At 44.3% G+C, this 288,358-nt stretch overlaps 1 protein-coding gene across 6 annotated transcripts; it reads right to left on the reverse strand.

The window, feature by feature from the left end:
- Positions 1-16,040: 16,040 nt before the first annotated feature.
- NR5A2 (nuclear receptor subfamily 5 group A member 2) lies at positions 16,041-134,125 on the reverse strand. 6 transcript variants are annotated; one of them, XM_036909452.2, is made up of 8 exons: positions 133,758-134,125; positions 123,322-123,459; positions 119,909-120,027; positions 118,196-118,337; positions 115,311-115,957; positions 71,811-71,930; positions 64,249-64,396; positions 16,041-19,257 (listed from the first exon to the last, which is right to left on the reverse strand). In XM_036909452.2, the coding sequence occupies exons 1-8, from the start codon at positions 133,819-133,821 to the stop codon at positions 19,010-19,012; spliced, it is 1,626 nt and encodes a 541-aa protein (XP_036765347.2). In that variant the 5' UTR covers positions 133,822-134,125; the 3' UTR covers positions 16,041-19,009. The 6 variants fall into 6 exon arrangements, with proteins under 6 accessions (XP_036765347.2, XP_036765351.2, XP_036765348.2 ...); XM_036909456.2 differs by lacking the exon at positions 133,758-134,125 and adding an exon at positions 124,207-124,601; XM_036909453.2 differs by lacking the exon at positions 123,322-123,459 and having other exon boundaries at positions 133,758-134,124.
- Between the last annotated feature and the right edge of the window lie 154,233 nt (positions 134,126-288,358).

Raw genomic sequence — 288,358 nt, forward strand, 5'->3', positions numbered from 1 at the left:
CTGAGCCCTTCTCACTTTCCTGAGCTGCTTTTTCTTTTTAAAGACAGAGGCACAGTGGGAGATTATTATTATTTCACCAGCAGTGTAGACAAACATTGGTTCTAAAATGACTTCTTGAGCGACAACCGTCCATCTGAAAAACATGCCACTGTAAAATAAGCCCGTGCCCTGCAGTGTCCCACGCGGTGATGGGGACATCGGGTGGCTTGATTCTGACCAAGGGTGGGGCCGTGATGGCTGGCCGGCTGGCAGGGGACCAGTGGGGACAGTCAGGGTGGATCGGAAGGGACAGTCAAAAGTGATTTGCATTGTTTTTCTGATTTCAAAGCTTATGCTCTTAACCACATGTTAAGGCGTGTGTATGCGTGTGTGAGACACAGAGTGTGTGTGTATGCACGCGTGCTTACAGAGCTACCCAGGAAGGTAAAGCAAGGGGAGCTTATACACACCTTTAATCATCAAGAAAGGTTTAGTAGAGAGGTTCTAGGTGAGGGGGGCCTTGAAGGATGGTCAGGCTCTTTTTAAAAATTTTAAATTGTGATTATTGTTTTCAAATGATATGTTTTCTTATAAAAATAATGTCCTCTGTAGAAAAATGAGAGAATTTGATAATGAGAAGGAAAAACAAACAGAATCGTGCCACCAAGAGAAATCTCCTTTGGACAAGTCGGTGTATGTCTTTTAAAAGCAGATTTCCTTTTTGCAGCAGGTTGATGAGTGATCAACGGACAAAGAAGAATGAGCATAATCATACCCGTGTACTAGTGGATTCTTTTGTTTGTTTAGTCAACATCACGTTATGGAAATAGGTCACAGGTTTTGATGGGCGGAGGGATTTCAGGCAAAGGAAGAGTTTAACAGGGTCACAGATCCGGAAAGAATTCTAGGGTCTGATTCAAGTGCGGTTGTGAGTCTGGGCTAGCATTGAGGGTGCCAGATTTGTAGGACCTCAGGCTTCAGACTAAAGAGCCTGGAATTTATTTGGTAGAAAAGGTGAAGCCATTCCATTATGTATAAACATTTTAAAGCTCTTTAACCTTCGGGGGGTTAGTTTGGGGATCATGAATGGATGGACAGGAATATGAGATTGGAAGGTGACCAGCTTGTGAGAGGACTCTACTCCAGAGGCAGGGACAAAAGCCAGGTGGTGACAGTAGGAAGACAAACAACAAGCCACAAAAGAGGAAGAATTAACAGGGTGACTGGGTGACCAGCTCGTGTTTGGTGGGGAAGGAAACGTCAGACAGGTGTGGGTTACCAGCGTGGCCATCAGCAGTGCTGGGCAGGCGGAGGGAGAGTCGGCCCCCGGCGTGTGGGGAATTGATGTCAACTTTGAAAAGATTATTCAAAGAAATGAAGAGAACTGAGTGTAGAGGGTGGGGCACATCCGTTGGCTGTGGACAGACTGAATGTGACATGCTCAAGAGGGAGCATTAGAAGAGAGAGTGGAGTAGGCATTTGGCATCAGGAGGAGGACAGGAGAGAACAGCGTGTGCCCACGGAGGTCCTGAGGCAGTGGGGTTGGGGGGACCTGGCTCTTGCCCAGGGAGGCTGGGGAGTGGCCGAGAAGGGCGTGGCGGCAGAGCGGGAGGGCGCGTCCCAGGCTATCGCAGGTTTTTGTCCTTGATTCTTAGGGTTTGACAAACGCGTACATGACGTCAGGTCTGAAAGTGACAAAGAGGAGCAGCAGCGTCCTCTGGCCACAGACACGCACAGGGTGGGAGACACAAGCACGAGTGTGCACTCACCCCCACACACTCACACCCAGTCACACGCTCACATTCACACCCCCAGCTGCACACTCTCCACCTCACTCACACACACACACGCACATGCTCACAGCAAGAGGTTTATTTTAATGAATGTCTCGTGACTGTGGAGCGAGTCTGACAGGGTGGCAGGCTGGGACCTCGGGGGCAGAGCTTCAGCTCTCTGCGGGAAGCTCAGCGTTGGCTTTAAGCCCTTCAGCTGGTCGGATGGGGCCCACACGTTACTGAGGGTATTTTCACTTGAAGCCACCGCGCTGTAGATGTTAACCACGTGCACAGAATTCCCTCGCAGCGGCACCCAGCTCACTGTTTGCTGAAGTGACCGTGTCCCGGAGCTGAGCCCAGTGGACATGCAAAACGGACTGTCACAAGGACTGGAGACATGGGAGGGCGGGGTGCTGGGCCCTCAAGGCCTCAGAGAAGACCGGCGGGAGGAAGACCGTCCTGCGGAGCGTGAAGCCCCGGGTGCAGATGGTGGGGACTGGCTGAACAGAAGGCCTTTGGAAGGAGTCATGGCCTCGGTGAAATCTGGGGGCTGAGAACAGGGCTGCAAGAGAGTTTCCTGTGGCTGTGGAGGGGCAAGTGCGACTCAGCTTCCCTTCCTGGGTCTCAGACCTGCAGGGGCGCCCATGTCCACCTTGGCTTCTCCGAGGTCTGGCCTGTTCCGGGGGACCCTCCTCTGGCTGCGGGGAGGTAGGCTCCGCTGCAGATGGGGGTCACTAATGCGCCACTCTGGGCCGCCTCCCGGCTCCCACTGTCCCAGACATCCCATCCGGCGACGCTCTTAGGATGCTGCCAGACCGATCTCCTAGCACAGAGGGCTGTTTTCGTAACGGATTTCTAAATTGTTTATTAACTAGAGCCAACCACGCTATGATTCAGAGGAAACGGCTTTCAGGAGTGTGGAGGCCGGTCAGTCTAAGCAGGAACTGCCACCTGTGGGAAAACAAGTAAAATTTGCCAATGTTTCTGGCAATATGAATATGTTTACACTTTGAGCGCACAGACTTGCTTAGAAGGAGTGGGTATATCTGCCCTGTGGTTTTTCAAGAGCTAAGTGCTACACAGAGCCGTGAACCGGGAATAAAAACGTGCCACCGCCGTGTGACTCAGTACACCTTTCTTATCTTTGGACCTCAGCTGTCTTCTCTGTAAAATGGGTGGAGAGTAGCTCCTGGCCTGGATGGCTCCAGACTGTCAAGGGGATAAGACCGATTGTCAGGAGAGGGCAAGGTACCAGGCGAACGCTGTTGTTCTTGTTATATCGTTGCAACTTTTATGATCATTCTTCTTGTTCACATATAATCTAAATGCAATTTGGAATTTTAATGCAGCCTCCCCGTGAGGGAAAGCAGCACACGTGGGGCAGGCTTGGGTCTTGCCATGTAAAACCCTGCTTATTGTTGACTTGCTGATGTCTGATTTCTTAATCGGCACTGTGTGCATTTAGACTTTCTCTCCGCAGTCCGATCGTCGTCCTGTTGGGTGAGAGCCCAGGGTGGCTGGGCCTTTGACACGAGGGCCGCTGGGCCTCCCTGTTCGCCAGGCTGCTCCTGCCTGCTGCACACAAACCACGCCACCTCAGGGTGCTGACCTGCGGTTCATTTTGTTCTCTCCACTTACCAGGATGGATTGCACTCACTTTCACTTCCAATTTGGGAAGCAGGTTTCAGTCTTGGAAATCAGAATCGGTTGTCCTCCCACAGACGCATCACACGCCCCTGGACTGCTCGCACCTTGAGCCGCTGGGGCTGGTGCCCCACAGCCCACGTGGCTATCCTGCTGGCAGTGCTCACGCCCTGTGGCCGCCCAGTGGCCAAAGGCAGGCCGAAGGTTATCTTTGTACATCACCCTGGATTTCATTTACCCATTGGGAAGTCGTGATTTTTAGGGCAGAGAATATTCTGAATTTGACCCTCATGGTTTTACAGGGCAAATCAATTGTGTAAAGTTAAATTTTTTTTCCTTCTTATAGAATAAAACTTTTTTCAAGCACTAGATAGATGACTGTTTTTTTTCTGTAGATAATTATTTTTTATTGAAGGGTAGTTGACACACAGTATTACATTAGTTTCAGGTGTACAACACAGTGATTCAACATTTATATACATGATAATTCTAGGTACCAGCTATCACCATACCAAGTTGTTACAATATTTTGACTATATTCCTTATGCTATACATTACATCCCGGTTACTTATTTATTTTACAATTGGAAGTATGTACTTTTTTTTTTCTTTTCTTTTTTTTTTTTTTTTTTGTGAGGGCATCTCTCATATTTATTGATCAAATGGTTGTTAACAACAATAAAATTCTGTATAGGGGAGTCAATGCTCAATGCACAATCATTAATCCACCCCAAGCCTAATTTTCATCAGTCTCCGATCTTCTGAAGCATCATGAACAAGTTCTTACATGGAGAACAAATTCTTACATAGTGAATAAGTTACATGGTGAACAGTACAAGGGCAGTCATCACAGAAGCTTTTGGTTTTGCTCATGCATTATGAACTATACACAGTCACTTCAAATATGGATATTCATTTGATTTTTATACTTGATTTATATGTGGATACCACATTTCTCTATTATTATTATTTTTAATAAAATGCTGAAGTGGTAGGTAGATACGAGATAAAGGTAGAAAACATAGTTTAGTGTTGTAAGAGAGCAAATGTAGATGATCAGGTGTGTGCCTGTAGATTATGTGTTAATCCGAGCTAGACCAGGGCAATAAAACATCCACGTATGCAGAAGATTTCTCTCAGAACAGGGGGGGTGAGGTTCTAAGCCTCACCTCTGTTGATCCCCAATTTCTCACCTGATGGCCCCCCTGCGACTGTGCCTGTCTTAGGTTGTTCCTCCCTTGAGGAATCTTACCCGTCTCTGGCTAACCAGTCATCTTCCGGGGCCATACAGGGAAATGTAAAGTTGGTAAGTGAGAGAGAAGCCATATTGTTTGAAAAGGTTAGCTTTTTACTTCTTTGCATATTTATGCCCTGTGGCTTCTATGCCCAGCATTTATCTTGAGGTATCTTTACCACTTGGAAGAATTATGATACTCGGTAAATTCGATATGAGGCACGAATGATAGATGACTGTTTTGCAAATCATCAATATGCTCCTTTACTGTGCATACGAGTAAAGCTATCAAGCTCAAATAAACCGTTCATTTAAAAATGTGCCTTTCAAGTTCCAAATTAGAAAGCAGACTCCTGAATTCCAATGTTTCTTAGAGCAAATGCCCCATCCGTCCGCCCCCATCCCGTGGCTTGCGGCTGGAGTGTGATCTCCGCACACACACCTGATTCTCCTGGAAAACCCTTCTTCAGGGCCAGGCTGCTCCGGGGCCTCCCTGGTGCCCAGCCTCGGCCTTGTCTTCCATCCCCACCCCTCCCACACTACGCCGCCCCCCCCACCCCCCGGCGTGGCTGTCCCAACCGCTGACGTGAGTCCCAAGTAGGGGCTCCCTCCTCAGCCTGGGAGATGCCTCACCCCCGGGGTGGCTTCCACCTCTGAGCCCCAAATCTAATACACTTCATGATCCTTAACAGGCACTCAATAAACATTTCTTGAATAAATAGTTCCAATTTTTTTTTTTTTTACTAAACTCATTCTTAAAAGGACATCTAGCTAATTTACTCCTAGTCTAGTTTGTTAGCTTACAGGCGTCCGTCTGGTCCCTGAAGAGTGAGTGTGCCGAGGATCAGCGGCCTGAGGCTCTCCGGGAGCTCTGCTCAGGATGCCGGCCCAGCCGGACCTGCCAATGGAATCTGGTTTTATTTTATTTGGTTTTTATTGAAGTATCATTGATATACAATCTTGTCTTGGTTTCAAGTATACAGCACAGCCGTTCAGCGGTCACTCATATTATTAAATCCTCACCGCCTCAGTACAGTTGCTCTCTGCCAGCACAGGAAGATGTCACAGAACCCCTGGCTATGTTCTCCGTGCTGCGCTGCTGTCCCCGCGGCCAGTTTATACCGTGGCTGAGCCCTGGCGCCTCTTTACCCCCACCCCCCCTGTTTTAGTGGCCCCCACCCACCTGACCGCCTCACCCCCCAGACTGCATCTCAGTGAGACCTCCAGGCGACTTGGCCTTCAGGCCTGGAAGCTCTGCTAGGTATGCCCGGAAGTAACATAGTTTCGTTTCTTTGAAAATAATTCTGTAATTCAGGTTTTTAAACCCTTTTTCTGAAATACTATTCGGAGCTATTTGTAAACAAGGTTTTTACTAAAATTCGAGTATGCTCCTTTAGGGGGTAATTTTTAATGACACATTTAATTGTCATTTACATTTAACACTATTGCAGATGGAGGACATCTCTGTGAAAAGACACGGGGCCACAAAGAGGGCTGAAGCATGACGAATGAATGAGTTCCCTCGTAGGAGGGCTTGAGGGAGGCCATCGGGTTGGAAGAGGGGCCAGACGATCTGTTTTAAAATTGCATCTGTGAAACAACACACTCTGTTGCTTAGATGATATGCTACTGAATTAATACATGCTTTTTCTAAAGAAGCATTTATCCACATTTTGTACAGGACTGAGGAAATGTCTGTTGTCCATAGCCTCCTTTTCTGTAAAGCCCCACCTCCCACCTGTGAAGGTGTCACCTCCAGAGAGACCGCAGGACCAGCCGGACTCAACGCCCCAGGGCGGCTCCAGCCCACGTGCCTGCCTCATGCCTGAGGTCCTGCAGGAGCCGCGGCGCTTTCCCCCTTTTCACATCTTGTCACCCAGCCATCTATTCCCCACTCAGCTGCCAGGTCACACCCTCCGGGGCCCCAAGCGTTCTGGTGGTTTCTGCTCCCCCTCTGAAGGACGTGGACGTCCCTGTCACGCCCACCAGGCTGTCCACTCTCTTGGGTGGCATCCCCTCCTCTTTGCTCCATCTCACCCCTGCGCCTCTTCACACAGGCCGCCTGGCTGGCTCTCCCGCCCGGCCAGCAATGCTCCTACCTGGGCCTTAGCATATCCCTTCTGCTGCGGGAAAAACCCCCAGAGGGCTCTTCCCTCTTTCTTCAGGTTTCTTTCAAGCCTCAGAGTCCCTCCCGGACCACCGTCCCCACCCACTGTCACCTTCTACATTCTTATCCTGCTTTTTGTTTCATCCTGGCCCTTAACCACTGTTACCTGATACAGAACATACTTACTGTTTTATCTATTTGGGTCTCTTCCCACTGAAATTCGAGCTCCATAATGTAGAGGTTTGCTTTGCTCACTCTGTTCCTAGTGCCCAGAACAGCCTAGGGTCTAGTAGCTGCTTAGTAAACGCCGGCTGAGGAAGGGACGAAGGCAGTGCCAAGGGTAGGCATGGCGGGATGTCGCTGATGAAAACCGGCAAGTGGCTGGAGTCTGTTGTCGGGATGCGGGTGAACACATGTCAGCCCTTCCTCTGCAGAAGGCAGACTGTGAACAAACTGTGACACGGTCAGGTTAGTATATCTTTCTTTCCTCATGAGTGTTGCTGTGATGCTCAGAAAACTACACGCTAGACGTAAGGAGAAAGAGCAGAAAGTTCCTAAGTAATCATGTTCCTTCTCTGTAACAATTATACCCTCTTTGTTTATAGCGTTATGCCCCCAGTTTTCCTTTTTAGACTTTGAAGTCTGTGCCACTTTGAACCAATAGGATATTTGTTACAAACTGAAGGTTTTTTAAATGATTGAGGTATAATCCCAAACCATTAGCCTAAACCAAGGATCAGCAAGCTTTTCCTGTAAAAGGCCAAATATAAATATTTCCGGCTTTTCAGGCAATGTGCGGCCTTTGTTGTAACTACTCTGCCGTGAGAGTGTGAAAGCAGAGATCGGCGATGCTTAAATTTGCGTGTGTTGCAAGTTTACAAAGGCAGGTCTGCACTTAGCACAGAGGCCACTGTCGGCAGGCCCCGGACTGAGCGCAGTCCCGCTCCCAGCCTGCAAGTCGCGGAGGGAACGGACGGTGGGAAGCATCTCTCTTAGGAACAAAGGAATATCTGTTGAATAATGAAATAAATATTCAAGCCCTAAGACAAATCCACCCATAATTTTATACTGGATGCTGCCAGTCACAGGGGAGTATGTGTGGCCTGAGGGTCTGGGGTCCTGGGACCTGGCCACGAAGTGCCCGTAGTCAGGGCACTGACCCCGCACATCACGACTCCTAAGACATAATGCTTCACAGTTAAACGTCTTCCAAGCCAGGGTATGTCTTCCAACGATCAGAAGCATGCTTCTATTTCAGTGGTGCACACAGTAACAGCAGGTCTCACAGCTGATGGGAGATAAGCTGACGTTAGAGTGGAAGAAATAAGGTATTCCTCACGTGGATTCCCAGACGAGAGAGTGAGCAGACAAAATGCAAGCAGTAACTATGTGGCCTATAATGCAGTCGCTGCAAGGAAGGGCGGACGAAGCTCCCAGCACCTGTCTCGTAAGGGCAAAGCCTCCTCTTGCTTCAGTTTTCAAACCGTATGGAACATTCCTATTGAACTGATAACAATGGAAAGTCAAGGAAGGTTTCATGGTTTGGACCAAAATGGCTTTAACAAATGTTTCCTAAGGCTCCTTTCTTTAGCCTAGATGATCAAGCCTCTATCGACACAGTAATTATCAGTGAAAGCGTTGTGATTATGAGGTTCTCTTGCAAAACAGTTATGAGAGGGGGAAGAGGAAGAATTTCATGCAATCAGGATGTGTGTTCCGTTTTCAGGGTGAAAGGCCATTAATACTGCTTTTCAAGTTATTTGTGTTTTCAAATATATATCATGAGAAGAGCAATTAAATATTCTATTCGATCCAAGAAACACCGGATGATGAGTGAGCATCACACTACACTCAGCTAGGATGAGTGGGTGTCCAGGTGAAAGAAGCTAACGCTGTGAGCGGCTTCGGTCCAGGGTTGGGGCGCTTGGCCACCCCAGCCTTCCTGGTGGCAGAATCACAGGGCGGCCAGTCGACTTTGAATTCCTTTTTAATTCTTTAGACCCAGGTGATGGCACATCATACTGGGATGTGTGTTTTGTTTATGTAGAGGCTTGTGGTTGATATTTTGTAAGCTTTGTTCTCCCCCTGAGAGCCCAGCGGTTCATCAGGAAGGAAGTGGGGCAGGAGGAGGGAAAGGTCCCTGCCTTTGGGCATCAGGGCCAGGACCAGGGCCACCTCTGCCTTAGCTCCCGACCACAGATGGACAGATAGCCTATTTACCTTCCTCTTAGCAAGACATGTCTGACATTGTCCAGACAAAGACCGAGAGCCAGAGTCAGCAACCTGGGGCAAACTGCAGCTGGCCTGGGAGCCCAGGACCCGACGAAAGGTACTTGTGCTAAAGGTATAGTGGGAGGAGAGGACAGGCAGGGAGAGGCGACAGCCTCAGCTGCTGCCTTCCCTTCCCCTCCCCTCCCCTCCCTGCCCCTTCCCCTCCGTCTCCGGGAGCCTGCTGGCTTCTCTGGGATGCCTCCAGACATGCAAGTGGCAGATGTGCCCCCACCCATGTTTACAAAGCCACTGTCATTCCTGCCCCCACATCCACCCTCCTAAGCCAGGGCTGAAGGAAGCCTTGATTGCCTGACCACTGTGTCAGACCCCCGTGCAGCCCCCGACGGGTGACACATGCCTGTCAGACTGAATTGGGGAAAGTTTCCCACAGTGCTTGAGAAACAGGAAATTGGCATCTTGGTGGATCATGAATCAGGCTAGATGGAAACCCCCTTGAGCCTCAGTGCCCCCGAGCTCATGCTCTGCCTCCTGGAAAAGGACGTGTGAGGTTGTGAGGACGCTTCAGCAGAGCTAAAAACAAACTACATAAACATAAACTCACTTGCTGCCAACTCCCAACACATCGACGCCTTATTTGGCCACAATGCGGAAATTCAGTGACCGTTGTAGTATTAGACAATCACGCTTCTGACGTTACCTGCTCGCCCCTAGATGACGTGCTTTTTCTTTTTTTCCGTGTAAGCCTCATCACAGCCCCTTTGTTCTTCTGAGGCCCTCCGGGTTTGAGCTCTGGCTTCCGTCCTCCCCGGCCCTTGTCCTGCATTCTGTCACCCCACTGGGCGCATCTCTGGCTGGCGCCCCCTCTCATTTGTCGCCCGGCCTTGCGTCCCTTGTTGAGTGGCATCCTCAGGTAAATGCTGCAGCTTCCCCCAAATTCTCCTTGGCCAGGAACAGGTCAGGCATCGATATGGCTGGCTAGGGGCCTGCCTTTCTCTGTTGAAAATGAGCCAGGTACTTGTTTGAGTTCTCTTTATGTGAAAGCGAGACAAAGCAAAAGCAAACGAGGAGAAAACCCGCGCGGACTGCGGGAACCACTGCACCTCGCCATCCCTCCTCTGTGCTGAGTCATGCCGAGGCGGTTCATTCGGGAGAGGAGAGGCAGTCGCCGCCTCACGGTTTCCTCGCCTCTTCTTCATGCGCATAGAGCTGCAGTCACGCTGGGGAAGGGCGATGCCGCCAGGAGGCAGGCGGTGTGGTGGTGCAGGAAGAAGCGGGTGTACATCTCCTCTGTGCTGTGCGTCTTCGATCCTGTTTTGACCAAAATGAAATAGGTGGGTCAGTGGGCAGATGCCCAGGCTGGGTGGGCAGGTGGAGCCGGGCCTTGGCCTCGCCATGCACCAGCTGAGGACCTTGGGAGCTGTGCAGCACGTAAGCTGCAGTGTCCTCGCCCGTAAATGAAACTCTAATGCCCACTTCTTGGTCATTCAGAGAAGGTGCAGCGAGGGCTCCGCACGCTTCAGGGCACCTCGTCCTCATTTTCACAAACGGCCTGGGTGAGGGTGGTGGGCACAGAGTCCATGCCCTGCGTGGCTGGCAGCCCACGTCCAGGGATGTGAGGTCTCCTCTCTCTGCCTGGGTGGCCGCACTAGGTTCAGGCTCCTTTAAGAGACCCGGGAGGGTGGTGAATGAGCCCCCAGCGGGCACTGCCCGGGGGCTTGGCCACAATCCAGGCCACACAAAGGTTGTAGGAACATTTGACACGCAAATAACGCAAGGCCCCAGGGCCGGAGCAGAGGGGAAATAAAACCTGTTGCTGCAGCAGTCAGGGGCAATGTAACGCGTGTTTCCACGCTTATTTATAGAAGCTCATTACCCTTCCAGAGCAGAGAGCTTTCAACAGTCCTAATTTATTTCTGGGGAAAATCCTTGGGACAAGATTTTTCTAGTGAGTCCTCTCGCAAGGGGGCCCAGGGCCGCGGACGGTGAGCAGAGGGAGGGACGAACTGCTGCCTCTTCATCAACATCGCTTCCACGACTAATGCACATAGGCTGTTTCCTGAATGATCTCGTGATAAAATAAATAGGGAAACTTCTAGTCAAACTCAGGTAGGAAAGAAGGAGGGTCGCTCTTCAAGTCACAGCAGGGTCAGGACTACTGGAGCAAGCGGTGGGGCTTATGGCGAGGTTCCCTCCGAGATGGGGTCTGCCTCCCGGGTGCTCAGTCACGGAAGACCGAGGGTGTCTGTGCTGTGCGTGTGCCCGGCGTTGGGCGGTCAACACTGTGCTCGGTGTTCAGGCTCTTGATGGGCAAAGACAATTTTGGTGTTTTTGGTGTCATTATTAAAGAAAAAACGTATCTGTCACCATAGCTTCTTTTGAATGGTGCCCAGTTAAGGAAATGAATGCGGGCCCTGCAGGACGCCTGGCTTTGTGCTGTCGGGAAGGCTCCAGAGGTCAGGGGTTAAAGGCCTGGGATTCGGAATCAAACAGAATGTTCGAACCTTGCCCTGTCACGTACTAGCTGTACGACTTGGGGTGAGTCATCTAACGTCTGTGAACCCCAGTGTCCTTGCATAGAAGATGGGCTCTCTTAAGGATTAAGTGCAATCATTTTGTCTGTTAGTGTAAATGTTAAGCTTTTAAAATAGATTCCCCCAATGCAGTAGCTTCAGTCTCAGCGGTTTATTCCTCCGTCCTGAGTCAGCTCGGTGGACACCACTCACCCGGCCGCCGAGGGGCTCAAGTGCTTCCACCCAGTCGCCCTGGTCACCTGGACAGCCGTCCACGCCTGGGATGCAGCCAGCAGAGAGGTGAGACCGAAGTCCAGGGACGCGGATCGTCTCTGACGCTGGGGAACACGGCGACACCGCTCCTACCGTTTCTGCCTAACATTCCGTGGCACCGACCCTCCGAGTCACGTGGCCGCACCCTGCTGCAAGAGGGCTGGGAGGTGCGTCTGTAATAGAGAAGCATGTGCCCAGGGAAAAAGAGAGAATGGTTTTTTGGAAGATAGCTAACAACTCTGTCATCGTATGCAGCACACAATGCCTAGCATATAATATTGAGCTTAAAAATAGATGCTCTTATTTTCATGAATTATTTCTGGTGTGTGTCTCGGATGTGTTTCCTCAAGTAGATCGCTGCCGGGAGCACAGTAGAGGGTTGCTTCATATTTCTCAGGTGAGACCTCTTGGGTTAATCAACAAAGTGCTTTTCCTTCAGTGAAGACATCTTTATGGATGCCGTGGCTTCTCCAGTGCAAACACTTTAATTTGCTCTGTCGGCCGTGGGGAGGCCCCTGGAAGGGCCGGCGGGGCGGGGACCAGAGGCTCCCACCTGTCCCCAGGGCCGCTGGCCTCACAGGGTGGTGTGCTTGGGGGACGCTGCTCCTCACCACTGTGTACTACCTCCCCTGCGCAGCTGGTGCTGGAGGGGCAGTTCTGAATGAACCAATGAATGGAGTTTTTAAAAAAGTAGACACTTTTCAGAATGTCACGGTTGCCTATTGGTGAGGATGAGCTGGGCTAATAGGCCTGGCAGGCTGTGGTCTCTCTCCCGTGTCAGACATAAATATTGAGATGAGGTCTGTAAATCCATCTCCTAAACGTGAAGGTCTCCAGTTGGCTGGTCTTGCCCGTCAGTATCTTAACACTGGCAGACCCCAAGGGCATGGGACACTTTCCCAGGGGACAAAGGAAGGGGAGCGTCCTTCCTGAAGTTCAGGCAGCCTGTTGGGGTGGCTGGGTTGGAATCCCGGAGGCCCATTAGAGGTGAGCCCGTGGCCCGTGTGGGGACGACACCCCTCACTGTTGTCAGCCCCAGAGTTAGGTGGAGCCGTTCGGGGAACAGCCTCTGGTAGGGTTGGGTTCGTTTTGGGGAAGCTTTGATAATGAGACATTTTCTCCATATGGTGCCGAAATCTTTCTCAGGGTGATTACCCCACCCCTGCTGGTGTCTGCTCCCCGGAGCTGTGGAGCACAGCTCTCCTCGCCCTCGCAGGCTCCCTTCAGGAGGAAGGAGGCTGAGCGCCTTGGATCAGCAGGGTGGCCATTGCACCGCTTGGTTCTTCTCCGTGTCACCCGCACACTCAAGATGGGAGCTCACACGCAGTCACCAGTGTGCCTGTCCCCGAAGGAAACATGGAATCCATCTGTGACCCTGGGTTTGTGGGGAGGAGCAGTTGGTTATCCCAAGCCTGGCCTTGGTAAGATGTCCAGCATCAAAGTCAAGGAGGCCGGCAGGGAGCAATGCCCTTCCCTGTGTGCTGTGGCCGCTCCGCGCCTGGCAGGGCAGGCAGCTCCCGGCTCCCAGGGCACTGTCCTGGGACCTGACCCGCACCTCACCCCTCTGCTCTGCAGGGCCCACCGGTCGTCTCGTGCCATCCAGCCCCCACTGGCCCTTGGCTGGTCCCACAGTTTAGAGGGTAACCCTGGCAAACAGACGAGACTAGAGGTGAGTTGCAGCAGAGGTCTGAGGCACTGGCCTCTGACGGGGTGCACTGGCCGGGCTGGGCGCAGCCAGGAAGCTCTCCCCTGAGCTGGGCATGCCAGGCCACGGGACAGGCAGGGATGGGCCAAGGTTTGAGAAGCAGGCTGCTCAGGGCGGCGAGTAGCTCCGTGTGGATGGGATGCCGGCAGAGGCTGTGCTGGAAGGTCTGGGGTGCCCTGTTGCAGGTGGGGGCGGGCTTCCTGGGCGTTGGAGGACTAGGGAGGGGAACCACCTGCTCAGCTCTGGGGCAGGAAGGCGGTGTAGCCAGCAGTCCTGAGGGACCTTTGGGGACTTGAGACTGACACCAGGGGAGCCTGGGGTTGGGGCCGTATTTTAGGAAGAAATGCCAAGGGCTGTGCCAAGCTGCAGGGCGGGAGGGGGAGGACCGATTTGACCGTTAGGAAAAGCAGCTCGGGGGATGTGGACACGATGGGGACGTGGGAGGATGGAGGGGGCTCGAAGGAGCCGTGAGGCGCGGTGGCCGGGGGCCTGGGAGTCGGGGCGCTGGGTCCTAAGATGCTGGGAGGCACCGGCCCGGTCAGGGCTCACTGGGCTAGGTTTCATCCTAGAGGTGGGGCGCAAGGAGGCTGCCAAGGACGGGCTGCTGTGGCATCAAGTGAGGGGGTGTCATGCTCCGCGAAGGTCCAGAGTTAGATGCAAACCAGGTGTCAATACACCGTCACCTGGGAAGGCCAAGACCCCCACCCCCCCATCTCGCCTTGGCTGTTCTGACCCACACGGTCCTGAGGAGCTTCAGTCAAGTGTCCCAAGGGGTCTGGCCTGGGACCCCAGCACCTCCTGGGGTCGCCTAGGGTCTGATCCACGCCCACCTTGGCTCAGGAGTGGGGGCTGGAGGTCCACCCCTGGCAAGTCCACTGGGTTCTCCACCGCTTAGTGTCTAACTCACTTCCAGGGTCAATCACACCCCTTTGCCTCTTGCCTAGCCAACGATTCAGCACAGGGTTTCTCAGACTGGTTCTCAGCTTTGCTACAAACAAAACCACAGACCCAGCCTGCTGTTGGTCACAGAATTATTAATTCTAACTTAACATAAAACAAATGCCTATGTGAAACAGTTACAGTATGGCACGAATATTTATTTTGAGTGACTAAACTATACACTTCCTGTTCAGTGTTAAAGAAAATTGGTCTTTATTATTCCAGGGAAATGTCAAGATCACTCAGTATTGTAGCATTTTGACCTGTGTCATGTGGAACTAACTCCCCACATGTTTCTCATAAAAATATACATCAGAGGTGGCTTCAAACTGAACGTCAGACTTAGTTAAAGGTACAAACCTCTTCAAAGTTATTGTGAATATCAAATACAACAATCAAACGCACATCAGCACGAGCTGTTTTTTCTCAGGCGCTGCCTCATGCCGACAGACTTGGCGACTCTAAGTTATTCTACTTGCTGGAAGGGAGGCCTCTGCTCCTACGGGAATGACCTCCACTGGCTGCAGGCAGGCCTGGGCTTTGGAGAAACTCCCTCTCCATGTTCTTTAAAAATGTTTATGACCACTTAAAAAGCGTATCTTAAAAATTTGTTCTCTTTTGCTGATCTGTGTGACTCCCTGGTGTATACATATGAGTAAGTGTATCAAGCTGTGCACTTTTTTGTAAGTTACTGTTCAATTAAATGAGTATTTTCAAATCCCATGGAATACCAGAAAGAGTAACTTGTTAAAACTTCTTCCTAGTAAGCGGTCAACAAGGAAGTGTTTTGTAGGTACTTGTAAAATCTCAGTTCTGTAACCTACTCGATCTTAAGGTGAAATTGTCTGCTCAGCAAAGGGATAATGACTCGTCTGTATCTCAGCGTTGGTAGGGACGGAAGGGTGAGGGTGAGAAGAGGTTGGATCTCCGAGGTTCACAGGCATGTGAAGTGCTCTGTGGTCCTGGCGCTATTTTGTGATGGCAGTCACTAAATTCCAAAATGGTTTTTGTACCTATTTTCTTGCTCTAAACATCTTAGAAGACTCAGTGCTACCGAAGGAGCCCAATTTCCAGAACATACACATTACTTTTTAGGGTTAAATTCCAGAAAGTGTAAAGGCTTGTGTGTTTCTAAATTATCAATATTTGCATGCTTAGTGGTGAGGTGGTTTCTGATTTTCCCTCATCTTTTCCTTTTGAAGCAAATCCCCTCGGATTACCCTGGTTTAGAGACAGTGTGGCATACTGGTTAGGTGGGTGGATCCTGGCACCAAGCTACCTAGGTTCAAATTCTTGCTCCTCCACTGGTTAAGATGAGAGTAATACCTGTTCTGAGGTCAATTAAATTAATAAAGCATGTGGGAAAGTTATTAGACCACAGCAAGCTCAGTAAAAAGGCTGGACACTATAAGACTTCCTGCCGATCAGTTCTAACAATGATATAAAATGCTTTATTTTGTGTCCAACACTATGATGCCCAGATGAGTCTGATGCTTCAAGCACCCAGCTGAGCACAGCGGACCCCTCTAGAGAATATCTAGAATTCTTTTGACTCCTTTCCCAGTCAAATAGCTTCATTACTTAGGAACTTCGGTATCTGATAGAATGAGGACAGCATAAAACCTTTTAAGAATGATCAGGCTGGGCATATCAACATTTATTGAAATACTGAAAGAAAATTCCATTTCTGTTGAGAAATTCCTGGCAAGAACTGACATGACAACATGGGTTTCACTGATACAGTAAGACGTCAGCGACTTCACGCTCTAAGCACTGCATGGACTCAAACCCAAGGTAGCCGCAGATTTGCAACACAAATATTCAGACATCACAGATGGTCTGTTTACAAACGCAGACCAATGTAATTGACCAGGCTGAGCCAAAGCCACTGTATTGGCATCTGCTTTGACTCATAAATCCTGTGACCGGTAAGGCAGTTCTGATGCCTGCTTACACATTTCATTGGCCAACTCTGAATGGGCCACAGACGCTGGCCACGGCACAGTTGTTCACCAGCTTCTGTCCCCGTCACCAGCAGTGTGCATGGAACTCTGTGGCCCACCTTTCTGACTGTCTTAGGGTGTAATTTACTAGGTCAACAACATGCCACTAGTTGACATTTTTTAGGCTTAACATTCAGTGGGGAGTACTGTACTGCAGATTTAAAATAAGAAAACGTGGACTTTCAGAATCAATATATTAGGGGTTTTTTGCAATGTTAAAAGACCCTCCAAAGAGCTGTCCTCAATCTTGTAACCGCCTCCTGTTCCAACACGCCTGCCGGAGCTGGTGCATCAGCCACTGACACCAGCCTTGCTCCGCACGTGTCTTCCAGCCCACTTGGCTTCTAACTGGGGACAGCGACACTGCTGTTTGGTTTAATGCTCGGGCTATGGGCTCTGACCAGCTGTTTGCTAGGCTCGGGGCCCTGAAGATAAGCCAGGTGGCGGAGACCCTGCATGAGGGCCTGCGGATGCTCAGCTCGGCTCACGCAGGCCCTTCATGTGGACGAGCATTGAGGTGAATGATAAAAGTAATAAAATGATCCTCTTTGTGCACACAGGGTAAGAACTAGTATCTTTGGTATATAACTTACAAGGTCTGGAAAGGAAAACCAGGTCAGACTCCACCCTTGTTAAATTTACTTGAAAACCGAGGAAGCTACTTACTTGTCACATAATTTACATCAGATTTTAAATAAACTATGGTAATCATGAAGATTTACAGACATTTAATCAAGTGAATGATTTTAATTCATTAAGACCCTTCTCTGTCCCTGAACTATGTTCCACTAAGTTGAAGACATGCTACAGTAAACACATATATTTGGTTTCTTCAGTCTTGGCTGTTATCTTACACAAAAGGTGAGACCGAGGAACAATAAATTAGCATCGTAATTGTCTACAGTTGAAACTATGATATACAATATAAATAAACTATTCAAAAGCCAGAAACATTTATGAAAAAATTAAGGGACTAGGAGATACTTCTATTTTTTTTACAGTTTTCTACAAGTGATTGTGCCGCTGATAATCTAAAAAAAATTAAAGTCTAAATGAGATTCCCATTTTGATTTTAGTGTCTCACGACATACAATAATTAAACCTGTAAAAAATAATTACCAATCAGAAAAATAATATTAAGGAAATTACCACTTTAGCTATTTTGTAATGTCACTGTGCTCCCCGCCGCTGCCCCAGGACCTAAAGAATGTAAACACTGTATTTTATTTGACTTTAAAGTGTTAATACTTTACTTCAAACAACTGTTGATCCACGTCTGCACAGCTACCTCGTAATTGTGAAATAAGGCAAGACTTCCATACCTGTTATGTTATGCTTGCATGTTAATAATACTGACATCACTGTTCGGAGTTCTTTGTCCTCCAACATTATTTGTTCTATGGCAGACTTTGGTCTATGACTTAGCTCAGCAGCACGCTCTTTCTTTCCCCTTTTGGGGAGGACTTGAGTGACTTTAGTATCTTTCCAACCCATAGGTAAAAATCACCCTTTTCACTCCCTGTTTAAAAGATGTTCAGTTGCAGTGAGAACGACCCTTGCATCACTCAATAATCAGCTCACCCTGCTTTTTGCATAGCTTAACATGCTTGTTGTTCTCAACCACTCAGAACTGCGACTATTTGACGTCTCAGAAAATATGTTTCATGTTTTAGTTTTAAATGAACTATACATTTTGATGACCAAAAAGACTGATGTATCCTAACAAGCCTTTTGGCAAGAAGTTTCTATGAAATTCAGTAATGCCAAAGCCACAGTTCAGTAACAGCAGAAGTAAGGTCTAGCTTGCTTTATTTACTACGGAGCATTTGCTTTAAAGGTTTGTCGTTGTCATTTCCCTTTATGTTAATGAATGCTTATATTAAGACCACAGGAGGGATACTGACTTTTTTTTCTCTTTTTTTAACATTGTGAGCACGTGACAAAACAACTCAGAGCCTACTTAGAATGGCAAGCTGACCTTATTAACAGACTCATTAGCTGTTTGCAGGTCTGAGACACAGACATCCAAAGTTAGGCTTTTCAAAATTGGAGCTACTCGAGTGTGTGGCTGAGCTCAAGTCCTTAGTCCGTGATCACAGCACAGGAGGGGCTGGGTCCTCGGGGGGAGTGGGGGGGCCCTATGATACGTGTGGCTGATGAACCCTTGAGAACTGTCAGTTCAGCTTTACCATGGAGGAATTCTGTGAGCTCAAGCCCCCCACTGTGTAAGCCTAATCAGTAACACAGACCAGTTCCTAGACTTCTTCACAGCGGAGATCAGTTTAAATATACAAGAACTGTTCTGTCCGATTTTATTCTGACATGGTGTGGGCATCCATCTGTGGGTCTGATCCACTCCATTACAGTATCTTTTCTATGGAATCCTTTGGGGACGCGGAGCCTTTGATTCACAGTTTGCAATACAAATACCCTGATACATCATTTATTTGCTATTAAGTACTTGATTATTATGCCTTTTTAAAATTCACTATCTTTTAAACCAAGTTCTTAGTGTTGCTTGGAGCGGTCCAGAGTATTTTCTTTCTTCCTTTCCTGTTTTCCCCCCTCCCCCCAATGTGTTGAAAGCAGAGCTCCTACGGGCTGTGACTTAAGCCCTTTTGGCGTGCAGCATCTCGATGAGAAGGTTGTTGTAGGGCACGTCCCCGTTCAGGTGCTTGTAGTACAGGTACTCCTCGGCCTGCATGCTGATGGCCCGGATTTCCGGGAGCCGCAGGAGGAGCTGCCCGAACTTCTCCGCCTGCTGCGGGTAGTTGCACATGGTGTAGTCCAGCAGGGCCGCATTGACTTGTTCCTGGACACCTTCCACCAGCTGGAAGTTCTCAAGGTTCTTGACATCTGGATTAAACACACAAACAAGAGAAGGGCACACTATTTCAATGGCATTTTCATTCCTGTGGGCTACAGCAGTGTGTTCGATTAATGGATGTGTTTTCCGCCTGACATAAAGCATACTTTATATGCTGCTGAATATTCATAAGCCCCACGCACCGAGGTTCCTGGGAAAACGATCACAAAAGAGCTTTCGCAGAATGTCTCGTGGAGGTTCTGCATATACCGCACATCAATTAGAAACCGATGGATTTTGAGCAAGGTCAACTCTTTTCATATCCTACAAAAGGAAAGGTTTGAGGATTCCTAAAGTACAGGGATCGTAATATATTGCCAGCAAATGAGTCCCTAGAGAAAGACCTATCTTAACCCAGTATATTACACAATTCATATAATTCTGTATTAATTTTTCTGACCCAAGGTGAAATCTGTGTCCAGGGTATGATGTAGTTAATTCTAATAAAAAGTGACAGGGTTCTTGTTTCTGTTTGACATTTTCTAAGTGATTCTGAAAGCCTCTGACTTGTCTAGCCTATGCTAATGAGCCATCTGGTACACTCCAGCGGCTGCCAACAGAATATTCACTGCTGGGAACTCTAAAATATATATCTTGGTGACTAATGATCTTTATCAAATGAAAGCCTTGTCCTTTAGGCAGAATACAAGCCAGGATGGCCGGTGCTCTTTAACCTGAAAGCAATTTCTAAAGTCTGATACTTTTCTTTTTTCTTCTGCCGCTGGGTCACCCGTGTAGAGAGGCTGACCATCCTGCTGTTTTAAGGCAATGGCCCTAGAGGTCCTTATAAATACTGAAGAAGAGGGAAAGACAGACTGACATACAAATACACACACAGACAATGAGCAAGGGAAAATGGTTATGCTGGAATTTCTTTTCTGGAGTTTATGTTAACTGTACAACTTTTATACAATGTATATTTAGAAGCCTCTGCAAAAAATATACAAATGTGTATCTGTTTACACACATCCAGGATAACAAGTAAACAGATGCAGCCACGCTCCACCCCTATTTTATTTCCTAATTGAACAAAAATAAATGATTCTGAAGAAACCCACATAGAAGACTAAAAGGTTAATGTACTAAACTCAGTTAACAGTTACCATAGGAACACATACCCATTATTTTTGGCATCATATTCTGATAAACAGCCTTTACATATGTGTGTGTCCATTCTGGTATCTTTAAATGCTTTTACAATAACACACTGCCTTATGTTTGCTGTGGAAATGTGTCCGGATGATTTCACTGTTTACATTTAGAACCATCACTTTGCATTAAACCTGCTTCCCCCTTTCCATTCCCAAGTCTTGTCCCCAAATTAAAAACAGTGAGGAATTAGTATTGGAATAGATAAATCATGTCAATGTTGGCTACCACATCGATTTCAAAGTGAGATGGGAGAATCAAAAGTATCTATTAATTAATGAGAGGTCCAACAGACAAACGCTACACCATCGGGAGCTCTGAATCTTCTTGTGGCCTTTCACTGTCCTTCAAGTTGTTGTCCACCAACACTTTACACATGTGGCACTTTATAGTTAATAAAGCATTTTGCTGAAGTATTAAATTTCTTTTCAATTATTTAAAAACGCTCCTACCTATCAGTTACATCTGGTTCAAAACTACAAGATGTAAACAACTGGAAATACCTTCAATGTGCTGTTCCTGTGTATGTGACAGAAAAACCCACCTTCCTGTTCGCTTGGTCTCTGCCATGCATGTGACACTGCACAGGCGAGCATTCAGGTTAGGGATCCAGGCCCTTCGTAAAGAGCCATGGCGGAGAGCTGGTGCCGCTTAGAAATAGTGCATCTGAATTCTGGCAAATTTCTGTGCTGCTTCTCTTTCCCCTCCACCCCCACCTAGAGAAACAGAATTTAGCTTTCTCTTTACACACCGCTAGGAAGCTGAGAAACAAAACACGCCACGTGCAATGTTACAGTGGTTTAAACACAATGATAGAAAAAAAACTGAAAAGAAGCATTATTTTATGCTACAATGAAAGAAATTCTCACAAGCCAACGGTCACTGAGCTTCATAGGGAGGATGTAGGAATTTGCATGGTATAAAATGTAAGATAAACGAGTAACAGTCTTTTTAGAAGTTGTTTTTTCAAACTTGTTTTGATGAATGTTTTGAGAACAAGCTTCAACCTTCTGTGATGAATTATGCCACTCTACTAAGAAGAACTCAAAAACAGACATATAGCTTGGATTAACACATAGTCTACAGGCACACACCTGATCATCTACATTTGCTCTCTTACAACACTAAACTATGTTTTCTACCTTTATCTTGTATCTACCTACCACTTCAGCATTTTATTAAAAATAATAATAATAAAGGGAGAAATGTGGTATCCACATATAAATCAAGTATAAAAATCAAATGAGTATTCATATTTGAACTGACTGTTTAGAGTTCATAATGCATGAGCAAAACCGAAAGTTTCTGTGATGGCTGCCCTTGTACTGTTCACCATGTAACTTTTTCACTATGTAAGAATTTGTTCACCATGTAAGAACTTGTTCGTTATGCTTCAGAAGATTGGAGACTGACGAAAATTAGGCTTGGGGTGGATTAATGATTGTGCATTGAGCATTGACTCCCCTATACAGAATTTTATTGTTGTTAACAACCATTTGATCAATAGATATGAGTGATGCCCTCACAAAAAAAAAAAAGGACAGACTTCCAATGGTAAAATAAATAAGTAACCGGGATGTAATGTATAGCATAAGGAATATAGTCAAGATATTGTAACAGCTTGGTAGAGTGATAGCTGGAACCTAGAATTATGTATATAAATGTTTTATCACTGTGTTGTACATTTGAAACTAATGTAATGTAATACTGTGCGACAACTACCCTTCAATAAAAAATAATTATCTAAAAAAACAAAAAACAAAAAACTAACAGACATAAAACAATGGATAGATCAGAAGTTCTGGTTTATACCCTTACTATTATTATAGAATGATTGTTTGAAGTCTTCACATCAACATTCAATGGATAATTTCTACAAATTCTGGCCCAAACCAGCACCTTTTCCTAAAAGTTTAAAAACATGCAATTTTCCTTCTGAAGGCAAATATACAAGTTTGGCATACTTTGGCCATATGCACAACTTTTCTCTAAAGTTCATCGGCGTTGAATTCACATGACTGAACAAATTATCCCATTAAGCTGTTTCTATGAATTTATCATTAAATATAACAAAAATTATCCTTCTAATTGCCCTAAAGTCACCTACTGTATGTCTATTTTGTTTCTATATATACAAGCAATCTGTCATTTGGTGGCAATGGTCCTGATATGTAAGATAATAAGGTCAAAAAAGGGAAGAACAGAAAAGTAAAATGATTTTGATTGAGTTACTGATTTACTGACCACGGAGTTCCCGGACCACGGCTCTGCTGGCTGGCTCTCTCCTCAGCTATGGGTCTCTTGCTGCATTTGTGCTGCCTCCTTAACTGGTCACTTCCCTGTGTGATCTAAAAGCATCTTGGGGAGGAGACTGTATGTGCTATAGTCCAGGCATCCCCAGAGAACAACCACGAATGCTCGCTTCAGATTATGGGTGTATTTGTCCGAGACTGTTAGAACTGTGAAATTACCTATTATACTAACTGTTAAGTATCTTATAAGCCAATTCCCTTTCTTTCTCTAATTCAAAACCTGAAATAAAATATTAAAAAATTTTACAATAGTGTTTTCTACTCAGAGAATCTCGTGGTGAACCCTGTTGTGATCTGAATAGTTAAATCTTAATTTACATGTCTTGCCAATGAGGATTTTCACTGCTCAGGTCTGCTTTGCGGGAAACATGCCCACATTCCCATTCGGATGTGGAATCAGGTCCCCCGATTCCCGAGTCTCTTGCAGCTCCAGCCTGACAGATGGGCCTCGTTTCCTCCACCTCGGTTGAGACAGTTCTCAAGGGCTTAAAAGCGACGGAGAAGATAAGCACCAAATTACAGATTACCCGGCTTTGCGAGAAACTTGGAATTCTCCGTTTGATGGGGTTCACTTGTATTTACTTTCTAGGAAGATGCCTCTCTGAGTGTGCTCCCACAAAACTCATGATGGAGTTGATTTTTCTGCTAATTTCTGTCCTTTTTTTTTTTTTAAGGACAAAGAAAATGTTTTAGTATTTTAGATTAATATATTTGTCTTTGTACCAACATAGTTGTAAAATATAAATATTAAAATATTTTAGGGGGAAAGAGGTCCCCAAAGACACTATCTCAGTCCCAACAAAGTCATGATGGCACTGATTGTAATCTTGACTTTTCTGCTTATTAATACGAACACATTATATAAGTTATCTGTCCCCATGCCTCTTTAATCTTTTCTAAATAACAAAGTATCATAAACATGTTTCTATGTAAGTGAAGATCTACTTCTACTTAACTGATATGTTTTTTTTACTGAAGTATAGTTGATACACAATATTACATTGGTTTCAAGTATATGACACAGTGATTCAGCAGTTACCCACATTATCAAATCCTTCTTAAATCTTTACCCCAACTAGTGTAGTTACTACCTAGCAACACAGAAAGATGTTACAGAACTACCGACTGTATTCTCTGTGCTGCACTTTCATCCCCGTGACTAATTTATATTATGACTGAGATTTTGTGCCTCTTTATCCCCGTCACCTATTTCATCCACCCACCCCAACCCTTCCCCTAATCCATGATGCCCTTTCATGAAAATTTAAGAATAAAACATTTTGAAATCTTCACCATTTTCTCTGGGAGGTTCCTTCTACAAATGAAGTCCTGTTCCACATTAAGTAATAAATAGGAGCCAGTGTATACAGGAGTCTTATTTCACCTATAGCAGGAATCCCTACACCAAAAATTCACACATGAATGGACATCAAGTTATGTGAGAAAACAGAATCTGGACAAATTATGATATGTTCTAAGAGCCCCCAGAAATAAGTATTTATGAGATGTGTTCAGTTCCTGTATTAAAATAGCAGCTGCATTATACCTGGACTTTTAGAGAATGACCTAGCTGGAGGAGCAGAGGTTGATATGAACCCCAAATTCCCATCAGTTCTGTGGCACTGGATCTCAAACTCTCCTACATTTGGCAGGCTACATGTGCCTTTCAAATTTATGTAAGCTTCATTTTAATACAATTTAAAAACACAAGTTAATGAACCATATCATTGCCAATTCTGGGTTGGAAATTGTACGTAAAGAAACAGGTATCCCAACCCTTTCTCTATAGCCTTTACATTTTGGTGACTAGCAAAAGCATTTTGTGCTTCTCCTCTAAGTACCAATCTCTTATGATCTATTCTACTTTATTCACTCAGGGACTAATTACCAACTTTTTACATGGAGCAGCATTACTATGAGCTCACAGCGGCATGCTCAGGTTTTTTCCATCCTTGTTGGAAGTAAACCCTTAGGTCTTCTTGAATATATTTCAGCTCTGGCTGCTCTGGACACACACAGCGTTCAGGCTCACTTGAAGATGAAGATACTGATTACTGCCTTCTCAGTACCCGCCGTGTGGCACAGCCTGTAAATCTCCCCGTTCAGCACACGCTTTTCAGCAATGGGCCCCCTGCTGAGGAAGGACCGGGCTGGGGGTGGGGCACAGTGAGCCGTCTTCCCCGCCAAGATTCACCTTTCCTAATTTTCCACCCTTTGTAAGATATACAAGTGGGAAGGAGAGGTGCCAGTCTGCATTAGAGAATGCTTTTCCCTGAGCTTCTGGAGGGATGGCCATCTGTAAATTGGCACACAATTTGTCCTGAGAAGACCCTTTCCTTGGGTAAGTCAGAAAAGGAGAAAAAAAAAAAAAGGAATTTTCTATAAGGAATTAATTTTTTAAAGGGCCATATTTAAACCATGTGTATAAATAATTTCGTAGGAACTTTTAGAAAGCAACATGTTGTTAGTCCTTTTCATATGAAAACAGTTCACTTAATAAAGAATGAGGGCCCTTTGCAGGTTGGAGATGGGAGAACGGGGTACTTTCAGGGCCAGTGGCTAAGATTAGATTATCCTGTTTCCAGCAAAACCTGCAATTCAAGATCTTAAATCCGTCCCTGCGAAGGCCTCTGTATGTGTGTGTTTATTAACTCGAGTTATTTTTAGCCACTACAACATACAAGTCAGTGTCTTAGTATGTAAATTACTAACAAGAAAATGCAACTCTTTGGCAGGAGCTGTGTGTACCAACGTGGATACAGATTATGCATTATTTATGTACATAGAAATAAGGAGCCCTTCCAACAGATTGGCCGGTGCCTTGTAAATTACTCAAATGTGCATCACTTATTATTTCATGCCTTCATGCACATACGATATATGAATTCACTCATTCACTCATTCATTCATTCAATCTGACAGCCCTGTGCCAGGTATTAGAGATACAGGAATGAAGGACGTGGTCCCTGTGTCAGGAGCTTATTAATGAGATGAAGACCAGCAGCGGGTCCCTTGCGCACACACAAGAGAGGCATCTGACCCAGGCCTGGAGACACGCAGGGCCGGGGGTGTCACCTGAGGGGTTTAGAGAGATGAGTCAAAGTGAGCCGAGCGACACATGCGCGAGGAGGTGACCCGGCAGACGGCGTTCTCCATACAAAGCCTCAGAGTCAGAGCATGGCGAGGCCCTGGGAACAACGCTGCAAAGTGGCCTGACTCTGGCGGAGGGGGACAGCGGGCACCAGGCGGGGGCGGACTGGGAGCTCAGCCTGTGAAGGGCATTCCATGTTGGGTAGTGTCAGCTTTGTTCTGAGAGCAACACAGGGGCATCCGAAGCTTTTAAGAAGGAAGGAAAGGGTCAGTTATCTTGATTTAGGAAGAGGGCTCCGCGGGGAGGGCGGAGAGGGAGCCGAGGCGAGGCCGCTGCAGGAATGCGGGCGAGAAACACGGCGGGCTGGGGGGCGGTGGGGAGCGGGGGTGGGGAATGCACTTGCGTGGCACCAAATGATTTGCTGGCCCTGGTCAGTGTGTACAGCAGGGGCGAGTGAAGGTCAAAGGTGGTGGCTATTGCTTCGAAAGAGGCAGAATAACAGATCTGAGGGGCGGCACTCAGGGAATCTAGGTGCAGCCATGCTGAGTTTAAACGGCACGTGGGACATCCAGTGATGTAGAGGAAATGGCTGGAGATAAAGGTCTAGACCTTGGTCAAGAGGTGGGACTGGTGGTCTAGACTTGGGACTCACCAGGGGGCTGGTGATGGATGAGACCCCAGGAGTTGGTGAGAACGGGTAGAGAGGAGGGAAGGGGCGCCACGGTGGGCTCTGGAGAAGGCCCACTCACCAAGGATTCTACCTTGAGGAGGCACTGAGCACACTATGAAACTAAGACTAGAGAGATGAAATACCCTTTCCAAGATCTCGAGGACAGGCCAACCCAGAGAACAAGGGAGCAGCTAACATTTACGAAGCACTAGTCAGTGTGCAAAGGATCTTATGCAAGTATTTAATACTGTGAAGAATCTTATGGGGAAGGTACTGTTATTCTCATTTTCCAGATAAAGACACAGACTTACAGGGGGTTCAGTAACTCTACTTGGTCGGCTGGTAAACCGCAGACCCTCCAAGCCCCCCAGGTCACAGCCCGCAAGCTGCTGCTGGGTTTGGAGGATGGGATGTGCTGTTAGTTTCTCAGGAGTCTCATGCTATGTGAATGAACAGTTCTCAGAGAACCTGAATGAAATGATACACTGCTGACATGTAACACACCTTAATAATCTTTGATGATTTTGAAGGCGCTTTAACATCTTAAATGGTACAGACCATCTCTGTAGGTAGTAGTCACAACTGAGGCAGGACAGCCTAGTGTCATAGGTCACCCTCATCGGTGTCCCCATCCCAGCCCTTCCCACTGGGACTGTGAGGTGCCGCAGCTAAGAAATGAGAGAGCTTCCTCGCTTCCATCTGCTTTACATACGGAATTTAGAGAAGACGTCACAGTTTGACAACCACTTGATTTTTGTGGTGCAATACCAACGTTCAACGGGAGGGCTCGTCAACCTATCTCATTTACCAGCCCTGTCAATCAAGTCATTCAACAACTCTAGCTTGGTTTTCTACCTGCAAAATATGGGAAATAACTCATATTTCTCAGAATCACTTAGAGTAAAATGTTACACTAAATATGAATAAACTTTTAAAACTGCATAAGCATTGTATCCTCACAAGGCATTACTTTTCTTACAACTTACGGATAAAATTTACTGATGATATTATAACTTACTGATTGATGTGATTCCAGTAAACATCGGAAGATGATCTTCCTGAAAAGCAACCCGATCACTTTCCCTGCCACCAAGTGTCATGGACCAAACAGAATCTCTGACTGTTGCGTCTTCCAAAATTAATGGAAGGCAGAGTGATTATCTGTATGTTTATCCCATTCTCAATACAAAGAATATTCCAAGAAATCAGGACCAATTCTTAAGTTTCAGTTGAAGACTCCCCAGTCTGTTTTATTAATTTTGAAGCCAAATTTTCCCAAACATACATGGCCCTCTGCACAAAATGCTACAGACCCATTGCCTAGTACAGTGGTGAGAAAAGTCCAGGCTCAGGAAATAACGTTGCACAGAAATGTCCCCTGCAGGGGCTGCTGCCCTTTGTAAATTTTTTGTTCACAGTATGTCATCTCCAAGAATCAGCAGAGTTTTTTTTCCCAGTGGGAAAGAATATTCCTCACTATTGAAATGTCTTGATTTCTAGTTTTAATTTCATCTCTTAACAATAAGATCATGAGCATGTTGCTGTCCTGGGACTGAGGCCTCCTCATCCATGAACTCCACAGCCTGGACCTGTTCTCACCCACAGCCCTGATCGTCTGCAACTTATCAGGAAAGGGAGGCACTGGATTCATACTGTCCACAAACAGGTCGGCCCACCACCTGCTATTTTACTCAACCGTCTGAATATTACTGCAATTTTCCAACATGGTTTTTGGCCTGAATTAAGAATTAAATACGTTGTTTAATCTATTGCTTTGACTTGACACAATGTGCCACAGGAAAATGGCAACTGAATTCATTTTCATGAGAGTAGCCCCGTCCTTCACAAGGAACGACGTGGCTCTCACTCGTGCAAATATGAAACTCACAGATATTTCAAAGCCAGTTCCTGTATGTGCTCACACGTCAGGCATCTTTTCTGTGAGTACCTAGAATATAGACTTGGATACAAACGGCATCACTTGGATACCTGAACAGAGCGTTCCCTGCGTTTACGTACATTTCCTTCTCTGAGTAAATCTGAAATCCCTGGTCACTGTCTGACCCCGGGGCCTCCTCCCCGCCCTGTGGGCGCACTGGTCTTCCCTACGCCAAGCTTGTTTCTGCCTTAGGGCCTCCTCATCTGCTGTTCCCTCATTCTGGGTGGTTCCTCCCCTGTTGGGTGGGACTCACTTCTTTGCTTTACTCCTGTCTCTGCTTAAGTCATCACCTACTTGAAGAAGCCTTTGCTGACTGCCCTGTTTAAACGAGCTCTACCTCACCGTGAAATCACCCTCTGTCCTCATTTTCCTTTAAAAATATACATAACATAGTGAAGAGATATTTGTACATCCGCATTTGTTCACAGCAACATTGCTTGCAATAGCCAAAAGGTGCAAGCAGCCTAAGTGGCCACCGAGGGACGAATGGACAAACAGAACGTGCTCCACACAATGGGATGTGCAGCAGCCTTGAGGCGGTGGCACATGCTGGGGCAGGCTGCGAGGTGGCGGACCTCGAGGACACCACCCAAAGCGAAAGATGCCAGGCGCAGAAAGACGCACGCTGTATGACTCCCCTGGGAGGCCCCCAGAGCCATCAAGTTCAGAGAGACAGAACGCAGACCGATGGCTGCCAGGGCCTGGGAGGGGGAAGGGGGCTGCTCGTTAACAGCCAAGAGTTTCGGTTTAGAAAGATGAAGAGCTCTGGGGACTGGCTGTGACCAAGAATGAGAGCTGTGGACACGGGACCTGGTCTGGGTCTCCAGCAAATGTGTGAGGGATGAAGGACTAAGTTTCTCGATTAAATTTTCTTGATTAAATATTGCTTTGGCCTAAACCAAAATCTTTTCTTTTTTTTTTTTCCACCCTGACATGTTGCTATTCTTCCACATCAAATTCATGGCAGACTATTTTTGTTTCGTGTAGAATTATTTCATACCAGTAAGCAAAAAGCACCCCCCACCCGGCATGTGCTGTGCTTTCTGGGGGAAACGGATTCAAAAAGGCGTATTGGCTGCTGCTCCGACTCTGGTGCCGAGCCTGCCCGCGGTTTTTTGTTGGAATCCTCTGACTTTCCCACCCCTTCTGCTTCGCCACGCTCTTCCCCTTCCCCAGCCCCCCCCGTGACCCACGCTGAGGGCTGCGGAGAAGGACCTTTCTGGGCTCTGTAGATGCCACTGCTCGTCAGAACCTCCGACTGGATCTCAAACTCACCGTGCCCCACACTGAGCTCGACTCCCCAGCTTCCTGAGCTGCTCCTCCTGCTTCTCGGTGGTCAGACCGACATCCCCCCAGCTCACCACAAGCACCACTGCTTCCACAGAGCCCCGTGGAGCCTGCTTCTGTTCATTCTGCAGCACCTTCCACTTGCCCACCACGCGGGTCACCCCACGGTCACCTGACTGCCAGTCGTGAGAACAGGGGTGTATCTATGTCGTTAATGGCCACTCTCTCCCCTAGGCCTAGCTTGGTGCCTGGACTACGTGGGAACCCATTTCACACTTGCTGAATGAAAGAATGCATTTTCACATTAATTAACACACCAATCTTTCCCTTGCTTGCGTCTGGAAGAGCTGCCGAATACTTCCAACAGTAGCTTCCTTCCCCAGCCTTTCTTGCCCCCCCAGCCCCCAGTCTGTGCCCCGCCTCCCCCACGAGGCTGTGTTCTCTGGAGGCAGAGTCTGGGGAACGTTTACTCCCCACACAGCACCACACACATGGGTGTGCACACGGGCTGTCACACTTGCGGTGTGAATTACAGTCCCATGAACATAAGGCGGATGCAAATCGATGACCTAAGGTCACATGAGCACCTTCCGCGTGCCCATTGTCCCACCTCTTGACTCTCGTGCAGTTTTAGAGATCCTCACCTTGTTAAATTTATAACCAATTTCAAATAGAACAAGAGAATACATTTCTTAGAATTTATTCCTAGAAAAAGTATGACTTGATTCACAAAGGAAGAAACTGATTTCAATGAATAGAAGGAAAAACATTCGGTGTGTCTGGCGACAGGAAGCGGTAATGTGAACACTGGGGGCCTGACTGGGGGCTGCGCTGGGCTGGGGCTTCACCCAGAACGTGCGCATTCTCCTTCTTTGTGTAAATTTGCATGTCGTTTTCCAAAATTCTTAGGAATAAAAAAGGCGGCGGCAGGTTACCCTAAAGGGGTCTGAAGGTCATGAAGTGAAACAGAACACACGTTCTATCAGCCTCTCCACACCAGACGACAGTGACAACCACATAAAAATGCATGGAGGGGACAGAGGGAAGGAGAAGAAACTTTCTGGCTGGGAATCGATTGAATATTTGGAGCCAGGAAACAGAATTTAAAGGAGCATCAGGTGAGGCCATTTCCTGGTTTCCCTCCATTTCGAATAAAGCTGCGTGTCCGTGTCCAAAAAAACTTAATACCAAAGGCAAATACAATGCTTGGCCACACAGGGAGCATTCCAAGCACACGCGTGTCCAGAATGGCGGCTGCCTCACCAGCCAGCCTTGAGCGCCTCAGCCCTTATCTTGTTATAAAGACCATCTGTCCCCTTAGAATATGAAAGGTCCACATTCATAAAAAGCAGCCCTTCCTTAGAGAAAAGCTCTTCCCTCCATTCTTGGAGTCACTTCCTAAAACAGTTTTTGAATCCTAAGTTCGCATCTGATTTCCATTCAGGAACTTCGTGGGTTTTGCAAAGTTCCCTTATTCCCTCAGAATCAGGTCTGAGGGGCAGTGTGTCCAGGTGGCAAGCCAGGACTATGAATAAACCAACGTTATCCTGTGAAAGAGAATTAAACAGGCAGATCCAAGTGGGGATATATTAAGCCAAATTTAAGCTCCGGTTGTTGAACTGGGCCTGTACTAGATGTCTGGTTTGCCTCGGGATAAATCCAGCTTTCCTGCTAATCGAATGAGGAAAACTGCCTCAGGTGTGGTAAAATTTACAAGAGAGCTGCCGAACAGCTCTTGTTAAAAATATTAGCTTAAAGGCATTCTTATCATCTTCAGGATAAAGATTGTATTTGCATTTAATTATTGATTTCAAACTTTTATGAACCTGGATCAAATATTGGCTCAGCCAATTAAAATGTTATTTTGTGGGAGTGTGGCGGACAGCCCAGTCCAGCTCGGCGCGCTCAGCTTTGGGGACGCTCTCTCAGCAACCGTCTGACTCCCAGAGAGACTATTTCTAACAGAAAAGAAAGTAACACTTGAGAATATGCATTGCATTTAGTAGACATGGTACTATATTCAAAACAAATAGTTCATTTGAAACATTTCTCCACATTACGGTGTTGGTCTAGAAGACAGAAGATGGGACCTTCTAGAGATGTCTACCCATACAATCAATATTCCTTCATAATTTGGCATTTAGAAAGAAATCCTTTTTCTGCTAACGACCGTTAGTCCACTGGCCACGGGGCACTCGGGTGGCCAGGAGCAGCCTCCCGTTTGCTTGTTCCCCACAGAATGCTCGTTAGGGCTGCTGTCTTCTACCCTCTAGGTCTTGGGCTGCAGCAAGGGACCCCAACTCATGCAGAAACGGGACAGGGATGAGAAGGGAGGTAGGTGCCATGGGGAAAAGAGGTTTACTTGTCACCAGAGAGCAACACCACACCCCAAAAATCTTTTCAAAATAGAATGGTTGGTATCAAAGAGGCATCAACATCTGTACAAGAAGATAATCAGTGTCTGCTGTGACTTGTATCACTCATCCTTGGGGCCTGCAGTGCATGGGCAGGACACCCCCTAAAGTCTGCTGAATTCAGCCCTGTGGCTCCGAGGCCCCGGGTGGCAGGACTACCTGGTGCCAGACGATGCAGGTGGGTCCCCATCATCCTGCTGTGCCAACCCCAATGCCCACGGGGTCCCGGATGACATCTCTGCAGTGTGCGGGCTTCGGCGCCTCCTGAGAATGGATATGAGGCGATGTGAAGCCCAACAACTGGAGGGCCACAGGTGCCCTGGTCTCAGGGACCATCTCACCTCAAGATGCTTGACGCCATAGGACTCTAACATGCCTGCCATGTGGAAGATTAAGTATCGATCGTTTAAAAGAAACACCTAACAGTCAAGTCAATACAAGGATGTGTAACAGGGTAGGAAACTTTGCCTCCCAAGCTGCAAGAAGTACAGGAAAACGCTACCATCGTGTTCTTCCATGTAGTCGCTGGCTCACTAAGACTCAGTACCTTGAACCGTGTGCTGATTCAGACCCCACAGCTGGGCTTTAATTCTGATGGGAAATTTCAAGAATGCCCTCCCTTCTGTTTCATACACTGCATATTTAACTCATGAGAAATAAGTTCTACCTAACACCAGCAGCAGGAGTTAATGGAATTAAGAGTGTTTTTGATGTGTCATTTATTATAACCCAATTTTTGATCATTAAAGACCTTTTATAGGTATTCCATGAAATGTATATTAAAATTCCCAAGAATAAAATATCTGCTTAGTTCTTTGAACTTTTCTCAGAACCCCTTCATGTATTTTCTCTAACTGCTGCCAATACTCCGGCAGGCCTGGTAGTTTCCCTTCTGAGAGACACACACAGTAAATTAGGAGAAAACGACCTATTTTCCCATTGCCTCCGCTGCGCCAGCCCCGTTCCATCACACCACACTGTGCTAACTATACTGCTTTCGTGCAAGCAGCGTGCTGAGGCCCTTCACACTGCATTCCTGCAAGAACACCTACGTACAGCTTTTTGTCGCCAAGTTGAGTTGTTGTGCTGAATTAGTAAAGTTTATTGTACTTTGTATGTTGCTTGTGCTTGCACTAAAAATAAAAAGTAAGCTCACAATCAGTAAAATGCTTGCAAGTTTATGCCCATGAGGACTGTTACTTATACACGTCTGCTCTAAATCACGTAGGGATTCTTTAGTTTGTAGTGTTAAAATAAAACTACTCTTTAGGAGCAAGATATACTTGTTACTTGTTATTCCTTAATTTCCCTTAGTTTATTAAAATTCTGCTCAGTGAGACCAGAAGTTGAAATGAAGGGGGGGAAAAAAAACCCACCATTCAGCTGACTGACACTCGCTTGCAACCATCTGGACTGTCAGGAGGAACCAGGAGTCTTTGGGGTGAAGAACTCGGGGCAGGGGAAAGGGAAGCTGATTACCTAACAAGATCATTAGGGCCAAATACTTCTCAGTTTTTTGGACATGCTTTAATTAATAATTTATCCAATTGCTCAGGGATATGCATTTGTGTGTGAAAGGCAGAAAATCCATATTACCCGTTTGTTTTGTGTTTGTTTAACCATGTAGCAGAGAAAATAACAGGAAAGATTAGTCTAAGGACTTGTAAGAGCTTGAAACATTTTGCAAAGGAAGCTATGTTTTCTTTTTGTAGTGCAATCATGGACTTTGCTAGCACAGTGAGTAGAGATACTCAAATTATCTTCCATCTGATCAAATTTGTTCTATAAATTGCTATGCTCAACTCTAAGCCCCAAGTAAATGGAACTAAGAGCATGGTCACATCTTTTAAATGTACTTTAACAGTAATTACCACGAGGCAGGACAGGGCTTGGCTGGTAAGTACTATCGGCTCCTTCACCCTCCTGCAGCGATACCGTGGCTGAACATGAAATATCTCTGCCTCCAAGCCCACCCGGTGCGGCTCCCAAGCTCAGGGATGGTTCTTCCAGAGCTTACACAGAGTGCAGCTCTCCTACGGCATCTCAGCAGAGTCAGGGCTCCTGGGCTGGTCTGCCCGACCCCGTGCTTTCCCTGAAGGACTGCTCAGGCCTGTGCACACGGCCCACAGCTCAGGGGGCCTCTTCTGAGCCTCCCTAGGAGGCTGCTGGGGAATTTGCCCTCTAGAACCATAGGCCTCCTGAGGCTTTTCAAACGGGCGCATCCAGGACTTATGACAAAACATAGACCACTCTCCAAACAGGAGCCTCGCGGTGGCTCAGCGAATACAACCCACATCAGGCTCAAGGGCAGCTCTGTCACTCACCAGTCTGCAAGCTGCAGTCGGCATTTGGTAAAAGCTCTCATCTTCCAAGGTAGAGGATTTAAATAATTTTGCATTTTGATTTTTGGATTATCTAAAGATCAGGGCTGTCTTTAAGCCTCCATTAACAGAGAAAACTAGGGAGACTGAGATTCTAAGTTCCGACAGCGTGAGATGAGGCCACAAACCGCCTGGTTCACCTGGTTCACAGTCAGCCACGGCTCTGAGATGCTCCCCAGGTATGAGATTCTTCCACGAGCAAAACTGTGGTGCAACTACTCCCTGGTTGTGGAGGGAGAAAGGTCTTCCATTTCCCGTATTTTAAAATAAACACTTCAAAGCATTAAGCATTTACAAAAAAAACAAAAAACAAATGTTGAGATGTTTGTCCCCCTGTCTATTATATAATTAATAATATGTGAAAACAATCCTTTGAGCTCTACTTTCACCTTCTATGGATGTCATTTGGATTTAAAAATATTTTTAACAAAATGCCCAAATCTTAGGTTGTGTGAGGTGAACAGAGCAACTGCTTGTATTTTCTGACACTATTTCAGTGCGAACAAATCCCTCATCCACATATATCTGATCAAAACCAGTTATATTTCTCTCCTTGAAACAGTCATAGAGGAAAGGAAGTCAGTGTGATGTACAGAAATATATGCCATCTTGCAAGAGCTGTGGAAGCATTTTTCAGCTTTTAACTATGGAGCTTTTGTATTAATTATAAACTTCTGAAAGAGTCACTCAGGCTGATGCCAAGGAATGGAGATGTGGGTGAGGTGAGTCAACGTAAGCCTGGCCCCGTCGTAGGGAAGCGGCCGCTTCGGGCTACACGTGCATCCTCTGCTCTGGCCAGACCCTTCCCCCAAGTCTCGATGGAATTCCTGTAATGCCTGTAACGATCCGCTTATACCCTTCAGGGGGTGGCGGCTGTGGGACCACTAGAGGTCAGGGATCTCTCTCTCTCAGGCTCTCGAGGGCCACCCACCGCTCCGCGCTCATTCACGGGGTCAGTGGTGCTGCTGCTCCTCGAACCCACCCAAAGCCAGCCGCTCCCTCTTGCAAGGCAGGGCTTCGCTTGCTGCCCAGCTGCGAGCAGTCAGAGAAGACATACTGCCTCTGCTTCAGGGGGCAGACTTGTCCCTTTCCTCAGTGTCTCCAGTGAGACAGCAGCTGCCAGCAAGTGGGAAGCCGAGCACAGGAAACCCACTGCCTGTGGGGCTGACCTGCACAGCCCCCCCAAGCTCAGTCATGCTTGCACGCCCCAGCGCTTGGACTGCGGAGGGATCTGGTTTGATGGGGACACAGGCAGGGAGCTGGAGGAAGCAGAGCAGGTGGGGCACCCTGTGGATGGAAAGGTACTTCTGGGGACAATGCAAAGGTAAATGTATACTTCAGAAACATAAAAAAAAAAAAAATCAAATACTTTTCTTAAAGAATTTGCATAAATAATGCACCAATTTAAGAATTCAATTGGATCACAGAGTAATACTGATGCCAGTGCAATTCCAGAACTTTTTTCTGACGTACAAATGTCTTTTATATTTTGGTAACTAAGAAGAGCATTCCAATTTATGTGATCGGGGATGAAGTAACTATGATCACTGTTCCTGGTGTATCTGTAACCCATCTTTCTTCCTTTCCTGTTTCCTGGTGCACACATCACTGTCTCATTCTTCCTGTACTCTCAATTCCTGTTTAAAATGTATTCTTTTGCTATACATATTTCAAAAACATTAAACACATATTACATGTGTAGCTGTCTGAGCAACAACCTCTCTGGTGGGGACTCATATGAATTGATGGGAAATATGCTGTTGCTCTGAACTTCCTCGTTATCCTGACCCTAGGGGCTTGGAACAGCTGGGCTGGAAAGCCCCTACTGTGTGTGCATAATATCCTGTGCACATTTTCCTGCCTGAGTTCGCACCCTCTGTCTACGGAGCTCCAGGGCAACCTGGGGCCACCGCGACATCCCAGAGGGAGTGTGCTCCTAGGACCTCAGGGGAGGCACAGCTTGGCGTCAGGGTTCAGTTCCGTGTGCCGTAGAAGGAATTCTTTTTAACTATGGGAGACAAAGTATGTGGAAGGAATGCACGTTTGCTGCCAGGTGACAGGATCGTTTTTTAAAAAGCACAAGTGTGGCATAGGGGGCAATGCCAGCTTAGTTTAGAGACTCTGTAATCATGTCCAGCTGAAAACCATCCAAATGATTTTCCACTATACTTAGACCTCCAATCATAGTCAGGACAACCACCTCTAAAGTAAGTTAAAAAAAATACTGTGCGTACATAAAAATATAAAACATCAACCAGGAAAGTAGCAGAAGAGATGAAATGAAAGTGAGAATATAATCAGAGGCTGAAATTAAATGAATTATTTTTACAGTTTCAATCGTTAGGGACAGGCAAGGAAAAAGGCTGACCTTTCCCTTGTCACGGCTCCTGATAAACTAAGGGAAGAAGGACCATTTCCAAGGCAGTGGGGTGGAGTCTGTCGCTAGTTTCTTGTGTTCTCCGACGCTACCAACTTGGGCTAACTGTAACTAGGCTCTCCACGGTCCTTGGGGAGCACACCTTCCGGGCCAACAGATGCTTACTGGAGGGCCCACAGCCGAATGACATTCTGGTGTCAGAATGTCAAAGGGAAATTTAAAATACTCACATCATTTCTGGTTAAAAAACACAAACCCAGAATTTGGGAAAAATATGAAAGAAGATGGAATCCTCGGAAAGTTAATCACTGAAATATTCCTCCCTTTCCCCCCGGAAAAAAAACATCCCAAAGCAATCAAACCACTTGCTCAGATTCATCAGTATTTTTAACGGGTGGCTTGGGGAGGCTGACCTGCTCAAGACTGTTTGTTGTTTAAGTATTGCTGTGATCATTTCCAAAAATACTTTTGTTGCTCCTTCAAACTTATGCAAACGAATGCAAAAATTATCAACATACAACTGACTACCTTCAGGTTGAATATATTATCACTGAAGATAATTTTTGTAACTGGGTTTGGGGTTGGATTATAATAGTGAAGTATGAAAAACCTTTATCTAGATTATTACAATCAGAAAGTAATGAATATATATGTATATTCATGTATCTGTATGTGTACAACACACACCTGAATACATTTCATTGCACATGTTTTTGAGATTGGGAATTCAACGGGATTTATGATTTCATCTCATTCAGATTCAGGCCTTGGCGGGATCTGCTTGGGAGATCTCCTCTTTACGTTGCCCGCATTGATGCTAAAATGCCAGAGAAGCTCTGAGGACTTGACGGCCCCCCGCGACCGTCAGCGCACAGTTCTGCTCTTCAGCATTCCTGTCTTACACGCACTAATTGGTGGCTGATGTGATCCCAAAGGAAAATATAGGTATTTGTTGCTTTAAAATCCTTATTCTTTTTTCAACATGTGCTTTGAAAGAGAATGAAACTTGGTACATGTGTTTATCTAGGACTCCTGAATCTAAGACTTTTGATGCTATGACTACACATGCACGTGGCATTTAGCATTCCCACTGCTAGGCCGGTGCTGAGCGTGTGACTGCGCCTGTTACTTAGGTGGCGGCAAGTCCTTTCAGAGTCAGTCTGGCCCATTTACCCGGCACGTCCTGCCTCTGTCCAGATGACTGGAGGGAGACAACTGCACGGCGAGCACGTGGGAACTGCATCTTTATGTCCATCCTGGCAGTGCTGCTTGTGTTCTGGAAGATGATCGTGCTCCTTGTCCACAACCTTTGAGTGACTCTCTGGGCTCTCTATTCTTCCATTTGAACACAGCAGTATTTAAAAAATTCCCTTTAGCTGATTTATCAAATTCCACAACTTTTCATTTAACCTGGAGGAAAACCAGCCATGTGTTGCGCACCTTCTGCTGGAAAGTATATAGCAAGGGTGCTCCTGTAGTGAGGGGCTCTTTACTTGATGGACACAGTAATGAAAGCTCCCTATTGATTTTTCTGTAGCTGCTTGTAACTATTATAGTTGATACATCAATAGAAAAGGAAAGCACAATGTTTCATGGGAGGCAGAAAATCAGAGAATACGTGATGCTCTGACAGTAAATCATGGTATAATCTCAGGAATTGATACATGGTTCCTGCTAACTTGAAACCCATGGCTTTCCTTAAAAAGACTGTTCCATAATCGCCCGATACGTCCTAACAGACTGCGCGGAACGGGGCTAATGGACACAAGATGCTTCACAGTGTAAAGAAGGGCCTTTTCTCCTCCAGGAGAATAAATGGGGGACATTTCAGCTGGGCGGTACGCCGTCAGGGGACCATTTCCATTTTGCGCTCTTCTTTTCAGAGCTGAAATGTGATGGACTCTAAGCAGGCTCAGAGCACAGGTCACTGCTGAGAACAGCAAACAATGGGAGGGAAACGAGCTACCATTAATTCTTTACTCCAAAGAGCCTGGAATGAAAAACAGAACTCTTGTGGAACTTGGGCACTGGAGGAAGAATATTTTAGTTATTGGATCAGAAAAGGGAACTAGGCTGAAAGGACTTGCCCTCCAGCAGTTTCTGCCTTTAAAAAGGCACCCAGAGTCCTGTGACTCATGGGTGATGCCCTTATGTGATTAGAGACATAGTAAAAAAAATGCTTGGGGCATCCGAATGCCTGCCTTCTGCTTTCAAAAAAATCTCAAATCAACAAAAAGACCTCTAAATTGGTGTGGTATCTTGTGATTTCTCTGTGTCCCTCACTCTCGACCATCTTCATTTGAACATCTGTGCACATCTGTATATATGGGGTTAACTCTAAAACAATTATACCTATGCCGTAATTTTAGTGTTTAAGCCATTTTACAAGCATATTGTAATTAGCCCATTAATTACTGGAGCTTTGAGCACTGCTGAAAGCTTACCCCATCAATGTATTAATTATTTAACAAGGAGCCATATTTTTAAGTGGTGCTGGTATCATACAGAGTTTTACTGCTATAAACACACAGGCATGAAATATAAATGATACTTACTAGTGTCCAGGACTATTTTTGTCTTTACACCAGACTGACACTATAAAAACAAGCTAGTCATGGATAAACTGGTTTACCTATTAACCTCTTGTATGAATAGCACAACTTCGTATTTTCTCCACGTGGTAGATAAATATCTACCAAGTATGACAAAATATGGATTGGAGTCTTATTCTTCCATTTGATTTTGGTGTCGTTCTGCAGACTGAACAAACTGGGATAGCAAAAAAGAAATAATCTGCCCCTTTATGATGATAGAAAATGCAAACCTCACTTCTCCTTGCATCCCATGCTCATGGATAGGAAGAATTAATATTGTCAATATGGCATCCTGCCAAAAGCAATTTACAGAATCAATGCAATCTCAAAACACCAAGAACATTCATCAATGAACTAGAGCAAATAATCCTAAAATTCATATGGACCCTGAAAAGCCAAAGCAATCCTAACAAAGAAGAACAAAACTGGGGGATTATGCTCCCTAACTTCAAGCTCTCCTACAAAGCCACAGTAATCAAGACAATTTGGTGCTGGCACAAGAACAGACCCATCGACCAATGGAACAGACTAGAGAGCTCAGATAAAAACCCACACATATATGGCCAATTAATATACGATAAAGGAGCCATGGACATACAATGGGGAAAAGACACTCTCTTCAACAACTGGTGTTGGCAAAACTGGACAGCTACATGCAAGAGAATGAAACTGGGTTGTTGTCTAACCCCATACACAAAGTAACTCGAAATGGATTAAAGACCTGAATGTATGACATGAAATCATAAAATTCCTAGAAGAAAACAGCAAAATCTCTTGAACATAAGTATGAGCAATTTATTTGTGGACACATATCCTTGGGCAAGAGAAATAAAATTAAAATATGAACAAATGGAGAGTCCCTTCCTGGCGTGAGCTGGGAGTTCTGTCCTTTCACTTTATCTCTAAATAATTAAAGCCGGTACCTTGCTCTCTACCTTGACTGTTCGTGAAGCTCATTCTTCAGCTCCGCAAACAAGAACCCCGGCATCACCTTTGGGGGCTCGTCCGGGATAACTTCGGAGGTGAGTATAGGCATCCGAGCCTGCCTTTTCTCTCACTGTCCTTACAGAAGGAAGCCGTCTGCGGCACACAGCACACAGCATCGGGCGCTCGTCAGCCACTTACACGGGACTAGCCCGGCTGCCGATCTCAAAGTCTCAAGCGCCAGGTTCCCCTGCGTCTCCCTCAGTGGATCCCCTGTCTCCCTTGGGAGCCGGGAAAGTCACCTGAGTGGAGGCCAGGATTCCCCTTCAGAGGCACCTCCCCGGATGCGAGGGACTGAGGAAGGCTGTGGGCACCTGCGAGGGTCTAGGCTGAGGCTGCGCTTCAGCGGCTCCTCAAAGGCCCGCGTGTCTGGAATCGGACCCCGACAGCCCGGCTGGGTGTCCGTGAGGAGTGTCTCTGTCTCTGCCTCTGCCTCCCAGCCTGCTTCTCCAGGCCGCCCTGGCCTCAGTGAGGCAGGGGCGTCCCTAACTCCCCTCTAACTTCATCAATTTCACGGAAGCCGATGCTCACCACCGCAAGGTAGGAGATCCACGCTCCCCTTATTCCTGGCTAAATGCTGTACTTTTTATCTCATAAAAATGTGTCTGGGCGCCTGTTAGCCACTTAAAAGACGGTTAGCGTCGGCTACCAGTCTTAAGTCTCGGGTGAAAGGTTTCCCGGCGTCTGCCGCTCCTTGATCCCCCGCGTCCGGACGGTCGGGAATGTCGGGGAGTGGCTGAGCCGATTTCCTACTTTCCCGTCCTAACCCGCGGACTCCGAGGGCGGACCGGACTAGTCGCCAGTGGTCCTTGGATCTCAGCTCCGGCCGACTGATCCGACGGCGCTGAGTGAACCTCCCGCTAGGCTGCTGCCTATGCGAGAGTCGCAAATGGCACCTGACCTCTTGTCTCATAGATCAGATTTCTTACAGTGGGTGACTAGCGGAATAATTTCCAGGCAGTGGCAGAGTATAGAACCCCCGCCCTCCCCATATATGTCCATGGCAGCCCCTGAATTTTATTTCTGGCCTTAGCAAAAAGTTCCCTTGCTCTCCATTCACAGCAGTCCTCTTAGGCCTGCGCCACTTTCTCCTGTGTAATGTAGATGAAGTCTGTAAAGTAACCAAGCTGAAACCTGAGACCAACATGTAAATGGCTCTATTCCGTTGATCTCCTTTCCTTAGAGGCAGTAGTCCTGGGGCTGGGCAAATTTCCCTTTCTGCAGCCCCAGGAAAGCAAAACAGGCTTGTGACTTAAAGCAGGGCTCTGGCAGCAAGAAGTCCCACAGTCCCTGCACTTATCAAACAGGCAGGGAGCGCTCAAGGGAAGCTCGTGCAGCGAGAACTAGGAAAACTCCCAAAAGGCGTAAGTAGAAGCCCACTGGTCAGGTCCCACTAAATGCAGAGCTCCGAGGCGACTCTTGCTTAGTGGGAAGGCAAGACGGGATTCAAGGCAAGGTGCAGGCCACGCTGGTAAGCAGTGGTTAAATCCAATAGGCCTGGCAGAGGGGTGACTGACCACTGTCACCTAGGCTCCAAGGCGAGGGGACGCCCTCACAGACAGAGAGGCTGACCAGGTAGGTGCTGGACACCCATCTTTCTCTCTCTCTCTCTCTCTTCCAGGTGGGAGCTTCCTCTTCAAGGTTAAAGCCAGACATGCCTCTGGCATGCATTCTGAGGAACTGGGAGCAATTTTAATCCCCAGACCCTGAAAAAAAAAGTGCTTTATCTTCTGCACACAAGCCTAGCCTCAATGCAAACTCTGATGGGAGAGGCCTGGCCCCTGAGAGAAGCATACAATATAATAAGGTTATGCAGCTAAATTTATTTTAATGCAAGGAAGGAAAATAGTCAAAAGTCCTGTGAACTACTACATATATGGAACTAGTTTTGTAAATTATTTTGGTGGAAATCTATTCTACTTATTGGGTTCATTATCTTCAAAAATTGAGAGGTTTTTAAACTAGACTTCCTGAAACAGAAGAAATTTATCTTCTGCAATACAGCCTGGCTTTAAACAACTGGAGCTAGAACTGTGCTTGCATTTCATTTCCAGCCCCCTGGACACACAGTCCCTATGAGTTCAGAGCCTTCATCGGCCCTGTTAGCCTGGGGCCATCTAAACCTTAACCCAGTTATATAAACTGCTTGCCCGTAGAGTGTATTCTTGAAAACTGAGATACTTTTAGTCTAAGCTAAAAGGAAAGGCAATTGGATATAAGTAACTCAAGTCTCTGTGTCAGTTTATCTGTCTGTATATGTTCTTTTATGAAAAGTGTTGCTAACTGTAGTCATGTCTTAATCTGTATGTTTGTGTGTCTAAGAATGTAAATGAAAGATTTTTCTACCTCCGGATGGTATTAATGGAATTGATTTAAAGACAAGCACTTGTGAAAATTGGGCATTCTGAAACTTCCAGAGAATTCTAATAGAAAATATTAAGCATTAATGCTAATTTAAGTTGAACTGAAACAGACATGTCCTTATGGTTATCAGCTGCCTAAGTTTACCTAATATCATTTAAGTTGATGTTACCTGCTAAACCTTTCAAGAATAAAATGCTTAGAGCCTTGACTTTGTCTAATACTCAGTAAAGGTTTTGTAAGTAGTCTAGCATAGTTGTTAAGAATGAGTAAACTAAATGTAGCAAGTAAACTTCTTAATAATTGTGTGTTACAGTGTGTATACCTACTTACAGCCTGAGAATCTTTGTGGTAACCTAAAACCTTAAAATTTTGCTAAGTTAAGAAGATATACTTTTGTGTTTAGTGAGAGATTGTGCTGTAAGGCTCATAGTTACAGTAATTATAAAATGTTCATAAATTTGTCAATCTAAAGAATGCTAGCGTAACAGTTCACAATAGCCTGCTTCTCAGTGTTTACTAAACATTAAGGTACCTAATAGATTTAAGTTCTAATAGTTCACTCTGATATTTTCCAGAGGGCCCCTGGAACATGTCAGAGGAATTTTTTCTCATTGGAGAAAGTATTTGGCTAATTTGGCTTATTTATCTGATATATAATTACCTACTTAATTACCTAGAAAGCACTGTCAAAGGGAATGATGCTAAACTTTGTTACTGAATGTTTTGTGTTACAGAAATATCCAAATTTCCTTATGTCAACTGTCTTACAGTAAGCTCTCATCAGATCTTCAAACATTGTCATTTGTAAGTCTTTGTCATTTATAGTCACTGTTTTAGTACTCCTAAGCTAGTAAAGAACTAGATTTCAGCAGAACAGGTATTGGTTACATAAGATTAAGTAAACTAAGGAAGATGATTTTGTGGCTTTTTGTTTCAAATGTTGTTGATAAAAGTGTTTTAATCTTTTTCTCTTAAGCTGACAACAGTTCATTAAATGACTAATCTTTATAAGCAGAATTGAAAGTTATCTTTCTACCTGACCCCTCAAGAATTTAAAAGCTTTCTGTATTTTTATATTTCATGGCAGTATTTACATAAGTTCAATAAGAACCTGCTTTCCTTGTAAGAGGACCAATTAAAAACATTGGTTATATTACCAAGGCTTTGACTGGAATGTCATACCTGAGAGACACGTGTGTAAGCTCAGATATGAACAGCTTTAAGGAACTAAGGTTGACTTTATAGAGCCAACAAAGCCCCTTGGAAGAACTGGCCTGGTACCTTGCTTACAGGGTTCCCAGCAGCCTTACAGGTGAGTAAGGAAGGTCACTTCCTGGCAGGTGAAGGAACCTCGGGATGTCTTGGGGACCTCGAAAAGAGAGGAATTCACCCAAATCTACAGGTACTGCAGGCACAACCTGATGGCAAGTCTGGCTTGGCTTTCTGGCCTCAAGAGGCCTTTAAAAGTTCAATCTGAAATTCCTTACAAAAAGTTCCAGCAAAGCACATTTAAAAGGACCTATGTAATCAATTGCTCTTCTTGCTGCACTTATGCAAATAATAAAGCCAAGTGTTAATTATTTTCTTAATCTGGTTACTTCTAACAAAAATGAGGGTGATTTTGGAGAAAAGTATTGTTTCAATAATGCACCCTTGTCCATACTAAATCCTAGTACTAGTGATTGAGACATAAACTAGATCCAGAATTTCTAGCTTCTTCAAAATATCTAGCTATGATTCTCTAGATGCTTTAGTTTTCTTCTATCATTGCAATTAAAGTTTTACTATTTCTAGTTCTCATATTCAACCATGCATTCTTAATCTCATCAAATTTGTCCTTCCAGAATGGAAAATTCAACTCCAGATATTGCCACTTAACCTAACAACACAATTTATTCTATCTTGCCTAGAAGCCACAAAACTGCAAATGGAGATAGAACCTGGAAAGGAAGTGCCCATCTTCCGAGGCCCTCTCGAATGACCACTGATGGAGACCTAGCTGCACCCCTTACTGCGCCCCCTCCTCTCAGCATGAAGCAGCCAGAGCGGTCATCGCCCCCTTTCCCTAGCAGCAGCTAGGGTCTCTATATGTAGAGGGGGGAATGAGACAGGGACCATGGATGTAGTCAGAGTAGGGTGAGGGCCCCTGGAGGGGGCAGGGTGGGATATTTGCAGTCAGAGCAATGTAACTACATGCAAGGAACCCCCCCCCTGCTAAAACTCTATGTTTAACATTGAGCTCTAAAATCATTCTTCAGTGAAATCAGTTATGTTCCCCAGATAAAGAAGAGTAGCACATGTTTTATTATGCTAAACTTTTATAACCATGTGGAAGATTCACTTTAGCATACTAAAAGGCCCAGGCCTATGTGCTGTCTTTCCTCCTTCAGATCTGACAAGGCGATTCTGCAAACTGAGCAACTAACTTAGCATGCAGACCCAGCTGTAGACGGCATAGTAAAAGGGCAGGAAGAATTCCATCTTGAAGATAAGATTGTATTTTAACACCCAGGAAGCTCAAGAGGCAAGATTCTTTAGCAAGTAGACACAATACCTCAGCCCACCTTGGGGGCTGGGCAGGCAGCCTTTTGATATGCCCCCAGACCAAGATGCTGGTATCCCAAGGGGAAATCAGAGGAAGTTGCTTGTGTTAATTCTAAATATTCAGAGACCACTTAACAAGTCCACACCCCTAAGCTTTTTTCACGTTCCCAAATATCCTCAACTGCCTATAAAACCCTAGACAACGCCACCACCACGGGCTCTCTTGTCCCCTCCTGGCGTGAGCTGGGAGCTCTGTCCTTTCACTTTATCTCTAAATAAAAGCCTGTACCTTGCTCTCCTGAAAAAAAAAAAAAAAAGAACAAATGGGCCTACATCAAACTAAAAAGCTTCTGTACAGCAAAGGACACCATCAGCAGAACAAAAAAGCAACCTAGAAATATGGGAGAATATATTTACAAATGATTTATCTGATTAGGGGTTAACATCTAAATTATATAAAGAACTCGTATGACTCAACACCAAAATAACAAATAACCTGATTAAAAAATGGGCAGAGGATCTGTACAGACATTTTTCCAAAAAAATACAAATTGCCAGCAGGCACAGGAAAGGATGTTTCACATCGCTAATCACTGGGAAATGCAAATCAAAACCACAATGAGTTATCACCACACCCGTTAGAATGGATACGATCCAAACGACAAGAAATGCACCGAAATGCACCGAATGTCGGCGAGCATGCGGAGGAAAGGGAGCCCCCCTACACTGTCTGTGGGAGTGTAAATTGGTGCAGCCACTCTGGAGAGCAGCATGGAGGTTCCTCAGAAACCTATAAACATCGTATGACCTAGTAACCCTACTTTTAGGAATTTACCTGAAGAAAATTTAAAAGGATGTCTGCACTCTGCTTATTGCTGAATTACTGACAATAGTCAAGATAAGAAGTGTCCATCCATAGATGGATACAGAAGATGTGGCACATACACACAATGGAATATTATTCAACCATTAAAAAAAAGAAATTCTGCCATTTGCAACAACATGGATGGATCTAGAGGGTATTATGCCCAGTGAAATAAGCCAGGTGGAGAAAGACAAGTATCATATGATTTCCTTACTAGTGGAGCAAAACAGCAGTAGACAGACTCACAGACACTGAGATGTGACTGGTGGTGACAATGGGTGGGTTGGGATGAGTGGGTGGGAAGGGTGAGGGGTCACAAGGGCACAAAAATTCTCTGTTATAATATAAGTTGGTCACAGGGATGGTAGTACAGCATGGAGAACATAGCCTGTGATTCTGAAACGTCTTCCTATGTTGACAGGTAGTAACTGCACTGGGAGCGGGTGGGAGGAGGTATTTAGTAATTTGCGTGACTTTGAACCAATGTGGTATACACTTGAAACCCACAGAAGACTGTATATACTATACTTCCATAAAAAAAAACTAAAGCTCATCTTTCTTGTTTTTCATTCAGACCTTTTCCCCAATGTATCAGCACTTCTCCATTTTTTAAGTCTGTAATACTGCTTTCTTTCCCCATTTTTTCAAAGTTTTTACTAACATGTGATCATTAATAATCAACCAAGCTTCTATTTTGTATCAACAAAAACCATATATAGTGCCAGATCCTACTCAGCATCAGACAGCTACCAGTGTACTGACCTGCTACCATTCAGTAAAAACTAAAGAAATTTTGTGTTCTTTTGCATTTACAACCTTACTGCAGACAAATGAGCAGTTTTTAAATGAATTCTGGAAACCACTGAAAATATTTTGGGCAGTCTGGTGGTTACTTTTGAGTTCCAGCCCCAATTTGGGAACCATGCGTTCCACAGGATGAACTTACGTTGTGCCCACCTTAGCAATTTGCATGTGGTCACTATTTAGTAAACATTCCTGATTTAATCTTATTTAGTATTTAAAAGCTATCAAGTTCTTTTTTTATTAGTAGAAGATAAGATCTTAAATGTATCATAAATTGCCTTAGAAAAGATCTAGTACTAGGACAGGGATGAAGAATATGAAGAATGGCAGGTGGTTTCAGTGGTATTTACTGAGGGCTATTTATTCAGACTGGTAAAAATTACAGCTGTGTCATATTAAATCAAACAAGCAAAGGAACCTACAGAAGGGCCTTATGCCTCCAAAGAAAACTTCCTACACTAGTCTCAGCTCAGCCATCCAGAGGCGCGGGATCCACTGAAGAGGGATACAGAAAGTGAAACTATTCTTTTTACTTATTTCTATTTGGAGTGCTGTCGACAACTCTATTGACTTTGGAGAATCCTCTGTATTACCAGGGCAAACCTCATGGATGTATTTCTCCAAGTAAATTAGGACCTTAAGAAACTTACTGTTAATATTTAGCAACCTCACTAATATTCAGTAGTCTTCTATCTTGGATTTAGTGAACTTAAAATTTCATTACATTTATATCTTAATTTTGCTTTTTATTAAAGTGAGAGGTTATATATGCATATGGACCATTATTTATCATATATCAAATTTGGAAGAATGAAATTGTATTTGCTAATAATCTTTGGTAAAGTTTATAATCATTTATCCCATGAATTTCTTTTCGAAGTTCAAATCTCTGAAAGCAGGTACATACACATCTATGGCTGTGTGACGAAGTGCATTCTTCCAGTCATGATAATGGCCCTTCTTGTAGTCATGTTAATTTTGGGGGTATTCAGACACCCAGAAATCTACAATGTGAGGACCTAGTATGGCCAGACCTTCCACTTTTTTAGAAGGAACCTGAAATTCCCATTTCATATTGGTACTCTTCATTTTAAGAGTTGAACCACCACCTTTAAAAATTATCCAAATTTTATTAATGGGACTTCAGTTTAAGGCATTTACCTAGTCAGTATTGTTCAGACAAGGATTAGTGGACCACCTGCTTCAGACTCACCTGAGATGTTGTTTTAAAAACGTTGACATTACTCTGGAAATTCTGAGTCAGTAGTTCTGGGCATTATTAACAGCCGCCCCTCCCCAACCTCCAAATGATTTTAATTAGCAACAAGGTCTAGGAATTACCATTAAGCCTCAAGTGCTTGAGAATCACTTTAAGAGGTGATTAAAACAGTCCCCCGGGCCCTGCCCTTACTAGCTGGTAGGTCTGAGAGGTCCCAGGGCTCTGCGCTGTCCGTGAGGACCCCGGATGATGCTGACGTAGGTGGCCCGCGGACAGTGACCTAAGGGTCTCACGTTCTAGTAGCACAAACAGCTATCACACAATCACGTGAGACCAAGTAAAACGGGGGCCGCAACCCGGGCTCTGCAGCCGGCCAGCCTGGCCGGGCCTTCCTCCACCACATACCAGCTGGCCCCGTGGAACTTACTCGAGTCCGTTCAATCTCCTCACTTGTAAAATGCATAGATTTTACTTTATATCATAATTGGTGAAAGAATTACATGAAATAGCAATAACCTCAAGTGTCTTGCACATCTGGCATGTAGTAGTTTCTTAATAAATATTACTTTTATTAATATCTTCTATATAAGACTACTTTTTACCTTTGAGACTGGGTAACCGTTTTATAACAGTATTTTAGATTACAACACACGCTGTAATAGACACTAAGAAACACACTGGGTTACAGGAGAGAGAAATTATCTCCCGGACAGGAGGGCTGGGAAAGTCTCTCCGAGAGAGAAGGGTGGGTTTTTAAGAGCTTGCAAGGTCGGGGGAGCCCTGACTGGCGTTTCAAGAGAAGTGGGAGAGTCAGAGAGTGAGATGAAACGCAGGTGGCAGGAATGAGAAACGGTCCAGTTTGTGGGGGACACAGCGGCTTGGAGGGAATAGAGGCCCGAGGGGCAGCAGCTGGGAAAGGGGCAGAGTCCAAGGGTGCAGGGCTGTGATACCATGTCTGGGCCCTGGGTGTTACTCTGTGTGTGCGAGAGAGACGGCAGGGGGACATGGAGGGGTGTCAGGATCTGGGGAAGAAAAGCCACCCGCTGGACTTCAGTTACGACGCCTCAAGGACTCCACATCTTGGTGCTCCCTGTCTGTTTTAAACATATCAACAACAGGAAAATATAAAGTGAGAGAAACTGATAATAGTAGACTCAAAAACAGAAACAGAACAGAAACTTAGGGGGGGAGCCGGGGTGACACGGTGACAGGGGCTGGGGTCGGCCTCCGGGGGACAGAACGGGGGCTGTGCCTCAGAGTCAGGGAAGGCCCAGGCTGGGGCAGGGGGTCCTCCTCTGCTCCTTGTGTAAGAGGAGAGAGAGAGAGGCAGGAGGAACGCACAGAGAAGCCACCCCTACGTCACTGCCTGAGCTACCTGTCTCGGCAGGCCGCCCTCGGTCTCTGTGACCAGGTCCGACCCACCCCCAGCATCACAGGGCAGCCTTAAGGGCTCTGAACTGGGGATCTCGTGGTGCCACTGTAAACAGAAAAATGCTGAATAAAAAAGGAGGTCAAACTGGTCAGAAAGAGAAAAAGTAAGACAGGAATAACAGAAACAATAACCACCACCAAAAATTTCACCCAAAACAAGTCTGCCAATCACACTGTGAAAAGCCACGAGGATAAGAATCACCAAGGAAGCAGCCGCAGAAGGAACATCCGTTCACCCCAGAAGGAATCGTTTCCATGGGGGATTCAGGTGAAAACTCAAAATTAACTCACTATAGAGTGTTCAAGAGACAAATAAAGCAGTATTATGTATTAAAAAAGAAAAATAAATTATGAAAAGTAGCAAAAATTAACTGCTAACAGCTACATATGAAAATAACCTATTAGACATCTGTAGAGCAAAAAAATATTCAAATAAAAATTTTAATCGATGGGATACACGCTAGGATATGGTTGAATAGAGAATTAGAAGATGTTTATTAACACAAAGAACAGCACCGTGAGACAAGGGGAAAAGGGTATGAAAGACAGTGACATAGAAAATAGATGGAGAGACTCCATGTTACTAGGAGTTTTAGCAGAAGGGTTTACAGGGAAGTAATGTATGGAAGGAGAGTAAAAGAATTTTCAGTACCTTTTAATGGGATGTGCACTTCCGGAATAAATCTATACTTAGATTAAGTTATAGTGAAAGTATAAGATATCAGCAATAAAGAGAAAATCTTCAAAGTTGTCAGGGAAAAATGGCAGTAGATTTCCAATAGACTTCTCAAGTGTTTATATGGAAAAGCAAAAACAGAAGAATAATTAAGACTATTTAAAAATGGAAAGTGGAGGGACTGCTCAACAGATATCAAGATTTACAGTAAGAATACTTAAAACATGTGGGCTCAGCACTATGCTAATCAGATAGACCAATGGGACACTAGTCTGGAAGGAGACTCACATGTATACAGATCTTGAATATGTTAGAAAAGAGGCATTAAAAAGTGGGAAAGACAAAGTTATTCACTGAACAGTGTTGGGACAACTGACTGTGAGGAAAATAAAACAGAGTAAAATAAAAACTCAATCTCCACCACATATCATACACAAAAATTAATTCTGGGCACATTAAAGATTAAATATGAAAATCCAGGTTTCAGTGTGTTTGGAAAAAGGCTCAAGGAGAATGTGTTTTATGACTTCAAAGGTCAAGAAGGATTTCTTAAAGAAACATCAAATATAAAAAAATTCCTTGGGATGTAATATACAACAGGGTGGCTACAGTAATAATACTGTACTGTATATTTGAAAGTTGCTAAGAGAGTAGATCTTAAAAGTTCTCAAAAAAGAAAAAAAAATTTCTGACTATGTGTGGCTGTGAGGTAGATTTATTGTGGTGAGGATTCCAGTGCATACATATATGCAATCATTATGCTTTGCACCCGAAACTAGTAGAATGTGGCCAGTTACATGCGGATTTTCAAAAAGCTACAAAAAAACAAAAAACACTTAAGAAAATATTGATGAATGTGTCTACTTCTGTGAAATGAAAGATATATTAAATATAGTGTGATAAAAAGCCAGGCTATCCACCCTATCATCTATCCATCTATCTACCAATCAATCAAACAGAACCCTTCAAATCAATAGGAAAAGCACACATCCCAATGGACAAAAGACATGAAGAGGTACTTCAGAGAAACATAAAAAAGTCTTAATCTCACTAGTAGTCAGAATGCCAATGAAAACAGAGTAATAATAGGAATTCCATTCTAGTGTTGATGATGACCCTGGGAGCCCTCAGTCACTTGGCTAGGAGTGTAATTTGGTCCAGTCACTTGGGAAAATAATTTTGCAACCTCTAGAATCGGGAAGAATTACCCAGCAATATATGCAGGAATATGTGTAGAAAAATGTTCCCTTCTCTCTGTTTATAATAAATATCCATCAACTGGGGAATGAATAAAAAAAAATTATGGAGAACATTATATAATGAAATTTGACAACTCACTAAAAATGACGATACAGGATCTGGATTTCTTAAGGTTTCCAGAGCTATATAAAACAAAATAGAAATCTGGGAAACCTAACATGGAGCAAAAAGGGTAAATTAAGGTATTTTTAATCCTAGAAGCCTTATTCTTTTGTAAGATAAGAAGAAGTTTCTGCAGCTCCCTCTGTGGAAGAGGAAGTCTCTTGAAGTTATAATTAGAAATGATACTGTTACAGTACCCGTGGCCCTCGGTCCCTTCTGATATGGGCTGTCCTGAACAAACGCCAGCACATGTGGTTATCCAGTTTCTCTGGCAATTTCTCATGGCAAGCAATAACAACAGTAACTTTTTTTTTATTTTAAAAGAAACTGCTAATTACTAAAACTCTATCCTGACTATGAATGTCAGGAACATACTAAAGATTAAATGATAACATTTTTATTTTGGTATTCTTAAAATACTTAAGAACATACATGAATCTATCTTTTCATCTCTGTTTCCTATTCTCCCACCCCACTAAGTCCAGTCCTCTGAGTTTGAAGCCAGCAGTCTTAGGAAAGGGAGAATCTATTAATAATCCAGGCTACAAATCTCTGATGAATTGTCAAATACTATTGACAATAAAGATGTGTAAGAAAAAGAAGAATTTGGACACCAGATGCTTCTTCACATTAAAAAGAAAATCTGCACCGAGTCAGTAGGTCAGTGTGTAAGACAAGCACCCTGTCATTTCAACAGTATGCCTCTGACTTTGGCATCAGAAAAGCTCGCCATCTCACTCCTAAAACTGGCAAATAGAAAGCAGCCTGGGTGGGACCACACTTGGCAGTCTTGACTGGGATGTTGAAGGGCATTGCTAACCGTTTAAAAGTCACTTTAGAGAAAGATCTAGAAGGATCAGATTTCCTCCAGATTCCTGATGGGTCTACTGAGAATGGGTCACCATCACCACAAATGACAAGCATTGCATTTGGTCCCACACTTCACCACGCCAACAAACAGCAGCAGTGCATGCAGGAAAATCTGGTCTCTGAAGCCTGAAGTGCACAAACCCTTGTTCTGCTACTTTCTAGCTGGGTGATTTTGTGCAGTTGACCTCTGTTCTCAGGGAAGGATAGTAAAACAAGAATGGCTAACGATACTTGTCTTCTAAGGTTCTCTGCAGATTAGAAACCACAGCACAGATGAGGTGCTCTGCCCACGGAAGACAGTAAGAAGTCGTTACTGTAAATGAACATGAATTAAGCCAAGTGCTGCTTTTAAAAGGAACTGGATTCTGAGCATGGTGCACTAAGCGCTAGGAATTCAGGATGGAAACAGAGCCGGCCTTCTCACAGCCGACTTACAAAACAACTACAAATAGCATCTGCGGAGATCTGTGAGAAGTGGCAGGAACTCAGCAGGAGTGCAAGTCGCTGGGAAGACCTCTGAGGCACTGATCGTGAACCGAGATGCCAAGGGCGAGCCTCACGCAAACGCCCTGCAAGGCAGATGCTGGCGCCCTCTCCTTCCAGGTCTGCATGTCGTTACTAAAGCAGGGTTCATTAAAGAACCCGGGACTTTGGGTTCCAAATTCCCACATCTCTGAACCATGAAAATATTTTAAAACATGCACAAATTCACGTTTTGAATCTCCTCTCCTTAATCTCCTATGCCACTTAGTCCCTCAAGTTGAAAGCTAGCAATATGAGGAAGGGGAGAATCTGCTATTATTATTACATAATTACAATTAATAATTCTTATTAATAAGGTATGTTATCTTGTTCAAGATCTGTTAAATAAAGAACAAAGTTAATTTCGCTTAAAAGTTTTCAGTTCTCAAATTCCATCATATTCTCTTGGAAGGAATGAGTTACCCAGGGTTTTAATTCCAAAAGAAATAGGCTTTTATAAGTGAAATCTTCTATTTTGTATGGATGAAGCCTTCATATCTATTTGACTATTAGATTAAGAGACTAAGTATTGATAGGGGTGAAGGAAGGATATACAACCTTTTTAGGTAGGTAAAGCTAACCGCAGAGGATTTACAATGCTAGAAAACTGGAGGAAAAACTTGAACATTCCTGGCATAGCATTCTCCAGGAGCAGATGTCTGCCCAGCCACTGCACCCAGTCAGATCGCCATCTGGGACCTCACCTGCCTCCAAGAGGACTAACCATTTATTATTTGACTTTGGTTTGACTTGGGACCGGCAACAGGTGAAATAAAGCCAAGTGGCTCAAGTTTGCTTCTTCTGACATAAAATATCAAAGAAAATAACGACTCCTTTGGTTAGTAGATCGAAGGTTTTAAACTATGGCTTGGTACTGAATTAATACAACAGTTACTGTTGACGTAAGGAAGACCTTTTTCATAGAATCTGTACACCAAACAGTATATAAAGAAGTATTTCCCAATAAGGGGCCTATACTTAACGTGACTTTTGCTGATGTAAATACAGATGCTTCTAATGATAGGTCACTGGTACTATGTGCCAGGCATTGTGCTAAGTTCTTCACACTAATTATGCCATTTAACCCTCCTAATGATGCTTTAGTATTTTGACTTTACAGTGGGGAAACCGAGGCGACCTGAGCTGCCTACGGATGCAAGTAGAACAGCGATCTGAACTCACGCTTGCAGGCTTGCCACTGGGCCGCTGACCCCCTCGGCAGTACTCGCCTAGTTAGGAGTGCCTCCCTCCTCCGCCCTTCCTGCTTCATCTACTGTTTTTCCAGAACCAAACCGTAAGACTTAACTCTCCTGTGTGGCATAGAGTGAAGACAACAAGGTCCGGAATCAGAAAACCTGGCCCTGGGGCCTGGGCCACCTGAGACTCCGCATGTGGCCCCGGGCACATCAGCCACGCTCTGAAGCTAGTCACATTCTGTAAAATTACTGTAACCCTCATGATGTGTTATATGTAAAGAGTACTTCCCAAATAAAGAAAAGTTCTACACATAAATTAGAATGATGGCTGCAGGGACTGGGGGAGGAGGCAACCAGGAATCACTCTTTAATGGGCGCAGAGTGGTGATGGCCAAAATGCTCAATTTCATGTTATGTACATTATACCACAATTTAAAAAATATCGAAAAAAATCTGTAACTTAAAAGAAATCCTACATAGATGACAGTCCTGCTCATATAATGATTACTTTCTCGTATGACAAGCGGCAGGAAGGATCATCTGAGGTACGACCAATGCTTACTCGTTGCCAAGACAGGACAAAATCACGCACAACCAGCCTGTGGTTAGTCCTCACTCGGGTCAGCGGGATGCCTGACTCCGGGCCAGCATGTCACTCGGGTCACCCCCACCTCTGTGGAGGGCAGACACCCACGCACCCCCCAGTGAAGCTGGGGGCATCGGTGTGCGTGGCTGTGGAGACGGCCGCCTCCGAAGTCCGGGGCACCCGGGACCACGTGTGCGGCAGAGCCCGGCCTCGCCGGGAAGGTCGTGGGACCCTCTGCACATCCCAGTGAGGACGTTCTTAGATTTCGTTGGAAAGGACGGCAGAGACAAACTAGGTCTAATTCTGAAAATAACACCAAAGCGTGTTTCAGGAACGGCGGATGCACGTCTGTGCTCTTTCCTGTGCGAACGCCTCAGTTCCAGGCCTGACGGCGCGACTTACACAGGTCGCTGAGCCCCGATTTCCTTACCCACAGCGGAGAGGGGCTCGGCCTCAGCGACGGCGCAGCTTCTCTGCTCTGGTAAAACCCTAGGATTCAACACCTTTCCAGGGCCAAAGCCAGAGTTGCCGTCGGAGGTCTGGGTGGCTCAGGGTGCGGGGTTCGCGCGCAGGCCCCGCACACAGACCCCGGCTCTCCGTGCCGCTGATCACTGTCCGGTCTATGTAATGTGCGGGCTGAGAAGGGCCTTCTCCCGACAAAACAGGGCCGACAGGACCAGCCCGTGTGGAACACGCTGGTCGGAGGGAAGGAGGAGCCGAAAGAAGCGGGGAGACGCCCGGTTTGCGCAGGACTCGGCCACCACCCCGTGGGACCGGGATCCCAGGACCTGGGGCGCAGCTGCACCTCACACTGAGGGGCTCCTTCCCTTGGTAAAGGCTCTGCCGCCCATCCACACGCTGCCTGGTGCAATGCGGTTTGTGGAGCTTAAAGTTTCCAGGTGATGGAAGGCCTTTAACTTCCATTTCTGCTTTCGGTCCCTGGTTTGACTGGCCTATTGGGAATTTAGCCGTCTTAACCGAACCCAGCCAGAGCTCAAGCTTGGCTCGGCGGATTCTATCAGTGAACTAGAAAGGTTGATTAACCAATTATTAAGATGCGAGTCCGAGGGGCTGTATTTTGAAATATACCCTAAGGCCTCAAAAGGTTGCTGTGCGGCCGGACCTGAGCTATGTTAGCCCACTAACCTCTTCTGGGTCAGAACTAATACAGCCACTTTATTCTGAGAGTTTAACAAATGACTGGCCCTGCCGTGCAGGGAGAGTGCCCACCAGAGCATCCGATGTCCTCATGCCGACTATCAGTTTCCCAGGCTAACACACCTCTGAAAAATCATCCCACTCGACAGCAGTAGTTAGCAAAATGACAGTATTAGTTCTAACAACTAAAAATGATGAATATTTTAGGCATAAGCTATTTGGAAATATGCCTTAATAAACGCTATTTAGGCAATTATATTCTTGTGCCAGCAGATAACAAATGATAATTACTTCTTCCACGGCTATAAATATGTATTGATTAAGTTCAAACTTGGAACTCCAAAATGAATTACATCTCATCACTGCTAAACTGCTTTGCTCACTGAAAGAAAAAAAAAGTCCACATAACACCTATTATACTGCATTTAATTAAGACAAGCATCAACTTTATGTGCCATTATTTGCTTCTGCCAAATCTCTATGGTGTAAATATTGAACGGTGGCATCTCTTGAATGTTAATCAATTCCTTCTGAATTTCAGATGATTACATACATTTTAGGAAATGCTTATTTGCCCACATGCATACCCACCCTCAGCTGCACAGCTTTCAGGGAGGCATCAGTATGAAGATATGCATAGTTATTTGACAAGTGTCTAGTGAGCAGTTTTCTAAATTAGAGTATCACATATGAAAAGGTAAAAACCGGGACTGAATGCTAATCGTAAGAAGAACCCTGGGGTGTCTCTTTTGCTGATCTGACTTCATGAGGAACAATTTAACCAAATGCACTTGGGTAAAGATGAGAGGTGCGTGTACTGCATCACCAGACTTAGCAAGCGTGCGTGCGTGTGTGTGTGTGTGATCACATTTAGAGGAAGGCTATACTAAACATGACCAGCCTCAGAAAAGACAACTACGGCATCATGGGGACACCAGCTGTGCCATAGGAGACCGTCTTTCATGCAGACATGTAACAGAGTCTCACAGCCCATGGACGCCTGTGTCTGTTTCAGAACCGAGTTAAAGAGTTGATACTCAGACATACGTCATGATGCACACATACAAATATTGACCAGTTTTCTGCCTTCTGAAGCTCTCCTCTGACAGCCCTTCTGGAGGGAGGCGGCCAGCTAAGGAGGATGAACAGGTGTGCCCAGCTGGCTTCCGTGGCGAGCTGGAGATCTGCTTTCCCACGAACAGTACCTGCGCCCTCTCTGACTTAAGCATGAAAGTGCATTTTTCTTCAGGTGCTGCGAACACAGTTTGATCACTGTGAACAAATTTCTCTGTTGGATTTGTAAACCTCTTGCATTAACCAGATTTAATGTTGCAAAAAAGCAGAAGGGGGATTCGTTTTTCCTTTTGTTTCTGTTACTTGGCTTAACACTGCTTCCTTACACACAAACACATACACACGGACCTTTGGTGTAATGGCAAAAAACTCAGGCCCAACAAGTTGCCTCTGCAGGAGAATTGGGGGGTCCAGAAAATGTACTTCCTTTTGTAACCCCCTGCATCCCCTTTTCCAAAGGTGTGTCCTCCAGCATTTCTAGGTGAATCTGCAAGTGCTGAGGGGAGGGAGCACCAGGACCCCAGTCCTGCCCGCACGCACACCCCTGCGGGGCGGGGAGCTGGGAACACCTGAGAACCAGGGTCCTGAGTGCAATGCAGGCCCGAACAACTTTTCTTCCCCAGCCAGACAACCTAACTGGCCAACTGTTAGGTGATCCTGCAGATGCCTCCTCGGCACACGAGGGGGGATTCTGAGAAACCTTTGTGGTTTACACTGCAATGCCAGGCTAACATCTGGACCCACATTAGCATGTGGAAACGCAGTTTAAGCTACCAGTTTGCAGCTTGCCCTGCCCGACAGGACATCCTTCCCAGGAGTAGCAAACAAGCCAGACGGGACGAGAGGCTGTGCACAGGGGAGTCTGCTCATCAGAGCGGAGTTCTCTGCGACCTTGCCGGGAGCTTTGTAACAGTCCATCCTGCTGGGCAGGAGCAAGCAGTCCTCCCTGAAGGGGGGCCGACCTGAACTGCCCCAGATTCTGGGCTGGGTCGACAGGGCAGCCTTTTGTGGGCCTCCCTAATGACTGGGCGGTTACTCTTCCCACAAGCCCTTGTTGTCTCTTGTCCAGTGAAACGTGGGATCAACAGTTGCCCTGCAATTCTCTGCCTGTTTTATAAAGCCTCCATTTTTCAAATATAAATGTATGAAGTCTGCGTATAGAGTCCGGTCCTGACAGGAGAGGGTGCCTATGTGACCGTTCCTGCTGAGTCTTACGCTCTTCACAGGGGCACCGAGGGCTCGGATCACACGAAGCCCACCTCCCTGTTGCTTTACCAACGGCCCCACTGCAAGCTTGGACAAAGTGTCTTGGCCAGGAGCTGACCCTGAATGCCAGGAGGAGAAATGGCGTACTTAGGGAAGGGAAAACAAGGGACAGACCTTCACTTAAATACCAAAGCAGAATTACAAATAAAGAACAAATACCCATCATATCAAAAACTAAGCCTTCTGGAAAACTAACCCCTGAAAACAAACTTCGTCACCGGGAAGACTGAACTCATCCCACTGGCCCGCTGGCAAACACGGTGCAATATGATGACTATTTGCACGGCCAGGATCGCATTCATGAGCAGAGCTGTGGCGAACCCTCTGGCAAAGTAGAGGTTCTACCTGAAGAAGGAATCTGCTGAATGTCCCCACCAAGGAGCTGCTTCTCCGGAACCTTATGACATTTGCTCCTCTTTTTCTACTTTAGGGTTTTCAGTGCCAGTGACCACTGAAGGGGAAGAGGATGACCGAGTTACGTTGGTTCATTGCGTCCTTTTCCCATCACAAAGAGCTCCAACACATGAGAAAATAGACACACAGGTAATGATGGCTTACGATCACTTAGTTTTTGTAAGTCTGAGGACAGGTCCAAAGAAAATGTCAAACCAAAGAGACAGCAATAAGCTCTAAGGAGGGACTCTTTGGACAGGGAGTACAAAGGTTGGTCAATGCTTCCTACCGGCTCATGGAAACCTTGGAACTCAGAGGTCCCACAAACAAAGACAAAGAGACAACTTACGATATATTTAGAAGCCAGGGGCAATAAAAAGTTCTATAATAATTTAGTGTACTTAATAAAGATTGGAGAGTCATGTAAAGCAGTTCCCCATTTTTACCCAAGAAAGGTTGGTTTTCTGTTTTGACCCTTGTTCTTCAGATGACTGCCCCAGTTCCCTACATCATTTTGTCTATAGAGATGGCGCCTTGGTATGTAGGCGATATTTAAAAAATACTGGTGGGTAAGTTCACATGTCCCTGCAGTGGACAGTGGGCCCCAGCAGAGAAAACACAGACTAGCGCCTGGGGCTGCTAGCTCTAGAACTGGCTCTGGGGCCTTAATTGTTGGATCAATCACCTAGTTTTTACAACTACAAAACAGGAGGGAGATGACCTCTTGGTCCCTTCCCCAGTAAGGGAGAAAGTAAGTGGTTCACGCCTGAAGGTGTTTCATGACGGACACACCGAAGAGGGGAGTCGGACTCAGCCTCTATTTTACGTTAAGTATCCCCCCCTTCCTAAGGTGCAGACTTATATCCTTACTGTCTAAAGCAAAAAAGATGTCAGATTCTCTAATATTTATGCATAGGACCTATTCCCTAACTCCCTTTCTCTCAATTTTGTACTTGTACTTTTTTTAAACTAATTTTTCCTAGTTCCCATTAGTTTCTTTTTAAATCTACATGTTGCAAGGAGAAGCATTCTTTTATTCATGAATGCAGTGTTATTTAAAACCGGCTAGGAGCAGAACATATACTTCGTGTTGGTGGACATTCTAGTGTGTTACTCTGGGAAGTAAGAGGCCTTTGCAAAGAAACCTGGAACCGGAGAGTCCTGTTTAGTGTAGGGCTTGGTCAGCTTAAAGTAGCCACACAGACAAGGAGAAAAATGTCCTGCTCTGCCTTAAGTATACTCATTTTCTCCTTCCAAATTATGGTTTTGAAGGTCTTAAGGACCTGACAGTGTGACCCATCCATTTTCAAAACCCTTTCCAACTTGTACATCAAGTCACACACATACTATTCTTTCTGGGACATTTCAGCATTGCTTAGATGGTCGTTTCTGTTTTCTGAACTGCGCCCACTGCTCACAGCGGGGGCTCGGGTGGGTGATGAGGGCACCTGAAGGGCAGGAGCCTTCTCAGGTGAGTCATTCCCGAGGCGACTGCAACCCACCGTCCCAGGGGTCGCCTCCGTGTGGGTGAGTCCCACCTGGGATGCATTGTGGTATAAATCAACATCACATTCAGAATCTGGAAATTCGGTGTGGACCAAAGAACTACCATGATTAATAAAGACGGTTCCGTCCATCCGTTCTCATGTAACCAGGGCTCTGTCAACGCTAAGGAGGAGGCACGGCACCCCCAGCCGCTGAAGGGCTGAGCCGCATCGGCCTGGGACAGAACCGTGCCTGCAGCCTGGTTCTCATCCTTATGTGCTCGGATCGTGCTGCAAGCCGGCTTTCCCCAAGGGCTTCTATGAATGAGCATCTCCCCTTATAAATCGGAAGGATGAAAATCCTAATAGCAATAGAGCATTTAATTTTGAGGAGGTGTCTGTCAGGCAGTCCTTTGGAAAAACTAATCTCAGAAAAATAAATGGTACCTGAGGCAGGGCTTTGGATAAACCCCTGCCGGGACCCGTCACTAACTGCTGTGGCACAGGTTCTGCTCCGAGTGTAAAACCAAGTCTGCTTATACATCTATGGGGTAACACCCTGTCGGTCCCTACTGTGTGCCAAGCAATGTGCTAGGAGCCTGGAATCCGGAGAAAAATGCGGGGCGCTCTTTGACCCCACCGGGGGCTCGGCTGGGACCTGGGCCCACACGGCCCGGAGGTGCCCACGCGGAGCCGAACCGTCCTCCCCTCATCTCCGCAGACTTACGCAGCCCAAACATAAGAGACTTGGGGTGTATGTCAGCTGCTGTCCAGGCTGGGGAAACCTCAAAAAGGAGTAACAATCCCTTTAACTCAGCTGAGTATTAAAAAAAAAAAAAAAAAAAAAAGCTCTCAGAAGCCCTGGAAGTCACACCACATCAGGGGTGTTCGCTAGGGGCAGGAGGGGCATGTGGCCCTTGGACTTTCTGTCACCCCGGGGACGCAGCCAGAGTCCGGCAGGGCCCAGCCGCTGGGTCTCGAGGCTGAGGACACCGAGGCCAGAGTCATATCGTAGTTGGCACAGTCCCGTCCCCTGCTGCCTCGCGCACTTACGCCGCATTACCATCGCCAACGCTGATGGCCTTGAATGCGCAACGACATTATTTAGGTCAGGACTCGGCAACTAAAAGCCACGTGACTGCTTCCTGGTTCTGCGTTTGTTTCCAGAGATTGAGCTGGTGGCGATTCTACTCATCTCTGGAGCGCGTGCAGTAATGGCACCGCCTGGGCAGCGCGACCCCACACACTTCGCCCTCTGTGAGTTATCTCTGCATTCGTTGGGGACAGACAGCAAGCCTCCTTTCACCGGTCACTCTGATTCCTTCTTATAGAAGGTGGGAGTATAGACCAATACTCTTTATTTTGGCCTCTCCTGGGTCATCAATTTTAACTAGCCAAATTAGACTATCTCCTTTTCTGCCAAGTTATCAATGGGCTCAAATTAGGTTATCTCTTAGTTAGGCCAATATATGTATATATATAGTAATTTAACAGGATTTTAAGAAACATTACAACTAGGAGCGACTTGCCTCTAGAGTCTATTACACACAGAGAAATATCCTGAGGGAGGGGTATTTTTAATTTTAGTTTTTTTTTTAACCAACTTAACCAGTTGATGTTTGCTCATGGATACAATTTGAGGAAAATAATCTTTTCAAGAAATTGAAGAATGATTTTAGAAGGATGGTTGCTACTGGAATTGGCTTTGACTCAGATCAGCTGCTGTTCTTGGAGATTCTTGGTCAAAGCACCCAGAGACCTGGCACTCATTCTAGACTTTTCCCTCACAGCGCCGTCGCACGCCGTGGTTCGCACCCTCCAACGTCCGGTGCCCTCATCCCCAGGCCTGTGGATGGTTAAGACCACCTTTGAACAGTTTCCAGCCCTGCTCGGACCAGAAAGGCAAGCCAACTTATGTCACTTGCCCCTTTTAAAAGAAGCCTGCTCTACGTCCTGTTGGCCTAGAGAAAGGAGCCCGGGCCCCGACTGGTCAGCACTGGGCCCCCAGGGCTACCTCTGGGCCCGACACACAGTAAATGCTCTAAGTATTTGTTGAATGTCCCCCAAGGTCTTCCGTGACCAGGCTCCTGCTGCCCTCTCCAGCCATATCTGGGGCTTCCCTGCAGCCATACGGGATTCCTAAGATTCCCGGACTCTTCTGGCTGTCTCTTGCCTGCTTTTGCACCAGCCGTACCTTCCACATAGCACAGTTTCTCTGCTTCGGCTCACACCTGCCTTCTCATACCACATCTGTGTGCAAAACTCTGTTTCCTCTCTCACTGGGAGAATATGCTGCAGCCCTCTCTCAACACAGCCCCTAGCCTCTGATCAGTCTACAAAATCCTCATTTTCCTCCAGGCTGGAGGTTGGGCTGGGATTGGAATGTGTCAGGTCTCAGACTCAGGGGGCACGAGGCTCGTGTGGGTTTGGGACGGCAGGTACCGCCTCCAGACTTGGGCTTGGGTCCCGAGGATGATCCTGGTATTTCACTCATTCCCATGACAGATAAAAGAGGTGTTTGTGGGCTGGCCAGGGTACCTAAGTTTAATAATCCACAAACCTTAATAAAGCTACCCCCAAAAAGATTAATTATTGTTTCAAGGGGGAAAAAAATGTTTTCCATCCATAAACTGGAAACCTGGCCTTCACCACCAGTTCCCTCTTCCCTGCCTCTTTCAAAAGGAACTCTTGGTCGGAACTCTCTGACCTTGACGTGAAAGTCATCGCTAAGAGGCTCTAAGACCTCTTACACATATGTTACCCCATTTTTCACTTAATGACTGGTCAAATATACTAGTTGAAAAGACTAAGCTCTTGCTATAACCAGAGTAACTTGTGGGATTACAGCAAGCAGGCTCAGGCTACCTTCCTCTTGATTTTCTGAGAGCTGTTCTCGGGTAAAAGATGTAGACTTCCTTGAGTAGAACTTTCCTATTTATTGTGGTTAATACAGAAATCACAAAGCATGCAGTCCTGGCACCGTAAACCTTTGAACACGACATCTATGAAATTCTGTTGTCTTTTCAAATTTTCAGGAACATTTCTTTTTGCTATATTTATCACATTTTCCAAAATACGAAAATGTTCTTTTTATTGTACATGTTGACTACATGTGAAAAATTGACTCTGGTTCTATTTCTTCAAACTCTCCCTTTATTAGCAACAGTTGTGTGGTGCTGTCAAGAAGAATTTTAAGACGAAAATACCACATTTGGGGAGTGGACACATCTGTTTTACTTTGCCGTTTTATTGTTTTATTTCTTGGGATATGAATTCACAACTATCTTGTAACTGAAGACTAAAGAAAAAACATGTGTTGGTACATCTGATTTCTGCATTTTTTTTCATTCAGGGGAAGTTGCCTCCCTCAGCTGTCTGCCAATAAGTAATAAATGGGGACTTGGCGAAAAGTTTATTTAAGTTGGCTTTATTAAGCCAACAAAATAAAGAAATCAAGTATGGGACAGGCAGAAAAATCTGTTCCTTTGAAGTCAATAAAAATCCATCTCCTTAATCCTTTTTTTATTCCAAGCAGTGGTGATTTTTCTCAACTGACTCACTGAGAACCTTGATTTTAGCCAATCTGTCTTGCTTAGTTATCCCTCTCCTCCAAAGCTTCCTTAAGAAGCATCTTTTCCCCTTGACAAGCATCATCTTTTACACCGGCAGAATGGTGCACCTGGGTATAAACATTCTCGACTTTACCCTGGTACAGATTTAAGAAACAGGTTTTTAATGTGGGAATCCACTCCAAAAACCCCCTTTTCCATACATACCCAACCTATCCTCTTAAGGGCCATGAATCATGCAGAGCACATACATAAAAATACATTCATTTCATGATGTTATGCTTGAAAAGAAGGGCATTATCCGGGTAGAACAAACACACATACTGACTTTAAGATACTCAAGGTCTGGTATCATCCAGTAACCTTCGGGTGTATGTAGCGCAAGAAAAGAATTCCTTACCTAAACTGAAAAGCACCAAGAATTTCAGACACACGAACTCTCGTTGATCAAACTGGAGAGACCGAAGCTTTGCCACTAATTCCTGTGCGTGACTCATGAGATTGTTGAGGGCGGCCCCCGCTTGTGACGCTATTATGGAATAGTCCACCTGCAACAGAATCACAGCTTTAACGACTATCGGAATCAGAAATACGTATTTCCCTTGAGACGTTTGGGACTGTGGGTAAAAGCAGACTGCAGGATCCGTTTATAACGGAGGGGACTTTTCCCATAAAGTGGTCGGGGGTATTCCGATTGTAACATGGATCCTCAGCAACCTGGTCCATCTCACCACTCTGCTAACCTTTGTAGGGAACGGGTTTTGACTCCCTTTATTTTACAGGTATATTATCTTTATCTTTTTTCTGTTGTGAAACTGCATTATCACATAAGATTCACATGTTTAGCTCTCATGAGTACATTTAAAGAAAAATACACTACACACAAAAAGTGAATCCAGGACAGAGTTCTATGAGCACACAAGGACAGTAACGAATATAGGAGTGGAGTGAAGGCAGAGATGTTTCCATTTTTATGAAGAGATATATTTTAAAGTAACCATCGTTCAAGGCTGCATGCTTATGTGATGAAGGAATCACAGGTAGATTAGTTTGGTACTTCTTAAAAAGCTACGACTACTGTTTTCACAGGATTACTGATATATTCCTGTCTAAAGACAACAATGATCTTAGGAAGAAGAGTAACTTCTGAATTTGGAGAAATAACAAAAAAGCTTATTACCTTGTTTACTTAAAAGGTGCTTCGATGCACCATGTCATATTATTCACGGGGGCAGAAGAAATTAAGTTTATAGCGATAAGCTGACATGCTGGATGGCTGTGGACGGATGCCCTGGCTTGGCTGCTGCAATCACAGTGCGTGGGGAGAGCCCGGCTGGCACCTGACGTTCTGCTCCCACCTGCCTTCCTGGAGAGCTCTTGGGCAACCAGATCCTCTTTTAGGTGCATTTAATATTTGCAGTGGCAGCAAATTTGTCTGGGAGGCAAGCCCTCACCTGCCACTCACGGAGAGCAGACTGTATTAAATTTTTATATTTATTGACATTTCATTACCATAATTGACTGCATTTGCTTCTCTAGGAGAAGGCACAGGGCTGCCTCCTAAGCAGGAGAACTAGTCCCCTGAGTAGAATTTGCAATTAAAAACGAGGCAGAATGGATTTTTTTTTTTACTGTGTAAATATGATGAGTTGAATTTTCAGCTTTAACTAGAGAATACTGGGTGTACAGAAACCTTTATCAAGAGTGAGAAAAATTATGAGTGAGTGGAAAGACGACCCCCAAAAGTGTCCATCAGTTTATGTGGCCTCAACTACGCCACTGTTAGTGTGTGTTCTAGGAGGCTCTCCCCTCAGACCCAGCACTGTCCCTGTTTTGTCCCTGGGCAGGCATCTGTCCCTTAAATGTAAACATCAAACATTCTGAGAACTCCTTGGGTTTCTGCTTGAGAACGTGTGAAGGGAAAGGGCTGGTTACCAGGCAGCCTGAGCCCTGAGCTGGAAGCAGATGCACAACACAGAGCACATCATGAGGATCGGCCTGGCACCAAAGGGACATCTCAATGGTGCTGCCACACGTTCCCTTACAGAACTTCCTACCCGAAGGACTCCTCCTTAGAAGTGGGTGCCTGCGCCCTAGATTCTTCAAAACCTGCACATAGTCCAGCTGCTCCAGGGGATGATGATGGTAACACAGCCGACAAAGAGGAGACGGGGGAGACGATGGCGAGGAGGCCCAGCAGGGCCACACAAGTGGAAGGAACCCGACATGGAGGAGGCGGCGATCCCGGCCACCGCGGCCACTTGAGAGCCGAAGTGCCTTGGGCTCACCATGTGAGTCTCCGTCCCTGGGTGTCCTGACGGCTGAGCCAGGTGACGACAAGGTGCCGCCCACGTCTGCGGTTCTCAGGGCGTGAGGGTAGTGGGGACATGCCACCTATTTAAGCTCGGAATCCCAATGAATGCTCACTGCTCCTGTAGCTTAGTGTGCACAGAGTGCATTTTAACCCAAATCACTACACTCCCTAAACCAGGAGCTATCCTGAAGCAAATCACAAGTACGTCGGTAATAATATTTTTAATTTTTAAGACAGGGTTAAATTTTGAAATGTTGTTCTGACAGCCGTGTAATGAATTTAGCTACTAGAACTTCCCACCTGAAACTGCAGCACATAACTGAAACGAACCTCAGCACTTTTTTTGGATGGGTTAATTAAAATTCAGTATGTGTGTACTTTTAACAGGTGTGTAATAATAAATTCAACTATTACAACTTCGCACTTAAAAAGAATGCCCTGTAACTGAAAGGGACTGAATTTGTTTTTTAGAATCCTGTATGCAGTGAGTAGCCTATAGTGAGATGGACTTTGGGAAATGTTATTGCAACAAGTTTATTGCTATATATTTATTTACACACTAATTTGAAAGCTCAAACATGCTTATTAAATAGGGGCTATGGTAACCCTTCCTTCAAGGATAATTTATCAAACCGCACAACTCTGAAGGAGGACAGGTGATTCATTCCTGAAACAGCACACAGATCTGCAACTTCCTTACATTTTATTACAAACGTAATTATTTTTTCATTGTTGAATGCAGAGTTTGAGCTCATTTCATGAGCAGCTGGCCTTGTCTTTTATGTACTTAGTAAAATTAATTTATTGCTCGCTTACATGTAATCTTTGTGCCATTAAATTCAAGGCAAATATTGAAGAAATACTATAAGCTGATGTCCCCTTTGGATAAATTTCACTCATCATGAAGGTAGAAACACTTTAGCTAAATTGCTTTTGGTTCTATTAGCTGAAATTTTTAATGACTTGTAAGATGCCTGTCACTTTAATATGATACACAATAATAGAAGATAATGAATACATTGCCGGCAGACCGTTCCCTTAGGATGATATTACAGTGGCTGTTAATTAGCTACAATATGCAAATACGAAAAGTGACCCACTTCAAAGTACTCAATTGTTATTTTATGTATATATATATATGTATATATACAGATAGATACAGGAGGAAAAAGCCAGAACCTGGTACCAAGGAGCACCTGGGACCTTGCATTCCTTAGTTGGTGGAGAAGAGCTGCTATGAAGTACTATGTGGGCATGATACACATGCTTTAAGGTGACAGCAAATTGCTCCCCTTTGTGTCAGGACTGTGGCCCCACTATTACAGGCTGAAGCACATTCAATATTACTATTTACCAAAGTACTCAGAATTAACCTTTTCATTTGTTCTAAAGGAATCATCACAGGGCAGTTGAGAAAATTCTACAAGCAAACCTGGAAATTTATGGAGTGATTTGGGAGCATTTCTGGCTAAGGTGAGGCTGAAAAAAGGTAGTGGGGTTTAGTTAAAATGTTACCCAGCAAGCCCGTGTCCCTGGCTCCCCTGCCCCTGGGAGGTCTGAGCACTGTCACCTGCCTCCACCTGTGAAGGAGGGGTGGGTGCGGCACCCTCACTTTATGGGTAAGGCGCTGCCTTCCGGAAGCCAGATCTGACAGCTTCCAGTGACCACCTGATCCCCTCTCACTTCCCCTTCTGGACCTTCTCCCGACTGGCCTGACCCTGCGTCGGGGGCTTACCTGGGAAAGGGCACAGTGCAAAGGTCAGTCATCAGTCAGCCCATGAACTACACCCCTCACACTGGGGGCAGGATGGTGTCCGATTTCCCCTCCCATCTCTGCCTTCCCTCATTCATCAAGCCTTCAGAAACCTTTTTAAATTAACGGAATAAAGTATCCCCTCTCGTAGAGGGCAGTGGTAAGCAGCACGAAAAGGAAGTAATGCCATTTAATTTGTTTCTGTGGTACCAGCATCATGACTTGACACAGTGTGTCACGGAGGCCGACTTCTATCAGTTTAAGGTCTCTCTGCACAGATCCACCGTGTAGTTCCTTGGCAGAGAATTATTTTATTTTGAAAAGTCAGAAAAGCCCTCATTTAAAATACATTGTCTCCAAAAACTGAAAGAGAACACTTGGTGTAGGGTGGTGGTGTCATGATTTTTTTTCCCCCTAACTTTCCCTTAATGCTGAAATAATTTTACCATAGTCAGTAATCATAACATTAAAATTGCTTCTGGAAAATTCAAATTTATTTTTACAATGTGTTTACAATGCCCCACCAAAAAAATTTGGGGAAATTAACGTATTTAGGCTAAATAAAAAGAAGTGAATTTGTTTTGCTTGGAAATTCCATACAAGCTGTCAGGCCCTGAAATTACCCGAGGAACCCCCCCTTCCCCCCAACGGAGATCCTATGCTGAAAGTTAAGTCCTGTGGCAACTGTGAATTACACCGACAGGCAGTATATGGCGTGTTGATTAAAGACACCAACTTTGGCACTGGCTGCCTAGATTTGAATATTCTACCAAACTCATTTGTTGTGCTTTGACCTTGACTCAACTACATCACCACTCCTTGCCTTAGTTCCTCATCTACATGAGGAAGATAATAATAGTGTTTTCCTCATAGGGCTGGTGACTCCATAAACGTCAGCTTTTTACTGCAATTCTCTGAGACAGATTCCATTATACGCCCCACTGCACAGGCGAGAACAATGAAACTTGAGAGGTAGAGAGACCAGCTTGCGTTAACACAGCCAGTCCAAGATCGGGGATGGAGACTTGAACACACGTCATTGTGAGACTGAATACTTCACACCCCCACACACACCATTTTCACACCAGAGAGCAAGCCGTCTGCGCTAGTCATGGACGTATATGCTACCTATAGTTTAAATGTTATTAGACTATAAATACAATGAAGAGGAAGTTCTCTATTTTTTTTGCTTTCAACTACTTCCATTATCTTTTTAAAAATCATCCCCCCATAATACTGCTTTTTATATTTCTTACACTTAATATATTTCTATCTTTCCTTTCACCATGTACTAACAATCTTCTTAAAAATCAGTATACACAAATAATAAAGTTTTTTTAACTGTTGACAAGTATCTAGGTTTCCCCACCCTTGCATTCAGGGAAGTGTTTGCCATTCTAAGAAACTTGTAATTAACATTTTCACGTTATCCCCCTGGCCCACAGGGTAGGAAAACTGCACGTCTACTGCAGTAAAAAGCAGTTGATTATAGAACCACTGCTGGTACCTCAGCCCCACGACAGAAAGTTGGAGGTTAGTTATAAAAGGGGATAGATGAGATCTGGGATGTGGTGAGGAGGACGATGTGGGTCTTGAGTCCAAGATAACTTATTTTAATTAAGCACTTTGGTCAAGCATGTCAGTTCCAATTCAGTACAATCAGCTAATATTTACCATGCGCCAAAATATTCAGCACTTAATAGGTGTTGTGCAGACACAAAAATGTCTATGACCCCTCATGAAAGTATCTTCCTCGCTCTGCCGGGAAGGTCATGTGCTTGGGAGAGGCCTTCCTTTGCAGAGCTGTACTTTCATCTTAAGGAACTTCAGGAAGCCCAAAGGTATGTTTAAAATGTTTTGTCTAGCCTATTCCACAAAGGGAAATAAAAAGATCCCCCCATAATTTCCAGGAATGACAACATTCAAGAACTATTAGGCTGTTCACTTGGATCGGATGGGAAAGAGTAGAGAGGAGCTGGACCGAAGCGTGACTCACTTTGCAGCGGGGCTATGAGAACGCAGGCTGCGGGGGGCGCAGGGGACCCACCAGTTCTGCACCGGGCATCCCTCCTCCCATTGTGGCGGCAAAACACAAAGCAGCAATAACTGATACTGAAGATTATCAATACCATCAGTTCCTTGACTGCTCTTGGTTTTGAAAATCAGAGAGGCAAGAAACACACTTTCTCTACTTTTTAAATGGTAATCACCTTAACCAGGGGCAGCATTTAAGGCAAAATGAAACATGAAATGAGGAGTATTTCAAAGAGCAGAAATGAAGTGCTCTGAGGAAGGCTGGCACAAACCCATTTGATTTCTGAAACCCAAAAGTAAATGAAATCAAATTAATTTGTGGGTTGGTTCCTAGCTGGGCAGGACTGGGGGTGGGCAGCTGGGGGTCTCCCCAGAGCTCAGACTCTGGAAATGGGTACTTCACCTCCAAAGACGTGGATCACTGGATGAAAATGGTAAACAAAATCTGAGCACACAGGAAGTCGAACCCATTAAGACTTATTTTCTCATCTAGAGAGCTTTCCTCCGAGAGGTGCCCAGAGCAGGGACCAGGCAGGGATGGACACGGCTGGACTGATCTATTTTGCAAAAAACCCCCAAAGAGTGCTTGCCTTTAATTTGATTGGGAAAAGGTGATTTATTAATATGATAAATAAACAGCAAATGATGTGGAGACAGCCTTTCATTTTCAAATATGCACTGCTGTGGTTTCACAGCACATAAACGTTTATGGATGGACGTAAAGATCCCGGTGCCTGGGCACCGACGTACTGAGGCACGGCTGACTCTCCTGCAGTGATGTGTGGACAGCAACAGCCCAATGGACTAAGGGAATCACTGTGGTCCACACATTTATTTTAGCAACACACCAGCTACAGAATGGAAGCTAAGACCTGGGATGTGCCAGAATCCCATAGAGTTGGAATTATGTCCGTGATACACCTTCTCTTCCCCCAGGTACCTAGCAAGCCAACACCTCTCCTACTTCCAAGCCTTTATTCGAGTGTCACCTTCTCAGTAAGGCCCAACCTACCGTTCCTGTTTAGCACTGTAATCTACAGGTCACAGTGCAACGTACACCCACCTGTGTGTGCGGATGCCCTTCTATATAGCGGTTCATTTTTTTTCTTCTTTTATTCAATAGCACTTAGACTGTTAATATATTATAGGTTTGTTACAGGATCATTCTTTATCACCAGCTTCTCCCTGTTACAATGTTACATTTGTGACAGTAGCAATCTTTTCCCACTTTGTTCACCAATACGTGCCAAAGCCCAGAACAGTGACCGGCACACTGTGGGATGTTCAGTCAGTATGTGTGGACTGAATAGCATCCACTCGGAAAGGAGTAGGAACTAACAGTGACTTCCTTTCTGTCTTCCTTTTGAATGGTGGCTGGCTCTTCAACTAAAAGTCCTATCCCTTCTCATGTGCTTGCGTTTATGCCAAATATTTAGATAATGTTATGATTTTTGAATCAGCCTTTCCCACCAATACAATTCCAAATTCGGAAGGATTCCATTTATAAGGTCTTTACATTGCCGACAAACACACGTAGTGGGTTAATGCAGAAGCACGTGGAAAAAGCCCTGGGTACTAATCATTAATTCTGACCTAGCAATTGTTCTGACCCTTCAAAGCACAACTTTCCATCCCAGCCGACTGGAAGCCACGGAATGCTGGTGATCATGTTTGCTTTTACAAGTCTAACTGTAATCAGGGAGCAGGAATGAAGCTCACCGAGTCAGCTTTCCGCAATTACTTACAGCCAATCTCTTCCTTTCAAAGCACACGAGTGCTTCTGACCTAGTTAAATTCCTGCCATTCTGAACATGCTTAATAAAAATATCTTTTTTTTTTTTTTTTAAGTCTCTACACTCACTTGTTGCCCGGTAACCAGGAAGATGGAGCCTTCCTTCCCGTGGACCACTTGCCGGTAGATGTGGTCGAGAATCAAGAGCTCACTCCAGCAGCTCTGCAGCAGCTTCATTTGGTCATCAACCTGCAAGAAGAGTAGGAAGAAAATGTCACTGTTACTACTTTTTTGTGTGTTTACGTAGTTTTCTACATAAGGTAACTCCCTACCGGCAAGGAAGCGTCCACCTACGGTCGCCAAAGACAGATGCTCAGAACGTACATCACTGCTCCTGAAGAATCATTATTTTCACTTGGACGGATACTTTTTAGGCCACATATAAATACTTAAGCTAAGTAATTGTAATCAATGAGCTGCTAGGAAAACGTACTCCATTAGCCCGGCCTACCTAACGCTAATAGAGCTATTAGGGCGGCTTCTGGGAGGCGCGGGCGCCTCAGGCTGTCCTCACCAGACCCCAGGAGAATGGCCTCGAATGGCCTGCGCTGATGTACCCAGAGGTCCATACACGGAAGCGGGGCTGACGTTAACAGTACAGAGACGTGAGCAAACCGCCAGACTGAGGAGGCCCATGCAGAGACCACCAGCGTGACACGCTCCTTCCGGCCCTGGTGTTGAGTGAAGTCCGATCGCGCTACAGACTTGGAACAGAACCGTCACCAGCCGTGGTCTGCTGATCCACAGCTGCTTTACGGTTTGAACATTTTCCCCAAACTCTAAACTTCAGTGCCCCGATGTGACAACCGGGCCGAGAACAGGGCCTCCCCTCATGGATTCAAAGGGAGGCGTGGTGTCACAATGGGCGCCGCACCCACTCGCCATCCTGCCGCCATTCCTCACCAACAAACGTGTACCCAGTTCGTGCACCACCCACACACGCACGGCCGTTGTGAGCGCACGTGGATCCAGGCTGTGGTTATTTAACCCTTGTCACCTTGTGACGTGCACCAGCCAAAGGCCCTGCACCCGAGTGCCATGGCCGTGCTCAGACGCATACTGCACATCTGTCCCTCATGCCGGACGCTGACTTGTGGCCAGTTCTTAAAGTTTTTGTGTATTTCTTTAGATTTGATTCACAGAACATGCCTTTGCAATTAGCAGAAGTGGTACCATTACATTCAATTTGCAGAGGAGAGAACAGGGTCTCAGAGCGGTTTAGTGCCTCCAGGATTCTTTTTCTCTCTCTCAAGCTCTAGTCTGTCTCCAAGTTACACGAAGTGGTTCTAGAATTTTCTAAGCCAAATCAATCGAACTCACCTTTAACAAGTTCATTGCTAAGCGGCCACTCAATGGGACTGGATAGTGGGTGACTCTTAGGAACACACAGTACTGACAGAGGCTTGTGGCCGACCTCATTTCTGTGAGTCCAGGACACAGCGAACACCATCAAGAGAGTGGTGGGCATTTCAGACCCGGAACAAAAACAGGGATTTCAGACAGTGACACACTTCCGAGCCACGAGAGCCTGGCTAGGCCACTCAATTCTCCAAACCTTATTTTCCCACCTAAAAGTATGTGAGGTAGTTCTTGTGAGGATGACACAAGAGGGTTGGTGGGAAATCCCCTTTGTGAAGTGCAAACAACACCCCAGAGCAGGAAGCGCCGCCCAAAGGCCCCCGACTGCCGGGCCACTCACTCTGCTTAGACGGGAAAGGCGACTGCAGAGACTGAAGCTACAGTCAGGCTCTGCGATCAGGAAAAAGCAGCCCCACCATCTCCATCAGAAACACTTCCAACCAGTTAGCCTGCTCTGACCACAGAATTTCATCCATGAAGTTAACAGATATTTCTGAGAGCCCACATTTGGTGGGTGTAAGCGCCAGACCTGGTGTGCAGTGAACAGGTCATGCGGGCTGCACCTTGCGGAGCTCCGTCCCTAGCGGTTTAGTGGCAGTGACGCTCACCCTCCCCTGCAGTGGGAATTCCCTGGAGCCAGGTCATGCTGTGCACAGAGGCAGACACAGACCCCCACAACGTTCTCTGCCGACAGGTGGCACCAGGAATGGTGGTCCACGTCCCAGCACCAGGGACAGATTCCAGGGACCGTCTCTCTCAGATGCTTGGGGTTTTCAAGCAAGTGCACTTTGTTCTGCAGGGTTTTATTATATTCTCATACCAGCAAATATACCATCAGCATCTTATTTCAAACTTATGGGTCCATTGACGGCCCCACTGTACGTTCTCCTCTGTGACATAAGGCTTTAGTTACATACTTAGCACTCTCTTCAGGGCAGTCACAGAGGCCTCCACAGAAACAGTCACCATACGCATCAATGTTGCAAAGCACCTCGAGGTGGCGGGGGACAGACACTCCTCCGAGTGTGCTTAGGGACATCGGGAGGGGGCCACTGAAGGGCATTTACACAGCCAGAAAACGTGGTACTCCCATTTTGCACGTGGGAAGACGGAAGAGCCAGGAGATGACCCGCCGGCCATGGGGAAAGGGAGGAGAGGAGTTGGGGCTCAGCGAGGCCCGTTCCCCGGAGGCATCTCGGGGACGGGCTCTTCCTCTTCGCCCGCGCTGGATGCCGAGCAGCGGCTGAGAAACACCCGTGGTCCCGGTTTGCCACCATCAAGCCATGTCCACACTGCGAGGTAAGAAAACTGACTTTTCCTGGTCTCTTTTCTCTGGGATGCTGAGGATCCACTTCCACACACGGAGTTTTGTCTTGTGTGTAGAAAAGGAGTCGGGTGGATTTTCAGACCTTATTCCTGAGGCTGTGCACGTGGATATGGGAGAGAGACAGTGAGAAGGGGAGAGAGATGGAGGGACGGAGGGAGGGGAGAAGGCGCGGCGGGGGAGGGCCGACTGCCGGAGGGAGGGCACATCCCGCTCCCCCAGGCGGCCTGCAGGTTCCTTACAAGGAGCTGGACATCCTTCACCCCCACTGCTGCCTGTGTCCAGGGGCGGTGGGGCGGTGGACAGGCTTGTGAAGTCCGCATACATTTCCTGGTTCCTCTGCTTCTTCAGAAGTTGCAGCAATAGGCGAAAATGCCCATTGCCATCATCAGCACTTCATTTTTGGTGTCAAATCTTGTGCTGCTCCTGTCACCCTCTCTTCCTTTGTGCCTGACAGAGAATCTCTGTGACAATCTCCCCGTCGTCACAAAGTCCAGCAGCGGCTCCTGCCTCTGGCGCCCCTGGGGTGTGGGGACAGCGGCGATGGCCGGACCTCGCTGTGGCTCCTGCTTGCTGACCCCACCAGCTCAGAAATGCTCCTGAAGGGACGCAGGGCTGCATCGCCCCCGTTCCCACAAGGATCTGCCCCTCGCCTCTGCGCTGCTGGTGCCCAGCCCTCAAGATGAGCGGGCGGGGCGGCTCCTCGGCGTCTGTGGAACGGAGACCACCGTTACCTGACACACGCGTGCCGGAAACCACCGCCGACCCTCTGCACGCGCGGCCGGCCCTTCGTAAAGACTTCTTGACTGATTGTAATTTTAAAGCCCTCCCGAGGAATTGATTGCTTGTTTTAACACTCTCTGAGGAGGTTTTCCACGCCAGCATTCCATTTCAGTATTTTCCATAATTGATTATGTGATATTTTATGTTATCTTGCAACTGGCGAGCGTGCAGCTTCCCAGCACTTCAGTGACATGGTTTTCACGCAGCTCCGCAAACAGAAGGGCAGGTGAATCTGATGACTGACTTGTTCCCTATCTCTCTAGATAAGAAAGGTTGGCAATTTTGAAGGCATTTTTTCTTTGGAAAGCAGGGTTATTGGTGATATGGGGCTGAGGGGGAAGAGGGGAGAAGTAATCTACTACTTTTGACTGAGTTCTCCAGGTGTTCACGCCAGCCACACCACCAGGGTGGCATTTCGGGAGCCCAGAGGGAGGGAGGCACAGCATAATTTCCAGTGTATATCAAAACCTCTCACTAGGCAGTAATACCACTTCATATAATCCTGTGTTATCAGCCATAAAAAAGAAGGACTTATCTCAGAAACCTAGTTACTCATCAGAGAAACTATTCATGCTGATACTGTAGATGAGCGTGTAAAGGAATACAAACCTCATATTGTTAAGGAAGTGCCTTCCCACACCCACAGTGTTAATCATTAGAAACGTGTGCTTTCTCATCAGAACAGAGAATCTGGCAGCAGTCAGAAGGAGAAAAACATGAGGATGGTTCTCAAGCCCACACTGAGCCCCTCAGAGCATCTCTCTCGCCCCTGCCTCACTTTCCCTCTTGCAGGAGCATTTTAAAGTTGATACCATAAATCTCTGAGGTGAAGCTTTAAAAAAGGTATTTCTAGGAAAACATTCTACTGACATGGATTGGAGTTAAAGCTTGGACCTGAACCTATTTTTTGGGGGTCACTGAGTCTGCTGTCCAAGGACTTGTGTTAGAAACTGGGGGGAAATCTAAGACACCAACCCTGGCTCCAGAAACTCATTCCCAGGAGAAGAGCCGGCAGTAAAAAATCTGTTATCATAATCTCATGGGCATAAAAAACCAAGGGGCAGTTTACCTGCTTCATTTCTTGGGGAAACGCCCAGAGCATCAGGGAAGCCCCTGAGAAGGGCACCTTTAAGTAGGCCTTGAAATCACTTAATAAACCCTTTTTCTCCGTACTTCCTATTGGCAACTCTTGGAACAAAGTATTTAAAAAAATGATGCAAAGATTCTTCAGAATCATTACAAACAAAGTCTAGCGATTACTCTGGAAAAAAAAAGAAAAAAAGTCCCTGGAGGTGGCCCTCCATTTCTCTACCCTTCCTCCTGTGGCAATGACGACATTTATGAGGTCTATGCAGAAGCAGGGGAGCAAATCAAAACCAAGACAAGTTGAGACCAACTTCACAAATCTTAGCAGGAACCTGCTCTGGGCAAGGCGGCCCCACAACTGCTTTCCCCCATTACTGTTTGGATAAAGAGCGCTGATGACTTTATCTGCCAACTCTATAATAAACTGCTACAAAGTCCAACAAAAAGTGATTTCACATTAACAATGATTAAACAAGAGCTAAAAACAATACTGTACAAGAGAAGTAACAGCCAGTCAAACTCCCCTGTCAGCTGTTGCAACAGCCACGAGATTTATGACCAGAAGTCCTTCCCTGTCCTGAGATAACTGGAGTGACTCGCATGTCCTTTCTAATTGGGTGGCTGTGGGTTCACAACACAAAGACCTATCTGTCAACACTTGGCCAGGCAGCCAAGCTATTCTGGCCCCTTTCTATGTTCCTCCAGTGGAGCAACAAAGAATTTTTCTCTTCCTCTGGGATCTCAACTCTCTTTTACAGGAAGGAAGCAGGAGACAGAAGGGTCTAAATGCATGGCATCTGCACATTTTTTCATTTCCACGATCCCTTCTGACCTACATGCATGTCACCCGCCATCTGGGTCATGACCAATAGTCCACAGAATCTAGGACCTAGGAAAGTCTACATGCTTCCTTCCATCTCTTGTTCTAAGTCGTCATACACACCGCCAGTAGAATCATCTATTTTGGTCACGATTGCTTTGGACAGGAACGCCTTCCCAATTCCCAGATTTCCCCTCGAAGACCTCGACCAAACCAGACCTCCCTCACCAGCGGGTGCCTGCTCATCCGTCAGGCGAGGGCAGCCGGGGCAGCCAGAACCGAGGCTGTCAAGGTTGCTAAGTGGCTGTCATGCAGCTGATACCCTTCATCTCAGGGAAATGGAGCCACGTCAGCCCTGCCCCGCGGCCACATGATTATGTCCAGGGAGATAGGAGCGTGGCTGCCAAGTAAACAAGCCCGCTGTCAGCAGAGGGAGGAGAGAGAGAATAAAAGACACTGGCCCCTACTTCTCGACGCCCTCACTGCAGCCGCCCCGCAGAGGCGGTCAGAGGTCCTGAGTCTTGGGAACCCTAGGGAGGCACTCTGCAACCCAGGGTCCAGGACCCGGCACCGACTGCCATGAAGACTCACCAGAACAGGCTCAACAAATCCTGTTTAAGAAATCAGGAATGGTGGGATTTGTGTTGGAGGCCTTCCATCAAAAATTAATTACATTTCTAACAAAGTCTAATGCTTCCAAAGGTAAGTTTCACTTATCCTGAACATTCGTAGGCCTGGTATAGCTTATTTCCTAGGGGATGCCAAATGCAGTTATTTATATAAAGATGTGTTAGTGCCAGATACTCAGTGACGATTTTTGGGGGGAGATGAGACTGCATAGTGTACACAAATGTCAAATATCATTACTGACATAGATACCACCAGACAACATAACGTAACTTAGCCGACTGCTTTCAAGTAGAATGGTAGCTACGTTCTCAGAGTGTCAAACTGAAGGACGCATTTTTCCCAGTTTTGATTCCCCTTCTTACCCACGTTACAGAAAGCTTCTTGTTGAAGTATCAGTGAACCACCTGCTAAGTGTAATCGCATCCTCTCTGGGGGGTCAAACAGGAATCTGCACTCCAGTCCTGGTCTTCTGTGTCTACTGTCCCACAGACGGCCACGTGCAATTTACACAATCTGATTAAGGTGGGCCCTGACAGGTCATGAGATTTTCCTTGTGTCTTAGGGAATCGATCTCATTCCACTGCTCTGAGTTCAAAGCATGTACAGATATAAAGGGACGGGGAAAAGGGGAGTTTCTGCTCCTCAGAGAATGTCAGCTGTGCCCACACTTCCCCAAAGAGTTGCTCTGACATCATGAGAGCAGCAGCTGGGGCAATTCATCCGGTGGCATGCAGCCCTTTGCAGAGTACAGAGGACAGGAACTGGCACAACGATGAACTTTATGGCTGCCCCAGCCTCGTCTTTAGTGAGACTGGTATTAAAAAGGACAGTTCACATGAGGGCATGGTTAACCTAGGAGCCATGTACCTTGTCAGACTATGGACGTACCCCCATCAACAATAAATCCAACAACATATATTATTGTTGGGTGCTAGTAAGACTTGAATGAATGTAAGGCCTAGTTCTTATTTTCAAGGAACTTATAAATGAACTCAACAAACAAGACATATCCATGCCAAATAATTTGTGTACAATGTAACATGAAAGGTGTTAAACACTGTGGAACCAGTAATTAGAAAATGAGTATGTATATATATATATATGTTGTGTATCAGTGCATGTATATAGGTCATATCCTCAAGAAAAAGATTTTAAGTTTATATTTACCTATAATAAAAGATGAGTAATGAAATAAGTAAGAAAATGGAAATGACGGGAAAATAAGTCAAAGCCAAGAATAGCATCCGCCCCATAACTAAGCTCCATGAGGGTTGTTTCAGTTGTTGGAAACGGGCTGGTTTGCTTTCTTGTAGCCAGAGCACCATTACTAACGTTAAAATCAGGCAGTCACAGCTTCTCCTAGTGCTGGGCTCCCGAGAGAAATTGCTATGGCTTCTCAGAGGAGGGTTCCAGATGCAGTGAACTGGATCTGGTAACATCCTCTGCACTTCCAGATGCAGGCACCTCGGCGGCCAGTACTTAGCTACACGGAGCGCAGGCTGCTCCTTTTAAGGCTGTTGGCAATGTTGAAAGGGGCCAAGATGATCTGGTCCCAGGACACAATTTTCTAATGGTGTTTTCCAAAGATAAACAGAGACAATTCAGAAATAGAGAGCATTATGTATTTTTAGGCCCCTCCATTAATAGCAGAGTTCAGGACCATTTCACACTGTAAAGGAAATGGATGGACGGGCTTTGTCGCTCGGAAACCTGAGTTCATATCTGGGAATTCCCATCGCGCACCTTTGGGCAAAACATTCAAACTTCTTGAACCTCAGCTGCTCTCACAGCCGCAGTTTTTGTTCGAGGAGATAAACGTAAATGTATCCAGTTCAGTGACCAGCACCCCACTAATGGTAGTTCAGTCTACCTCCAAATATATAAAAGAAGGCAAAATGTAAGAGGTGCTAAATGAAGTACAAAGGAAAACATTTCAGGTGATAAAAAGGGGTCGATGAGTGAGAAAAGCATAATTTAGAGGTAGATTAATGTGAAATACCTTCCAGCGTTTTTCTCTTGCTGAGTGTTGTTCATGAGGAGGACCACCGCCCGTCCCCTGCTCCCTGGCCCAGGGCTCCCCTCGGACCGTCTGAGCCCAGCTCCTCGCCCTTCTGACCAGGCGGGTGTCACTGCCCCCAGCAGCAGAGCTCCGGGCATGCAGGGGGCCCATTACCTGGGCACCAGCGATGAAGACGGACGTTAAGGGAGTCCTTGGGGTACCGGAGTGGGAAAGAGGGGGAAGCGGGGGGTCACCGGGCATGCCGTAGGCTCTATTAGGACCCGAAGGTCTTCGTGCAACTTCTTCCTTTGTAAGACGCATTTCAAAGCCAGAAAAAAAAAACATTATTTTTTTTAGAGGCTACAATGTCCTTGGTCCCTTCTGGCTGGCAGCTCGATCAGGCAGTTGGCCAAAGAAAGGAGGAAAAGAACCCTAATGGCCTGAATATCCCTCACCAAAAATACAACCCAAATCAGGGCAGAGGCCGGGAGAGGCCCCTGCAGCCCGATCAGCGGTGGGAACTCGCTGCGGACAAAGGCTCCTTGGAGGACTCCCCCGGCCCCAGCGACACGCAGGGGACCCAACCCGGGCAGTGTCCCTCTCCCCTTAAGAGTCCCATCACTCAGCGTGCGGTCAGAGGTGCCCAGAGACGGGTTCGTGTTGTAGTGGTGGCAACAGAGGGCAGAGCTCCAGGGGTCAGAGGTTCGGCCCCAAGGCGAGGATGGTCACTTCCGGGCAAACCCAACGATTTCTGCTTTGCAAACATCTCTCAGTAGTGTGTATTGGGAAATATTCACTCCGGTGCTCTAAACACAGTGTATGCACACCACAGACAGCTCCCACCCGACGGCCTGCCTCCGGAGCTGCGAAGGGCACCCCCACCCTGTCTGGATCACACCCTGGTCCCGCTGGCAGCAGGGCTTTCTCTTGATCGGTGCTAAAGGGACCGAGTAACCACTTTAGTTGAACCGCTTCGTGTTCCAGAGGGAACTCGGGCAGGCGGGCTGGGATGTGCGTGCGGTGGCTCGGGCACTGGCGGATGGGGATCCTGGTGCTCTGGTCCTGCCCCCAGGCTCTGCCACTACGATCTTTTTCCTATAGGAGAAAAGAACAGTCTTCCTCCTTTTCTCTCTAGAAGTTGGTTTTTTAAATACAATGTTGCCTTAATGGTCTTCCTGCAAGGGAATACATTAGTAGCCACTTAACGTCTATTTCAAATATAAAGCAGCTTGTAATTTGAGAAAAAAAATCCTTTGGAAATATAAAAACACAGATATCAAATGACAGAAACTTGGAATTACCTGGACATAAATTCTAGACAGATGCTCTCTATTTGGGAGAAAAGATTAGGAAGGGTGACATGGATGGGGGAGCGGGGGGTGAGCTAAGGTACAGCGTTTACTTAATCCCAAGGGGGCCTGATTTGGGCCCCAACTGAGGCAGAAATGAGGTTCTCTGGGGTGAACTGGAACCAAAATGCAGGAGGGGTCTAGTGATAAAAGGATTATGCTCTCTTCAAATTTTTGAGAATCCAGATTATTATATGACATGACTGACTAGATATTCCTCTCAAGATACTTGGGCAAATAATAACTTAACAGAACTTGGGACCTTTTCCCTAGTATCCCACAGGTAACTCCATCAGGAGGTGTCCCATTTGGTCACAACTGATCCAGTGGCACCCTGTCACCATCGGTGGGAACCAGCTTCCCCCCCTGGCGCAGCACTTGGGGTTCCCGTCCCTCACACGTTTGAGCCCTGCTCCTGTGTGTCACCTCTGGGAGGGCTGGGGAGCCCCTTCGTGGCCCGGCCCCAGTCCCAGAATGACCCAAAGGTGACCTGAACCATCACGGGACTGCCAGATGCCTGCAACTGCTAACAGCTCAGCAGGTGGAGCGCAGGACTTCTCAACCCCACTAAAGGGCCCCAAAACGTGGGACATTCTCACCATGGAAACACTAGCCACCGGTATCGTTTGGCACTAGCTTTGACCAAGCTTTAGTTCCCCGGTTCCAAAAAGTTGGAAACATCCTATGTAAACTGCAAGATAACGATTCTGGAATTAAAATCACACAAGCTAGATTTTTAGCAACGCCCATCCTGTGGGAGAGGTGGGTGTGTCTTGTGATGTATTTCCCACTACTTCTCCTCGCATTTTCTTTCTATTCCAAGTTCAGGGAGAAAACCCTGCAGGCCATGGGGCTGCACTGCACCTCCCCCTCCCACCAACCGCCACCCTATAGACCGAAGCAGGGCCCAGCTCCATCTGTCCCCGAGGCCACACCTCTGCAGCTCAGTCCCAAGCCGATTCCTTATGACTTCCATATTTCTAGGTGGTGTTTCCTTCATTCACCTTTATAAACTGTACAGCTATGGGGTTTATATCTTAATATAATGATCAAAGAAGGCAAATCAAGCTGAATTTATGCACAGCTCTCCTGATACACAGAAGTTCCTGCAAAGATGGCAGAGAAGTGAGATGCAAGATACTGAATCCCACTCTCCCACTTATTCCCATTGGAAAATGGGAGAAATACTTTTGGATTGAAGGACAGTTCTCTAATGGAGGTGGTAGGAATAGAGCATCCTCAAAGAAGAGAGAATTCATCTTCATTGCCTTTAACTTCTGCACCATGGAAGTAATACTCAACCAACGTAAGCAATCTTGATTATGTTTTATTCTAAGTATGGATCACCCAGAACACGGGCATAGTATTTATAGGAAGGTATTATTTACATTTTGCACACACCATGCTGTTCTTTGCGGGAAAGTATTATTCAGGGAAAGAGAAAGCTGTGTGTTTCTCTCCGTAGAGGCACCCTCATGACGCGCTGCTCGCATCCGCTCACATCCGACACTGGTCCGGTGACACGCTGCGCCTCCAGTCAGCTGGCGGGCTGGCCAACTGACGTCAAACAATAAAGTATTTCAGCCGACTCTTAAAATTAATTTTTGAACTGGACTGAGGTGACGTAGATACCCACCTAGAGACGGACCCTCACTCCACGCCAGTCACACAGCGGTGCTGCTCACGCAGCTGGTCCTAGGAGCACCCTACTGCATGCCACACTAAGAGAGCAGCCTCATCATGCTGTGGGTAGGGTCTCGATCACGGGAGAAATAAAAACACAGCAACATGAGTGTAAGTGTTTAAAATGAGTCAGTCACGGGTCCTTGTCTTGATGATGTTTGCTACATGCAAGTCACCGAGCAAGGTGTCTCCAGGTCCAAATGCAGTCCTTTTCCTATTGCTTCTTTATGACCAATTAGGACTTTTTCCTGCCAAAAACTTTTTTCAAACATCTTTCTTGAATATTGATTCAGAACCGAGAAGGTATCAAAAAATAATCATGATTTGCTCATAGGACAGAGTGCCTGAAATACTCCACCTAAGCAGGAGCTAGCGCGGTGCTCAAGGGCAGGCCAATCTGTGCAGCATCCTCCTCCCCGAGTCCCAAGCCCCTTCCAACTTCGTTGGAACCGCCTGCTCATTCCTCACCCGCAGCCTGAGTGCGGCAGGTTGGGCCGAGGCCTCTGGGTCTCCTTGCTTTCGCCGGGCGCCCAGACAGAAGCCGACGGAGCGGTGAACCGTGTCCTGAGACATATCCTTAGACATGGAATCTTAAAAAGCTCTGAAGTGGCTAATTTTTTACAGGCAAAATAAGTTGTATTTTGACATCTAAAGTGTGACATCCAAAATGTAACATTCAAAGAGACACAGAGGCACATTTCATAAGCACCCAGCCAATTGCATTTTGCAAAAATCTGGCGTTTATACTTGCTTCAGATGCAAGCTTCACTCTTTCTCAAGGTACAATCTGGGTTGAAAACAAGGAAACTCAAGTCTAGGAGACAACTTTATCAGAGTACAAAGCCCGCTGCACACTGCTGTCCGGCAGGGCTCGGGCTGGAGGGTCCAGGAAGGAAAAGGGACACTTCAACGACCTTCGACCACCCGCGATGGAGGACGCCCGGCAGGGGGCCGTGGGCACGGTTTCCCCGGCAGCCACTGCTTTTCTGGAGTCCGCATCTGAGTCAGAAGGGCTCCCGCTCTGCTCTTGTGCTTTTGAATCTGAACTCTACTCTGTTTTCAAATGGGAGACAGTTGCTTGCTGACTTGCGGCTGCCTCACCCCTAGAATTCACATGGCCCCCCGCTTCAAAGACGAAGTACACAAGGGTCATATAAATGTTTACAAGCTGGATTCACCAAGCCACTCCCTTCCTTGATGTTTCTGCAATTAAACAGTCACACATATATGGAATGGCAGTGTTTTCACAAAAAGAAACACAGGCAGACCCCGAAGATCCTATTGAGCAGGTATTTTTTAAATTAAGAAACAAACTAAGTTTTGGTAACATCAATGAATGCTACACATTAAAGCAAGCCATCCACCCCTATCCAAATACACTGAACCCCTGCACTGAGTGCACAAGTTAAAAAAACTACAGAAGAAAGACAACACTCCTCATAGCTGAAAAGCAACCTCTTTCTTTAAAAACCTTTTCTGAGTAACTGATATACAAGCAAGAGATCCTAATACTAGGAACCAAAAGGAGGTGCACCTCTGCGTGGCTGTGCCCCTGCTAGAGTCCTCGGCCGAGAACGCTATCCATCTCCATTCACACGTGAGCTGAGCAGCTCAAGGAGGAAGCGCCAATGAGCTCTCAGATCGATAAGGTGAAGTATGGAGATTGATCTCTTCCCAGAGTGAGTACATTAACGAGCTCCTCTATATGACCTTTGCCCAGCGTACAAATTAGACTCCACCACAAACCACAATCTTGAATGGGAACCTTCAGTGCTTGCTTTTAATAAAGCTCACTGCAGGCAGACCTCAAAGATGACTGTCAAAAATTACCGTGCATCCTTTCTACAAACTAAGAGGTCTTGCAGAATGAATATTATATCTAATTATGGACAATGAAACATAAATGCATGCTTCTAAAACAAAGCATCTTGTTTTAAAAAGCATGGTCATTTTTTTAACTAAAGGTGCTGGATATCTTACTGATAATAAGCAGGGTGCCCTGCTAATGGCTTCACTTCATTCTCTTGTAAGAGTTCAGGGAGATATCGCTGTGCTCGAGATCTGTGCTTCTCAAACTTTAAGCCACCTACAATTTGCCTAGGAAACCTTGTGAAAATGCAGGCTGTGATTTAGCAGGTCTGGGGCAGATTCTGCACGGTGAACAGACTAACCAAGTGATACCATCCTTTCAATAAAAAGCTCTAGAAAATTCCAGCAAACAGATACTCACCTTGACACGTGCACCCGTGTGCGCACACCAACCTTTTAGGCATGGAGTATGGTATGAGGACGGAGTAAGAAAGTTTTGCCATCGAACAGGCCTGACACAAACCAGGCTCTACCAGCGGCAAACAGATGAGCGGGCGATTGGTGTAAATTCCTGAGTCTTAAATTATTCCAGCTTATATCAAATTCTAATTAATAGTGCCCCTCCCCCACCACACTCCACCTTGCGACTGTTGAGCTAGTGCATGAATAAAACTTAGGACAAGGCTTGACCTCCATAGATAATGGCCTTAATTAGAGCCTATCACTGACCTAGAAAGTAGGATTAGTCCTTTACCCTTCACCCAGTCAAATACTACAAAACAAGTAATCGTTCAATGCAAAATGAAAAAGCGAGAGCTCTAGGTTTGGACACGGTCTCCCCACTAATTTTCTAACCAGAAAGAAAATGTAGTTGCCGGAGAAGCCCAGAGGGACCTTGACCTCGGGCAGATGAGCACAATGGCACCCAGCTGCCCCAGGGTGGCCGCGGTGTGTGTGTTGGGAGGGGGGCAGCGCTCGCATGTGGGGGGTCTGCCCGTCAAGAAGACCTACACCCTCGTGTCTGTGCTGTCCCCAGGGCCTGGCCGATACCCCACCCCTGCCAGGACAGCGGCTGCATGACCTCAGTGGTCCGAAGGGTTTCTGTCTCCCTGGGTCACTCTCGTGCACTCTACTTATCTGCTGATTTGAAAATTCCAGGACGGGAATTGCATTCAGTTGGCATCAAGCTTCAACCCCTACAAGAGAGTAAATGCCCGCAGAATGACAACACTCAGATCAGGGGGTTTAAAAGTCTGGTCGAGAGGTCCAAGAGGTTAAAACCATTTTCCCAATTATACTAAGACGGTATTTGCTCTTTCCACCCTCCAGCCCTCACGTCTGAACAGAGGCCACAGGACGTATTGACATCACAAGGGTGACGAATAGAATGCGTGCTTGTGAATTCTTGTGTTTAACCATTTCTCCATTCTAACTTCTAATTAATACTGATGGTAGAAATGTATATAAACTAAAGGTCTCTGGAGACCTCTATCATTTTCAAGAATGCAAAGGGTGCTAAGATCAGTAAGTTTGAGAACCTCTGCTTTGTATCATTTCTGTGTGAGCAGAAATCAATTTCTGACAAGCTAACAATTTTGTGGACTAACTACCGAGTTCAAATTCTGTGCTTGGGGTTGAGAGAGGTGACAAGGGGCAGGAACACGCTGGGGAAAAGAATGATATGATCACCATCCGTCCCTGGGTTTTGTCAGTCCCAATTTCAAATGGTCCCCTGACTCCATTGAGATTTGTCACATCAACGGCTTTGAGCTTGGTGGTGGTGACAGAATACGTATGTAGATCAGCTAACACTGAAGGACACGCAAACCACTACGGGAATGTAAGGAAGAGGGTAACTAAATGCAGCTCAAGAGGCCGACGGAGGTTCTTAGAATTGTGCGTTAGGCTCAGCCAGGTATGATAAATGCCGTGAAGGGGCATCTAGGCAAAGAGAACGAAGCGAGCCGTACGTAGCAGGGGCGTGGTGACGCGGGAGTGGGGACAAAGGCGAGCAGTTCGGTGTGCCCGGTGTCAGGGAGCGAGCCCGGGGCGGGAGAGGAACAGATAGATCATAATGACGGGTACCCGGCGGGGAGTTTTCAACTTTGTACATGCAGTGGAACTTGGTCAAAACATCTGGAGGGAGAAAATGAGAGGAGCAAGGGAGACCTCCTGGAGGTGGTGTCTGTGATGTTGGTGGCGAGCATGTATGCTCTGAGTGGGCAGAAGCCTGCCCTGGAGTCTGTGGGGGAGAACGGGGGTAGCAGCGCCTGTGGTGGCACCTCTGCAAACAGATTACAAGACCAACAACAGAACTCAAGAAACATACATGAAAATACACAGCGAGAGGAGCCAGTGAAGGGACTTTGCAGGGACCACCAGAGAGAAACGCTAACAGTGACCAAGAGGTCTGCGCCCAAGAGGGTCTCAGTGGTGCTCGGCGGGGAGGGAAGGGGATGCTCAGCTTTGGGGGCCCAGCCCTGGGGCTCCACCCACAGGCGCTGGCCGTGGAGACGCTGAGAGGAGGGGCAACGGGGGTACAGGTACAATGACCAGGGGCCAGGATGGGCACCTACGGGGGGTCTGGATTAGGAGTTGGGGTGTTTTTATTTTCAGGAGGGAAGCCTTGAGATGACCCAGGGGAGTGGGGAGATTAAAATGCACGCCGGGAATGAGAAACCTGAATCGAGAAGGCGGGGTGGAGAGTCCACGTGGGAAAACGAGGGGAGATGGGGTTGGACTAGAGCGCGGAGGTGAACCTCCCTCGAGGAGGCCTTGAGAGGCCGTGTGTGGGAGGAGGCACCGCGGGGGTGCCAGGGCACAGGAGGGGCACGGGTGTGGCTACAAAAGGCAGACAGGCCTCAGCAAAAAGGCAGAAACCACCCAACAGTACTTCAGAGACTGTCACGTCCACCTTTCGTTTCATGTCCCCACTTCTAACCCAGGTCTGAGATCTAGATAGAGAAGCTGGGACTCGAACTTGTTAAGATTTCACTCTCCTCGGGGGACCTCTCATTGCACGCACCATATTGTGATGTAATTATCTGAATTTCATTTCCAAAAAAGTTTCCAGAACTCATTCTCTCCCCACTCTCATACCATACCGTTAATAATAGACATAATTATTTGTCACACACAAGCCTCGGTTGGCATACTAATAAAAGGCAGGCAAAGTCACTTAATGACAGGGAATGAAGCGCGTTTGAGTCCTCAGGTCCTCCCCCACCCTGACCCCAGCCAGCATTTCCGCACCCGCCCACGGAGGGAGCGAGGCTCACAACCTCACCAACTCCTGCCTCCTTCCTCTGGGCTTCGGTGGCGACTCCGGGCTGGGCAGGCCTTACATCAGACCCAAGAGAAACGGGAGGGGGTTACACAGACCAGAGAAACTTGTCTGATAAAATCCTATGTGACTACAGAACAGGCACCAAATACATATGACTAAATATATTTGGTGGTTTGAACAGGAATTGTCTTGCTCTTTAGCAGGTGTTTCTATTACAATTTCTGAAATGTTCTTCTTGCCTCGGCAATACTGAGGCACAGGTTCGGGAACAGTGTTCTACCATCCCCCACCCCCCCCAGATGAGAGCGGTACTGGTATTTTTACACTGTACCCCCCCCTTTGACAGTAGAGACCATTCCTAATTCACGTCTATGTATCAAGGTTCTAGCACGGCACACTCTGCATGTATGATTTTAATTTAAAAATACCATGCAAGTTGTACATTACCCTTATTTTATACACAAGGACACCAACGATGAGTTACTTTCCTAAAAGCACATGCCCAGCAAGTGGCAGGGCAGGGCGAGGATCCGAGGCCGAGTTTGACTCCAAAGCCATCTGATTCCCACCCGAGGCAGCCTCCCGCGTGGTGAGAGGCCAGCTGGGCCCGGGTATTTTTTGAATCAATCAAACACAGCACCAGACACTTTCATGCATTGATCAAGGAGAGAGGAAATCAACATTTCCTACCAGAGACTTGACTTGTGTCAAGTCTTCTCATCCCCCATTAAGCCACTTAGAGAAGTCAACACTGCATTTTACAAAAGAGGAGACTGAGCCTTCAACAAGCTCACTAGATAACCTACAACCGGGAAAGGGCCCAGGTCCGCCTCTGACCCTCTCCCACCCCCGAGGGCTGGAGCAGCTCCTGGAACAGCGGCAGCTCCCGCTGGGGTCTCCGTGGGGCAGAGCCAGGATACTCCAGCCGGACTAGCATTTTCTAGTCACTTGACCTGCTACAAAACTGCTCACAATGTGGCTCAGTGACAGAATCACCACGGTAGATTTTAGTAGTGTTCAACCACGGCATCGTTTTGTGGCTAGAAAACCTGACCCTTTTTTGCTAAGTGTATTTGTTTTCCTGTTACATGTTGTATTTGTGGACACAATATATACTCTGATCCTGCATTTTGTTATGCCCACTGTTTATTGTTCTTGCATTATCAAGCCTATAAGTTAGAGATGTCACTACGAAAGGACTGATGCATTTTTAATGAAACTGCATGATACGGACGCATTATTCTCCAAGAATAATGGCAGAGCTAGGGAGTTCACACAGGTAAGACCTTTGCAAGTTTGTCTGAAAGTCTGCAAATGGCTATCATTTAACTGTAACATGGACAAGTATTCTTAGTGGTTTCATCAAGCTTTAAAACCATTGCTTATTCATGTGATGTCCACCCATCTCAGCGATTAGCTCACCTATACTTACTAACTATAAATTCATGAAAAAATTATTCTCCTTAATTATTATTGTTCTTTTTTTCCTTGACTCCAAGCAGAAACACTAACTATTAATATAATCCCAGAACCTATCCAGGGAAACTGGTGAGGTCTCCTGAAGGCTTAAAAAGAGGGGGCGCAGAAACATTCTACTATTTACACAGTTTTAATCCTTGATTAGGCTAGTTTGCTAATTATACTTTTTCTAAGTTAGTGTAATTATTCTGAAAAGATTTTTAGTCACTAATGTATATATAAAATATCTTCCCCTCAAGGGAAGGAATCTTGTCTGTACTCTTCGTGTTCAATTTTCAAGTCCTAAAACATTAACTGTCATGCAGCTGACACACCTGCTGAATAAAAGACTGTAAAAAGTACCTGGTGAACCCTAAGGTAATTAAACTGTGCATTTATTACCTCAATGGTGTGACTGGAAGGAATCGGAATCTAGAGTTCAGATTGCTTCAGTAGGTACTGACCAGTACTCACAACCCAGTCTTTCGTTATCAAGGGACAATACAGAGGCTGTGCAAACATCCAAACAATGTGTACAAATTCTTATCATCTCACCATTTGACCTGATTTAAAAAACTATGTATGCTTGCATATATATTTTTTGACCTACTTAAAAATGGTAAGAAAACTTAGAGGAAACATTAAATGAGAAACTGCATTAAGAATTACTTGGACAAGTAATTCTGGACAAGATCAGCAAATTTGTTACTGAAGAAGAGGCAGCTAGAATTAATGCTTTAGAATGAAAATAACTGATCTGAATTTCAGAAACACAGCAAATCGAACTACTGTATACATTTCTCCCTCTGCCCTGCCATATTTGTAGGTAAAACCAATAAAACTTCAATTCCTTACATAATGACAAAGCAAAATGAAAGAAGGTCACAGAACTGTTTTACACTGTTGATAATAATCTGTTGTCTGGTTTAAAGTTACCATTAGAAAACTGAGTCCTGAAAAAAATCTTGACTCATATAGACAACTTGTGACTTTTTACCTTTAAATGAAAATAAGCATTACTATTTTTAAATTCAGAATTTTGGTCCAAAATTTCTAGACTGAAAAATTCAGGGACATACAGTCTGTGTTTAGTTTCTTAGGGCTTATGTTAGAAGGGCCACACTAATTCCAGAAAAAGATATAAATGCTTTCCAAAGGCAGCTTGCATATCTTTTTAGATTAAAAACTGGTTAATGTAAAAGGTTTGTAGATTCACAGCAAGTGTTTTGAAAAGCTGACAACTAATTATAGAAGCTTGACTGGACTAATCAATTACTCAAATCAACATTAGGTACCTATTATATACAGAAACATGGGAATTTTATCTCCCTTAATTAATGTACTAAAACCATGAGTCTAAACCATTCTATGTGAAATATGAAGGCAGAGCAATCTTATTAAAACTCCTTTCAAATAATAAATTGGTTTTATGTGTCTAACAGATATTTTTATTTTTTATTTCAGTTTGATCCCTAATTTTGTTAGTTTTATATTTTTACAGAGACAAATGTGAACCAAATAATTAACTACTATAAATTATCAGTGCAAGCATCCAAATGATGTGTACACATTCTTATCATCTCACCATTTCACCAGATTTAAAAAATTATGTATGCTTACCACAGTGCAAAACATCTAACGAGATGTTCTTGTAACAAAAATTATTTTTTGTTTTTTAAGGAACTTTTATTATATACATAAACATGATCATTATTTCTAGAATGTAAACATATCTAGAACGTAAACTTTTCAAAAGTGCATCTGTTGTATCCAAATCTATTTTCAACAGTTTATCCTAATCCAGATATTTTCCTAGACTATTAACAAAAATTTCCTCTTACGAACAAGCTTTCAGGGAGCAGTTGCCTATCAAATACATGCTGTGCTTTCCCTCCAGTGGGAACTCTCTCTCCCTGGCGTTTAGGAAAAAAGCAAGTTCTTAAATAGATTCAAACCATAGGAAAACCAGAAATAGATGCAACCAGACACCTGCTGATGAACAGTGACAAATCCCACTGACACCACACTGACCTCCAGTTAGTCCAGATTTAATTAAGGGCATAATTAAGTCAGTGGAACAGAACACTAATGAGTGTTTTTTTATATGGGTAATTACACATAAAAATACAAAGTGTGACGGAGGCCTAAATATATCATTAAAATGAACAGTATAGAATAACAACAGAGTGCTAAATATGCCTCTTCTATTGCTGAAAAAAAAAAGTTGAATGTGTCTCAGGCTGAATAATACCCAGGCAAGTTTATGTTGGCTTCATGCTGGGAACATTTGTTATTCTAATTTTGCAACAATAAGCGACTATGTGTATTGAGATCCTGTTTTCAATGCAGATTCCACTGGCTTTGAAGTCTTTCTGCTTTTAGCATTTTCTCCAACTGCAAATGAGCAATTAAGAGACCGTTTGCAAGTATCTGGCTTCCTACGGATCAGCTTATGGAGGTGTCCATCTGAGCTGGGAGACCGACAGATGCAGAAGCCTGGCGTTATTTACGAATCCAGAATGAGCTTCCATTCTGTGAGACCCTTTGATTTGATCTTCACTTTAGGCACTGACATAACCCACAGGATCGGGGGTTGACTGACTGGGAAATACCACAGAGGAAAGGTAAACAGAACTGAAATAAAGTTGATAACTTTTCAAACATAAAAGGAGGCATGTAGGTCACAGGCAAAAAAAAAGACTGAAATCACCACGTTACGTTCTGTGATTGAAAAGCATGCCTGTGAGGCTTGGGACCTGCCCTTCTGCCAGGATTATTTTGTCTCTTGTACCCCCAACTGGGGGCTGAAGTCGTTGGCTGCCTTTTATCCATTCACCCAGCAACAAGTGGAAAAGCAGATTCTCTTGACTGCTCACACTTACATCCAACTCTCTATTAATTAGCTTTCCTTTAAACAAGTGACCACGTTTTCCTCCTGCAGATACTAAACGTGTCTCTCCAGCTTCCTACTCCTGGTCTAACCTGTGCCTTGCAATATTCCAGAGGAAAAGAGCATCTTTATAACCCCATTGTGAACAGGGCTACAGCCAGATACTGTATCTTTCTATTGTGGGCTGGGCTTGACTTTGTCTGAATACGGATTGTGATAAGGGAGCCTCGTACAGCACACGTGACTGTGTCTGTCCACTGCTGCACACAGTGCCTCTCGGTCAGAAATTAAATCCGTATGGGCACTCATATGTTATCCGGCTGGCTTCCCCATATTAACTTTTTATAAATACCAATGTATCGACGGTGCTAATGCAAAGTTTCTCCATGTGAAAAATTTGCTTTGACAAAGCCATTCAGGACAAAAGATGTCTGCAAATGGAATTCTGACATCTCATACGGTGGTGCACTCACTGAACACAGCGGCAGCGGAGCGCCGATACCTGGCAGGAACGCTCACCTGTTGTTGAGATAGTGAGTTTACAGAGGTCGCTCTCCTTCATGTGCACCATAGAAATAGGCATTAGCTTTCTCACGAGGCTGGTGGTCAGGAATTGTAAAGTCAAGTTTTCATACATACACGTTCCCAGGCCCAGAGTGGACAATTAATTTCTGAATATTTATATATTAAGGAATACTAGAACCCCAATACTTTAATGACTATCAGGTCTATGAACATGAGGCGGGGACTAAGTGACCGTCTTTGACTCAGCGATACAACTTTTTAGAGGGCACACAAGGTTAATTCAAGAGACTGGTTCCATTAATACAGAGACTGGTTCATCTTTCACATTTGAGCCTTTCGATATATCTGTTGGTGGCATTACTGCCCAGTGGTTCCTGTGAGGGAAGCTAATCATCAGTCTCTGTATAAAGCAACTTTTTTCCAACTGTCTGTTCACCCCTTCCCACAAGTCACCTCGGACTCTCTGAACACAATAACAGAATTAAGTCATTTATTGAAAGCTTATGGGGGTGCGCAAACAGTTATAAAGTCAAAGGCTGTTTGGTGGTATCTATCTTCTACATAGGCAACTTTTAAAGCCCAAATGACTGAATACTGCATTGGACTCATCTTGCCAGACAGACACACACAGTTGATTTTCTATGTCCTTTTCACCCCTCATGCCACCCGCCCCACTCTGGGGCAAAGCCACCCTTATCAAGTCTTGTATGAATGAACAGAAGTGTCTTTCATCCCCCACTTGCCTCCTGGTTCAAAAGGAACTACTAAAATAGCAGCAACAAAAATCCAACAGCCTGCCAACGGGCCTGCACACGTCCTGCTCTTAAAAGGCATGTGAAAGGTCGGAGAACTCAGCAGCATTTTTATGTACGGGAACAGGCCCAAGGAAAACTCACACGCCATAACCAATTGTGGACAGAGGATCATCTATCAGCAGACAAATGCAGGAACTCCAGAACGTCTCTCCCCAAATGAAATAATATATCTTTGAAAGCCAATGCCCGTTTTAGGCCCGAGGCCCATATATCAAGCCAGAGAGGCTTGTGGAATCGCTCCAGGGCCATTAACCTTCCACCTGTTTCCCCTTGTCCTTCAGGATGAGACCCTGCCCTTGGTCGCCCTCCCTTCCCCTGTTCATCTTCCGACAGAGTGTAAATGTAAAGCAGCGGGCCTGGGAAATAATTCAAAGGCAATGGACCAGGGGCCTGGTTACAAATCTCTGCCACTGGCACTGTGACTTATGCAGGCAGTTTGTCACACACGAGCCAGGTGACCTCTATGACATAACTGAGAAAAATATCGCTAGAGATCAAAGACGGGATTCGGGGTGCTCTCGGTGACGGCCCCACGGAGGGAGCGGGTCACCTGCTGCCCCAGGAGCTCCCCTCATACAGGTAACGTTTGTTCTAGTGAAACAGAAAGGGTAGGCCAGGGACTCCCTAACTGCAACAATTTCTGTCGAGTAGAATTGGGGGCTGTCCTGTAACATCAGGAGTAGAATTTGTTTTCTTGATAATACAGTTGCTGTGCACACCGGAAGCAGGCAACAGAAATCTACCTCATTTGACCTTAAGACACAAAGAACTTAAGGGCTATAGTTATGAAGGTTAAAAAGAAAGTTTTACTAAAGCTTACAAATTTTCTAGGTGAAAGAAATGGTTTAGTCAATTTTCTGAGACTTACACTACTCATTAATATGAGTCACCATGTTATGTATTATTTGTAAAAAATGGTAACAACTAAAACATCAAATGAGATCATGTGCATTAAAGTATTTTTTTAAGTCTGAGGCTTTCTCCAAATGATGTTAGAATTTAGGAAGATCTACCTATGAAGGGCTTAAAAAAACAGAGAGATACTCTGCAAGGAAGGTGGTGGTTTATTCTTAAATCCGAATCAGAATTTCTAGTTTGTATTTATTACTTACATTATGACTTTCTCCAGTCATTTTATGCATTCCAGTATTCCCTAGGCGCGTTATCTCTTTGGGAGGAGCATTTAATTAAGAATATTTCATAAATTAAAAACAGCATCAATCGGTCTTGCTTTGCTCAATCAAAGATGCAAGCATGTACCTTAGTTCACACATTTCCTGTTCTCAGACAGGGACTCCAGCTAGGAGCAAGTGGCGAACTGGTCACCCTGTGCCCTGGTTGTGCACAACAACATCTCTTTCAAATGCTATCCTGGTCTTTAGTGGGCCAACTAACGTGTTTTTATCCTTCAACCACGCGGACACCAAGGTTAAATTTCTGACTTGTGAAAATGATAGAAAATAAAAATATGACTTAAAAAAATAATCAGAAAGTTCTGATGCCAAAGTCTGGAGCAGTTTTAAAATGCCTGCTCAAGTCTTCACAGAAAAGTGAAGACACCAGCCTTCCTCAGAGAGCCACAGGTCCCTGACCTGGGACCACCCATCCCTGGGCTTCAAGGGGTCTGTGACACCCTAGGATTGTAGGCAAAATTTTCTGTTCATGCGTTTTTCTGGGAAGATTAATAATAGTTTTCATCAAACACTCAGAAGTGTTGGCGATCCAAATAATTCACCTACAAGTTGACTGCTAGAAAGTAGAATTGGAGGTGTTACAGTTTTTACTGCCAAACTGGAAACAAAACCTGTGGGAGAGCCCAAGGAGATTCGGGACTGTCCAGCCTGACCGAGTTCTTGCAGAAGTTCTTGCAGACGACGCACGGAAGGCTGACCAGGTGGGAGCCCTCAACCACGACTCATTAGAATGACAGAGGAACGGGAGTCCCAGGCCCTGACCGCCAGGTCCAGGACTCTCACTACCTGGGACACCTGTCTCTCCTTTGCCTGTTACTACTTGAAAGTCAGTTTGTTTCCTGTCCCTTAAAATGATTTTCCTGTGATACAGAAACCTCATTTTAAGAGATAACTCTGTGTTTAAAAGAACCTAAAACATTTTTAAATTATGGCCTTAGGCACCTGTTGCTATGAATAAACATTAAAAGACTTTTATTTGTGGATTAAAATTTGTTTTCATAAAAACACCACTAGAAAGATGGATATTATGCCTTGAGTTCTTGTTAGGTTTTCTTCCTGAAAAAGATGGTTTGTTTGTCCATGTGGAATATGACATGGTAGGCCTGATTTAGAAGTACCTATTTCACTGTAAGCACATTTTAAGCTTCTCTGTAAATTAATATTTAACTTGCACAGATAAATCCACCGTCTCTCCCAGTAAGTGTGGGTTAGTGGGTACCCCTTTGTAGTATTCATGAAAATTCCAAACAAAGACCACACAAAGCCGCCTATCACCAATAAATACGTTTCTCCTCACTGTGATCATTTTGAATTCTCTATGTTTCCAGATTAGTAACAAATACTAAGCAAGAGATGTCATGCGTTAATCTGAATTCTCAGATAAAAGTAAGCCATTTGTGATTTCCAGTAAACCACACTTAAAATAGTCACTTTTTTTCAAAGGAAATGCTGGACACCAAACATGGGAGGAGAAAATACTCTAATCATCCTGAAATTTTTAATCCACTGATGTTCTTGTATGATTTAAAACAAATAAAATATGGTCAGCTTGCAGCCAAAAAGAAAATTCCTGGGCATGAATCACTGCTTACATTCTTTTCCATCCACAAACAATTTCGTTTGGGAAAGTTGCCACATAGTATCGACAGTGACAACAAACGGCATTGTCCCGTGAACATCTGTTTCCCACTCCCACCCTGATAGGGCGGCTGGGGGCTCAGGGCTCCCCTGGTCTTCACGAGTCACTGAGCCACAGAGGAACTGGAAATCACTGGTGCGCCGAGGTCTTATTATTGGAACACAGGAAAACTTTATCATCATGCTGGGAAGTTCTGTATCTTTTGAAATATTGGCACCAGGGTTATGTTAGCACATTAAGCCATGCGGAAGACAACTTCTGAAGAAAAGGGAGAAAAAAAATAGTTTCTTGTCTATGATGTCCTTGGGGGTGAGGTTCCCCCTCCATCTTCATATAACTTCCTCGTCCACCCTCCACTGAGAACTGTTTTGGTTTTTAAATATGCTATTGAGTTGGTTTCTTGTTAGCACTTGGGAATTGGGAGAACTGAGTACCAAGAAATTCTAAGCTGAACATGATAAACACTATTGTTTAAAAAAAAAAAAAAAAAGAAATCCAAAGAGCTTTAATCTACTTTTTTTCTAAATTCTAACTGCCATGCTTAAGTTTTTCTGAAAACCTGGCCAACAGAGGGCTCGTAAGACTCCCGACTAGAATTCTCCATCCCAGACCAAGATGTTCCAGGGAGCAAAGCAAAGAGCTGCCCGCCAGGAGCCAAGCCAGTAGGAATGGGGTAAGAGAGGTGGGCCCCAGACAGAGACCCCGGACCTCTGCCTCCGCAGCTGAACTTGGGCTGTGAGGGCGGTGGTGGATCACAGGACCCTATCAATGACCACGCAAGGGCATAGGGCAGATTTCTGCCCCATGCTGTGTGGCATTTACTTCTGACAAAATAACGGGAGGAAAAGTTGTTTGCAAAGGTAACTGACTCAATGTGCACTCAAATAACCAATATGCATGTCGCCATAGCAAAGGCAGGCTCCATTCTCTCTTTACAGTGGTTAAAAATGGGATCCTTTAGGTTAACTAAAGCGCTCGGTGGGATACGCAGTCCACATTTGGCTTGCACATATTTTTTACATGTTTCATACTAAAAAGACATTGAAACATATGGTACAAAATAATTTCCTTGCTTGACAATGCACATAGTGGGCACTCAAAAAATGCCACGGAATACATCACTAAGTGAAATAATCAGAGCTGTCTTCAGATAGGAAAATAATAAATTCCTACTGGGAAGAGAGAATCCAGAAGATGACCTCTTCCATCAGAATAAACATAATTTGTAAGTAATTTATGTTTTAAAAAACAACCTATTCATTACTAAACACCACACCTTTTCATCATTTCATATCCTGAAAAATCACCAAAAACATGACCATCTTAAAAATAATTACAACTTATGGGAAAACATTCAGATCTGGGGGGTTTTCTCCTTTGATTCTAGTCAATATTGATTAAAAACAAAGTACTTGAGATTTATGTTTCTCTAACTTTTAACTACACTTTTATGATCAGTTCTCAAATTATTGCACTCAGAATTAGTTATCAAATCAGAAATTAGAGGCAGACCTCTATATTCATGCACATAGATCCTTTTGTTATAAAAAATAAGAGATATGTTATATAGAACAAGTTGCCTATGTTTATACTATCTTTTATGTTTTTCAACTCACTTTTATCATGTCATTGGCTCCTCACAAGACCCTTGTAAGTACAGATATTTTTCTTTTTATATATGTGGCATCCTTTGACATCGTGTTGATTCAAATGGCACTACCTCTGTGCAGTTTTTCCCATGCCCACTACATAGAGTAGGTCTGCCCTGTGTTCTCACACATGCACCACCTCGGATGCATTCTTTGTAAATTCTAATTACACGTTCACAGCCTGTGGCCCTGGCCTCGCACGGCTGGTAGGCAGGGGCCAGGTGTTTTTTTATTTGCCGTGGATCCTACTGCTTTATGTCTGGAATATTGGGGTCCCCATATGTGACTGCTGCACAATCCATGAGGAAGCTGGCTGGGGGTTGTATGTGAATGCTCTGACCGGAGTGACAGAGCTCCCTGGTGACTCCTGTGACACGGAGCCCTGAGCCCCTGCGCAGGGCGGCCGCGATGCACCACTGCCCTCCTGACCACAGCTAGTTAACTGGTCCCCTATAGGTGCAGTCTGACCCCAACCAAGTAAGTTAAAAAGGCAGGCATTCAGTGCTGATTTTTATCAGGAAGTGAAGATAAAATTCTTCATCACACCTTGTGTCACCCAGAGGAAACACCCGCCTGCCAATTTTATACACATGCCAGTAAAAGAATTTCTTTGGCAATCGGACAGCATGGAAATGTCCTTTTTAAAAATCAATTAACCCTCTAAATTTCATGGGCTTGCTAGAAACATTTCCTATACCATGGAATACAAGGCTCACCGAGATGTTCTTCCCCTTTCTATTTCTGGAATCTTCTTTTGTTCATACATGCTAATAATAGTGGCAGAGCTGGGGGGTTATTTATAGTCCAGAAAGCAGCATGACTCTGAACGCTTTATTCATTTATATTTCCTGTGTTTATTGTTACCTTACCTTTTTGGTGATTAAAATTGTTCCTTCAAGATTTTATTTAGTAACAAATCACCTGTAAATAGCTTTTCTTTTAATATATGAAAGCCTATATTTAGACTCAATAAAATATTTTACTCCAATTTCCATATTAACTAAAAACAGATTTCAATGGTGGGGGGAGAGAAGCCAACTGTTTTCCTTCCAAATTTTGTATGAATCTTATTATTTGACCCTTAGGCATTTTGATTACAAGAAGTTCACTTTATGTGGTCGATCACGTACTCTCAAATCACTCGAATTCTGTCTTTCGCTACCAAAGCAAAATTGCCATTATGGCTAACCAGCCATGAATTTATTAGCCAACAAACTAAACTTTAAAAGATACCTGACTGCCATATAATATGGTTAGAAAATAATCTGCAATGCCTCTTCGCCTTCCCTCACCCCAAATGGCTTACTGGATGGAATACAGGGTCTCTATGAACACCTACACCTAGGAATTCCCTTTGAAGCCAATGAGTTTTCAGATATAAGAAGCATCCAGAATTACATCAGTTTTGCCAGATAGAGTTCTGCTATTCCTTGAACTTGATTTTTCATGAGTGAGTTGCATCCTATCCCTTTGTAAGTATTTCCTTGTAAAAACAGTCCTATCAAACATGAATCCAATCTTCCCCACATCTAAGAAACAGAAACATATATTCCGTCAACCTCAACCAGCATCCCATATTCTTGGAGTCCTTTATTACACAGCAAAGACAGTTTTAATCACAGAGGTGAACTCAAGATCATTTGTGCATCTACTTTGAAACTGATCAACTTCTAAGACCTCTGGGGGAAAAATTCTGCTAAATACTGTGACTGGCTGTGTGTCAGAGTAGAGAGATGCTCAGTAACATGGGGTGGGGCATGGTACTGTGGTCTCATTGAGTGTCACCTTTGCTTCTCATACAAGTTTCTAATCCATTAGAATGGAGAAGATTAGATCTTTTAAATCTAAGATAGTCTATTTAGAGAAACAATCAGCATTTAATTAGTGCATTCAGTCTTGAGAGCTCTTTCAATAAAAGTACTTTTTACTCCTCTGCTCTAAAACCAATCAGAGAGAGGAAAAGTGGAAACAATCATGTGAACATTCACTCCCCACTTCTCACTGTGGGCTGATTCAACAACTAGGTTTGCCGCACACTCAAATGTAACCAACAATAAACTTTGGGCACTGCTGTTTTAAGTGCCATCACCATTTCAATGTGTTTCTACTGTTGTGATAGAACTAAATAAACACTCCTTACCTCAGGAAACGTAGTGAAACACTGCGTTTGGGCAGCAAAATGTTTTCAGATCTAAGCTAATTATTGATGTATCATTTTTTTTCCTCCCTCCTGAAGTGAAGCACAAGGACTCAAAGCTACGGGAAAACCAGAACCGCCAAAGCCCGGGAGATGACACCCGGTGGGCCCCTCCCTCTGAAATTGTTTTGTATGGTGCATTTGATTTAGAAAATCAAAGAACATTAATCAAAGTGGGTTTTACAAAAGATGTGGCTAATCTCTAAATTCTCACCAGTTAGACACCTGGGTAAATAATTCCTGACCCAAGAAAATGATTCGAACAAACCACCTCCTAAGATATGTAGCTGGGAAAAGTGGATGGTTTGTTCTCATCTCAAAAGGGAAATTCATTCTCACTCTCTTCTGCAAAGTATGCCAACACAGTCCTACCACTGCCTATGAATTCTTCCAGAGCAGTTCCACTTACCGGAAGGCCTGAACACACAGGCTGACTGACGGTCTGTGAACACCGTCACCGCCAGAGGCGGGGGTGGCACGCTCTCACAGGACCAAAGCCAGAAACTGGACCAGCTCTAATTCCAACTTACTTACTTCGCGTTTTAGGATGCTTTCCTACTGAATGTTATTATTCATGAACAGTCCATGAAATCTCCTGGCTGATCATTGTATTTGAAGGATATTCTTGTATGTAGACTATTGAGAAGTAGAGACCATAAGTTGCTCCAAAATGAGACCTGGCTCCCAGAAGTTGCTAGGCTGCCTCCTCCCTCCCTTAATTACTCCTCAAACCAAAGTCCACCCCAAATGCACAGAGAGGTTCTGCCATCCATTCACCGACTAACAGACGCTCCTTTGCCTACCCATATATTTTGCGTTATTTATTTAATCTTTTTTCCAGCTTTACTGACTTCCAATTGCCAAAACTTTAAGGTATTTAAAGTGCACACTCAGTATACATCTAGTGTATTAACTAGATGGGGGGGTGTCGTCCTTTCATACCTATCACCTCAAATGTTTATCTCTTTGGGAGTTAAAGAACATTGAAATTCTTCTCTTACAAGATTTATGTCAGTCATACTACCTCACGCATGAGAAGTACTTATGAAATTTTGCTTCCTTTCCTAGCAATATTATAAATGAATAAAACACTTGAAAAAAACTTTCCTGATCAAAGTCTTTCAAATATATTTTGAATTTTGAGCTCTTGAGAGTGAACACTTCACAAAATATTCTCGAGCATTCCGTTCTAAAAGGAATGAGGGCCCAGCTTAGAGGCAGCCACTCACGGACACATAGACAGTACAGAGGCATAATTAGGGGTTATATTTTCCAATGCTCCTCTTTATTAGTTACTTAAGTCTAATCTTTTTACCTAGATGGAGAAGGAAAGACCAGGAAAATAAAAATCTAACAGGAAATGTGAGATTATTTGGATTCCTCTGAAGAACAGGAAACAATTTCCCCAGTATGAACTCCCTGCCCCCTCCACCAAACCTTTTCACCAACGCCTCATAACCTTTCTGCAGGAAACCCCCATCTTTCTCCGATCACTATGAAACCTGACCTACAGAAAGCACTGCTATTGTAGAGTATGAATTTTTTATGAATCCTTCATCAGAATGTAAGTAGAACTTACAGCCCTTTCAATCTGCACTGGGTCCACACAAGGAGAGTGGAACAGAACTCACAGGACTGTGTGGGGGGTACTTTCTGGCCTCTTGAGGGATCAAAGCATTTGTAAGCACAATGTCTCAGGTTTTTGCAAAATGCAAAAAAGAAGATATTTTTGCATTTTCATCAAGAGCCTCCTAAATTGTTAAGCTTCAGGGTTCCACAAAGTCAGGACGAATCTCTGCTGCTGCAAGTGACGCTGACTTGGGCTAATAAGTGAACTGGCAAGAGGTTTTTACAACTGCAAAGATATTAGACAAACTAATACCAGCTTTTTTTCAATGCCTAGAACAAATTAAGTCAGGTTCTAAGTAGTGGGAAACCAAGTCCTTCTGGAATCTCAGGAGATTTAAGAATTGTAATAGATAAAACCCTCGTTATCAGCCAGGTCCTTGACGCTGGTAGGTATGACATGTTCATGCTCATCTGTAATTTTGTAGATAAATCCCTGGATTTGTTTTTTAATCCAAATACCGCCCACTCCTCTGCGCTGCAGGGAGACTATAAGATTGGATGCCTTGTGTTACTACAGAAAAGGAAAGTCGATAAAGTTCTTAAAAGAGCAGCAAAGATAACTAAAGGACTGGAGATAAAGCTTAGGAGGAATATTTAAAAGAAGCAGCAATTTTATTCTCCTTAAAAGGCATGTGGAAGAAGACAAACCGGGCCTATGTCAAGGTAGTGACTCAAACTTTAGGCCGAGTTCTTAAACAGAATCCACGTTACGCCTTTGAACCGAGGGGTGCAGTTTCCCGCCTTCCTTCAGCACAGAGTGAATCTTAGGGCAGGAAAGCCACATGGGGCAAGCAGCTGACGTCCTCCGCGATTCATTTCTCAGTGTGCCACTCCGACTGAATTTGTGATTTGGCCAGTCTGTGTCAGCACAGGGGGCCGCCTTCACTAGATTCCTCTGTCCAAACTACTGAGATAAGGGTGGAGGTCCCTTAACAACAGAATATTTTTAGGTTTTCATGCAGCTGCAACTCAACAAGTAACTAAGTAAAAGGTCAGGAGCAAGTGAAGGGCACATCCTGCTTTGACTACACACTGACGGACCCAGAGGGAAGGACACATGTACACAAGGCAGGCCTTGAGCTGCATGTAAAAGAAGTCCTGATGCTGCTGGCTCTGGAATGGGCTGCCGGGGCCTTGTAGAGCATTCCTGCCTTTGAGAAGAGCTGGGATTCTTATCTGCATGGGATGGCTTGGCTGAGTTCTCCTGAATGAAAAGCAAAACTGTGGTTTCCAGAGGGTCACACCTAAGGACCAGCTCCGGCATCCAGACCTCGCTGTCCAGGGGCCTTTGCAGAACATGCACGGGCCTTGCTGTCGGAGAGTCTGATTCCCGTTCTCCACAAAAAACGGCTCTCCATGGCTCAAGCCAAAAACCCAACTTTTGCTTATCTCTTCTTTTTCTCTCAAAGCCCTTCCTAGCAAACCGTCAGCTTTCACCGCATCCTGAGTGCGTCCACTTCCCCCATCTCTGCTCCCACGCCTGCCGTGCCTCTGTCTGCGCCACCATTATTTCTCTCCTGCTTGCTGCGTCTCCTACTTCCTTTCACCTCATTTTCTACCTGCAGCCTGAGCAACAGTTCTTATCATGGGGATTTGATGAAGTCACTCCACTGCATAAATTCTCCTATGAATTCCTGTTCCCAACAGAATAAAATCCAAGCCCTGCATGACTTGGACTATGTCAAACTTTTTGAGTTTATCAAGAGCCACTTTTCCCCCCTCAATCACCAAGTTCTACACACAATGGCTTTCCTCATGTTTCTTGAAAACACCAAGCTAGTCTCCAACCCCAGGGCCTTTGCACTTGCTGTTGCTCTGCCTGGACTGCTGTCTCCAGGTTGAGCAAGCCTAGTTCTAAGTGCCGACTTCCTGTCAGTCTTCTCTGAACTCCTCTAAGCGCCCCCTTCCCCCTCATACCCTCATCACTCGTGATATCCCATCAGTTCACACTACCTTTATCGGTCCATTCATCACTGCTTCCCTCTCATTAGAAGGTGACCACCAGTAAAAGCAGTACCCTTGCTCATCTTGTTCACATAGCATCCCTGGTTTGGAGCAGGACTTGGCACACAGCAGGCACTTAATTAGTAAATACTGAATGAATTAACGAATGATTCATCAGGTCTGGGGTGGGGCCTGGGAACAAGTAATTTTAAAAGCTCATGTGTGATTGCTTTAGGTACTCTGGGCTACAGTCCCCTCTGAAGGTGTATGTAACATGGAAGGCTGATGGAGCGCCATTAAGTCAATGATCATCAAATAAAAAGCCATAGGTGAATTTGAGGTTAAAAAGTGGGGGGGGGAACCCTGGGGGGGAAACCCTCCCTGGTCAAAAAATATGTTGCACTGAAGAAATATTAAAACACCATGTTTTAACAAATTAAATTGCAATCTATTTTGTTAAATTAAACATGAAACAAGGACCAAGAGCTTAATTTCATACACGTCACTAATTACCAGAGCTGATGTAGGGGGAAAAAGCCCAGGCATATATATATATAAAGATATCAACTATATACCTTCTTTGCAAAAACAATAACCACAACAAGGTTAAGCGGTGCTTAAAAAAGGAAATATTGGAATGCATTTTCGGCTAAATGCTGGGAAATAAAGGAAAACCTTCACCAAAACCGAAACCACGGAGGAACACAGGATGCGTCCATCCCAGTTACTGTGGAACGTTTCCAACCCGACGGGGTCTCCTGGGCTTAACTTCCTCCCGGGGCTTCCCTCTGCCCGTGAATAAAATCCACAGACAGGGCCCGATGTGAGAGCCCTGCTCACCTGCCCAGCTCACCCCTGTCCACTCCCTGCGCTCGCGGCTCCGGCCACAGCAGCCAGTGCTGGCAGCCCCCAGACGCGCAAGGCCGGTGGCTCCTGTTTTGCAGGCTGTTCTCTGCTGGTCATGCCTCCCGAAGCCCCTCACTCCCGCCTGCTCATCTGGGTCACAGATCCTACCATCCCTCCGGACCCCCGCACCCTCCCTGCTGCGCTCGGCACCTGCCCTTGGGCACATCTCTGTTAGTCATCACTGGACGAAGGCTGTGTTTCTCAGGGTCTTGGCTCACTGTCTGTGAGAATTAAATTACATTTTCCCCAATCTCAGACACTGCTGTAAGCAGTCAGGATCACCTGCGTGCCGCTCACAAACCTGCGCGGGGTGTCGAGTCGTGTATTACCGGGTTTGGTGCCCCGTCAACGGCAGGGGCGCTACCTGAACTGAGAGAGGTGCCCCGGAGGCCTTTCAGGAGTCAAACGGGCACTGCTTTTCTATCTCCGGCAGTTTAACAGAGACCGATGCTCCCTAGGAGCTCAATAAATGCTCGATGGGCAAGCTGGCGAACAATTCAGCTTTTATGCTAATAAATGCACGAAAGCCAAATATTGCCTCATCCTACGTTGTGACTATTTACGCCAGATGGAGTTTAAAGGGGAGCTTCACAGCCTGACTCAACACTAAAGAAAAATGCTGCATCTTGGCAAAATGCAGGCATAGTGTGTTTCAATGCTTTTCAGATCCTAAAACTGTGGCTGATATATAAGCGGAATGAAGTTATGTTTTTGAGATTGCAACGTTTCATTGATAAAACCATGCTAATTCTTAATGGCCAAAGAAAACTCCTTCGAAAACATTCATCGCCACGAATCCCAGTGCATGAGTGCAAAACAGGAACACTTTTGAAGCAAGTGATTCCCTACGAAAGTGTACCAGGGCTGCTGTTCCCACCCCGAGTACCTGATGGGACCTGGTCCTGACGTACAGGGCGGTGCGACCACCTCCCCCGCTTTACTTGCCAATCAGATCAGATACTCTTTCCTCCAAAGCTGGAGCAAGAATCAATTAAAGTATGTAATAAAGTGCTAACTACGGCAGTTAGCATTAGGGACATTTCAAGCCTCTGAGCTCTCTGCAGCTGAACCCGCTTTCATTTGCTAAGATCCTGTAATTGAAAGAATGCTGTAAGAGATGCCTTTCATCAGCTCCACGAGTTAGGTTTCCCGCTTTGATAGCTGCACCAGGAAAATCTGAGGCACCCCGAGCTGCCCAATTACATTTGATCAGCTAGTCAAAATAATGTAACAGCTTTTCATCACCCACAGGAAAACTTTTGAAGAATTCTGTTGTCAACATTCTTGTACAAACACTAATGTGTATCATTATTTTACAAGGGGAAACAGGAATAGTTAAGTTTTTTTTTAATTAGGCCACAAGTAAAGCCTCTGATTCATCAGAACTTTAGATCAGAAGAGCACCACAGTGATGGACGGGACGTGTGTGGTGAAGAAGCCTGGGTAATGACCACAGAGTAGGCAGGACACAGGGGGCAAAACAAAACGACAGGCCTTAGAAAGAGCCAGAAGTTCTGCAGAGAACACGTCTGACACCAGGACAGGCACTCAAAGTCCACGAGACACACACGTAAGAGCTTCCAGGGAGGATTCATTGGGGTCCACAACACATGCGTGGATGTCATTATTTTCTAGCAAATGCACATCAGCGCACCTGTGTAAAATCAGGAACAAGAAGTCACTGAAAACATCATCCTGAGAACTGTCAGATCACCAAGAAGATATATTTAATGTTGCTCAAAAGTGAAAACAAGCTATCTCCATGTTCCCTTCCCCATGGAGGCGGTTCTCTCCCTCCCGCAAGTCTTAAAGGCACTAATTCAACATGTATCCAGTGCTTACTGTTTCATTCCCTTAAAGATATGTTTTTGATTTAAATGAAATAATTATAGTGTTCTCCCAGGTAAAGGATTCTGTAAACAGGGTACTTGGAAATGCGACAGTCCACCCACAGAGGTGGTCTTGCTGTAGACTCTAAAGACCAACAACAGCATGGCCACTGATGAAAGGCTCCTTACAGCCACGCTCCTGGGCCTCGGCAGGCGGCCTGGGGTCGCGTTTTGTGACGCCTCCAGTTGCACAATGAAGGACAGACTTTAGACCTACTGGCCAACTACCCTATCCATAGTGTAAAGAAAAGGCATTCTTAGACTTAGAAGGCGTGTCAGGTCGTAAAGTTAATCCTGAACATTGTGTAATCCTAGTGACATTTCTCAATATTCAAGATAATGGCGTTTCCTTTTAGTTTTCTGAGAGAAATGAGCAGCAGTGGGGCTCAACAGCCACGTGTACCTCCAATTTCTGATACTTCTCAGTGTCTGGTGGTGCCTTCAGAGAACACTACGTGTGAGGGACTCGCGGAATGAGTCCTGCGAGCAGGAAGCACCTGACAGGGATTCCCAGGAGGATGAGGAGGGCACTGCGGACTGTTTGGGGAGCAATTCAGGCAGGATGGCGGGGCCCTGCCCAGACACCCTCGCAACTATCAGAAGCCAGGGCCTTTGAGGTCGCCTCTGTGTGAGGGTTACAGGGGATCTGCACGTCCCCCCTTCTAAGCCTGGGGGACAGAAGCTGACCTGCTGCCCCTACAGAAAATGCCACCGTGCAGCAGTCACTTTGCAGTGAAAGGACCAGACTTTCTACCCAGGGCCCTGAGTACAGCCCATTTCCAGGGCCCACCTATCCCACTGCTCCCCTTGCCTTCTCCACCTTCCTACAGAGTTCCGATCGCCCTTCTGCACCCCCACATTTCACCTGAGAAGAAAACGCAGGACAGCTGAGGCTGGGGTTAGCGGCCCTGCGCCCCTGGAACCATAACGCCCTGCAAACCTGTGTCTCCAGGCGGCTCTGGGAAGCCTGGGCGTGAGAGGGAAGCAAGAGGATCAAGCTGAGTGAAGGGTAAGGGAGTCTAGACAGACAGGAAAGGAGTGGCGGGAGTGATGGGGTGCAGAGGAAGAAGAACACGCGCAGACGGCAGTGGCGCCTCCAGAGAAGCCGGCCCCAGACAGGCGAACGGCCACAATGGTCCCTACTGATGCCACAGTTTGGGGCTGGGCAGTGAGGTGCGGGCACTGGAGGGGGGCGACGGAGAACCCAGGTATTTCCCAAGCCGGGAGGACACGTGCTCCACAGGGTCTACGCCGCCTCCAGTCAGGGACCGATTTGCAGGTTAAGGTTCAGGTGGGGGGCCTCTGCAGCTCAGAGCAAGCCTCTGGGCCCCTTCTGAGCAAACTCATTCAACGGTTCTGTACTAAGTCCCTACAGTGTCCTCCTCTAGCTAAAGGAGGGAGTTGCGTATCTTTGGTCAATTTTAAGACAACTGCCCTCTGTGGCTGAAGGGCAGCAGAGGCCCTTTAAGACCTACTGTGAACCGGTGCAGGTATGGCACAGTGACGATGCTAACAATTATGAAGAACTTTACAGTTTACACAAGACTCGCACACACACTTGTGTTTTGGTGAGAGCATTTCACTGACTAGCGATGTGACTTGGGGCAATGAGGGCCCCTCTCTCGGTCTTAGCATCCAGGGTCCACACAGGGGAGGTGCCTGTGGCACTGTCGTCTTAATTGAGATTAACAATGAGATAAGCCCTTCCCAGACTTCCGACTCACAGCAAAAGTTCAATAAATGGAAGCTATTATCTTCATCTCTCGTCCAAACTTTGGAGTCAAGCAAACAATGGAAGTGTTTTCTGTTGACCTTGAGTCTTCCCTGAACCCTCATCTATGAATGCCACCCCAAGCCTTGGAGGTAGATTACTATTTTCTCCCCATCTCTCTCCTTGCTGCTCGCTTGATTCTTGACTGATCCAAGGGCCTTGGTTAATTCTGCTAGTACTAAGAGATTATTTGGCTACAAGGACTGGTGGGTTAAAAAACCAGTTTGCAAACTTCTGCTAGTCAATTAAAACTGTCTCTATGGACCACTGCGATTCAAACGCGCCCCCTGGAAAGAATGTTATGTGAAGGCAATGGCCCAAGTCTTCTCCTCTCTGTAACGAAAAGGACACGTTATGTTGTATGCACTTCACAGGGCCGTCCCGAGGATCAAACCAGAGACCAACTCGCAAGCTCTCAGTACCACAGCCGGCGAACAGGAAGCCCCCCCCAGAGGTTCATCTTCCTCCCCTTCGCCATCGGACCTTGAGCAGAGTTAGGGAAGAGCCACTTTTTCTTCCTACTTTCATTGTTCATATTCAGACACCTGGCAATGAACGGCCAATCCAGTTACACAGGGACTTCTTGGGTGTGGCTGCCTAGTCCCAGGCTCTCCCCAGGGTTCTAGTAGAGAAAACATACAGGAAGCTTATTGGGTCTGTGAACAAGCAAACCCAGTGGGAAGCTATGATCATCACCAACACTCCCACCGAATAGCCTGGCTTCTCACGGAAGCTGTGGGCCCAGAAACCACCCCTGTAGCGCGGTGCTGACACCAAGCTTCCCAAGAAAGAGTCTGTGCTGAGCCTGTGATTGGCAAGCGTGTATTCACTGCAGCAGAGCAAAGTTAATACTTGTTAAAAGTAACTGAAAACTCTAAGGACAAAAAACAAGGATTGACAGGGTTGGGTGGGGACAGGAGCTGACCGCCGAGGAGCACAGGAGGACATGGGGAGGTGATAAATTGTTCAGCATCTGACTGTACACGAGAGGGTGTCAATTTTAGGGAATCTCCACTGTACCTTAACAACAAGAACTAGTGCACAGCAGTTTCGGGATGCCTGGTGTAATTTCATGACACCCAAATGAAAAACACAGAACTGAAGAACAGACGTCTATGCAGTCGGGGGGATGTTCAGCAGAACCAAAGAACTGGTCACAACATAGGCAGGTATCACCAAATAAAAGTGGATTCATCCTGTGGACAGTCAACAAGCAGAAGGCTTACATAACAGATTCCTTAGCTGATCATAGATGTGCATGCAGTCACACGTGGACAGTAAATAAGACTAGCATGACACACACCTCAACACCATCAAACGAGAGCCTCTGTTTCAGGCCCACCTGGACGAAATCAAAGAAGCCGATGTTTGACACTTGCAGACACCGGGGAATCGTCAAGTCAAACCTGCTGGTTCCCACGACCTCTCCAAATTCACAAAGACAGAGGGAAGCGTTCACACTCATGTCTGGTGGGTAAAAAGCCAGTTCTCTCATTACCTTGTAAGCCTACGTGGAGCAGATTTATCTTAGTCAGGTACCTTTTTGATGAGCAGACACAGTAATAGATGTTTTAAATTGCCTTGAGAGACAAACACTTCTCCCCTCTTGACTGGAAATCACTTTAAAGTTAGTTTCCTGCATATCCTCTTAGTCCAGGAATAACCATCTTGCATCCAGAGAAATAAAAATACAGGTAAGGGAAGAGCTGGGTATAACTCTAGGATGCCACCCGAGATGGGAGGGTGCTAGAATCAGACTCCCGATCCTGAACCCCACTTCTCAGGCAGAGACAAAGAGTCAGGACGGCAGGTCAACATGGGGAGACTGTGATGAGGGTTCCTCCATGCCCCCCACACAGAGAAGGGCTAAGTTGCTAAAGAATATAATTTAAAACTGGGGCAGAGCCGGTGAATCTCAGTCTATAGACCTGCACTGTTTGGGGGAGGCAAACTAAGGTTTGGGAAAAGGGATCTAGAATTTTAAAAGTAAATAAATGAAGCTCTGCTCCAAAAGCTTCTATAGCAGACCAGAAAAAAAGGGTACTTACCCCCACCCCCAGCCCCTCACTTCAGATACAAACTGCACTTGGAAACTGGCTTCCACATGGCTGAATTCCTCTGGCACAAACTCTCTGAGTCTCTGAGGCCTGTTTTCCACAGAAATGCTAGTTATGGGTTTCAGTCAGGATTAATTTAGGTTTTTTTTTTGTTATTCCTACATGTATCAGAATCATTCATCGAGGGGAGCTTCTTACATATCCATTCCCAGAATCCTCTTAAAGACGCCTGGTCTCATTAGAAGATCAAACAGATCCTCCAGATTCATTAGCTGTTCAACAAAGTGGGAATTGTTTTCTCTCTGCTCTTGTGTTTGTGAGATATTTGAGACACAGAGGAGGAAAAATAACCTAAAGAAAATGTACGATCCTCTTAACTCACAAAGACAGCTCTTTTAGCATAAGAGGCGGCCTTGAATTTGCTTGATCCCCAAAAGCAAATGGAAAACATCAAGAGTATAGATACTGTAAGACAGATGCGGTTTAAAGATTAGAAGGTGCAAGGAATGTAAGATACTTCCTAATATTTTATAATTAGTGGCTCCTCTGTCACCTGGTTACAATCCTACATTCTCTTCCAGCCTCTCTTCACAAACATACACGAGAAGTACTCCATGCTTAGCATGCTCAGCTCAAATGCACACGGGATATAACCGTGGGTTTAGCTATTTTAACTGCTGAGCACAACCCCTATGTTGTCGCAGAACCCGATTCTCCCAGCGAGTAAACTACATGCAGAAGACTGAGCCCTCAAGCAGAAGGAGAGCCAGACACTCTCTGCAGGCTCAGAAGTGCTTGCTGGTAGAGCCACAATTCCCCAGTGGCCTGGAAGAACTACTGTAGCTTTCCAATGTGACTCCCTCACTCCTGGGGGGGCTGTCTGGGCTCAGAGAAAATCTCATTATTAGTGATTAAGTAATTGTACGGTAGTGATGGACTTCAGATAACCCAAAGATATGCTCTAGCTTCACTAGCAAAGGCCTGTGTTTTTGGAGTCAAAGGTTACCCTATTCGTGAGTGCGTGCTGGGTGGTGGGGAGGGGATCATGCACAAGTACTGCCCCTTTGAACCTCAGTCTCCCATTCTCAGCTCTGCTGTTCGGGAGCTGTATCATCTTGGAAAAGTCTCATTTCCACTCCTGCCTCAGTTTCTTCATATGAAGGAAGAAGAGGAGGGTTAAATATCTCCATGATCTCTTCTGGATCTGGAAAATCTATGAGTTCTAGACAAGGGGTATCTTTTGATGCACATGTGCTTTTTTAGTAAGCTACTAGTTGCAGCGTTTATTTTGTCTTTCTCATCATTGTGGTGGAGATTATAATTGGCCCTCCCTTACAGGTGTATAGAAAAATAAGACAGCTGCTTATTTGTGTCTTCTATCCCCTTCTCCCTGATCATCTTCCAGCTCTCAGAGTGCATTGCTTTGTTTTGTTTTGCTTTTGTTGTTAATGTGCTATTTTACAAGCTGCAGGTTTGGGAGCTGTCATTTCCTCTTTTTTTCATTTCAGTATTTTGAATAGGAACTAGAGTTATCTTTTTTGCACCTCGGCGACATAATAGAAAAACTAAACAACTTATTTCCTCTGGCTCTTCTGTTCCTGTGAGTTGTAAACAAATGACATCTTGTGTCCTCTCCGCTTACACACGGTAGAGAGCATACCTTGACCTGGGAGAATGAGCATGGGGGCATTTGCAAAATTGCCTTGTTATCCTATTACTCCCCAGGAACGAATACGCGGCCTTCCATTGCAGTGATCTGCCCTCTAAGTAATTCTCTCAAATGGGTAATTTGCTGTCAAGTTATCAAGAAATAGACAAATGTTTAATGGGGAGCATTTATCTTCCCCAATAGTATTAAAAAATAACTTTTGCAGGAAGGCAGGGCAGGGACTGGACTGCAGGCTACAGGGATGTCTCGGAGGCCACGTCAGGAGGAGGAAGCCCTTTTCAGGAGTTTTCTTAGTGATGGCAAGTTGGCAACGTGTAGCGCATGGCCCACAAAACCTTCCCTAGAATCATGTTTCTGTACTGCAGGTCATGCCTCATTAGTGAGTCATGAAATCATTTTTGTGGGTGATGACCAGAAATTTAAAAAACATGAAATAAACTGGCCTAAAGAAGAACAGAACAGAAAGTATCGAGTGCATGGCATGGGGAACGTCATGTGCTATCAACTGAAACTTTGCATGTGTGTGTGACTATGTTCGGTACACCAAGTTCCCATGTAAAATGTATCTCTGACTGCAGGTCACAGTTAAAAAATTCTAAAGCCCCTGGCCTGGAGAAAACACTGCAACCCACTTTTTTCAACGTTGGCTTCAAACGACTTGCTCAGTTTTTGGACAAAGGAAATTCATAAATAAATAAAAGGGAAAAGGAATTCTGCCAAATTCAAATAGTCTCACACACACACACACACACACACACACACACACACACATCAACTCTATATTTAAACTATCTCTACATTATTCCAAATTCTCCTTCTCCTGGGAAAAATACTTCAAGTGAATGGCACCTCTGAATGTAAGTCAGACTGCAGTGGGTCACGTTTGTCTCTTTCCTGGGGGTGCCCCCCACCCCTGGTGGGTGCTCCCCCTTTTGTATGTCCTTTCCCTTTCCTTTTTCAAAGCATATTCTCATGAAGACTGATGAATGCAATAAGCAACAGTAGAAATGACTGCTAATGCTTTAAACATGCCCTGTTTCTAAGGGTATTTATTTTTTTAGCCAAATATTAGAAAGAATCTCATAGAATTTAGCTACAGGGGGAGGAAGAGAGATTTGGAGAGAGAGTTGTTCCCCTAACACTCTGAAAGGAGTCCTTCTGTGGCTGTTTACATTCACTTCAGAGCATTTCCTTTCTTACATGTAAATAATTTGCACCATTTCTTTCCCCGGCAATTTGTGAAGTACAACCTCAGCAGTCTCTATTTTTTAAAACTGATATTTATGGAACTGTCTTGCCATAAAATCTTTCAAAGGAACAATCTCTCTTCCTCAACTCTGTATTCATTTTATACAAAACTTACTGTCTGGCAATTTTTAGGTCCTCAACTAGCAGAGGTCAGTGACCGATTATATAATTACACCACTCTAACACACGGACGAGTTTCCCAGGGTGCAGCTAGTCGGAGTCCAAGTGCGTGCTCTTTTCTTGCATATGAGACAGTACTATGCAAAGTTTCCACACGCTTGTCATGAAAAAATAAGTAACAATTTTAAAACAGCCCTGGCTTACTGAGCAGAGTACTAGATGCTTTGCCCACGGGGTCTCATTCATGCATTCCTTGCAAAACCTCCTCAGTGGAACTGCGATTACCTCTCTCAGTCCCCATCCCCACCAATGACCACCACGTGGACATTTCACAGGGGAGAAACTACGGCCCGCAGATTGACAGCCTGTCCACCGTCAGGAAGCAGGTGAGATACAATCCACGCTGAACCCAGCTGCCTGCAAAGGCCTGCCTTCCTTGCTTTCACATTTCCTAACCGTCCAGCCGGATCTAAAATTACCATTTTCATTTTCAAATACCTTACCTGTTCTCTTAAGGACAAAGTTGTGACTGTAAGAACACCAGGAAAAATTTTGTTTGTGTTTTGAATGAAAACCGCCCCAATTATCAGAGTGTTTATATCCTCAGAAAATATCTGGCCCGACCGTGACAAATGAATGCATTCCTCGCCCTGGGCGGCCACATCCCTCCAGCCCAGGCACCTTGTGAGGCAGCAGTAAGCGACAGGAGAGTCCAGGGCCGGACCTGTCAGCAGTGTCAGGTATTCTACAGACTTCATTTCAGATACCATATTTTGTTTCCATTTACAAGTCAGTGCTTGAAGACTGCGGTGAAAAGCACAATTTTCCATTTCTGTGTGGCTCCCGTATTCCCTGGGCCGTCTGCACAAATGACTTTGAACAGTAACCCTTTAAATTAAGTCTGCTTTGTACTGTCCTCTTCTCAGAAATTTTTGAATCTCCTCCAAAAGTCCTAGGTGATCAGAAGCCTCGGATATTCATCAGCCATACCTCCCCCAATACAAGAAATTCATTTTGTAAGAGGTACTACTTCCATATCAAATCCAGGATTCAGTTTTGTTTTTAAAACAGAGAATGAAACCAAATGTGGTTTGCTGGCTACTCTGAGATCCCAAACTTCTCTGTAACTTTCCTGTATTAATTCAGTCTTAAGTTTCAGGAAATAAAATAATTATGTAGTTAAACGGAGATCCTTATACAAACAAGTACTGTGTTTACAATGTACCGATTCATTAAACTCAACGCCCCACATGGACGAGAACTAAAACCCGAGCCGAGACCACTAAGCTCCCCGTCCTGTGACATTCGGCAGCATCCTTTCGGAATCTGCTCCGAAAACAAAGGCTTCACCGACCTAACGTCGAGGTAAACAGGCAGTAAATACCTACTTGATACTACTAACTAGTGGTATCACCTTTGGGGTCTGGACACAACAAAACATCGGCATTGTTTGCTTTAAAATTGGCACCATTACAAGAGAGCTCTTGGTGGTCTTTTAAGCTGTTTCACACCAATTTAAATTTTCTAGCCATAAACCCTCGAGTTAAAGGGAGGAGGAAAAGACATTTTGCTAGTGAGAAAAAGAAGTAATTTCCCTTCATTTCACACTAAATGCCATGCCCCCCAAATTAAGAGCTCCATGAAATCCATGAAATAAAAGCCCCATAAAGTTAAGCTGCTACAGTCCCGAAGCCAAGGTCATAAAACTCTTCTACTGTGTTTATCATACAGGGAAGAAAAACCAGGAAAAACTGTGTTCTCAGAACCAAGACGAGTTAACTAGGAACAGAGCCGGGCCTCCCTCGAGTGGGGCAGTAACAGCCGTAAGAGCAGAGGACGTACCTTGAGCTCCCGGAAGAAGATGCTACTTCTGGCCCACTCCACGATGGAGAAGAGGGTCTGGTCAGCCATCTTGCACATGAGCCCGAAGGTGCTCAGCTTCTCGTGCTTGCTCCGGTTGGCCTGCTCCTGCTGGAGGTAGGCCATGATTTTGGCCTGGACTTGAGGCCCGTCCGGCTCGCACTTGAGCAGTTCCAGGATCAGCTGGGGGATGCTCGCCGGGGAGCCGGTCTGGTAGCTGTCCATGTAGGAGTAGCCCAGGACCGACTCCGGGGAGCTGGTGTATGGGTCGGGGTACTCCGACTTGATGGCCCGGCTAGGGAAGTGGCCATAGGTTTGGTAGCCCTGCAGGCTGCCTGGAGGCGGCATCGCCATGCTGATGGGCGACGTTACAAAGGGACTTCTGTCGTAGTCCGTGGGAGGCAAGGCAGCGTGGTTCAGAGGTAGGCCTTTGTTGGCAGAGTGGATGTTCTGAATCGCCGAGGAGATGGCTAGCTCGGAGGGCATCGCCTGGATCACCTGCGACACGGCCTCCAGCTTGAGCCCGTTGGCCCGGATGAGGGCTTTTTTCTGTTGCTTCAGAGCTCTGTCTCTCTTGTACATCGGCCCGAACTTGTTCCTTCCTCCGCGCATGCGGTCGGCCCTCACCGCTGTCGGGGACAAAAAGGACGTCAGGGTATAAGTGAGATGCAAACTATTAGCATTTTCCACATCTCCGGATACTTGTAATTTCATGTCAAAAATTGACCAGAAGTGCTATGTGTGTGCTTGTTTTCATTACAATAGCCCACAAAGATTCCAAAAAAAAAAAAAAAAAGAAAAAGAAAAGAAAGCCACGTCTTCTTTATTTATGAATTCTTTCCTCCAAGTGTGTTTGTCATCAAAAAAGTATTTCGGATTCGTCGGGACATAGTAACCCTTTGGAGGACTGAAGAGATTTCATCCTGTTCGCTACACACGGGGGACACGACCCATTACTAAGAAAGAGCATCATTTCCTATTATGCCGGTTACCTGGGACTCTTGGCAGAACCCAGACTGCGGAGAGGAACCACAAAAAATCAAAGAACCCGTTTCTGGATCAAACTGTGATCATTTTCCCTGTGAATATCTTCCTCCCTCAAAGCCATTTTGGTTGACTTGCCGCCAAAGGTTTGGGTACATGCTTTTCTTGGAAAAAATCATTTTCACCTGAGTTTGAGGAACCCATCTCAGTCACGCATCAGTTACTGGTTTTGATTTAAGCAGAAGTGGACCTAACTGAAGACTGATTTCAGAAGCTGTCCTGACAGTCCCCTATCACAATGCTGTGTAGGGTCGGGGCATGTCTATGAAGTCAGCAAGCAGTCCCCTCGCAGTGGCCAATGGCGACTGGACAGAAACCAGCAACCTCTTGACTGCTTGTGACATGTCGAAATTGCTGGAGGTTAAGTTTTTGAGCCTCTTATCTTAGGATTAGTATAGCATTAAAGATTTATTGTGAATGCTAGGTACCCAGAATACTGCAAAATAAAGAGTTTTTCATCTGAATTATAATTAACTAAATATTCAATTGTGTCATACCACTGTTAAGAAGCAAGTAGTGACTTACAGTTAAGAAAGCATACTTTTTAAGATAACTGCAACCTTCTCCTTTTGCTAAAAAAAGTTAGCATCATGTGAAATTACACTTAATTTTTAACATTTTCTCCTCTGAGTGTCATAACTATAGCAAGCACCTACCACAGTATTTTGCTGTTTGGAAAACAATAAAGTGATCAGTAATAAAGAAATCTGTTAAGTATGGATCACACCTTTTCCCAATCTCTTCTTAAAAGCAATAGTGATTTACAAGTTCTTATCATAATCCAAGTGGCTAATTCTATTGGGAAGGAATCTGTTAGGAATGCAGCAGATTTATTTGAAAATTTTTAAAGTATTTCATTCAAGTCTAGAGTGCCATGGAACAGAAAAGCTCCAACAAAAACTAGCCTGTGCCTCATTGATCCAATAAAATGCCCTCTTGAATCTGGCACCTATCAGTGATATGTATCCCTTCTTATTATTTTATTAGCAGTATATGTAATCTGTGGAAAGTCAGTGGTAAGTCAGAGGCTGAAAACCAGCAACAACCCCTAAGAGTCCCTGAACTACAAGTTATTTACAGCAGTCACATATTAACCTTACTGCCTGTCAATCTGTACATTTTAAGTACAGGTTCTGCTCTTTCAACATAAAGTTTAATTGTGACTTTTGAGGAACCTTCTCTTGTTCTTTTCAGACCAGTGCTACTGATTCAATAGTTCATTATTTTTCATGTTTCCTGCTTCTCAAATTTTATTTTGCAGACGCCATCATTAGCCAAAAAAAAAGTGCTTTCCCACACTATCACAGTTGATAACTCTACATCTGTACATGAGAAAGATTTTTTAATAATCAAAGCCTTTCACTCTAACTTAGGAATCGTGAAATTAATTCTAATAATTACAATAAGCATACCTTTTCAAAAGACTGATTCCATTTAAAATTAAACATTACTGGGGCATCCTGATTTGAAAACTTGAAAGATTTTTTTTTCCTATTTTTGCACATTACTTTCATTTGTTCTCAGCTGAATCACTGTAGTCTTATTTTTCATCTAACCTGACCTTTTTGTTATCAAATGTATCTGCTCCCTAACAAACAAACAAGGTGGAAAGGGGAAACTGAGTATAAAATTTTTTTCCTAGTAGATTGCACCAGTGTTTAAATGAGACTCAGAGTATCCTGCTGACAAAACATAAAAAGATCTTACATTATTGTCAGTAGTTTTAAGACTAGAAAATGTTACCATGTTATAAGTACAATGCTGTTTCAAATCCTAGGTCTTTCCAGAGTTTTAACAGGCAGTAGTCTTTAGAAGAACCTTACCTTCTAGCTTCATTCCAACACTTAGACATTTTTGAAACCGACAGTAAGGACAGCGCTTTCTCTGTGTTTTGTCAATTTGGCAGTTCTGGTTTTCTATACATGTGTACCTTTTATTATTTTGGACTGTTCGCTTAAAAAATCCCTATAAGACAGAGAAAATAGTGAGACATAAATCTAACACCCGTCTCTTCCATTGTTTCATTTTAAGGAAATCAACAGTAAATCTTTTCATTGCTCCATTTCAGCCTTTACGTGGTTCTGTGGTTTGTTACACATTTTAACAAGATCAACCCTCCTCAATAGTGCCAGGTCAGACTGGAGATTTTTCTGTCATCAGAATTATATTCCTGAAGAATGACATCAAATCTTGGGGAGATCTGGCCACACACCATTTCATCTCAGCAGTGAGAAAAAAATTACCTTCTGCATTGACCATTCATTTTTTTAAAATTTGTTTTCCTATTTACCTTCATGCTGCAGATAAGGTACTCATGGAGACCTGTGTTGTTTTTCAGTAGTTTGATACAGTTTCAGAGAGAAACTGTTGTAAACTATCAGTGGAAAAACTGAACAGCAAAACACCTCAGGCCTTTTTACAAATGCCAACACTACATAGTTAAAAGGGAAAGGATTTAAAGAATAAAAAGGAGAAATATTCATAATTCTACTGGAATACATTCAAGTTGGAGAACTCTGGGGAAAAAAAGGTGAAACTGATAGAAAAGGAAAGCATATAGAGCAGAAAGCTGAATTTCAGCAGAATGGATCCTGTCCTTGTATTTCACACAAAAGAATTAATCACAAATAATAACAGCTTAACCAGGATGGTATATTCTTTATGTTTACCTTACTAGCCATAAAGTGAAATAATCTTACTTTGTTATAGAGAATGAAGGTCTTTTCCTGGCAGTGGCATAAATAGTTGTGCTGAGATTTCTACTTTAAAAAATGTTGAAAATACCAAGTATCAGATTGACTGGGGGTATATAAGTAGCTGAGACAAATCCTGAATGGATAGTTGATAATATTAGTAACAATACTAATACAGTCTCATGTTAAAATTTCTTGCATTTAAATTTTAATAGTACTTTTCTAATTCTAATAGTACTAAATACTAATAGTACCTTTCTCATGTTAAAATTTCTTGCATTTAAATAGGTCATATACTATTATTTATGGAAACTTTATGAACTAAGACCTGGTTTCTTATTCTTTATGGTATAAAGTTTTAAAAAAACCTTAAAAATAATTTTGGAATATATCAGGATGAAATCACACAGTTGAGAATTTAGACTTTTATATCTATGGATAAAAAATGCTGAGACTTGTAGCACAGAACACTCTGAACCTAAAAAATATTTGGGAAATACTCTGTCATGGTCCCTTCTCAAGAACAACGATGCTTTAAATATATGTAAGTCAAGCAAAACCAATATTTAGGACTGTTGGAAATAAAAGTCTTCCCACAGCTACGTCACTTTACTCCAGTAAAATATTTTAAAGCAGAAGACTGGCAAAGTTTTTTAAACAGCATAAATTTCTTTGCCTCTTGAATTAAATCAAGCACGTATTTCTAAGAATCATCTCCCTCTGACTCTTTCTCTTATGTTTGAGTCTAAAAAAGACAGCCCAAATTTAGCTTTAAAAAATAGTCCAATGGTTTATTTGGATTCTAAACATTGTATTTCTCAGATAGCAAAGTGTAAAGCCAACCTTGCAGCTTTCACAGGTGAGGAGCCCATAGTGGTACCCAGATACTTTATCTCCACACACGGGACAGAGCTCTTCCAGATCTTCATCGTAGGAGTAATTCACCATTTTAAACTGAGACACTGAAATGAGAAATGTATGCACATGCCCAATTAATTTACTAGGTTAAGGGTGAATCCTGCAGTGAAAATCATTTTAGTGATTGGCGGGCAAATATCACTGGGCAAAATATAAAAGCAAAATCGTTTTTACCCAGGGGTACTGAAGACAACTATTTTTACACAGTGAAAGTAAAACATCGTTTGGTACCAATGAGCATGCATTTCCTATTTTTTAAATTTAAAAATAATTCCAACTTCTTAAAAAAAACTTTTTTTTAACTGACCACTGTTGAACACAAATCAAACTTTGTCACATAGAAGCATGAGTTAAATAACTTGATAATTTGGAACTTCTTTTAAACCTCCTCATGGGAAGTTCCAAAATGTCACAAGCGCACGCGACAATCCCACTGTAAGTGCTCCAGGACACCCCGCTTGGGAGACCACCACGACCATTTGCAAATAGTTGACCGTCAACTAAAGACCCAGAACCCTGCTTCTCAGCAGCCGCCCCACTTTGACAGCTGTGTTAGATTAATCGAAACTCTCAGTTCCGTATTGATAGGACTCCTGTCCTGCATACTTCCACCGCCTGTGAAAATAAAGGGAGAAAGGAGGGGCGTCCGGACGGAAAAAAAAAGGGGCGAGAGAGGGGGAAAGACACACAGGAGGCTTTGGTTTCGTCCCATAGTGTGTTTAAGTCCTGTAATGAACTTCACGTTTCCCATCATCACTGCAAAATACGAACACCCCGAGATCGCCCTGCTACAGTCAGACGGAATCGGGGCGCTGCGCGCTCGCCGAGGGATCGGGTCACCGCTTCGGGGGACGCAGCCCGGGCAGGCGTCCGCGGCCGAGGACGGCGGCCAAGCGCCCCGGATGATACCTGATTGACCCCCGGGCCCGCGTCCACGCGTGGTGAAACCGGGGCCGCGGCGCCTCCTGCGGGACCCGGGCGCGCACTCGCCTCCGGCCCGGCCCGACCCTTGCTCGGCTGCAGGCACACGGACCCCGCCGAGTTTGTTTTAAGTTAATCAGTGGCCGTTTGCAGGGGGCAGGGCGGGACGAAGTTTCCTCTGATTTGTTTACCAAAAAGGAAAGAAAGAGCCCCCGGCCCACCCCATCCCCGAAGTTCCCGGCCACTTCGGATAGGGACTTGAGTTTTTGTTTTGTTTTTCTTTTTCTTTAAATAAACTTTTTCTCTAAGGATTCTGCAGCCCCCCGAGACGGTCGCGGGGAGGGGCGGGCGCTGGGCTCCGGACAACACAGGGGAAGGATGCCGAGCGCAGCCCGGCCTGCGGCCCGGCCCCGGGTTTGGGAACCTGGGGGCCCGGGGGCGCCGACGGAGGGCTCGCAAGTTCGTTTACAGCCCCGTCTCTGTTAAAAGTCGCTACCAGGGTTGAGACATGTTTTAGGGACAGAAAAAAGGCTCCTTTCCCAAGTGTATTCTCTTCCTCTCCCATTCCCCTCCCCCACAAAGTTAACCTGGCACCTAGGGGGCACGGAAAGGCAGCCGTTTACAGGGGGCCTCGGTGCCCACCTCGGGGATCCGACGCTGAAGGGGCCGGGGTTGGGTGTGAGGGCCCTCCTGGAAAACTCCAAGACAGGCCGTGCGGGCAGACAGACGCCGCCGGGCATCTGTCGGTCTCCCGGGTGCTGGAGCCCAGGCGGGCGTTTGGAGGGCCGACCCCGGGGGGCAGAGAGTCCCCGTCTTGAGAAAGGCGCCGGCACGGTGGGGCCTTGGGGACCTCGGCTGCGGGACACGGGCGGAGACGCGGGGCCGGAACTCAGGAGTCGGCCTCTTGGTGGGCGCCAGGGGGTCCCTGCCGGAGGCCAGAGCAGGCGTGGGGTGGCGTCCCCGTCCCCAGCGGCTCCTCTCTAGGGGCGGGCCGCGCGGTCTGGCGGAAATCGAGCCCGGGCGCTTCCACGTTGCTCTCGAACCCGAGGCTGAGCGAGCGGCCGCCGGCGCTTCCAGGGCCCTGGGCACAAGGGCGCGCGGAGAGCCCCTCCCGAACTTTGCAGAAGCAGCATTACAGTGGCTTTTCCCTCTCGCTCTCCCCCACCCCAAACCCCTTATTCTCGCCTCCCCAACTTCTGCCTCTACCCCCCTGGGCTACTTTCCTCGACTCCCTCATTAATGCGCGCGCAGGAACGAGAAAGCAGGAACTTCCCTTTGCACCACGAATCGCGCCAGCCCCACAGGCGCCCGGGGGTCCCCGATCCCCTCTCGGCGCCGCGGGAATGCCTCGGGGTCGACGCGGCTCTCCCCAGGTCCAGCCCCTCACCCACCAGCTCGTCTAGGGCGCCGCCGTCCCCAGGATCGCGGGGGGATCCTGCCCCCGGGCACCACGCCGCCTTCCCGCTACCGCGCTTCCCAGCGCCGCGGGCGACGTCAGGCGGCCCACCCCGCGCCCCGACCGCGAACTTCGCTCTCAACACCGCCCCGGCCCTTTCAAGTCCGCCCGGGAACGGCAGGAAGCCCCGGGGATCACAGGCCCGCCGGCCCGCACGTCCTGCGCGCTGGAAGGGGCGAGGATGGAGGGGCGCCGCGGACTTTTCCTCGCATTGTTCTTCCCGGAGCAACTGCGGGAAACTTAAGGGCCGAGTCCAGCCAGACCTGGAGCCGGTATTTGGGAATGCGGCGAAAATACAGCCAACGGGATTGCCTTTTTCTGTTGTTCGCAACCAAACGAACAGGACTTCCACATCCCCAGTTCTCGCACTGCGGAGGCGGCTCTGGGTGAAGCCGCGACCCCCGCCCCCGGCCCGCTCGGCGGCCCCGCGCAGACGATGGGGTTGCGGGAACTCTGTGGTTTTCTTCAGTTCTGCCTGCAATTCTGAAGTTGTCCCAATTCAAGCCGGCTGCGGCTGTCCCCCCCCCCAGCAATTCTGGGGTGCCACCTGCATTCTAACCTTGGACAAGGCTTCCCGGAGTCGCCTTGTCTCTCTGTAAGGAGACTGTCCCGGGCAGAGCGTTTTTCCTCCACTCAAGAGCATGGGTTCAGATTCCCTCCGATACCAGGGAATGAGAACCTGCGCGGGTTTCCGGCGAAACATTCCATTTCTTAGAATGACCTTGTTACTTATTCTAAGTTACCTTCAGTCCGAAGATGCCCACCTCGGGCTGTCATAGAGCTCGAAGCGAATTAATTAGAAGCGGCCAATTAAGCACGGCTCGGAAAACCTCCGCCCCGCATTGTTCCGGAGCCATAAACTTTTCCGCCTGCCCCGGGGGAGGGGCCCGAGCCGCCGGCTGCCCCGGCCCCCGGCTGCGGGCGCCCGCCGTTCCCCCCAGCGCCGCCGGCGCCGCCTTACCTTGCATGTTCTCGGGCATCCGCCCCTGCTCCCCATGCGATCGCGCCGAGCCCAGGGCTTCCGTCTCCGCTTTGGGCAGCATGGCCCGGCGGCTGCGGGCGGCGGCAGGGGGTCCGCGTCCGTCCGGAAGCCCAGCACCTGGACACGGGCGGCACAGATTCAACGCCGGCGGGAGGAAGGGGCGCCCAGGGCGCCCGCTCACCCACCCGCTCGCAGGCGCGGAGCCTCCGCCGCCTCCGGGGCTGCCGGTCCGGACCCCGGAGCCCCGTCCAGCGTCGCAGCTCCGGAGCCGTCCCCGAGCTGCGGGGAGGAGACAGCGGCGACGAGACGAGGCGAGGCTGCGTCCGGCGACCCGGGTCGCCTCGGCGAAGGCGCAGGCGGCGGCGAGGGCGCAGCTGCCCGGGGCGCGGATCCGTGTGCAGCCGAGTCCGGGCGGGCGGCGGGGCGGCCGCGGAGCTGCGGCTGCCGCCCTCCCTCCTCCGCCTGCGGCTGCGGATCGGCCAGGGTCTCCCCGCCCCTTCCCCGGCCTCCGCTGCCCCGCGTGCGCGGCTGCAAGTGCGGAGTTGGGAAGTTCCACCTCCCTCGGCGGCCTGGCCCACCCCCCTCCGCGCGTCCCAGAGCGGCCGCTTCCAGCCCGAGGGGGCCGGGCCGGGAAGGAAGGGGGGACGGCGAGGCGCGCGGGGCAGGTAAGTGCGGCCGGACTGCGATGCGCGCAGATGAGTGAACGCGGACGCGGGCTCCGGACTCGGGTCGGACCGGCCGCCAGCCAATGAGGACGAGGCGCCCGCCGCAGCCCCGGGGCCGGCCCCAACCTCCCCACCCCGCCCAGCCCCCTCCCACCCCACCCCGGCCCGGGGCGGGGGACGTCCGCGCCGCGGGTCTTACAGCGAGTGCGAGGCGACCTCTGTCTGAGCGCCGCGGCGGCGGCTGGGGAAGCCAGGCGGCGATTTCCGCGAGCCGAGGGGAAGGCAGACAGGGAGGGGCGGGCGTGGGGCTGCCCCGCGCGTGTGTCGGGCGAGGGGCTGGAGGGGGAGCTAAACACCCATTCCGACAACCTAAAGGAGAGATGTTCCCAAAAGGGGCTGGCCTGCGCGCACGGGTCTCCGGCTAAGCCTCCCTGGGCGCTCAGTCCGCGGAGAGGCCCCGCCGCGGGCCCCGGGCGCCCTGGACCGGACGAGCGCCCCGGCTCCCTGGCCCGTCGAGGGGACCGCCGCGCAGCCGAGAGGTCACTCACTAGCCGGAAATTTGAGGAAAGCTCCTCCCGTTTCCCCCCTCGTCCCCAGTTCCCTGCTCACTTGCTGCGGCCCCCGCCCTCCCTCTCCCCACCCCCCACCCCCTGCAGCTCCACGCTACCGCGGCGGCACGCTTCCTAAACTATAGTGAACCGTGTTTCCGTATAGAAAACAAGCATCAGCCTGGGCTTTACTTTCTCAGTCTGGTGTGTCTTCGGTGGGACGACCCACAAGAGGCCCAGAGGCTCAGCCCTTTTAAAAGTTCTAAAGAACCATCTGCTGGGCAAGCTCTTCAACCACCCACCCCACCGCATCGTCAAGAAAGTTTTTCAGATCTCATCCCAACGAGATGAAAAACATTTTTTCCTAGACTCCTGACTGCTGAAATGCCTCATACTCAGGGTCTGCTGGGAGACGGGGTAATTATCAGAGTCCACCCACAAGGGGGTGAATTTGAATTTCAAAAGATCTGAATTTATGTTATTTGAGTGGCCTAGAGATCACACACAAGCTGCCCAGTCCGGTATTTGATGAATGGAAAAATACTCCAATCACTGCCCTGCGTAAACCGCACTTCATAGGAAATGGGTTGTTCATCGCCCACTCAGGCCTTTAAGATACTGTTGGCTCTCTAAACTGTCATTTTGCTCCTCAGTATATATTCTAAGTTACTTACATTTCAGTTTTAGTAGATCATCAGGTTTCATGAAAACATTTAAACTTGGGGTGGGGGAGGGAGCCGCCCATTACTTTGTGAGGTGGAGTGGGGCTGAAGCTGCCAATCAGTGACCCTTAAGAGGTTCAGATTTCCATGATGGCATCAAGTCATTGTCAATCTGTTTTCAGTATTACTAGTTCTTTTAAATATGACTGTGAATTAAGAATCTATACTTACATAGCCCTGAAAGGGAGTTAAGTCTCAGGGCCCCCCGCATCAGGGCTTGCAAAGTCTGCCTGTGGATTCAGGTGAGCTTTGAACATCAGTTTTTTACAAAACCTTAGAAACAACTTCCTCTCCCTGCAAAGAGCTTATGGGGGCACTTACATTGCACCTTCCCAAACACCAGTTCTGGGGACTCCAGCCTCCCCAGAGGGGGAGCTCCCAGCCCTCGGTGCGGGAGGGAAGGTCCTCTGGCTGAAAGCTGGAGGAGGTTAGGAGAATTGAAAGGAGTAGAAAGAGAGTCTGACAGGACAGTCAGCTGTAGTGTGGCAGGAACCCAGACTTGAGGCTGAGCCTGATCTCACGAAGGGGACGTGCTCACGTATTAACCCAGCGTCAGCCCAGAAGGGGACTTGCTTGGGCCACACGAGTGGCTCCTCCGTCCAGAACATCCTGCCCTCCCTTCACACCCCTCCAACACCAGGAGCGATGGTGACAGAGGGCCAGCTGGCATTCATTTATCTCCCCACAGGGCGGGGGGAGAATAGGGGCTAAGGAAAAGGTTTAAAAAATCTTCCCTTAAGAAAATCCGCCGTCGTAGCAGAGAGGAAAGGCCCAAGGCCTTTTCACCTTATTTTGAAGCTCTAGTCCAGGCTGACCACTCTGCTTACTTAGCAGCGATCTGAGGGCACCAAAGACTCAGGAGACCTCAAGGAGAGAACACTTTTCTGAGAACCAAAGGAACCCAGCGGTCCAGGCCTCCGGTCCTTGAAGGGAAGGGCTCCCTAAGGCCAGTCTCCACCCAATCCCCTCGGGGACGTGGAAACCTGTCCTCGATAGACGACGGGGTCAATCTTGCACTGGAGTTGCTCTCAAAGAACCGAGGGCACTCTCACCTTTTCCCGAGTCATTCCGCAAGGGCTTTAGGGGAGCAAAGGGGTCCCCGAACCGGGGAGCAGGCGCAGAGGGTGGGCAGCGGTTCCAGGACTCCGACGCGGCTCTCATCACTGCCCTCCAAGCGCGCCCCTCCCCACCCTCTCAACTCTCACTCTGCCCCCTTGACGTGTCAATTCCTCTGGACAGGAGGCCCCACCGGAGCCGGGGAACCGCTAGCCCTGTTGTGTGGGATCGGCCCAGGCTACCCCCAGAATATCCTCTTGGAAGGAGAGCTGGGGCGGAGCCTCGGCTGGGTTACCTGGGGAAAGGCCTAGGCTGCCGAGGCCGCAGGGTGAGTTGGGCTGAGAGTAGGGGAACAGGGCCTGCGTGGTCCAAACGCCGGCGGTGGTCTGGGTTGATTGACAGATAAACCGACCGGCTCGGAAGGACAAAGCCCCCGCACGGGCAGAACCATCCATCCTCGGCGGGGACACCTTTCCTGTGCCACTCTGCCTCAGCGGAGGCACACGCAGCCCGGCTGCGGGACGTTGCACCTGTGGCAGAGACCACAGCCCGGAGCCCGGGAGCCCGCGGAGATGCCTCTGGCTGTAGCGACCGTGCGCATTCTCAATTTCTGCGCTGCACTCCTGCCAACTTCTGGCAGACTCCTCTCCCCACTTGCCCCACGCTTCTTCCCGACGAGACCGGTCTCAGCTCGTCCTTTCGGGTCTGACTCTGTCTTAAGGCGTTGATTGACGGTTGCAATTACGAAGGATGATGGCTCGGGGAGGCTCCCGCAGCCTTGATGAGCCCGAGAAGCGCAGCCCTGGCATATTTTACCCAGGCTCCGCGCTACGGGGCCGTGCGCCCCCCTCACCCTGCGGGCTGCAGCTGCGGAGTCTCGCGCTCCCCACCCGCGAGGACGGAGCCGCTTCGCCCTCTCCCCACCTCCAGCTTCCCGGGGGTCAGCGCCGCCTTGCAGAGCGCGCCGGGAGCAGCCTGCCCTTGACCTGACCTGAGACGTGTTGGTCGGCCCCGCGCGCTCCTCGCGTGCAGGCTGCAAAGGGACCCCAAGTCGGGACTGGTTCGGGTTCATGGGCTCGGCAAACACAGTTCCCGAGGACGACTACCTCTCCGCGCGCCTACCTGGGAGTCGCCTCGCACGAAACTTGCAAATCTGCATCCTTGGAAACAATTCCTAACGCCTCCTTCCCTCCTACTTTTCAGTGTTTTTAAGAACCCAGCATTACTCTGCTTGTAGTACGTGTCTACTTTCAGCCCGAGGACTCGTAGGGTTTTCCCCCACACCCCCAGTCTCCACGCCTAGGCCGGGATAGCCCGAGGGCAAAGAAAAGCAAATGTACCCGCCAGCTGAAGCTCTACCTTCCAGCCCCTCCCACGCGAAAAGCCCATCAGAAGTCATTTTTGCCTTTCTCTGCAAATTAGGTTTAGTAGGAACTCCTGGGTTCAGCTCGCGAGCTCTGGGGCCTCCGCCCCCGCCTGCGGGCTGGTCCGCGGGCGAAGCACTTTAACAAGAGAGGGGTTACGCTTCGGGACAGACGTCTGCATTACCGGGGAACGGCAGTTCAGCCGACGTTTTGGAAAAATGAACGAATAGGTGAGAAGTCGTGACTCATTAAAAAAAAGCCTTTTCTGCTGCATGTGGACGTTAACTCTTTAAGACATCATCAACAGGCTAGTGCGCGAAAGACCCTGCTGCCCCGGAAGGGCAGCCCGCAGACGCATCTCACTGCGTCGAGGCCCGGCCTTCCTGGGGAGGGAAGTGCCAGGTGAAGCAATTGTCTCGGTAATCCGGGCTCCTCCCCCGCTCCCAAACGGCCTCCCGCCCCTGCCCTGAAGGAAAGGTGAGGTTTTGGGTTTGGATTGTCAGAATCTGCAGCTTTCGGTAAAAAGGCTACGGCTGTAGAACTTTTGGACTTCATTTTCCGTGGGGCTCTTTGCCGCACCCCAGGGGTCCAGGCGCGCCGCGCTGCCCTTTCAGGCTGGTTCCCTTCCGAGTGGGCTGGGAGGTCCGGTCTTGAGAGAGGAGCTGGCAGGGGAGATCATCTTGGGTCTTGGGTAGGTGGTCCAGTCTAATCTCCCTCTTCCTCTGTAATTGAAATGGAGATGTGAGGCAGCCCCAGCTCCGAGCGGAGGGACTCCACTCCTGGACCCACCTGGGACAGCCCCGAACGCCGAGTGACGTTCTCGGGGACGCTCCTGGCGCCGGCAGGCCACCAAGCGCTCAGTGGAACCAGCCGATTTGCACGGCGGGTCCACTCCCCGGGCCCCCTCCCCCTCCTCGCCCTGAACCGGGATCCAGGCTGCCTTTCAAGCGCTTCCGGCCAGACTGGAAGTTTCCTGCGGGGAGGGTCACGTGCCGCCCGCCTTCGGGATCCCCGCGCTTCTGCAGCGCTTGGATGTACCAGGAAAGCCCCCCCAGCCCTACGGGCTGCTGGTTCTCAAATCCAGGAGCGCCGGGTGGAGTGGTGGGCGTCTTGCAAGTTGGGTCCATCTTGTGCGGCAAAGAAAGTGGGAATTACCGTGGTATCGCCACCTTCGGGCTTAGGGTGCAGAAGCAGGGAAAACGTTCGGGTCCCGGAGGCGACTCACATCGCGGGCAGGCTGTTGGCTGGCCTCCAACCTAAAGGCAACTTCTGCGATTGAGGGCTAGTGGCCAGCATTCGCTGAGACTTGGGTCAAATTCATTTGCTTTTCCCCAGGGTTTCTTGTGTGGAACCTGAAAGTTGCTTCTGAGACTTGGTGGCAGGTCCCGACTGATTTTCTTTACAATCCTTTGTGCCCGCTGGGGAAGGCGGCGCATGGCGGGGCAGAGGCTGTGGACGTTCAGATCTTGGGCAAGGAATCGGCATTTATTGAGAAATGTTAGCGCGGAGCGTGGGACCAGTATCCCACTGCAGGAGGCACACCCGGGTTTGTCCAAACTGCTTTTAACAGGGGAGGGGAGTGCTGAAACCGCCTCTCTCCCTATCTCCCTTCAGGAAACTAACGGATATTTGCTTCTTAGTGGAAAATATTCTCTCCACAAAGTCACTCATTTTGAGAGATTTCCTTGGCCTCCTCATCCCCACTAACTCTGTAGCAAATAGATGACCCTGAATTTTCTCTCATTTCCCTTCTCGCCCTGTCAGGAGCCCTGAGACTTGCCACAGTAAGCACATACCTGCAAGGTAACCGCCGTCCAAACTCCAGAAACCCTTTCAGGGACATCCCGAGGAGAAGGCGTCAAGGGCCTTCCCATCCCGCCCCGCCCCGCCCTGCCCCCGGGCTCCCTCCGGAGGCGCTCTCCCGGGCCCCCAGACCCCCGTCCCCATCCCAACCTTCTGAATTCTACAGGAATCTAAATCTGATGTCCACTGTGCAACGAAAGTGAAAATAAAGAGTCAGTTAGAAATGACTTTCTTAATCTCAAAATGTCCTTAGGAAGAAAGTCTGAGTAGACCAACACTGTTTTTAAATTGTAATTCCTTTACATCAACAAGAGCGAACAGTTACCACCTTGAGGAAGGAGCATGGACTTCAGAATCAAATCCGTGAGTTCTGTTTACAGTTCACGCTCCTGACATGCTGAGTGACCTTGAGTAAATCACTTGACCTTTTCTGGTAAATTTTTTATCACTAAAATAAGGTTAAGAAAGTAAAAGTTATAGTTCATGAGGCAGTACCAGAAAGCATGCTGTTAACAAGCTTATATTTCTCGCCTTTCTGATACTTCACCCAAACTCATCCCACTGTAAGGAAGATAACTATTTACCAAGGGGATCACTAACCATTCTAGGATCATTAAAAATAGATCCTTGCAGAGAGGTACTTGCTGACTTGACTGTCAGGCTGCAAGGACTCAATTACATTACCCCCCCCCCCCAAGGCAAACTGCTCACCAACCGGCTTAAGTTAATCTATATTCACATTATTAGGTGTTTAAAAGTTAAGTATATCTTTTCTTACCAATCACACAAAAACACACATAACACAGCTTCCCAAAAGACCAAGAAAGAGGCAGACTTTATTAATTTGGTCAATTTCAGCCCCCTTAGTCTCTCAAACTCACTCTGGTCCTATTTCAACTCTTCCCCAGGGCTTCCCCAGACACAAATGCCTCCCAAACTTCTGAAGTTCCTTGAGCCAAGTGGACTTCTCAGAGAACTTTTTGTTCTGATAAGGTGAAGAGTGAGGAGGTGCCATGCAAAGAAGAAGCTGTTACCCTGAGGTAGGTTCTGGTCTTGGGGAACAAGGTTTCTGACCCTTGCCCTGCAGAGGTCTCCCAGGAGGGTTCGGGGAGGTCGAGCTTCCAGGTGGGAGTCTGTCCCAGAGCTCTTCTCTAGCTCATCTCAAGGTCAATGCTGAATCCAAGATAACCTAGACATTGTGTCTGGGTGGAGAGGTCAAGTAAAGGAAAAAAGCACTACCAAGCCTCTGTTCTCCCTTCCTCCATAAACCTTTAATGAAACAAGAGTTTATTAAGACACATAGTAAAGAAATCCTTAAACTCCAGTCACAACTTGTGGATGGAGGCCAGTAAAGAGAATCTGGGAAGCACTATCTTAGAGGCAGTCTGGGGCAGGGAAGAGAGGAGGCACGGGAGCTTAGCTTCCTGGAGGGAACTGGCTGCCTCGGTCCAGCAGCAACAATCAGAACGAGGGCTTGTGTGACTGTAGCTGGAGGTCAGGGAGACATAATGGGCTCTCCCACTTTGGCTGCATGCGTCTACGTGGAGAGGCCCTCGTGGACGCAGAGTTAACTGAGATTGTCACTAGACTAAAATCAGGCCCCAAGAGCGCTCAGGGGACTAGCTAGCAAACTTCCTATCACAGGCTCAATACAGTGTTTGCATTTTGGATTATGTGCCCCCAACTATGTAGACATAACTCCCTGTGGGTAATGTGCAATATTATATTGAAGGTGTGTAATATACTCCATAAATGCACTTAGTTTGAAGAATGAACTACATTTAAAACAAAGCATAGTGTTGGTCACAGTTCAGGAGCATCAGTAAATACTTGTTATATGACATGTTTTGTGTTACACAGACTTGGCTCTTTTGATATAGGCTTTATTCCTTCTCTTTCTTAAATTAGTATTGCTTATCATTCAGTAAAAACACCCAATTTGGGAAAAGGAAAAAAACAACTCAGAACCAATTATTTCACAGTGTTCCAGAGCTAGTTAGCACTAAGGGAACGATCTGGTTACACCCCAAGTCTGCAGCTCCTACATCACACTGAGCATCTTGCAGTTGGGCTGAAGGAACAGTTAGCTTACTTCCACTTTTCTCTCTGAGTACAGATACCTACACCCAATTTTCATGGAACCACCCATGTGCCTAGAAGAAAATGTCCCGCCCAGCTAGGACCCACAGAGACAGCTTTTTAAATAACGGACACACATTCTAGTACAACACAACTGAACTGACCGTAGTTGCGAATCCTGACTGAGCTCCGCACACCTGGGATCAGGCCTGTCACCGCTCCCCACCGCATCCCAGCCTGCCATTCGCTTCCCCACCCACTCTCTGCGGCTGCACCTGCGAGTTCTTCCCGGTGGGCAGCCAGACCCCAAATGGAAGAGGAAATTCGCCTTCAGGGATGAGGTCAGCCCCTTCCGTCCAAGTGTCCAGTCTGATGGCTCCACGTGTCCCCTCCTCGTCTCCGTCAGCGCTTTGGGTGACTGTCTAGCCAGGAGCCCCGGGAATGGCCTCAGCGCTCCGTGGGGGCAACAGCGTGAACACATCCACTCTCGGTGCCAGTAGCCAGCCCGGGTGACTAAGATGTTGCCACCAGGGACATCTCACAACCACCTGTGGGGCTGCAGTACCAGGGAAAGGAGGGGGCGGCTGCCTGCGCCGGAAGGGGGCGGCCGCCTGCGGGGGAGAGCCAAAAACGGGGCCTTTTACGGGAAGATGGGCCTGTCGCCCCCCCCCCCCGCCCTGGCCCCGGGCCCGGAAGTGCCTGGGCAGGTGTGCGGCGCGCCTCCTGGGGTGCTTGGCGGCTCGGTCCCGAGCAGCCCCTCGGGCGGGACTAAGGCGTGCGGCCGGCGCTGGCCCCGGGCCCTGCGGGCGGGCGGGCGCTGCTGCCCCGGCTCGGGCCGGGCCGCCTGCGGTCCTCCCGACGCGGGGGCGCTGGGCGCCGGGGCGGCCGGTGAGAGGCCGGCTCTTCCCGGCAGCAGAGACGCCAGCGCCTCCGTCCCCGCCATCCCCTCTCATTCCCCCGGGGGGCGGCGGGGCCTCCGGCCCTGGAACCGCAACCCCGGTGCGCGCCCCGCCGGCCCCGGGTGCGCGCCTCCGAGCGCGAATCGCTCCGCGCGCCCCCGAGGACTCGGCGCTGCCGCCCGCGACCCACAGTGCAACGGCTCCGCGCGTCCCTTTCAGCCCCTTCCTTGTGCCCGGGTTTTCTTTCTGTCTGCGGAGCAATCGGGTCCGTCGCCCTCTGCCCGCCCCCCCCGGTGTTCCTTCCCCGTGGGTCGGAGCACTTTCTCGGAACCGTGTCCTCAGCTGATACCCTTTAGCTGTAGGTGACCCGTAAAAACACAATCACGGCGCCCAGCGGAGCCAGCTGGTCATCGGAGGCGAGAGGAAAGCCCAGCTTTGCTTTTCCTTCTGGGAGCCGGGACTCCGGTCCTGCCAGGCCGCAGCGAGCCGGCAAGCGCATCCCGGGCCTAAAGCGTAAGAAAGTGCTAGAAAAGGCATAGCCCTTGAAAAGCTGGGGAAGCAGAAGGGCACGCGTTCCAACACACTGGGAATCACCGACCAGTGGGGTGACCGCCCTGTCGTCCTTTACCTTCAGGATTAACTGAATATATTCTCTTAACACTGTCGAGTTCATGACTTATACATTTTTTAAAAAATTAAAATTAGTTTTATTTCCTTCTGTTTATAGAAACAAGACATCCTCATTGTTTTGAAAAAAAAATTACCCTTCACTTCTCATCTTTAATGATTATGCATGTTTTTGATTTGTCAGAAAAGATTTTCTTTATCTGCAATGAATGAGACACCATTTTGTGGTGTAGCTTGAAACTTCACAAATATTTGAAAAGTATTTGTTAAAGTTTGATCCGTGATGACTCCATGTGGCCAACCTGTTTCAAGTTGTTCAAATTTTAGTTTATTATTTCTGATTAAAAATTATCAGAAAATGTTAGGGATAAGATTAATATATGATGCATTTTATTTTCTCTTAGCTGTTTTAGGCTAATGGAATGACATCCAAAAACAGTGGATATAATTAATACTACTTGAAATATCCATTTGCTTTTTTTAAACTTCAGCCAAAGATAAATGTGTGATACATACATGGCCTTATGTGCTTTTAATAAACACAATAGGAAAAGCAGTGACCTATACTAAATACATCAACAAGATCAAGTTACATGTATTAATATAGTAGCAGAATAATAAATAGCTGATAAATAGAGCAACTCCTACTTACCTATAGGTGTAAGTCCGTGCTTTAGAGATTCTTGTAAATCCCCAGTATCCGAATTAGAAGACATTCTTAGTGAAATTACAGGTGGTCCCTTGGCTTAAAATACAAATCATTGAGCACAAGAAAGAGTGCAGCTTCTCAAATTTTGTAGCCTTGGGGAAGACACATCAGACTGACCCTTAGTGAAAGTTAAGAAAAAGCAAAAAAAAAAAAAAAAAAAAAATCCAAGAATTCAGAAAGTTACAAGCAAGTCTTTCCCTGGACTCTGTACTTTTTCTAGCATTAGTGACCTGCTGTAAACCATGTATCCAGTTTCATGATGGTTTCTAATCAGAAGAATGGAAACTTTTGATAGGCTTGGACTGATCATATGACTCTATGCAGGTTGATAAGAGGACCCTGTTATAAAGTGACAGCAAAAGAGATAAGAACTCTTGGCAGATAATGGCCCAGAAATGATTAACTCAGAAGTGGAGAGGTGCTATGCAGCACAGAGAGTGGAAAGTTGTAAAACTGAGGGGTCAGAAGATCATACTTAGTGGATAAAACTCCAAACCAGCTTAAATCCACTAACTAAACTTAGGCTTGTGACATACCGCCTTGATGTCATCACTTCTTTGCATAGAGGAGGACAGATACAGCTCTTCTGACCTCTGTAAATATATTTTAGATGGATAATATTGGCAGACATTAATTCTTTAAGTGATGACTAGAGAGATGATTGACACTTTGAAACACTGCAGGTAGCATTTCCAAGCTTACGGTCATTTAATTATTCATGTTTTGTCAACCAACTTTTTTATAGTGCCTATTCACTAGCTGAGGAGTTAACCTTAGCTTGTTTGTATATTTGTCCATTGATTGGAAAGGCAGCCCTGTCTCTTTACCCCTAATAAAGTAAAACTTGTACTTTAGTTTGTGCTGACAAAATGATGAATGTGTAACATATATCCCATAATTTTTAAGTTATTATTCTTTGAATCCATGGAAAAAATCTGGATCACCCTTTGCCATGACAGAGCTATCACCCAAATGCCTAAGGGTCGTTTTAGGCCCTTGTTGAATATCCTTGTTGTTCTTTAAAGTAATAAAATATAGATTCTTAGAGCAATGAATGCCTTTTCCCATGTTGTGGTAGTGGTTGTTTTCTTGTTTTTTTTTTATTTTGCTAAAGGAGCAAACATTTTTTTGCTCTCAGATTGTCTTTGGAAAACCCAAAGCATTTATATATAGTATTTTTCCTATCAAAACTGTATTTTTTGTGGGGGGAGGTGATTAGATTTGACTGCATATAATGAAAGGCCAGCATAACAGAGGTTTAAATAGGACTTTTATGTCTCTCTTAGAAAAGAAGTTCAGAAGTAGGCAATCCAGGGACGGTAATGGCTCAGAGAAGTTGTCTAGGACCTGGTTCCTTTCATTTCACTATTTTCTATCTCTTGTCCTCATGTCCCAAGATGGTTGCTAGAGATCCAGCCATCACTACCAAGAAGCACTATGGAGAAAGAGGAGAGAACAGATACTCCTTTTCAAGGACATTTACCACAAAAACAAATAGACTTTGCTTACATATTGCTAGGCAAAAATTAAACACATACTCATACTTAGCTGCGAAGGAGGCTGGATAATGAAGTATTTTAGTTGGGCAGGTAATTTAGTATTTCAAACTAAAACAGATTGGGTGATTTAATCATCCATGTCAGTTCCTTGAAGTTCTTTCATTAAATAATCAAACAATACTGTTGCATAATGCTAGAAATGTACCTATGTATATGTTAAAGGACATGTGACTATGAAGCAGCAAATAAAAATTATGACCCCCCAAAATTTTTGCTTATGTGAATTATATCTATTTATATGTATTATATTAGGAATTAAAGTTGAAAAAGTTAAAACATTACTAGTTATTTATAAGTATATTAATTTATTGTTATCAAAATATTATAATATAAATAACATTTTACATTTAAAAACTATTTTCCAAAACAAAATAATTCACAAAAAGCAGCATTTTTTATGTCCAGAAGTCTTTTTAATGTTCAGTTTAATAGAAAGTTGGATTTGCATATCTGCTTCTGAACTCAGTTTGTAGCAATATATTGCTTTGGTTGAAATATATAAGAAAATATGGTCTTCAAGATAGGAAATTAGAAAAAGGAGTATTATAATAATTTTGTCAGGTAATTATGGATATTTTTCTTTCACTCTAACCCAAAACTCCACCAGTGATATCTTCTTAAAGATTAGCTGAAATATGGGACCCGAAATTCTAGCTGTGAACTTTTTGCACTCTTTTTCTTTAAAATTCATTGACCTATTTATGCTTCAAATGTACCTTTTACCATTGCATGATTCTGTTATATCTTAACATTGGTAATTTGAAAAATTAGAATGTTAATGAGGCTAATGTCCCAGTTTCAGTTTCTATAGAAGAAAAAATTTATAAAGGCAGAAAACTATTTGCAAGCCCCTATCGGCACATTATCTCTAGCTGACACAGAGCTGCGCCTTAGTTAGGAAGGATCAGTACCATATACTTAGGGTGCAGTTGATAAAGAAGAAAGGGACCTTCTCTGAAATTCTGATTGGATGAGGACGCTCGGTTAGTTAGAATAAATTCATGCCACTAGCTAGTTCCAATGTTAAAATCGAAATTTTATTTTATTACTTTACTTTTCTGGAACAGAATCTGCTTTTTCTCAGTGACTAAAGTCCATGCATATTTTCAGGCCTTTATGTGGTTTCAGACAGTATTACTTTGATGCTTCTTTTAAACGAAGTAACCAAGGGAGAGTGTATGTGTGTGTAGATAATATATAACTCATACATGGCCATTTGCTGTGACATGATTTCACCTATCATGTGATAGATTTAGCAGTCATTGAAGACTCACATCCCAGAATTCATGATTCCTTTTTTTCCTTGTTGTTTACTCTGATTACTCTTGTTGACATTTCCCCTCACATCTCACTCTATTTCAGTAGGAACTTTGGAATACAGCATCAGAATGATAAAAGTGCTATATGGAGAGACCAGATAGAAGGGAAATGAGAATAAAGAAAGGCCTCCCACCTCTCTCTCCCTCTCCACTCACTGCCTTTTATCTGTGTTGCAGGCTCTGAACCCTGACTCACCTCTATACCCAGTTTGGGTGACTCCTGGAAGTCAGGGTGAGAAGTGGTCATGGCTATGTCTGTGGCCCACATGCATGTTGAAAGTTAGATATCCACATAGCCTCATCAGCAGAGATTCTGTTGAAGAGACCTGCTCATGGAAGGTAGGTAGCTTACAACTGGCACAGGTGTGCACAGAGTGAGGGAGCTGGTAATACTGGCTGTCAGGGGAGGGGGCGTTTGATAAACATGCTGGTTTTCCTTTGAGCCTTAAGGTCCTGTGTATACAGAACTAACCCACTCTACTTTGTATGAACACCGTCTAGGTAGTAGTTGCTTAGATTAATTTTTTCTTTTAAATATATAGTGGATTTCAAAATACGATTTTTTAATTTTAGATGGAAACTCAGAAAGGGCATATCTTTTTGTATATTTTATACCAGTAACTACTTTGGAGTATGTGGGTTTTCTTTTACACATGCCAAAGTGTTGGATACTCATTTGTTAAGGCTGTACAGATTCTTTAATCCATAAGATAGCATTGCCCATCAAATTCTCCCAACACTCTGCCTGTAAACCTAATTGTTTTCCCCGAGAAATCACGCAGTTGTGATTGGTGAATGCATTCCAGCTGAGCCTGAGAACGCATGCGATTGTGGTGGGAATGAAGGTAGTGGCCACTGGGATTTGGATCAGAAAGTTTATACCTCCCATCCCTGCTCTGACCCCTACGTGGGGGCCAAGTGTTGCTTGACCTCCCTAAGCCTTGAATTCTTCATAAATGGAAATGACAAAAATTATGGAATCCAATGTTTGTTGTGAGAACTAATTTGAGATAATATATAGAAAGTGCTCAATACATATTTAGAAGTCATTAAAAACAAATATGGACCACATGCCTTGAAGTCTTAGAAACACATCTTCCATTATGATAGTTTGGAAGACATATGCAAGATTTTTGTTTATGTATTTTGCTTTTGACACTAGTTCTTAGTTGCAGATACTTTTTGACACCCTATAAAAAACCTCATGTAATTCTTATAATTTAATAGCCATTACATAGTGATTGACTTTCATTCTCTTCCTTTCTGTATTTGGCTAATGAAACATGTAACAATAAATATATTGAATTTAGTGCTTTGTTTTTATGCCTCTCATTAGAAAGAATTATTTCACAAAATGTACCAAAAGTAGAGGGATGATAGCATTAGTAGGTTCCAAACAGCTCCTACCAGCACCTTTTAAAAATACTATTTGCTATTTGTCACTCTTACTTTCCCGTAGAACTTACTGGCATGCTGAGGAAACATTACATTAATGAGTTACTTTGGTCTTTTGAAGCTTATCTATCAGGCTGATTTAATAGAAATACATACCCAGTGCTTTGTGAGAAGTGAACATATTTTTGTGAAAGAGGATCGGCATAAATAACGTTACATGAGATACAAGTAACAGGTGGTCAGAACTCTGCCGCGGAGGCAGTTAATAAGCAATTTACATTCCAACTGTGCTGGGGGAAAAACAAAACCAATCATAACTTCAATTTTTAGTAGTTATTTTTCTCAATCAAGGCATAGTCTAACCATTTTTTTTTTGGCCAATGTGGGCATTTTCCATTAAGGCATTCTGTTTTAACATCTTCACTATCCCGCTAAACGCATCAGACACCACCACATGGCATATTTATAATGACTCACGTTTACAAGGGTACGTGTTTATAATGATAAAACATTATTTGCTAACTGATTTCAGAAAGGATTTGTAAATGATTGACAGATAACTAATGACTCCAAGGTGTCTTTGCCAAAATCCAAAAGGCATTCAACAATGTCATCTGAACCCATATTGCAAGATGCTGTTGAAGTTCGTTAATGAGTTACAGTCCCTGTAAACTTCCTGAATATGCTCTTCTCAGACTGGACATACACGTGAGGAACTGATATTCTTATAACGTAGGATTTCTGCTGAGCTGTACATGAACATATACTGGAAAGGGCCTTTGAGTCTGTTTACAGTTTGGGTTACTTAAGACTAAGCACCCTAAATGATTCCTTACTCAAGGGACTGATTGCACCAGATATTGGGGAGTTTATGGAAGGGAGAAACACCGAGCTGGCTGGTTCCTGCCAATCTGTCGTCACTAGTGCAATTTGGCTTGTGTTCTCCACTAACGAAGCCGTTTGTTGCCAGTTTTATGAAGGACCTGGACTAGGGTTGGCACTTCTTTTTTACCAGGTTCCTTAACAACCACCTAACCCCCAAATTATACAAGACGGTGGGATGGTGGGTTTGGGAAAGGAGTGACTAGGTAAAGATTTCTCCCCATTCTTTTTAATAACTGTGAGAATTGTGGCATCTGGCAGGAAAGATAAGTGACTTTTACACAGTACTATTATGGCCAGGTAAATACTACTCACTTTTTATAGCACTAATAATTAAACAGAGCCTAGTCAATCTTTTGGCAATTGAAATGTTTAGGACTTTATTCTTCCGCAGGCTTGTGTTGAGTTCCCCACGTTTATCACGATGTATGATCTGTGCCTAATGACTTACGGTTTATATCTTTATTTAGAGTAAATGAGATAAACTCGGTACCATTTCATTTCCATTTAAGGCTTTTAAAAACATTTAGGCATATAACTGAATTATCTGAACAGTTTTTAAAAGAATACTCCCTAGAACATCGACAGGATTTCCCTAGGAATCAAAAATTATTTTTACAATGTGGAGCCACAAAATAGATCTCAGACATTCTTAATTCATGAAGCTGAATGTTACATATTACCCAACATTATCTGGTAGACCATATGAATAAAATAATCTTTCAAATAATAGGTGTTCCTCTAGAATGAAGTCTTTTATATGGCTAGATCTTTTGTGTGGTCATTTAAGTCAATCTTGATGTGTCTCACTTATTCTAGTAGACATTGTTTTGTGTCCTCTCAATCCTTTGTGATAAAAGAAAATGTTTAATCAAAAATGATGAATAAAAGACAATTTAAAAATAACTGTTACTTCATTTCTCAACACACAGCAATCTGTGATTAGTCAAACATCAATGCTGGCTGTAATAAAATAAGGGCATCAGTGAACAAATGTTGTAAGTTCCATTATATTTTGAGAAAGAAGCATAAAACCAAAAAAGAAAGGTTCGGTTGAAAAAAACTGAAGGTATTTATAAAGGTCCACTTATACTATGTGAAATTGAATATATAAAAATGAGTTTCAAAAACGTAGGCCAGCTTTCTACCAATTATTTTTATTTCCGTGAATCTAAAATGTTATGCCCACAAGCATTATTTATTTAGATACTAATATGTTTTAGATTTTTCAAGACCTGTTGAATTTTCCAGAAAGCCACAAACTATCTGATTTTTCTATGTTTACCTAATAGTTAAGGGGAAAGAAAGTTGAGATTTTGGGTAAATAAAACATTTGGAATCGTGAGATTTCAATTATCCATTCTTTCTTTGTAAACTTCCATGGCTACACAAGCTTTACTGTGATGTTTGAATGCAGTGCCTTTTTGCCTTTATTGTGATCTTAAAGTTTATTTATTCCCATTAATTGTATTAATATCAGAATACATATGAGACTTAGAATAACTCTGTTACTAGCTATATGATTTTCGACTAGTTTTTCAATTTCTCTTTACCTGTCCACCCTTCTGTATGACTTCCACATTTATTGAGCACATACTATATGTCAGGCACTCCACTAAGTACTCTATATACATTCTATCACTTAATCCTTAAAGTTATTATTTTATTCCTATTTAAAAATAGGACATTTTAAGTAATTTACCCAGTGCTACACACGTAGAAAATGATAGAGCTGAACTCAAGTCCATGGTTGACTTCAATGCTCAAGGTCTTAGCCACTATAAGATTCTGCCCTGAAAAATTATTTTATGAATTAAATGATGTGGATGCCTCATACATGGTGGTCATTCGATAAATATCATTTATCACTACTGATATTGATGGCTGGAAAAGTTTGCACTGGGGAATGCAAAGGACTTTAAACACACAGTCAGTGACACCTTATGTCCACGAGTGATGTAAACACAGATAAAATAGCAACAGATTGTAGGGGCAGCCCCGATTTATCATGTCCCTGAAGGAACTCATTATCTTTTATTTCAAATGCCCCCCTTTTGTGATGAATGACTACCAAGTTGCTAAATCAGAAATTTGGGTATCATTATAAAACCCTCCCTCTGATTTACCTGCCACACCTGTGCTGTTGACAAGCTCAGTGCTTTGTTTCCTGGGCACGGGCGACCCCTCCCCACCGGACCTGCACCACCCTTCTTCACCGTGTCACACTGGAGAGCTCACTGAGCTGGAGGGGCTGCAGGCACGTCACTGATGAGCAGCCTGGCCTGTGGAGAGTTCTTTGTTCCCGTCCACACTGTGGCCTCAGCTCGGGGCAGCCTGAATGCGCCTCTGGGGACAGTGGCAGGGTCAAAGGAGAGTGTGACACGTCTAGCCCAACGACTGGCCCGCAGGTGGCCCTCATTTCCTGTGCTGACCGCTGCTGTGGTCTCCCCGTGGATCCGGGCCTGTACTTGGCTTCCTCCAGGCCGTGGGCTACGCTCCTTTCTGAAGAACTGAAAAAGAAAAAAACCAATGATCACATGTTGCTGCTTAAAATTCTTCAGCGGTCTGCCATACCCTTTAGAATTAAGTTCATCTCTAAGTTGGAGCCACAGACCCTTTAGGGTTTGATCTTTTATTTTTTTAACCTCTCTGATCTAACCTCTCCCAACCTTCACATTCATTCTATGCACTGGCTACGAAGAACTATGTGAAGTTCCCCCAAACATCATCATGTTTCAAGCCTCTGCCTGATCATCTCTTCATTTGCCCGTTCATCCACTCATCCGTATGTTCCATCAGCTGCAAGGTGCTGAAGTTACCACGGATGCTGGGATACAGAGCCAGCCTTGCCTGGTTCAATTTGCTGCAAGAGACACACGATGTCCGCCAGCACTAACCTTAGGATGCTGGGGCGCGAATCCATCCATCCTGCAAAGATGAGAGGGAACTTCCCAGGGGAAACGGCCCTTGAACATCCTTGGGGGCAAATTAAAGTTTTAGCCAAGCAGCCAGGGTATTCCCGGGAGGAAGCAGCACACAGAAGCCGTGGAGGCATGGGGGCCTGAGACGTGCTCAGGGACAAACGCATTCTGCTGGGGCTGAGCCCGGCCTGGGTTTAAGGATGCATCCCTGGAGCATTTCTTTAAAAGGCAAACAAATGGCAACAGAGGGAATAGCCAACAGTTGGGGAATGGCTAAATAAATGACAGGGTCTCCACTTCATTGCCTTTCAGGCAGCTGGTAAAAATAGCTGAGTAGAGCCTTACTGGGTGGCTTGGAGGGGTTCATGTGAAGTATTTATTGGTGCATGAACAAAGCTGGCCATCGTGTGAGTGTGAGAATCAAGCGAAAAAGGAGAAAACAAACTATAGACGTATGATCACATGACACATTTATGTAAAGATCTGTATCCAAATAAAAGGGATTGAAATGACTTGGGAAATGCAGACAAATACAAAGGAAAGATACACGAATCAGCAGTAATCCTGACATTTTGAGACCTTAACATTTTGAATTATTTTCTTCTAGTCCTTTCCTATGTAGTTAAGGGCTCAAATAAAGACAAAATTGATATATTGCGTATATAGTTCCATATTCTGCCTTTTTAAACATTGACCATTAGATCAGTATTTTTTCCACCCACTAAGACACACTTTTTTAATATCTGGCTGTTATTCCTTCAGACGGCTCCTTCCCAGCTTTCTCTCCTGTTGTGGGACAGTTAGTGTGTATATATTTTGCTGATTTAAATGATCTCATCATTGACTAGCTGTGTTACCATGGACCACCTAATCTTTATGTGCCTCAGGAAAATGGACAAAGTAATGGTATAGGGTAGATGCGATGAGTAAAATGATTTAGAATATATCTGCTTATTGCTAAGCCTGGTGTACAGTAAGTAAATAAACCGTCTCTGTTCGGATGCTCTCAGGCAGAGTATGAGAATCTCTTGTCTTCTCAGAGACGGCCCTGCCTACCTCGGGTCACTGCTCTGAGTGGTTACCGAAGTGTTGCACGTGGCTAACGTGGCATCTGACACATAGCAGGCCCACAGTCCGTTTCTGCTGGTCTCCCGTGCCTGCAGACAGTGCTTCCTCTGTGCTGCCGCGGCACCTGGCCTGGAGCTCTGTTGTAGGACTTCCCTCCCCACACCGTGATGAGCTCTTTCTTCTCTCACTTGTTCCCTAAGGTGGGAGTCTGTTCCTTGTCTGTCCCCAGCACCCACCTGGTGTGGGCTCCTGGTACATGTCCAGCGAAGGAGCCGTAGTGAGAAGGGGGCCCAAGAGGAAGGTTACTTGAGGGAACAGGGAAGAAAGAGACGAGAGAAATGATCCTGGGAAACGGGGTTACACTGCCAGGGAAACAGAGGAGATAGTGAGAGTGCAGACACGGGTAAAGATCTCCATGCGGTGCAGGCTGGGGGAACCAGTGAGGAGACTGGCCAGTGAGCAGCAGGGCCGGACCCTCTGCGTGAGGATTCATTCGCAGACTTTGAGTCCCTGCTGTGTTGCAGGCGCGGTGTGTGTGTGTGTGTGTGTGTGTGTGTGTGAAGTTATGTAGAGAGTGTCTCATTTAACCATTTCAAGCACCCTGGAATAAGTAAAAGATATTAATTCCTCCATGGAGGAACTATCCCCCAGAGCTATTTTAAGGATGACAAAAGTGGAGATTTGTGAAGTTAAATTATGTGATCAGGGTCAGCCAGCTAGGAAGGAGTGGAGCTGTGATTCATGGGTCTGTCTGGCTCTAGGGTCTGGGGACTCACCGCCCTCCTGTCCCCAGTCCTTTATGCAGCTAGGCCCAGAGCTGGCTCAGTGTTGGTCAAATAAGGTCAAGTGTGTCCTGTCGGTCACTGTGGTGAACGGTGCAGCAGGCCTGCCTCTCAGTATTCTTCTCCTTTAATAGTTTGGCGTCCGGTAATTGACATTCGCGAGGTGCTCTGCAGTGATCTGTAAAGAGACAGCCCTATAGTAGGAAACCAAATCGACAGGGTCAGAATGTCCTCCTAGAGAGGGCGCAGAGGACCTGGTTTCCGTGGGCGAAGCTGAAGGCGCACTGGCCGTGCCGTTCATCAGCCACAGTCTTCAGGCTCAGGCTGCCGGAAAAGTCACATCCGTCATCCCAGTGCTTCTGAACCATCAGAGGAAAGAAGAAAATTGAGGACAATGAGTCGACACAGGACAAGAGAGGTATTTTCCTGACAGGGTTGGTGACATAGGCAGGGAGACATTTACAAGGCAAAAGGCAAAACCAAAGCCTATTTTATTTTTAAGCAGAAAGATGAAGATAGACTCCTTCAGTTGCAGAGAAGCGAAAGGTTAAAATGCTTGAGAATATATTTTTTAAAATCACAAACGTGAGCTTTAGAAAAGCCCCAGCCAGTTCTGAGTGCAAGGAATGAAAGAAGTGTTTTAAAATAAGGATTTGAGCTTTTAGATCACGGCACCACGCTTTCTCATTGTGGCTCTAGAGAAATGTCCGTGGGCAGTCCCTCTCCGTAGGGTAGTTGCTACAGAACTACAGGGGAATATGCGTGCTTACTGGCCCCGGCTGCACAATGCGCTCTGAATTCTGAGTTGGCCATAGTACAGTTTTTAAGGGCTTATCATGGCTTTGCAGGGTTCCCACTTCTGGTATGATTGGGTTTGAGGTCCTTGTAAAGAGGCTACCTCACTAGGGAAAGATTCGAGGGATTTTTCCCCTTTAGTTCATCAAAAGTAAAAGCACTTTGACATTCTCTCAAATTCAGTCTCAGTAGAAAGTTCCCATGGTTGGTCAGAATTCTCTGCAGCTAATCATCGTGTGGGAGATTCGGCCGTCAGTTAATGGGAGCTAATGATTTGAACAATGAACATTGATTTTCTTTTCCTACTCACGCCCAAGGTAAGCTCCCTACTTTGTCCTGTAGGATGGGAGTCGGGTTTGATTTCCAGTGTGACTATCTGATAAACTTGAGGCATTTGACAAAAACGTGAAGTGATTTTGGTTCACTCTGGGTAAAGGCCGCCGTTGTGTAGTCTGGGCAGCACTAACATTTTTTGTACAAAAGTTTATCACATGAATGTTAAAATCAGCTTTTAGGTAAGTTAAAGAATAGGCCATTCTTACAAAACAATAGAATAAAATACATCCTGAATCCATCATTAAGCAATCTATGTCTCCCCCCCACCGCCCCCCCGTTCTCTCTCCTTTTCTAGGCATATCTTTAGGTTATTTTCCTCTTGAAGACACTGCTTTTCCCTGGGTTCCATTCAGAGAGTAACAGAAAGCCCAGAACGAAGTGGCTTCAACAAGGACAATACCCTCTCTCATGTTGTAAGAGCCCAAGGCGAGATGGGCTCACGGCCTGGCGGCATCTTCAGGCCCCTCGTGCTTTCTGTCCCCACCATTGCCAGCAGGCTGGCTTGTCCCCTGGCAGCTTTCCCTGTTGCCAGGTGGCTTCAGCAGTTCCAGGACTCACACCAGACAACAAAATCATAATGTCCCCTGTGAGAAACGAGGGTGTCCTATTTGCTCTCTTCTCATCAGAAAAGAAATCCCCACAGTATCACCCCTGTGGATTGCTCTCTGTGTCACTGACAAGACCCTGGGCACATGCCCATCTGCAAACCAGCCCTGGGAAGGGGTCCGAAATGGCCATGATTTGTTAGATGTTCAGGGGCGAGCCTCGAGGGGAGCTCACAGAAGCGTTGCTTTTCCATGATTTCCAGTGGGGAAGATTAGTTTCCTGCTGGCAGGGGAGGAAGAGGGAATGGGCCGGGGTAGTCAGTGCTGGCTGCATGTTTCTTAAGCTTTCTTCTCCTCCTGCCCTCTTTAATACCAATGTCATTTAAGCAATTTTGCATTTAGCATGAATTTCACATAAGTAGGGAAGACAGAGTTTACAAAGTCAGAATGGGGCGGTGTGTTTGGGGGTTTAACAGCCTGAGGCAGGAAGGAGGCTCACCTGCAGGGAGGTGAGGGACAGACCCTGGGTCAGAGCAGTGGGCTAGCTGGAGGTAACCCCTAAGCACCCCACCCTACCTACTGTACAACGATAAGATGTGCCAGAGGCAGGAGCCCTGAGAACCAAAAACAAGCCTGAAGCCATCAAGAAGATTGGAACTCGCATTCCCCAGGGATTTTGTGCTAGGGGTACAGAGCTGTGACAGCGGCCCCCAGTTCATTGATGTGGGCGGTCATTTTCGTGGTGCTCAGAGACTTCGCAACAGGGAAGAAACACAAGCCCACGGGAACATCCACGGGAGGCCAGCAGAGCAGCACCAAGATACGTGTGGTGTTTTACGTGTATGATCGCATGTGAATATTCCTGTCCTGTCGCCTCCGTCACTAATCATGGCAGCGTTTGAGTGCTAATCACTGTGTCCAGACTGTCACACGCACTCCTGTGAGTTGATGTATGTGTCTGACAGCCCTGAGTGTTATCCTTGCTCCCCTTTTAAAGACCAAGAACTGACGTGTGGCAACGTGGTGTGACTTGTACCGGGTCACAGAGACTGTAAGTAAGAGAGACGGGGTTTCCGTTGCTTTTACACTGAGCCCCTGCCCCCTGCTGCCTCTCTTAGGGGTCTTGAGCCTGCCGCAGAGGCCAGTCGGGGAGGTGTTTATGTTACCAAGTGGTGTCCCTTGACCCTGCTACCGGGGAATGTCAAAAAATTATTTGACCATTAGTTCTCTCGCTAGTGGGTTTTTTCTTTTTTTTTTTTTCTTTACAATTGTTTGGCACCTGACAATATCCCCTGAGTTTAAACTGGAAATCCAAGAGAGGCTTTGGTTAATGCCTCTGGCAAATATAGAGCTAGAAATCATACACTGTACATTTGTGTGTGTGTGCGTGCTCTCAGACAATAAACCTTGCATGCACTGATGATTATATATGAAGGCTCATGTCACAGTTTTCCTAGAATACCCTTAAACACCACCTAGGCCTTGTATTCTTGTCTTCTAAAGATGTTTAATTAGAAAAGGTCAATCTTAATGCCTAAGTGCACCGGCAGTAAGATTGAGCTGCAGTATGGACTTGGGGCTGTTCCAAAAAGTTTGGAAATAATGCAGATCAAACTTTTGAGATGTAATTGGGTATAGACCTCTTGCTTCGTTTGATAGATTGGTTTCTAAAAATTTAAGTGTAAGCAAAATAAAAACATCACATTTTGCTATTCAATGCAAACATGTATTCATTCTGTAAAATGGAAAATCTTTTTGCTATGTTGATACTCACTTTCCAGTTGGTCCGTTTTGAGGTCCGCACTTTGGGATATCAGGTCTGTGGTGTAGACCTTTGCTCCACTTTCTTTTCTCCCATTTCCATCTCTCTCCAGTTTTCTTCTATTCTTAGCCACTCAGTCATACAAAGTATCTATGTAAATAACTCCCTGAAGATGGATAGCCATTAACTGGTCCACTGGAAAGTATTTTTTAAAATTCGATCCTGCAGTTCCATCCTCTGTCCTCGCCCGGGTTCTCCTGTCCACGCTGTGGCTGTGACCTTGACTCTGGCTGGACTCCAGCTGCTGGAGAGCTTCAGCAGTTGGGCTGATGTTTTTCCTGAAGGTCCATTGTTTATCGTTCAGTATTATTAAAATCAAATTTGCAGGCAGTACTGAGAACTTATGATGTCCTCCCAAACTGTCCTGGGCTTTGTGGGAGAAACAAAGAATCAGAATAACAGGGCAGCAGACTCCGGACCTGGAGGGTCATCATAGTTTCCACTCTTTATATGTTTGGTGTGTTACTAGATTACATTGCCCCCTGCACGTGGACTAAAAAGGCATGTTCCTAGTACCAAACGGGAAAGAAGATGCTCCTCGGGGTTAAAGAAGTCTGTGTGCCTAGAAGCAGTGGAGTGCTGGGGTCCAGGGGACAGGCTCTGACGGCCAGCTGCCACGATCTAAGCTCCCCTGTGCTGGGTGACCTTGGGCAGCTTACTTAACCTCTCTGTACCTGAGTTTCTTCATCTTAAAATAAGGATAGTAATCATATCTATGTCCTAGGGTTTTTGTGAGGATTACAGGTGGTAATTACACTGGAGATCTGGCACATAGTAACAGTGAGTGGGGGTCAGCCCTCTCTCCCCGTTGTTTCCACAACACTCAGCACTTCCAGTGTGAAAGCTTTTGACTAGAGCTAGAAAATAATTAAGTATTGATTGTGATAGATTTTAACAATCATTCATTCATCTTAAACATAGATATATATATATACACACACACACACATATAAAGCCTCCCTAATAACTGCTTGAGAACAAGACTAAGAATTGGCACTTTGGTAAAAGCTGTTTTGCCGTCCTTTTGATAGCAAAATTGATGGCATAAAATGAATATAGAGAGTAGTCTGGGAGGGAGGGGCAGTGTGTACTAGGATTTTTCTTTTTTTTGCAGAGGGAGGTGGAAGAATCACTGATTTTGTTGGGCTGGGCTCAACTTGAGAGGCTGGGCAAGCCGGCGAGGCGCAGGGGGCACCCTGGGGACCCCAGACGTCTATTTCCCCTCTCGGAAGGCTGGTATTACAGTTTCTATAGAAAGTATCCATCCGTTAATTATTTGATCAGTGAAGGTGTGTGAGATACGCCTAGGTGTAGAAGTGGGGAATCAAAAGGCAAACAATCTTTGAGAAATGCTTGTACATGGGAAATGATTTAGGGGATTAAAAATATTTCCTTGAAGAATGGGTTTCAAAGCAATTTGGTAACAAATTAGGTGTTCCCGGTTTTGTCTTATTTGAGATCAGTAAAACCATTATCAAAGGTTAGCCCAGTTTGGGATCCACAACACTTTGTACCTCATCTTAAGCCTCAGGTGCATGACTGTCATTGTTCAAGAAGGTGGCTGGACAATTTCGAATCACTACAAGGATCTGCCTTAGTCCTAAAGTCACTAAGAGGCACAAAAGACCTATTGTGTTGACAACTTTTTTGAAGTGTTATGGGAATTGCTATTAGGTTAACACTTTCTAAATCTTTTATTAGATAATTTCAAATGTGTTTCAAATGCAGCTTTTTAGAGAAATACAGGTTTCAAAACTGTTTCTGAACCATTACCTAAACATCTAAAGACCTTTAATTGAATTTGCAATAAATTCATGAATTTGCAAACAAATTCTTTGGGTAAAGCCAAACACCAGAGAAAAGGCTTTCAACAACGTGAATTTGAATTGTTGTGCAGTGATATTTTTTCTTCTATTCAACTTCAGTTACGTCATCTGTAAAGATTGGTTGCAATTATAAATCTGCCTCATCAGGTTGCTGAGGAAGATGACAGGGAAAAATTAGCCCTCCATTCAACTTTAATAAAATTTAATTTAATAAAAAGCCATCCATATTTCATTTCTTTTCTATATTCAATATTAAAGTTATACTTCATAACTTTAGGGAATCTTTTTTTTACAGCTCTTGTAATTTACATTAATATTTTATTCTTCTCAGTCTAGCTTAAAATATAATTTTATAGCTAGAGATGCTCACGTGTACATGTGTATATGTGTGTGTCTATGTATTCGAAACACTCAAAGTACTATCTTGACATTAAAATTTTTATCACTTTGAAAACTAGGTAGTATTTAGTTTTTATCATTGCTCTTCTTTTCTATTTTAAATTTTGGAATGAAAATCTCACCTCATGTCACTCAGGATGGCTTGTCCCTTTGGTTTATAGATATTTTGTGTTCTTCCTGGGGTGGGTTCTAGGGAGCCTGAAGAACAGTCTTCCTCAGGCTGCTCAGATTTCAGCCCTTTCTTTCAGCTGACCTTCACTCCCGCCGTGCCACTAGGAAAGGGAAAATATTGTTATTTCCACTTAATGAAATGGAAAAACTCAAGCATGACTGGTTGTGGTGTGCAAGTTAGAGACACAAATCAGTGGCAGGGCTGAGAGCGTGTAAGTGATGGCTGTGGGAGGAATGGCCACGATTATGATCCTGGGTAAAGCCTACCCACTGGGTGCTGGCTCCCCAGGCAGGTCTCACCACATGGGAAGCCCACAGTCTGACACTGATCTGATTGCATTTTTACACAGGCCTGATGTTAACAAACTAGTTATTCTTTTCTCCTGTTGTGTATCTGAAAACCAGGGAACGTAGATCCTCTCCGAATATCTTTCAAACAGCAAACAACTCCCATCAAATCTGTCTTGCCGGAAATGCAACATTAAAACAAAATCCCTTTGTAACAACAGTGCATTTAAAGCTTCTCAGTAGAAACATCATTTTTGTATGTCTGACTTGAATCTTGGTCCACGTTCTACTGAGGGCCAGGCTTTCCGGGAAGAGCTCTCAGATTTGTTCAAGGTGTCCTCGCAGTCCTAAAGTTCCCGAATCATTTTACCAGACGATTAGCAGGGCGCCGTCTTTTGTCACACCAGGTTTAAGATTCCTCCTTTTCCTTGTTCTGTTTTGAAAAGAAACCATAAGCAAGAGAAGACCACCGTACTGGCCCCTTTTCCTCAGGACCCGCATGAGTCTTCTGGCACCCGGGGTGGCTGACCGCAAAGCCCGTTCCCCGCGAGGCGAGGCCACGCTGAGCTGGCCGGTCCACGGTCTTGTTGCCTGTCCGGAATAGAAACCCCAGACACCAGCGTGTTCAGCTGCCTGTGTTTCAATCTTTAGTTTCTTGATTTTGACCTGACTTGTCAAAAGGTAGGAAGAGATGAAATGTCCAGAATCTTTAAGCTGTTGTGGATGAGCACTTTTCAGGTATAAAAAGAAAGCAGCCTAGCAATCAGATAAACAGGCACAGTAATATCCGTATTTAGAATCTTTCAAGATCAAAGCCTTTCTGCTGCTTTAGAAACAGACAAATGCATTAGGCATAATTAAATTTGCTCATGAAAATGATTGTTTCTGATTTATTTGAAAATGAAAGTCTTGAAAGCGTAATCCAGGACAAAAATTCTCCCTTTCTCCCATCTCTCTCTCTCTTTCCTATTTTAACAAAATATAAGAATCTCTCTGCATCTTCCTTCTCTAAATGTTTCCGAGTCTTTCCTCCTAGGCTTTCACTCCACTGATCAGATTTTATCTCAGTTTCCTCAAGTTACGGAGAGCTTTTATTGATTAATTTTTTTAGTTACAGAACTTGGAAGCCTTGGGATATTTTAGTACCAACAGTAAGCAAGAGAGAGGTTGAAATCCTAAAAAGAACGTTTTCAATTTTTAAGAACTAATGATCCAGCTGCCGGTATTTAGGTATTATTTACTTTTGGTATTAATTCATTTTTACTGTTTACCTACTTTGTACCAGGCATTGTGCAGAACCAGAATCAAGATGTAGCCCTGCTGGGGCAGCTCTGCGACAAGCCTGTCCGGGCCAGCAGTTCTCCTCCGTTTACCACCTCCAAAATGCATCATGATAAAGGTCTGTATTTTAAATCCTCTCCAATTTATGCATTTTAATCATGTTTATGGAAACTCCAAACGTTTAGGTAGTAGTCTATGGTTATAGAAGTAGAAATAACTTACACTTTCAAATATAATAGATCAATCACTGGGCTTTTATTTGATCGCATACTGGTGGCACATTTTATGAAAGACACAGTAGAAGTCTAAGATCATCATTGCCCTCAAGGAACTTACAGCATTTGAAGAGTCGTCTAGTCTTTTTTTGGGGTGGGATAGGGTTTGTTTGGTTATTTGCTAAGCTGGTTAATTCCTTTTCCACTGGGTCAGGACTCAGTGTGAAAGAAACAATTTAAGTATCCCCAAGTATTCCATTTGCTTACTCTTACATCTGTGGCTTAAAATTCCTTTGGCTTTGGAAGTATTTTAAGATATTTTTTTAATATAAATAAGCATGGATGCAATCTCTTTCATACCATACAGACGTTTGAAAATATTTATAAAAGACGATACAACTTTCACATCCATTTTTATTATTCATTTGCATGGGCTTTATGAATCTTAAATGTGATTGCTCTATTTGCCCCAAATAGTCTGTTAATCTTCTGCAGTTTCCAATTGCATTCCTTTTATCTGTTTGAACGGAGAATATTCTTTCACAATCCCACACGTGCTTCTTACCTTTAATCTGAAGTCTCTGATGAGGTATGTTTGAACCAGTGCCGCCTGTGGACCTGCCTCCTGAACACACATTCAGCGACTGCCTTGTGAATGTCACGCTGGACCCGTGGTGGTGCTGAGGGAGAGGGAGCCCTTCGTGGGCACGCGCGAGACGACAGTGCGACGAGAAACGCCGTCATATCGCCTGTGGGACTTGAAGAGTCCCAGTAACTGGTATTGAGAGATTTGAGATGTGATATCAGTTTGAGAAGTAAAAATCATTGCTTGGAAATTATATTCCTCTCCCTACCTGATTCCCAAAGGCTCATGCACGTCGTTCACTTGCGGTGATAAGTATTTGGTCTTTCCCATAACCGGACAAGAGAGTGACGGGAACAAAAGTGTTAAAAGCAAAAGGAAGCTTGTATGTTGTGTGTTGTTGGGGGCAGAGTGGGTGGGGCTTATTTTGTTCTCCAGAAATCTCTCCATCCTTGGGACAGAGGACGTCTGAGTCACCAGCAGCTGAGCCTGTGAGGGGGAAGATGAGAATCCTGACCGTAGCAGAGTTTTGCCTTAAAGGGAGCGAGCGAGTCCTGGGGAGTTGAGTCAGGAAAGTTTTTCCTTCAACTTCCAGTTTTAATTTGGGGCAAGGTGTGGAGCTAATGGCACAATGAGAGCTGTCTGCCAGATCTTTTTTTTTTTTTTAAATCAATCAGACACATTGTTTGTTCCTCTGGGTTTGATAGACATGTTGTAATAAGGTCCTGAACTGCTCACTGCCTCTTTATGTACCTTCTGTCTAAAGGCTTGTTACTATTGTGACCTATATTCATGGAACCACAAACAATGGGTTTAACCATTAACTTTCAAACCACCTTTACATGAATTCTTTTATAAGATGAGAATTATATAGGCTTCCACTGGTTGCTTAGAGTAAAAAATAAAAGGATTCAGGTTGAACTGGTTATTAAGGAACTGGGAGTTGGTGGTTAGGATGCCCCTAGACCCAGCAGGTAACTTGCCCCGACCTGACCATGTTAGATAACACTGTTTAGCTGACATTCCAGCATCCCCGAAAAATATAAGGCTTTCTAAGGTCGGTCTGACTGAGAATAAAATCAACTTGTGGCAATATCTTGTATTCACTGAGTAGAACTCCCAGTCTGTGTGGATACTTACGTCCATTACGGGGCTGGGTATGTATTTCCTGATCCTTCCCAGTGGGCCTTGGGAAGTTAAAGGCTACAAAAGACACAGTTTTCTCAAATGACATAAAACACTGAAGAGGTTGACTGAAATCCTATCCCCCAGACTTATAATTATCTCTACGAATTTGCTCTTCTATTTTTAATTGAGCAACAACATACACAAAAAAAGGGTAGCTTTCAGAAAACTGTACCATCTGGTGATGCCTGAATGCTTAATTAATTTTAATAATATTTCATGCAAAATAAAGGAACCACCCCACTGGAGTGGTGAAGCTGATGTTATGTACATTGCTCATGAAATGCCGTTAACATAGGAGCTCATAGGTCTTCCATAGTTTCTACTTTTGATTTTTTAATGGTGTTTAATTTCCAAGTGCCCTTCTGTATTACTTGAACTCACACTATACTTTACATTTTTCCCCTACAACATTAGAAAAGTCTTTTCCTACCATTCTCGTAGATCATTTTTCAGAACTTATCTCCAGCTGGTTTAACCTACTGGCCCTAATTTTCAGATCAAGAAATAGAAACACAGAGAAACTAGGCGATAGATTCAGCATAGTCCTGGAGTCAGCAGAAGCCACAGTTCTTGGTTCCCATCCTGACTTCACTTCCTGAGTCTTGGCAGTTTCTGAGTAATTACTTATAGAGTGCATGCTCTGATTTACACGTGTGTGCTCTGATTTTGATTATTTAATCTGCTTCATCAGTGTTTTGACAAACTTACTGCATGTGCCTCTCATCTAGCTGTTAATTATACAATGTGCCAACTTTGGTTTTTTTGCTGGTCTTTTGTATGCTTATTTTTTCCCCCACTTACTGTTTTTTTCCCCTGTATATTTGAAATTGAATTCCTTAAGAAAGCCAGTGCAATTTGTGAATCTCCCAAGGAAAAGGACTGTGACCTATAAATACTTGCAGCCTGTCAAATGCATACATAGCACCTTACATACAGTAGTGCTCAAATTTGAATGGATCTCATTTGTCCTTTGAGAAAACATAATTTTTAGGTTCTGAAATATTTTCTGTTGGTATTAATTGATACATCACTGAAGTAGAGTTCTTTAGTTATCTGGTTAAGATCAAGGAGACCAAAAAAAAAAAGATTGTTTAGTCAAAGGATGCAGAAAAAGCTATTCATCCCTAGGTATTTTGTCCCTCACCAATTTTGCCATAGAATGCCTGAAGTTCCCTGCCTGTTTTAGGGGTTAACAAATAACTTCCGCCAGGACTTATGTGGTGGCACAGAGGCTGGGAAGTACTGTTTTATTGTAATGAGCCACATAGCCAGCTGGAGACAAGTTTTTTATTTACAGTGTAAAGGCGGAAGCTATTTCTGACATTCTGGGCCAGTGGGAGACTCTTGCTGCCAATGGGCAAAGACATAACTGTGGCAGGAAGAAATACTGGGTTTCCCCAGAGAACATTCAGATCTATGTCCATCATATGCAAACCACTGTCTTGGCTTGAATGTGGCATTTAGCCCATAGTGAAGTACAGGTGGTGGTTTTTGATGGGGAGGTAGAGATGGTGTCATGCCAGTGGGTTTCAGCCCCGGGCAAGTTCGCTATGGATTCAGTGTGACCAAAGAAATTGACAGCAAAACGTTTTTTGGGGTGAAAGGGTTATACCCAACTTCATTTCCAGGTGGCAGGTCAGTCACTAGAACCCCATTCACTCAGAGCGAGTCTGCCTGCAGCAAGCCGATCTCTGCCTCTGGGACTCTCTACCTGCACAGCCGTCTTCTGGGCCTCTGTCCTCGGCGCTGCCACCACTCCAGCCTCTGCTCTGCTCTCCTGCAGCCTTGCAGCCCTGCCACTGTGTTGTGCCCAGAGCCCTGGGTGGAGCTCTTTTTATAGAGTCAACAGCCATGTATTGCCCACAGGTGCGCAGTGAGCTAGTCAACCATGGCCAGGTGAGAATCCTGGCCACAGGAACTCTCATTTTATCCACAGATGGGTAAGTTGGCAGTACTAACTTAACATTAAAGTTAGTTCTATATGTTGCCATTGGTCATTTCCAACCATTCTCAGTTTTAAATTTGATGCTCCCCTCTAAACTGGTAGGCTTCTGTTGAAATGAACAAATCAACTGAATTTTGATGAAACTGAAGTCAGTATCTATGTGGATGTTATTAACCTGGGAACCTGCTTCTGTGTCTTTGAAATGAGACCTGAGGTTGTTTCAATATGTATTTATGTCATATTGAAGATGACTTTTCTGATTCCAGAGATGAGAAGCTCAAGTATGAAAAGATAACAAGTTATCTAGCAACAGACAACAATTCTCTAAAGTTGTCCTGGCCAATATGGTAGCCACTAGCTATTTAAGTTTCAGTTATTTAAAATTAGATTTATTTCCTCAGGTGCGTAAGCTGCATTTCAAATGCTTAGAAGCTCATCCTGACTAGTGGCTACTGTAGTGAGCACGCAGACACAGAACCTTTCCATCATTTCAGAAAGTTCAACTGAAATAGTCAGATAAGGTATTTGCCTTTGCTTTTATACTTAACATCATCGCCAGAATATTACATTAAATTCTGGCTAAATTCTGACGATGGAGGTGAATCAAGATACCAGAAAAGGCGATTCCAGAAGCATGAGAGCAGAAGGTGAAGAAGGGATCGTATTATGGATCATGATATTGGATAGACACATCCACATGCTAAGTACCCAAAAGGGGAATCCACTCTGATGCGAACGGTCCTTCCGGTATAAGGAGACCTGACATCCCATGGCCTTGGCTGGATTGTTGAGTGCTGTTGTAGAAATTCACCAGAGTAATTCTGGAGGCTGTTTGAAAACATTACTTATTTTGTTGCTTTTATTTTTTATTGGTTATTTTATTCCTTATACTGTTGTGGCCTATTTTACTTTCAGTGGATGCTAGAGGTCAGTGATCTCTCCTGTGCTGTTAGACACAGCATGTCCTCTCTTGTAGCAAATTAAAAACTAAGACTTCCCCATAAAGGGCTGTAGAAGAATAATATGCTAGTTCTTTGCAAATATCTTGTGCTGGGGAGAGTGGACTGGAATGTCCTCCAGCAATTTGAGCTTCAGCTAGTGCAGATTAGCTGCTACAGAGGTCTTGCTTAAATTTAAGGCATTTTGTAGGAACTTTTAGCTCTGTTCTAGTTAGTTTTTAAATGCATCGGCTAAAATGAAACTGGAAGGATAATGATATAAGATCATATATTTATCTGTGTCACTATTTTTAGAATGTTTTCCATGTAGATTTTTCTTTGATTTTGCAAGATTTGGATGAAGATAGTAAGTTCAGCTCAGACATAATGTCTTGTGAGATGCTTTAAAACACGCAAATACAGATGTTTCCATATTTTCTTCATTCCTTTTCAGTCTTCATGGACATTCTAGATAGGTGTAAATAGGGTAACTTGAAGTGTTACCTTATATTTTTACATTTTCTATGTTCTTCTCTGTTACTGCTTTGTATTTATAATCATATTTTTTAAAGATGCTTCGTAGTCCACCATGCCAACATTTAGTTGATAACTTCTATCTTCCTGAGAATGCTGGTTTCCAATCATTATCTGTAAAATGGGAAGGAGGCTAATTGTTAAGATTAAATAAGACAATACCTAATAAAGTGTTTAGCCTAGAGTCTAGCACATAAAAAATGTTAATTATTATTACTGTTACTGTTTTCATGTTTATTTTTATTCCCTTATCTACTAACAAGTTGAATATTTTTTCGTGTGCTGTTTTATAATTTGCACTTTTTAGTGTGACTTACATGTTTTTTTTGAGGGGGGTTGTTTGACATTTATACTGATTTTCCTCCAATTTTGAATTTTTATTGTATAGGAATTTAAATATTTTATTTTATCTAGGTATCTTTTCTTTAGTATTTTCTTCTATTGTGTTAAAGTAGGGGAATATATTATTATCACTCTTCCAAAGACCTGTTTGCTGATTTGTAGTAATTTAAAGACTATGTAATGTATCCCATTTTGGTGTTTAATTTTATGCACTAATGTAAATCATTGTTTTGCCTCCCTTTTCCTGTCTACAGAGTTATCTAGTTATCCCAACACCATTTACAAGTAATCTTTCCTTTTGCATTGTCTGTGATAACTTATTCTCCACACATTGCCTTCTGTTCTGTGACTGTCTGGGTCAGTAATGAGCTATGATTTGACCACTTCTTTGAGGTCATGGCGGCAAGTGGTATCCAGGAATTTTCACTGACTTGAGACAGTCCGGTGTCGACAAAGCCACTTGCTCACTGTATTCTGTGTTACAAGGTGACTGTAGGTAATGCACAAGAGTTTAGTCTTACTTGAAAGCTATAAATCTTATCTTAGTAAATAAAATAAAACTGGCTAATGATCACCAGCCATATTTTCTTTTCTTCCAAGGGATGTGCTTAAAAAGAAAAGGGGAGGACTTTTACAACAACTGAAACAGCTTTTAAGCAGAAAATAGCCTTAAGTTGACCAAGGCAGGTCATCCTCATTACACAAACACCTTTCTCAGGTGAATCCTTTCTTGTTCTGAGTGTTTCCACAACTATAGAACTCCATAGGGATTATGCTGAAAATATGTTTTTACACAAATATGTTTGTGCAGAATATAGGTTTGTGTAAAAATACCTTAAAGCACTCTATTTTCCAGAAAGACCAGGAGTTGGTGTCCATTAAGTCGTGTCAGGGCAGATTGGTTTTAGAGGAAATATACCCAGTGCTGGTAATCTTTCTGTGATACACAATTCCAATTATCTACGGAGGCACATGGTGAACCGGCTGGGTGTGGGTTTGGGGGAAGCCGGTCTGGCTAGCTGCAGCCATTCAACTGTCTCGTGAGGGTGAAGTCAGTGTGCTGCTTCTGGATTGGGGTGCTCTGCTTGGAGGTAGATCTGGATTAGCCACAGTGAATAGGACTGACCCCGGTTGATGGCTCTGTTCTCATTCAGCTGAAGTATAAGGAGATGGTTTTTATGGTATTCTGACTGTACCTGTTTTTCTTATGGTGGAAACATCATGGACTTAGGTGGATGCCATTTAGCCAAAACTGCAAAGAACGTATCGAGCTGCATCTCTATTCATGGACCCATGCCTTCTTTTACTGAGAGAACAGAGCTCTTGTGTTTTAGCTGTTTACAATTCAGTTTTGGAGATAAGACCTACGCATATGAAAATTTAACTAGCAGTAAAAACCAGTTGTATAAATCAGAGTCAAACGATGGAACGGTGACTGAGTGAGAGTTCAGAGGGCGTGGACCATGGGGTAGGAGGGGCCGGGAGCTGCGTCTTAGGCACTGCAGGCCACAGCTGTGTCTGGAAGGGTGGCCGGGTGGCCGGGTGGCCGGGTGAGGAATGGAGACGGCTCTGGGGAGAAGTGTCTGAGGGGGACACAGGGACCACGAGGAACCAGACGTGCTGGAGAAGCAATGACTCGACAGGACGGGCTGGTGTAGATGTTAGGAGGGGGCCCTTGGACTCTGAATATGAACGACCTTGAATGCCACACTTTTTTTCCTAAATAACTAAAAGAAAATTGAGTTTATTGACTTATTGATCTTATCCAACAGCTCTTTGAATTTAAATGCCAGATATCATTGTGAATATATTTGGAATTTTGCCCTTCTAGTTTTGAGTTGGGTCATTTGGATTTTTAAGAACACAAAAGAGTAAAAAGAAAAAATAGAGAGAGAGGCAAAACAGAAGATTTTAGGGCAATGAAACTACTCTGTATGGTATTATCATGGCGGACATAGGTGTGTTTGTCCAAATCCATAGAATATCCACCAAGAGTGAACTGTACTGTCAACTGTGGCCTCCGGGTGAGAATGGCAGGTCAGCGTAGCCTCATCGGCTGTTACAAATGTGCCACTCTGGTGGGGAGTGTTGGTAACGGGGGAAGTTGTCACGTGTGAAGGTAGGGTGTGTATGAGAAATCTCTGTGTCTTCCACTCAATTTTGCTGTGAACCTAAAACTGCCCCCCGAAATAAAGTCATTTAAAATATATACAATAAAATAAAAAAGAATACAAATGAGTAGTAGACCTATCTAGGTTTCTTTCTTTTAAAAATTTACATTGAGGTAACCAAGGTAAAAATTTTAAAATGCACACCTCATAGGGACAAAGATGTGAAATATTTGGCTTTTCATCTGTGATTTAAAGTCTCATCTCTGCTTCTTTAAAACCACACTCTCAGAAATCATTTCACTAGCTGTATTCTAAAAAATACATTTTTATTATTTGTTAACTAGGCTGTCGCCCTTAAAATATATCATCTCGATCACAATGAGTCTCCCAGTCACCAAGTCCTAGTTGACCAGTCACATCTGTTGATGTGCTTTACAGACCCAGTTAGAGGCTCATCTGGTCACCGAACCACACCTGGTAATATGCAGAATAAGGCCCTGGGGCTCCCGGCAGCCAGCAGTGCAGGACCAAAGGGAGGAGCAGGCTCTCGGCCACCCAGGCAACGCTTCCCCTGCCTTTCTGGGCTCGCTTTTGGGGCACTTCAGCCGCCCCTAGGTTGAGGAGAGTCAGGCACACCAATCAGGCGGTTCAGGGATTTGTAATGAGACCTAAGGCGTGGCAAAGGGCTAACTTCATTTATTTTGTCTCTCTGTTCTGTATCACAAAATTCTCTCATCTCCTATTTCTTATAAACATTTTGACATTCTGTTGAATTTTCTCAAATGTCTCCCATCTGGAAAAGTAGAGTATTTATCAGACAACTGCAGCGGTCTAGTCTAGCTTCAAACCCTGAACATTCAGTTGCTGAGCATACAAAAAAGCAACATACGCTTGCTGAGTTGGGTCAGGCCTTTTCCATTTTGAAAGAATATTAAAAAAGAAAAAAGAGTGGGAATTGATACTGATGAAATACAAGGAGGAATGATTCTTTCTATTGCCACCTGTCAAAAGTGTTTTTGTTGTTTATGACGTGTCTCCTCCAGAGGGCATCTGCCACCGCGCACTGCCGGTCAGGCGCAAAGGCCAGCCAGGTGCCCTGGGGAGGCCGCGGAGGCTGGACTACGCGACCCGTGGCCGAAGCTGACTCCTCCTGCGTGGCTTTGGCGTATTGTTTTCAGATGGTAGCCCCTGAGTCACCTGAACTTGGAATCTGAAATGCATTCTGTTTAGTCAAATGACAGAATTTAACTTCTAAAATCCTAGGACTTAGTAAAGAGAAGAGTCCCTTTAGGAGCTGTGGGCTCTGAGTGTACAACTCCCAGTGTTGTCGTGTTTACTGTACGGGTCTCCTAAGGACAGTAGCACTTTCAGTGATGGGCTGAATTCAAGTGGATTCAGATAGGATTAATTTTTACATTCATGATTCTCTTGCTTTTTTTTTTCCTTCAATGTTTGAATTATACTTCCCCTCATCACATTACTACATGAATATTGCAAAAAGAATGTTTTTTAAAGTGTAAAAAATATGTTTTAAAATTATAATCCTACCATCAAAGAAAATCTGTGTATACCTTAAGCATTTTTTTCAGCTTTTTTGAGGACATAAATATATTCTTGAAAAACATAAAGTCTTGTAGCTTCCTTTTGTTTCTACTTGATATTTTACCAGGAGTATTTTCTTGTGACGTGGAACAGCCTCTGTAAAAATGATTTTTTGGTGGTTGCTTAATATTCCATCTTACCTGTTTGGCACTATTTTGAAAACAGATTCCTATTGTTAGAAACATTTTTGGTGATTGGCTACTATAAATTAAAGTAAGATTAATAATCTTGTACACAGCTTTTTGAGTTGTTACATAAAACATTTGAAAATCTAATCTTTAAATTAAAAAAATGGAGAATATTTTTAATATGAAAAAAATCAAACAAACACAAAAATTGAGTCTAACACAATGAACCCTGGTGAGCCTGTCACCAAGTTGCAAGTTATCAAGATTTTCACAATTATCTGTATTTTTCCACGTTTATGAATGATCACTCTTACTGTTCCAGGTACTCACTGAAAAAAAAATTTCAAGAACGGTTGTGCCAATTTGTATTCCCACAAGCTGCCTTAGTAAAACTAGCAGTGTCAAGTAATATACACTTGATAGACAAAAAATACCATTTTGTGGTTTTGATTTGCACTTATTTGATAGCCAAGAGTTTGTAGACACTTCTGTTTGGGGTTGAGTCAGTTCTCCTCGGTTCTCCTACCGTCCCCACTGACACAAGAATTCAAAGGCAGGGGCCCGACAGTGCAGCCGAGTGAAAGTTGTGTTTGAATCCACCCCAAGGAAGGTGCGCCCGAGTCCGGGGAGACCGAGGCCCCGACTGGCGGGGTGGGGGCCGGCGGGCTGGGTCCTGGCCAGGGGGCGCCTCTCTGGCCGCCAGGGTGGGGGCCCTGTGACCGCGGCCCCCGTGCAGCCGTCCCTCCCAGCGAGCGCGCCCTTTCTCGTGGCGAGGCGCCTTTTGGGTGGTTCTTAGTTTTGTTCAGTTGCGCCCACGTTGGGGTCCGCTTGGGAGAAGCCCGACCTGGGCCCAACAGGCAACAAAGTTGTCTCCCTGTAAAGCCTCTGTTGTCTTCACCGGGGGTGGGGGGACCCTATCTGGACACAGTTTGGGCAGGTTTTTCCTTGAACCTAACTTCCCTTTTCCTGGCTGTGTATGTCTATCTTTCTACCCAACACTTTCAAATCATGTCTACAGTTAATATTCCCTTTTGATTGTACGTTCATATCCTTTGCCCAATTTTCTTTCGTGGTATGGGTCTTTTTCTTATTTAAAAAGCTGGATGAAAAAAGGATATTAGCCTGTCTGTCATAAGTGTGGCAAGTATTTTCCCCAGATTTTATTTGCCTCTTGAATATGTCTGCTGTTTTCTGACATAAAGTGGTTTTCATTTTTAAGCAGACGAATCCACATACCTTTTCTTTCTAAGGCTCGCGTCACCTTTCCCCCTTCCAGGAATGGAAAAATCCCGAATGGATAATGGATGGTGATGTAACAGGGTGATGAAGCTTGTGAGCCCCGGAACCATTCACACGGTCCAAATTCTCACTCGATATTTCCAAGCTGGTGACTCAGGTGAGATCATTGACCCCTTTGGGCCTCAGTTTCTTCATCTGTAAAACAGAGGAAATGATCCATAACTTTATTAGAGTATTACTGCCTACTTCGTACAGCTGATGTGGGGCTTGAGTGACAGTATGTGTAGGATGCTTTGACACACACAGTATGTGCTATGCAAATAAACATGAGCTGTTGTTATTGTACAGTTAACACTAACCCAATAGAAGAGTTTTGGCTTGTAAATAATGACTAGCAAATCCTTCAGGAAAGTCATTACTTACAAAACTCTTCAATACTTTTTGGGGAACAAAATTCAACAGACAAGGAAATGTCTTTAAAAAATGGTTAAAGAAAACAACGATGCTCCCCTACTCCATGTTGAAATAAAAATATAGAAGCTTGCTCATAAATCATCCTAGAAGCATAGAAAAATATGTAATTTTTAGAGGTGGAAGAAACTACCTATTATTAGCTACACCTTGTCATTCAACAACAGTGAGGTGCAGGGAGCCAGGGTCTCACAGCTGGGAATCAGCCCAATTGAGCTGCGGCCCGGGCTTCTCATTCTTGGTCCAGTGGTTTCTAAGTAAAGAGTAAAGAAAGAAAATGAAAACCCAAAGCCAAAACCATATTCATACATATCCATAACTTTATTAGAGTTTCACTGATTTGAAAGTCCCCAGTTGTTAAGGAGGAGGAAAATCTATCATATAGTTCACAGTCGGTGTTAAAGAAGCTGTTTATAGCCGGATTTGCACAAACAAAGCTAGGTTAAGAATGGAAGGAACTTGGAAAGATTCACATTCTCTTGAAATGGATATGTGAGGTCAAAGTGGGTTTTCTGCATCTGAATTCTCTGGATAATTGCCACAATCCTTGCTTTTGACTTGCAATGAGGGATTTAATGCATTCAAAGGGAGCAATTGAAAAATGATTTTCAGACTTCAGGGACTGTAGACTCCCCCTCAGGTAATTCAGGTCAGGCATTTGTTCCTTGAGTAAAAAATATTTATTGGACCCTGTCCTGGGCCCCGGCCTGGCAGAGGAGAACCAGACGGACTGGGTGCGTGCCCTCATGCAGCCTGCGTTCAAGTGAGATGGAAAGCGGTGAATGATTAACATCATTTCAGAGTGACTCTCATGCAGTCATATTGGGAGGGTGGCCCCCACACTGTGAGGGGGCGGGTCTGCTGTAGAAGGGGTGGCAAGGGAAGGCCCTTTGGAGGTGAAGTAAGAGCTTCCTAGAGCTTCAGTGAGAAGCAGCCAGAGACGTAAGTATATCTGGGGGATTCAGGCAGAGGGAACCCAAGTGCTTAGCGCTCCAGATCCGGAAGGCTGGCTGTGTAGCCTGCTGAGTTTCCAGCAGTTATTCAGTCTCCTGTTGGTTAACTGGCAGATGTGATACGCAGTTTTCTGGGGAGAAGATTCTATTTTAGAATCTCACGTTTTCAGCCATAGTCCTTGCAGATGCAAAGGGCTTTTACCTTCTCTCCTGTTACCCTGCACAGGCTTCATTCTCACCTAAGAGGCGGTGGGAGGAGAGAGCTCTCAGAAGGGCCCGACAGCCTTAAGCAGCACATTTGCATTCTCCTTGTGAGCACCAGTGTTAGCACAAATACTGGCCGTGGTGGCAGGATATATCCACACACGTGGCCACAGGGATGATGGAGGTGCTCATTTATTGATTCGAGCCATTGCAACATTTTTTTATTTTAACTAGGAAACTCCCATTCTGGCAGTTTCTCCAGGGAGCTCCTAAGAAAGGGAAGTTTTGTAGGACTCGTGTTTCACCTTGATTTCTTGCATGTCGATGCTCTACAAAGCAGTCTGATTGCCTACCTGGGTCACATTGTCCATGGAATGGTTAAAAAAAAAGACCTAACAAACAAAAAATGAGGAAAACCTTTTTAACAGCTCACTTATTTTTAACTCAAGAACTAACCCTTGGGAATGCTCAGATTTTTAGTTTTGCCTTTGAATGGATCGTTCTGCAGAATCATACAGTGTTGGAGAATAGTAGACATGACCCGCGAGGGCAGAGTTTCATTTTGTTTTCTTTATATATTTTTGTATTGGTACTGTGAGTCAGGGGAGAGGAAATCCTGGGGCAAAATACCTCTAAAAAGAGAAATCAGGCAAAGGGAGAAATAAAGTTTAAAACCCATTTGTTGCTTACAAACTGCAGTCCAGCGCCATCTCTCTCCCCTGCTCCAGAAGCAGCAAGCAAGCCCCTCCCCTTAACCTCTCGGGTCCAGACACCCTAGGTTGCCCAGGTAACTACCCATTGACATGGAGATGAACTTCTCTCCACCCCTGAGGACATGCAAATGCACTAAAGCCTGGCGAGATATTCTGGAAATGTTACAATTTTACTCACAGTGCTGTCAGTAATACCTGACACATAAAAGGCCCTCAGTAAAATGGAGATCAGCTGAATAAATTAAAGGCAGAAGAATCTAAAAGACATCTTTTTTTGCAACTTCTCCATATGATTTTCTCCTTCAGGGAAGACAATCCTGAGAGTTCTGACTGACTCACCTAGGGGAGGGCCACTGTGAGCCCTTTTTCTACTTTTACTATAGAAGGACCAATGAGCTGGCCGGTAAAGAACATACTTGTTATTCTTCATATTCAAATTACGGATGAAAGTTCAGCCAATGAGAAGCAAGATAAAATTTATTCCCCTCTTGGATATAAGGTTTCACCTGAAATCTCAATCCTTAGCATTATTTTAATTTATGTGTGTCTTTGTATCTAAGGTGGGTTTCCTGTAGACAGCATATAGTTGGGTCATGTTTTTGATCCACTTGGACCATCTGTTTTAACTGGTGCATTTAGACCATTGATGTTCAATGTGATTATTGGTATAATTGGATTAATATCCACCATAAACACCATCATTATCAGTGTCTATTTGTTGTTCTGACTCTTTGTTCCAATTGTCTTCCATTATCTTTCTGCTTTTTGTGGTTTTAATTGAGAACTTTATGAATTTCTGTTTTCTTTTCTCTCAGCATATGGGTTATAGATTTTTACTTCATTTACGTGTTCCCCTAGAGTTACAATATCCAGTTACAACTAACCCAAGTCTACATTCAAATAACACTAGACTACTCCATGGAAGTGTGAATTTTATGATAACAAAGTCTTAAGAGGAAACCACAGGACCAACGTGTAGTCACTGCTGCTGGGACAGGCCAACAGGCCAGGGCTTAACACTTAACCTGATTGCAGTTTCAACTTCTCCCAGAAATGTGGTCAAGCAGGCATTTTCTGACCAGTACCAGTGAGGCGATCTCTCACATGAGCCCTCTGCATTCCCTAAAAGCAGGTGGAGGTTATCTGCATAGTAAGACTCCTGCTCTTCCCTTAAGAGCTGATGACCTTACCTGAAACAATCCCTTCTTTTGCTAAGAACTTCTTGTCTGACCCTCCTTCCTGTAAAACCTTCCTTTTGGTTCAACTCCTTGGGAGCATCTTTCTACCTGCCAGATGGGATGTTGCTCAATTCATGAATCACTTAATAAAGCCAATTAAATATTCAGATGTACTCAGTTGAATTTTTTTTTTTTAACAAAAGTCATCCTAATTCCTCCCTCCCATCCCTTGTATCATTGCTATCATTTAATTTTACTTATATGTAAGTATACATAAGCATATATGTGTGTGTGTGTGTGTGTGTGTATGCAGTTGACCCTTGAATAACATGAGTTTGAATTGTGCTGGGTATACTTATATGCAGATTTTTTTCAATAAATACATTGGAAAAATTTTTGGAGATTTGTGACAATTTGAAAAAACTAACAGATGAATCACATAGTCTAGAAATAACAAAAAATATAAGAAAAAATTAGGTGTGTCATGAATGCATAAAAATATGTACTTAGTCTATCACTTACTACCATAAAATCAACAGTAGGCTATTAATAGTTAAGTTTTTGAGCAGTCAAAAGTTATACATGGATTTTCAGCTGTGCAGGGGCTCTATGTCCTAACCCCCAGGTTGTTCAAAGGTCATACATACACATGCAATATATATACATAAGCACATCTAATCAAATATGTTGTTGATATTATTTTGAACAAACTGTTTTCTGTTAGCTCAATTAAGAATAAGAGATTTTTATTTTATCTTCTTTTTTGTCCTCCTTTGATCTGGTTCCTTTTTTATGTAGACCTGTGTTTCTGACCTACATTCTTTCCCTCCTCTGTAAAGAACTTTTAACATTTCTTGCAAGTCAGGTCTACTGGCAACAAATTTCCTTAATTTTTGTTTGTTTGAGAAAGTCTTTATTTCTCCTTCACTTTTGAGGGATAATTTCACAGGGTATAGAATTCTAGATTGGTGGTTTTTTTCTCTCAACGTGTTAAATATTTCACTCCACTCTTCTTGCATGCAAGGTTTCTGAAAAGAAGTTGGGTGAATTATTTTAAATCCTCTATAGGGGAGGTGCTGCTTCCTCTGGCTTCTTTCAGGGTTTTTTCTTTATCTTTGATTTTCTGTAATTTGAAAAGGATATGCCAAAGTGTAATGGTTTCTTTCAGCATTTACTCTGCTGGGTGATCTCTGAGCTTCCTGGATTTGTGATGTGGTGTCTGACATTAATTTGGGGAAATTCTCAGGTATTATTGTTTCAAGTATTTCTTCTGTTCCTTTGTCTCTTTCTTCTCCTTCTTTTGCATTCCCATTACATGTATGTTATACCTTTTGTAGTTGTCCCAAAGTCCTTGGTTATTTTGTTCTGTTTTTTTTTTTTTTTAATCTTTGGTCTCTTTGCTCTTTGGATTTCAAGGATTCTGTTAAGATATTCTCTAGCCCAAGAGTCTTTCCTCAGCCATATCCAGTCTATTAACAAACCCAACAAAGGCATTCTTCATTTCTATTACAGTATTTGATCTCCAGCCCTTCTTTTTTGTTCTTTCTTAGGATTTCCATTTTTCTGCTTACATTCTGTTCTTGCATAAGGTCTATGTTACCCATTAGAGCCCACAGCATATTAATCATAGTTGTTTTAAATTTCCAGGACGGTTATTCTAACATCCCAGCAATGCAGACATACCTCAGATATACCATGGGCTTGGGTCCAGACTACCGTATTAAAGCAAATATCACAATAAAGTGAGTCAAATGAATTTTTTGGTTTCCCAGCATATATAAATGTTATATTTACCCTATACTGTAGTCTATTAAATGTGCAACAGGAGCATTATTTCTAAAAAGGAAAAGCACATACTTTGATAAAAAATGTCTTATTGCTAAAAGTGTAAACCATCATCTGAGCTTTCAGTGAGTCATAATTGGTGATCACAGACCACATAAATATAACAATAATGAAAGAGTTTGAAATATTGTGAGATTTACTGAAATGTGATCCAGAGACTTGAAGCAAGTGCTGTTGGAAAATTGGCACAATAGACTTGCTCTGTGCAAGGTTGCCACAAACCTACAATTTGTAAAAAATGCAGTATTCTACAAAGCACAATAAAGTGAAGTGCAATAAAATGTGGTACTCCTGTATCTGGTTCTAATACTTGCTTTGTCTCTTCAGCTTGTGGTTTTTTTTTTTTGCCTTTTGGTACGCCTTGTAATTTTTTCTTGGTACCTGGGTCATGATGTACCATGTTAGAGTGAATACCCTTTAGGAATATGGTGGTGAGGTGTCGGGGAGGGAAAGTGCTTCATGGGCTTGTGACTAGGTGTCAGTCTTTTAGCTTATATGTCTCTGGACTGTGGGCTTCACAAGCACTGATCAGTTTTATTCTCTTCCCTTAGGTGGGGCAGGATGACCAGAGTGGCTGGAGTTGGTTATTTTCCTTCCTTACGTCAGTTAGGGGCACTCTGGTAACCCCCAGTGGAGTAGGCTGTGTTTAACTAGTTTTTCCTGAGTTTTTCCCCTTGTTAAGGAGAAAGTTGGAACCAACTGCTCTGGCTATTTCAAAATGGTTCAGTTTCCCTTCCCACTGCAGGATCCAGAGAAGAATTTAAAAAAAAAAATATTTACTGTGGGAATCTGGCTGAGCTCCTAGACATAAGCCTCACAATATTATGCCCCCTCACCCCATGATAGGGTCCCCCTGGAGTTTATATCTCTCAGAATTGTGCACAGTGAGCCTCCACAATTTATCAGTCACAGTCCAGGGGTTCCTACCCTGACTCGGGTGGCCATGGAGGTCTGCGCATTGGCGTCTGCTCGGGGAAGCTGTGACTCCCTGTATCCACCTGTCTTTCTGATCTGTTCTTTGCCCTCCCCTCTTATGGATCCAAGAAGCTTTGTTGGATTCTCAGTGTAGGGAAAATGGAAGTTCCATGGCCAGGATCCTCACCTGACCCTAATTCACTAGCCCATCGCACACATGCAATGCTCACAGGTGCATGCTTGCACACCTGTTGGCAATGGGCCATGATTGTGTTGCTGTATAAAGAGCTCTGCCCAGTGCTTGGGGCAGAGCCTGGGGAAGAGAGCAAGAGAGAGGCCCCAGGGGCAGAGACCGGCTTGCTGCATGCAGACTGCCCCGGAGGCAGACGGGATTCTAGCGCTTGACCTGCTACCATGAGAACAAAGCTGGGTATAAACCCTTGTACCCTCAATGTTCTGTCTCAGCAGATCCACTGGAGTGAACTTGCCCCGGGCTGAACTCCTCAGGTGAGACACTCAGTCTGTTCAGCTTTTCCTCTTTTTAGGGATGGAGTGATGACTTCCAAGCTCCTTAAGTGTGGAACCAGAAACCAGAAGCCTCTAGTGTCATAAAGCTCCTAGCCCCCAAGTGATCATAAAACAACCCACATTAAATGACATATAAAACAAAGAGCAGAGCACCAGGAGCATGAGTCTTAAACTAACCTTAGTTTCTCTGCGTCCCTTGCCTTCCTTGACTGAGTTTAGCCCCTCGGAGTCTGGCTACAACCTTCCTTTTGATCCCTTCTGCTCCTCGCCCCATTGCCTTCCAACCATGAAGCTTCTTGCTGGTCCCCAGCCCACCATGGCTCCTTACTCTTACTTCCTTGGGGAATGACTTTTTTCTCTTCCTCACCCAGGAAACTTGCTCAGTCCCCAAGACATTACAGCTTATGGGTCCCCTTCTTGACAGAGCTAGTTATTCTGAAATCTGGTTGCATGTTGCTCATATCATAAAGCATTTACGTGACTTTATTTTGTATCATGCATCTTTCCCACCACATCTACAAATTCGATGTAAACTCCCTCTGTACCCCAAAGTGCCGCTCAGGTTCTCCATGCGAAAGTCTCATAGCTCCAACTTACTGCCCTGACCTCTGCCCTCCCTTCCCCCAGTCCTGTCCGCTCAGCCCGCTCGTTGGTTCAGGATAACCTCATCCTTCCAGTTGCTCAGGCCCAAAGCTTTGGAGATAGTTTTGACTCCCTCTTTCTCTCGTAACTCGCAGCCGTCTGTCAGGAGGTCCCAATGACTCTACACCCAGAATCTGACCACCCAGCACCATCCCTGGTGCAGGCCTTCACCATCTCACATCTGGTTTATTATAAAGTTGCTTAACTGGTCTCCTTTCCTCATTGGACTATTCTGAAGAAAACAGTCAGATCGACGGTTACGTATACCTGTGTCTACCTCCATCTGTATCTGACAGATCATGTTTCGCTCAGTAAATGCTGAAATCCTCACAATGGTCTGAGAGCCCTGCATGATCTGTGCCCTTGTAACTCCAGGGGAAAAATCCTGGGGCAAAATACCTCAAAACCAAAGTCAGTCAAAGGGAGAAATAAAGTGGGAGAAACCTGTTTATTTCTTACAAGCAGTTGTGCCTTCTGCTCTCCCAGGGCCCTCGCGCCCCGGCTGCAGAAGCAGAGACCCCGCCCAGCCTCTCCAGTCCAGATATGCCCCCTGGTGATCACCTATTGATATGGAGGTGCACTAAGGCCAGGTGAGCGATTCTGGAAATGCTGCAATTTTACCCACAGCCCCCCTTCCACCCTGCCTCTACCTCTCAGCCTTTGTGCTCCTCTTCTCTCGCTTATTCTGCTCCACTCCCAGCAGTCCCTCGGCTGCGTGTTCCTGCCTCGGGTCCTTTGTGCTGGCTGTGCCCTGCCAACTGCCTGCCCTGCTCTTTCAGCTCCTGCACGTATTGGCTCAAATGGTACCTTTTTAAGGAGGGTTGCCCTGACTACCTATTTAAACTTGCAGTCCACTCCTCTGCACTCCCAAGGCCCACATTCTGTTCTATATTGTCCTCTAGCATGTGTCACCTTTAGACACAGTATAACATCTCCATACACATTACGGCTCTGGCTCACCTTTCTTTCTTTATATTGGAAACTCCTTAAGAACAAGGATTTCTGACCGTTTTGTTGATGACTGTAGCCCCAGTGCCTGGCACATCAGAGGCACTCAGATTTTTGTTGAATGAATTGGGGAATTCAACTGTGCTCTCAGTACCTGGTCTATGTGCTATTAATGTGATGAACTAATTTGTTTAATTGAGCAACTGTGGGTGTCAGACACAAGGAATAACCTGAAGCAAAAAAGAAATCACTCCTTTCCTGAAAATATCCAAACTCTATTGAGCAGGTCTATGTGGCAGGTAATATACTAAGGGCTTTATAGACCTTATGTTGTTTAATCCTCATAACAACTCTAAAAGCTGGGTATTTTTCAGATGATGAAAATAGGTACAGAGAGGCTAAGTAACTTATTCAAAGTCACACAGCAAGTAAGTGGCAGAGCCAGGATTTGACCCAGGAAATACTTCATAGTCCTGTAAGCCAGCTGTACATGTTGCCTTAAGGAAGTACAGTTTAATATGGGAACCAGACTTCAGTACGTAATCACACAAACGTGTATTTAATTGCAATCTGGGCTTTGTGCTGTGGCAAAAAAAATTAACTCCTTGAGAGCTGATGGGATTTTTTTTTTTGACAGTCTGACACCTCGTAGGCTCTCACTAAATGGTGTTTGAATGAATACCATTCTCCTGATACATAAACCACTGCACTAAGAGGAAGTTAACCATTAAATGGGGAACTATTTGAAGTGTGTTAATCTAGAGTCAGAGTTTAAGCATCTGAAAGGGTGATAGGACTTCTGAGGCTGAACGACTTCTAAAGGTGTGAACAACCCAGGGAATCTCGTGTGATAATCATGGACTGATAGCAACATAGCCATCATTTTTTGATGATGATAATAAGAAGATGCATCTTTCAGCCACACCTGGAAAAGACAGTTGTTTTAAAGCCAGTACAATTTGTGCCTATAGATAACAACATTGTGTTGTGCACTTAAAGGTCTGTTAAGAGAGTAGATCTCATGTTAAGTGTTCTTACTCCATACATACACAAAAAGGACCTATTTTGTTAAAATCTCTTCTCACCTCTGATAGGCTCATGTTCACACCACATTCAGTCTTCACTGTCATATGTTTCTTCATCTGTTAACTTTCTATATGTCTTTTTCTTCACTAAATTGTTGTTTACTAGAGGCAAGATTCTAGTTTGTGCATCCTGGCACCCCGAACACCTCCACAGAGCTCTGTATGCGGTTGCTGTTCAGTACAAGCTTGTGGGGCTAAACCAATTTGACCATCTTTACACTGATAACTTTTGTCTTCCAAATAGTGTAGGTAACCCAAAGAGAACCCTTCCCTTTTGAGGGAAGATATGGACTCTACCCTTTTCAGATGCAAGGTTCAAATGTGTGTACAGGGTATAGAGAAGCCAAGAATTTGAATGTCAAAAAAAGGACTGAACAGATTACAAAGATTATTTGGAAAAGAAGACATAAAATATTTAATGAATGGGGAAAAGTTCTGGGAGTATTTTAACTGTTTTGCTCCATATATTATTAAGTTTAGGGCAATTGCATATGCACGGTCACAGTGTTACTATACAAGATGTTTAAAATAGAATCTCCTAATCTAGGCCTCATGAAACAACTTGCCTCACATAGAATATTTTTCTGACAACTTCGGGGTTGTTTGAATTACCTACAATGTCTGAAAATTTAGCAAGCTTGTTTTTAGGTTCTATTAAACCTCATTTAAAAATGTATAGTTAGCGAGTTGAATATACACATGAAATGCTAAAAGCAAAAATTCAAGCACTTTCTTCTCATTACATCTTGTTCATCCTACTCAGTGTTTCAAACCACCATTCGGTGATCAATGTTTTATAGAATCTTGGTTGCATGAGTTCAAATTGGATTATATTTGCATATTAGGACAATAATTCACCTTTTACTATTCCTATACATGTTGCTAAAAATAATATGGGTCAAAAATGGCCCATTTAGAAATTTTAACAATTTATGTTCATAAAATGAAAAAAAAAATCAACAGATTATGCATGTAGAAGTAATGATCCTAAAGTAATGACTTAAGTTTTTACTTAGTCATGTCTTCAAATAATGAATATCCTTTCCTCAAGAACTTACTTCGGGAGAAATAGACTTAATACAATGATGTTATGAATGCTCAAAATGTTTTGGAACCCATCTTTTGATGTTGTTTCCAAAGCACCAGGCACACACTTTTGGAAACCTTTGTTGGTGTAGCGGGCAGGCGCGCCCAGGTCCCCCTTTAAGGAGGGGCTTGTTCCCTAGAGTCAGTCTCAGCTCTAAGCCGAGGTCCTCCTCTTCTCAGAGCGAATGTCTAAGGAGGGCATACAAAGTCCAACCACTGTGCCCACATGAGGCCCCTTTAGAGGGACATCTGTGTTCCGTCCTCCCTGCTGGGCTGGCAGAGACGTCAGAGAGGCCTCCCAGACTGATGTCTCCCTCTCCCTGTCTGGCTTTCCGCTGCGCAAGTGCCACCCCCTAGCACACCTCTTGCCTCCTGACTGCTCATTATTTACGTTTCATAGAAACCAGTCTGTGACAACTGGGATCAAATTTATGTGTTAACCTTTTAAACGTAGTGCTTCACTTTTGTTAGTCTCTTTCTAATTACTAGAGATACAATAAAGAACAAAATATGGCCTCTGCCTTAAAGGGCTTATTATTGCCCGATGGGCTACACGCTGGCAGGCACCACCCCCTCCGAGGAGTATGGTGGGTCAGGTGCAGCCCAATGGGACACCAAAGGTTTCGGCAGTCAGGGAAGACTTCCTGAAGACATGGTTTCTAAGGTGACTCTAAGAAAGCTCATGGCGAAGACAGAATATTCTAGGAAAATGAAGCTGTGTGTGTAAGGGCTTGGTGGTGGATATGTGGCACCTGGGTGAACAAAAAGGAGTTCTGAAAAGCTGGAGCAGAGAGACAGGGAGAGAGTTTTTGAATGACCTGGAAGAAGCCTCAGAGGGAGCGTCTGGATTTTCTTCTCTGTGTTGCGAGTCGGGTAGCAGGGGGATCAAGGGATGAAGTCAGAGAGATGCTTAGGGTCCGGATTAGGAGGGCCATTTATAAACCATGTTAAGGCATTTGATCTTTACCCTGAGGATAACAGGGCATTAGGACGGCAGTTAAAAAAACCCAGATCAGATCAGTGATTTAGAAAAACCATTCTGGATGCAGTAAGGAGACTGGATTACGGGGAGGTGGGGAGACAAAGGGATGGCCGGGGAGCCGGGGCAAAATGTCAGGTGACGGGTGGTGGCAGCTTGGCCTAGAACAGTGCTGGCTGGGAAGAGGCTAGGTGGTTAGATCCGATGTACTGTGGCGGTGGAACTGAGGAGACCTGGGGAGGGAGGGAGGCGGAGGCGCTGAGAGATGTGGCCCGGTTACCGGTTTGGGCGACGGCTGAGGGCCATTTGCCCACCACGGGAAACCCGAGAGTGATTCGCGGCAGTCTAGCTGGCTTGAAGATGGGGAGGACCACAGAGACATGGGTGGCCTCTAGCCACTGAGAGTGGCCCTGATGGGCAGCAAGGAAATGGGGTCCTCAGTTCCCCACCTCAAGGCACTGAGTTCTGCCAGCAAAACGCTGATCCGAGCAGCGGCGGCTGTGACCTATGAGATGGGAAAGCATGGCTTCTAGTGGCTGGACCCGCAAGTGGGGACGCGTGGCAGCCAGTTCAGGGCTCTTGCCACGGAAGCAAGATGTGCTTAGGCTTTGGGACACGGGAATAAAGTCAAATGAATGTGTGTGTGCGTGTGTGCGCGTGCTGGGGGAAGGGGTTGGGAGTGGGGAGAGAAGGTGAGTGGCAGGATAGTAAACGGTTTCTGTGACTTTTCAGGTTTGAGCTTCCCTTGCCTGTGCCTAGAAGCCCCTCTTGCTAGAAAGCACCCCTCCACTTCTCCTGCAGGTGGACCTCTTCACCTGCCATAAGCCAAAAAGAAACCCCCCCAAAAACACCAAAACAAAGCTAGACCAGTCCTCACCTGGGAAGCCTTCCCAGCTCTGCTTCCAGGGAGAACTAGTGTGGCTTCTTGCCTTCCCAGAGAGCCCTTAGACTCCGTGGAGCGCCTTCTGCCTCGTCTTACAGTTCTTAAATATGTGCTGCCTCTTCCTCATCCCCTCCCAGGAGGAAATAAATCCCTGAGAACTGAAAATCTGCCTCAGTCATATTTGTATTATCAGAGGTGACACACTGTCTGGCATACAGTTGGAGTTTATTCTAATACACATATAACGTAGAACATTATAGTATATAAAATAAATGCTCAGTAAGATGATGCAGAAAACATGCTCTTGAATAGGATGGGAATGCAAATCATTTGAAGTTTGTCTCTCCGCACCATAGCATTTAATTTAATTCATTTTGAAAGTACAATAATAATTTTAGTTTTTGGTCTTCATGGCATCAAATAAAGAGTTTGGATTTCAGTGTTCCTGTCTTTGGATTTCCGGGGTCCCACCCGTGTGGATGCTGTCGGTCACCTAGGAATGTTCTCTTGGGAACCCAGGAGCAGCGTAGGGCAGAGAAGATTTGGGTGCTGGCCATCCATATGCGGCTTTGGCACACAACCTGCTATGAATACCATTTGCTTGGAAAAGAAGACATAAAATATTTAATGAATGGGGATCGTTGGTGTCCCTTCCCTGTTTTCACACTGTATATGAACAGAATCTCACAATACGTATTGTGACTTTTACCCATTTGATATTACGTTGCTAAGGTTCATGCACAATGAAACATGCAGCTGTTTTTTTTTACTAGTATTTTTTTCTTGATTGTGACGCCACTGACTGAGATGAGGATTATAGGGAAAAGGTTGGTTATTCCCTGCGGGAAGGGGATAAACTAAGGAGAGCGAATGCCGGGTCGGCTGACGAGGGACAGAAGGGAGGCTGCAGGGCTGTGGCAGGAAGCCTGGGGGGGCTGGTGAGGGCTCCACCAGGCCTGGAAGGGGCGCTCGGTGTGTCGGTCCGCACCCCGCGGTGAGAGCTCTGCTCCATGACCCGCCCTGGCCGGGGAAACGTCCCAGCTTCATTCATCGCTTTTAGGGACACTTTATGGGGGGCCTTGGGCCTTTCTGAAGGTGGAGGAAAATGTGCCAACGGGGGAAAGGCACTAGTGCAGGGCCACAGGAGCTGTTTCCTCAGCTTTTTGAACTTCCTCAAGGAAGAAGAAAAGCTCCCCCCATGTCCATGCTAACAAATACTTGCTTATCACTTGCATAAACTGCAGCTCGGCTTCAACCTCACTAGTGTCCTTTGAGCCCAGATCCAGAGAAGCGTGGAAATGCCTTGTCTCTCTCCCGTGTGCAAACAGGAATATAAATGCTGGGTCTCATTCCCACTGGGAAATAGCCAGAGTTATTGTGCCAGGACTGAATTTTGAGCAATGCTGGCTATTTGTTTTTTGGAGCACAAAGCAAGCAATAAATCTGTCACCCTGAAAAATCAGGTTGTGACCTAGAGGAAGGAGCAAATTGTGACTTTAGGTAAAAAAGAGTGACCCACTAGGGAGGATAATTTATCATGACAACAATATGGCCGCTGCTCTCCTGACCGGCTGGGATGAAGGGCTGCAGTAAGCAAATTCAGGAAATGCAAGCGTCCAAATATTTTTAACTGATCAATATTTCCTGGGTTTGCAAGCAGCCAAAAGACTGGCATCGTTCCGAGTAAGTACACTGCTCACCTGATTTGTAAAAGGGAAAGCTGAGAGCCTTCGTTATTGTCTTTAAAAGAGAGTCACCACTCAACAACAGGCATTCTTTGGGGAATGGGGATTTAGGTGAGAATTCTTGATTTTTGTGGGAAACAGAAGATACTGTTTCCGCACTGGAAGTGCTTAAGGAAATTGACAATTGGGGGTTAATGTCCGTCACCCAGTCTTACGTTAGAACTGTTCCTGCTGGAGAGTAAAGCAAGCAAGTATCATGTAGAAAATTACCCATAAAACAAGCCTTTGGCAAAGCTAGAGGCCATTTACAACCATCGATCTGTCTGGCCACTTAGGTTGAGTCTATCCCATTTGCCCCCCAGATTCTCTCTATGTGCCACTGTCCTGCTCTACGTCCCAGGCAGCTTCAATGGGCTCCCCTGCCCCAGGCTGTTGGCTGGGCCCCATCAAAGGCAGCTCCTGCTGGGGAGCAGAGGGAAGTGGGGCTGGGGCCTTACCTGCCCGCCACAGCTCCTCTAGGGCCACCCTTTCTGCATGGCCTTTCTATGGCCAGATTCCAGTAACCTCTCCCTGACCTCAGCACTTCTATCCCAGGGGGGTTAAATGCACCCCACTGTTACTACTCGGCACACCACACTGTCCTCTGTGGTCTCCCAGCCCGGTGCCCACGCTTTGCAAATTAAGCTCTCCTCAGCTGGACAGGGCTGTTACCTGCCTGGTCCTTGACCCTCCCCAGACCTCAACACCACCACAGCTTTTCAGGGGCGCTGTACAACTAAGGCACCCCTTAACCAGGGATGGCAAAGGAGATCAGCCCCTGCATGAAGAGTATGAATGAGGTTTACACGATGCGGCTCAGTGTTAGTGGTGACGGGACACACAACACCCAAGCTTTGTACCTTATTAAACTGATTTTTAGCTCTAGATTTTGCTGACACGTGCAAATACGATAAATGCCGCTTTATGTCACCATCACTTCTCAATCAAGTTGAAGGCTAGATAAAACATTCAGTGTCTGCGTGCTAACACCCGTATTCCCTCGGCCACTGCGGTCACAGGGCAGGACATATTTTCACTTCACCAGCTTACAAATTCAGCTCTGCCCCCAACAAGCTTGGCAAGCGGATCCCATTTCTCAGAAGAGATTGGATAGCGGAGGGTTCATGTCCTACAGAGGCTTCGTGACTTTTATCAGCTCTCCGTGCTCCCTGCGCACTGGTGCCCTGACAGGCTTTAGTGAATAGTCTACAGCTGTCAGAAACACAGATGTGCCCTGCATAGTACAGCTTTAATTCTACTTACTTTCTTATTCAGGACACTTTGAAAGAGATGAGTAAGATTGTCTTTGCAGAGGAACTTGCAGATTGGTGTTTGGTTTATGTCCAGTATAGCAGGAATATCCAATTTTCATGTACCTGTGGCACTCATGAAATGCATTCATTCGGCCAAATGCTGATTCCTGTTGCTTTTCAGGCTAAGGCAAAATTTGAGGAAGAAAGGAACTTATTTGCTACTTCCTTTGATTTTATTTGTGACCTTAAACAAGTTAAATGTATTTGTGAGCTCATGTCTTGTGACAAATATATATGTATAACTGTGCCCTGATTTTTTTTTAAAAACACCATAACCCAATCTATTGAATAGTATTTTGTAGAATATTGGGTTGCTTATTACATCTATATAATTACAGTTAATTATAGTAGAAGTATATAAGTACTAAAGGAAGTAGAATTTACCCATGAAATTAACATTGATAAAACCAAATACCCAACATCACCTGAACAAAATTTCAGTTGTCTTAGACTTTAGTATTATTCATATGAAAGAGAGAAGAGAAGAAAATGGCTATTTTGGTAAGGCATTGAACTAAGAGCTTTATGTACATTATCTCATTTTGACATTTAAATTACCTTTTATTTTTTCTTATAAACTCTGATGATTAACATACTTTATGTGTTACATAAACCTCCCACGTATTTTAAGCTAATATTACGTATTTTATATTCATTGACAAAAACTTTGGATTACTGAATTGGACAGTATTAATAACCTTTAAAATTTTGTTAATAACAGTAAAAGGTAAGAAAGGTAAGGTCAGACCAGTTAGGAAAGGTTATTCACGTCCCTTGATGACCGTCCTTCTTACCCACCCAAGGTCTTGCAAGGATTGGCTGTGCAGCGCTGCCCCGTGTCTGAGGTCTCGTCTTCTGCGGTTTCGGCCTCAGTTACCCCGTCAGCCTCGGTCTGGCGGCGGCGGATCCCTCCCGACCCATCAGCGGGCCGACGGCAGCCTGCATGGCACCCGGCATGGCACCTGCGTGGCTCCCGCGCCCCGTCCTGGCAAGCAGGTGCTCTACCGCCGCACAGCGTCCCGCGAGGCGTGAGTACAGGACAGAGAGAACGAGCACATGAACATAACTGTCATTACAGTATGTTATGATTTTCTATTTTATTATAGTTATTGTTGATCTCTTACTGTGCCTAATTTATAAACTGAACTTTGCCATAGGTGTGTATGTCTAGGAAAAAACGGGGCATATAGGCGTCCAGCCGCTGCCCGGGGTCTGGTGCCCGCGCCCGGGGCAGCGCCCTGTACTCGGTACCGTCCCCTCCGCCCTCGCCCCCTTCCGCGGGTCGGCTCCTCACCGCGCGTGCCCCCCACCGCACCGGACGCCGTCCACGGCTCCCTTCCGCGGGCTTCTCCTTGCACCCCAGCCGCCTTCTTTCTCGAGGCGTTATTCCGCTCTGGCTGCCTGTCCGTCCTCGGAGCTGCCAAAGGCTCAGCCTAGACCCACGTACGCCACAGCCTCGAACATCCATACCCGTAGCTTCAGTTTTCTGTTTCTGTTATGAGACCCGAGGGTATTTCCATAGCTCACGTCTCTGCTCCACAGGGCACTGCGTATACAGCAAATGGCCTAAGATAAAATGGATAGTCCGCCCCCACCCCCCCAGTTCTCTGCTGACTTTCCTAGAGATGCACGTCACAGTCTGGCACAACAGAGAGTTCTCTTCCCTCCACTCCCTTAAAAAACAGGGTTTCTGTTTTTTGTTTTCCTGTTATTATCTTTGAATCCATTTGCTTGTCAGTCAATATGCTCACTGCCACCACTCTGGACCTAGTTCCGAGGCTCGGTGCCTGCATTCACGCAGGAGCTCCCTGACTGGTGCCTCAACCAGTTAGTTGCCTTGTCTATGACCAGGAGGTTTCTACAAAACACAAGTCTGATCAGGTCAATTACCTAATTAAAACCTGTCATGTGACTCTCTTTAGTCTTAGGATGAAAATCAAAGTCCTTCTCATGGCTCAGAAGGCCTTGGAACCGCTGGCCCCGTTTGCCTCTTCAGTTCATTCTGAGCAGTTTCTCATTTGTTTTCTGTGCCTCTGCCACTTTAGCCTTATTTCAGCCTCTCAAATATGCAAAAGCTCTGCCACCACAGGGCCTTTGCACATTGTAGTTTCTGCTCCCTGGACTGCTGTCCTGTGCTTTCTTACTCCCGCTTATATTCTATTCTGGCTCCTTCACTAGACTTTAAGGGACACAGGAACGGGCGCCGTACCTGCCTCTTCCTACTCTGTCTCCAGATACGAGGTTCTGGCATACTTAGAAGCTCAATAGATATTTGCTGTGAAGATCTATATCTATCTATCTATCTATCTATATCTAATATAAATAAGAACCACTACCAAATTCTGCTTTTTGTTTGCTTTTTAACTATGTATCCAAATGTAAAAATGTTGTGCCAAAGTTAATAGTTTTGCCTTTTAAACACGTACTGATGTTTTACAAATTTTACATAAGCTTATCAGTCATTCTGTTATGGCTTCTTTTACTGGCCATCATGCTTAAAAAGGCCTCTCTCAGTAGAAGATGATATGGATTATCTATTTTTTATTATATAACTTTCCCTTTAAAAAAACCTTAACTTTTTAACCACAGGGAGTGTATTTAAGGACAAGATGTCCAGGAGTGAAGTTGTTGTTCTCTGTAGGGTAACTATTTGTTCCAAAAGACTTTATTGAACGCTCCATCTCTTCCCCAAAGGCTTAATGTGCCGCTCTTATTTTGTATTTTATGTTCATTTCAGACTTTTTTGATATTTAGTTTTGGTCCATTAATCTGTGGCTTTATCAAGCATTTTAATATATGGTTGCCTCAGTTGTCTGTTGCTACAATTATCCTGTATAACAACCGTCCAGAATGCAATGGCTTAAAACAACCCTTCTTAACAGGGTTTCAGAGGTAGTTAAGCCTTCATGCCCTAAGGCATTTATTATATGTAAAGAATTAAGTATGTATCAGTTGGGAGGACTGAGAAAATAGTCATTCAAACATTTTTCTCTGTAGGGCTTAATTTTTTCATGGAAAACCCACTGGGAAAATATGGCTTAAAACAACAAACATTTATTTAGGTCATGAATCTGCAGCTTGTGATTTAGGCTGGGCCAAGCTGGGCAGTTTTTCTGGCATTAGGTGGGCTCATTCTTAAGTCTGGGGGTCTGCTGGCTGGGGGCTGAGGAGATGCCTGCAGCTGGGCCATGTATCTTCCGTCCTCCAGCACGTGAGCCTAGACACGTTCACGAGGTGAGGTGCAGAGACAAGACAGTAAGCGAGTGCAAAACCTTTCTCAAACCCCTGCTTGCTGCAAGTTCGCTGACAACATCTCAGTGGTCCAAACAAGCCTTGTGACTGAACTCAGCCCTGAGGTGCAGGGAAATATGTGCCACTTTTCATAGAAGGGACTGCAGAGTCACGCTGAGAAAAGGTGGATGCAGGGAGGGACAGAGAAACTGGGACCGTTACTGTCATTCATGTGCCACTGGGGAAGTTTTCCGCTATTACTCTTTTTTTTTCTCACGCAAACAATACCCAGTTTATCAATCTGAAGCCCAATATGATACAACACTGGCTCATTCAAAAATACTAAATGACTTTTAGGTTTTTTTTTTTTCCTTTTGAAAATACAGATTAATATTGACATATGCATCTATAGTACAGACATAAACTATTAAATATGGAAAACCCAAGAATTCAGAGGATCATGCGTCAGTGTGATTAAATCAGGGATAAACTACATTATAATTCTTCTTTAAAACTTTCAGATTCTTCCTGCAGGCTTGTTATATTTATTTTGTCAAGATATAAATCCACTGGGATTTGCATGGAGAGAGAGTGTAAGTTGGATTCCAAGCTAGACATTTTTATGTATTCATTTTGTGGAAGTTTTTTCAGCAAATGAAAGTAGCAATCACCACCCACGTTTTGTAGGTAATGACACTGAGGTTCAGACAGATTCAGTGACTGTTTATCAGACAGTAAGTCGAGAACCGGGGCTCACGCTCAAGCTTCCTGCCGCTCGGCTGCTTCCTTTGATAAACACCCCAAGGATCAAGCGTGATAACGTCCGAGAGTCGGCTGGCAAAACTGCTAAGTAAGCTAAGACCCAGGATTTTGAAGTCCCCAGATATCCCTGTTTCTGCCAATAGAGCTCATGAAATCTTTAATTTGTAGAAGAATCTCTCGTATCTTTTTCCTGTTCCATTCTTCAGTTTAGGTGACATCATTTATGTTATGTTCCGTTAGACGCTAAGTGAAGGAGAATAATACTCACGGGAAAAGTGCAGCTGACCTTTATATAAGGAGGCACTAAGTTTTATAGATTTATTGTATTATACTCCATTCTATTTTCTGACAGTTCAAGAAGAGTAACTCTTCATAAGGTGATGGGCTGTGCCTTCAGGCTTCCAAAACTTCCCCTTGGGAGGCCGCAGTTGGGGCCCAGGAATGACAGAAAGGTGCTGAGGGCACCTGGCATGCACAGGTGGCAGCGGCGCCAGGCTGGGGTCAGAGGCTCTCTTATTTCATTTTATCCTTTTGGCAAACTATGCTCAACAGGTAAAATTCTCTGTAGGATGCCAAACAATCATTTGAAAAGTGAAGCATTTATGTGAGTTTTGGTTAAAGTCAATTCTGGAAATAAGCAGCGGTAGAAACGTCCACAACAAAACTGCTGGAAGTCAAACTTGTTTTGCTGTGGGTATTTTCATAAGAGCCGAACCATAGACAAAGGTGTGTGAAAACCTAGTCATAGCCTCTTGCCAGGTGTCTTCATGCTTTACGTGGGCCCAGCAAGTTCAACTGTACGTTGGCCCAACATGGAAATGGTTGGCGGTGGGAAGGGGAGGCTGAAATCTTGGGCTGTGGCCCAGCAGCTGCCTGGTGATCAAAGCAGTGGGCTTGCACGTGATCCATACTTGCTCGTGAATCATGAATGCATTAATTTCCCAAGAGTTCATTAACCTGACCGTTGTGGAGTTTGCCGCACCACCACTCTGAAAACTGCAGCGTCCACCTTAAAGGTTCTAGGAAACATCCCTGAGACGTGCTGTTGGTGAAAAATGCCCTTCAGTTGCTTTATCTTTGCTTAGATGGCAGGACTTTCTGAAGCTGCACATGGAAATATAACGATGTCCATCAAGAGCGAATGAAAGGATAAACTACTTGAACACAGAACTGAACTTCTGGAGAGAGGAGATCGCAAGATGTCCGCTTGCAGCATGAATTTAAGAGCAGCTGTGAGGGTTAGAGAGAAAGTACACGGAGCGGGTCCGCGTCAGGCACTGGCGAGCTGAGCTGCGATGACCGCTTCTGAGGCTTTGTCTGCACGTGTGTCCCCCACAGCATAGGGAGGGGCGCGGGCTAGGCCAGTGGCGTCCAAAGCTGATCATCCGAATTTCCTGAGGTGCTTCTTAGGGCACTAGATTTCCAGGTTCCTACTTGGAGATTCTTGTTCAATTGATCTTTTTTATAAAGCTCTGCAGCTGATTCTGATGGTCAGCTAAGTTTAGAAACTTAGGAGATTTTAAGTTCGCCCTTAGCTGTATCATCCAGAGTTCGAATAGGGAGTGTTGGGAAGGTTCCTTTTTAGATACTTATTGCTCAAGCTCCTGGGAGTTTGCACCAACCAGTGAACTGATCTTACCCAGGTGCCTGTGATCTCCGTGCGGCTGGTCATTCTCAGCGCTCACTGGCTTTAACGCGCCTCACCTACTCTCAAAGCTGCTCCGGGGCTGCAGGGAACACAGACCTGGGTGTCTGTGAGCCTATCTGAGCCTTTGGCCCCTTGTCCAGAGTCCCATGTCCTCATTCCCAAGTTATCCTGTGTCTGAACAGGAATAGGGAATGTCAAACAAAGATCTGCTGTCACCTTTCTCTTCTGCTACATATAATTTATGTCCACGTGCAGGACACATTCCCAAATTTGTACCCCTTAAAGCTCCATGCGTTTTTCTCCTAGACAAGAAAACCAATTAGCATGCAGGTGACTGAGACTAATTCATTAATGCATACATATATAATCGTTATGTACAGGAATGTCTGGGTGTGTGTGTGTGTGTGTATGGAGAGATCCAAAAAATTAAATTATTTATAGATGATTACTTGACATATGTCTCTCACTAAAAAAGGCACACACCTCTTTGTCCTGACTCCAGGGTTGAGACTTGCCAATTGTAGCCATTTCTGATGCCCAAGAAAGGTACACACTTTAGTTCAGGCATCTTAAGTGGAAATAGCACTGTGGGGGTCCCCACTGCTTTCACACTAGGTGGTGCGTGCCTCGTGCTCTACTTGGATTGGTAAACTGGGCAGCCTCTTGCCAGGCCATGTCTCTGTTACCTTACAAGATTGTAGGGGTTTGTGGAAAACTTCTGACTTTTGAGAAAGTTGGAATATTAGCACATGGTAATTTAGGAATCACACATTTTTCTGACTATACCTGTAGAGAAAATGGAAGTTCCTATGGCCAGGTTTCTCACCTGACCCTTGTCTGTGATCCACTGCACACGTGTGGGCAATATGTGTTACTGACTCTATGTAAAGAGCTCCGCCCAGTACTCTGGGCTGCAGGAGAGCAGAGGCTGGAGTGGTGACAGCGCCGAGGACAGAGACTGAGACGGCTGTGGGCAGAGAGGCCCAGAGGAGAGACCAGCTTGCCGCCTGCAGACTCGCCCTGAGGCTGATGGGATTCTAGTGCTTGACCTGCCGACGTGGGCATAAAGCCAGGTATAACCCCTCTCACCCCAAGAACTTTCTGTTGTCACTTGTTGGTCTCACTGAATCAAGAGTGAACTTGCCCGGGGCTGGAGGCCATTGGCAAGACAATACCTTCCCAGGAACCTGAACTGAATTGGACCAGGAGCCCAGACCTGGGGCTGGCTGACCCACTTAAATTTCCAAAACAATTATCAGTTAATCACAAACCAGTGGAGAAATGCTTTGGTTTTAACCCACTCAAACCAGAACCGGCTGTGAGTTTTTTTCCTAAAACTGCGGAATGGTAACACCAAAATGTCTGCAAATCAAACTGAGATTAGATTTGGTCTGAGCTCCTGACCTCAACTTTCATAGTTGATGGGCTTTTTGTAATATTCTACATGCTTAGCATTGGTGGTAATGTGATATTTGATAGAATCTTGTGTTTGAGGATCATAGACATGTTGCCAAAGTTAGAAACATTACTTCACGTCTATTTATCATATTAATCGGAGAATCCTGCCGCAGACTCGAGCCCCTGGGACCTCTGATGATGGAGGGACCAGCCTGAGGAGGTGGGGGTGCGGGCCCGGCAGCCTCTTCAGATGTTTATTAAGTTGGCCATTGAGCCAGTGTCGCCAACACCCATATAAAGGTTTTTCTACCCTATTCATTAAAGAAGAAAGTAATAGATTCCCCCTCTTGTTCACAAATACTTGTTACTTTGTCCTACTGATGAGGAAGGGCTAAGATAATATAAGTTTACTGAAGAATGCGATTCTTTGGGGTTGAGTTAAAAGCTCCATTCTTTCCTTACTGGCGGAGGCCCAAAGACTCTGAGAGGGTGAGTGCCACAGCTGTAAGCGGAAGAACTGAGTTTTAGACCAGTTCTGTCTTGATTTATAGTCCAAAGTGTGACCCCCACGCTGTGCGCCTTCTGTCCTGAGACGCTGCCGCCGCCTCTTGACCCCCAGCTGCCTTCTGTTCGGGTGGAAGTGGCTGAGGAGCGAGCGGGTCCCGTCCCGCGCTGACCTAAGTTCCCTCCTCCGTTCTCTGCTCACGGGCAGGAGCCGCGAGTCACGGCCACGTGCTGGGGATCCAGGGAGTGGCAGGTCCGTCCTGCCTTTTCGGGGGGCTGCCGCACGTGAAGGGAGGCTGAGCATCATGAGCCCGGCCCAGCGTTTGGTTCTGAGTGCCTCGTCGGGCCGCTGTTCCAAACGGGGGTAAAACTAGTGAACAAACACTACACAACTCACCCAGCCTCCCGTTTGACATCAGCTCTTAAACGAACCTCTTAAATCCCTTATTCCCATTAGTGGATTGTTTTAAAACATGCTCTCAAGGAGATGAATTGGCTTCTTTATTTCTCCAGGTTTCTCTGGCCTCCTATTTCTTTAACTGCAGGCGTACATTTTCTGAAGTGTGTCTGCTGTGAAGCCAGGCAGCGCACATTAACAGGCCTAGCATGCCGCGGCTGGGTGATCCAGGCAAAGCAGCCTTGTCGTGCACAGTGTGCACTCGTAGGACCATTTTAGTTATTGCTGTAATTAGTTCTGATTCACGTATTCCACAGAGAATGAGGTTTCTAGATGGAAAGTGACCAGAGGCAGGTTAGCAGTAGGGATGTAAGATGCAGATGGCAGATAGACCCTGAAGGAGGGATGAGGAATGTTTCTATATGCCTCAATTTGTAGCATTTCTGATTTTTATATGGACATTAAACTTGCTCAAGCTGAAGTGCCATTTGCTCTGAGAGAGGGTCACGTACTCTTATTCCTATGAATTCTGAAAAATAGACTGAAACTGGAAGTGGCAGTGCATGGTCAGCCGAAAGCAGCAGGTACACTGTAGAATCCCTATAATGTAGGCTTTGCAAATAGAAGAATAAGCATATTTTGCTTGTATAGTTCTAGGTAAAATTATTTTGACCTTTGACTGATGATATAAGATCATATATCAGGAAGAGACCCAAGAGTCTTTCTTCACTGCAAGCATGACAATTTGTATTGATGAGGCTGCAGACTATTTAGTGGGCCAGGGACTATGCTAGGCTTTAGGTGTGACCAGATAAATAATATTCAGGATCCCCCTCCCTGAAGGAGCTCGCAGTCCCATGGAGGAGACGGAAATCTACACAGTTTTTCAAAAACAGTGTGATACTTGGCATCACGTACCCTGGGAGCTCAGAGGGTGCTGGGATGTCTGGGGCAGAGCTCTGAAAGGTTAGGAAAGGTCTCAGAGGGGACAGGCCTCCTTGAACTGACATTTGAAGGATGCCAGGAAGTCTCTCTGCCAGGAGCATGGGTGGTATTCTAGGTAGCTTGATGCCCAGCAAAGGTCTGGTAGTGTCAACGAGCACACCCCATTCAGGGAAGTAAAAAGTTCACTAAGGCTAGAGCTTGTGAGGATGCTAACTTACTTAGACGAGACTGAAGGAGTTAAGAAACTAGGTCATGAAAGGAGATCACATTTAATTAGGAAGTATGGACTTGCTTCTGCATGAAGTGGGGGAGTTATTTTGGAGTTTGAAGAGAAGAGGGGCATTCAGGTTTGTCATTTTCTGGTAGAAATGAAAAAGATGGATTGTTAACTTAGAGAAGAGCATTAGGGAGACTGTAGAGGGAGGTATGGATTAAGTGGCAGTGGAGGGGAGGGGACCTGTTTGGGGACACTAATTATGGTATTGACAGGAGATAAAGGAGCAGAGAGATAAGGAGAAATTCCCAATGTGTGGCACGGGAAACTGATAGGGTGGTGGTGCCATTAGCTAAACAAACAAACAAACAAAACACCCCAATTTTGAGGGAGTTTAAATTTGAACATACAGAGTTTGAGATTTTTATGGGATATTCAGGTGGGAGTGTCTCCTTGCTGAAATGTATTTCTGGACCTTGAAATGGGATGTCCATGCCAGAGATACAGACTTGGGGAGTCTGTAAGCATCAGCTAAAGCCACAGGAATACATGCCACCCCCTGACAGGTTATAGGGCAGAGAATAGGAAGGCACCTCTCATTCTGAACACACAGTAGACCAGAAAACTTGAGGACCCGTCCACTTCAAACACACATGAATGTAAGTTCCATGCAGCAGAGCTGATTAAAGCAGAGCTGTGCTCCGTAATGGGTATTTCTAGGGGCCAGAAATAAAGACTGAGTGAAAAACCTTTCCACGTCCTCCGTATTACCTCCCTCAAAATTGCCATAATGGTAACTGAGGAAACCAGGAGGGCGCCTGCTTGTTGGAGTGAAGGGGAGGTTTTGTACTTTTCAGTAACCAGGAGATTGGGTTGTGACATGCACGTGGGAGCAGGAGATGATGATTTTGTCCCATTGAATTAGAACACTAAAAATCAAACCCATTTGGGGTCCCAGAATGGACAGATGCACTTCAAATGGTGGGTTAGGGGGAAAAATACCCACTGGCATAGAAAAAAAAACCAAGTAAACCATTTTATTTAGTTTTGAGATAGAAAAGATGTCTCATGTGGGAGTTTTTAAGTACAAACTTGTATAAATATGGGTTTGGGGTTCAGACTATTTTAAGTCACATTGACATATAATTGACAGACTGTAAATTTCAGTCTTCCAAAGAGAACAGTTTGATGAGTTTTGACAAATATATATAGCTATGTAATCACTGCAGTAATCAAGATATACAACATTTACATTACCTCAAAAAGTTCGTAGGAATTCCCAAAAAAGAGCCATCCATCAAAGGAAAAATCCCTGGATACAAAAACAAAAACAAAAACAAAACAGGATTATACTGCCCAGAAGTTTGAACAATGAAATAATCTGGTAGAACCCCTAAAAAATTTTGAAATGACTAAATTCATAAAATAAATTATTAAAGATATGAAAGGGAATGAGACACTCTGAGAAAACAGCAGATTGATTTAAAAAGGAAAAAAGTAACTTCTAGGAATGAAAAATATAGTCAATGGAATAGAAAACTCAGCGAATGAGTTAAACAGGTTACCCACAGCAGAAGAGAAAATTAGTGACCTGGAAGATACTTTTGAGAAAATAATCCAGAAAACAGTTTAAAGAAATTACATCTTTTATACATATAATTTACCTAGAATATATGAAATATGAATACATGAAATAATATACATTTATAATATATAGTAAGTAGTATTATGTAATAGAATGTATCATAAAGTGTAAATATATGATACATAAAATATATATGTATATCATGTATATAGCTTCTCTAAACTATAAGAAATTATATTTGTACATAATTTACATAAAATATATTTAGATATAATATGTATATGTATATGTAACATATACACAATAATGACTAATAAAGGAAATATAAAAATAAGTACTGAATTTCTGGACAAACAACTGGTAAAATGGAAGGGATATTAAAATTAAAGTGTTTTAGGTCCTTGTATTGTTCAGGAGAATAGCACTATTGATTAATTTTATGTTTTGTTAAGTTAAATATGAATATTAAATAGGAGTATGAATATTACAGAATAAAGGTCACCTAATTTCTGCCCGTAGTAAGAGCAGACATTCTGATTGCAGACAATTCCTGTGGGCACATTAGAAAAACATCTAATCTTCTAATTAAATACATCTAAATATTTAAAAATCTGTTTGAAGTTTTTAAATATTTATCAAGGTAGTAAGAATATATATAATCATACACATACATATACAAACAACCTCCTGGAAAATCAGAAATGCAAATGAAAATTAGATGCTATTCATATCCCCAGTTAGGCAAAAATAGAACTGCCAGATCCTGGGAGTCTATCTGACATAACCACTCTGGAGAGCAATTTGGTGATACGCAAACATGGAGATCCTCAGCCTCCTATATATTTAAGAGTACCAGCTCTCCAAACGTGATCTGGGACTCTTAGTGGCCCCCGAGACCCTCTAAGGGGTCTGGAAGGTTGAAACTTTTCATGATGATACTATGATGTTGATTTGCATTTTCATTCCCTCACACCTATGGTGGAATTTTCCAGAGACTACGTATGTGTGATGACATCATTGTTATGGTGTCGAATGGGTTGTGTGCCTGTGTATTCTTGTGTTGTAAAAATTTGTTTCAATTTTTGATATGATATTGACAGGGATAATCCACATAAACAAAGATTCTTTGGCATCCTCAGTAATTTTTAAAGTGTCAAGGTCTTCTGAGTCCAAACAGTTCGAAAATCCTAGAGAAATTCTGGGCAGAAAGAAAAAGTGCTTCCTGTGGCATAATTTGCAGTTGTGCAAAGCTAGGGACTGCCTAGCTGTCTACTCGTGGGGGAAAATGTAAATCATTTTAGATCTCTAAGAAATAATGTTGAAAATTTGAATGAAAAAAGCAAGTTGTAGAAAGATATGTACAGCTTTTACTATACAGTATTTTTGAAAGCCTTTAAACCCCTGCCCCTTGCAGGCACAGCCTCCATGTTATCAATGTCCCCCCGACAGAGGGCTGCATTTGTCACAATGGATGAACCTACACTGACCCCATAATCACCCAAAGTTCACTACTGATGTAGATTTTATGATTTGACAAATATACAACATGTATTTACTTTGATTGTATCATAGGAAGTGTTTTCACTGCCCTGAAAATTCTGTGCTCCAGCTGTTCATCCTCCCAACCCTTGATCTTTTAACTGTCTCCATAGTTTTGCCTTTTGCAGGATGTTGTAGAGCTGTAAGCATACAGTATGTAGTCTTTTTTGACTGACTTCTCTTAGTACATGCATTTAAAATTCCTCCATGTCTTTTTAGTACTGATACCACCAATTTTTAAAACTTGCAAAATGTTATGTGTGTATAAATAGTTGAACATTGACATGCATTATAAAAACAAGCATGAGAATGATGAACATGAAAATCAAGATAGTGGTTACTTCTGGGAAGTGAGGCATGGAAATGGTACATGAGGGATGCGCCGGAGAATTCTATTTTATTTGTATTTTATTTCTTTTTAAAAAATCTTGACAAAACGTGTGCAATGCCTTTCTGGTGTTTGTCATATTACACCTTATACTTTTCTGTGCTCTTAAGACAGATCATAATAAAATTAATTAAAAATTATAAAAGCCAGGGAGGAAGCCCTGGGGAAGCCAGCATCAGCGGGTTAGGCAGAAGAGCAGAAGGATTCTTACAACCAGAGGTCAGGAAACGGCAACAAAACCAGGAGAGTCCAAACCCAGCGTGATGAGCGGCACAGTCAGATGCTGCTGAGAATGGGCCTCGGTGGGGAGAGGCAGATCAAATGGCTCGTTGAGGAGGTGGGGGCCACTAGGGGTGGGAAAGCGATGAGCTGTGGGGCCAGGCTGTGCAGCCCATGCGGAGACAGGACGCGGGGCGGGGGTGGGGTTGGCGGTTAAGGTGAAGCTTGCTGGTCAGGCTGCCTGAGGTCCCTCCCCGCTCTGCTGCTTGGTAAGCTGTGTCATCTTGGCCCAGAGTCAGTAAGATTGAGCTTCTGTTTTCTCGTCTGAAAAATGGGGTTCACTGTAGCACATGCCTCATGGGATTGGTGGGAGAGATAAACAAGACAGTCCCTGAAAGAGCTTACCCAGAGCTTGGCACATTGGTGTCCCCAAAATAGTAGCAGTGTTTTTACTATTTTTTAAATGTGTCCATGGCATTGAAGTTGCCTGTAATAATGTCAGAGATGAAGGGAAAAACGTGAGCTGGGCGCCAGTCATTGTGGACATGCGAGTGATGTTCCTGAAACAGGCACGCCGACGAGGGGAGGGAAGCTGGAGCGAATAAGGGGCATGCACTTCAGGGAAGAAGATTTTGGGGACCAAAGAGCAAGAAAAAAGAGTTGAGAGTAGCAACAAGCAGCTAAGAGAATACTGACTTTTCCCTCCTAATACAGAGATCTAGATTCTGAGGTGTGTGTGAGAGAGAGAGAGAGAGAGACAAAGACAGAGACAGACAGACAGAGGCAGATTGGAACATGGGAACACAATCTTGTAAATACAGAATCGTTTATACACAAGGCTGGAACAGGACGGGTGACTGGAAGGACTGGCATGTGGACACCATCTGAGGGGAACACAAGTGGGCCACATGCATGGAGGTAAGGAACTGCTGGAGATGTCATGTTACAGTTATTTTACCACCTGCTTATATTCTAGTGACTTTTAAAATCCTACATTTATTGAGATTACAATTTCAGGGACTGAAATTCCTGAAAATTGCAGTTTAGTGCTAGGGATACAAAAATGTCTAGAGGCAGAGGCAGGTATGTAACTGTCTAATGAATGGCTTGTGAGGACGGTGGGATTAATTTACTAATTGGAGTTAGGGAAGGCTTCACAGAGGAGGTGGCATTCTAAATTAGGTTTTGACAGGTGATGAAAAGATACTGTGCACAAGAAAAGGTATCGTGAATGAGAAGATAGACTAAAGAATCTAAACAATAGGGTATAGTAAAAGTCAGAACACTTAAAAATAGTACACAACCGTTGACAGATTTTTGAAAAGTAGTAATACAATGATTGATTTGGTGAAACGATATGCAGCAAGGTAAATCCGAGCTTGCAATTCTCAACAGATCCTTGTTCTGATCTTTACTGAATGCCAGTTTAAAAAAGCTAAAGTTGTGTTGCAGGAACTTTATTCTCACGTGTTACTTTAGCTGCCATGATACTGCTTAATAATTGCTTTTATTTCAGGTCAGGAATATGTTTAAGATGAGTAGTTAAAAATTCTAAACCATTAGTGCATGAACTTAAAAAATCCTCTCCCCCCACCTCCTATTTTTAGAACCAAACCTGCTTGCACTGTATGATCTGGGTTGGCACTTAGATGAGTTTGGGGTAAGCAGATAATCAACCAGTCATATACTAGACATCACTGATACTGCTTTGCAAGGTATATGCTCTGATTTATGTTAGCTGATTGTTGTTTATGGTACCTTTAAAATATTTGTGATGGAATAAGGCTTTTATAAGCAATCACCAAAGACAAAGCCATTATTTAATTTATTTACTCATTTAAACAGTCAATTTATCCATATACTCACTAAATTGGAACGTTTGGTGTGGCTGTTAGTAATTGTTATAAAAATAGTTTAATACAAATTTATAAAAATGACTGCTGCTCATGTGATGAGAATATTAACCAATTAGCGATACAGACTTTACCTGATTTCAAAACTCATTTCCAGTTTTGTCATTTAAAACCTGAGTTTCCCCAGACCTCTGAACATTGTCTAAAGCTGGAGGGTTAAGAATCTTATTTTACATGCAATTTACTTAACCTGTTTTCAAGAGTGTATTTGAGGATGCACCCTTATGTACCCTCAAATATGTTTCTTGCATTTAGCTACTTGGATGGGTTCACCAGGTCAGTGTGCAGATAGATACGTGACTTTAAAAATTCAGCCTGTGGAGGTACTTGTAGCAGCTCATTCCTCTCCTCATCTCTTGCCCACCTTGGTCCCTGACCGTAGTCACTCCCGCGCCTCCTACTGTAGCGAGCAAACAGAAGCCATTGTCTAAGAATGCCCTCCTTTTCTTGGTACCAAAACATGCTGTTCTGTCTCTACCTGCACCTGTTTGTCATCCGCATCCTGTCAAAGAACTCGCCGACCTGGGCGGTGCTGGGTTGTATCCCCTCCCAGCCTCCAGGACCCTCACACTGCTGAGTCATTTCTATTTCTACTTCTGTCTCTGTCTCTGTCCTTTCTGTCTGTCCTCTCCTCCCCTCCTTCCTGTCCTCTCGTTTCCTCTCTTTTCTCTTTCTTTCTAGTGTTCTGCTGTTTGGTTTAAATGATGTAGTTTGAGGAGGTTTGAGAGCCTGCTGCACCAGGGAAATCTTGCAGGTCTAAGTGGGTCCCGCCATGACCTAAACTGTTACTTCTGTTTCCTCGCGCATCTTGCCCCTTCCTCTCGGACCCTCCCCTTGGCCTGTGATGGCGCCAAGTCTGCCCCCCTGGCTCACCAGCCCTCCCCGGCCCCGCGTCCCCCCCCCCCAGCCCCCGCCTTCCCGGCCGTCTTTCTTCCCCAGGGGGTCTCCACCCCCGTGTCCATCTCCATCCCCTCGCTGCCTACCCGCCCACCCGCCGTCCTGCCTCTGCCCGTAGCGCCCTGTGCAGACCCCGCGCCCCCTCGAGGTCAGTGAGCTGCTCGCCAGTAAATCCAACGAGTGCTTCTCAGCCGCCCTTGCGCTTGGCCCCTTGCAACCGGGACGCCGCTGGCCGACCCCCCGGAGACATCTCCCGGCTGCGGCCCCCGGGGGGCGGACTGTCCCATCCTGCTCCCGCTTCCCCTGCCACGTCTCGTCTCCCCGCGGATCACCCTCTTCCACGCAGTCATCAGTGCGGGGCTGCGCTGAGCTCCCTCCCGGACGCCTTCCTCCTGCCCCACGCTCCCTCTGGCCCTAGTGGAACGGCGGTGAGTGGTTGGGAGGAGAGGTTTCCCGAAGAGAAGATCGGGTGCGGTTGCCAGAACAGGGAAAACGGGTACTGGAAGCAGATACGGGGTGGTTTCCACGCCCGCCCTTGGGTGTCCAGAGCCGACTCAGGGCACTGTGCTGGGGGCGGGGGGCCTTCCCGCACACACCCCCAGGCAGTTCTCCAACACCTGCGGGATGTCCAGGAACTCAGTCCTGCCGCTCTCTGCCCGGAGATGGCACCAGATTCCCGGGGTCAGGGGCTCCCTCCTGCGGGGCTGCCCTCCACCCCCCACTCCAGGTGCCAGCCCCAGGCAGGTCCCTTCTGACCAACTGGCTGCGGATCGGAGGTTCCCGTGACTACCCCTTAGGCTTGATTAATTTGCCGGAGTGGCTCGCAGAACTCAGGAAAACACTTAGGTTTACCAGTTGAGTAAAGGATTCCATAAAGAATACCAGTGAACAGCCAGATGTGGAGAGACATGGGGCACGGTCCCCAGTAAAGGAGCTTTGGTCCTTGTGGAGCCTGGGGCCTGGCTCGGGGCTTGTGGACACGCTCCGTCCTGAGCTTAGGCCTCTCCGACAGAGAAGCAGGGTCCAGGGGAGCAATAAGTTCTTATGGGTTTTCATGAGGGCTTCACTGCATGTCACGATGGACTGAATCTTGGCCATTGTCTGATTCAACCTCCAGCCCCTGCCCGGGGTCCAAGAGTCCCTCATTAACATGGCAGGACGCCCATGTCAACTTGAAGGGTCTGCAGTGTTTTCAGGAACTGTGGATGCAGACCAGCTACACCTGGGGAATACATGTTAGGTCATCTGACTGGCTGAGTGTGTGTTTCTTAGACTCATGACATTGCCCTAGGCAAGCAAAAAACAAAACTAAAAGCCTGTCATGTTGGGCGATCTGGCACCTACTGTCTGCCCTTAAACTTGGCCTTCCTGTCCCTCCTTTGCTGTCTGGCGTCCAGCTGCTGTCTAATCACGTGCCCCCAGTCACTGCCTCTGTGCTTTTGAACCTGAGAACATTTGGGCTTTTTGTTTCCCCCCAAAACTTGCCAAATGAAATCCTACCCACTTCCTAAGATTCAGAAGCTTTCTTCCTGAAAAACCGGAATTAAACTTTGCTTTCTGCATGTTCTCCTAACGCTTCACTGGCCTCCTTGGGCTCTCATCACATTCTAATCTATTGTAGTTATGTATTTATAGTAGTCTGGCTCATTATAGTCTAGAACAGTTATTTCTTTTGTACAGTTCAGCTCCCTGCTTGGGAGTAAGGTTACGCTTTCCAAGACGAGAACTGTACCTTCTTCATCTTTTTATCTCTCATGGGATCTAACATGTGGCCAAGTTCATGACAGGTTTAAGTAAATTTTTGTTGGTTTTCTCTATTTCAAGGGAGTCAAAGCAGGTATATTGGAACCTCAAAGAATTAAAAAAAAGAGAGACAGTTAAAGAAGGAAAAGATGAAGCCTTTTTTTAATACTCAGTTATTTAAATAATGAAGCCAATGAGCAATAGCTGCAGAGTTTAGGTTCCTGAGAACTGCTATGATGTTACACCAAGTGCCCCTTCTGTTTTAGAATGTTACGGAGAGAAGATATCCTAATCCCAAATATTGTGAGTTTTTTCCCCAGTCTGGTTTTATCTCTGATACATGACCTGCCCTCTGGTTATTTGTGTTGGTCAGACATGAGCCTCATGTCCTAAACAGATGCAAACAATTATGGAATAAGCTCTCCTCAAACAACCAAGTTCTAGGAAAATAAATTCACCACTGTGATAATTTGGAAAGAATACTGATGACCTTCAGCTTCAAAGCAATACAATGGCAGCCTCTTGCATGTGCTATTTGTGAGAACACTCATTCTCTAAGCCATTGGGGGTGGGGGAATGGCCCATGTTTACCCGCTAGGGGCTGTGGCGCTTCGCCAAGGGTGGGTTGGGAGAGCGTCAGCGCTCATATCTCTGCCTAAACACTGCAGGGCTGAGGTGAATGTGACCTCAGTCTTTCCTCCTCCAAGTCACTTCTGCTTATAGGATTCTAGAATCATAACTTCAGCAAAAGTGACTTTTGATCTGAGTATAGGACCCTGGCAAACACTGGTGTTTCCAACTGGGCTTGCTCAGCATTACAGACACACAAAGCTAGGTTTCTGACGGCAGCAATGGGGAGGAATTGATGGAGACAGGTATCAAAGGTGCTTGGAAGGCTGAGTAGAACGGCCCCTGTTCGTGGCCCCTCAACTGTGTGGAGTATTTTAATTTCCACACAGCTCTGGATTTCTTCTTAAGACCCACACTGTCGAGGTCCTCGGCCCAGAAATAATGTCACAGCCTGAATAGCCTAGCTTCTACAGTCTTTCAGTGTATCTCCTATAAATGTTATACCTTCTGCCAAGAACATAGTAAAACTTTAATGTATCATTTTTAAAGAACAGAATACCGTGGAGTCGTTCATATTCTGGTTGATTCAAATGATGTCTGGGAAAGGCTGTTCTTCTTCTTCATCTGTTGAATGTGTCTTTTAAGCCCGTGACTATCTGCGGCCTGCGTCTTTTTATCAGTATATGTGTTGTTTGAGTCTGAAATAGATATGAGTGATTCTTTCTTCCTATTTTAAAATTATGCTTTTGAAGTTGTAGAATACTTTGAGAAATGTATTGCACACAAAAAACTAAATGTGAAAAAATTGTACTTTAGGGCATAAATTGCTTTACAGAGAGAATTTTTGCTTTACTGAATTACTTACCCAGACTTTCTTTAAAAAAGAGGCCTCCTAGTGTTCTCTGCTCAAATAACTGCTTGCTAGAGAGCCTGGCTAGAGGAGGCTTTTGAAGTTATTCTTGGCTACAAGGGTTACCAGGTAAAATACCCAGTAAGTTTAAATTTCAGATAAACAACAAAATATTTTTTAGTATGATATGTCCCAAATAGCGCATGGACATATTGTTACTAAACAAAAATGCTATTTGTCTGAAATTCAAATTTAAGTGGATGTCTTGCTTTTTTATTTGCTAAATCTGGCAAGTCTTACCAGGGTAGGAGAAAATCTTCACTATTCATAAGATGTTTTATTATAAAATTTCCATTTGTAAACAGCTGCTCTCTGGGTAACATTTGCTTGCGTTTGCACCTTAAGTGGTATATGTAAAAGTTCTTTGCAAACTGAAACTATGTGTACAAAAATTTTGCTTATAAGCATCAGGAACAGCTTGATGTTAAGAATATAACACTGCGGAGTCTAACAGGGCATGACAACAGCGGCTGGTCAGAAGATCAGAGTTATTTTTATCTCTTTTCTTCAGCATTGTTTCAAGTTTCCAATGTCCAGTGACTCTAACCAAACACTTTTAGATGAACACATATCTGAAGTGAGTTGTTTCGGATCTGAGTTTAGAGCAATAATAAGAGGGCCAAGGCACTGTAATGAAAGTGATGGTTCAAATCCTATTTGCACAACTCAGACGCTAGTGGTATTGGTCATGTTACTTACCTTCTAGTTGTTACCATCTATCTTAACCAACGGTTTTTCTGCATGAACGGACTGCATCGTATCAGGCATTCACTACGTTTCTGCTACTGTAATTATCCATAAAGATTTAAGAGAGCAGCAAAGATGAGAAAACAGGGAGGAGGAAGGAAAGGAAGGAGAGACAGAAAAGAAGAGAAAAATTAGGGGTCTTTCTTTAAAGCCCTTGAGTGAAGTGAAACGCAGACAGCCAACCACCCAGCAAGGACGCAAACCCCAGGTGTGTCCTTTCACCTTCAGATTCTCCCCCAGGTCCTGTCTTGCAGCTAATGACACAAAGTGGCAAATGGTTAAATAACAATTAGCGTTTGCCTAATGAAAGGAAAAAGTCAAAACGACTGAGAGAAAGTTATCCAACTCCCACATTTCCAGATGAAAAGTAAGAAGTATTTTGAAATCTGGAGATAGTGACAATGCGTTGGCCAATTTTCTAAATGATTGGTTTTTTTTCTTTCACTTTTTAATTTTTCAACAATTTTACAGTCTTTTACACTTGTGTCGTGCAGCAGACACTTGATATGAAAAGTGTTAGGAAAAAGCTCCATTGCAATGAAGTGATTAATAAACACACAACTCGAGACCCCATGATTTGAGAAAATAAGGATCCTGCTTAAAGAATAAGAATATCATTGTCTTTGTATAGACAGCAGAGATGCTTTTTCTTCTAATAATAGGAAAAATAGACTTCAATGAAGGTGTCCTAGATGCATCTATCTTACACGCATCTTATAAATTATTTGCGATCTAACTGTGATTAAACAGTATTTCACCCAAATAAGTGACTGTGTTTGGTGACACGTAGATGGATGAATTCTGGCCCATGAAAGTTTCTGAGACTCACAAATATAGGTTCCAGGACAGCGTGGGTGCAGCTAGGAAATCGCCCTACCTCTGAACAGCAATTCCCCTTCCCCGGCACACTCCAGGACCAGCGCAGTCCCTGCCGCAGGTGAGCGAATCCTGCCTCAGCCCCTCAGGGCACCAGCATATAGCTGGAGGGGCCAGATTCAGGGCAGGACATTATAGTCACAGCCGGCCAAGCAGATGCAAATGACAGTAATTAGTCCACTCCTATTTTCAAAGAAATGGTTTAGGAGGAACCTTCAGCCTTTCACTGTGGCTCAGAACCGAGTGACCACCTTGCTGTGGGTCATGACCTCTGACGGCCTTGGATGCACCTTGGAGCTGAGGTAGATGAAGCACACGGCGAATGAATTTAGCAGCCTCGTGAGGTGACTGTCTACCCCTCGGCGTCCACAGACAGGCTCTGGGCGTTGAAACACCAGCGCTGACGGAGAGCGTTTTGGGGGGTCCGTGCAGCCCCTTCCCCGGACGTGCCTTTCTCTTTCCCAGATGCCTTCCTACCAGCAGCTTAGCTCTCCGAGCCATTTCCTCACTGCCCGCCTGTCAGGTCCCATCGGGGTGCTGGTGTTCCACAGGCCGGCTGCAGGAGGCAGTCATTTTAAACGGCTCCAAATGAAGTCAGTTACTGCCTATTTATTTACTTGATCGAGTCACAAAAACTCATGTAGGCGAGGATCCGAGGCTTCTCTGTTCGCGTGGGCCTGGGCTGTCGTCCTCTGAGCTTAGCCGGAGATGCTTCCTTTGCTGTGAGCTGCGTGTTAAGTCGTTTTCTGTTTGCTGCAGGCCTGCCCCCTCTCATGCTTTGTGTAAAGCTGCTTCCAGTGTGGACAAACTCCTTCAGGGAACCTTTTCCATTTTGGGCCACCCTGAACCTCCCTCTGGGTGATCTTAACCCTTGAGGTTGGCTCAAGGTATGTGCCTGCAAGATAGTTTCCTACTCATTCTTCCCAGGGTGCATGTTTGATATTATGTATTAGATAAACAGATAATGCATTCGTTTAGTCTTCTGGCCGTACCAGAAGACCAAAGATAACTAGATGAGATGCATTATTTAGGAATTAGGAGGAAGGGGAATTTAAAAATCAAGGTTAGTCTGTAAATCCCAGGGCTTCTCTTTCATTTCCAAACGGCTGTGAGAGACGGGTGTGTCTTTCTCTGGAATGTTCTGATGAAGACATCCATATGCTATCTAATGTTCCTCATTTGTGTATTTTCTGCAAGTCTTCTATGTTCAACTGACAATATTGTCCATCAGTGTCTCGGCACACACGGAAAAATGATGCTGGTCCTGCACATGGGAATGAACTGAAGGGGTTTTGAGGTGTCTGCATGAAAACTGGGGAGAGATTCATTCTTTTCTGTATCAAATGAGTATGAGAAGAAAAGGAGTCACAGAGCATTAGGGGAGATTAAATACAAAACCAGCAAATCAAGCATTTTCAAAATTTTTCATGATAACCTTAAACTTGCTTTCGTGACTGTAAATTTTTAACATCAGGTATAGTTGAAGTGACTATCGGCAGTGTCCCACTGAGACATTTAAATAATATATTCATTGTATTTATGGTCAGCCTTGACAATGGATTCTCTTCCCATAAACACATGATAAAAATTTTAAGATACTCTTTATTTACAATTAATTATTTAAAAATTTGTAACACTTGAATTAGAAATAACTTTTCCTTATCTTCTACTTATAAATGTGATTCACGTTGAGATTTCTTATGATAATGTGATTCCTATACAACGTGTCTTATCGGATATTTCAACATAGTAATAACAATGATAAAGCTTCAATTTGCAGAACGCCCTTGCCCTGTTAGAGAGCGGTCAGTGGCAAATGCGCAGCTGTATCTGACATATGAGATGACAGATTTAAGCTAGCAAGGCCAGTGCCGGCCAAGAGCCCCCCTCCAACCTCCTGAAACGGGGCTCATGATGCCTCTGGAGAGCTTCAGTAACAGGTGCCTAGCGGACGTTCCAGCCGTGGTATCAGGCTGGAGGATGGCGGTGAGGTTGGCGGGCCTTCCCTGGGCAGCTGGAATCTTGTCGTCGTGTGGTGGACACATCCGTCCCTTGGCGCTGACGTGCTCTATGTGAGCGCTCTAAAAGGGCAAGCCCGTTCAGCAAAATAGCTTTATTATTATTTTGAAATACCAGAGAGAACTGGCTCCTAAAGGCCAATATCCAGGCAGTGGAACACCTTTCTGGCCAAGCTTAGTAGGGGTAGAGCAGCAAGTGCCAGAGGGCGGCCATTCTGCTTGTCCCCTGCAGGCGCTTCTGAGATGCGTCAGATTCTGCTGCGCCCCTTCCAGCGTCTCCTGTTCCTCAGGGGTGGATGAGATGACTTGCTGGCCTGGGGACCAGCCAGTCTAGCTGCCCTGAGTTCCAGGGGTATTAGCATTGCTCAGCAAGTCTGTAACTATTCGCTGCCCACCAGTGTGCGTGGGCACGTTGCTTAGCAAGTTCCAGTGCGAATGTTTTGAAAGGAGGTTTTGTATCCCGTTCTCTGTGCCCTGCCTGTGCCTGACTAGGGTGCTCTAAAAACGTTGAGCCTAAGTATGATCAGGAGAACCTGAATTCTGTACTTACAGGGAAGTTCTGCAAAAGAGACGTCCCCTGCTGCCTCACATGAAGCCGGGGGTGGGCTTGACCGACTGGAGCGTCCGCTGTGGTTCTCAGCCGTGAACGGCAGAATTGCAAGGCTGCAGGTCTTCAGGCAGAGCGCTGCAGGACGTGCGTGTCCCGGAGAGGCCGCTGGGGCGGTAGGAGGAGGGACAGGTGCGAGCATCCGCTCTGAGGGCAGGGCAGACACTCCCTGACCCACGCGGCCACTCTCAGGGCCCCCTCGCTTCCTTCCCGCTCAGCAGCTCGCCCTTCTCTCACGCAGGGATGCTTTCCACTCCTTCCCTTTTACCTCTCACAGGATCTCACTTCTCTCTCCTCCATCCTGTTTTGAGACTGTCTTTCCTTCTCTCATTCTTCCTTTCAGCCTTTTGTTTTTATTTTGTTTTTTCCTTCCCAACACGACTCTCTCTTCCTCTGGCCACAGTTCAGTGTTCCCTGTCCCTTCTCCAAGTGTCTCTGAAGTGTAATGACCTGCATGTCTCAAACACGTGACTATGACCCCTGCTTTAACTGATTCACCGAAATGACCTCATTACGGCTCCTGTTGGCCTTCACGTCCGCTTCCCAGCTTTGGCTGCTATGCTGCTGCTAATCGTTTCTTCTTTGTAAGATTAAAGAGACTCAAGAATTCTTTGACTCTCCTGCCGTCCAGAGCTTGGAGTCTGTCTGTCCCTTCCCCTTGGATCTGGGCAGACTGACTGCTTCCACAGACAGAATATAGTGGACGTGACGCTGGGCCAGGTTCTGGTCCCAGGCCTTGGGAGACTGTAGCTTCTACTCCTGTTCCTTGAAGACTTACTCTTGGAGCCCTGAGCATCGTGTAAGAAGTCTGACTACCCTGCTGTGGGTCAAACGGAGAGGCCCTGAGGCCACAGAGAGAGTCAGGGGCTTAGCAGAACCCACCCTCCCGCCGGCCCCACTAGGGAGTCGCATATCAGTGAAGCCATCTGGGTGTGTCCAGAAAACATCCCACAGCCGCCTGAGTACCACTGAGTGCCTTCCATCAGTGCTATTTGAGAGAGAATTGCTCAGACAAAACCAAGCTTAGTTCTTGCCCCACAAAATTGAGAGGTAAAACAAAATAGCTATTGTGTAAAGTTACTAAGTTTGTTACATGACAATAGATGCCCAGAGTACCAGCTTTCCTATGAGAAACTCTAATTCATTAGCTTCCCCTGTACGCCTGCCTTCCTGCTCCCACCGCCCCTTCTCTGTCCCTCCCTGGGCTCTGCCTGAGCCGTCCCGGGAGAGGCTGGTGCTCCCTAGCACTGGTCCCACCTAAATGTTCTTATTTATACACTCTGTTTCTAAGGCTATTTTTTTTAAGTTAGTGAACTTTCTTCTTTGGAGCAGTTTTAGATTCACAGCAAACCTGAATGGGAAGTAACAAAGTTCTCATTGTCGTTTTTGAGGTCCAGCTCACATCCCATGATCTCATGAAATCTGATTTTCCCTCAGTGAAAAGAAAAGTTTTCTCCTCCAAAATTTCACAGCTCCTTTTCTTTAAATTTTCAACAAGATTTTCATTTTCTATCTGTCTTATTTTTCATGTACCTCTCTTTTCTCATTTGCTGCACTGTGAATTCCACAGGGGTGGGGTGGACGTGAGAATGCCGTCTCCTCCGCAGCCCCTGGCTGGGGCCCACCCATTGTTCTGGCAGGTACTGGGCGATGCGTGGATCACGTCGCACTGCTTATGTATTTACAGATCTGCCTTTTGTACCCAGACCAAGAGCTCTGAGAGCAAGTGTTTTTGTTTTTCACCTCCCAGCGCTTTGGGCGATGGTTCATAAATGCCTGCTTTTTTGCTATGAAAGGAAGCTGGCTGCTCCACAGTGAAAATTCAGTGAAAACATCAACCCAGAGTCAGAAGTAATCGAAAACAAAGATTAGGGCAAAGTGTAGAAAAATTTGTCTTCCATTGAATACATTTAGTGTGTTCTCAAAAGCATATGTTTATATCCCTAAATTTTCCGAAAGCTTGGTGACCTCTGGGTAGGATTAGACAGTTCTTGTGGATTAAAAAAGATTCCTAACTCTTAGTAATTGTAACATCTTATGGCAGTAGAAATATATCAAGGAATGAGAAGTTTTTGAGTCAAAATGCATCTTTAAAGTGCTCTTTTTAGTAGAACGTTTGACTTTTAAAATTCATTATCTCTTGCCACTTGAGTGTCAGTGTTGCCGCAAGGATTTTATGCAAGTACAGGATGGAGAGGGCAAGAGGCAGCAGAGGACGGCGAGGGGCCTGAGAGTGGACAGGAGAGGCTGTGACTCAGGCTTCGTGACGTTAAATCCAGGCCAGCCGCAGGACAGGACCAGCACGCGGAGGGGCAAGTGCGGGTGCAGCGGCGGCGACGGCGAGGCTCAGCAGCAGAGGTTGAAGAGGTCCCAGGACACGACCCACAGACACTGAGCAGGGGGAGTTTGAAAATAATAACTGTGATCTTTTAATTGCACAAGTAAGTTCAAAATGTCATTAAGGAAAAATAAGAGTACCATTCTCCTCCAACACTATCTTCCCTGCATATCCAGGTTTTTTTTGCCTTTGTTAGTCTTTTCAGTGGGATGGGGAATATTTTGACACAAACCTATCAAGCGTCTCTGTAAACACTCATGAAGTGTCTGCTCACACTTACCTGTAATTCCTCAGGCATGCCCACAACCCCTCCTGCTCCTGGGAGAGAAGGACATCTTTAGGGTTCGCAGCTCTTATACTCACCTTAGACCCCCTCCCTCAGGGGGATTCTCCTTCTCACCCTAAACCATTAGGAATCTGGAGTCAGATTAAGACTGCTGGCTAAGGGAGGTACGGACTTTGGTTCTTCATGCCCTTATGTTCATTGATTTGATAGGTGTCCTAGAACTTAGCAGTGCTTGTGTTTCTCTGTCCTCATACACGTGAATTAACATTCACAAGTCTGTATGATACTCTTACGAGCATAGTTAAATTTTGAAAAAAACCTGCTCATCACCCCCAGTGAACAGTGAAATGAAGCACTGAAATAATTCCTAATTCCCGTTAAAGCTAGTGGTACTTGTAAACTGTGGAGCACAACACAGACACGGTAGAAGGCAGTTTACATTTATCCTCTACAGAATTACCTGTTAAGTACAACTTTTCATCTTGAACTCAGAAAAACATAATAGGTGCCAGGGAATAATAATGGTAGTGAATGGATAGAGAATATCTTGAATTTATAGTAATTTTCTATCTAAAATATTCACAAATGTCGGTACTTTATTATTTGTAATAAGTTATTTGCAATCTGCCTCTCGTGATCTCCTGTGTAGTCTGTTGGGACACTGCCTTTGAGAACAGTGGCCGCGCCCTGACACTGTAACGAACTATGATGGGCAGAGCCCCTGTCGGGATGTTTCTGCCCTCTGACAGTGAAGTCGATGATGGGCCTTGAAGCAGTTCTTGAATGTCTGATACATTTTGCTCTCTAGTTTTCAATATAAACCACTTTTATTTCTCTTGGGAATCCTCTGGCTGAAATTCAAGGTCTTTTACCAATGCCAAAAACTAAAATCTCTATTTCATCAGCTTTGAATACGTTTAAAAAATGTCAGAATGCATTATGACAAGTTTATTGTCAGATAAAGCCAGAAACATCCTTCTATTGTCTTCAAATACTCAGGAGATTTAACATGTGAGAGAACATCAGAGATGCTTCTCTGGAAACTTTAGTGTTGTGCTTGGACCTGCCAAACGCTTGCTTTATAGTCTTTATAGCATAGAAGCTTACATTTGCTCCCATAAAGGGAGAGAATTTCCAGCCAGTGAGTTTAGCTCATGCCTGAGGTCATTCTTTCCTTTTTGTGAGTTGATTGCAAAGCGTTAGACTGCAGAGCAGGTGCAAAGGATCAGAGGTGCAATTAAAACTATTCAGTGCCTTCTGTGAACAATGTGTATTAACTTTTTTATTCTCAGGTTCTGGGTTTGAAGACATAAATGATAGAGTTCAGACTTGAAGCACTCATAGACTAGATGGGGGAAAAATTATGAGTAGGTGATAATGTAATGTGACCATCCTTCTGTTTGAAGCACTGGTCACAGGTCACCAGCTCTGCCTGAGGAGCCTTCCAGAAGGGAGACACTTGGGCTGGGCCTTGAAGAATGAGTTGGAATTTGAGAGGGGACAGGGAAACGTACTGTCTGTCAGCTAGAGAGAACAGCAGGTGGAAAGGACTTTCGAAGTAAGAGGGCCAGGGGAATTGTGACTTGTACCGCGTGGCTGAATTAAAAGGAGAGTGTAACGGTTTTTGTTGAGGCCCACTTATACTTTTTTTCTGAGGATGTGCTGTGGTGTCTCCTTCTGGCTACTGCTTTCTGAAGCGTTAAACAGTGATCCAAGTCAGCCCTTCCCTGGAGGAGCCCTCCGTGCTCTGGTGGGATGGTTAAGATGAGTCTCTAGAATATTTATAGATGGTACCTCTAAACCACTCAGTGCAGGGACTGAGACAATCTAGAGGCATCTGCTTCTGTTTACTTGTGGTGGAAATCAGGAGAAAGCTGACGCATAAAGAGCAGGGAATAGCTCATCAGCAAGGGGTGGAATCTAACCCAGGACCCCCGACTTCAGGGGACCGTGATTCATACCTGTGCACCACCCAAATCTCCAGGCATTGCTTTCCATGCGCCCAGGCCCCTCACCATCTTAAGGGGGCTCTGTAAAGAGAGCAGCTCTCTCTGCCCAACTGGGATCCTTTTTGCTCTGAAAGGAGAGACCACTTGTACACATTTACCACCCACAAATAAAGGAAGCACTTAATAGTTCAGTTTGGAGGATCTACTAAGCCTTGTCCTGCACTCCACACCATCGAAAGGCCATGGGGATCAAGGGTTCTGCACCCTGGTCCAGTGTGTGCCCCGCCCCCCCCATCCCCACCCCACAGCACATACGGAGCAGTTCTATCCCTCCTGGGTGTCCTGCAGTTCAGTTTAATTCTCACACTGTCTGCCTGCATATAGCTTCAAGGTCCACAGGTTAAGGGCTCAGTCCTATAAGACTGCTGTCCCTGTCCCCACCACGCACACACTTCAGATTCCAAATATAAGTCCAGGTTGTCACCAGGGCTTCACTGACCTGCTATAGATAAGAGGCTCCAATGGCCCCACCCTTGGGCTTGATTAATTTGCTGGAGGGGCTCACGCAACTCGGGGAACAATTCCCTTGCCAGATCCCCGGTCTATTATAAACGGCTATCACTGCAGGAGCAGCCAGGCGGAAGAGATGCGGAGGGCAAAGGGTGCGGAGCCTGCCTGCCCTCTCCCCGCGTTCAGCCCGGGTGCTTCTGGAACCCCGTCCTTGCAGGTGTTCCTGGAGGCTTCACAGGGCAGCACGATTGACTCAGTCACTGGCCACAGGTGACGGAACTCCACCTCCAGCCCCTCTTCCTTCCCTGGAGGTCTGGGGGCAGGACAGAAAGTGCCAACCTTCTGATCACGTGGTTGGCGTCCTTGGTAACCGGCCCCCTCCCTTAGGTGACCTGCCTGACTCTCCAAAAGCCACCCCATTCACGTAACAGAAGACACCTCGGCCCCCTCCATCATTCAGGAAATTCCAGGGGTTTCAGAAGCTCTTCCAGAGACCAGGACAAAGACCAAAAGTATGTATGTATGATTATCAAGCACAGCAGCACAGAATCCACAGGAGAATACAGCCCGATCCGAGCTTATATTACGGAGTCGGCTGTAAGAGCTCAGGGGTTCTACCTTGTTTTCCTGCGTGATCTCATCCTTTCCATTAGCATTAAATTTCTGATGACTTCCAAAACTTTTCTCAGTTAGAATTTCCAAGTGCTTCCTGAACATCTTTACTAGGATGTTCCAAATTCAGATTAAAAGTCAGATTCATTCTTTTTTTCTCTATGCCCATTCCAGGTGTTCCCCTCTTTGTACTTAGATCTTAGTTAACGGTATTATCTCCCACTCAGCTAGCAAGACAGATACCTGGGCTTCATATTAGACCCCTTTCTCCTTTTCTCTCAGCTGAATATCCAACCTGTCACTAAGTCATGTTCATTTAATCTTCAAAATACTTTTCTAATTTCTTTTGTAGTTCAGTGAAAATGTAGCCATCTACAATTCATACTGTGCTAAAAATTTATAGCTTATACACTTGGGGAGCCGTGGAGAGTGGTGTTGGAGCATCTATTTGGCAATATATGTGGGCTCAGTTTCATCCAAATTCTATTTCAGTCTTTTAGGATTTCTTTCCTGACTTCTCCTCAAAAGGGTTTCTGTGTAGAGGAGTGCTAGGTTGTCTCACACAAGGGGAGAAGTGTGTGTGTGTGCCTGGGGCAGTGGGGTCTGCGTGTGGAAGAGGTGAGGCCCACATGCTGTCATCTATCTGGTCTCTGTTCTGGCTGAGATGTGCTTCCTCTTCTCTGGGGACATCGGCCTGTCCTCACTAACGCCATTGGCGCTGTGCCCTGTCTCAGCTGGTCTTTGGCCACCTTGGACCCCACCATTGCCCCTAGGGCTGAGGTACCTTCTGCATTCTGACCCCAGGTGCTGCCACTTCTCAGCAGGACCCTGGCCGGTGGGAACGTCTGGGGCTTCTGTGCCCTGGACTGACTGCTCCCTGAACGTCTCCTTCTGGGCGCTGCTCTCTGCCATGGTCATTTCTGCATCTGCCCTTAACCCTTGCGTTCTCAGATCTGGTCATGTTTATCTGGATTTTCTATGAACCCCTTGGAGTTCTGACTCTTTTGCGTCATGTCTGGAAGATGGAGGGCACTCTTCCTTCATTCTGTAGGGCTATGTGCATCTTATTCCATGTGTACGTAGCATTTGACCTCCTTTCAGGTAGTCAAACTGGTTACAGGTAACAGGACTCTAGGGGAGTAGGATGTATAGAGGAAATAAAAACTATATTTACTGTTTAAAAAATAGTATTCTTATTACACAAAAATTCATACATAAGTTCATATATTTTTATTAGAACAAAATTATATGCATGTATCTGAAACTTCTTTTTTAATCTAGTAAAATATTTTGGAGCACTTTCCATGTTTGGATGTTCACATAGACCTCATTCTTTTTCATGGGTACACAATATTCCATTCCATGACTATCAATTTGTTGATGGACAGTTAGTTTGTATCCTACTTTTTTTTTTTTTACAATTATGAATGTTTCTGCAATAAATACCTGTTTATTGTGCAACAAAAATTTTACGAGTTCTATATTTCCTTTAAGTTTGGTGCTTTCTGTCCTGATTATGAAAATATTTTCTATTCTAAGACCATGAATGTATTCCTTCTCTCTTTTCTTTTATGCCTATGGTCTAATTCATTTGGACTTTATTTTTGTGTGTTCTGGGATGTAGGGTAGCATTGTTATTTTCCATGTATTTTAGAATTGTGTATTTTTAAAAGAAAACCTTTTTTTTCCCCCACAGAAAATTTCTGGTTGGAACTGGTTCCACAGGAGGAATGTAGGGTGAGGGATGTCCTAATTGACCTCCGTTTCACACTCAGCATTTTCGTTCAGCTTCTTTTGTCTCACGCTGCAATTGCCAAACATCCTAAACCTGTCTTTGAAATATGATAGATTTCAATTTCCAGCTCTGTTTGCACTTGCTAGTGGTTGACTATCCGAATGCTCAGTCTCAGTTCACAGATGCACAGTGCCCGCGGGGTGACGCACCGGCACAGTGAGGCCTGGTTGAAGTCCTTGGAGGACCCCAAGTGAACTCCAGCAGTCAGAATTCGTGCAGCACTGTTACAACGTCAAAGATCATTTAAATTAATACTTGTCTAATAAAGTATGTAAACAGACTTGTTAAAGTCTGCATTCTAGCGATTTTTGTACATACTGCTTGCTGTGTTTGCAAGAAGAGTATTTGTTTCTTTTTATCCCCTAAGTATCAATATATACTTTTTGAAGAAACTCAAGACATGCACAAGAAGAAAATAATTCACTGGCCCCTAGAGAAAGCCATGCTTGACATGTTGGTCTATTTTCTTCTCAAGTTGTACTAATCTAAAGCACCCATGGTTTCTTTAGAGAGAGTCAGGGAGAGCCGTATTCATTTGGGCTGAATGCTGAGATGCAGACTTCTGAGATCAACGTTAAGCAGAACTGAGACCAAAAGCGAATGAAATCATCAGAAATGAATTTCAGGGATACCGAGGTAAATCTAAAGTGAGGATGATTCACTTAATTATTATTATAATTCCATTAAAATACTCAAAATACAGCTTTAAAAGTTGACAGTAGAGAACAGGAGCATTGCCTGGACATCGCAGCCTGAGGCTCCCGGGCCTGACGGTTCCTCTGCCTGCTAAGGAGACGCTCGCTTTTAGCTCAGGTGTGTGAAGGACACGGTGCTGTGACTGAATGTTCTCTTCTTTGGAACTGTAACCAGCCAAGGTAAAAATGTATCTCTTCTTCATATTCTGCCTTTGAAGATTTGATCCTTGGTAATTATGCCTTTTCACTGAAGCAATTCCACAAATTTAAGCCCTTTGTCCAATTGGAGAAAAAATACTTAGTGAATAATATATATATTTTTTAATTAAAAAAAAGATTTTGCATACACATGATGTTTTATGTAAACCTGGGCAAAGTTCATTCTTGAGTCTTGGCTCTAGACGTGTAGCGGTGGAGCAATATAGTTGCTCTCTGTTGGGCAGATCTTTGAATTTCCATCTGCAGCTCGGTTTTCACCGCGTCGCCATGGAGCAGCCTGAGCGGAAGCCCCATGGCAGGGCCTCACCTCGTGCGGCCTTTCCTCGCGCCGCCGTTTCAGGCACAGTGACCTCTACAAGGACCCGGTAGCCGTCAGTGAGTTCTGTGCTGTGTTTGTCTATCTCTACAAAGTAGGAGGCGAAGACTTTCTTTTGGAAAGCAGTTTTTAATTTTTGTTTTGCTTTCGTGTTTTTGAAGACATTCAGCAACTACTATTCCTTGTTGTTTGACCATCTTTTACAAGTATATTATGGTCAGGCGCTTCCAAAATTTTTTCCATGCCATGTTGTTGCCACAATCCTGCTGCCCCCAGCCAGCATCTCTGCTACTCGACGCTCTGTTACAATCACTTCCTGAGCATGCGCAGCCGAAGGCTGTGGCCAGAACCTGCCCGCGTGGGTCCCCAGCCACTCAGCTGGTTTGTTCCGTTGTCAATAACAACAACATGATTTCTCATTCTGTAGATTCCTTTGATTAAATCGATGTGTAAATTGGTTTAATGTAGAGAAATTTCTTGAGATGAGTCAGTAAAACCAAACACAATTGCATTTATCATTAATGCATGATGCCGACACGGAGACAAAAGACTTCTGGCTGTTTCTGAAAATTCGCGTGTCTAATATACTGAGTATTTGGTAATATCATTAACCATTTTGTGCAAAGTGGAACATTATTCAGGAAAATATTCTTTGGTCGCCTGTATTTTGGCATTCACACCTGGGCAAGTTCAAACATGCATTGTTCATGACGGCTGAGGTCGTTGGCAGTCCGTGGCAAGCATTTCAACGAGCTTTTTGTTTAAAACTGTAGCTTCCATAGATTCTGAACTACAAGGAGTTGTCTTACTTGTCCAGATTTACTCATAAGACATGTTTGGGAATCTCATTTTATTCTCTAACTCCTTTATTCTCCCATATTGTTTTTTCATATAATCATCTAGCATGCTGAAGTACTTAAAAATAAATATTCTGATATTATCCCCTAACCCTGACGACTGGCTTCGCTTTACATTCACGACCGTGAGCTGTAAATCGGGCCCTGAGGGCGCCTGGCGGCCTCGCGACGCTTTGCTGGGCTGGTGACTCTCGGGTCCCTTCAGCCTCTCGCGCCTTCGGTGTTCTTCCCACGCTCCCAACAGCTTCTCATCTTCACTCTTTGCTTCTCCCGTTTCACTGAGAAAACTCAGAGGAGTCAGGAGAAAACCTCCGGGGACGCCCGCCCCCGCCCCCCGTCCAGCCGGTTCCCGCAGAGCATGAGCCCCGCCTGCCGTCGCTGGGCCTGTCCGTCTACGCAGACCCGGAGCCTTGTCTACGTGGCCTTTCAGTGATTCTCCCATCTTTTGCAAAATTGTTTTTTCGCTCTCTTTCCTTTCATCTTAAAGGTCTGAAGGTCCATAAAACTCTTTGAAAAGAGTTCTCTGTATTCATTGTCTCCAGTTCTTTTAAGATACCTGTAACTTTTGCTAAAATATTAATATGTACTTTTGAAAAGTAAAACAACACAGGAGATGAAAATGGGTATCCATATGTTCTGCTAATTTTAAATTCTCTGGGAGGTGATTGATAGCCTTGCCGGCAGCCCCGCTCGCCTGTGCGTCTCCGCGGGCCCCTTGGCCTCACCGTCCTGGGCCCCGGGGCCGCTTACAGGAGACCCGGGGCGGCCGGCAGCCCTGGCCCCGCAGCCCGAGGCTCCGGTCCTCCGGCGGGAGCGCAGCACGGCTCGAGGCCCGGCTGGGAGGGTGGAGCGGCCGACCCCCGGGAAGGAATTACATCCGCTCTCCATTCCTGCCCCACCCCGGGCTGCTCTCCGGCTCCGCGTGGCTGTACAGCCGACCCACCGGGCTCTGCCGTGGGCTGCATTTTAAAATGATTCGGGGCCAGCTGGTTGCGCTTCTCATCTTTCACTCTCCGTCCCTTTGCCCTCGCTCTCCCTGCCCTCGATCCCGTCTCCCCTAAGTCTTCCTTGAGGCGTGGGGCAGGCAGTTTCCTGGAGACCCTGGCCTGACACACTGGCTCTGTATTTCTATGCATACAGAGGTCTTTGGGCCTATGCACACCCTTTGTCCATTTTCCTTTGGGATATTTTGGATATCCAAGGGAACAGACATTCCCTTCGGATGTTTTGTTTAATGATTTGCAAATCTCTTTGTGAGGTAGAAAGCTAATATATTTTTGCCATTTATTTTAAATTTTGTTTTATTATATTTTTAAGTTAAAAAGTACTTCTTTTCATTTTGGAGTGTATTTCTGGTTCTTATTATTTATGTTTCAATTGTGAACTATATCACACATGTAGAAGAATATCTAAAACATATCTTTTAGATAATATAACAAATAATTTAATAAGCATGTAATGAGATGAACAACTGTGTAGTTTTTTTCTCTTAAGGAACAGAGCATTGCCAGTACCATAGAGGCCACCACTGTGGCCCTCTCCACTTACATACTTTTTCTTCCCCATTTCTATAACTGTTCTTGCAATTTCTGGTTTTTCATACTGTGTGTGTGTGCATACATACATATATATATATATATATAAAATATCACTTTTATTTTTTAAAAAAATTGAAGTACAGTTAATATACAATAATATATTGGTTTCAGGTGTACAGCTTACTGACTCAATTATATACGTTATGAAATATACACCATGATAAATATAGTTACCAGCTGTCCTGTCACCATACAAACATACTGCAATATTGCTGACCAGATTCCCTCTGCTGAACTGTTCATCCCATGAATGATTTATTTTGTAATTGGAAGTTGGCACCTCTTTATCCCCTTTCTATTTCGCCCAATCTCCTATCCCTTCCCCATGGCAACCACTGGTCTGTTATCTGTGTTTATGAACGTTTTTCTGGTTTGTTTGTTTTATTTTATAGACTCCACATATAAGTGAAATCATATGGTATTTTTCTTTCTACATCTGACTTATTTTACTTGGCGTAATACCCTCTAGGTCCATCCATGTTGTTGCAAATGGCAAGATTCCATTCTTTTTTATGGCTGAATAATATTTCATTGTATATATGTACCACACTTTATCCATTTATTGATGGACAGGTAGGCTGCTTCCATATCTTGGCTATCATAAATAATGCAATAAATACATGGGTGCATGTATGTTTTTGAATTAGTGATTTTGTTTTTTTGGGTAAATTCCCAGAAGTGGAATTACTGGGTCATATGGTATTTCTATTTTTAATTTTTTTAGGAACTTCATACTGCTTTCCACTGGGGCTGCACCAGTTTCCATTCCCACTGACAGTGTAAGAAGCTCCCATTTCTCCACGTCCTCACCGACGCTTGGTATTTCTTGTTCTGTTGATATTGGCCAATCTGACAGATGTGAGGTGATACCTCACTGTGGTTTGGATTAGCATTTCTCTGATGATTAGTGATGTTTGGCATCTTTTCATGTGTCCTTGGCCATCTGTATGTCTTCTTTGGCAAAATATCCCTTTGGGATTTCTGCCCATTTTTTTTATCAGATTGGTTTTTTTTGTGTGTGTGTAAAGTTGACATTATAATTTATCACTATTTTCAATCCCTACTGTCCACCTTTTCAGCTGTTGTCCCCGCTCATCCGCATGAGAACTCTGTCTAGTGACAAATGTGGAAACGCAAGGCAGATACAGGGAGGCCGGATGCGAGACGATCACAAGGTCACCCAGAGCTTCAGCCGAAAGGACAAAGGAGCAAGACTAGCCAAAGTCATATAAATTCAAGACAACAAACAATGATATTCCTAAAATACTCCAAGGTTATTTGTAGTTACAAATACTGATCTAAGTAGGGAAAGAAATTGAGTGAATAGTCTAAATACTGCACAATACTAAGAAATACAAACGTAAAATAATGAAAGAAAAATTATTCAGACATACATATATAGATCATAAATTTTATATATATCTGTAGATGTATAACCCTCTGTTGAATACCATCTTTTAATAAGGTTTGTTCCTTTCCCTAGTATAGACAAATACAGATGTGTGAGAACAGAAGTTAAACATACTGTCATAAAACCAATCTTGTGTGTTTGGAAGTGACTTTATTTCACTCATAGACCTGAAAAGTCTGGGGCATTATTATTGCTATTGTCAAGGGCCATCATCTTGAACCTTAGGGTGTTTTATTTTTTGTTCTTGTTAATGTCCCTATAAATTATTTTATTATCACTTAGAATCTAAAGCCTCTAGAGATGGAATGTGTGTCTGTTTTATACAGTTCATGTCAGAGCAGGAACCTAAATGAGTTTGGGTCAGTCTACACAAAAGTCTGTCAATTTTATTGTTCTTGTCAAAGAACCAACTTCTGTTTTCATTGCCTTTTCTATGTTGTTCTATTTTCTGTTTCATTAATTTTGATTCTAGTCTCTCTTATTACCTTCATTTTACTTGCTTTGAGTTTAGTTTCTTCTTCTGTTTCTATTTTCTTAAGGTGGGGGCTTAGGTTATTTATTTGAGATTTTTAAAAATTCTAATTTCAGTTTTACAGCTAAATATTTCCCTCTAGGCACTGCTTTACTTCTAGCCAATAAATTATGGCATATTTAAAAGTGGCAGTTGATTGAACATCTCAGAAGAGCATGCCACTGTCACCTAACTTGTAGTATTATTTAGAAGTACAAAACCATTCATGTGATCTCCCTTCTCTCCTCTTTGTCTTTTTTAGTAGATCTTTTATTTTTCCCCAGTGTTCTGAAATTGTCCAACTATATGTCATAATGTGGTCTATTTTCATCCATTGTCCTGGGAAGTTGATGGATCCTTTCAATCTGGATACCCAAATCCTTCAGTTCTGAAGAGTTTTCTTGTGCTATATCCATATTGACTTCTTTATGTCCATTTTCTATTTCTCTATTTCTACAACTCCTCTTATTCATATGGTTAATATTTTGGATGAACTTTCTTTTAATTTCCTTTGCTTTTATTTATTTTTTGTGTTTTTTTCCCTCTACTTGCAGGAATATTTCCTTAATTATATTTCACAACTTTTCTATTGAGTTATTTTGTCCTTTTTAAAAAATTATCAAGAGTTCTTCTCTGACCATTGCCTTTTGATAACATCCTTTCTTATTTCTTATAGCAATATACTCTCTCCTGTCTCTGAAGAAATTGATAATCTCTTTGAAATTTTTATTTTGGCATAGTCTGTTCCCTTTAAATTGCTTTGTTTTTGTTTATTTTCCACTTATTTATTCTGCTCTCTCTTTTCTCATGCTGGACAGTTTTTCCTTATTTGTCTACTGATTTTTGGCTTCTGTTCATATTACAGAATGGGGAACAAAAACACTGATCGGAAGCTGTGTGCACCGGTGATGCCTCTCATGGCCTGTGCATTCTGTTCTGGGGTGATCTGCCTGGGCTGTTTAACTGGGCAAGTCCCAGTATCACAATCATTTTTTGCTCTTTGGGATGGTTGGAATAATTTTCCATCCTCTTCCTTTGTTGTCACTGTTTTGGGAACCAAGTGAGGGAAGAAGTGGTGGTTGCAATCTGCAGCTTTTGGTATTTTACTTGAATTTCTTGTCAGTGAGCTCTCATTCCTCACCTGTTTCTGGCATTGCCCAGGTCAGAGACCAGAGAATGGATCTGCTCGGCTTGGGGGCGGGCTGTCACCTGACTGTAGAGTGGGGAAGGCGATCTGGGCTCTAATCGCTTCTAGAATGAAAGTTCAAACAATTCTGTTTTTTTTTAACTTCACCCCATCTTACTGAGGTAACTGTTGCTCCCCATTTCCTCAGACTTTTGGTTCACATTGGGTTGCTTTTTCAGTTTTTCCTACTGCCAGCTGGGGCTTTCTGCTGCCAAACATCACTCATTCTGCTGCCTTTCAGGTTCCGGCGTCTTAGAGCCGTTCTTTCTTGTCTTGCTCTGTTTCCTGATGTAGGCTATGACTTTTACAAAAGTCTGTGCCTTTTAAACTATAGTTTTAGTTTGAAATGAAGCCCTTTTTCTGGAAGTCCTCCACTTGCTTACTGGTGCCTAACGTTCCTTTAAAGTGCCTGGAGGGCTTAAAAAGTTAAGGCCTCTGAGAGAGGCGCCACGCTGGCTTCTTGAGGCCGCTGCCAGGTCCTGTGCGGGGTGTGAGCCGATAGGAGGACGGTCCCCGAGGAAGCAGGAGCCAAACCAGCTGAGACCCGTTTCCCAGGGACCGTTTCTGATTTGAAAGAAACTTTCGTTCCAACCAGTTCACTGTGAGCTTCTGAACCAGACACTCTCCTAATGTATATTTCTGAGTCCGTCAACTCTACTTCACTTTGAGTAAGTCTGTGCTCACTTCTTGGCTTTCCTAATCCTCACGACAGTAATAATGGTGAAAACAATGCCATCTTCCATTTTTGTAGCTTCTAATAATGTCAAGCACTGCACATGTATTGATTTCTGGTTCTCCCAACAGCGTAAGGTAGGTGTGATTATCCTTCTCATTTTCCTGATGGAAATACTGAATCTTAGAGGGGCTAAGTACTTGGTCCAGCCATATAGGAAATTAACTGTAGGGCTGAAATTGGGTCCCAGGATGCTGTGGCTCCAAAAGCACCTGCTCGTTTATGATACCACCTTGTACGCTAGCCTATGTATTAGGGAATGATTCTTTCTTAGGTTAAGAATGTTGGCAATGAGTATAATAAATGTACTATTTAGCTTGGTTATAATGTCCTAATTATAATAATCATGGCTCTTAGAGTGTAGTTGGGGGCACACATAAATCCTTGCCATGAAAAAGCTATCTTTAACCACTTAATGAAATACAAAGTAAACTGTTTCCAAGGTAGGCTAAATTCTAATGTATTGGAATGAATAAGGTATTATCAGTGTAAATAGAACAACTGATACTACACAGAAGGTAGACTGTTTGTATGGCATCAAATTCTGTCATTCTGACCTAACCTTACATGGTGCTGTGTGTGGGGTGTATCACTAAATACTTGACATCAGAACCAGGATTTGCCATTATGCTGCAGGGAATTTTAAGACGTCCGTGACTCTGCTAACGCTGTTTCTGGGGTAATGGGTCTCGGGTATATCCTTAGGGAACCAAGTTCTCCCAGTGCTTACGAGGGAAGCCAGCAGCAGGAAAGAGAGCAGCCAATGGCTGAGGTGTTGGTATTACCTTAAAAGTCTTTAACTCTGGTGGACAGGGAAAAAGAAAGAATAATTTGCAAAGGTCCTTGAGAAATCGGTTAATCCATGTTCTGGATGTTTGGAAAGATTGTTCTTGTATTGATATTCTTAGAGCCTCCAAGCCCGGTGGGCCCTGGAGCTTCTCAGAAGCCCCTTGCCGGGAGCGGTGGTCCTTCCTTCCGTCACACTTCAGCCTCTCTTGTTTTTTCCGTCCTCAGTGGAGTAGGAAGTGGAAATATCTTGTGGCGGTTCCTCCTCGGCTTTCCTTGTCTTCTGCTACTTAGAGGCTGGAGAGAGCCAGACGGGGGGACTGGGGCACTAACTCAGGTGTGGGCTGGTCAGGCAGGTTTCCGTGTTGACAGTTCCGTTATTCTTTCGTCACATTGTATGATTTGTTTATGTCTCATTGATTTGAACTCATTGAAGGGGAACCGTCTTCCATTACCAGCTCAATGTAAGCGATGTACCCACTAGACTGGTGTGGGATTTGTAACGTGTACACGCTCGATACATGTTGAGTTCATAATTAGGTCATGGACTGAGATGGTCAGCATGGCCAGGAAAGGATGGAAAAAAGAGATCGGATAAGGAAAGACTTAATTATACTTGACTTAGTGAAGCTGACATGGAGCGGCAAAGTGACTAATGGAGACCATTCCAGGCTTTCATGAGCTTGGGCAACTGAGAAAATGATTCTATTATTAACAGAAGGAAGGAAGTCAGCAAATAATTTGGAGAGAGAATGGTGAGTTTGATTTTATTGCAGTTACTTCAAAGTTAGCCACTCATTATTTATTCAACAACTGTTACTCTTCACCGTGTGAAATCAGGGGCTTTGCCTGAATTTTGTTTGTGATGTGAAATATTGTATGTCATTCTTGTGGTGTGTTTTCAAATTTCTATCCGTTTTTCTTCTTTTCAGCTACTTTTTGTCTTGCTTAGCTCTTAGAGAAATAGCTTTTTAAACTATCTTTTCCTTGTGTTCTTTCTCTATTTCTAGTTCTTGATACTACTGTTGTGCACTGTTAAGTCCAAAAAGTACTTGTTCATTTCTCTTTTTCCTTCCCCCACTTCGCTGTCTTTCTCACTCTCTCCCATCTGCCCTGAGACCCTCACACTCAAGCCCCCTGCCGCCATGGTGCACCCCTTTCTGACAGGCTGAGTTTTGAGCAGGAACTGTGATTTAGTGGGGCCACATGCGGGGTGCCGTACTCAGCTTCTCTTGGGTCTGGAACCAAAGAATGATACCTTTGGAACATGGGCGTGTCTGCAGTTTTGCTTCCGATTATAGGATATTTTGGTTATGGTGACAGGAGAGAAGTACACGAGTCTAACTATAAGACTATCAGGTCAGCTTTAGATAAAGCCATGAAGATTTAATGAGCTGTGGGCGACAGGAGTGTCTAGGGAGGAGGGCCTTTTCCTTAGCTTTGCAGGAACACGGGCCAGATTAAGCCCCGTGCATAGAGAAGGGTAGTGGCTGTGTGCATACAGTCAGCACCCTGATTTTGAGACCTGAATCAAAAATCCCCTTTTCTTCCCCCCTCGCTCCTATACCCTGATCTACCCTGAGTGGGAAAGGGCATTGGAACTTGAGTAATTTCCAGCTGAGGGTGGTTGAGTCGAGAGCAGTATGGAGGTTTATTTGGTAAGCAAAGAATTGATCGATAGCACACATGAAATATGTAAACGAGACCTGAGGGGAGAAGGAGAGTTTTAGGTTGTTCCACAGAATCAGTGTTTGGAGGCAGTTCAGAAATCCTACCAAGCACTTAAGAAACACAGTGTGTATGTGGATAATTGATGTGCTAATTGCAGTTTGAAATCTTCTCACTAAACTAATTTTCTGAAGATCTCCACCAGATGATTTTTTCCTCTAGTTTATGTTGTTTGTATTGAAAGGAATGAAACTATACTTCAGGGATTCATAATGTTTCACAAATTCCAGTTGCTTCTTGTGTCTAATTAGTGATGATTTATGGCTTATTCCCACCTTGCTTCAAGAGGCTTCCAAAGGAAGGATTTCTATAGGCGGTATACATTTTATCCTTATAAGAATTTGTTTTCAGGCATGAAATACATACATATTTAATTAAGGTTGGGCATTTCCAAATTTTTATCCACTAAGAATACTTCCTTGCTTTTTAAGTTTTGAAAATATGTTTAAAATCTATAAAAATATAGAAAATCATTTTTAGTAGGATGGATTATTTCTCCCACTTCTCCACTCTCCCCAGTTACAGATTACACGTCTAGGCCTTGCTCTGTGGCCTTGGAGTCTGTCCTTCTAGAATAGGCAGAACATACTTATTTTCTTATCTGATTGATTTACTTTGGAAAATGAAATCTTATTTTTTATTGAGATGATGTAATTCACATACTGTAAGTGTCACCATTTGAAGAAGTACAATTTGTTGTTTTTTTTTCAAGCACATTCACAAAGTTGAGCAGCTATCACCATGTTCTAATTCCAGAACACTCTCATCACCCCAAAAGGAATCATATACCCATTAGCAGTCACTCCCTACCTCCCGCTCCCCACATTCCAAGCAACCACTTATCCACTCTCTGTCTTTATGGGTTCGCTTGTTCTGGGCATGTCATATAAATAGAACAAAATCTTATGAGGCCTTTGGTGTCTGGCTTCTCTCACTCAGTACAAGGTGTTCAAGGCTTGTTGAGGTTGTAGGATTTACTAGTATTTCATTCCTTTTTGTGGCCAAATGATTTTCTGTTGTATGGATGGATATACCACATGTGGTTTCTCCATTCTTCAGTTGATAAACATTGGGTTGTTTCCACTATTTGGCTATTATAAATAATGCTGTTAGGAACATTCATGTACAAGATTTTATGTGAGCTGCATTTTTAATTCTGTTGAGCATATATGTAGGAATAGAACCGAGTCATAAGGCTCCTCTACATTTAACATTTCGTGGAACTGCCGATCTGTTTTCTACAGTAGATGCACTGATTTATATTCCCATCAGCAGTGTAGGAAGGTTCCAATTCCTCCACATCCCCACCGACATTGTTATGTCTGTTATTTTGATTATAGCCGTCCTAGTGGGTATGAAGTTATATCTTATTGTGGTTTTGATTTTTGTTTCCCTAATGGTTAATTATGTTGAACATCTTTTCATGTGCTGATCCGTGGAATCTTAATAGTGTAATGTGAGCAGAGGTTTTAAATCTTCCTGTGTGATTTGATGTGGCGTCTTGTGTTTCTGCCAGCTACCTCAAGAACATGTCCCAGGTAGCTGCTAATCCAGGGAGCACGGGGAGACCCACGAAGCCAACCCCCACACCCTCGAGCAAGAACAAATGTTTGCTCTTATATGCCACTGAGATTTGGGAGTTGTAATACAGCATTAATGTAGCAATAGCTGATGAAAACCTGTGCAAAATATATACATAGTTAAAAAACTTCAGGACTGCTTCTGTAACCTCAGGTGAAGAACAAGAACAATATCGGTATCTTAGAAGTCTTGTGCATGACCCTCTCCAGTCACATTCCTCCTTGGTGATCCTGAAACAATCACTAAACATCCTTAAACAATACACAGTAGTTTCACTTTGTCTTTATGTGAAGTGAATCATACTCTGTGTATTCTTCTCTGGCTCACAGTTTTAACATTATTTTCTGAGCTTGGGCTGTATTGATGTGTGCAGTTGTAGTTCATTTATTTTTATCGATGTATTCCATTGTGTAAATAAACTACAATTTGCTTTTGTAGTCTATCACTTATGCACATTTAGATTTTTCATTTTGGGGCTGTTACTATGGATACTCCTATGAACACTCTTAGGTATACAGCTTAGAGCACAGTGTAAATTTCTTTAGGGTGTAGACTGATGCCTGGAATCGCAAGGCCAAGGGGTCATACACATTTTCAACTTTAACAGGCAATGCCAAGTGTTTTCCAAAGTGGTTTCACGAAATCACGCCCCACAGCAGTGTGTGGGCGTTGTGCCCAGGGCCTTCCGCGCTGGCCAACACTTGGTGTTAGGAATGTAAATGTATAGCCACTCTAGCAGGTGCGTTATGGAATCTTGCTGTGCTTTATTTTGCATTTCCCTCATGACCAGTGAGCGTAAGCATCTAGTGAATATGTTTACAGTGTTGCTTTCACAAAGTGCCCATTCAGGTATTTTCTACTGGATTCATTGTCTTTGTTTTATTAATTTGCAGGTATTTTCCCTATATTCTGTATGTTAATCCTTTGTGATGTTATCCCACTTGTGGCTTCTGTTTTTACTTTCTTCGTGGAATCTTACTGATGTGTGGAACTTTTCTTCATTTCACAAATATTTATTGAGCCCTTAATATGGAATGCAAACTCTTCCAGCACCAGGAATAAATTAGTGAATGAAACAGACCTATTCCCTCCCGTCACTCTATATTCTAGGAGAGTAAAAATATAACAAGTAAATTAAGTAGCATGTCAGCACCTTGTGTGTTCAGTTTATTGTAAAAATAGAAATATCTGAACTGAACTTCACAACATGCCAACATTCTCCTTGGCTCAGCTGAACGGGCTCTTGGCTTGCCATGTGCAGGGAGAGGCGAGGGCTTGCCTGGATTTTTCTCTTTTCCTGCCAGTGTCTCACCCCCACTTCCTTGGCTGCCTCGGGCTCCGCTGACATCGGAGAGGAGGGGGTGAGAGAAGGCGGTAGGCGGAGCAGAGCTTTCTGGACTGTTGTGGGCTGATACCAACACGTTTGAAAAGGGTTTGGAGATGTTGCTTCCCATGTGGTGGTGTTTTCACCGATTCTCAATATGGATTCATCCATCCAGCCATCGATTCAATAGCCACATACTGAACAGGAGTATGTGCTATTAGCTACCGTCCTCCGTAGCACTTACCTGAAGATCTTCGTGTTCTGTGTTTTTCACTTGCTTACTATCTATACCCCTCACTAGACTGAGCACTCTGATGGCAGGGACCTAATCTGTTTATTCACCACTGTATTAACAAGGTCTGTTTCTTAATAAATGCTCAGTGATTATCTAATGAATAAGTAGAGCTGAGATTTTGGAACTAGGAAGTTAGAACAGTGGTAGGAACATGAATCACAGTCTTGAAGACTGTTAATGAAGTAGATTCTGTCTTCATCTTACTGAGTGTAAATAATTTCCAGACTTCCAGTCTGTCTTTTGGATTATTTTATGTAATTTACTGAATTGTTTTGGTTCCTCTTGTTTCAACTATTTTATTTTATTTTTTAACCTGAATTACATATGAAAACCTGTATATTCATTTATTCACTCATTCATTTAATATTTTTTGAACATCATCTCTGTGCCAGATGCTGTTCTGGGCACTGGGGATACAGAGCTCAAAGAAGCCAAGTTGAGGTTGGAGAGACGGATACTAAAAATGAGCTGAAAGTAAATAAATAATTTCAGCCAAGTGTTACAGAGAAAAATAATCAGGGAAGGGGTGTAGAGTGGCTGGTCTGGGTGTAGGCAGGCAGAATAGTGTAGACGGGAAGCAGTGTTTGAGTAGAGACCCTGAGGAGGTGAAGGAGTGAGCCATGCCAGGGGCTGGGAAAGGGAAGAGCTCGTGAAAATGCCATGGGGTAGGAGTGAGCTTGATGTCTCTGAGGAATGACAGAAAGTCAGTGTGTCTGGAATAGAACGTGTGGGGTAACTGGGTAGAAGATAAGGCTAGATAAGTAGGAGGGACTGAATTGTATGCAGTCAAGACTACATTAAGGAGATTTGATCATATCCTAGGTGGTCCTCACCTGACTTTAAAATATGTGTCAAAACCAACTAACTAATAGGAACTCTGATCTTTGACACCTGCTTTCTCTTTGGCCTGTACTACCTGCACCTTTACCTGGATTAGATGCATCAGGCCAAATGCTCATTCCAGAACAATTAGAATGCATAAATATTTGATAGCAGCTAGGAAAAATATGGGTGTTTTCCATTTGCTTATGTGCAGCAGGATGTTCTACATGAAAAAAAAAAACTTCACGGATTATTTTCTTCACTGAATGTAACACTGGCCGTCTAGTTTAGGATAATTACTTGTATTTGTGCACAATAATGAAAACTCAGGGGACGCTGGTCCCTGGAGGTCCTAGAGTGATAGAGACAGGAGATTTTGAGACCGTTTAATCCAGCTTCATCCTTTTGCAGATGAGGAAGTTGAGACACCCTGGGCTTAGGGGCTTAGGTTCCACGCTTGGGTGTCTTAGTGAACGGGGGGCTGAGCCGGGAGATGAATCCAGCTGTTCGGCAGTCCGGGAAGTGTGCACGAGTCCTGACTGGACCCTCCCCCTCTCTTTGTTCTCTGTGCAGTCGGCAGTCATTTTCAGTCCTTTCTCATGACATTTAATAAGCACCTGATCATGATGATTGAACTAATTTATAAATTAGCTGGAGAGCAAGAAAAGAGGAATAGATTGTGCCTTCATTTATTGAAAACACCCACTTGAGTGCCTAGCATGTTGCCACGTATTGTGCGGACACTGAGACACGGCAGAGGGTGACATGCAGGGGGCAGTGTGAATTTCAGTCTAGGAAATTGAGTCAGGTGGTACTTTAAAGGTAATTTTTGTTCCACAAAGAAACTGCAGATTATTGGATCATCAGCATACGTGTTACCCATTAGATTTCCCTGTATTACAGACTGTTAGGTTTTGATGCAGGATTTCCTGTGCAGCGTGATTCTATCTCCTCTCATCACCCAGGATACAGTTTTGTCAGCTAAAATCATAGGGAGGGTTTCCACTAGCCCCTAAGATCTGAAAAGAGAACACGCCTTAGGTCACCTGTGAAGGGCTCGGTGGCGTCCTCAGCCGGCTGTCACGGACACACGAACTGCAGGGGAGAGGCTGCAGGGCACGGGCAGCAGCCCGGGGGCCGGGCCAGGGCCCGCTGTCCGCAGGGGGAGGGTTACCAGGCGCGTGAGCACCCATCACGGAGGTTGCATGGCAGGCAGGAGGCGAGGATGGCGGCGAACTTGACTCTGACAAAGTTTGGCCGCCAGGGGTGGGACTGTAGACCCTGGACCGGTTCCAGGACCAGGAGACCTGTCACCTAGGGGATTTAGGAAATGAGGGTGTCAGGACACCGAGAGGGGACCGCTGGCCGAGGCTCAACAGCAGGCAGAGCGGAAGGGTCACCAGAACGGAGCGGGTGAGTCTCGGGCAGGGAGCACGGGAGGCAGGCTGCGCGGAGGAGCAGGACCCCCAGGGCAGGGCGGCCACGGTAGGGCTGTGCACCAGCCCCCAGACTCCCTAGGGACAGTGGTGACACTGGGCCCCCAGAAGACGTGTAAGCAGCCCCAGGTGGGGCCAGGGAACAGTGGCTCTGTTGGGGCAAAGAACTCTGGCTGGCAGGTGGCTTTGATGGGCATCATCTTGCAGACGCGGCTTTTACACTTTGAGCGTCAGAAGCACCTGGCAGGGTCACTGAGCCCGGACTGCTGGGCCTGCCCGCGGAGTCTCTGATGGGGCGGGTCTAGCAGGGGTTGATAGCGGGCATTTCTAACGAGCTCCCAAGTAAATGCCGACGGTGCCGTCCAGGACCACATTCTGGACGCCCCTGTCTGACCCCGTCGGAGGTGGGTAAGTGAGATAACGGAGGTGGGTTCCTTCCAGAAGAAGCAGGAACTCAGGGACCTGCTTCCTTTGAATACATAGTAAAAATGCACACTCTTTTGTCAATAACTTTTAAACGCCACGTTTTTTCTGCTAATATAGGTGTGATATCTATGAATTTGCTTAACAAATGGATAGTCCTGAAAAATTAAAGCCATTTTAAGCATTTGCAGCCTGTTACCTTCCTAGAGCAAACATCTCCCCTCCTGAGGGCAGGACCCCCAGGCCGCTTCAGCGCGCATCTTGGGACCCTGCTGCTGGTCCCTAAAAGGGGCTCTGGAAGTCTTTCTTAAAAGAGCAAATAAATAGGCTTAATCAGCATATAATTTCAACTTACTATCTTGTTAATTTTTCTTCCCTGGCAGCATGAAACATAAGAATGCAAAATGATTGACGTGAAGGGACCAGAGGGAGGCCCAGGAAGGCAGGGTCGGGCACAGCGGGAGTGGATGTGGGGACGGCCCCACCGAGGGAGGGCGTCCTGGGCCCTCTGCTCCTCCATCCCTGTCCCCTGGGGGAAGAGACCCGAGGGGAGCAGCGAGTCCGCTCAGGCAGCTCCCCCCGCACGTGAGGGCGTCTCAGGAGCCTCCCTTCGCCTGCTCCAGGCCACCCCTGCCGCGGGGCAGAGCCACCCATGCTCCTTGCCCTCCTGCAGGTCGCTTGCAATTCCCTGACCTGACCTTTCCACAGCTCTACTGGGGACATAAAACTTTTGTGTTTTCTTAAAAAAGCTTTAAGAACTCAAGCAATGTCAGCAAGGTTTACAGAGTTACTCTAGGAAGTAAATACTCGTGAAATGCAAAATTCTCTTCTTGTCACCATCCAGTGGCCCATTTTTTCACCCTCAGTGTCTCTTGCTTCCATGTCAAGTTTCTCTTTTAGTTAAAGCTAATCAAGAACAATAGTTTCACTCCTCTACCATTAAAAGTTAGTTTTCTTTTTAGTTTATTTTTTAGTGAAATATAGTTGATATGCAATATTAGTTTCAGGGGTAAACAGTGACTTGACAATTATACATACTTTGATAAGCATAGTTACCATCTGTTGTAATACAAAGATATTACAATATTATTGACTATGTTCTCTCTGCTGTACTTTTCATCCCTGTGGCTTGTTTATAATTGGGAGTTTGCACCTTGCTGTCCCCCTCACCTACCTCACCCATCTCCCCATTGCTGTCCCTTCTGGTAATGACCAGTTTGTTCTCTGTATTTAGGAGTCTAATTCTGGTTTGTTTGTTTTCTTTGTTTATTGCAGCATTATGTACAGTATCTCCACCTTTTTAAAAATCATGAAATATTTGATTCAAACAGACCTGTAAAAACGCAGTATATATACAGAAGTGGGGGTGCCCTGCATTCCACGCAAACCCAGCCATGTCACTATTTGTAGCGATTCAGCCGAGTGCAGCCCAGTGCATGATCATAAATTAGCTAAGACAGATTCAACACAGTTATTTCCTCAACAATTACATACTGGGTGCCTTGGAAAATGACTGCTTAGCCGTATGCTCATTTCAGACGGTATTAGGGGAAGGAAATAAAATGGAATCAAATGCTGGGAACAAGGAAAGCTATTTGTGCTTCATCTTCTGAAATACTCTGTTTTTCCCTGGGGATTTTAATCTGACCACAGGCAGCAAGGTGATCATTAGAGGGAGATGTATCTTCTTTTTTTAATGCTCCGGTACACCGTACATGGTAATGATTGGTACCTGCATACTGCATACTCACTATCCGCAGAAATAAAGGAGATGGAATCAGGTCCCAGGCAGCCTCGGCTTCTGTACAAGTCATACTGCAGATGCCCAGGCAGAGCCAGAGCAAGAGGTCAGGGGCAGGAGGCCAGACCGCTTGCGGGCTGCAAGAGCGGAGGCCGTCTCTGGGCCTGCGGGAGCTCAGTTTTCTGGTGCACAACGGGGACAGTACACCTGGATCTCACTGTCGGGGCTCGAATCACATCATGTGCTGGAAGGTGTTCTATGAAGTTCAAAACAAACACGAGCTTTTATTCTGTAAGCACTTGAAAGATGTTTGTGGGAGAGGCATAAAATCATTTTGCAAACCTTGTGCAGAGAAGACTGTCAGACTCCTTGGGGAACGAGAACAGGACCAGCAGATTGGGCATCAAGAGGCGAATGATCCCAGGAACTCGTGACTGTAGAAGGACACGGGCAGCTGCCGTTTGTTAAGCATCTTCTTTGCGTCAGGAACCGAGGCAAGGGATCCCCTCGGCAGCCTTACCAAGTAGAAACAGTTGTTCTCATTGCCAAGGAGGAAACTCATGCGCTGGGAGTTTGCGGTAACCTGTCCGGGGTCACAGAGTCTGGAAAGATCGGAGTCAGGATCAAACCTGGGACCCTGTGTCTGGCTCTGATGCCGAAGGTCTGCCATGTGCACGGGCTGCCCGCCCGCTCGTCCTGCTTGTTCTCCCCTCCCTCTGCTCTCCTCTTCCTTTCCCTCACCCACCCCCTTCTATTCCTCCTTCTCTGCACACACATGCACATGGACGGACGGATGGATGGACACACACACACACCTATTCCATATTTAAAATTAAGCCCAGATTTTTATCATTATTAGCTAACTGGATTAATTTCCTGTTAATTTATAGAAGTCATACTTTAATGTTTTCATGTTTTAAAATTTTAAAACAGAAATTGCCTTTTCAAATAAAACATCTTAGAGCACAAGTTGTTGGATCTGACGTCAAATCTATACTAAAAAATATGACTGGCTGAGTAAACTAAGCCTATTTCAGTGTTACCTTAAATCTGAAATATTGGGTTATTCATGTAGTGAAATTTCTATTACAGAAAAAAAACCTTTCCATTGCAACTAAAACTTCATGTGACAGTAGTTAGGTTTGATAAGCTTCTTATTGAGCATGTTCAGAACAATAGGGATTTCGTTTTCTTTTAATTTCCTCTGTTAACAAGTAAATTCAATCACAGCTCTAGTTAGCCAGTATGATGTAATAGCTTCAGCTTTCCTAGCTCATAACTTGGCCTGGGGAACAAGGTGCTTGTAAGGTGGGAACTTTCAATCAGTGCCAAGTATGAGTCTCCGAGATTGCTCGGTGGGGTCCACGCTAATGTTGGTATAAACTGGGCTGCAAGTAATGTACCTGGAAGTATCTCATCTGCAGTGGACAGTTTGTCGTGAATACGTCTTAAGTATGCATGAAAAAGAACCTGACTTTTCAAATCATCCTTTAGAACTTTTCATGAATAAAAATATATTTAAGACAAGCACAGATTGGAACACTGCATGGAAACTAACATACAGCTCACCTTCACACCCGAGGGACACACCTTCTTTAAGTCTGGTCCGAGGCTCTTCCCTGAAGGACCAGGGAGAGGGATTACTTGTGAGCGAGGGGCCTGGGGGCGACTCTCAGGTTTCCCCAGCTCTTAGGCTGCTGGGAAAATTGTCAGTGTCTGGAACCCGTCTTCCAGTCAGTGCGATGCTCATGACAGACACGTCCTGGGGACTTAGACACGTAGGGTGGTCTCTGTAGAGTCTGTTCCCCACACACTGTACAAAGCTGGGCGGGACTTCACCAGGCTGATTCTCCTACTCTGTGCAGGGCGGAGGTAGTTACCAAGACACTTCACTCTTTCATCATTACTTCATTTCTACCCCGGAGGACAGAGACAGTGTAATGCCTGGCACCTAAACCTTTGATAAAGTAATTAGATGCAACGAATTCTTTTTATTAACTGGAGGATGATAGGAAATGACGTGTTGAATGCCTCCTTTGTGCCAGGTACTTTTGTATCCAAAAACATTTAATTTTTATTAAAAATTCTATACTATGAATTGTGTTATTCTCAAAAGAATGTGTTAAATTTGTTTTTAATCGATAACATTTTATTATAGAAAAAAATCAATACTATATTTTGCTCTAGCTAAAATTATTAAAACATAGCTTCTAATACAGCTACTTAGAATGTTAGAATATTTATTATTCAAAGTTCTATATACCTGAAGAATATCAGTTTGAAATTACTGTATTTACTTGTTGAAGTGTATTTGGGAACATAAAAATATTCAGTTGCCACCTTGTCTAATATGTTAAAACCTTTACCAAGGATTGAGTCTACTATATGTCACTGATAATACTTTAAGAAAGTACTTCAAAATTAATTGTAAGTGCAGACTGTGACTGATTTTTTATCTTTGCATCCTAGAAGTAAATGATGTTATTTTGTTGTTGACACATAAGACACCAACAAACATATATCTTGAGGCATCCATCTGAATAACAGAGATACACAGTTAATCCTCTTCTGAAAAATGTTTGGAAAATGAGCTTAAGTCAGATTTTCCATTGGCATGAGCCTCTGCATTTCTTCCCCTCCCCCCCAGCTTTACTGATATATAATTTACATATGACATTGTGTGAGTTTGAGGTATATAATGTTGGTATGGTACACATATATATTGCAAAATAGTCATCACCATAGCAGTAGTTGAAAATTTCATCACATCACATAATTACCATTTCTTCCTTGTGGTGAGAACATTGAAGATCTATGCTTTTTGCAACTTGCAAGTATATAATACAATATTATTAACTATAATCACCATGCTGTACCTTAGATTCCCAGAACTTATACATCTTATACCAGGGAGTTTGTATTTTTTGATCATCTCCCCATTTTCCCCATTCCCCAGTCTCTGTTAACCACCATTCTAGTCTCTGTTTCTATGAGTTTGGCTTTTATAGATTCCACATGTAAGTGAAATCAGGCAGTATTTATCTTTTTCCATCTGAAATATTTCACTTGGCTTAATGCCCTGAAGGTCCATTCATGTTGTTGCAAATAGCAGGATTTCCTTCTTTTTCATAGCTGAATAATATTCCATTATGTAATATAAAACATTTTATCTATTCATCTATTGACTGATACTTAAATTGATGCCATATCTTGGCTATTGTGAATAATGCTGTAATGAGCATGTTTTCATTTCTTTTGGGTATGTGCCCAGAAGTGGGACTGCTGGATCATATGGCACTTCTAGTTTTGATTTTTTGAGGAAACTCCATACTGTTTTTCTTGGTGGCTATACTGGTTTACATTCCCCCCAACAGTGCACAAGGTTCCCTATTCTCCACATCCTCACCAACACTTCCCATCTCTTGTCTTTTGATGCTAAACATTCTAACAGGTGTGAGGCAATATTTCATTGTGGTTTTGATTTGCATTTCCCTGATGATTAGTGATGTTCAGCACCTTTTGGCCATTTGTGTATCCTCTTCAGAAGAAAAGTCTTTCAGTTTCTTCTTTCCTTTTCTACTGAGTTATATGAATTTCTTCTATATTTCAGCTATTAAGCTTTATTAGATATGATTTGCAAATATTTCATACCATCCCATAGGCTGCCTTTTCAGTGTGTTGATGGTATCTTTATGGTGCAGTTTTAGTCTGATGTCATCCTGCTTATTCATTTTTGCTTTTGTTGCCAAATCCAAAATCATGACCAAGACCGACATCAAGTAGCTTGCCACCTGTTTTCTTCTTGGAGTTTTATGGTTCCAAGTCTTACATCCCAGTCTTTAATCCATTTTGAGCTGATTTTTGTATATGGTGTAAGCAGTCCAGTTTCATTCTTTTGCTTGTGGCCTGCCACTTCTTCCAGCAACATTTACTGAAGAGATTATCCTTTTCCCATTTTATGCTCTTGGCTTCTTTGCCGTAAATTAGTTGACCACATATGTGTGGGTGTATATCTGGGCTCTGTATTCTATTTCATTGGTCTAGGTATCTGTTTTTATGCCAATACCATACTGTTTGATGACCATAGCTTTGCAATATAGTTTGCAATCAGGAAGTGTGCTGCATTCAACTCTGCTCTTTCTCATGATTGCTTTGACTATTCAGGGTCTTCTATGATTCCATACATGTTTTAGGAGTGTTTCTGTGAAAAATGCCATTGGAATTTAGATTGGGATTACATTGCATCTGCAGATGGCTTTGGATAGTACAGACATTTTAACAATATTAATTCTTCTAATTTACAAACATGGAATATATTTCCATTTATTTGTATAGTCTTCAATTTCTGTTATCAGTGCCATACAGTTTTCAGTGTATAGATCTTTAACCTCCTTGGTTAATTTATTCATAAGTATTTTATTTAAGAAAACAAATGACATTGTTTTCTTAATTTCTCTTTCTGATAGATTGTTTGTGTATTGAAATGCAACTGATTTTTGTATATTGATTTTATATCCTGCAACTTTACCAAATTTGTTTATCCTAGCAATTTTTTGGTGGAGTCTTTAGGGTTCTCTATATGTCATATCAAGTCATCTGCAAATAGAATTGGTATCAGTTCTTTAAATGTTTGGTAGGGCTCACCAGTGAAATCATCTGGTCCTGGACTTTTTGCTGTTGGGAGGTTTTGATTACTAATTCAATTTCCTTACTCGTAACTGGTCTGTTCAGGTTTTTTATTTCTTCATGATTCAGTTTTGATATGTTGTATTTTTTTAGGAATTTATCTGGTTTTCCTAGGTTGTCCAATTTGTTGGTGTATAATAATTCAACATATTTATTGTACAGTAATACACAAATACATGATCGTAGTTGTATCTTACAATACTTTGCATTTGTTTGGTATTGGTTATAAGTGTCTCCCCTTTCATTTATAGTTTTATTTATTTGAATCCTCTTCTTTTTTTCTTGGTTACTCTAGCTAAAGGTTTATGTACTTTGTTAATCTTTTCAAAAATGCAACTCTTGGATTTATTGATCTTTTCTGTTGTCTTTTTAACCTCTATTTCACTTATTTCTGCTCTGCTCTTTATTATTTCTTTCTTTCTGCTAACTTTGGGCTTAGTTCTTATTTTTCAAGTATCCTTGAGATGTTAAGTTAGGTTGTTTATTTGACATCTTTCTTTTTTCTTAGTGTGGGCATTTATCACTATGAAGTTCCCTCTTCAAAGTGCTTTTGTTTTATCCCGTAAGTTTTCATGTGTTGTGTTTTCATTTCCATTTATCTCAAAATATTTTTTGATTTCTCTTTTGATCTGTTGGTTGTTCAGAAGTATGTTGTTCAATTTTCATATATTTGTGCATTTTCCAGTTTTCTTCTTTTAATTAATTTCTAGTTTCATTCCATTGTGGTCAGAAAACATGCTTGATATGATGGTGAGTGATAGTCCATGCAAATGGAAACCAGACAACAGCAGGGGAAGCTGTACTCACAGCAGGAAAAATAGATTTTAAGCCAAGGGCTGTAACAAGAGACAAAAAGTTATATAATGATAAAGAAATCAATCCAACAAGAGGATATAACATTTGTAAATATTTATGCATACAACATAGAAGCATCTAAACATATGAAGCAAATATTGACAGATCTGAAGGTAGAAGTAGGCGGCAACACGATAACAGTAGGGACTTCATACCCCGACTGTCAACATTGGATAGATCGTCCGAATAGGAAACCGATAAGGAAACAGACTTAAATGACACATTCGACCAGGTAGACTTCACACACGTAGGGACACTCCTTCCAGTAGCAGCAGAATATACCACCTTCTCAAGCACATTTGACACATTCTCCAGGATAGATCAGATGGTAAACCATAATGCAAGTCTTAATAAATTTATGAAGTTGTAGTCTTATACCATTTAGAAAATTGGGCAACTAAGGCTCTGAGAGGTTGAGTAGAAGGCCCACTGTTTCTCAGCTTGAGGGAGTGGAGCTGGTGTCATATTTGATGTTTGCACTCTCAGGACCAGGGTTTTTGCATTATCCTGCCCTGGACGAGAGAGAGAGAGAGTTGCTTGCGATGTTGAACCACACCATGGCCTGTTTCATGGCACAGTCCAGGGATAGAAACCGGTATACTCTTCTGTGATTATTCCTGGAGTAACTGTTCATCGGCTGCTTTTCTCTTTTCATGAAAGTCTTATAATATGCAATATGCACTATGAAAGGCAAAAATAAGAGGCTGTACACATGAATTTGAGAAATTGTGATATATTTAAATTTAGGAAACACAGGACTAGACCTTGAAAATTCCTTTTTAGAAAAATCTAATATACTGTAAGAATTTGATTCAAGTTCTTCTGAGTAAGCATCCATATCAAGAGAAATGCTTTTGTGATAGTAAGCTTTTGATGAAGGATGAATATAGCAAAACTTGAGGTTTGATTTTCAATATGTGTACACAGTTACTTATCAATGTAAGTGAACACTTTAAAAAGTCACAAATCATGAAGTCTTGATTTCCTGAGATTTTAGTGAGGAAAACTATTTTCCATGCTTTTTAAAATAGGAATCTACATATATGCCTCATCTTAGATTCAGTTATGTGGATTAAAATGCTTTAAGGTTCTTAACTTAATCTGCTAAAATTGGTTTGCCAAAATGTTCATCACTATTTTGTATTGAAATATGGTTGATATGTAATATTATATTGGTTTCAAGTGTACAACATAGTGATTCAACACTTATATATATTATGAAATGTTCATCATGATAATTATAGTTACCAACTATCACCCTATAAAGATATTACAATATTATTGACTATATTCCCTCTGATGTACTTTTCATCCTTGTGATGTATTTTTTTTATAATTGGAATTTTGTCCCTCTTTATCCCCTTCACCTTTTTTCCCATCCCCTCCCCAGTGGCAACCACCAGTGTATTCTCTGTGTTTATGAATCTGTTTCTGTTTTGTTTGTTTATCTGTTTTATTTTTTTAGATTCCACATGTAAGTGAAATCATATGGCATTTGTCTTTTCCCTGACTGACTTATTTCACTGAGCATAATATACTCTAGGTCCATCCAAGTTGTTGCAAATGGCAAGAGTTCATTCTTTTTATTATTATACAATAAATAATATTTCACTGTATACATGTGCCACACTTTACCCATTCATCTACTGATGGTCACTTTGGTTGGTTCCATATCTTGGCTATTGTAAATAATATGGCAATAAAGGGGTGCATATATTCAGGGATTTTGTTTTCTTTGGGTAAATTCCTAGAAGTGGAATTACTGGATAGAATGATACTTCTATTTTTAGTTTTTTGAGGAATCTCCATAGTGCTTTCCACAGTGGTTCCACCAATTTACATTCCCACCAGCAATGTAGGAGGGTTCCCATTTCTCCATGTTCTTGCCAACACTTGTTATTTCTTATCTTTTCCCTAGTGGCCATTCTAACTGGTGTGAGGTGATAGCTCATTGTGGTTTTGATTTGTATTTCTCTGATGACTAGCATCTTTTCATGTACCTGTTGGCCATCCGTATTTCTTCTTTGGAAAAGTGTCTGTTCAGATCCTCTGCCCATTTTGTAACTGGGTTATTTGGGTTTTTTTGGTGTTGAGGCATATGAGTTCTTTATATATTTTGGCTGTTTACCCCTTATAGGATAAATCATTTACAAATATATTCTCCTATGCTGTGGGTTGTCTTTTTGTTTTGTTGATGGTGTCCTTTGCTGTTCAGAAGCTTTTTAGTTTGATATAGTTCCACTTATTCATTTTTGCTTTTGTTTCCCTTGCCCAGAGAGACATGTCCAGAAAAAAATTACTTATGTTTATGTTGAAGAAACGTTCACCTGATTTTCCTTCTAAGAGTTGTATAGTTTTATGTCTTACATTTAAGTTTTTAATTCATTTTGAGTTTATTTTTGTGTATGGTGTCAGACAGTAATCCAGTTTCATTCTCTTGCATGTAGCTATATAATTTGGGTATTAACCCCTTGTTAGATATATCATTTGCAAATATCTTTTCCAGTTCAGTAGGTTGCCTTTTCATTTTGTTGATGGTTTCCTTTGTTGTACAGAAATTTTTAGTTTGGTTTCTGCTTTTGTTTCCCTTGCCTGAGGAGACATATTAAAAAAAACTACTAATGCCAGTGTTCAAGAGCTTATTGCCTATGTATTCTTCTAGGCATTTTAATGGTTTCATGTCTTATACTTAGGTCTTTAATCCATTTTGAGTTTATTGTTGTGTGTGGTGTAAGACAGTGGTCCAGTTTAGTTTTTTGAATATAGCTGTCAAGTTTTCCCAGCACCAACTATTGAAGAGATTGTCTTTTTCCCGTTGTATATTCTTGCCTCCTTTGACATATATTAATTGATCATATAAGTGTGGATTTATTTCTGGGCTCTCACTTCTGTTTCATTGATCTATGTATTCATCCTTGTGCCAGTACCATTCTTTTTTTGATTACTATAGTTTTACAGTATAGGTTGAAACCAAGGAGCACGATACCTCCAGCTTTTTCCTTACTCAAGATTGCCTTGGCTATTTGGGGGTTTTTGTGGTTTCATACAAATTTAAGGAGTATTTGCTCTAGTTTTGTAAAAAATGCCATTGGTATTTTGATAGAGATCACATTGGATCTGTAGATTGCCTTGGGTATTATGACCATTTTAACAATATTAATTCTTTCTATCCATGAGCATGATATAGTTTCCATTTATTTGTGTCTTATTCAATTTCTTTCATTGGTGTCTTACAGCTTTTAGAGTATAGGTCTTTCATCTCCTTGGCTAAGTTAATTCCTAGGTATTTTATTCTTTTTGATTAAATTATAAATTGGATTATTTTCTTGATGTCTCTTTCTGTTAGTTTATTATTTGTATAGAAACACAATAGATTTCTTTATATTGATTTTGTATTCTATGATTTTACTGAATTCACTTATTAATTGTAATAGTTTTTTTGGTGAAGTCTTCAGTGTTTTCTATGCATAATATCATGTCATTTGCAAATAGTGACTGTTTTACTTCTTCCTTAACAATTTGGATGCCTTATATTTCTTCTTCTTGTCTGATTGCTGTGGCTAAGACTTCCAGTACTATGTTGAATAAAAGTGGTGAGAATGGGCATCCTTGTCTTGTTTGTGATCCCAGAGGGAAAGTGTTCAGCTTTTCACCAGTGAATATGATGTTAGCTGTGGGTTTGCCATATATAGCCTTTACTATATTGAGGTGTGTTCCCTCTATACCTACTTTGTTGAAACCTTAAAAAAAAAAAATCACAGATGGATATTGGATATTGTCACATGCTTTTTCAGCATCTATTGAGATGTTCATGTAGTTCTTATACTTCCTTTTGTTAATGTGGTATATCACCTTGATCGACTTGCAGATATTGACCTTGTGTCCCTGGAATAAATTTCACTTGATTGTCATCAGTAGTATTTAATGAGAACTCGGTATGTATGAATATGCTCACAGTGAGCATCCTTCATGGGAATTGTCTTTTTGAATCCTCACCACCCCATGAGGTACCAGGTGTAATTGTCCCCATTTTAAAGTCGAGAGAACCCAAAGGCCATCAGGCTGGTGGAGAGAGAGGTCTGGAATTGAACCTGGTATTCTGACACCAGAGTCCATGGTCTTAACCATATTGTTCATCTACAGCATGATTGTGAAAATAAGTTAATACTAAAAAAAAAACACCCAACAGAAACATTACCCAAGGAGAGAGAAGAGTGGGAACTAGACTAACATTTGCTCCTGCCTCTCATCCTCTAGTTCTTTGGTATTCTTCTTGAGGTTTCCTGCCCCCAGATGGCACCTAAACACCTTCTCCAAAGCAGAATATTGCTGGGGGTAGGCTCCTGCTTTGGGCACCACTGAAGTGGAGGCTTCTATGAAGCTGGTCCTCTCTTTCTCGGAAGGGACCATCTTTTCCCCGGATATAATGCCTGTGGTGTCACTGGCGAGTGAACACAGATCCTTTGTTCCCTCAGCTGTTCTTCTCTGGGGGACAGAAGCGAGGATGCAGCTGCCACCTGTCAGAGGCAGTGGGAGAGGCGCAGTCTCGGGACGAACAATGCTGGGTAGTTCTGTGAGTTGGAGAAAGGGGCAGGTCCGGGACATGTCAGAGGTGGAGGAGAGGAAGCAGGCTTCTGCATTTCCACAGCAGCAGAATCAGCCAAGGGCTGATAGTCTTTGGTAGCAGGAAACTGAACATTATTCTGGAGAGCACTTCCTGTCCCCAAAGGAAGAATTTATCCACTTTGCACATTTCCCTACTTGCACAGGGGACTTCCTAAGAAGGAAACACTGTTGTGAGTGGTTCCGTGACTCTCTGTTCAGCCAGGGGTCTGTGACACAAGCTACTCCCCAGTAAGTTTTGCAGGACAGAATAGAGGGCATTTATCTTTTTTGAATGTTATCACTCCCCTCACCATTTATCAACTCCATCCCATCAACTTGTCTTTAAGCTAATTAACCAGTAAATTTTTTAAAAGTGTCATTTACTGACATTCTTGAAGTTTTAGCCATGTAGAATTCAGAAGTTGCCAGTGTGGGCTGCGGTCCTGTGCGAGGAAGCTCTGGCTAGACCGAGCCAGCCCATGCCGCCTGGCTTAACCTCCCACCTGGGGGGCCTTTGAGAGACGCTGGGGATGGGAGTGTCGACCGCTGAAGCCCCTGCCTTGTTCATGCTGGACGGACTCACAGCAGATACCGCGTGTGCTTGTTCCTCAGGAACCAGTTCTTGCATTTTCTGCCTCCTTGACACCGTGCTCTGGTCTCTTCTGACCAGACACCCCCTCTCCCCATCTGAGATGCAACCAAGCCCCGTTTCTAACCATTTCTAGGTACAGTCTTGCTTCATTGGGGTAGAAGCCTCTGGAAGAATTTGTTGGCTATTGATTTTTATTGGATATTGACCTTTAGGGCTGAATTAGGAATCCCAGAGTTCATGAGCACCACACGTTGCATCAACCTAACCCCCTCCAAGCCCTTCTGGAAAGTTCTGAGGCGAGTGCTTGACCCGAGCAAGGAACATAGTACAAAGTCAGGGTAGCAGTGCAGAGCGTCACATTTCGTGCATTATAATCAACTCTTTGAAATTACATTTAAATATGAATACTTTTATATTACCACAAAGCATGCTTTTTAAAATGAATGTGGAACCTCTTATGTTCTTTGCAAACTTCTTTCATTCATCTCGTGCTTTTTCTTTATTGTGAACAACCATTTCTCCTCAGTCTTTCATACAGGCAGATGGCCTCAGTTATGTACAGTGGCTTCCATCCTTGCTGTGTTGCTACGGCAACGAAATGCATCCTATCTGCGTCCTTTCTCTTGTATCCCGTTTCCGTTCAGCAACTCAAAATAACTAGCCGCGTGCTCCAACATGCCGCTTCCTCCTCGCTGCAGAGCCGAATATCTGTCAAGTATCTTCCTGGGCTTCCTATCTCTTCCTGTTACAGCCTTGAAAAAAATGTGTTTGCCCCAAATTGATTTTCCTCATCACTTCCTATTTACACCAACCACTCAGTGCGAAGGCGGGCAAAACACAGCAGCGAGTCCTGCAGCTGCCGGCCCGCCGGAAAAAATGGGTCAGCCGGTTGTGTGATGTTTGAAACCAGCGTTTCTTTATTGTGGTCAGGTGTGGGGTTCCTGTTTGTCCTTCTTATCGTGGCATTGTTTCCCAACAGATACTAGAATGTAAAAAAATAAAAAAAAATTAAAACCAGCCAAAGAAACAAACATCAAAGCAGCTCCTTTCGCATATCTGGGCTTCAGAAAGAGGATAATAAACTTGACAGTTCCTGCAAAATAAGAGGCAAGCAAAGGACGGGAAATGTTCCTCTGCATCTTGAAGGCAGGAAGTTTGGAATTTAAGGAGAAAAATCTTCAGAAAAACAGAAAGAAAAAGAAGTCTTTTCAGTGACCGCAGGTCGGGTCGGGGTTCTCTTTCTTGTTTAAGCACTAAGAGATTAGACTCATTCGTGGATGCTTTCAAAACTCATTTCATGGCCTCCTTAATTCATGCCATTTTTCTTGTCCCTAGCAATCCCAAATCCCAAATGATTAGACTCAAGTTGACTCGACAAAGAAACCAGTGCGTGTGCTGCGGAGGAGGCGGTAACACTGAGTTCGGAACGATTGGCAAAGACGTAATTCCTGGCTCCTTCCACTTCACTGACTTCAAATTCCAGCCTGTGAAGGAAAATCTAATGTCACATGGAAAAGCATGCATGTGTTTGAAAATTCAGTGAACACACGTGCTTCATGTTATTTTTCTTAAAACAATGGTGAAATGATTTGAAATGATTTGCATAACTTGAAATGCAGTGTAAAGCACACGGTAGGATTATGATTGCTGTGCAATTACTGGAAATTCCACAAGTTTGTTACCTTAAATTTGTGTAACATTATGTGAAGTGTTGCCTTAGAGGTGGGCCCACTGATCCTCTTTTCCAGGACACTTTGGTTTGTCAGCCAAGTGTTCTCTGCGTGGCGGCTGCGAGCTTCATTTTGCGCTGACCGGGCTGGGCGCGCCCTGCCTCCATCCTGCCCGGCTTTGCTGTGCCGATGCTGGCCTCTTGCCTGAGGTTCTGAGAGCAGACACCACTGGTGGTGGGAGCAGATGACACGAGGGCCCGGACGCCTACCACACTGCGGGGCACTGTGTGGGCCTTGCCCACAGGAGAAGCGGGAATGCTGGGGACCTGGGTCTCGTAGCGGCACTCTCTGGAGGCTGCCAGGGCCTCTCGCGACCCACAGGCCCGCATCAGCATTGCCACCCCGTCCCCTCTGGGGACCTGGCTGTGCTGTGTGGGCCTCGGCGCTCATGTCAGCTGGGATGGAGCCGCATCTGTGCCTTTAGCGTAGGTCGTTCATGATTATCTGTGTTCATGGGGGCATTTCTGAAGTTACTTGTTAGATGCTGGTGTTTGTCTGGTCATATAAAAAGGCAAAAGCAAATGGAAGATTGGTAATGTGGATATGTTAAGTTCATAAGTATGTGTGTGTGTGTGTGTGTGTGTGTATGGGAAGTAGTTATCACAAATGATTGAAGCCACTCAAAACAATTTTAGCTCTTTCCCTTAACAGGTGCTACAAATACTACCTTACCTTTCATCTGTATTTTATCTGTGGTTTTAAACAAAAGTTAAAGTAACTCTTTTCTCCTAGAGAGTTAAAACATTTAGAAGTGTTTAAAGGTTTGTAATACTATAAGCCTCATCAGCTGTCCAGGTCATTTGTTTTAACGCTGTGCTTGAGGGTCCCCTGGCCTCTGATTCATACCATCCTCAGGAAGGACAAGCAGCAAATTCCCGTAAAGGAAACTCATGTCTCGAACTTCATTCTGTTTTGAAGGCTCAGGAACATTCAGTCCACCTTCCATTTGCTTGAGAGTATTTCGCCAGGTCATTTTATACCACAGGTCTTGAAAGTCCCTTTCCATCCTGACCACGGTGCCCATTCCAGGCAAGATAGTGAGGCTTCAGAGGGCAGGTCTCATGTCCCCGTCAGAGTGCGGCCGGGCATGGGGGGCCCGAGGTGGGGGTGGCCGGGCACATGGTTTGGCACATGCAGCCTAACATGATCCTGGTCCTCGGAGGCAGATTTCTACCAGCGGAAGATGAACATACACACACGCTCACATGTACCTATGGAGACACTTAACATGCCCACATTACCAGCCTCGCATTTACCTATTTTTACACGAGCAGACAGAGCGGCCGGGAGCAGCAGCTCACCCACTTGGTTAAAGAGGCCTGAGCTCAGCTGACGTCCCAGCAGAGGAGCAGGGCCTGGTCACTGTGGTTCTAAAGCGCACGGACGCTGGCGTGACGATGAATGTCAGAGTCCCCCGCCTCCCCACCACTTCATAGTTTCATTCTTTCTCTTAAAACTTGAGTAAAGTGTGTTCATTGTAAAAATTTTAGAAAAGCAACAGGGTGAGAAATGCCCCTTGTACATCATCACCAGAAACATTGCAGTTTATTGTCTTCTCCCTGTTTTCCTTTGGATTATGAGTGTCGGGCACATGGTTTTCTAGTTGGCTTTTCCCCACTTACGAATGGTTTTCCATGTCATTATTTTAAGTCCTGACTGATAAATATAGGTGCATATATATTCCATATACAGATAACATTGGTTATTTGTACAAAAGGTAAATTCATTATACTTTTAAACATTGCTACAAATTATATTATGAAATAATGTAAAGTGATGAGAGAGGCACATTTTGTATCGGGTACCTACCTGCCCCTTCCTAATGACAACCGTCTTATCCTGGATACAAGACACATGACACCCTCACAGTGTCAGTTTCTGTTAAGACTCACCTCTTCCAATAATCTGATGCTTGCAAATCAAACCTTTCTTCTGAACTCAGCTGAGGCTTTCATTTTAGGACTATCCTCAGAAATTTTACTCTGTCGTATATTTGCATTTCAAAGAGGATACTGAGAACAGAGAAGCAAACCTCTGAAAGAGTTTTATTTGGTGCGTCCTCTGCATGTGTGCAGCATCCTGCGGAGGAGGCAAACAACTCTGTCAACACTTGCGGCCAGTTCTGCTTAGGGGCCATAATTGTTTCCCAGTTGTTTCATAATTCTCACACCTGTCTCCCCAAATATGTTGCCAGTCCCTTTAATAGAGGTCCAGGGAGGAAAACTTTCTTGTTCCTGTTCAAAGCTTTGCACAATTCTTGGCATATTGCAAATAAAATAACAAAAATAATAATGATAATTTAAAAAGCAGTTTACTTCATTGGAGTGGTCAGAGAGGACCCTCAGACCGGAAATCTTGGAATGTGGTCAGTCTCAGCAATGAAGCATTGTTTCTTTCAGCCTGTTTCCGGGTGGAAGTCACTCTCAGGACGGCCAGAGGAGAAACATGAGGCAAATAAGAGGGGGTGATAGTAAGCAGAACAGCTAGGCTAATGTTTAGGGTTAGAACGTTTTGAGGACATTAAGTAAATTTTGAGATAATGTACCATCAAGTCATAATGTCAGAATTTTAAATTAGCATGACATTCTTTTCTGTTGAACCATATCCAGCCAAACAGATAATCCTGGTGCTTAGGAGCACATTTCTACCAGTGGGAGATGAATAATACTGTTTTTTAAGAAAGGGAGATAGGAAAGAGCAAGCCCTGAGATCACATTCCTTTGCCATTACTGTTCCTCTGTCTAAAGTGTTCTTTACCTTCTTCTCACAAACTCTTCCTTATCCTTCAAGATCCCATTAAAATACTCTTTCAAATGCGGGCCCATGCCCGTAGCTTCGCTCCGCATGCCCTGACGCTCTCTTCAGCGCCTTCACAACATTCTCGTTCTCTGTTCACAGACGTCCATCATCACATGTGGGCACGGGGCTGCCCTTGCGTTTCCCCCGCCCCCCGCCCCCTCTGTCCTGTACACTCCTCAGGCTGAGGGGCCGTGTTCTAGTTTGCTTTGCATTCCGGGACTTACCATGATCCATTGGTCAACTAGGTACACAACACATTTTATCAAGTGGATGAATGGTGTCCCACACGTTCTGTTGCTAGTTCCTGACAGAGACAGTAAACCAAGTAACACGGTGAGTTTTATTATGCAGTCTTTCTTTGCCTATCTTGACCAAGATGCCCAAGTCGGGGGGTTCAGCCCCAGCCTGGGACATCTACGCGGCCTGTCTCCCGTGCCCATTCCTTGCCTCGGGTCGGCCCCTGGAACCGTGGCGGCCGTTTCCTATTCCGGAGCGCACGGGAGCGCATTCCTGTCACAGGGGCTTCTCTCCTGCGGCCCCTCGTCTGCGGTGATTTTCCTCGAGCTGTTTGCTGCACTCAGTTCATCACTGCATTAAAATGTCTCATAGCCTCAAACACGACCCTGTTTAAAAGACCAAACCTCTGAATCCATCAGTCTGTCCTGATTTATATTTCTTTATAACAATGCTATTTGACATTATAATACACATTTTTAAGCTTATGTATTTTTTGAAGGTATCCTCTCCTGGAGTATAAACTCCTCGAGGGCATGCACCTCGTTTTATTCATTGCTCTGTGCCCAGGACCCCATGCAATGTGTGCTTCATGGCAGCTTTGTAAGTCACTATTTGATGAATGGTCAGTGGCTTGTCTGCTCTGTGTAGGTCTGAGAGTTGAGTGGTAGCTTAGATGTGCTGAAAGTTTGCATTGATATGAAGAAGAAACAATTGTCATTTAAGAAGAAAATGAGGATTTTTAGGCAACAGTTGGAGCTTGGTTTGATGTATGTGAACCCACCAATGTACTAAATTGCTTGATGTTGATAATTTGCTTGTAGCCAAGTAATTTTTGGCTTAAATGGCCATTCGTAGCTGTTTATTATTCTGTAACTATTATTCTGAACCTATGAATGTGTCATAGGACCTGACAGCCCCGTCTAGGTTGGAGACAGCTCTAGAGCTCTCTGACAATACTGCAGTTACAATAAAAGGAAGGAATTTTTTATCATGAAATAAAAATCATAGAAATATCAATGTTTCTCATTAAAAATCCAGAAAAAAAAAACACCTCACATTCCACTACTGTGTGCAATGATTTTTGACAGTGATTCCAAAGCAATTCAGTGGAAGAGGAATAGACTTCTCAACAAATGGTGCTGGAGCAGTTGGGCATCTGCATGCAAATAAATGAACCTAGAGCTAAGTCTCTACAATTAACTCAAAATGTATCATGGAAAATAGGAAGTGCAAAGTTTCTCTATCAAATTTCAGGGAAAAACAGAGGAGAATATGTTTGGAACTCAAGGCTAGGTAGAGTTCCTAGTGTTGACACCAACAGAATGGTTGACACCAACAGAATGATGACAAAAAGGAGAAATTGAGAAACTGGACCCCATCAAAATGAAAAACTTTGCAATCTAAAAGACCCTATGAACTACAGATTGGGGCAAAATATTTGCAAATCACATATCAGCACATGGCTTGAATCTATACTTTATGAAGAACTCTCAAAACTCCACAGTAATACAACTCAGACAATCCAGTTAGGAAATGAACAAAAGATTTGCACAGACATTTCACTGAAGAGAATACGCAGGTGACAGATGAGCACATGGAAACATGTTTAACATCAGGAAATCATTAGGGAAATGCAAATCAAAATCACCGTATTATTACACTACTATCAAAGTGGCTATAACAAATGTACTTATTTTATATGATAAAATATGTGCTGATGAGGACAAAGAGAAATGGGACCGCTCACATATCACTGTTTGGAGTATCAAATGGTACAGCGGCTCTGGAAAGCAGTTTGGTGGTTAACAAGACAAAACTAAACATGGGCTTATCGTACAACCCAGCTTTCACTTGGCATGTATCCCAGGGAAGAAAAATTTATGTTTTCTGCATGTGCATATTCATAGCAGCTTTATTTATAATAGCCCCAAACAGAAAATAACACAAATGTCCAGCCACACTGGAATAGCACTCAGCAACAAAAAGGCATAAGCTCTTGGTACAGGCAGAACCTTAGAGGAAGCTCAAGGGAATTTTCCTGAATGAGGAAGACTGCATACCGTATGATTCTGTTTATTTAACAGTAGTGAAACAACTAAATTACAGGAACAGAATGGATTAGCGGCTGTCAGAGGTTAGGGATGGGGGCGGAGGGAAGGGCTTGTTATGCCATAAACGCTGGGATGAGGGAGCCTTCTCTTGACGGAGTGGTTCTGTATCTTGATTATGGTGGTTATTATACGAATTTACACATAGGATAAAATTGCATATAACTATGCACACACGAGTGCATAGAGGAGCATACGAATGTCAAAGAGCATTATCTCTAATTTAGAGATGATGGACTGAAGACAGAGGAATCCGTTTATCTGTCACCTTGTTGAAGTGCTGTTGAGACCCAGAGGCATACCTGTCTGCACAGTGGCGCCTGTCCATACGTTAAGTAGAAAAGTTCCTAACAGCTGTGGTAGTAGTTTTCTACAGCTGCTGCAGCAAATTACCAAAAACTGGGTAGTAAAAACAACAAAAGTTCATTCCCTCATAGTTCTTGAGGCCAGAAGCTTGAGACCAAGGTGCTGGGAAGGCCCTGCTCCCCATAAAGGCTCCCGGGGCGAGAGGAGGCCCTGCGTCTGCCCCTGCTTCTGGGAGTCGCTGGCAATCTTTGGTATCTCTCTGTCTTTCCTCTTCTGACGAGACGACACCATCATGACCTCATCTTAACTGGATTACATCGGCAAACACCCCATTTCCAAATAAAGTCTCATTCAGACGTACTGGGGTAAGCGCTTCAGTGCATCTATTTGAGGGATGCAGTTCAACCTACAGTGGGTGTCTTTGTTTTCTTTAGGAAAATAATGAAGGAAACATTGTGTACCGACCTTGGGGCAATATGGATCTAATCACTGTGGCCAAGTATCATCTCAGAAAATGTGCTTGTCTGTTCTCATGGGAAATACTGGCGACTACCTGCCGCTTTTGGGGAGCACTAGGAGAAACACCTGTCAGCATCCTGCCCCTGGAAAGGAAGGAAAGCATCTGCATTGTTAGGATTCTCCCCATTTCTCTGCTACAATGCCTTATACCCACTTCTCGCAGCCTGTGGGTAACATGGTCAGGAGACAACACTTCTTTGACTCAAATTCAGCAACTTAGTTTGTACCCAAAGAGAATTTCTTTCTTTGTGGACATGTGTGTAGAAGTGAACAGTCTAGCTAATATTCTTCTTTTGAGCCAAAATAGGCAATCATTTTAGGTAAGCATCATTTATAAGGTGAAAAGTGGGGATAAAACATTTCTTATGCCATGGTGCTCATAACTGGGGCAGGAAATCCAATCAAGAGCTCACAGCACATCCCTCCTGGACACTCTGTCGGAGGAGGTTCCCTGAGGGGGTCTTGATGCTCCCACACAGGACTTTGTTGTTTTGAGAGTCACTCAAAAAAGTCTGTACAAAATGCCTCGTAGGGCACTCTTGACATGCTTGGGGAAAATTTATAACACCGAAGCATCATGATGCAAAACGCCCTCGTCATGGGAAAGGACAGAGGGTCTGCTGTCTTTGTGGAGTAAGGAGAGTCACCTCCCCATTAGCAGGTGTGCTCAGAGTCCCTGGCGCGTCAGCAGGAGTCAGAGGTGCGGCGGACGAGCCAGAGGCTGGACCAGCCCAAAGAAGACGAATCGGGATGGAGTCGGGCTGTAGGTTTTCTTTGTCAGGATATTTTGTCTTTGTATATTTCAGGAACCCGGGAACCCAGGATGCTGGGTCCCGGCCAGCTTTCCTGTTGGTACTTCACGGCCTGCTTGGTGCGCTCATCACTCACGTCGAAGGAAAGAAAACGGAGCCACGCTGTAAACAGCAGCGACATTAGCAGTTTTGCCAAACTGTGAGACAGGAAAATTCAAGGTGCCAGTCGTGCAAAATCGGGCTGGACCAGATGGCTGAGGTGGTCCACGGCGGTGCTCTCGAGGCGAGGGCCTCAGGCTCCTTCCCTCCCAAGGCCTCGTCCTCCCTCTGGGCTGCGCCCCGGCTCTGCTCCACACTGTGTCCAGTCAGTCCGCAGACAGTCTAAGCTGACCACAGGGACTGTGCTTTCCGAGCACCACTGGACGGCGCAGCCTCGGGGCGGACCTGAGCCGCGCGCTCTGCAGCATTGAGTCCCTCCCTGCTCCTGGAAACGCACATTAGTGCCTGTCAGTTTCCAGTATTGAAAGTCTGTCCCCAAGTGTGGAGTGTTTTCTGCAGGGAATCTCTTTATAACTAACAAAAGCTTTCTACCACTTCATTTTGGCTCAGGATGTAAGCGTCTCATTTTTAAAACCATCAGCCCGGTAGTGTCAGGCCCAGGTCTGGTGCTGTGCATGTATGAAAACGAACCCATGTGAACAAACCACTCGTGCTAGAACGTGAGCCCTGCTTCCCTTCTGAGGGTAGGAGGAGGGGGTCCTCGCAGCCAGCGCAGCCGCGGGGCAGGCCCTGCTCCCCGGGGAGGGGCAGGCATGCTCCTCCTGCTCTGGGGTCCCCCCGCGATCCCGTCTCGTCACACGGGGCCCCCAGTACCCACAGGGATCTGTTAAACTCGTCTACTGTGTTGGGAACAAAAAAAAAGTTGAGGTCATGTATCTATTTTAGTCCCCAATCCTTCCAAGCAGAATTCCGACCTTTTCCCCATTTGGAACTGGCTTCAGATCCCCGCAGAGCAAAGCCGTGCATTTACCCAACAAGGGTATATTTTCGTTGCAGTTGCCTAGCAAAAATGCTAATTAATTAATATTAACAAAACATGTTTCTCCACCTGGGCTTCTTCCAAACAGTCCTCTTTCTGCAGCGAATGTTCGCGGCGCCAGTGACTGAGGTCGCCCGCTGCTCAGGCCGCTTCCACCGGCCGGCAGGTGTCTGCCTTCCTCTCCGAGGAGGACGTCTGGAAGCTTATTTGCAGCTTGAAGTCAGCAGCCCGCCCAGCATGTCCCCTCTTCTAGTCTAGCTTTCCTTTCGTTCAAGTTGTAAAAGTCAAATCCATACATGGAACTGCCCGGTGGACCTACTGAGGCTGGGCGCCTTCCTAAGGGAGCATCCTCTCTGGCAGCCCGCCTGGTCCTTTGCCCCTCGCCGCCCATGGTACTCGCCCCGCCCGACAGCCGGCACTCAGGGCCTCTGGTTGAAGGAATGAATGTAAGTAAGGACCTGGGAGGCTGGTGACCTCAGGGTGGGGCTCCCCGGACTTGGGAGAATCTCGAGTGAATGAGCCTAATACCGTTTGGCAGCATCCCTTCCCTTCTTGATTCGCTCACAATGTTTACGGAGCTGGTGCTGGATGCTTTGCTGGGAAACTGCAGTCTTCCCAAACTCATATATGTCACTGAAGTCCTTAGGGGCCATTGAACACTCCCAGGTCAGGGCAAGGAAGCCCCAAAGAAAGGTGGGTACACTTCAGAACGGACAGAGATGGAGGTGAGGATGCTTGGATTCGACGGAGCAGTCAGTCTGAGCAGCGGGGAGATGGAGCCGGTTGTCTGCTCCGCAGGCCGGTCAGAGCTTGAGCACCGGGTGGGCTTAGTGCTGAGGATAAAGAATTGCCCCTCTGAACACTTGAGCAATGCGAGGCGGGTGGTACTGCTTCAGAAATAGAAGGCTGGGGGCGGTCAGGTCATGCTGGGAAGGGCATGGCATCTTTGGGGCACGCAGGGAAGAAACCCGACTGGAGAATGGAGGTGAGGGCAGGGCCGGCTCAAGGGTGGGCTGACAGCTGGACCATCGGGACCACTCTTTATTCCCATGGGGAGTGAAGGCCATCCTCTCTCTCCATCTCTGTTTCCTCTCTCTCTGTCTTTCCCTCCCTCCCCTTTCCCCCTCTTTCTGTCCTCTGATAATTAGTGGTAGTTAAGGTCCCACTTCTGTGGGCTTTCTGCTGAAGCTAAAAGTCTTTTTAAGTATAAGAAATAATTGTATTGCCCCACCATAATTGAGAAGAGTTACTTCACTGTCAGCCTCTTCAGTCCTTTTTAACTGGAAAAAGAAACTCAGAAAGGGATTATTATTAACTAATAATTGAGACAACTGAGTCCCAAATAGTTACATGATATCCCCAAATTCACACAGAAAATGGCAGTGTGATATTAGAGGCTTGTCAGTTGATTACAAGGAATGAATGGAGACAAGAGCGTGCTCTGCCTCAGGTACAGGCAATACAAAGACACCTGGTAGAAATCTTCAACAGTTTGGAGGGCTTTTATCCATAAGACTGCATTGGTTACCTTTCACTCTAAAGGCCACAGCTAGAATCAAACCGAGCAGGTTAACACCGTGAGATCTGTGCTGGGGAGATGGCGGGTGAATGGAAGCAGGTGCTGGAGGGATCGCTTGGTGGCGCAGGTGAGGACACCTGGGGTCTCAAATGGGCTGAGCGGTCAGGGGTGGAGACAGAGCCCAGAGAGAAGGGCACAGAGGAGGCAGAAGGTACAGGGCCGTGCAAATGATTGCATGTGTGCCCCTGAGGCTCTGAAAGTGCTGGATAAACGCCAGTGACATTCATCAGCGTAGGAGGTACACCGAAGGTACGCTTATCATACCCCAATTGTAAAAATAAGTATATTGTGCAACGATAGCCATTTTCTCAGGATTTATGTACTTAAAAATCCCATTCTCATTAAGTTTTCTTATTTTTAAAGACAAGATTCAGAACTAATAGTGTGTCTCTTGAAAATGGAGATTTTTAAAATCACCTAGATTCAGAACTAATAATTTGTCAGTTGAAAATGGAGATTTTTAAAATCACCTGAGATACTATAATGATAGCAAACATATTTTTGTAATTCTCTTTCCCTTGACCACCCAACTTAGGTCTTTAACCTTTTAAATGGTAGTTTTAGTAATTCATTGCCAGGACTGCTGTTTATTATTATAATTCACATTTGATTTTTTATAGCACATGGCAGTTTGACCAGGTACAGATTAGTCCTGTCGTCCTGTGCCTTATGAATGGAATTTGAGTCCTCGATTGACTACAGATCTACAAACCAGGAAGATCAATGGCTAATTACAGTAGTTGGCTGTCTCCATTACAATGTCAATAACGTTAGTGCCCCTGCTGGAACACTTCAATATAATTGACATCTGTTCTAAAATCTGGTAGAATAAACTTCCGTTACTCTCCTATTTATGTTTGTGTTGAAAATAATCAGGGAGATAGTGAAAACAGACAATATGTTCAATGACAATAAATGCTTCAAATAGTCTCTTTGGACATACACTTCATTTGGAGTGCAGCAAATGATTAATGCAGATTATTTTACAATTTCTGTGTGGATAAAAGGATTTGAGACACACTCTCTTCTCACCTCAAGTGTGTTGTTGACAGACACGCACTTCTGGTGTTTATTGCTGCATAAAGTAAAAGAGTAGAACATGTGTCTGCTGAGATAGCATTCACGAAGAGGAGAGACAGCAGGTCAAGAGCTGACTGCGATTTATTTCTTCTGCGTACTTGCTGCACAAGTATTCTTGTACGTACTTGGTTGTTTAGAAGGAAGAGAGCAGAAAACTTTTCCTGGAACATTCTCTTTGCCCCACACATTCAGAGTTCAAGAAAATATGAAATAAAAAATGTCTGCGAAACAAAGAATGTTTAAAAACAGAAGTTGTGGTCAGTAAAGGAGCACTACTAATACTGAGTCTAGCAGTGCCAAGAATTTAAAGACAGAAGATCAGCAAAGATGGTTACATATGACGTGTCTTTGTTTACTCATTTATTTCCCATTTACATGTTAAAGACCTCAAGTAATACCTTATTTTCTGGCATCCTTAAAAAAGAGTGGATAAAAAATAGTTGCCTTTTAGGATGACATTAAATGGAATTTTCATTTACCTTGCTTTTGTTTTGCTTTTGCTATTTTGAATTTTTTTAGAAGAGTTGACTCTCTCTCTGTGGGCCGGGGCTGGCTACTCTGCATGGCAGACGCCCTAGTTTCTCCCTCACCGGGATGGCATGCACTTCGAATGAGATAACGGTGTGACGTGCTTGGACCAGAGCGGTCTCTAAGTAAACAATGTTTCCTCTTTCCTTCCTCTCTTTTTTCTTTGCTTATTTTTAAAATTTCCTTACTTCATTCTTCCCTAGTTGTAAGTCTTAGGTCCATTATTCCTGAATGATATTATTTTTCTCAACTGAACACTGTGACCAGGGGCCCGACCGGGTTGGAATGAAGGGCAGTCGCTCTTTTTAAGGAATGACTTGGTGGGGTAGGGGGTGGAGGAGAGGAGAAGGCTTAGAGGGGAAGAGCTTCTCTTTATTAATACTATTGGTTTCTCCATTTTTGTTTTGTTCCACATTTTTCTATTAATCAAAAATGAGACTTTTAAGATATAGTTAACATGCCAGAAATTTGGTAAAATTCTACAAATAAAATGGTATTTCATATTTGTGTGATCCAGGCCGTGACTTATCATGTGTATCTACAATGGGTTTTATTTTTAACTTTATTTTGAGATAATACACATGCCATTGTCAAAGAGGATACAGACAGAGCCCAGGAACCCTTCACCAGGTTCCTCGTATTTTAACACCTTCGCAGCTTTAGTGCAATGTCACCACCAGCACAGCGACACTGACGGAGTCAAGATGTACTCTCATCGCCAAAGGGTCTCTCGCATTGTCCTGTCACAGTCACAGTCCTTACCCTTCCATCCCCACCCCTCCTTGACTCCTGGCAGCCACTACTCTGGTCTCCTTTTCTATGATTTTGTAATTGCAGGAATGATCACTGCTGGGATTGTACAGTATGTGTGACCTTTGGGTTTGGCTTTTTTTCCACTCAGCATGATTCTCTGGAGATTCATCCAGGTTGTTGAATGTGTCAACAATTTACCCCCTTTATTACTAAGTAGTGTTTCATTGATTGTACCACCATTTTAAAGCTCTTTACCCATTGTGGGACATCTGCAGCTTTTTGTGTTTTTCTTTATTTCTACTTTTTTGCTATCATGCATAAAACCGTTGTAAGCAGTGAAGATCATTCTTATCTTGTAATGGGGTTACATCCTGATAAATTCATTATAAATTGAAGCTATCATAAGTCCCAAATGCATTTACTACACCTAACTTACCTCACATCACAGCTTAGCCTAGCCTACCTTTAACATGCTCAGAATACTTTAGCCTGCAGTGGGGTAAAATCATTGAACACAAAGACGGTTTCTTAATGAGGTGTTGAGCTTACGGCTGCTAGCCTGAGAATGTGTCTGCCTATCGCTAGCTCAGGAAAAGAACAAAATTCAAAGTATGGATTCTACGGAATGTCTATCACTTTTACATGGTCATAAAGTCAAAAAAATCCTAAGTCGCCTTGTAAGTCAGAGACCATCTATAGCATTTTTGGGTGAATTCGTTTTCATTTCTCTGTGATAAATGCCCAAGAGTTTAATTCCTGCATCTTATTAATGTTTGAAGTTGTTTTTTAAGAAACTGTCAGAGTGTTTCTTCACCATTGCATCGTTCCATCAGCATCTAGCATTTGATAATGTCATTAATTTTTATTTTAGCCATTCTTTTAGAAGTATAGTGATATCTCATTGCAGTTTTAGCTTGCATTTCCCATAAGTACAATTATGTGATGTGCTTATGTATCATCTGTATATCCTCTTCCGTTCTATTAGTCCATGTGTTCATCCCCCCACCAATACCACACAGCCTTGGTTAATGTAGCTATATAAATCTTAAAAATGGGTAGACTGATTTTTCCCAGTTTATTCTACTTTTTCAGAATTGTTGTGACTATTCTAGTTCCTTTGCTGTTACGTGTAAATTTTAGACTAAATTATCTATATCAACAAAAATTTTTCAAGGATTTTGGTAGGAGTTGTGTTAAACTTACATATCAATTTGAGAGAATTGATAGCTTTACTATATTTAATCTTCAATCCATTAATATAATATGTCTCCTCATTTATTTAGATCTTTTCTGATTTCCTTCATGAATGTTCTGTGGCTTTCAGACTCTAAGTCCTTGATCTTGGTAATCATTATACAATGTATATGTATATCAAATCATTGCATTGTACACTTTAAATATATGTAATTACAATTGTGAATTATTCCATAAAGTTAAAAGAAATGTAGGCCTTGTTCATGTTTTATGAAGACTATGTAAGATTGGTGCTAATTCTTCTTTAAATGTTTGGTAGAATTCTCCAGTAAAACCCTCTGGTATTAGATATTTCTTTTTTTGGGAATTTTGAAATTACAAATTCCATTTCCATAATAGTTTTAGTACTATTCAAATGACTTATTTCACACTGGATGAGTTATCATAGTTTGTGTTTTCTGAAGAATGGGTCTGATTTCATCTGAGTTGTTAAATTCATGTGTGTGCAGTCGTCTCTAGTGTATGTTACCCTTTTGATATCCCTGTGGGGTCTGTAGTGACAGCCCCTCCTCTGTTTCATTCCTGGCATTTTTCTCTTGTTTTTTGTCAGTTTTCCTAGAGGTTTGTCAATCATATTGATCTTTTCAAAGAACCAGCTCTTTGTTTCATTGATTTTTCTCTATTGTTTTTCTGTTTTCAATTTCATTGATTTCTGCTCTCATCTTGATTATTTGCTTCCATCTGTTTGCTTTGTGTTTATTTTGCTCTTTTTTCCCCCAGGTTCTTGAGATGGAAGCTTAGCTGATTTGTTTGAGGCTTTTTTTTCTCTTTTCTAATGTATGTATGTGTTTTGCATTACGTTTTAGGCTTCCTGGTTCTTGATTCTTTTTTTATTAAAACCTGGTCATTTTAGATAATAAATTCTAAGATTCTGGACCTTATTTAAACTTCCTGTTTTCATTGGATTTCTCTGATAACACTGAGGCGGAAGGAAGGGGTCCTGCCGCACACGGCTGGGTCAGCGTGGGAGTCCAGCTTACCCCTTGGCCTCTGCTGCCAGTAGAGGTGGGGGACCCCTCATCGCTGCTGGGCGGGGGGTGGGAGTTCTTGTCCCCACGGGACCTGCCCTGACACTCTGATCGGGAGCGGGAGGCGGGCCTCATGACAGCTCCGCTCCGCACTCTGCCTCCACTGCAGCGCAGGCAGGGTTGACCCCCTGACCTCTGGGTGATGATAAAGGTCCTGGCTTCCCACGAGGCCTCCCCTCACACCACCCCGGGGAGAGGGCGATGCTTCCTTACTGCCAAGTGTGGGTGGAAGTCCAGCTCCCACGTGGTCTTCACCGGCTCCACGGGATGGGAACTCATTTTTGGCCTTCTCTGACCCCCCCCTTGAGGGCATGTTGGGGTGTCTCAGTAGTCCTGTGAGGGTGGTATCTAGGCTCCCCACTTGGCCTTTGATGGTGCGAAGGGGTAGGACCACAGTGTTTCTGGTTGTATGTGATGGGAGTAGAGCAGTTATTGTCAAAAAGTTATTTTATCTTGCTAGACTGACATGCTCCTGGTCCTTGGGCTGAAAGGAGCAGGGTTTTCTGTCTTTTTTTGGATGGGGACTCTGCGTTGGCACTGCCAAGTTGATGGCTTCTCTGGCAAGCATGGCATCTATAAGGCAAAAAAAAAAAAAATAAACCTAGGGAGCTCAGCATGGCGGTGCTCTGGTCCCAAGGTCCTTCTCTCCATCTTTCTTATGCTTGCTTTGCATGTACCGTCCAGGACTTACAGTTGAACTTAGTGGGAGAAATGGGAGAAATATATCTAATCATCTTCCTAGAAGTGGAAATCTCCTAAAATAGAAATTTTAGTACCAGTATTCACTGAGTTTTGTTTAGAGCTGCTCTAGATGTCTAGGCAGTAGTTTCAAACATGGCAATTCATCTCTTGACATTCTCTCTTCCCCTGACATAGTTGTTTTTAAAGAACAAGTATATTTGAGGTTAACTAAAGGCAGAAGTTGCATTATAGCTTATGGAATGTTTATTGTGGTATTTTAGATTGGTTCTGAATTCTTCATCAATACTTATTAATTATTAGTTAATTCTGTTAGGGAGGATGACATTATAAATAATAACATGAATTTTTGCCTGCTAGATAATGTTTAAGACTATTTTGCATCTAAACATTATTGAAGTTTTCACAAGGGACATATAATTTAATATTGACACAACCTTAAATAAATTGAAAAGGCATAAATCAGAGTAATGAGATTCATAAAGCTGTTAATATTAATGGGGAAGCCTTTGGGAAGCATGGTATAAAATCAAAGAAACTTAGGAACCCTAGATATAAATGATGAAAGTAGTTAATGATAAAAAAATTAGTTATTTTTGTTTCCATCTCTTTTTATGTCAGACTATTCTATGTGCTTAGAAGAAGTATAAGTCTTTACAACTATGATCAGAAGATGGGATGCAGAATTCTCAGAAATTAAAGGGTCGAAATCTGCAGAGAGCACAATATATTTCTTTTGTTTTTGCATATAAGAATCAAGGCAGCACTAAATTTTATTTCTGAAACAAATATGTGAGCTCTTCTCCAACTCACAGTGTATGTATGTCATGCATACACATATGTGTATGTGTAGATGTGTATGTAAACACAGGCATGCTGCTCTGATTAAAGATTTTTAGCGATTTATTAATCCACAAGTCTAAATATAGATTGAAATGATATAATTGAATATGTTAAGTTTTGGGTCTTGAATGTTCAAAAGAAGTAAATATGAAAGCTGGAGAAACAGGGCTTTTCCAAAAAAATGAGATTTCCTAGTAAACATGGATGAAATATACTGAGATAGCTTGTAGAATATTCCTTGGAGACCTGAAACTGTTGGGATGGACTGGATGTAGAGCTGAGCTTCCTTGGCTGTGTGAAAATGGAATGAAAACCCCAGGCAGCATTTTTGTTAAGTTGGAATTCTCTATATTTGTAAGCAGATGTTTAGTTTAATGAAACCACTGACTATTTTGAAAGTAACTGTTGTAAAGAAAAGAGTTAATCTTAGGCCAGGATATGTATATATACTCCCATCAAATACAACCAGAAAAACTGTGGTCCTACCCCTTCGCACCATCAAAGGCCAAGTGGGGAGCCTAGATACTACCCTCACAGGACTACTGAGACACCCCAACATGCCCTCAAGGGTGGGGTCAGAGAAGACCAAAAATGAGTTCCCGTTCTGTGGAGTCAGTGAAGACCACGTGGGAGCTGGACTTCCACCCAGATGTGGCAGTCGTGTGTGTGTATGTGTGTCGCCTGTGTACTATTCATCTAAGGCTAATTTTCCACATTACTTTTAGAGGTTTTTCTTACTCTGGCAGTCCTTGCCCTACCCGACCCTCTCCCCATTCCATCAGGAGGGCTCAGGGTCTCAGCGGAGAGGTTATAGTGGACATGAGAGTCAAGTCCTTGACATTTGAGATCCCAAATCTGAAGTGTATAAGGAAAAAGAAAATTGGGAAGAATGAGATAATTCAGAGTCATTTCTTCTCATCCCTCTATACCAGATAAAGTTTTCCTGGATTTTAGGGAGATGGATGTCCATAGAGGAAATTGACACCAGAATAAAGTCCTAGGAAAGCCCTTATTCCCTGTCTTCAGCTAAATGAGACTAAGGATGTAGGGGTGATGAGCCAGACAGGCTTGGGGTTGAGAGCGCGAGGACCACATCTGCTTGGATTAGAAGCAAAAAATCTAAACAATATAGAAAGTGGAGTAGATAAAATTATTATCTCCATTTTACAGACAAGGAAACAGATGCTTAAAGAACTTAAGCTATTTTCCAAAGATAACAAAAGTTTTGGGTGTCAAACCTGCAACTGTTTTTAATCTTCCATTTCAAAATTAACTGAGAGTAGATTAAGTCAGAAACACAGAATTTGATGAAGAGGGGATTTACAAAAACTGGTTCTATTGAAGTATAATTTACATATAATAAAAATTACCCTTTAGAAGTATACAGTTCCATTCTTTTTAGTAAATTTATACAGTTGTGCAACCATAACCACAGTCCAGTTTTATAACATTTCAAACATTTTATCATTCCAAAGCAATCCATCACCATGACTATTTGCAGTCAATCCCTTTCCCCAGCTGCAGCCCTAAGCAACAGATTTGCTTTCTGAGTCTAGAGATTTCCCTTTTTTAGAAATTTCATATATGGTTTCCTTTGCTGTGCAGGAGCTTTTCAGTTTGATGTAGTCTCACTTGGTTATTTTTGCTTTTCTTCCCTTGCCTGAGGAGACGTATTCCAAAAAAATTACTCAGGCTGATTTGCATGAGATTCTTTCCTATGTTTTCTTCTAAGAGTTTTACATTTAGGTTTTTAATCCATTTAGAATTTACTTTTGTGTACAGTGTAAGACAGTGATCTAGTTTCACTCCCTTGAATGTCCAGTTTTCCCAGCACCATTCATTGAAGAGACTGTCTTTTCCCCACCATATATTCTGGCCTCCTTTGTCATATATTAATTGACCATACATGTGTGGGTTTATTTTTGGGCTCTCAATTCTGCTCCGTTGATCTGTGTAACTATTCTTGTGCCAGTACCATACAGCTTTAATTACTACAGCTTTGTAGTATAGCTTGAAATCAGGGAGCATGATACCCCCAGCTTTGTTCTTTCTTAAGACTGCTCTGGCTATTTGGAGTCTTTTGTGGTTTCATTATGAATTTTAATATTCTTTGCCCTCAGTTTATTGAAAAACACCATTGCTGTTTTGATGGGGATGGAATCAAATCTGTAAATTGCTTTGGATAGGAAGTGCATTTTGACAATATCAGTTCTTCTTATCCATGAGCATGGGATAGATTTCTGTTTATTTGTGTCTTCTTGAATTTGTCTCAGCAGTGTCTTATAGTTTTCAGAGTATAGGTCTTTCACCTCTTTGGTTAGGTTTATTCCTAGGTTTTTATTCAGAAGGTACTTAACTTCTACATTACTGCCAAGTCTAGGTGGAACTCCCTTTGTTGATGAGGAAGAAGAGAGAATTTTATTTCTATCTTATTTTATAATAATCAGCTTTAAAATTTGAACCATAAGTGAGCCTCCTTTATTTTGCATCATTTATTTTTCAATTAAAAAAGTAAACCAGAATAGCCATTTGTAAATTCAAACCATGTTTGAAAGAAAGCACCCCCCCTTCTTTTTTCTGGCTAAAATATGCTTCATTGATAAGTCCAGCATTGTCTTAAATAAAACAGTAAGCTAATAAGGTTACTTTTTCCTTCTCATCTCATCAACAAATATATTACTAATAGCAAAAGTAGGAATTACTAAGTGAGCAGAAACTTACCTGTACAATAATTGAGCTAAACAACTTTATTTGCATAGGTTGGTTGGGAGTTGAACACTGATAATTTTATGACAGGAAAACTCATGTATAAACATGTTAATTTAAATAAATCATTTTAAATAACAACCAGTTATGCCATCAAACTCTTTATGTAGGGAGGAGAGCCACACGGTCCTCAGTGGCCCCCAACAGGCCTGCTTTATTCTATTCCTGCCGTATTATCGCTTTATCTGCTCGCCTTCCCCTGCAATGCGACCGTTATATCGCTAACCTATCCCTCGTTCACATCTGCCTTAGGAGGTTTTCTTGGACCCGGTTGTAATGTGTATTATATCTCTTTTCATTTTGGAGATGGAATTTACATGGTTTGCTGATGGATTACATGTGAAGAATTAAGAAAAAGAAGGATTCAATTAAACCCCCAGATTTGTGATCTTTAAGACAGAATTGGAAGGTAGTGCCATTTTATAAATTAAGAAAGTTTGATGAGGACAGGTTTGGATGGAAATCATGTTGAGCTTGAGATGCCTGTGAGAAAGCTGTGTTAGTTTGGAGGGCTCAGTGCCTTTCTAACTAGCAAATAGACCAAAACATGCATATGAGCTTAAAGGCTAACTTTTAACTTCTGTGACACATGGGTAAATAGATCAGAACTCTGCCACCTTTAACATGTGGCTTTACCTGTCATCCTGGGATCATCTCTGTTCTACCAGGAGGAAGAGAGAGAAACACGAAGCTGGGGGCTGGCGAGGCTTTGTGGGCCAGGACTGGACCCTGCACACACATCGCTTCTGCTTGAATCCCACTAAAGAAGGCACAGCTCTAGGGCCGCACCCGCGTGGGAAATATGGTCTGGTTATTTGCCCACATGTGAAAAGGAGACTACGAGCTTGATGAGCACTAGCAGCCAGCATGTGCAGGTGGAGACTTCGGGTAGGCAGGCGGAGTATGCGTCTAGAGCTCAGGAAAGTGTGCCAGAGACCTAAATTTTGGAAACACGTGGCATCAGAGAGTATTTAAATTAGGAGGCAGGGGGAGATTGTTAGGTAGCCACGGCTTAGGATCAAGTGATGACATTTATGGCCAAGTATTGTGAAAGGGCAAATCTGCAAGAGACAGAGGTAGAATTGCATGGGGACTAACTCCGTCCTTGGGTTGGGGAGGATGTCTGCTTTCTTCCCATGTTCAGCCCTAAAAACCCAGTGAGGCAGCGGGTACTTTTGTTGGGAAGAAGGGAGGTGTTTGGAAGGCTGAGAACAGAGGATGTGGGTTTAACCCTGAGGACCGAGTAAGGGCAGGAGGGGTAAAGAGGACTGGTGGCCTATTGCTAAGTCATCTGTTTTAGCTCTGGATTCTTGGGCAAATCACCTAAACTCCCTCGAGGCTCATTTGTAAAATGGAGATGATGATAATACCTTTTACCTAGGGTTGCTGGGGTTAAATAAGACACTGGAAACCTGTTAACAGTGACTGTCACGCAGGCAGGGCTCAATGTGTTCTTTTTATTTCAGTATCTTTGAGAAGCCTCTGTGTATTTGCAAATGGCCTGTGCATCATTCGTGTTTAGTGAATGTTTGCTGACTGAGTGAGTATGTCTGAAGGAAGGACAGAACAGCTCTTAGTGCCATGAGGAGATTATAATGATGAACCCTTCTGACAAACAAATATTATGTGAAGAACATTGTAGTTTCAGAGATAGACAAAAGGTATTTCAATATAACAAGGCACTCAAGTTAAATTGTAAGGCATTTGGCGAAATTATTGTGTAATTTCTTTGGCTTAGGAAGCCCAGCTTCTGCAGGAGGATTTGTAATGAATGAATGATAGACAAAAGATACGCCAATATAACAAGACACTCAAGTTAAATTTTAAGGCATTTGGCAAAATTGTTGTGTAATTTCTTTGATTTAGGGAGGCCAGATTTTGTAAGAGGATTTGCAAGTGAATTTTTTAAAATTAAAATCTTATAGCAGTAAACATTGTCCACATGTCATATTTTTCTTAGTTTAAAAATTCTGTTAATTCTTATTCAAGTATAACTGAATATTATACATCGATACTATTTTCAGTTCTCAAATCAATAGCCCAGATGTTTTGGGAAAGAAATCTAATTAGTCTCACTAAGGGGTTACCTTGTAACCCGGGAAAGCCTGCTGCTCCCGGGGTATTGACTGGGATGGGAGCCCTCTTACTGGCCCCCCATGAGGTCAGTAGGTGGGAATTAAAATAGCTATACAGGCAACTTGTGTTCTCTTGTCTGGACAGTTAGTACAATTTTGTTCACTTTTAGCAAAATCTGCATTTCACTTTGGGTGCTGGTTTTCTAGAAGCGTGATGCCCTTGCTCAAAGTAGCAGGAGTCACCAGTCATCGGCAAAACGAAAATGTCTCAACATAGATCCTGGGCTGTTACCAGGGTTTTGGAGACCATGTCAACACACTATGAAATGATGCCAAGTTTCGAGTGTTTGAAAAGAGCTGTGGTGTTGCACTCATTTTCCTCCCCAACAGACCATTCGTTGCCGGGAGTCCCCTTAGAATGACTTTACCATCATTTTCTCTTACTGAATTCATCCTTACTTTTCCAGACCCAACTTGAATGCACTTCGCCTTTGACTCATTTTACCTCCGTCAAATGGCTTTCCCTGTTTTGCTGAGACCATAGCCCTTTCCACGAGGCGTCCCACGCATCTTTATGTGTGTCTCTCTCTCTCCCTGGGCTCCTGACTCCTCGGACACCCAGGGCATATCATATATATCTTGTATCTCCAGATCTTTGCACAGTACCCGGTACATATTTATCCCTAAAAATCTTCATCTGAAAGCCTCGTTACCTGAAACATACGTTCTTGTTGAGGGACATCTGCGCATCACTCATTTTCACGAAAGAGGAAGTGGTTTGTGCCCCTCGAGGTATTTGTGTGCTGCAGACATTTCGGTGCTCCCAGTGGGGCTGGGCTGTGTGAGGGCTGCTAGCCCTGCAGTGCACAGGACAGCCCCCACTCCTGCCAAAGAGGCGTCCTGCTCAAAGAATCAATCAGTCGTGCCGAGGTCAGGAAGTCCGGTCTAGAAGAAAAGAAGCCTATATAACCCTGCTCTCCACTGGGGCCTCATCAATCTGTGGGGTCAGTGGCTGTATGTACCACACTGACCAACAGCATTTCCAGCCCAGACCTGTGTGCCAAGCCACTGACCATCCCTCCCTTTCCGCATCCCTCCCTCCCTTCCTCTTTTCTCTCTGTCATTATGTTTACTCAGCGTCTCCACCTGCATATCTCAAAATATCTCAACAAAATGTCAAAAATAAAACATCATTTTTCTGGGACATTCCTTCTTAACTACCTATATTCTCCTAATTGATATTCTTGCCATGTACCCAGCTGCCAAAGCCAGAAAGCTTACAGTCATCTTCTACATGAAATAAGTCCTTTTCATAACTCCTAAAGCCTTCCATTCTGTCCAGGCCCTTTATCGCCCTCACGTCTTGACGACTGTAACATCTCCCCGCCACAGCACCGTGAGACTAAGGTCTAAGGCATCGCTCTTCACAATTACACAAGGGATGTGCAATCATCTGAACAGCTGGAAATACCAAAAGCATTAAAGAGGGAAATAGAATTCATTCGTTAGGTTCCTACAACCTACTGCATATCTTTTAGTTCCTTTTTCTCTGCAGATACTCTACATTTCTTATACTGAATTAGAAATACATGTATTTCCAAATATATATGATTTTATGTATAACATCTTATGTATAGTTTGTATATATATATATAATTATATATATATAATTTTTTTTACTTTTGTCAAAAATTTTCATAAATTAGATATTGGATACATCCAGAGACATTCTGTGTATCAGGACCTTGCTCTAATTATGCAGGGAAACACTTGGATTGGAGAAAGTGCAATGCACGAGGTCTGTGCCATGCCGAATAGTACTGCGGTGCACATAGCACGCCTGGTGGTGGTGCAAAGTGCTGACCGCTCCAGCCCCTCTGACTCAGGTGCTTCGGTCTCCAGAACACATCCAGATTTGCCTACATGCTGGTCTGCTCGTACCTTACATGTTAAGTTTCGTGACAGTGTAGGTAAAGAATGGTCAAATGTCAGCAACTTCGTATTCTAACACCTCATATATGGACGGCCAGGCTGCCAGAATGGCTGGTGACATCTTCACTCCTGTAGACCTCTCCTGGCTAACGGGGGTCTTCTGATAAGGTCTGATAAGGTCTTTTGGGGGATTTAAAAGCTCATATACCGCTGTCTGAAATGTTGAGTATCCCGACTGCAGTGACTTCCTTCCAAATCCTGTTGCTCGGAAAACCTTCCTTCATTTGCCCAAGGGCCGTCCGCGTCTGGTTCTCAGCCTGAGATGACGGCTGCTGTGTGTGGTCTTTGATGCTTCCTTGTTGGGATTTGATCACCTTCCCCCACCACGGTGTGTTGCAGGAGCCTCCACCATCTCTCTCCAGCACTGACGCAAAAGCATGCTTTGTAGGGGTAAGCGGGGTCCGGCCTCTGGGTGAGACGGGGCCGGTCTAGACCTGGTCTCCACCAGCTCCCGTTTCCAGGTTGTGGATGAGGTCTGCCCAGTTGGTTCCAGGCTTCCAGCCCTGACCCTGACTCCGGACCCCACCTTGCATGGATCCCTTTTGTCCCTTATTTTTAATAAGCCAAATACAGTTGAGTTTTGCTTTTTTTAAATCTGAATCTGAAAATTATCCTGTTTTAATGAAAGAATTGTACCTTTGGGGATTACTGATACATTTGTTCTCTTGCCATTTTATACTAGGTATTTTTAATGTTTTCCTTGGTTTTTCTGTCTTTCCTATGTGGATTTTGTTTTGTTTGGTTGTTTTGCCCAGTCTTTGGAACCTCGTGAGAGCAAGAACCCCCAGTCCATACAGTGCGTGCCCACCAGAGCCCTTCTCACTGCCTTCTGGGGGGCATTCTTGTGTGCCTAAGCTCCCATCCCAGGATCTGACAGCGTTACTCCCTCCACTTGGCCTCTTGGTCCTGGCGTTTTCTGGAAATTACAGTTCTAAAAAGATTTTAAAAAGAAAGGTAATAAGGGCTCGATGCCAGTTTCCAGATTGGTTGAGTCTCTGGGTATATAAGGAACAGAACTTGGGAGAAGGATTGAAGACCTCTACAACATTTCAAGGGAGTGGGTTTGATTTGACCCTGAAAACCAAGGGAGCTGTTCGGGGATCCTTAGCAGGGAATGACTTGTTCAGATGGGCGCATTAGCTGGGTTGCCACCCGCCCAGCTCAGAGATGGTGTCTGCACTGGTCTGAGTCACAGGTACACTTATCATCTCCAAAATATGGAGTGTGGCCATGAGAGAACTGAAATAATCGTAAGGATACCTGTGCCTTTATGGCTCTATTGTCACAGATATCTCTTGACAATTGTCTGTTTTCTGACCCTTCACCCCACTTTTTAAAGTTTACACAATTCTTGCTTTTTGTGTATTTCCATCTGTTCTTGAAGTCAGGAATTTCTAAATTTCATGTCAAGTTCTAGTACATGTATCTGAAGAAATCACTAAACATATAAAAGAATGAGAAAAAGTTAGTGTCTTGTGTCCTGCAGCTTGGATATATGTCTCAGAAATAATGCATGAAATAGAAATTTATTAACTAGAATTATCTATTAACTAACACATCTTATGTCTACAGTTCAATGGCTTTTAATGATTATAAGGAGGGTCCCAAGTCTCTATAAAACTCCTAAGTTATTTCTAAATCAGAGAAAAAGTATCATTTTCAATTTATTTTAATGTACATTTTATTCTGGTTGAATTTTTTCACATTTGTGATCTTTGCCTGTGCACATGATTCCGTATTTGGCAGATGTTTGGATGAATTAAATAATCTCCAGTGGGAAATGTCTCCCTCCCAGAGGTCTGCAGTTTTACTCTCATTATTATGCCCTCCATACTCTGCTTTGGACCTGAGCTTTCTAAACACGTCCTTTTTCCTTGCTACTTTGTTTTTTATTTTATTTGCTATTTACTTATTAATTTACTATTTACTTTCCTTTTTAAAACTTTATTTGCTCTCTCTCTCTCTCTCTCTCTCTCTATATATATATATATATATGCTTTTTTTTTTTTTTTTTACTTTATTTACTATATTTACTTCATTTACTGTACTAAGAAACTAATCACCTGGTTCATGATTGAATTGCAAATCCTCTCCTGCCTCAGCCCCTTGTATCCGCCATGGTCCGGGTTCTGGGTGTCTGCAATACTCTCAGAAAAACTGTGGAAATGTTCTAAAGTGCGACTCAAGCATTCTCACAAGGGTGTATCTGTTTCTGAAATTCCACCAGCAGAACTTCATTCTTTAGCATGGATTTAAAAGAGGATGTATTTGAGCAGGGTTATGCTTTAAGGCCCTAGGATCTTTTCCAGTCCAGCATGAATGAAGTATCTAAGCATATATTTTACAACATGGAGGAGAAAGAGACCAGGCATAGGGCAGTTTATAGGGCAGAGGTTTGGATGCCAGGGAAGCCAGGGATGGAAGAGCCTAGGCAGAAAGTCCTTAATTCCGAAATTCTTCTCCCATCCGGTTGGAATCACTTTAGTTTATAATTTAAGTCCATGGTTCTTATTAGTGGAAGCAGAAGATGGATGGATCATGTGTTCAGTAATGTCCTGGCTTCCCTCCTGAAGGCTCTTCTTTAGGGGAATTTAATAGCAATTCCTTTAGCCTTTACTCCGCCATCCAGACTTTCAGTTATCGCTCTGGTCTCTGCAGCTTCCTGTTGAAGATTTCCACAACTTCCAAGATTCAGAAGGTCGATGCGCCAGCGAACGAACATCAGGAAAACTGTTTCCAGTGGGTTGTGACTTCCGAGTCTTCCCATGGCATAGGACCTCCTGTCCTCTACGCACAGTTGAAGTATACCTGCAGAGATGAATCATAAGAAAATTAAAGCAGTGGAAATTCAGCTAGTGTTTGAAGTTTGTTCCGCTAATATTAAGTCTGCAACACTAGTACTTCAAACACATTTGAGTATCTCAGTGAGGTCTTGGTGTATCTGTCCCCCTTTGAGCAAAATGTCCTTCTCTGTTTTTCCTTGGCATTCTCTGCACATCTCTGCTGTGGCTGTTTGGTGTACTTTTCTTCCTCATCTTTGTGATCCTGAGGCTAAGCTCAGCGTTCAGCGTCTGGGTGCTCATTCCTGGGCTCTGAGTGACCATTAGAGCCGCAGTGGACAGCCCTTCCTCTGCTCTGGGGTGTGTCCATGCTGTCGCCCTTCTCTGATGTGCACAGGTGGCTCATCTCCATGTCTGTTTCCAAGCTCAGTGAGGTCAGGGGCTGTAAGTTTTCTTTCTGTGTATGCTGTCCCTGGCACGTAGTAGATGCTAAAAAAAGACTTGCTGATGGAATGGGTGACATGATTGGACATCATGGATAAAAACTCAAGGAAATTTCAAAAGCTACATGACCTCTGGAGAGAACCTATAAAGAGTGAGCTTCAAACTGTTAGCGTCCATTAAAAGCAAGTAGTCCCAGAAGATTTTTAGCTGCATAAAAGTTTTTCCATTATTCTCTAATTGGTGCCTAGTAGCTAAAACTCCTGTTGTTTTGTCTATTTCCCTGCACAATAGATATGGATTCTCTTCTGGGTCTCCCTGAAGTGAATAACAGTGTGTAAACATCCTATAGCTTCAATATATTGATTGCAAAACTGGACATCTCATATAACTTTTATCTTTTTACTACTCAGGTTATCTTAAAGGTTATATTTATGTGCAGGACATATTTTTAAGCATTTTGAATAGCACTATTCTTGGGTGGGGATGGGAGAGGAACTTCGTAATCCTCCAAGAATTCATTCTAAAGAAACTGTATTCTAGTTCCATACATAATTCAATAATATTATGTTTTAGTCAATATCTTGATTCTGGGGAAAAAAGACTTTTACATTGTGAATTAAAAATATTCTAAACATGAAAATATTGAGAAAAAATCTCAAAAGCTTACATTCAGAAAATTTACATAGGAGATTTTAGTGGCATTTTCTTCTTTCATTAATATATACATTTTTTTAATGAATAAAAACCGGACTATTATTAAATGTCCATAAAGAGATTATTTATCTTGACCCCAAGGAGGGCAATCCAGATTTGAGATAGAAAGTATGTTTTATGTTAAAACACTTTTAGTCATTTTTAAAAATGAAAATTCCTTAAAATAAAATACATTCTTACAAAGGAGAATTATAAATCAAAGCTGTGAAAATTCAATGGCTGTTTTAAGTTTGGTGCCCTAATATTAAATCTGAAAACCAAGTGAAATTTAAACACATTTGAATTTTTTTTAACACATTTGAATTTTTAACAGGTTTCCAGTAAAACAGAATGGTTCCCTTCCAGACATGAAAAAATTAAAAGATAAACGAATGAAAGTGAATAGCTATTATATTTTGGCTAAAACTAAAAAGCTCTCTGTGTTACAGTGTCACGCTTTTATTAGTGTATTTTTTCTTAAATGTGGATCAAAGACAGCGAGATTGTGGAATTCAATTCTATTCATATCTTTGTGTATCAAGAACCTTAAGCGAGTCTATGAATGCAGGTGCCCGCAGGGGAGGAGATCTTGAGCAGGGTGGGGAGCGGGCGTCGATGGTGGGCCGTGATGTATGCATTTCGGATCACTGGCACACAGGCCAGAACCTCAGGGTGGCCTCTGATGAAGGTCCCAAGGGTGGCGGGGAGGGTCTGCATCCCCTACTCAACCTGTGCTGTGTTATTGGCCAATAAGGAAGCTGTGTAACCCAAAACTGCTTTCAGGAAACCTCTGCTTAATTTTAGGTGTGGTTAAAAGAGAAATCTTCATATTAGGGAGATAAATGAGGCAAGACCCGTTTACAGGTGATCATTTCTCATCACATATCCACTTAGCTCCTCCCTGCTTTCCACGGCAACACGCTCTGACTGATTCTGCATGTGCCTGCAGGGAAAAGAGGATGAGGAACCGCAATCCTTGGTGCCTGGAAAATGCCGTACAGTTGCTTTCAAAGTGACAAAGTTAGCTATGCATGGATTGTTTTGTCTGTGTGCAAGGACCTCAAAGTGCCGTCTGTCCACAGGTGGTCCCCAGGCTGGTGGGTCGGGGGAGGAAGTGGCCAGGGAAGTGATGGACAGTCCTGGGCTTGCAAAGACAGAGGCAAGAGATGCGTGAACGCTCATGTGTGCGCAGTGGATTTCCTGGCCGGAGAGGAGAAAATGACAATTCTGGGGTTGTATGTTCTCTCTTCACTTGGAGCGGGGGGGGGGGGGGGGGGGGGGGGGGGGGGTGTTTCTGTGTCTCTTTATCCCTCATTCCCTTCTTTTGTTCCTTTAAATTCCCTCCCTTTGATATGTTAAGGTGAAGGGAGAGATTGTAAGAAATTAAGGAAATGTGAGTTATAGGCTATTCTATGTCACATACATCGTTTGTAGGCTCAAAAGAAAAATAGAGAAAGAAGAGGGAAACAATACTGGTTTATGTGACTCCAGAAAAGCCGGTATAAACCCCTGTCCTGCCGACTGGTGACTTCTGAGTTCTGTAGAAAAATAAGGTCCTCCACTCTCATGAGGGATGACAAACAATCTTCAACAGTAATTATTAAGAAGAGCTTCTAATAAGTAGCATTATCTGTCTAGAAGAATATATACTCTTTGTGGTGGCTGGTTTCCAGAATCCTTACTCTGTCTTTATTACTCGTGAGATATGTTTTTAGAAAGTCTCTTTACTCTGATACTTACTTTCTTTGTTTTCAAAATTAGGAGGTATACTAAATAATTTCTAAGGTCTTGTCAACCTCTTGACAAACTCTAGGAACAGTAACTTCTGATTACACTGAATTTTCTTCTTTCCCCTCTTGGCCTCATCGATGCTCCAAGACAGAAGATTCCAGTATCTAAACAATAGCAAAACAAGTCACTTGAAGACAAAACAACTCAGAAAACTGGAAACTCCTGAATAACTTAGACTGTCTACACACAGTGGCCTTCCTTGTTTTCAATAACTTGATCTATCAAAGGGCTTCCCATTCATTAGGGGGCACAGGCTGGGAAATAAAGCCCCTCATATTGAACTGAGTTGACCCGTCCTGGGGCTGGTTGGTTGGAAGACGATTTCAGTGAACTCCGCATTCTGTTATTTATAAACCTCTGTCTGGAAACAGCTCTCAGGCTAGAAGCTGTCAAACACACGCTCGGCTGGGACAAGGAGGAGTTTCTTGTTTTCCCTCTTGACGATGCCTCTGTACGGTTTAACCTTAGCCAGTCAAAACACCGGTCCGTGTCACTGTGACAGGTATTTTTCCTACAGCTATAGTGTCTGTAAATCAAACCCCATCAGGGTGTAACAGAAGGTCTCTTGACACTGTATCACCCTTTGCAATCCCACCAGTGTCAGGGAAAACAATATGGGAACCTAAATAATTCTGATAGAGACTCAAAGCGCTGTGATGGGAGATCCCGCACTGGACGTGTGAGCCCGCGGGGGGCAGAGGCGGCAGCAGCTGGGTTGGGCAGAGAAGGGGGCGACCCCCTCCTCCCAGGGATGCCGAGGACGCTGGCGGCAGCTGTTCCCTGTAAGCAGTTTTAACAGACTTGGGAAGCGCATGAATGGCCAGGAAGGCCTGAAGGAGGAGAAGAGAGTGAAGCCAGGAATCCACCCACCTGCCTGGATATGAACGGGCGTGAACTGCTGGGAGGCCCCCCTGGCCCCCCGCATTTAGGGCGCAGGCGGTCTGCGGCCAGAGGTGCAGCCCCGGACTCGCGTGCATGCAATGGTGCTGCGCCGTGGGCAGTGAGAGAGAAGGGGCTTCAGCAGGTGGCCGTAAGCCCACCGCCGGGCGCTGATGCGCTAGAGGGCTTCCTTCCTCTGGGCTGCACCTCTGGGCCAGCATGCACCCTGCTGGGGGGCTCGGCTTCTGCCTGGGTTCAAGTCCAAGCGCTGCCATTTATTAGATATGTGGCTTTTGAGCAAGTTCTTTATAGACTCTATGTTTCAATTTTGCCATCTCTTAAATGGGCATGATTTGTCTGTACCTCATAAGGTTGTTGTAAGGACTAAGCAAGTTAGTGCTTGCCAAGTAAAGCATCCAGAATGGTGCCTGGCACATACATGGCCCACACCACATAACCCACGGCGGGGCTCACCGTGCAGCCCGCATTCAGTTGAATTTGGGGAATGATTTCCTGCCCCGTCTTGCTTCAGTTACCAGCAGCTGAGAGGACACGTGGACAACAAAACTGGGGCCTCACATTCGTAAGGCATCTGGGTAACTTTGATGTTCACAGAAAAACACTTGCCTGGAGTCAATAATGTTGGGGCAAATGAAATCTCTTAGGGCGCAGCCAGGAAACCCTTCTGTGGACTACAGAAGGGTCCAGTGTCACTTAAATATCCCCAGCTGTGAAGAAGTGTAGAGCCTTGTATTAAAAAGAAGAATCCATTAGAATCTGAGAGAAGGCTGATTACAGACGAAAGCAGAGAAGGGACTGTTAAGGAGATTAAGGAGGCTGTGGCCAAGCCCCTTGTCCCCCGGGGTATTCTAATACTGACACCGTCCCAATCAGTGGTACCCAAAGGCGATCCTCGTCTCTTTGTGTCTCTCCTGCTAAAGAGTGAACTCCAGCTTTGGCCAAAGGAAACGATAAATATTAAAACCTTCATTATCAATGTTTGATAGCAGCATGAAACATTTATACTTATGTATTATTTCATTTGCTGCAAAGACGCAGGTAGTTTTAAAGATGCTATTACTAGGTCATTTTACAAAGAAGATCTAATTATCTTCCTACCAGTTTCCTTTGTCAGAGCCGAGCTGCGCGCACTGCACGGAGGCCAGGCGGGAAAGAAGGGCTGGGACCGTGCTTGCTTAACAGCTGGGTAATTTGTTCTGCATCAAGGTCGACAGTATAGAGGCTGTTGTGTTTTGCCTCTTTTCTTAATTTTCTATTTAACTTCCTTCACAATCTTTCTGTGATTTAGAAACAAATGACTGCAGACATTTTGGCAATTATAAAAGCCATTTTCAAATGATAGAAAGCATTAAGAAGAGCTAAGACATGAGGAATTCCTTCGGAGTGGAGGTGGTGAGGCCCTGTTCACATGTGGGTGTCTTTGTGTGACATAAAGTGAGGCGGCACTGGGGCCCTCCGCCCGCCCCACTCATCTCCACCAACATGATTATGCCAATCATTTAATATACTTTATTATGATAAATGTGGACATATACACATATTCAAAAAACACAAACCACAGTGGGATTAGGAGAAAAACGTCCCACTGTATTTGTAATCCTAAATCCCACGCCAGCCTGAAGAGGTGGTCAGACCTTAGAAAGAGAATTGGCTTTGGTGTGAGCACATGTGGGCTTGAGGCCCCGCCTGGGTGATGCTGGGCGCACTTTCTGAGACTTACTTCCCCTGCCGGGAGGGTAGAGCAAAGAACACCTGCCTTCCTGGGTGCTTGTGTGAATGGGGTGAGATAATGGTTCTTACTGGGATGTTCAGCACAGAGAATCTGCTTATTAGATGGCAGGTGCACTGCTCACAGCACCACGTCCCCCCTTAGTGTCACAGGTGAAAATAATTCATCGTATTTTCTCTGTAAATGTTTTTCTGTTGAGTCTCTTTAAAGCTGCATTTTCAGTATATTAAAGGGTGCCTAGCTTCTTGCAGGTGTTCAACTATTTCTAAAAGGTGAAGAATTTACTCTAACCTCACCAAACTCTTTCTTGAAGATGTGTTATTGCAGAGCCACATGAAGATGTAGCCTCAGGGGATGGTGTGTGTGTGCACGTGACTTCTGACCAACCCTGCTTGTTTATGGTTAAATATTTTTATTCCTACCTGGCTGTGCTTTAGTTGATAGTTAAAGAGACCATGGAAAAATTTTAAATATTAGTTTTAATCTGCTTAATAATCTCTCCCACTGAGTGTCTGGAGGTCTGGCACAATGTAAACCATATATTTAATAAATAATTAAGGACATATCTTTAAGGGAGCCGAAAACAACCCCCTGGTAATGACTTCTCAGAGTACAAAGGGCCGTTCAGCCGTCCAGTTGAGACACCTTAATTAAAAATTGAACGTCATAAGTAATTGAATATTGATTCAGAGTTCCTGCCCTGAAGGGCAAGTTGAGGACTCTGGCAAAGTTGTGGAGCAAAGAAGCCTTCTGCAGGCATCCCCGGGGGGGACCATGTCTCCAGAAAGCTCCTGTGGAACGGGTTTGGTTGGTAGGCTGAGGCTCCAAGCACTCATCCTGACCAAAGGCATTCCGTGGATTGCCTGCCTTGTTGCTGGGCGGGGGGCTCAGTGAGGTGCGTCTGCTGCTTCTCTGAGGCCCCGGGGGGTTGGGGATGGGGTGTCAGCAGAAAGGGATGGGGAAACATTTGGCTGGCAGTATTTCCATTGCACGGAACAGTTTGTTATGGGGCTCGTTGAGCAGAAGTAATATAATTTAAATAATTTAAAACAATTTCTTTGGATTATAAAGGAAGATGCATTCATTGTTTCAAAATTTGGAAAAATCAAGAAAAGAATAAAAGGAAATTATTCATAAATTTATTAACCAGTAGTTATGTCTGTTATCATCTTGCTGAACTTCCTTCTACTGTTTTTAAATTTTTCCTTTGCTAACCAGTATTTAACATAACTTTTAGAGAGTAGGCTATGAAAAGGAGTGAGAGAAAATTAACAGAGCCAGGTATTGAGTGAGTCTTATATTCCACAAAATAATCCCAAGAATATGAACTTAGTGTACCATTCTCTATTTGTATAATGCCTTTCATCTGAAACCAAAAAAATATATTCATGAGTTGTTTGTTTTTTCACATGTGTGAGCCAAGGACATGTTTTATTATCTGTTTTTGTTTTTTTTGCAACAGGTGATAGAAGGTTCATCCCTTGATTCACACCTCAGTATTCTGTGTTGCTTTCTAAATAATCATTTTTAGAGGGAAGGGAGAGAAACAATACCAGAAAAAGAGTAATTTTGCAACAGCTGAGCATTAGGGATGAAATACAGAGCACATGCTATGTAGCCCCCTGAAAGTTCAACTGCTTTTGATTTTTGGAAAATGGATGTAGTGCCAATAGAATTTTGCATAGTTTAATACTTAGGGGATCTCAAGTGAGTGTGCTTTTTAATTACCTGCTTGTTTGTAAAGGCAACTCTATAGAAGAGGAGAAGGATATTGAGAAAGTATTGTGTATTTTATCTTTTCTTATTCTGCTAGATTTTGAATTCTGAGGAAAAAAGGGGAAAAAGGGAAGCGTTCACTCTGATAGATTATGGTGTTGATCCCTTGGAGGAAAATCATCTCTTTTAAAGAAAACTGTTGTAGATGAAAATGAAAACTTGGTTACATGGTGGGCAAATCAGTCTTCTGAGTCTTGAATTTCTTACCTGTTTCAGGCCCATGGGGATTTTCTAGTTGCTCATGACTTTACTTATCACACTTCTTAACACCCCACATCAGCATATTTTATAGGCTTGTGAATAATTTAGGGCATATTCTCTTGTATCTTCTTTTGAAGAAGATGTGCTTTCTCAGTTTAGGTAAACCATGCCTCACCTTCCAATTAAGCAAATCTTCAGAGCTCACCAGCTTAATCTGAACTGCAGAGGAGAGCTCAAGTTTGGAAATGGAATTTTTATAAACTCTCAACATGCTAGGGGCAAACATTTTTCTGCAAACAAAATTTCTCACAAGTTGAACAAGTTACATTATGGAATTGCTAAATGTCCTGTGATTGAAATGTATAAACAACGTAAGGGAAGAAGACATTCTCTTGGGCTCATATTATTCTGATTGTCAACCACCTCAGTACTATAGGATCATAATGACATAATTGTCTCTTATTGAAAAATCTGATATGCTTTACTATAAATAACTTGTTTAGTATGAAAATAAAATTCAAAGTGATAAGTGGTTTTACTCGTAGGATTATGTAGGTTCTTGTCTAGGTATGTTTAAAAAAACCAGATTTCTGGAATTACCTAATTTGTATTTTGAGTGTGCTGCAGATTCAAGCAGTTATCTCTGCAGAATGGTTTTCCTTAATTATGTCTATTTTATTTTAAATTAACAACAACACACACAACAAATATTTGTTAAATACTTGCTCCTTGCAAGACATTGTGATAAGCCCTTTAGAGAGCACAGAACAAGTTATTTATTTGGGGAGTTTAAGGATTTGCCTAGGGGCATGAGACATTCACATAGGAAATCAAGTAAATGTTTGATAACAATGATTGCACATAGTTAATTAAATATGGCATTTTTTCATCTCACTAATAAAGTTTTATTACTTCTTTAAAAATAAATAATGAAGACTGGTATAGTTTATACCTGTAGGTAGCAGAAAGTTTATGTCTGTGTGTGTGTGCGTGCATGTGTGTGTGTGCACATATATACATACACTGAGGTCTCCTCTACCCTCTGAAAGTAGAGCATTCCTGTGAAAACCTTCTTGAGCTGAAATGGCACAGAACAAAGGAGCAGTTACCAATAATTCATATGGAAAAAATTTTGAGGGTTCCCAGACCCCAAAAATAACCTCCCTTAGGCTTTTCTGATACTTAGGACGCATGTTTTGAACGGATGCACAAAATAAGCCAAAGTAAGGCCCAGAGGCTCACAGACGCTGTTCAGAGCTCGGGGGCTTGGTGCTGAGGTGCTGCGTTGGTTCTGGGGAAGGAGCTGGGGGTCCCCCCGCTGCCTGGGAGGGTGCTGCCTTTCTAAGGGGTCCCTGCCAAACAGATGCGGGTGGCATTTTTACTTCTCCTCTTTAGACATCTTTCAGGACAAAAATAGGTATTAACGTAGGTCTTTTGTAAATGCAAAGTGGTGTGATTCAGAATTTCCAAGAGCAGGAATGCCTGTACCTACTACTGGGAAGGGATAGGTAAGGATACCTCAGTATGTGAGTGTGTATGTCTATTTCTATACATAAACCATCAATAAGTAAGAGTGAATCAGAAGAAGCAAATTTATGTCCTTTGGCATCTTCACGAAAAGATGGCAGTAAGTCTGTGAAACGATTGCAGAGAGTTTAAGGAAAGAAGCTGAAAGGAAAGGCCATTTGCATACAGTATAAAGAAGCTAGGTAAGGAAATGAAGGTTTTCATGAATCTAAAATCTCAATAGCAAGATTAATATTTAAGGCACATGTTCTGATCTGTTTGGGCTGCTATACCAGAATACTACAGACTGGGTGGCTTCTAAAGAACAGAAATTTGTTTCTCCCCGATCTGTTGGCTGGGATGTCCGAGATCGTCACCAGCAGATCTGGTGTCTGGTAAGGGCCTGGTTCCTGTTCACTTTAGCACCTGCTCACCACGTCCTCAGGTGGGGAAGGGGGTGCTCAGGCATCTTTTATGAGGGGACCGACACCATCCGTGAGAGCTCTGCCCGCATGACCTGTATGCCTCTCACACACCCTGCTTCAAAGTACCGTCACATTTTGGTGCTAGGTTTCAACATACGAATTTTGGGGAGACAGCTTTGGACCACAACAGTGCATATGATAAGAATGAAAAGTGTGTTTCGGGAAACTTCATTGCTGATACGGAGGGACATGCCCACAGTACAGGTAGGAGGCAGAGTTTGAAAGGGATGAGAAAGAGAACCGATGTGGAGGATAAAGTCTAGAGGTTAATGCCCACAGGTTATTTCTGAAAAAAATAGTGCAAAATGACTGCGTATGTCTGAAACGTGTTAGGAAAGACCAGTATGTTAATATATTTTGGCCAGTAAGTTATTCTTTAACTAAAAAGTTAAATAAAAATGCTTTACATGCATAATAAGAGAGTAAGAGGTGAGCTGCACAAAATGAAGGTGCTCTGTTTAATCTTCTGTCTCACAGATGAGAAGGCAGTGTAACAGCACCCACAATTTTGAGGGAAAAAAAGACCTTCACTGCCAAATTTTATGCCCAGACACATAATTCATGTTCACATGCTCCAAACTACACAATTATTTTGCCTATCTCGAAAAAAAAAAATTGCTTACATCTCTCACCAGGTAGATGAGGCAAAATTAAGAGCTCAGGGATGACTTTGTGCTCTAAAGTAATGGTGAAATAAAAAACATTTAGATATGGAATTTAGAACAGATGCTTTTTAAGTTTTAGGAGAAAGTTCAATGCCCATACAGATACAACTCTAAAAAGAAGACACAAAATGTAACAACTGTTTCATACAATAACCTGGGGACTGACGGGGAAGGCTGGGTGGGAGGGGCACCTCAAAGCCTTCTGTGGAGACTCCCCCAGACGGAAGTCAGCAGAGCACAGTTTCTATGGCAGGCGTTGGGGGTGTGCGTCAGGGGAGAAGGAATAGAGGGGCCAAGGCAAGTGTGTTAGCAATCAGGTGAGTTAAAATTTCAGACTAAAAGGTGAAATTTGTCAGCTAAGATTAAAAAAAAATCCAAGAATATATTATTTATAATCTCTACAACATATTTCAATTATGAAAATGTAATCAAGCTGTAAAAGGCTTGAATAGATTTATAGCATGGGAGAAACAAAACATGATTAATATTTGAGTTAAGGTGGTAGGGATGATGTTTTTATCTAAAGACTTGTTCATTTTTTTCAATGAATTCTCCATGGAAAATTGTGGAAAGCTTACCTCTTAAAACATAACCTTGATATATATAGCACTTTTCAAAAGTAGACACACTTATTTTGGAAGTTTTATTTTTGAATATAGACACAAACCAAACTTCAAAGTCAGGGTAGCTAACAACAACTGGTTTACACCGACTTATCCACCATAGTATCTGCGTCATCAGTATACATGCCGACAGTGAAAACTCACAAATAACTATTTATACCGTGATGAAAAAGGCATTGACCTGGCAGATTTCCTGAAAGAGTCTTGAGAATTCCAGAGACCCATGAGCCTCCTATCAGTCTAAGCTGTTTTGATTCCACTGGACACATTTAAAAAGTGATCTAACCATCTTGGGTTTTGAATGGATGTTTTACCCGAGCATGATTTTGTAACGTTATGCACTGGGCATTCAGAAAGCATGCATTCACTGAGTTATGCCAATCTCCCAAGTGTTGTCATTATACAATATCAAACATTCGCATGAGTTATCACCTCCACTCACCTCATCAGTGTTCAGGAGTCTTAAAATATTGAGAAGCTATCATGTTCCCAGTGGCAAATACAAATTTTCCAGTTTAATAAAGGTACCGTAAGGATACAAGCTAACAGCCAGATGAAGAGAGACACAGGGCAGGGGCAGGGCCCGAACACAGGAGCTTCTGTCCCCGTGGGGCCTGGGGCTCGGGGGCACATGGGGGTGCCCCTTCCGAGCAAAGGAGCTCTCCAACAGAGGGGCAGGATCCAAGAGAGAAAGAAGCTCTTCCCAGGGCTCGTGAGGGCTTCACTGCATAGTCATGATTGACTAGATCAGTGGCCATTGGCTGATTCAGCCTCCAGCCCCCTCCTTTGGGTGGGGGTTCAAAAGTCTCTCATTAACATGGCAAGATGCCCATTTCACCTTTTAAGGCTCTGAAGTGTTTTCAGGAACTGTGGGTAAGGACCAAACATATCTGGGGAATAGATACATGGTCATCTGAATGACCAAATACGTATTTCTTGGAACACATTATATCACACCTGGTACAGTACTATCTTAGAAAAGAAAATTACAGATGGAAACAAAGATTTTTTCATTTTTTTAAATTAAGGTATTACTGATATACACTCTTATGAAGGTTCCATATGAAAAAACAATGTGGCTACTACCTTCACCCATATTATCATGTTCCCCCCACCCCATTGCAGTCACTGCCCATCAGTGTAGTAAGATGCCAGAGAGTCACTATTTGCCTCCTCTGTGCTACACTCTCTTCCCCACGATCCCTTGACACCATGTGTGTCAATCATGATACCCCTCAATCCCCTTCTCCCTCCCTCCCCATCCACCCTCCCCACCCCTCCCCTTTGGTAACTACTAGGCCCTTCTTGGGTTCTGTGAGTCTGCTCCTGTTTTGTTCCTTCAGTTTTGCTTCGTTGTTATACTCTGCAAATGAGGAAAATCATTTGGCATTTGTCTCTCTCTGCCTGACTTATTTCACTCAGCATAATGTCCTCTAGCTCCATCCGTGTTGTTGCAAATGGTAGGATTTGTTTTCTTCTTATGGCTGAATAATATTCCATTGTGTATATGTACCACCTCTTCTTTATCCATTCATCTACTGATGGACACTTAGGTTGCTTGCCTATCTTGGCTATTGTAAATAGTGCTGCGATAAACATAGGGGTGCATATGTCTTTTTGAATCTGAGAAATTATATTCTTTGGGTAAATTCCTAGGAGTGGAATTCCTGGGTCAAATGGAATTTCTATTTTTAGTTTTTTGAGGAGCCTCCATGTTGCGTTCCACAAAGGTTGAACTAGCTTACATTCCCACCAGCAGTGTAGGAGGGTTCCCCTTTTCCCGCATCCTCACCAGCATTTGTTATTCTTAGTGTTTTCAATCCTGGCCATCCTAACTGGTGTGAGGTAATATCTCATTGTGGTTTTTATTTGCATTTCCTGATAATTAGTGATGTAGAGCATCTTTTCATGTGTCTGTTGGCCATCTGAATTTCTTCTTTGGAGAATTGTCTGTTCATATTCTCTGCCCAGTTTTTAATTGGGTTATTTGCTTTTTGGTTGTTGAGGCATGTGAATTCTTTATATATTTTGGATGTTAACCCCTTGTCAGATATGTTGTTTACAAATATATTCTCCCATACTGTAGGATGCCTTTTTGTTCTGTTGATGGTGTCCTTTGCTGTACAGAAGCTTTTTAGTTTGATGTGGTCCCATATGTTCATTTTTGCTTTTGTTTCCCTTGCCCAAGGAGATGCATTCAGGAAAAAGTTGTTCATGTTTATATTCAGGAGATTTTTGCCTATGCTTTCTTCTAAGAGTTTTATGGTTTCATGACTTACATTCAGGTCTTTGATCCATTTCGAGTTTACTTTTGTGTATGGAGTTAGACAGTAATCCAGTTTCATTCTCTTGCGTGTAGCTGTCCAGTTTTGCTGACTCCAGCTGTTGAAGAGGCTGTCATTTCTCCTTTGTATGTCCATGGTTCCTTTATCGTATATTAATTGACCATATTTGCTTGGGTTTATATTTGGGCTCTCTAGTCTGTTCCATTGGTCTATGGGTCTGTTCTTGTGCCAGTACCAAATTGTCTTGATTACTGTGGCTTTGTAGTAGAGCTTGAAGTCGGGGAGTGTAATCCCCCAGATTTATATGGTTTTAATGTAATGTTAACAAAAGTGGAGATGGAGGAAAAATAAGAAATTATAGAGCATCTACGATGGAATATTATGTAGTTATTAATAATTTTGTTTTCAAACTGTATTTAAACAGATGGAAAAGTACCTATAAAGTTAAAAGGAAGAAAATGTAAACATAGGCACAAAATGGCACTAATTGTGAGTCTGTGTGTGTGTGTTTATGTAAATATGTGTACATACAAAGAAAAGACTGGTAGAAACGAAAATAAAGTGTCAACAGTGTGCAACTCATGGTAGCATTATTGTCTTTATGCTTTGCTTCATTTTAAAGATTTCTATAATTCTAGAATGGTTTACACTACAATTTCATCTAAGTACAACGTGGATGCTTCTTGCGAATAACGTATAAAAACAAGAGTTGTATTAACGCAGTGGGATTATGGGATTTATTATCACTTTAAATAATTCTAATGTGCTTTAAAAAAATTTTTTTAAGGGCATTTGTAGAGAATTGGAGGTAAAGACACTCAGGTATTTCTGAACCATCTGATGAACTTTTTGTTGGAAAAGTGTCATTGAGATAAAATCCACATAAGCACAAACTCACGGTGACCCCATGCACTATAGTTCCTTTTGCTAGCCTGTGTTCAGGAAAGAGTTTCAAAAATTTTGACTCACGTCTTCTCGACAAGATCTTTGAACAGCTGAGGACCCAGGTGCCCCTCTGCCTGCGGTGGAAGGTTGAGCTGTCAGGTCAATGTGAAGCTTTTTACTGTCTTGAAAACATGCAAAATATGCAACTGAGAAGCAGCCCCAGGTCTTGATTAACAGAGGCTCAGAAGACATACATATTTCATATTGTCCCTTTGTCACTTTAAAAAATTCATACTTTGGGGGCAAGGGACCATAGTAAGATTCAGAAAGGGTAAGAAGAATGCTTTTCTTTTGTAAAGAGGGTGAAGGGCAATTGGGCAAGGAAGGTGGGAAGGGAGAATAGGGGTGGTGCCCTGGCCGTGGCTTGGTCTTAGGCCGCTCAGCTTCGGAGAGCATATGTGGAATATATGGGTCTGGAAACTGATGACCTTAAAACTAAAATATATTGCTACATCATTCTTTTAAATGTATCTTACAGAATCTAAATATCAGAACAATTTGTTACTCATTATCATTGGCTTAGAAAGTACATGGGAAAGCTCTTCTTTAAAGTTGAAATTTGTCATTCATTATCTTTTCTCACTTAAATTTGTAATTTATTCTTTATGCTTGAAAGCTTTTTACTGATCACTGCATGGCAAGGGCCTTCCACTGAGAAGTATGTGGACTTCTGTTTGGAGATTTGTCTTAGACTTTCACGGGAGAAATGTGAGCTGCACCTAGTGAGAGGTCTGCTCCCCTTGGTGCCTTCTCTAAGGCTGCCAAGCGTCGCAATGGGATTCGTTAAGTTTGCTTTCAGTTTTGGTGGGTTTCTTACTTTAGAATGAGGGTCCGCTGAAGACTGCTTATCCTTTCTGCAAATTCTCTTGACTCTAATTTCTGTTTGAAACATTGAAGGCAAAGGCTTTTTCTCTTCCACAAATGCAAGGGAGGGAGGGTACCGACGCAGGTTGTTCATCAGCAGACCGACCACAGCAGGAAGAGTGTCAGAGGCTGGGAGAGATCATCTTGACTCGAGACTCTTGCTCCGCAGTGCCTCCCTCGTCACCTTCGTGCCTAGAATCCTCCCTGAGAGGACGCATCGCCTCGGGCAGGGCAGCGATCAGGTGGAAGCAGGGCTGCCCCAGTGCTGAGGGAACAGAACCGCTTAGGGATGGGGCAGGTGTGCTTAGGAAGGCAGGGAGGTGATTTTAGTGTTCTAAGGTCAGTTCCAGTGCAGGGGTGGGGGGCACCCCACACAATTCCGAGCAACTCAGTTCTGATGTGATCTGCCTGGAGCCAGCAGCGGATCCCTTAGGTTGAGGGCTCGGCCTGACAGGACCCCGCCATCCCCATGCTAGTCCCAAGTCCAGGTGGTTACCTATACTTCTGCCTAACGGACTACAAATCAGAAGTTCCTATGACCCCCTCCTTGGATTTACTTAATTTGCTAGAGTGGCTAGAACTCAGAAACATTTTATTTACTAGACTACCAATTTATTATAAAAGGATATAACTCAGGAACATCCAGATGGAAGAGATGCATAGGGGCAGGTGTGGAGGAGGGTGCAGAGCCTTCACACCCTCTCCAGGTGCCCCCCTCCCTGGCGTCCATGTAGCCATCAACCCAGAAGCTCTCCCAGCCCCAGTCCCTTTGGTTTTTTTATGGAAGCTTCATGATCGATTAAACCATTGGTCATTGGTGACTGATTTAACCTTCAGCCCCTTTCCCCGCTGGAGGTCATTAGGTGGGACTGAAAGTTCAACCTCCTAATCACAGGGTCAGTTCCCCTGGCAACCAGCCCCCATCCCTGGGTGAGTCCAAAAGCCACCTTACTGACATATATGGCTTCCATCACTTAGGAAATTCCAAGGGTTTTAGAAGTTGTGGAATTGTGAACTATGTGAGCCAGGAACTGTGGATAAAGACCGAATATATATGAAGGATATGTTTTGGTTACCAGAATGACCAAATATATAATTCTTCTATATCACAATATCGCAAAGGCCAAATGCCAAGCAATCTGACTCCTTGATTTTGCTTCAGATTAACTGTGAAACTATTATCAATCAGAAAGCCTAGTGTTAGAGTCAAATTTTTATCAGGGAGGGTAATGCAGACAGGAACATTTGGATGTGACTTCCAACATTTGAAAACTAATTTCAGTTAAGCTCTCATGTCAACCCTTTTGAGCAGCTTTATGTGTTTATATATTAAGGAAGCCTTGAAGGTCTTACATCTATGATGCAGCCTTTGAAAGGAGATTGAGGGGATCGTGTTCAGAGGAAAGACTGATCTGTCCGTTTTAACTGAAGAGTTTCCCATCTCAGTGAACTTGCCACTTGATGGAAGGTGAATGTCCCGGGGCAGGATGGCTCTGCTTAATAATGGTTTTCCTCTGAGGGACAGATTTTCAAGTGTCCCAAGCATTTTTATTGCTTGTATGAAAAGCCACGCCATGCGGCATACGCTCACCCAGACCCTGCTTTGAAAGCAGGCACAGGTCCTCAGCTAGTAAGCCTAGGTTGGAATTTATTTTAATTCATCATATAATAAGTGGTGATTGGAAAAGATGGTCCTAGTCACACATTTATAGAAATTCTTTTAAGTGAACTGGATTCACACCTAAATTAATTTTTAGCTAGAGTGTTAAACTTGTAGGATTTTAGAGCTATAAGGAAAGTTAGATATTGTTTAGTCTTATCAGTATTTTTTATTTATGTAAAATAGAAATAAATAGGCAGTTATATAATTATATTGTATATATTATCCAATGTAAAAATTGAATATAATTATTATAATTGAATAAATGGTCAAGTGCAGACTGGGTTTTGGAGTTCTCGCTTTTCATCCTGACTGTGTCACTCGCTTTGCACATGTTACTTAAGGTCCTTATGACTCAGTTTACTGACCTGTAGAGTAGGCATAAGGGAAATACCCTTATATGATGTTGTAAGGGTTAAATGACATAATGTAAATGAAGTGCTTAGCACAGTGCCTAACATACTAAGGGTTCAGTACACATTGGCTAAGTTATTTTCATTTTTATGAAATAAGAATTTGAAATAAATTGCTTATTATTTGCAGTAAGGTGTGGTATATACTCCAGTACTGTAGAGATATACTCAAACATCTTATCTTTTCAGTGAATGCCAAAGGTAAAGAAATGCATATATATTATATTATGTCTAAATAAACGGGTCAGCATAAACAGAGACTTGTTTAAGCTCAGCGGACTGATATATAATAGCCCAATTATGATGTTTTTGCTGGGGAACAAGGCCAGGACTCACTGAGACAAAATTAATATTAAGGTCCCAGGTTTTCAATGCACATTAATATAGTAATAAAACCTCCCTGTTACATTAATACCCAAGATTAAAAAAAGATCTAATACAAGTCTCCTTTCATTTAAAAAAAATATGAGCAGGAAAAAATATTATAATAGTTTTTCATAGAACACCACATTGTAAAGACTTCTTGTAAATGTCCACAGGCGTCCTTAGATGAGAATGAATCTATTTGAATGAAACCGGTAATCTGAAGGTAATTAAAGTGGTTTTGTAAGGTGCAATAAACATCCATTGTTGGGTCTACAGAGTATTAGTTTATGCTATTGTGAAGATGTCTTTTTAGGCCCTGAGCTGTTTTGAAACATTCAGAGGCCACAAGTCTGAGAAAAACAAGGACAAGATAATGACTGGAGACACAATTAATCCTGGTGCCTCTGCATAGTACAAACTGTTAAAATGAAGACAAAGCTGAGCAGGGGTCAAAGGGAAGGCCCTGCATAGTCTTTAAAGGAATAGAAAGCTGAAATGTAGAGTCCTGAATGGGTGGAGTGAACAACAGCCTAGGAATCGAAGTATCCTAAGACAATCCATGGTGCTATAGAGAAAGGGGAAATGTTAAATGTTTGTAGATAATGCAAAATAAAACTTGTTCAGATGTGCATGTGAAGGCAAGATCGCACTTAGGCAAACACTTCTGTTGCTCAGGGCATGACCTCAGCTGGTGTCAAGATCCCAAAAACCTGTGCGATGTCTGACAGGCTCCTGGCTCCGAACTCCCCCCCCCCCCCCCCCCGCCGTGCGCAGGGGCCGCCCCCTCCCAGGAGCGGGGAGAGGCTGGGGCTGTAAACTCCCAAGGCCAGTGTATATCTGGCAGCAGTTTCTGACTAGCTCCAACCCTTTTCAAACTTCCTTCCCAAGGAGCTAAGTTTGCAAGGATAAGAAAGGATGAATAGGATGCTTCTGGGTCTGGCGCCTACCCTAAGGCCTCTCAGTTTGGTACCTGATTTTGCAAATCAAACGTCAACTATTAAAAATGAAATGGTTGCCTTCCCTACTCTGAAGCCAAATGCTCTAGAAGAGAGAGTCTCTCTCTCTCTGCTTCCCATCCCCTTTCACATGAAGCAGGTTTAGGCAACCTTTTAGGAAAACCTCAAAAAAAATTTTTTTTTTAATTTATTTTTTATAGAGGACCATTTCACATAAGATTTGAAAATAAATTGGTGGAGTATCAGTTAGTCCCAGGGGCCTCTTCCAGGTGCCAGGAAGGGTATTTAAAGTCTGTCGTTTGGACTCAGTGTGACTTAGGACAAGTAAGAAAGATCTTGCAGGTCCTGCGTGAAGGTGGAACAGGCACTGGTGGGAGCTGGGCCCCAAGATCAAGACCTTCTTTCTCCAAGTTGCATGAAGTGGATGCACTCATCTAAGTCCTGCATTTCCCCCGCGTTCTCACCAATCGTGTGCCAAGTTTTATACGTGGAGACCACTGCCTGGATGGAGACCACTGCCTGGATTCCTGTATCTTGGTGCACATCTTTTCTTACCTCTCTGCCTGGAGGCCATGGCAGCATCCACTTTTCCCATTAGGCTGGGCCCAGGAAGGCCTTGGAAGAACCAAGCGTTAATTGGTCTTCTGGAAATCTGGGATGCCTCATTCAAATGCCCTAGGGCTTGAAAACGCTATTTGCATCAGACACGGAAATCCTTTACACCCATATTATGCTTTTCAGAATGAATCTCAGGCTTCTCATTCCAAGGGCATTTTTCATAAAAAATGCTGGTGATTCTGGGCTGAAGCACTATGTTCGCATCCCCTTGAAACAGGGTTGCCAGACTGAACAATAGACAAATAGCAAAAACCAAACAAGATGCCCACTTAGATTGGAGTATCAGGTACACCCTGATTTTTTTCTTAAAAGGTAGGTATGTCCCATGAAGTAGTAGTATTTTTATACTAAAACATATTCACATTTATCTAAAATCAGGTTTAACCAAGCCTCCTGTGTGGTATCTGGCGACCCCATTTCAGAACCATGGTGGCTCACAGGAAGCACTGCTTCTCTTTCACAGGTGAGGTAACCGAGGCGGGAGGGGAAGGCAACTCTTCTCCAATCTCCCAGGGAGTTGGTCCGTTCGGTTATTTCCCTGTGCGGCACCTTCTAGGCACAGCAGAGAGGAGGCAAGATCGTCATGGGGTGGGTAAACTTGCAGTATTTCCAGAATCTCTTGCCTGGCCTTATTCCAGCTCCATATCAGTAGGTGATTGCCAGGGCGAGGGAGGGCTTATCTGGACTGGCGAGGTTTGGTGCCGTCTGTTTTTCTGCAGCTGGGTTGCTAGAGACATTGGAGAGCAGTAGACAACTTCTTGTAAGAGATAAATGGGTTTCTCCCACTTTATTTCTCCCTTTGACTAATTTCGGTGTCAAAGGTATTTTGCCCTGGCATCGCCCCCCCCACCCCCCCACTGACCCCCGCCCGCTGCTGGAGTTACACACAGGCATTTTCACATGCTTTTATTGTCTCTGATTTTTCCATTCGGGGCTTGCCATACCTGCCATGAAAATACATATCCAATCTGCCAGTTGAGAGGGCTCTTGTAAGTTCAGGGACAGGAAATCCCGGGGCAAAACACCTCTAAAAACCAAAATCAGTCAAAGGGAGAAATAAAGTTTAAAAGCTGCTTATTGCTTACAAAACTGAGTCCAGCCCATCTCTCTCTCCTACTCCAGCAGCAACAAAACCGGCCCTCCCCTCCCCTGTCGGGCACAGATAAGCCCTCCCTGCCCAGGTAATTACCCATTGATATGGAGATGACCTTCACTCCACCCCTGAGGAATGATGCAAATGAATTAAAGCCATACTCCTTTCCACCTCTGGATGCCTATTGATATGCATATATACTAAAGCCAGGCGAGATATTCTGGAAATGTTACAATTTTATCCACAGCTCTATTATTATTTTGCCCTTATGGGTAAATTATTGGTTGACTGGCTTACTCACTTTTCCCTCATGGAGCAAATGTCTGTTGGTGAAATGTCAGGCACCAGTTTGTGATAGATGAGAGAACAATGTGGGGTTGGGGGGTGTGTTCTCAAAATACTATTAGATCAGGCCATATTCTAGTTGATCCTAAATATTAATTCTGTAAACCTGGAGCTGATGGCTATATAAAACGTCATGTGGCTATCTTAACAAAATGTAGGTAGACAACAGGCTTGTACCTTAGACCCCCACCTCTGCCCCAGTAACTCTGGGATGGCGTACCCAGAATATATACTTTACCCTTAATATTGTATTATAGAAATTTTGAATACAACAAAGATAAAAGAATTATACAGTGAATATCCTTGTACTTACCACCTAGAATCTACAATGAATATTTTGCTATATTTACTTGATCATATATCTGACCATCCTACTATCCCTTTATCCATCTGTCAACCCTTATCTTCGATGCATTTCAAAGTAAGCTAACAACATTAGTACACTTACTCCTGAACATTTCAGCAGGCATATCATGAACTAAAACTCATGTACTCATGATTTTTAAGGTAAGAATTACATGTATGAAATGCATAGATCTTAAGTGCATCATTTGGCACATTTTCACAATATACACACCTGCGTACCCTGTAAGTTACATGTCTGTATAATATACAGAACAATATCATCACTTTAGAAAGTCTCTTCATGACCCATTCCAGAATAGGCAGCTACTGTTCTGATGTTTTCACCGTGGATTAGTTCTGCCTTCTCTAGAACTTTATAGAAATATAATCACACAGTATGCACTCTTTTGCATGAGGCTTCTTACACTTGGCATGTTTTTGAGATTTATCCATGTTGTTGGGTGTATTTTAAACCTTTTTATTGCTGAGAAGTATTTCATGCTATGAAAATGCCACAGAATGTTTAGCCATTGTCCAGTCGAGCACTTGGGCATTGCCAGTCCCTGGATGTTATAGATAAAGCCACTGTGAACATTGTAGCAAGTGTTCCAGTCCTACTGTGGACATGCCCTGTCCTCTCCCATCACCCTCCTGCCAGCTCCCACCTCTGGGGTGGATACTCAGAAGTGGAACCAGCCAAGTCTGGGAAGCATTTTTCTAGCTTCTGTTATTTTGGGAAATACTGGTTATCCTGTTGACCACCTGCTGTCTTTGATCTAGGGGGCAGATCCAGATGGATTTTCACTTTTCTTCTAGCTCCTTCCCACTTTGCCCTGTGAGCTCACAGGGTCTGGAGTCTCTCCAAAAGGTCAGGACCAGTGTAGACACCCTGGGCCCTTCAGCTCGCTTGGAGTAAGTCCTCATCCTGTCCTGGGTGTCCTGGATGAACGTGTCACTCACATATTTTCCCCCTCACTGAGGATGTGTTGAGTGGAAGCTGTATGTTGTGCATGAATGAAGCATAGCCCCTACTTCAGAGAGTTCGTAGACTTGTGGGGAGAAGGACAGGACAAACGTTCATTTCAATACGAGGTGGAAATCCCTTGGTGGCGGTAAGTTCCGGGCCATAAGTGGGAACGCCTGTAAATGCACTAAATTTACCTGGAGTAAGAGGGACCACAAAAGGGTTTCCAGAGGGTATGAAGGCTCGGTCGTGATGGATGCAGAGCTGTTAAATAGCAGGTAGCAGACAGGAGTGTGTATCGGGCAGAGGGGCTCCTGTGAAGTGCTGGGGGCAGGAGGAAATAAATGCTTTGAATGAAGGTCGGTGGCAACGGGCGAGGGCAGAGAGAGCCGGAGGCTGGTCAGCACGGGCTACGCGTCACATTGTGTTACTTGCTAGTTGGCAAAGCTTCCGCACAGCTGTTGGTGATTTCTAGGCAATTCTGTTCTGATTTTCTTCTTCATGATGTATTAGTTTTGTCTGTTCTAGAACATCAGAGAAGCAGAATCTCCCTGGGAGGAGTAGGTCACAGACCATCAGTTGTTCTGTATCCATTTTGACAAACTGCAAAGAGACTCAGTTTGGTGCCTTGAGCCTGTGTTCACTGTTCAAAATGGGGTTCCCAGTGAGTGTAAGATGCCTAACTGGTGAGACTACATGAGATTTTCTTTAAAAAAAAGAAAGTGGCTCTGTATCAGGCTGTACTTGGAGGGAAATGTCAGAATCTTCCCTAGAATTGGATACTGCTGACCTCAGCATCCTTAAATTAACCTCTCAGGAAATGCAAGATTTATAAGGCTTTTTTTTTCCTTTTTGAAAAAAGGTCTTAATAATTCAAAGAACTTTTTAATGATTTTAAAAGTGCATGTTAAGTACTTGATGGATTGGATCAATTCAGTCTTTGTAGTGCTGCGTGTTGGCATCCTCCTCTCTACATATGGAAATTTGACAGATGTACAGAAATGCTACACAGGATGGGATGTTCCTTTATGACATTTCCTTGTGCATTTCGTTGGAGAAAAGAAATGTGTCTATGCACTTTATGGTTAGTCATTAGCTATAAAAACAAGCTTATTCACAAACCTGCTTTGATCTGAATTTCCTGTGATTCATCTTTGGTGCCACAGCGTACATTGAATTCATGATTGTTATTAACTCCCCAAATATTTACATCACTCCAGATAATCAATGCTTATCACAGTCAATGCAGATGTTACAAGATCCTAGAAGAAAGATGGTGTCAGCATAATAACATGTTAATTGTTATAACATGTGTTTTCAACTGTATCTTTTGTTTACAGCATCAGCTAATACAGCTACTGTCTGTGTATTACTAATTCATAGAAGGTATTAAAATGATTGAACATGTAAATTATAGCTTTTCCCACCGAAGGCAATAGTGTGCAAGTGCTTGAAGGTATTAATGCTTGTTTAATTAATTTAAATCATGCTGCCAAGACTATTTTTCGCTTTCTGTTCCCCTGAGCTGGCATTCTCTGCAGGGTTACTTGACTGTTATGTAAAACAAATTTGCTTGTGGGTGTTTTAATGATGCAAAATATCTGACTTGAGCTAGCATGTCACTTCTGTTAATGAAATCACAAGATGGGCTATTGTGGGGAAAAAAAATAATTGAAGTTTTTATCTGCTTGACAAATTCTGTTTGATTTGTGATTTTCATTTTCCACCATCATTCTTCACTTTTGACTCTGCTGAGCATGAAATACTGCAAAGCTTGGTGCGAGTGGGGATATACATGCTTCTGACTCCATTACCACCTACTTCCGCAGATCTGGGAATTGCATTTTGGGGAATGAATGAGCAGAATCGGATTGCTGGTGCAACAGTCTACATTTTCGGCAGTACCACGTCCCCACCTCCCTTGTAAATAAATGGCTGCCATTCTGCCAAGATATGGTTGGAGGAGCGGTGGCTTCCCCCCCCAGCCGTTGCGCCAAGACGGTGGTTCGGCAGCTGTGCTGTGTGCAGTGGGAAGATCCGCTTCATTTCCCTCCACCAGCACATCTCCAGCTGCAAGCGGTATTCAGATGGATGGTGAGGACTTACTCATGGTAGAAAGTTTAAAGGTCTGGCTTCTTTCTCTTGCTTTTTACAATAAATACTGCTCCGATAAAATGAAATACCCTGCCCTTTCCCAGCTCTGGGTCTGGGCAAGCTGCAAATTGCATGTTCTCTGAGTTAGCAATTTCCCAGGGACTTGGTACTTTTATGAAACCTTGGGGGAAATATCTGGAAATATCAAAGCTCTACTTAGTTTTTTAATAAGGGGCCTGTGATGATAGCTAAGAATCTCCTTTCTCGGAGGCATTGGAAAGATACTGTGGCCGAGTTAGTAAGTCTGGGTCCCATGCAATCATAAATTATTTCTTTACATTAGTAAGAAAATCATGAAATTCAGGGAACGACAATGAGGTGCGGTCTGCTTTCTAGGCCCCCTCTTTTCCAAGGGTCTCATCTGGCTGCATTCTCCCAAGCAAACAAGGTTGCAGGTAGTTTTCTCTGTTCAGTTGCAGACACTGAATGTGTGGGACATCCTCACAAGGGGACAGTGGTGGTGGTACTGGGAGCCCCTGGGAGCCTAGTGCAAGAGGACTGGGGTCAGGAGCATGAAAAGGTCCTCTTCTGTACCGCGGGAACGTCCAGGACATGCTGGGGCCAGGAACGCAGCGGGCAGCAGCTCACATTCCTAAAGGAACCTTCCAAGTCTTATCAGACTCATGTCTTTGACTTAATTTACAGCTGAACAGAAACCATTCTGGGAAAAGTGGGTACAGAATTTACCCTGAGCCTTGCATGTTAACGTCATTTCTAAGACTTTCGTCGTTGGTTCAGTCGTTCAGTCATCGTCATTGCTGGAGCCTCCAGGTGAACAGAAACGGAGATCATCACCAGGAGGTGTGGGAAGTGGAATGACAGAGGCCTGCGGGCCGGACTCCCGAGGGTGCGGGCGAGGCCCCTCGTGCAGCCTGGGGGCGAGGGGTTGCGGGAGAGGCTGTAGGAAGAAGGCAGGAGGGAAGGGCTGAGAAGCGGGGACCCTTCCAGGGCAGGGGCCTCTCACAGTGGGTGGGCTCTCCCAGCGACATCCATTTATAGTGATTTTTCTAGATATAAAACTAAAATGTAAATACACTTTAAAGGTTACATACATATTAGAACGAGAAGGAAAATTTACAATCAGTTGATAGGACCGAATTTCAAATATATTAGGTAATAAAGTTTTTTAGGGGTGAATCTTCATTTTTTAGAATGACATTTCTGTATATTGTTT

Source organism: Manis pentadactyla, chromosome 9 (assembly GCF_030020395.1).
Source record: "Manis pentadactyla isolate mManPen7 chromosome 9, mManPen7.hap1, whole genome shotgun sequence".
Classification (NCBI taxonomy): Eukaryota; Metazoa; Chordata; class Mammalia; order Pholidota; family Manidae; genus Manis; species Manis pentadactyla.

Bases quoted from the DNA above. Each gene is read 5' to 3' on its own strand.
- NR5A2 (XM_036909452.2), bottom strand. From the start codon at position 133,821: ATGTCTTCTAATTCGGATACTGGGGATTTACAAGAATCTCTAAAGCAC. The intron at 120,028-123,321 runs GTAAGGCGGCGC...TTCTCATTTCAG, and splicing joins GATGCCCGAGAACATGCAAG to TGTCTCAGTTTAAAATGGTG. The intron at 118,338-119,908 runs GTTGGCTTTACA...TCTGTCTTATAG, and splicing joins TCACCTGTGAAAGCTGCAAG to GGATTTTTTAAGCGAACAGT.